At 34.1% G+C, this 254,425-nt stretch overlaps 23 protein-coding genes, 1 non-coding gene and 1 pseudogene across 45 annotated transcripts; 9 read left to right on the top strand and 16 right to left on the bottom strand.

The window, feature by feature from the left end:
* Positions 1–4,353: 4,353 nt before the first annotated feature.
* LOC18097262 (uncharacterized) lies at positions 4,354–6,686 on the top strand. Of its 2 annotated transcripts, none has more exons than XM_024596714.2 (2): positions 4,354–4,507; positions 6,022–6,686. In XM_024596714.2, exon 2 carries the CDS (start codon positions 6,070–6,072, stop codon positions 6,481–6,483), a length of 414 nt encoding a protein of 137 aa, XP_024452482.1. In that variant the 5' UTR covers positions 4,354–4,507; positions 6,022–6,069; the 3' UTR covers positions 6,484–6,686. The 2 variants fall into 2 exon arrangements, with proteins under 2 accessions (XP_024452482.1, XP_006386091.2); XM_006386029.3 differs by having other exon boundaries at positions 4,377–4,810.
* Positions 6,687–11,173: 4,487 nt separating this feature from the next.
* On the top strand, positions 11,174–18,293 carry LOC18097263 (beta-glucosidase 13). Its single transcript, XM_024597278.2, has 13 exons — positions 11,174–11,378; positions 11,492–11,561; positions 13,641–13,699; positions 13,842–13,917; positions 14,550–14,627; positions 14,727–14,814; positions 15,804–16,059; positions 16,251–16,366; positions 16,520–16,737; positions 16,846–16,877; positions 17,482–17,584; positions 17,689–17,797; positions 17,967–18,293. The coding sequence occupies exons 1-13, from the start codon at positions 11,217–11,219 to the stop codon at positions 18,133–18,135; spliced, it is 1,536 nt and encodes a 511-aa protein (XP_024453046.2). The 5' UTR covers positions 11,174–11,216; the 3' UTR covers positions 18,136–18,293.
* A 2,583-nt stretch (positions 18,294–20,876) lies between these two features.
* Positions 20,877–26,708, top strand: LOC127905046 (DNA topoisomerase 6 subunit B-like). 2 transcript variants are annotated; one of them, XM_052451100.1, is made up of 19 exons: positions 20,878–21,219; positions 21,312–21,364; positions 21,468–21,565; positions 21,653–21,758; positions 21,863–22,000; positions 22,155–22,206; positions 22,331–22,395; positions 22,823–22,929; positions 23,195–23,297; positions 23,434–23,519; positions 23,629–23,825; positions 23,914–24,029; positions 24,172–24,257; positions 24,427–24,499; positions 25,074–25,165; positions 25,280–25,418; positions 25,503–25,597; positions 25,707–25,881; positions 26,313–26,708. In XM_052451100.1, exons 1-19 carry the CDS (start codon positions 21,126–21,128, stop codon positions 26,457–26,459), a joined length of 2,022 nt encoding a protein of 673 aa, XP_052307060.1. In that variant the 5' UTR covers positions 20,878–21,125; the 3' UTR covers positions 26,460–26,708. The 2 variants fall into 2 exon arrangements, with proteins under 2 accessions (XP_052307061.1, XP_052307060.1); XM_052451101.1 differs by lacking the exon at positions 21,468–21,565 and having other exon boundaries at positions 20,877–21,219.
* An 890-nt stretch (positions 26,709–27,598) lies between these two features.
* Positions 27,599–32,543, top strand: LOC127905125 (uncharacterized protein YMR315W-like). Of its 2 annotated transcripts, none has more exons than XM_052451634.1 (12): positions 27,599–27,798; positions 27,871–28,011; positions 28,545–28,593; positions 28,848–28,865; positions 29,740–29,855; positions 29,942–30,055; positions 30,314–30,364; positions 30,962–31,050; positions 31,146–31,206; positions 31,286–31,363; positions 31,547–31,657; positions 32,166–32,543. In XM_052451634.1, the coding sequence occupies exons 1-12, from the start codon at positions 27,673–27,675 to the stop codon at positions 32,289–32,291; spliced, it is 1,080 nt and encodes a 359-aa protein (XP_052307594.1). In that variant the 5' UTR covers positions 27,599–27,672; the 3' UTR covers positions 32,292–32,543. The 2 variants fall into 2 exon arrangements, with proteins under 2 accessions (XP_052307594.1, XP_052307593.1); XM_052451633.1 differs by having other exon boundaries at positions 27,603–27,798; positions 32,163–32,543.
* Positions 32,544–36,373: 3,830 nt separating this feature from the next.
* LOC127905138 (FT-interacting protein 3-like) lies at positions 36,374–40,136 on the top strand. Of its 3 annotated transcripts, none has more exons than XM_052451738.1 (2): positions 36,374–36,598; positions 37,201–40,136. In XM_052451738.1, the coding sequence occupies exon 2, from the start codon at positions 37,636–37,638 to the stop codon at positions 39,952–39,954; it is 2,319 nt and encodes a 772-aa protein (XP_052307698.1). In that variant the 5' UTR covers positions 36,374–36,598; positions 37,201–37,635; the 3' UTR covers positions 39,955–40,136. The 3 variants fall into 3 exon arrangements, with proteins under 3 accessions (XP_052307698.1, XP_052307700.1, XP_052307699.1); XM_052451740.1 differs by lacking the exon at positions 36,374–36,598 and adding an exon at positions 36,814–37,096; XM_052451739.1 differs by lacking the exon at positions 36,374–36,598 and adding an exon at positions 36,814–37,099.
* A 10,059-nt stretch (positions 40,137–50,195) lies between these two features.
* On the top strand, positions 50,196–73,054 carry LOC18097267 (uncharacterized). 7 transcript variants are annotated; one of them, XM_052451300.1, is made up of 7 exons: positions 50,196–50,456; positions 65,639–65,841; positions 65,929–66,376; positions 66,464–66,823; positions 66,913–67,091; positions 67,199–70,159; positions 70,354–73,054. In XM_052451300.1, exons 1-7 carry the CDS (start codon positions 50,255–50,257, stop codon positions 72,925–72,927), a joined length of 6,927 nt encoding a protein of 2,308 aa, XP_052307260.1. In that variant the 5' UTR covers positions 50,196–50,254; the 3' UTR covers positions 72,928–73,054. The 7 variants fall into 7 exon arrangements, with proteins under 7 accessions (XP_052307260.1, XP_052307259.1, XP_052307261.1 ...); XM_052451299.1 differs by lacking the exon at positions 65,639–65,841 and adding an exon at positions 50,547–50,749; XM_024597030.2 differs by lacking the exon at positions 50,196–50,456 and adding an exon at positions 65,320–65,547.
* Positions 73,055–74,775: 1,721 nt separating this feature from the next.
* Positions 74,776–77,968, top strand: LOC18097269 (ETHYLENE INSENSITIVE 3-like 3 protein). 2 transcript variants are annotated; one of them, XM_024598281.2, is made up of 3 exons: positions 74,776–75,070; positions 75,680–77,464; positions 77,554–77,968. In XM_024598281.2, exons 1-2 carry the CDS (start codon positions 75,036–75,038, stop codon positions 77,436–77,438), a joined length of 1,794 nt encoding a protein of 597 aa, XP_024454049.2. In that variant the 5' UTR covers positions 74,776–75,035; the 3' UTR covers positions 77,439–77,464; positions 77,554–77,968. The 2 variants fall into 2 exon arrangements, with proteins under 2 accessions (XP_024454049.2, XP_006386099.3); XM_006386037.3 differs by having other exon boundaries at positions 77,548–77,968.
* A 4,607-nt stretch (positions 77,969–82,575) lies between these two features.
* Positions 82,576–84,242, bottom strand: LOC18097270 (UDP-glycosyltransferase 92A1). Its single transcript, XM_006386038.3, has one exon. The coding sequence runs from the start codon at positions 84,172–84,174 to the stop codon at positions 82,702–82,704; it is 1,473 nt and encodes a 490-aa protein (XP_006386100.1). The 5' UTR covers positions 84,175–84,242; the 3' UTR covers positions 82,576–82,701.
* A 3,092-nt stretch (positions 84,243–87,334) lies between these two features.
* On the top strand, positions 87,335–87,406 carry TRNAE-UUC (transfer RNA glutamic acid (anticodon UUC)). Its single transcript has one exon. It is a non-coding gene; the product is annotated as a tRNA-Glu (tRNA).
* Positions 87,407–88,004: 598 nt separating this feature from the next.
* Positions 88,005–90,630, bottom strand: LOC18097272 (IRK-interacting protein). The gene is made up of 2 exons (XM_006386040.3): positions 90,144–90,630; positions 88,005–89,663 (listed from the first exon to the last, which is right to left on the bottom strand). Exons 1-2 carry the CDS (start codon positions 90,366–90,368, stop codon positions 88,125–88,127), a joined length of 1,764 nt encoding a protein of 587 aa, XP_006386102.3. The 5' UTR covers positions 90,369–90,630; the 3' UTR covers positions 88,005–88,124.
* A 5,549-nt stretch (positions 90,631–96,179) lies between these two features.
* LOC7493256 (histone H3.2) lies at positions 96,180–96,742 on the bottom strand. The gene has a single exon (XM_002304718.4). The coding sequence runs from the start codon at positions 96,642–96,644 to the stop codon at positions 96,234–96,236; it is 411 nt and encodes a 136-aa protein (XP_002304754.1). The 5' UTR covers positions 96,645–96,742; the 3' UTR covers positions 96,180–96,233.
* A 4,031-nt stretch (positions 96,743–100,773) lies between these two features.
* Positions 100,774–109,189, bottom strand: LOC18097273 (UPF0481 protein At3g47200). Of its 2 annotated transcripts, none has more exons than XM_052451311.1 (2): positions 108,844–109,189; positions 100,774–102,174 (listed from the first exon to the last, which is right to left on the bottom strand). In XM_052451311.1, the coding sequence occupies exon 2, from the start codon at positions 102,160–102,162 to the stop codon at positions 100,900–100,902; it is 1,263 nt and encodes a 420-aa protein (XP_052307271.1). In that variant the 5' UTR covers positions 102,163–102,174; positions 108,844–109,189; the 3' UTR covers positions 100,774–100,899. The 2 variants fall into 2 exon arrangements, with proteins under 2 accessions (XP_052307271.1, XP_052307272.1); XM_052451312.1 differs by having other exon boundaries at positions 100,774–102,169.
* Positions 105,631–108,340, bottom strand: LOC7493252 (UPF0481 protein At3g47200-like). Its single transcript, XM_052451679.1, has 4 exons — positions 108,104–108,340; positions 106,869–106,963; positions 106,130–106,810; positions 105,631–106,024 (listed from the first exon to the last, which is right to left on the bottom strand). Exons 1-4 carry the CDS (start codon positions 108,338–108,340, stop codon positions 105,631–105,633), a joined length of 1,407 nt encoding a protein of 468 aa, XP_052307639.1.
* Positions 109,190–110,910: 1,721 nt separating the features above from the next.
* Positions 110,911–113,041, bottom strand: LOC7478328 (UPF0481 protein At3g47200). Of its 3 annotated transcripts, XM_052451313.1 has the most exons (3): positions 112,903–113,041; positions 111,815–112,337; positions 110,911–111,695 (listed from the first exon to the last, which is right to left on the bottom strand). In XM_052451313.1, the coding sequence occupies exons 1-3, from the start codon at positions 112,925–112,927 to the stop codon at positions 111,668–111,670; spliced, it is 576 nt and encodes a 191-aa protein (XP_052307273.1). In that variant the 5' UTR covers positions 112,928–113,041; the 3' UTR covers positions 110,911–111,667. The 3 variants fall into 3 exon arrangements, with proteins under 3 accessions (XP_052307273.1, XP_024453506.2, XP_024453508.2); XM_024597738.2 differs by having other exon boundaries at positions 110,911–112,337; XM_024597740.2 differs by having other exon boundaries at positions 110,911–112,318.
* Positions 110,911–126,026, bottom strand: LOC18110423 (UPF0481 protein At3g47200). The gene is made up of 4 exons (XM_024597119.2): positions 125,731–126,026; positions 124,362–125,545; positions 122,598–122,748; positions 110,911–111,018 (listed from the first exon to the last, which is right to left on the bottom strand). The coding sequence occupies exons 2-3, from the start codon at positions 125,525–125,527 to the stop codon at positions 122,598–122,600; spliced, it is 1,317 nt and encodes a 438-aa protein (XP_024452887.2). The 5' UTR covers positions 125,528–125,545; positions 125,731–126,026; the 3' UTR covers positions 110,911–111,018.
* LOC18097277 (UPF0481 protein At3g47200) lies at positions 119,524–199,010 on the bottom strand. 4 transcript variants are annotated; one of them, XM_052451308.1, is made up of 3 exons: positions 198,868–199,010; positions 198,109–198,342; positions 119,524–120,758 (listed from the first exon to the last, which is right to left on the bottom strand). In XM_052451308.1, exons 2-3 carry the CDS (start codon positions 198,316–198,318, stop codon positions 119,697–119,699), a joined length of 1,272 nt encoding a protein of 423 aa, XP_052307268.1. In that variant the 5' UTR covers positions 198,319–198,342; positions 198,868–199,010; the 3' UTR covers positions 119,524–119,696. The 4 variants fall into 4 exon arrangements, with proteins under 4 accessions (XP_052307268.1, XP_052307269.1, XP_052307270.1 ...); XM_052451309.1 differs by having other exon boundaries at positions 198,109–198,330; positions 198,868–198,932; XM_052451310.1 differs by lacking the exons at positions 198,109–198,342; positions 198,868–199,010 and adding an exon at positions 130,291–130,710 and having other exon boundaries at positions 119,524–120,584; positions 120,732–120,975.
* LOC18110426 (UPF0481 protein At3g47200) lies at positions 175,454–177,608 on the bottom strand. 2 transcript variants are annotated; one of them, XM_024597129.2, is made up of 2 exons: positions 177,483–177,608; positions 175,454–176,917 (listed from the first exon to the last, which is right to left on the bottom strand). In XM_024597129.2, exon 2 carries the CDS (start codon positions 176,814–176,816, stop codon positions 175,617–175,619), a length of 1,200 nt encoding a protein of 399 aa, XP_024452897.1. In that variant the 5' UTR covers positions 176,817–176,917; positions 177,483–177,608; the 3' UTR covers positions 175,454–175,616. The 2 variants fall into 2 exon arrangements, with proteins under 2 accessions (XP_024452897.1, XP_024452898.1); XM_024597130.2 differs by having other exon boundaries at positions 175,454–176,898; positions 177,483–177,605.
* An 8,243-nt stretch (positions 199,011–207,253) lies between the features above and the next one.
* On the bottom strand, positions 207,254–209,161 carry LOC7493254 (UPF0481 protein At3g47200-like; annotated as a pseudogene).
* A 1,620-nt stretch (positions 209,162–210,781) lies between these two features.
* On the bottom strand, positions 210,782–213,897 carry LOC18109121 (UPF0481 protein At3g47200). 2 transcript variants are annotated; one of them, XM_052451306.1, is made up of 3 exons: positions 213,519–213,897; positions 211,851–212,994; positions 210,782–211,436 (listed from the first exon to the last, which is right to left on the bottom strand). In XM_052451306.1, the coding sequence occupies exons 2-3, from the start codon at positions 212,968–212,970 to the stop codon at positions 211,117–211,119; spliced, it is 1,440 nt and encodes a 479-aa protein (XP_052307266.1). In that variant the 5' UTR covers positions 212,971–212,994; positions 213,519–213,897; the 3' UTR covers positions 210,782–211,116. The 2 variants fall into 2 exon arrangements, with proteins under 2 accessions (XP_052307266.1, XP_052307265.1); XM_052451305.1 differs by having other exon boundaries at positions 211,851–212,977.
* Positions 213,898–220,549: 6,652 nt separating this feature from the next.
* Positions 220,550–235,436, top strand: LOC112326098 (UPF0481 protein At3g47200). Its single transcript, XM_052451678.1, has 3 exons — positions 220,550–220,927; positions 234,747–235,126; positions 235,198–235,436. Exons 1-3 carry the CDS (start codon positions 220,839–220,841, stop codon positions 235,434–235,436), a joined length of 708 nt encoding a protein of 235 aa, XP_052307638.1. The 5' UTR covers positions 220,550–220,838.
* LOC18097281 (histone H3.2) lies at positions 226,152–226,849 on the bottom strand. The gene has a single exon (XM_006386049.3). It carries the CDS (start codon positions 226,735–226,737, stop codon positions 226,327–226,329), a length of 411 nt encoding a protein of 136 aa, XP_006386111.1. The 5' UTR covers positions 226,738–226,849; the 3' UTR covers positions 226,152–226,326.
* LOC112326094 (putative UPF0481 protein At3g02645) lies at positions 228,720–230,797 on the bottom strand. Its single transcript, XM_024593394.2, has 2 exons — positions 230,635–230,797; positions 228,720–230,136 (listed from the first exon to the last, which is right to left on the bottom strand). Exon 2 carries the CDS (start codon positions 230,110–230,112, stop codon positions 228,850–228,852), a length of 1,263 nt encoding a protein of 420 aa, XP_024449162.1. The 5' UTR covers positions 230,113–230,136; positions 230,635–230,797; the 3' UTR covers positions 228,720–228,849.
* A 3,796-nt stretch (positions 235,437–239,232) lies between the features above and the next one.
* Positions 239,233–240,001, bottom strand: LOC112326872 (histone H3.2). The gene has a single exon (XM_024597132.2). The coding sequence runs from the start codon at positions 239,816–239,818 to the stop codon at positions 239,408–239,410; it is 411 nt and encodes a 136-aa protein (XP_024452900.1). The 5' UTR covers positions 239,819–240,001; the 3' UTR covers positions 239,233–239,407.
* A 737-nt stretch (positions 240,002–240,738) lies between these two features.
* LOC7478332 (uncharacterized) lies at positions 240,739–244,864 on the bottom strand. Its single transcript, XM_002304721.4, has 4 exons — positions 244,184–244,864; positions 242,062–242,345; positions 241,538–241,765; positions 240,739–241,433 (listed from the first exon to the last, which is right to left on the bottom strand). Exons 1-4 carry the CDS (start codon positions 244,632–244,634, stop codon positions 240,933–240,935), a joined length of 1,464 nt encoding a protein of 487 aa, XP_002304757.3. The 5' UTR covers positions 244,635–244,864; the 3' UTR covers positions 240,739–240,932.
* Positions 244,865–249,558: 4,694 nt separating this feature from the next.
* On the bottom strand, positions 249,559–253,287 carry LOC7478333 (uncharacterized). Of its 2 annotated transcripts, XM_024597371.2 has the most exons (9): positions 253,053–253,287; positions 252,558–252,895; positions 252,169–252,345; positions 251,906–252,046; positions 251,319–251,432; positions 251,135–251,221; positions 250,877–251,047; positions 250,370–250,776; positions 249,559–250,003 (listed from the first exon to the last, which is right to left on the bottom strand). In XM_024597371.2, coding segments are annotated over exons 1-9 (1,449 nt in total). In that variant the 5' UTR covers positions 253,066–253,287; the 3' UTR covers positions 249,559–250,002. The 2 variants fall into 2 exon arrangements, with proteins under 2 accessions (XP_024453139.2, XP_024453138.2); XM_024597370.2 differs by lacking the exon at positions 253,053–253,287 and having other exon boundaries at positions 252,558–253,023.
* Positions 253,288–254,425: the final 1,138 nt, after the last annotated feature.

Raw genomic sequence — 254,425 nt, 5'->3', positions numbered from 1 at the left:
AGTATTTCAATTCTTGATGCTTCTTGTTGGAGTATTCAACTCTCTGTTTTTCGTTCAATCATCTACCAAATTCTATATGAATTAATTGCTTTCAACATATATGGTATACACTTGATTGAAAAAAGTAAGAGATAGAATACTAAACATAAAATTAAGAAAAATTATTTCTCAAAACATATTGTTTTTCACATTTTCTCCTCTTGAATTTTGTTAGAATAACTTTTCCTTCTTGATACTAGCTAATATTGGTAAGAGTTGACAAGTTTGATTTGAACTTGGTAGTTTTAAACTAGTTTAAGTTGAAAAAAAAAAAAAGTAGTTGATTTAGTCTAAAACTCAAGTTAATCTTATAATTCGGTCTAATCATATCTAATTTATTTAATATCCACCCTTAACCCATTAATTTTATAAAAAAAATCTTTTTATCAAAACAAAATGTTATGATTATCTTAAAAAAAAATTAAAAAATCAACATTCTTGACCAATAATCCAAACCTTAAGATCCACCCTTGACTCATTAAATTTTTTAAAAAACTTTTTTACCAAAACAAAATGTTATGATTATTTAAAAAAGATAAAAAATTAACATTTCCAACCAATAATCCAATCCTTATCCCGAGTCAATCCACCAATAGCAGGAGTAGTTAAAACGAAAGTCAAAAGGTTGGGTTAGAAGTGTCTTGAAATTATGATGAAATAGAATATGCATGCACCCTTGTACATGGTGAACAAAGCTGTCAAGATTAAGACTTTCTTTATCAATCTTTCGACAAATTTGGCTGTCATCCTTTACTTAAAATGTCAAGCTAGGTGCAGACTTTTGTCTGCCAATCACGTCTAAAATATGTGGCTATTGCTAGATACTATAGGTTCAGACACCTCTCATATTTGACAAATTAATATTCCCTTTGTGATCGATGAGTTTAATTCTTAATTAAATTTCATATGGGTTTGGACACCTCTTGATTAATTAATTAATTACATTCAAGATTAAGAGAGAATTTACTTCTTGTTTACAATTCCTTGCTTTATTAATCTTAAGGACACTTTCAGAATAGGTTGAGAAGTAAAATTATGATAAATCCACAAATCTTCACACGCACTGTTTTTAATCGGGTACCAGAAAAAAGCTAAATAAATTAGTTGTGTTATATGATCTGTGGGCACAAAATAAATAAATAAATAAATAAATTTTGTGCATTATGATTGTAAAAAATGTGTAGTAAACATATTTGAATTTCTCTTTAAAAAAAAAAAAAAAAACCTTCTATCAAGGGTACATCCTCTTCTCCTAGCTCAGATAAGTTTTTTTTTTTTCCTTCTTTTTTCTTGGTATTGAACCCAGAAATCTTTCTTAAGCTGTTGATTTGTTAAGCTATCCTCATAATTATTAATTTTTAATTTTTTCCTGGCATATATTAAAGAGTAAGAAGAAATCAAAGGAGAGGAGCAAAGGGTGCCTGATTGGGATAGACTTGTAACTAGAGGATAAATATATAGTTTTGTAGTTATATTAGGGAAATTTCATGTTCAACCAACCACTATCTCTCTGGCCAATCTATTATTTTAAAACACAAAAATTAACTTATAAAATATTAAAAAAAAACAGAAATTAAATCACAAAATATATTTTATTTATTATATAACAATAAATTTATTTGTCATTCCTCCCATCATAATATTTATGAGCTTGCATGACTTGATTAAGTTCTTCTCGAGTTGGACATTCACATCCAAATTAGGACACCAACACATCATACCACGACACATTTTTTGGTTCAACAAAAAATTCAATAAACTTTGGATTGCATAAACTAGAATAGCTTACCCTATCATAAATTTTTTTTAAAAAATACAAGATATGATTTATATTATTCTTTAACATACCCTGAAGTGAATTTATATCAATTAAAATAAGATAGTGAAATTCAAACTCGTAATCATTTGATCAATAAGAATCTAATATTATGTTAAATATTCCTCAAAACTAATAAAACAATGAAAACAACAAAATAGTAGAGCGTTTAAAGCATCGAATCATAAAGATAAAAAAAATCTCGCGGAAACAAGCAAGGCATACCAACAAATAAAGTAGCAGGAACTCTCAATCAAAGATCAACCTGCTAACCAAAGTTAAGAATCTGAAATAATATTAAAATAGAGAGGTGAGTTCAACCAACTTAGTGAGAGAATAACAATTAATATATATCTTAAATATTAATAGTTTACAAGTCGTACATATCTTGATATAGATTTACATACTAAACATATTAATATAAGATAGTAGAATACATGTCAGAGATCAGATAACAACCGAAAGTGATCACTGTGGGAGAATTAGTTGTTAAAAGTTGGTGCCTCTCTCATTAGCTAGGTATACAGAATACGCGCAAGCGAGCACACACACATATGCGTGTGTTTGTGTATTCAAGAAATAACCACTTGTACTCATCATCTAATCAGCATACATGTATTATTTATATTACATGCATATTAAAGATTATCTCACTCACCCGGAAAATAAAAGCAAAATACAAACGAATATAGAACTGGAGACTACTGAAGATTGTTAAAAGAAATATCAACAAAACCTATAACAAATATAAAAAAAAACACTCAAAAACAACTCAAAGCAAGATAACATAAAAGATTAAAACTTTAAACTTAGAGACCAAAATGTAATTATAAAGACAAACTAATTCTCCTGATGGATCCCGAATATAAATCAAACTAATTAAACCTAACAGATTCGATTAACCCCTACTGTTGGGTCAATTGATTGACAAAAATGACCAATTCGGTCAATCACTACAATAAGCCAACTAGTTCGCCGATTTAGACCAACCAATCGACTAACAACAACCAGTCAGCCAATTTAGCTAACCGGTCAATCAATTTATCAGAATTTTTAGAATCCCAATCAACTAGTTTTTAAATATGTAATTCCCCAAATAATTAATCTATTTCTTTAGAGCCTATAATTCCATTTCTTAATAAGTTCATTTTAAGTCAAAATTAACACCCTAAACATCCATAAAAACTCTTAAATCGTTTCATTATCAAATAAAAATAAAAACTCTAAAAACTTTTTAAATCCTTCCATAATCAATTCCCTAATTGAAAATAACAAAAAAGGGAGATAATTACTTCTTCCTTCAACTTTCCGTGACTCAAAATTCAATCAAGCTAATAAGGATATTTAAAAAAAAAGGTTGTTAAAAAATTATTTTTCTTTTTTTTCCAATTTTACAGTGAGATATTAAAATATGATTTATATTTTTCTAACAGTAAATAAATACTGTATTTGAGACATTCCTTCAATTGATGTTATTATTTTCATCTCACTACAGCAATATGGAGTGATCAATAATAGTTTAAAACATGGCTTACTATATATTGCTTATAGAATTCTGAGTTATTTGAAGTTGCTTGAATGTAGAGATCGGGGATAGGAATCCTTTTAGTTGCTTAATCTATCAAAAAGCCTTTACAATTATGACAAATTATGACTTCATCTTTAAGCAAATGACAAAAAAGGGTTTAATATTTAAAAAAGGGCATGTTTTCACTTTTCATTGTCACAATTATCAGTAAACAAACGCTATTTAAAAAAAGTTGGGAGAATTTTCTTAGATACAGATGAAGTGTTTAAAACTTTATTAGATTTATTTTTATTGATGGATATACACACAAATTCTTGGGAGGATGTCATATTTTTTTTCTCTTTTAAATTTGTTTTGATACTACTAATGTGTTTATACAATAAATTGATTATATATACTATCCAAAAAAAACATTATGTTTTGAGAGATTTCACAGTATTAATGTCGAGATCAAATCTTAAAATATTTTTATGAAGTTAACTCTCGAACAACAAAGGTTATTTTCATTATCATTTAAACCAACTTCTCCAAGATTTCTTTTTTTATTATTATTTTAGTATGACAAATCAGAGAAAATTAAAAGAATCTGGTGGGGGTGTTTTAGATTTTAAGGCAACACACATGAAAAGAGATACTATAGCATAGAGAAGCATAGTTTTAAAATTCAATTTAAAGCTTAATTTAGGATGAAATTCGTGTTATGGGTGATCTCTAAATCTTTCAAGCATAAAAAAAATAATAAAAAAAAAAGATGATAAGCCGAGCTTAACCGGATGAACTCATGACACAGAATCTACCCCAAGATTTTAACCGGATGAACTATTTTGTTTTTCTATTTTTTTAATCTGAACTAATCTAAGATGGATCGACCTGCCCGCCTGTTCACGTTTTGAAACAAGGCAGACAAGAGCTCCATGTTTTTGAAGTTTGAATAAAACATCAGACAGAAGAAGTTCGAAGTTAATAAAAGTATGTCCACTAACTAACATAGTAAACACTGGACCCACATTTACCACAATACCCTTCCAATTCATTTTTCCTTACACTCACCTCCCTACTCCCACAGAGAGATTACATCACAGCAAAGTATACAGAGAGTCACACACATAGACTAACCAATCAACGTATATCTATCAACTCTTCTCTCTGTCTCTTCCTCCATCTCTTGGTGTTTCATTTCGGTCATGTTTTGTAGTTGTACTTAGTACTTTTCTTTTTTCAGATTTTGGAATCTCAATGTTTCTTGATCTGGGCATCAAGTGTTTCTTCTTTAGATCATAGTTTAGTGTTAAAAATCTTTGCTTTTGTCACTGTAAGAGGAAGACCTATCTGGGTTTTGGTCTTTTTGAGTGCCTTTTGCTTTCTTTAACAAATTCAAAGTAATGGGTTTCTTGTTGAAGTTGCAAATAAGGTTTGCTCAATATCAGGTTGGTTTCATTTAGCCGTTCTGTTTTTGAGATATTTTTGATGTTTTGTTGTGTATTTGTATTGGTTTTTTAGTTTTTGATGTTTGTGGCTTTTGAGGAGCTACTTGAGATTGTTTTTGATGATTAATTTAGCTCTACTATGTCTATATATTGTGAAAGTTGAGATTTTTATGCTTTTCATGGATCTTGCTTTGAACTGGTTTGAAGGAGATTTTGTGCGGTTTTTGAAAGTATTGTGAGTCTGGACTCTTTGATTCATCAGTTTTCAAGATATCAAATTAGTGACCCTTAATTTTGAGTTATCGGTATATAGATGTGCCTTTTCTTCTTGATTTCACTTTCACTGTTATTTATGTTATTAAGTTTCTAGCTATTGGAAGCTGTGTGATATCTGTTTCAATCCTTTTGTCTAAAATACCTCAGGTTCTGTTTGCTTTGATGAGGATATAGAAATGGATGTTCCCTCATTCTGCATTTAGCTGTAGTGGAAATATATGAAAAAAGAGCTAGTGACATGACTTATTGTTAATGGGCATGGAAAACTATGCTTTTACTACCTTGATTCTGATAAAGTGATGATCTTTTAGAAGTTGAGTATTTTAACTTTCAAGCACACATTTGATAGGAAAAACCTTTGTGATTGTGTTGGTCCTTTGTATTGTATTTGCAACCAAATAGGGGGTAAAGACTATGTTCTTAACATGAAATGAGTCTTCAGCTTCATATATGTAGTTCTGTTCTTGTTTGGGGTTATCGAGCTGCGAAAATGGCATTTGGCGTCTTTGTGTAATCCATTATGCGTGTATAATAGGTCATTAAAGGGAAGGGAGCTATCGCACTAAGTTATGAATATAAGATAAGTGAAACCATGTAAGCATTTGGAATCCTATAAATGATGTCATGCATTTATTATTTAAGTATTTGGAAGGTAGAGTGAAGTCATCTTTGAAACATGTCTGGATTCAGACGCAAGGTTTTATGTTAATGTCAGCAGTGGAGTTGGGCTGGTTAGTCTTGAAATTATTCACTTTATGAAGCACCACTGATCATAGAATAGAAATCTCTATAAGCTTTGCAATGCATGTTTCTGGTTGGCTGGCATGATACATGAACTCTGCTCAGATGGTTCACTGTTGTGAAACCACGGGTGTGCTTCTTGCCATTGAAATTTCTTTATTAAAAGCTTAACTCTTGTTTCTTTGATTTGACAGAAATATTCTTCATCTGTATGAGTTTTTCTTTCGCGGGGTTATAGAATCATGGGTAGAGGCAGAGGAAAAGGAAAGAAGTTGACTGTTAGCAATCATGATGATACTGGAAGTGGCGAGGAAGAGAAAATTCCAGCACAGAAGAGAAGGGGAAGGCCACAAAAACCGCTGAAAGATGACATCGATGAGGAGGAAGTTGAAAAAATTGAAGATGAAGATGTAGAGAAAGGAAAAACTGACATCACAAGCAAAGATTCAAAAAGTCCACCGGCAGCAGAAAATGGAAAGAAGAGGAAGCGATATTCACAGGCAAAGGAGAAACCAGATTCAGTAAAGGAAGAAAATGGTGTTGGAACCAGATCAAGTACTGATGACTCAACCAAGTCTAATGGTTTTCGTCATAATGGAAGTAGGCGGAAAAGCAAGCCTCGTCGTGCTGCTGAAGCAGGTGTGGAATGTAAGTGAAGCCATTGTTGGCTTTTGCAATGGGTCTCTTCTTTTGATGACTTTCCAGTAAATTATATAGGAATTGAGGCCTAGTAAAATCTCTAGTTCATTTTGAATTTTTTGGTTTATTATTTTGGTTATCCTTTTGCCGATTTCTTCACTTTAATTGGGAGTTTTGTACTGCCTGTAATTTTTATAATGCTATTATGTTTCATACCGTCTCTGGGTTCCTCTATCATATGATTTGCATGACATGCTTGGCCCGTTGAAATGTCCTCTTCATTCCTTCCAGATGTCTGTTGTGATTATTTCCTATAATTTTATCTTCATCATTGCACTTATAATCTCACAGCTCCTTGTCAAACTCCTTTGAGCGGTTGAAACGACAAGGAAGTCTGCCTGTTCGTAGAAAATTTATGCCATCTATTCTTAGTTCCTTGCAGTTATGCATATGATGTGGAAAAACGTTTCAAATTGTCTTTCTTCCTGTCATGGCATTTTGATTCAGCTGGTAGGATTTGAGGGACTACAATTACCGGGGTAGTGTATTGGGTTGTGGCAAACAGCTGAGTTTTACATCTGCATTTTGCTGTGGACTTGAATGGTAGACTCACGTGCTTTGCGTATGTGTTTCTCAATTCTTTCTCTGCCTTAAAATGCTTGATCAATAGTAGTGCAGTTGTGTTCGCTTACCAGGTCTAGAGCTTCTGAATTACATTTCATAAATTCATTTACCTTGCCTCAGCAAAAGAGATGATGTAGATACGAGTGTTGGTCTTTGTCTTGTACGTTTAAGAATTTGCTGAAGTTTGTCCTTAGTTGAAGATTCTTATGATCTTGCATTTCTTTATTCAAGAGTGTTAGTTAAAGACAAAAGGTTAGAAATTGTGCGTGATAAGCTTATTGACAGTGAAGCTGAGAAGTTTGAATTGATCACTTGAAAACCCTGAGCATCAGTTTTGAACCTCTTATCGAGTGCCTTTAGTAAGAACACGAGCATCTTGAATAGTTAACAGCATGATTGAGCAAGCACAAACAATTTTGCTTCATGTTCAGTGAATTCTGGCCTTCTAGGGCACAAAGCATTGAATGATGTTGGACTTCTGCGGAAGTTTTCGAGTGACGTCCAGAAGATGAAGCCAGAGAAGAACATAGAGGAGAGATCTTCACTAAGAATCTCCTTGATTTGATGCCCTTTGCCATGAAAAACATACTGCTTTGTGTACGCGGTCAATTGCACTTCAAACTGTAATTAAGAAATGATGTTTTTTTGCGGCAAACTGTGTTTAAATAAACACACGCCGACTCTTGTAGGGTTCATGTCGGGACATTTCTTGTGGTGGAGTGATTCATTACTTTATTTCTTGTTTGTTGAACCAACATGGTTGTCTGCAGTCGCAATGCAATTTGTCCATGTCTTTGAGGATTTCATGTTTCATTATAGTCCCCGAAAATGTTAGATCTTCGATATCGTTTTTCCCTTTTCTTCTAGCTTGTACACATGCAATCTGCAAGAAACACCATGCATGATATTCTTTAGGTGGGTGGGCTGCCCCCCCAAGACTTTTTATGTTGGGCAACCACCATGATTGCCTGCTCCTTTCTTCTTTCTTTTTTTTACATCAATTAAAACCACTATGGTACAAAATCACATCAACAGGAGCTATTCGTTGACTAACATTACTGAAAATCATAGTTGTTACAATGTCATGAGACGGAATTGGAAAAGCATCTAGTTGATTCTGTTATCATGTCAATATCCTATCCTGGTTAATACGTCAATTATTTTTATTACATTTTTATTACTTGATAAAATTTGGATCGAGGTTATTTAAAATCTTATTGGGTTAATTGGGTTTTGACTAATCAGTTTTTTATTTTATTTTAATTCAGAATCTAATTCAAATCAGGTTAAATTAAAATCTTTAAACAATACAAAAATCCCAACAAATATATTTGTATTGATCATTTTAGCCATAGAAATCAGGTTATATTAGGTTTTTAATTGAATTATATAAAATACTGATTTAATAAAACTATTTGATCTAGCTAGGTTTATAACAACTCGATGAACTCAACCAAACTTAATCTAAAACACGGCCTTGTCAACTAGGAAAAAAAAAGCAAGACTCATGTACAAATAGATATTTTACATCACATAACTAAACACATACTACGTAAAATTAATGAATGATTTTATAATATATCTTGACATATTTTTCTAAATTAAAACTTTTAAATTTAAAATATGTACAATTCATTACTATTTTATGTGTATTTGTTTTTTACTAATAGAAAATAAGAATGGAGAATTTTAAATTTGGACGTTTGATTATTAAAGTTATAATATCATATTTTTATACTATATTTTAAATAAACTTGTAATTAATCTTTTAGCCCATGTCAGTCCATTGATTAGCTTAAGGCCTTACCTCTATTTTACCGAGTTCTTAGTAAAAGTTTGGGCTTGAACCTATATTCGCTTTAACCTGAGGCTGAGAAAAAACGATTGAAATTAACATTTTAAAAAAAAAAAAAACACGGGCCGCCCCCATTAACTTCGGCGCCATTGGAAGCTTTGGACACCATGATGCTTGGTCATTTTTAGACAAAAGACACGACAGCACACTCTAATCCAAAGAAATGTAAATCCACGGGCTGACATGCGCAAAGATGTACCTCCTGCTTTTTTTTAATGATATTTGTATTTGTTAAGTTACCAAATTGTCCCTAATTGAAACCGGTAATAATAATAAAAAAAAAACCATACAAAAAAGATGAAATGCCATTGTGACAACAACATTAGTTTTTTTTTTTTTGAAGGACAAATCCATCATTTGATGTTTCAAAAAAGAATGAAAAAATAACAAAGCCCCTTTGTAAATGCTTGATTTTAAGGTAAAACCACCATTGATTCATATCATCGTTACAAGGTACGTGATAATGATAATTAGGGAAATGGAAAATAAAGAATAGAAATGTGGTTTCTAGGTTAGTAAATTAAATTTATTTTTAATTTTGAAACAATTCAGTATACATATATAATATATATATTAATCACCACTTGTGTTCATGTTTTTTGAGCTACTATTAAAAAAAATAAATCAAAGCACAATATTGACACGGGAAGATGTTGGGATTATGAAAAATATGAGCTTCGATGCAAAAATTCTCAAAAAAAAAAAAAGGAGAAAAATCCTCAAAAATTGGCTAACCCTGTTCTTTAGAACGCAATGCAAAACAGGGACTTCATGGCTGTGTTTTGCAGGAAGGCAGCATCCGAGAGAGGTTGGCAGTGGTGGTTATGGGTAAGGATGGGAAAAGAAGAGAGGTGGGGTTAATTGGGTTAGATGATGGGTTGATTGCTGGGATTTGTGGTGTTTCAGTCCTCTGTACATGTTCCCTCGATCAAGTACTCATAGTTTTTTTTTTTTTTTTTTCTATTTTCTTTAAATGACTCATCACAAAGAAGAAGTACATCACTGAAAATGGTAATAAACGTTTCCAATTAAAAACAATTAACACTGCAATAATCCTTAACGTGAAAAAAGTATAGAAATTATTTTTTTCATAATCACGACATGCTTTCGATTTGTTTAGGGGTTGGTGAATTTAATAATGAGTCATTAACTCATCTTTGTAGATTATAAAGATGGACTGAAAAGATATCATAAACTTTCAGCCCATTGGTCAAGAGCTCTCTCAAAAAATAGACATACATGCTGTCTTCCTAGAAATAAAAGCAATATATATATATATATATATATATATATATATATATATATATATATATATATATATATATGATCTAAACTTTATTTAATTCCATTTTATATTATTTATTGATTTCTTATTTTAAGAACTAGAAAGAGTAAAAAAAACAACTTTATTTATTCTAATAAACGCCTTAATTTGTTCTGTTTGCCTTTTTCTACTCTAGGTTATCTGGATATTCTTTAGGACCTCACCATTTGGTTAGCCGAATCTCTCCTAGTATTCCCCTCGTTTGATTTTTTCTGACCGTCCGATTTAATTTATGGTTTTTCATTTTTTTTAATTTGTATAAATCAGTTAATATATACAAGCAGTAAAACACAAGCCAACAGGCCGTCTACAATATTCTACAATAAGAAACGATAGAGAAAAAAAAATACAATTTGGACACAATGCATGAAGGGATCTAATTGAATTTTTGATATTTTTTATTTAATTTAATTTAACTTAATGAATATTTTTGACCACTTTCGCAAAACTTATATTCCTTGAAACCATACTCTTGGAAGAAGCTCAACCGATTCAAAGCGGGTCCCCGTGAACTGGGGTCCACTCGCCTTATTTCAGAAATTGAACCATTAATTTGTGGCTTTCTTTGGAGCCCACAACACGTGCACCAGAGTAAAAATCGGGAAAATACACGAGAATGATGAGCTAAGGTGTGATTGGTAATGTTGTGGTTTAAATTCTTTTTAAATTGTTTTTACTTTTAAAAAAATATTAAATTAATATTTATCTTATATTTTAATATGTTTATATAAAAAATAAAATAAAAATCTAAAAAAAATATTATTTAAATACGTTTTAAATTAAAAAAAAACTCTAAACCATAATATCAAACAAACACTGCACCTTATTCAAAAGCTAGCAGTGATTAATATATATTACCTGTCATATCGCATGCTTTTTGGCATATGTAACTCCTATATATATGAAGGCCGCAGGTCTCTCCTGTCTAGCTAGCTCAACGACAGGCTATGGCAACCAAAAACTGTTTCTTGCCAACTCTGCTTCTCGTTCTTGGCACAGTGACTTCAAATGTAGCAGCTGCTGCACCAAGCCACATTAACATTGCTTCTCTTAACCGTAGTAGTTTTCCAGGAGGTTTCATCTTTGGGACAGCATCATCAGCTTACCAGGTTAGGATAATATTATGGTTTGTTTTCTCCTAGGTTTTGAAATCCTGATGCATGAGATGTTGATAGGAAAAGCTGTCTTCTTGATTTTTTGTTTTTGTTTTTGTTTTTTCCAGTATGAAGGTGCAGCAGCTAAAGGAGGCCGAGGACCCAGTATATGGGATATTTACACCCATAGATATCCAGGTTCTCCTCTCTTAATTTGTAGCTTTAGTTTGGTTGGTAAATCTACTTCCTTTTTTGCTATTTAATTCTGCTTTTTACCTCTTGGTAGAATTCAGTGCTTGGACAACAAATTAAATTTGCTATAGAAAACAATTAAACTTGCTATTATTATTATTATTATTATTATTATTATTATTATTATTATTATTATTATTATATGTGAAAAGTTGTTAGATATATTTGATGCTCTCTTACTTTTTTTTAATGTAAATATATACAATTTATTATGAAATATCCATTAACCTTAATTGATTTTTTTTTCTTACTGAATAATTCCTCCTATAATTTTAATCTGAACAACGGGTCAGATGCATGTCTCATCCCAAATATAATTTTAATTGTTAGATATATTCTTTAATTGATTTTTTTATACGTAATAATTAATGCTTATAGATTGATTACATCTTAAGTTTTAAGAAATTAATGCTTTGTTATTTAATTTTATATTTTCAAATCTTGTAGAGTCATCCCCGAAAAGAATTATTAAATTTCTCTGAACAGACCAATATAATAAATGCACTTTTAAGATTGTTAAAAAAAATTAATATTAGGTGACATATAAATTGATTTGAAGGTACCATATACTAAAAAAAAATACATATATTCAACTTCACCTGCATACTGCATATGCCCAATTTAATTTTGATGCCGCCTATTAATTAAAGAATCTTATTGACTATAACATCTAAGTGATTATAATATCCCAAATAAATAAATAAAAAAACAAAGGACCTAACATTGTTTTTTTTATCCTAACATGTTTTGTTTATTTATTTATTATCTTTACGAAGTATATGATACACAATATTGTATCAAGTTGGCCATGAAATTCAAATTTTTGACAGCCTCAATCTTTCTATCTTATTATTGTCTTTGGACACAACGTTATGGACAAAATATAGCAGACACTTGCTTTAAAAAACAAAATGACTATTTACCGTACGTAGGATTAGAAATTATTACATCATAAGAGTAAGCACATTTCCTCGAACAATCGTACAAATTCTCTAATATTATCCATAACAATTAGCTTTACTCTTGTTATTTTTATGTTAGGATTCGGAATTTTTTGGAAAAAAATAAACAAAAATTAAAATTACTGGGTTACACCTTCGTTAACATCTCGTATTCATGACCATAGTATAACGTACATGTTAAGGACAAGATATTAATTAGTGTCGTTTCACATTTTTAATGAACAATGCCTAACCTGATTTGAGAAACAGCATGACGAAGCCTAGCAACTATAGGGTTGAACAATCCTCTATAAAGATAGGGAATTTATTTTGAGGGTGTAATTTAACTAGTTAAATTTTAAGTTTATTTTTTAAAAATCACTAGTTTAAGTGCCACAAATTTTAAAGTCACTACAAACTTACATAATCATTAACTTTAAAGTCTTGGAGGATTAGTTGAGGTACATATAACCTAACTCGGACATCTATAATTAATAAAAAAAATAGAAAATCAAAATAAAATATATGAGATTTGAAGCCACCACCTATCTAACTTTTTTATTTTCATTTTGATTCTTTGACTTTTCAAATTTTTCATAAAAAAATATATTTAAGTGTTAATTTGAATTCAAAATAGTTTAATTGTGAAAAAAAAATCGATAATCAAATTAAATTTTAATTTTAAATATCTATACCAATTCATAATAATTTGTGAATGGATGAGGAATAATTAAAGCTGTAGTGTTTTGGCCCCGAGGCTTAATTTCTGTTAATACTAGTTTTGAATAATTATCATATTTAATTATTACCATTATTGTCGATAGTTACATTGGATATATATAAAATTAGTATCCTGTCGTTACTCCTTTTTTTTTTTTCTTCATGTTTTAAGAAGTTGATTATTCTAATAACTTATTCTCGTAAAGGACAAGTGGGAGAGACACCCTTCGCCTTTCCCAAGTTGTCTCTTGTGCTGGACAGATCAAATTTAATAACATGTATAGGCATCGATTCTTGCCTTGCGCGCCATGTTGTCTATTATATTTATTTATTGCATAAAAATACGTGCATGGTGAAATGACAGGCAAGATAAAGGATGGATCCAATGGAGATCTGGCTATTGATTCATATCATCGCTACAAGGTACGTATATAAAATTGTCGATGAGGGAAAGAAAACAAAATTACAAGGATTTCAATGTATTAATTATGAGTTATATACTATGCTTTTCAACTGCTTGTAGATCAAGGGGTTAATGCAATTTTGTTGTCTAATTATTTCACAGGAAGATGTTGGCATAATGAAGGAGATGGACTTGGATGCTTATAGATTTTCAATATCATGGTCTAGAATATTACCAAGTAAGCTTTATATATATATATATTGCACTAAATCGCCATAATTTGGTCAAGAAAACAAAATTCAAATCTACAAAGACTTAAGTTCAGTAGGGTTATAATTAAAAAACAAGGAGGACAACAAGATTAAGCTCTCCTTTGATATTGTATTTCAAATGAGAATTGGTTAAATTTTGATTTTTTTTAATGTTTTTGTATTATTTTGATGTACTGATATAAAAAATAATTTTTTTAAAATAAAATAGATATATTTTTTTAATATATTTTCAAACAAAAAACACTTTAAAAAACAACTGTTATTACATTCTCAAACCCTTTAATTATAATAAACCACAAAAAAAGTAACAATACACAAAAGATACAGCTTTGTCTTCATGTCACCAAACTTCTAAGCTAGATTTGATACATTTTCAGCGAGATGAATTTGTTAACAATAATTAATCTTTGAAACTTAATTAGTTTTTTTAATTTGGATGATCACACAACTTAGTTGAACATCATCTCATGATTAAAAGCGCCTTTGATCTTCTTAATTATTAAGTCAAGTTAACAAATACTTATTGACATGTGTGGATAAGTTTTTGTTAATTTATACATCTTTCGAATCTAATATTTATTTACCTGAATCCTCTCAGATGGAAAGCTAAGTGGAGGTGTTAATAGAGAAGGAATCCAATACTACAACAACCTCATCAATGAGCTACTAGCCAATGGTTATAATTAATCTTATAATTTCTTTTTAATTTTCTTTCAAGAAATCTTGGCGCCATGGGCAAATACCTTATTTCTTTCTTTAATTTTGTCATACACAGGCATACAACCATTTGTAACTCTCTTTCATTGGGATCTCCCCCATACCTTAGAGGATGAGTATGGAGGTTTCTTAAGCCCTAGAATTGTGTAAGTAACTTAACTAAATTCCTTAATATATCTTTTTGTTTATAATAATTGAGTGTGTTAATTAAAAAACAGTCATTTACAAGATAAGCATTAAAAAATTAAATGTTATTTACAGAAAAATGAAATATCTGCAATTGCTTAGAAGATTTTAAGTCAAGGTTTTAAATTTATGATCTACCCACTTGGTGCATCTAAATGATTAGGTCCTTCCCACATCTCACTAAGATTAATTATTGATTGATAAAGATTTCGCCTTTTTTTTTTTTTGGCAAAAGTACCAATGGGCTTGTAGCCATTGATGCATTGTTACCAAATAATGAAGATTTTGGATTCGTCATCGAATGATGAATATTTTCGACACCTATGGTAATGAAGGTGATATAATTTCCTTGATTAAATTGTTATCTTTTATTTTATTTTATTTTTTTATATTTTTTTTATAATCATCGAGAGTATATTAAGAAGACCATAAAGCCAATAGTCAAAGAAAAATACAAGGGATATGAGAAAATAAAAAACTAATTTACTACAGCAAACAACAAAAAGACTGCCTAAAATTTCTTATTACACCACAATTTGATGTCATCAGAAGATTTTAAGAGGTCATTTCCTGTATAAGTGAAGTTTGAATCTTGAGTATGCAACCAAATAGCAACCCGATGAAGAATGGTGGAGAAACAATCAAACAAGTTTATAGTTCCCTCCTCAAAAACAATTTTGTTCCTTAGCAACCAAATACCCCAAATAGTACTACTTAAAATTAGTCTCCAAGCTAATCTTTAGAAGATTAAATTAAATTAAATGGTTATCTTGGAACGTATAAATTGAATTATTAACATATGATCATGATTAGGGCGTATAATCCCATTATAATATTGTCGATCAGATTGATAGTTATCTAGAATTAATTATTGTGATGGAATTTCTTCACAAGAATTAGTGTGGTGTAATTTTTTTTTACTAATCAAATATCATTTGTTTAATCACAGGAATGATTATGAGGACTATGCAGAGATTTGTTTCAAAGAATTTGGTGATAGAGTTAAGTACTGGATCACTTTGAATGAACCATGGACCTATAGCATGGGTGGTTATGCTGCAGGTTTGCTAGCACCAGGCCGATGTTCAGATTGGCAAGGACTAGATTGCGCTGGAGGAGATTCAGGAACAGAGCCATATTTGGCAGCACATTATCAGCTTCTTGCCCATGCCAAAGCTGTACATTTGTACAAGAAAAAATATCAGGTTCAATACATTACTAATTCTATAAGATTTTTAACTTCTTTTAAGATTGCCTTTGACATAGAAATAACATATACATAAGACACAAAAATGTATTTTTGTTGTTATCTATGATTAGTTTCAGCCTTAAACATTACAAAAAAGACATTCAATTACTTCTTTTATTTATTTATTTTTGTTTTGAACTTCTGCAGAAAACTCAAAAGGGAGTGATAGGGATCACATTAATTTCTCAATGGTTTGTGCCATTTTCTGATGCCAAACATGACCAGAATGCTGCCAAGCGGGCACTGGATTTCATGTTGGGATGGTATGTATTTAGCTCTTGATCATGGTTTATTATTATTTTATTTATTTTTATTTTATATTCACACTAATTTAGTCATAAATCTCAACTTGGAAATTTTTTATATATATATATATATATATATATATATATATATATATATATATATCTTCGCAGGTTCATGGATCCCTTGACAAATGGTGACTACCCGCACACAATGCGATCTCTTGTTGGAGACCGATTGCCTAAATTCTCTCGAGAGCAATCCGAAATGATAAAAGGATCATTTGATTTTCTTGGGTTGAATTACTATACTACTAATTATGCAGCTTATATGCCCCATTCTAATTCTCCGAATGCAAGCTATTTAACAGATTCTCGTGCTAATCTTTCAAGTAAGCATGATCAGAAATTATACCAACAATTAATTTCGAGTGTTTATTCGTAAGTAAACTCATCATAATCAATATCATGTAATTCTTTTTTCATGTTTCTATATGTAGCTGAGCGGCATGGTGTTTTGATAGGTCCAAAGGTACGTATATATCAACTAAATAAAGTTTTAATTAACAATTTTAAATTTTAAATTAAGATATTTTTTTATATAATATTAAAATTTTAATGATTAAATGACCTATGGCTTTGGGAATGGAATGGGCGTGGTAGGCCTATCTCATGTATTATAATGGCTTGAGACGTAGGCCAGACTAGGCTTAAAAGGCTCATAACCATTAATCAAATCAACCCATTTATTATAGTTCTATGGCCATAGATTTATACTGCCAAAAAAGTCAGTGAGCTACTCGCAGGATCATACAGCAAGTTCAGAAAAATAAACTAAAACCATGCTGCTAACTCACTAGACCTGCGCCAATACTCAACCGTAGGGTTCCTTTCCCTTTAGTATATGACTGTAAGTTACCATTTTCCGCCCCTTTGCCATCATGTTGATTGAGTTGAACACGCTCTGCATATTTATGGACGCCATGGCTTCCTATCCATGTTGTTTTTGCAAGTGTCAGCTGTACGGATAGTTTAAGTTTCAAGTCCACCAGGGTTCAACGAAGATTTTATTTTCTCAGCCCTTATCTTCCTCCTCACCACATTGTTGTGTGTTTTCTTGAAATGAAATATCGCAGGCAGCTTCAGATTGGCTTTACATTTATCCAAGAGGAATTCGAGACCTTTTGCTCTATGTGAAGAGAGAGTACAGAAATCCACTCATTTACATCACTGAAAATGGTAAATACTTTCTCATTAAAGCCAGGATTATTTCAAAGCAAAATATAAGATGCAAAAACGCCAATTTCAAACGAAATATCCTTTTTTTTTCCTTTTTCATTTAGGTGTTGATGAATTTAATAATGGTTCGTTGACTCTTAAAGAGGCCCTTGTTGACACCATGAGGGTTGATTATTATCATCATCATCTTGACTTCCTTCGAAGATCAATCAAGTAAGTGCTATATATGGACTGGAATATTCATTTTCCTGCTTAATTTCTTTGTCCTCTCTCTCTCTCTCTCTCTCTCTCTCTCTATATATATATATATATATATATATATATATATATATATATATATATATAAAACACGATTAATTCGTATCATTTGTTCCTTTTGCAGGGATGGTGTAAATGTGAAAGGATACTTTGCATGGTCGTTATTGGATAATTTTGAATGGTATGCAGGTTACACCGTCCGATTTGGCATCAACTATGTAGATTATAAAGATGGATTGAAGAGATATCCTAAACTTTCAGCTCACTGGTTTAAGAGCTTCCTCAAAAAATAGACATATATGTCTCTTCTTGTAATAAATTAATTTTCTTGAAAATTACCATGATGAACAGTACTTTTTTAGCGCTAAGGATCGCACACAAAATAGAGAATATTACCATGATGAACAGAAAAGAAACAATCATGCAATGCAGTGATCTTGAGTTGTTCTGCTATGTCTACATCCACAAACGAAGAGAAGTTTTTTTATTATAATCGAAGCAAATACAAGTTTTGACCAAGAACTCTCAAATATGAATCCCAAAAAATATACTTAATCCTTGTAACACATTATAAATTTCTCTTGTTAGCTCTTTTTTAAGCACACAAGAACATGCAAGATGATTCTAAGAAAAACTAGGCCTAAGCAAAATCTTAATCCTAATGGATAGATAATCAGTCAAAATCCTGATTCTACGATGATTCCTTTCTAGATAAAACAATTCTAAGCTTTTCAAAATTTAATTTGAAGTCTTTATACAATATATAATTATACAATAAAGATTTGAATTTACGCTACATCTTAACCATCCGATAAATAGTAGAAAAGTTGTAACTAACAATTCTAAGGTTACTCAAGAAATATGGCTTCCCAAAAGTCTTAAAGATTTTGAAAGATTAAACCGCAAAATGGATATAGAGAGGAAATCTGAATTAATTGCATTTGACATCAAGAGTATTGTGCTTTAATATCTCATTACCATACCATATTATACATGGCAAAATTGCTTACATGATTAACATTAGCTAAACTAATTTAATGACATTAAACAGAGAGAGAGAGAGAGAGAGAGGGTGTGTGTGTGTGTGAAGAAACAACATAATGCTGGATTAAAGTGTTATCTTGGAGCATGTAAGTGAATTATTAGCATATGATCATGATTATGGACAATAACTCCATTACAATGTTCTTGATCAAATTAAATTTAATCTACTATTAATTGGGATCACAAAAATTAGTTGGTAAAATGCATTTTTTTCTTATGAATAATCGATATTGACTCCAAGCATCCCTAAGGAGCGTGGCGTGATGACCAAGAGCTTGAGATCTGCATAGCAGGTCTCGAGTTCAAGTCAGGGGTGAGATTTTCTTGAATCTAAAAAAAAAAAGATATTGACTCCAAGGGATGGCTAGCTTAATGCTAGCAAAACCCAAAAAAAAAAAAGTGGCTAGTAACCTCACCATATTTTACTTTGAATTTTGATAGTTTAAATTTAGATAAAATTTAGTTAGGTCAACTTTAAATATTTTTTTAAAATTAAAATAATATTATTTTAGATAAAATAATTAACATAATTAACTTGATAACTTGCTAATTAACTCAAAAATTAAGTGGCCAAGATCATTAATTTGATAAAGTTTTTCACAATTATGTTTAAAACAATAAATAACTTCATTCAATAATTATAATATATTTTATATTAATCTTAAAAATAACTATAATTATATTTCCAAACACGTTATAAATTCTCACTTGCTTGTGCCGCTTTCTTCTGCCAAAGATAACCGGAATGCTGCCAAGAGAGCACTGGATTTCATGTTCGGATGGTATGTATAGGATATTCTAGCTAGCTCGATGTGTGATCTTCTTGATTGTTTAAGATGACATTAAATTAATTAATTAAAGTGTAGCTTAGGATCTCCACATCAACCGTTAATGTCCCCCATAATTATTTGGGAGCCCAATTAATCAATATGGTCTGTATATTCTTTGTGGGAAAAATTAATATATTTTTGAAAATTTATTACAAATACTTAAGAACATTATCATATAAATAACATCATCAAAAACCCCACCAAACATAACCAGCTCTGACTAAAAGCCGATCTCATTGACCATTGAAACAGTCATGTATTTCAGTGCATTCTTGTCGTTAAAAGGACAGTAACATTCTCAGCTTTTTTTTAACTGGGAAAATTTTGTGTTTTATTGACAGTAGGAATTTTTTACATTACCAAGTAAGAATGATGATACTTTTCACTATTACTTTTTACTTAAAAACAAGTAAAAATTTTCAGTTTAGTTGTTCTGTTGAAAATATTTCTTACATCATGTAACGCTAACAATATTTGAACCCTCCAAAAATGAAGCCATGGTAAAGAGATTACTTGAATTTCTAGTTATAAAATCTATTTGAATATAATAGGTTGTTCCAGGATTTATTGATACAAGATTTGGATCTATTTAGATTTAAAAAAAATAAAAAATAATTAATTTAATCTATTTCAATCAATAATCAGGGTTGATTTGTGACCCGCGATTTAGATTGTTCTAAATTTAAAGAAAATAAAGAAAAGATTGATTTGATTTACCTCAGTTAATAACTGGGGTTGACTCGTAACCTGATCGATCTAAATAAAACCTATTGAATTATTTTAAAAAAATTTATATTAAAACGATATTATCTTAATTATTTTTTCTATAAAAAAATAGAATTAACTTGACTAATCTATAATTTAAGTAAAATTTTAAAACAATGCTAGAATTCTTTGGTTTAAGTGAATTATATAATCCATTTTTATGATTTTCTCGTAAAACAGCAATTGTTTCCCCCCTTCTTTGCTCCTTAATTATGTCTTTTTAGCATTAATCCTCTCCATTTCCAAGATAAAACGTCTAGATTATTGGCGGGAAAATATTTTTACAGTTAAAGTATTTAGCTGCAGAGCTCACACATAAGATTCTTATACTCTTTAGCCCTAACAGCTAACACCACCCTTCCATAAAACTCCCTTCCAATCTGTACCGTCAACCAACTCAAACCAGAAGTACACTTAATCACAACCGTAGAGCATAACACACACACAATTTCCCCCCGCATCTCACCACACTGCATAACCAAACTCCTCTAAAAACTCTTAAACCCTATGACATTAGGTTTGTGCATTTCTCCTGCTGAAAAAGAAAAAATTAATTCAATCACAAAATCAACAATTTTTTTTTCAAAAAACCAATTTTAATTAGACCCGTTTGGATTTAGAGTCTGATATTGTGGATTTTTCGAATGGAAATCGGAGGAAGCAGTGAAAGCCAAAATGAAACAAAGAAAGGCAAATCAAAGACTCCAAGGAAACCCAAAGAAAGCCTTCTCAAACAAAGTCAGTGTTTCTCTCTATGGATTCATTATAAAAATCCCATTTTGGTTAGACCCTTTAGTTTTTTGAGCTTGCTTTTTTTTTTTTTTTTGCAGAATCTCCAGCTGAATTTTTCGCAGAGAACAAGAACATTGCCGGCTTTGATAATGTAAGTTTCAGTTCTTGATAATGTAAGATTCATTGTGATTGTTTTGATAGTAAGTGGTTTTTTTTTTTTTTTTTGATTGGGTGAAAGTTATTGTGAATTTCAGCCAGGGAAATCTCTTTATACTACAGTGAGAGAACTTGTAGAAAATTCGCTTGATTCGGCGGAAGCGATATCGGAACTTCCTGTCGTAGAAATTACGATGTCAGTTTTTTAGTTTATGATATTTTTTTGTGTATGTGAATGTGTGAATTATTAAGCTTGGTCAAATTTTTATCTGGTTTGTTGCAGTGAGGAGATAGGGAAAAGTAAGTTTAATTCAATGATTGGTCTTGTTGATCGAGAGCGTGTTGATGCGCAACTTTATGATGATTACGAGACAGCTAAGGCTCGTGAGGTGTGTGTGTGTGTGTGCGTGTTGGGTTCTATTCTGAATTCTGATATTGGGTTTTGGCAGTTTGTTGAAATTAAGCTGTTTGTGATGTGTTTTGAGTTGTGCAGAAAAGATTGGCGAAGGAAGCTCGTGCTCAAGAAGTGCAAGCGAAGAATGCTTCTCTTGGGAAGAAAGTAAAAGAACAATCAACTATGAAGGGCATGAAGGGTCGAGGTGAGGCCTCATTTTACAGAGTCACATGCAAGGTGTGATATACTTTACACTCAATGTTTTATCTAGTATTTGTTGTTTCATACGTGTTTCTTAATTTTGTGGTGGTGTAAATGTGTTTCTGAGTTATTGCCAAAATTCTCTTTGAAGGTGTGAATTCTAATGACTCTTGACTGATTTTATATGCAGGACAATGGAAAAGGAATGCCACATGATGATATCCCAAATATGTTCGGACGAGGTTGGTTGTCACTTGGCAACTTATGTTTGTGCATGCAGATTTGAATAGTTACTTAAATATGAACAAATATCTGAAACTACCATAATTCTTACGAGCTTGATTTTGAGTGTACTTATGTATGCAGTTTTGTCCGGGACAAAGTATGGTCTCAAGCAGACTCGTGGCAAGTTTGGTCTTGGTGCCAAAATGGTAATGAATTTCTCTGCAGTTTGCTGCATGCATGACTATGCATCTTTGTTACTGCCATTTGGAATAAGTTATCCCGCGAATGTTGATGCTACATCATCATTATATTTGCTTTTTTCCTCCCCCAGCTCTTGTGCTGGGATATATCCTTGAATCTGTCCAACCACCTTATGGAAATTGGATAACAAAATATCAGTTAAATTGCATCTTATGATCATGGATTGGCCATTTTGATGCTGCCTAAATGAACATTGTCCATATTATGATTGTTGGCAAATGATTAAAGTTAAGGGAAGCTTTTTTAGCTACAATGCTTCACATTGTCTCAGTTCAGAAGCTTATTTGATTGATTTGGTCCACATTTTTTACACTTAATTATCATGTTATAGATTAGAAGTTAATGTTAATTTACTGTGTTTTACTTATGCAGGCATTGATATGGTCTAAAATGAGTACAGGGCTTCCTATAGAGATCTCGTCATCAATGAAGGCCCAAAGCTATATTTCATTCTGCAGGCTGGATATAGATATTCATCGGTATGACTCAAATTTAGGAATACACAGAATGCACAATGTTTTCAAGGATCGTCTTATAAACATGGATGTTACATATTTCATAAGTGATGGTATTTTTCTATATTTTAGGTTGTTTATGTGTTTGTTGTTACATATCCACATGCGTATTGTGCTGAGTTTCATATTTAGTTCCAAGAATAAATGGCAACTTTTTAATTCCATGGAAAAAATGCTTGAGGTTATAGCTTCTATCAGACCATTAATGGTGCTTCTTTTAAATAACCAGGAACATTCCTCACATTCATTTACATGAAAAACGGAACAATGATGATTGTTGGCATGGAGCTGAAATTCAAGTTGTTATTGAGGGAAATTGGACAACTTATCGTGTATGTAGACCATAATTTGCCTATGTTAACATTTCGTTGTACACTTTGAATTTATGCAATGCATTGCAGTTGTGTTCAGCAATGTTGTTTGGTCTATTTTAAGTTTTAATAGTGGTGTTTTGTCCTGTATGTGCAGTCCAAGATATTGCATTACATGCGGCAAATGGCTGTTATCACTCCTTATGCCCAATTTCTTTTCAGATTTATATCAGATGCACCAGAGTATGCTCTCCCTCTCCCTCTCTCCCTCTCTCTCTCTTGTGTACACATTCATGCTTCTATTCTTGTGCATCATCATTCTGTTAAGCACATGCTACTTCCATTTTTGCAGTAAGAATGTTACTATAAAATTTGCACGGAGAACTGATGTGATGCCTCCAGTTCCTCTCGAGACAAAACACCATCCATCATCTGTTGATTTACTGCTGATCAAACGCCTCATTGCGGAAACTTCAAAACAGAATCTTTTGCAGTTTCTACAGCATGAATTTGTAAACATAGGAAAGTCACTTGCTGAACGATTAATTGGTGAGAAAATTAATATCTACATTCTATCAGTATGCAATTCAACAATAAAATTCTGTTGTTGTAACAATAATCCTTCCCAATTTTTTAGGGGAAATGGGTCCAGAATTTAGCCCAAAAATGGTTGTAAAATCTCTGACTGATCAGCAGATAGTTCGCATCAATCAGTTGTTTCGCCAAGCCAAGTTTGACGACCCTACTGGTGATGTAAGATGCTTTTAGGCTTTGAATGTAATTTATTTGCCATTGATTTTGCTGATGTGATTTGTCCTCACTTCATACTGTGTGGTGCTCTACTTGTATAATACAACTTTTATAGCTTAGCACATTACTGATAAGCCATTTTCAGTGTCTTAGTCCTGCAGGGGAATACAATCTTCGTCTTGGAATTATAAAGGAGCTGCATCCAGATATGGTTGCAACTTATTCAGGCAGGTTGTGTTCAAATCTCTGTTTGCTATATCTATTTTTTTTTAACTAAAGCCAACCTGCATGGTAAAATAGTTATTGGTATCGGAACCAAAAAAATATTACTAATCTTTTTTTCTGCTAATGGATAAACAATGTTCTAAATGTGGCCTTTCTTTACTACCATTATATGCAGTGCTCAAGTATTTGAGGGTCACCCATTTATTGTAGAAGCTGGTGTCAGTGTGGGTGGAAAGGATGTTAAGCAAGTAAGTGTGTCTCTCTTAATATTGTGATTGTGATGAAACAAATCAGGCTAGCTTAGGAAATATGTGTAGGTTTTGATCAAATCCAGCACCTTAAAACCAGGAATTTAAGGACTTTTATGATTCACAAACCAACACCATTGAAAGTGCTGGCTTGTGTTGCTTTCGGGACAATTGGACCTTGTTTGTACATCCCAGTTTGATAAGCAATGCTTTGTGAAATTAAATAGACAGGCGTTTGTATTTATTGGGTTGGTTTATGAGCTTAAAAATACACATTTTACTTTCTTTCTTTCTTTTTTTGGTAAAATAAAATAAATTAAGGAATTACTATTCCATCTATGGAAGTAAAAGCATCAGGCACTGGTTTGCCAGTTAGCTTCTTAAAAGCAATATGATGTTAATTGCATGCGCATGATACTTGATCGTGGGTTTCTAAAGGCAACTCTGCAAATTCTGTGATGGTGTATTTAATGCCCTTGGTCTGATGTATTTCATGCTTTATGCTAATTAAATTTCTTTCTGATTTTCTATCCTAGCTGATATTATCCTGCAAAACTATTTCTCTAAACTGCAGGGCTTGAATATATTTCGATTTGCAAACCGCATTCCACTTCTATTTGAGCAAGGTGCAGATGTTGTCACCAGGACTGCACTTAAGAGAATCAAGTAAGATATAACAGTACAGCCATTTCTTTTGATAGTTTTGGGGTGGGTGTGGGAGGCAGATGGAATGTTCTCACAGTTAATGCAACAAAATGGTTTATTAAAATGTCCTTTCAGTTGGGGGAGTTACAAGATTAACCAGACGCAGGACAAAATTGGTGTCTTTGTCAGTGTCGTGAGCACAAAAATCCCCTTTAAAGGGACTGGCAAGGAGTATATTGGAGATGATATTAATGAGATAGCTACAGCTGTGAAGGTGGTTTTTTTTTATTCCCATTTTCTGTCATTTTGATCACAGCAGTAGAAATTTACAAGTTAGCTAATAAAATCAGCCTTCCAGTCTGCCATTCAGCAATGCTGCATCCAGCTAAAATCCAAAATTATAAAGAAAATGCTGGCCCGTGAGCAACAGGAGAGAAAACGAAATCTAAGCAGGTACTTCCTCTTGACCTGACCTGTTCTCTCAAGAGTTGTCCAAAATGTCCTATTCTTTTTCCTATTTGCATGTACTGAAGTCTGAAACCAAATTTTAATGTACTGGCAGGTATATTCCTGATGCTACCAATGCTGTATATGATGTTTTGAAATACATGTCACAGTCACATGCATCAAAGAAGAAGCGTTACAGCGGTGAGGAAGCGGAAATACTTAGCAACATAACAGCTAATTTGATAACAAAAGAGACAATCAAGGAAAAGCTTGCTGAGCATGTTGAAAAGGTGAGGTCTAATTGAAACTTGTGGATCCTCCATCACTGACAATTTTGAATGGCCTTTTGGTGCATCCTAGCTATGATTTGGATGGCTGTTGCATTAATAATGGGGGATTAGAGACTATAAGATTCTCCTATTGCCAAACCAAGTTCCAACTCTTTGGTAAAAATATGCCAAACTAATCAAGCAATACGGGATTCTAATCAAAAGATGTAAAGATGTTGCTACGTATTGAAAACTGACATTAGAAACATCAAGGAAAAGATTTTATCTGTCTTTCAGTTTTCCAGCACAGCTGGTTCTCTGGCAGGCTTATAACAGCCCAATGTTTCGATTTCAAGTGAAATTTCCTAGCTATCCCAGTCCTCCCTCGCATATTTTCTTTCCTTTGCATGTAAATTTTATATTTCTTTGACATGTGTGAATTTTATTTGCAGGTGGACTATGAAATGGCATTGGAATACGCGACACAAAGTGGAGTGACCGAAGAACCAAGAGAAGATATATTCATCCAAACCCTTGATCCTGAAAATAAGTTCATCGAATTCCAAAGTCCCATCTTTGTTTTCAGACTAGTATGTTAGGAATGCGTCTGCATTTACTTCGAATACCTTCATCCTTGCCTGCTTACTACAGATTCAAAACTCTGGTTACACAGTCGATTTCATTGTTTACTTGTATCTGATTAAACTGCAGCCTTAAAATCAAATGTGATTGTATGAATTATCTGTTAAAACTGCTGTTGTATTTACAATTTGAAACATGATAGATATTGTAACAGAAGAAACTGTGTGCTGCTGTGAAAGAGCTTAATACACGGTTGGGTTTTAATAGAGTCAGGCCCAGGTAGATTAGATTAGCAGATCAACTTGGCAAATCAATAAGTTTTTTCTTTCTTATATTTTGTCTTCAACCCAAATCGGTATAAACCCTTGGTCGGCAGGTCCCAAGGCGATCTGCCATGCCATGACAGTACAGATTTTACAACTACGCTTTTGATGAAAGATTCGGCTAACTTGAGTGGTATAATTTAATTGTTTAGGTTTTAAATTTATTTTTAAAAAATTATTAATTTGAATTTTATAAATCTTGAAATTACTGAAGATTTATATAATTATTAACTTCATAACCTGTAAAATTAATTAAAATACAAACAAGTTAATCCAGATATCTAATAAAAAGAATTCAACTAGCTCACGTTCTTGTATAGTCAAACATTTTGTCAATCTATCTCGCAATCAAAGACCTAACACCAAGAATTTTCTTACCTTGCGTAACCACATCCAAAACGTCAACATTTCTTGTGTCAAATTTCCACAATTTGTTTTAGCATACGTAGTTAGTTTGATCTCTATAGCATCAAAGATGATTAAATAATTTTTTTACTAGTATTTATCAAACTCAGCATTTTTTTTCTTTTCAAAATTGTTTCTTTTCTCTCATCAAATTCTTCTCATCTAATTACTTTTTTCCATATTTACCAAAATAAAAAAGTAAAAATAAATAAATTGAAAAGGATATAAAATTGATTAAAGTATTATGTTATATTATATTTAAAATACAAGTTAACGAAAACAATATTATTTTGAGTAAAAATATCTAGTGTAATATTAAATTTAGTCAAGATTTAAATTAATAAATTATTGAATTGATTTCCTATAACGACAAATATGATTAAATTAACACATTCTTAAAACATTAAGCAAAATCTATTTCATTTTTTGTGCTTCTCTTTTCCTTTATATATTCATTATAATATCACTCTCATCAAGAACCCATTTCCAAGATTTTCAAGAAATGGCAAACCAACTTCCCCAGATATCCGTTCTTGGAGCTGGCATCTTTGTCAAGACTCAATACATTCCAAGACTAGCTGAGATCTCTCATCTTTTTGTTCTTAAATCCATCTGGAGTCGCTCTGAGGTGATTCATTGCTTATTACTCATTTCATTTCTTGATTATCTTTCTTGCTTATATATTTATTTACATGTTCAGGAATCTGCAAGAGAAGCAGTGGAGGTAGCAAAGGAGCATTTTCCTGGTGTGGAATGCAAGTGGGGTGATAAGGGTCTTGATGAGATCATTCAAGATGAGTCAATTCTTGGTGTTGCTGTGGTTCTTGCTGCACAATATCAGGTGTGTCATCAATTTTGTTTCTTTATTCAAATGTTGATTATTTTATGGTGATAAGGCTTAGAATCTTTCTTGATATGGCTGTCACTAAGCGATCTTAGATTTTTCTTAACAATTTTAACAAGAAACTGTAAAATCATAGCTACCATGGTGCTCTTGTTTGTTGCATTTCCATGTGTTGGTTGCTGAATTTTCTAGTTCTGAATCAAGAATTTGACTCTTAATGATCGAATTCATTGCTGGTTATAAAGAATTTCGAGAAGGAGCCTATCTGTTAGTCATTTTGTCAGTATAAGCTTAGTGCAAAGCTAAAATGTAATTCAGAAATTGGGCAGGCAACATGGCAAATGATAAATGTATGTACTGGAGTCTGGCGATGAGCTTTGGCCGTGTTTAGAGAAATTTTCTCGACAGACTATCCTGTGATTTCAGTTTGGATGTCATCTTATATGTTCCATCTCCTTTAAGGAATTTGCTTTGCTTTGACATGTTATGTTTTCAGTAAATTTTTCACTTACATAAACTAATTCATGCAGGTTGATATGTCACTAAAGCTACTAAAGGCAGGGAAGCATGTCCTCCAAGGTAATATAAGCTCTTAGTCGCAAAATGAAGGCATTTTTTAGTTCAGATTGATGTGGGTTGTTTCCTAAGACATTCCCAAATTTTAACCAAAAACAATCTAAAAAATGTTGAATAATAAATAAAGATGGATAATTTACTGGTGAATTTTTTGTTGATATTGCTGTTGTATTTATATTTCTCATTTGTGCAATGTTCTTAATCTTTTTTATTTTGGCATGTCATCTGCAATTCTTGAATAACTTGATGATCTGAAGAGAAACCAGCGGCATCTTGTAAGTAAACTACGATGTTTTCTGGTTGTTTGTAGCCTCTCCGTGATATTTAGGAATAGAAATCATCCCACTAGATTAAATTTATGTGGAATTTTTGCAGGTTTAAAAACTCTTGCACATATAGATTCTCTTGCATAGAAACTCTTTTCATGCTATTGAATTTAATTTACATATTACAAATTGATATAGTGGCACTAGGAATAGTTCTTCATTTTTTTAGTCAGTAGTGAAACAGTACGAAGAATAGATAAAATGTAACTGTGAATTTTGCAATAAGGAGTAGGTGATAAAAGAGATATGAAGTCATTTATTGTTGAGATTGATGTGTGAGATCATTGTCTGATCATACCAATAATCGATCTAGATTATTGTGTTATTTTTTTTATAAGAATATATACAGGGGCCATCCTTGCTTCAAACCACAAAGGCCAATCATATCTTGAGAGCAGAAAGTTCACACAAATAGATTTGTCCAAACAGAGTCATTATTTGATTATATTCAGTTTGGCAGGATCATAACTGGATAGTGGCATTGTTTTGGACAAGAAAATATGCTTCTATTATTAATGTGACTCTCTTTTCCTTCTGAACTATACATAATTAGTATCTTATCTGCCCACCATAGATTGATGAGGAAGACTGCTAGAACTTTTGTTTGCAAGAAAGTTAACTCCAGTCAAACAAAGTCCCATATTCACCCATCGCACTAGGATTGCTTGCATCTATCAGTAGTAAGCTTTTCCACTGTTGAAAGAAATCTCCGGCCCAAAACACATTCATTAGTAGTCCCTGTTCAAGATGAACACTTTTATGCATACAATATGCTCATAAAGTTTGAGTTTGTGTGCATTCGGATAATGGTTGGATAATGCAGCTATTAGTGAAATAGAAACCAGCCTGTCAAGCTACAAATCTATCTGTGCAAATTCACCTGGTTATCCAATTTGGGCTGTGGCAGAGAACTATAGGTTTGAACCTGCACTTGTAGAGGTAATTGTTTCAAATATCTGATTTGAGTTGATGTTCAAGATAGTAAGATACTGTACGTTCCAATATACTTGCTATTGCTTTCACAGAGCAAGAAATTATTGGCTGATATTGGGAAAATGATGAGCGTCCAACTTATAATTGAAGCATCAATGAATAGTGCAAACCCTTACTTCTCAAGCTCTTGGCGGCGGAATTACACGGTTTGTGCTGATAATAGAACTGAGTTATATTACTCAGAATTTTTTTACTGATTCTTAAAAGGATTTGGTAATGTGCATATGTTTTCAACTTCTATGGCCCAAGCTACTTATCTATGTTATAATCGAGAAATATACCCTGAATTATGAGAGGAGTAGTTTTATCTTTCTAGATATCAGATGCTCCTTTACTAGTTGATTTACCATGCTTAAGCCATTTACCGTTGCTATTATTGACCAGTGCATCTTCTGTTTTGGCAGGGGGGTTTCATTCTAGATATGGGAGTGCACTTCATTGCAGGACTGAGAATGGTAATCTCTCATTTTAAATATACCTTATTGATAAATAGTGACATTGGTTCCTGCTATCCTTATTAAAAGATGATGTTCTGCTACTACAATACCAGACTTCCTAAGTGCATATTTTTTATAAAATATCACAGACTTCATATGGTCTTCTGAATTTTGCGCTAGCAATGTATCACACAACAGTTTTATTGTTAATGGCACTTCTCCTTTCACTTCTTTATCTCTAACTTCTCATTCCTCCATTTTAACACTGTTGCAATTAATTTATTCCTAGAGTTAAGTCATTCACACAATTATAGTTTTCCAAAATCTTGTTCCTATATCAAGAATAAGTTCTTATATCCTTTGCATGCTTTTAATTCTGGACACACCACAAATGTTATATCAGTAGTGCTTCTCTGTGTAAATAGAGCTTGTATAATTGAGGTCACCTAAGCCTTGTTAAATGGGTATTAGGCTTGCATGTTAATCAGAACTTGTATAATTGAGGCCACCTAAGCTTTTTAAAATGGGTATTAGGCTTGCATGTTAATCACTATTTATTGCTCTCTGAGATCCAGCTTTGACCTCTAAATTATGCATTTCTATTCAATTGAACAGCTTGTTGGATGTGAGGTGACATCAGTGTCAGCTATGACCTCTCATGTGGATACAACTTTGCCTCCACCTGATAACATATCCTCAGTTTTGTAAGTTTCTTATGCATGAAGTTGATTTTCAACCAAATCATTTCCTGATACTGTTGGAAGCATAAAAGTCACCGCGTGAACTTTTCCTATTTTAGTCACCTGGAGAATGGATGTTCTGGAGTTTTTGCAATGGTTGTGTCCTCCAAAACACCCAAGGCAAGTGGTAAATTGATGGTTTTACTTCAAACTTCTTGATAAATAAATTATTCTTTCTCATTTCTTTTAATTCGTTTAGATATTATGGAGAATTGTTGGCATAAACGGAACAGTGGAAATTGGGCGTGGAAACCAAGGCGGACAGCATGGTTACATGGTATGCCAAAACCCAATATGTTGTGGTCAATTAGATCTTCATCGGCTGCAGTAGTCGGATCTTAGTTTGTCTGAGCTATCTAGCTAAATTTTAAATTTCAAAATAATTGATTTCTTACCTTTAACTTGTAGCATTTATATCTGAGAAGTAACCTTCATTTGATATCTTACAATGCTGTGGCAGATTTCTTTTTATGGAGCTGGTGGACACTGTAAAAGCAACTTCTACCCATTTAGTGGAGTGACCGCTGAACTGAAGGCATTTTTACATGACATTTCACAGGCCAACCTTAAGGTAATATAAGATGACAAGCTCCTGTGTGCATTGTCACGGTTCGCCTCAAACATAAACCATAAGCATGGTAGTCTTCACATTTAGCTTTTTATTATTAGTCTTAAAGTTCTTTGAGTGGAGATTACCTTCAGTTCGGTTGTTTTGTTCGACATTAGAGGAATTTGACTCATTTGATTGACAACAAAACATTCTGTTAGTTGGAAATTCAGAGCTTACTGTTCATTTATTAACCCTTGTTGCCTTCTTTCGTCAAAAACAGCCTGATCTTTCGGGTAACTGTTGTTGGATTACTAAAACTTCCATTTCATTAACTAAACAGGAATTAAAATTTAATGATTCTGCTAGAATGCTACTTGCTTTAACTGATGATCTCTCGGGTAACTGTTGTTGGATTACTAAAACTTCCATTTCTTTAACTAAACAGGAATTAAAATTTAATGATTCTGCTAGAATGCTACTTGCTTTAACTGATGCATTCAATTAAATACCTTTTTATCTGTCACAGAAGGGAAGTAGCTACGAAGTTGAGCCTCGACTCTCTTTTATTGAAGGAGCAAGAGATGTTGCAGTTTTAGACGCAATGCTTGAATCTGGAAACAAGAATGGAGCACTAGTTCAGGTGAAAAAGTTTTAAGGACCAATTTCATCATGTTTCACGCAGCTAAAAACACTTCTGAGACCTAGCAAACAGAAGGGTAGGGAAAGGAGAGATTGTTGAAATGCTATGGAGAAATTTACAATTTTTAAGATGAATGTATCCTTATTATGATAATACATATTTCTTAAGAATAACTAGTGCGTATGCTAGAGAGGGGAAAATTACATGAGTACTGTTTAAACTGATGTATTGAATCAAAATAATGCTGCAGACTCGTTTACATGTGTATTTGGGAGCTTCCCTCAGATTAGGCTACGAGCGGGTTTGTTCTTTACTTTATCAACTAGGGTTCAAATCTAAAATGAGGCCTCGAGAAAGAAATTTACTGTAAAATGCACTAGTATGAGCATGGATAGCATGTCTAGAACCTTATTGGGAAGAGACTTGTCTCAGTATGCGAAGATTAATCCGAAGATGCCAAGATTTCAACCGAGAAAGAAGATAGTTTCTATCATGGTGTGGAAGTTGAATCCCCCCAACTGCACTCTGTAGGGTTTTTTTTGTCTTCTATCAGTCTTTTGACAGACCACCTTCAATTACTGAACTAATAACTAGGCGAACCACAACCACATTGAATTGGTGTCTAGCGCTTTTGTAAGGAAATTGCGTTTAGTTTGCTGGACTGATGCTGCTAGACTCTTTGGTATAAGAAAAGTGCATGTCTATTTCTAGTGGCGTAGTTACTTTACTGTTGCTTTCTTTCATGTTGATATATGACAAACTGGCAATAAAAGTGTACATTTGTATTTGGAAACATGAAAATCTGTAAGTTTACAAACAGGGTGTCTATATATTTCTACCTTGAGTTACACCTTTATGGGATCTTATATAGTATAGTTGTAAAACCTGGTATGACCTGGCGAGTTGATTTGAAAAACTCGAAACCTAGAGCCCCACTCAAGCCGGGTTGCTAGTTGAACTGTTGACATGTCCAAACCAAGCCAGATTACCGCTGTTTTAATAAAAATAGTTTATCTAGTGACCTAACAACACAAACCCTTTTCCAGGTCAGTTCTTGAATAGGATAGAACAAATAATGACGGGATACAATGTAGCATGTTAGCACAATGGCCATGTCTATAGCATTGAATTGTTGGATGGCTTCTCAGAGGTGGTAGCAGCAATTCATTATTGCAATTCTACAACTGCACAAAGTGCAAGTTGCCAGACAGCAACTTAGCCTAGCTCTAGTGTCCAGTGAAAGAGAGATTATAAGAAGAGAAGGGGAAAAAAACAAGTGATATTTTTAGTCTGGTATATTTTGTCATGAAGGAAACCATATATTAATGGCAAAGAAAAGGGTTACATTATGGATGGAATTTTTGCTTAATAGTAGTCGTCTTCCTATCTACAAAGCTAGGAAAAGACAAAATGCTTTTGAATTCAGTCTTAGTCCAGTTGCCCTAGCCACCACCACAACAACAACAACTAAGAAGAGAGAGAGTAACATCAAACTTCAAGATCTTGTATTTTGTTCTTTGTATCATAATTAAATTCCTTTTTGATTGGATTTTAGAATTTTAAACAGAACATATGGTAGCTATTGAATTATACAATGAAAGATAAATCATTTTCAATTCTCAATCATCCTTTCCCCCAATCTCCACCTAATGGAAATCCAGATTTGACATCCCCAAGTGTCAAGATCAAAACATTCAAGATTAAGTTGCAAACCCTAATCAACTCAACTTCTTGGCAAGTTTTTTCCTTTTTTGTCGTCATAGAACAGTTTCTTAAACTAAAACTGGGAATCGAATCATTTTCACAAACCTCTTAATATATACAAACATATAAAGTCTACAAGTTTTGTGAAATTGTAATCTTCAACATCAGAGTTCCTGTTTTTTCCAGTACAGGTGAGTAGCAAAACCTAACATGACGGCAACAAGCTAGAGACGATATTGGGTTGAATGTGCACTTAATACAGAGATAGGAAGGCATGCAGCTCAGCTCCCTTTTCAAAACCAACTTCACCTAACTCCATTTCTTTCTCATTATTTTCTCAACTGTGAATGAAAAAGATTGGACATACCATTTCCCATATTCTTATCAAAATCATGCACAAAACATTGATGACATTGGGTACAATAATAGGTTACAGGTTACTGTCAAGAATTCAATTCTGGCCCCATGAAGCTAGCCTATCATAGAAATGGTAATTTTGGGTATGGACAATCTACAAGGTGACAACACAAAATCGATTCCCTCTTCTGCTTCCACCTCTTGCATCATAATTGCTGTCCTCCATGTAATCTGATGGTACCCTTCTTGGCTAGAAAATCTAATCATGTGTCTCAACTAATTATATTGCTCATGGACTAACCTTTTTTCATATTTTGTAAGGAAATAGATACATAAAGGTTAGGTTAAAATAACTTTCACTGTCTAGTAAAAAGTTTTTCAACAATGTTAACAATCTTGGCATTCCCCCGATGTGTCCAAGACTTAGTACAAGTTAGATGAGAGTTGAACTGGTCAAATCTGGTAAACCTAATATATTTACTTGTAATCCTGGTTAATCCAGTTAAATCCCGGTTTGATTTTAAAAAAAAATCACGTTGTTTTAGATTTAATTTTATTATATAAAATTAATGTGATTGTATCTTAAATGCTAAAATTAAAAAACAAAAAATCATGAAATAATAACCATGTTGAGTTTCATACACTTGATTACACCATAAACCTTAGCCTTAGTTAGAGCTTATAAATTAATCTAATATTATAAATTTTACCTCACATACTATACTTTTTTTTCTTTCAATGAGCAACATCTAGCATCCTAGACTACAAAAAAAAAATTACAAAAAAGATAAAATGTATTTTATTGGGGGTACAGAAACGGAAATATAATAATAAAAATGTTTATAAAATAATTTTAAAATAAATTTTTATCATTTTAAAATATAAAAGCAATAAAATATATCCTTTTAATCTGAAATATTAACCAAATATTACTAGAATGAAAATGATTTAAATATTATGATTTCATACACAATTACTATTTTTCTTATGGGCTCTATTAATGAAATTATTATTATTATTATATATATATAAATGTACAATCACAAAAAGCATGCAAGGTGTTTGGGTAGAATATTCCAGGTATCCATTTCGCGCGTGTTTTTGGCTGAGAAGAAACGACACTGCAAACACCCGGTAAAGGTCGGAAATCCTGCAACTGACCGCACTCATCCTTCCAGGTGTCAAAAGATTATGAGACACCGATTTTCATAGGATTTTTTTTTATGATCGATTTTCATTAAATAAAGTTCACAAATAAAAAAAAATATATATTTATCATTTTAGATAATAAATTACACACACATCAAATCAAATGATATCAGCTCCACCTCCATACTCGAATAAGTCGGGTTTTTTTACCCGTCTCTTTTCAAGTAAATGAAAGCAGACTTTTATCAAAACATATTTAATTAATTTTAAAATATCAAAACTAATAAAAACTCTAATTAATTTCACCGAATTACACGCCAAAGACTTACATGTTTTGCCGCAAAATGATATGCAACTTGCACCAATGCCTGCCTATCAAGGATAGATTTGGAGTGCGATTGAAAGCGTTGTGATTTTTGTTTTTTATATGTTTTAAAAGTATATTTTATTTGAAAAAAATATTAATTTTTTTTTATACATCATATCATATGCTATTTTTATCAAATCCCACATCAAATCTCAATTATATTCCCCCGTATAATTTAATCGACTCGACCAAATCAATATCAATCACATTACTGAACACAGGTAACAAATTATTACGATCTTAAAATACACAGAATGCCTACATTGAAGCAGTAAATCTAATGAGAAAACCAAGAAAATGAAAAGAAGAGTTTTTCCCATCTCCCAAGTCCAAGAAATAAACAACAATTCCAACCCCAAGTAGTCCCTTCATGTGCCTAAACCGACCATGCTCTTCGCCTGTGCTCTATTAAGATTTCCTAGTTCATGTGCGAATTTTATAACTATGCACACAATTGCTCTTAGCAATAAATTATGTAATAAGTATGGATCTTTTTCTTGAGTAATAAAATATGAATGAAGAAAGGATAAAAACTATAGTAAAAAAGGTTTAAAGAAAGTTGGTAGTGAGTAGGTTCAATCTTTTCTCTTTCTTTTTCTCAGTAGATTCAGTCTTTGATAGATATCACCCCACATGCTCAATATTTCTACATTAGTTCGCTCCCTCTTCAACCCCTCTTAGCTCCATTATTGTTATCTTAAGAAGGGTTCTTGGCTTCAACAGTAGCTAGTGGCTGACCACTAAGGTACTGCATTTTTCTAGTTTCTTGTTTTCTTGATAATGCAATGTGGACACTCAAAGGGTAGTGTAATTTGAAGTTGGTTGGAGTAGTTGTTGAGACTCTAAGCTGTTTTTGTTCACTCTTTTAAGTAATGGGAATGGTGGGTGCATATGATGCTTACATGTGTTTCTTGTAGCTATGGGAAAAGTTGGTGTTTTGTAGTGCTTGTTTGCTTAAGGTTGCTTGTTGTATTTGGTTACTTAGGTTGCCCAACTATTGAAGTAGATCTGTTGTGTTAATGTTACTAACTCCACTTTCTTTATTACTGAGAGTCTAACAAGGCCACGGTGATTAATGTGTGATTTATACTGTTTGATTGTTGTGAAAATGTGAAAGGAACTTTCGTTTTGGGCCTTTTGAAGCTTGAAGTATGCATCATTGGGTCTTAATCGAGTAAAATGTTTACTTTGAGGCTGAATGAAAGAGTATTTTAATTTCATTTCCCATACCATGACACCCCATGTGGTATTGCAATGCCATTTTCTTTGATTTTCTTTCATTTTCTCAGCAGTTGTTGTTCTATGAGTGTAAATGTTGACCCGGTGGTTTTCTTGCTGCTTTTGCAGATATTCGTGGTTTCTGGTCTAGAGCTTCCAATTGAAGTGCCTAGTGTTGCTCTGTAACTGTGTCATGGATGAGGAATTATAAGGTTCTTTATTCTTTTGTTTCCCTGCCTTCATCTTTACCCTTTTAGAGGAAGAATTCAATAAAGTCCATGACTGAGAGAAGTCGTGACTCGTAATTGTGGTCAAAATAACCCTTAGATTTCTTGTATTCCACCATCAACTTTAGTGACTCAAATTTGTCCAAATAGCCTTGAAATCACTAGAACAAAGTTGGTTTCTTACCATTCGAATCCTTTTCGTTTCCTGAATTTCCATTCACTTCTGTTGAATCTCTATCCTGTTTCAATATCCTTAGTTTGAGAGCCTCCTTGTCTTCCTGTGTGATTGTTGAGTGCTCCTTGCATAACTCTGGTTTTGTCAGTGTAAACTAAAAAAATGCAGAAGCCACCACAATCAGTCGACTTTGCTCTAAAGGAGACCTCACCAAACATTGGTGCGGGATCTGTCACAGGAGATAAGCTTTCCTGCACCTATGACCTTGTTGAGCAAATGCAATATCTTTATGTTCGTGTAGTGAAAGCTAAAGATTTGCCTCCCAAAGATATTACTGGTAGTTGTGATCCCTATGTTGAAGTAAAGCTTGGAAATTACAAGGGTGTTACGAAACATTTTGAGAAGAAAAGCAACCCAGAATGGAATCAGGTTTTTGCTTTCTCAAAAGATAGAATTCAAGCTTCAGTTTTGGAGGTGTTTGTGAAGGACAAGGATGTTGTCTTAGATGATTTGATTGGTAGGATGATGTTTGATCTCATTGATGTGCCAAAACGTGTTCCGCCGGATAGTCCTTTGGCACCACAATGGTATAGACTGGAAGATAGGAAGGGAGATAAGATTAAGGCTGGGGAGCTGATGCTGGCTGTTTGGATGGGAACTCAAGCAGATGAGGCATTCCCCGACGCTTGGCATTCAGATGCAGCCAGCGTTGGTCCTGATGGTGTTAACAAAATCCGATCCAAGGTATATATTTCACCCAAGCTTTGGTATGTTAGGGTCAATGTGATTGAAGCTCAGGACTTGGTGCCTGGTGACAAAAGTCGGTTCCCAGAAGTATTTGTGAGGGGCACCCTTGGAAATCAAGCATTGAGAACTAGGACATCTCAAACTAAGACTGTCAATCCAATGTGGAATGAGGACTTGATATTTGTAGTTGCTGAACCTTTCGAGGAGCCTTTGATTTTGACTGCCGAAGATAGATTGGGACCAAATAAAGATGAAGTTCTGGGGAAGTGCGTGATCCCTTTGCAACTTGTGCAGAGGAGGCTAGACCACAAGCCAGTTAACACTAGGTGGTTTAATCTTGAGAAGCATGTGATTGTAGATGGAGAACAAAAGAAAGAAACCAAGTTTGCCAGCAGGATTCATTTGAGGATCTGTTTAGATGGAGGGTATCATGTTTTGGATGAATCAACTCACTACAGCAGTGACCTTAGGCCAACAGCAAAGCAGTTATGGAGGTCTAGCATTGGGATTTTGGAACTTGGGGTTCTAAGTGCTGTGGGGCTGATGCCAATGAAGAAAAAGGATGACCGAGGTACGACAGATGCCTACTGTGTAGCTAAATATGGGCAGAAATGGATCCGGACAAGGACAATTGTCGACAGCTTCGCTCCAAGGTGGAATGAGCAGTACACATGGGAGGTTTTCGACCCGTGTACTGTCATTACAATTGGGGTTTTTGATAATGGTCACATACATGGTGGTGGAGGGGGGAAAGACTCCAGAATTGGGAAAGTCAGAATTCGTCTATCCACACTCGAAACTGATAGAGTTTATACACACTCCTATCCTCTTCTGGCCATTCAGACTTCTGGGGTGAGGAAAACAGGTGAAGTTCAGTTAGCTGTGAGGTTCACATGCTCATCTCTGGTTAATATGTTGCACATGTATTCGCATCCATTGTTACCAAAAATGCACTACGTCCATCCATTGTCAGTTATGCAGCTTGATAGCTTGAGGCACCAAGCTATGCACATTGTCTCCATGAGGCTGAGCAGGTCCGAGCCACCTTTGAGGAAAGAGGTTGTGGAATATATGCTAGATGTAGATTCACATATGTGGAGCATGAGGAGGAGCAAGGCCAACTTTTTCAGAATTATGGCTGTTCTAAGTGGCTTGATTGCTGTTGGGAAATGGTTTGATCAAATCTGCAACTGGAAGAACTCTCTTACCACCATTTTAATTCACATCCTCTTCATAATCTTGGTCCTTTATCCAGAGCTAATACTTCCCACAATTTTCCTCTACCTTTTCCTGATCGGACTCTGGAACTATCGGTGGAGACCAAGACACCCTCCTCACATGGACACCCGACTCTCTCATGCTGATGCTGCTCATCCTGATGAACTTGATGAAGAATTCGATTCATTCCCTACTTCCAGACCATCAGATATCGTCAGAATGCGATACGATCGTCTAAGAAGTATCGCAGGGAGGGTTCAGACCGTGGTCGGTGACCTTGCAACTCAAGGGGAAAGATTTCAGTCTCTGATAAGTTGGAGAGACCCGAGGGCTACCACTTTGTTTGTGACATTCTGTTTAATTGCTGCCATAGTTCTCTATGTCACTCCTTTCCAGGTTCTAGCCCTTCTCATTGGCCTTTATGTGTTGAGACATCCAAGGTTCCGCCACAAGCTCCCTTCCGTCCCCCTCAACTTCTTTAGGAGGTTGCCTGCAAGGTCTGACAGCATGCTATAAGCTCCGTTCTGCCCCCAGCTTAGCTCCTACCAGCCATATATTCTTATGATATATCATGTCTTCCTGTTATTTTTTTCTTCATGTAACTGGACCCTCTTGTGCACAACTATAAAGTGTAAAGCCCAACATGGCAACAACTTTCACCATTTTTTTTATTTAAGTATTTTTTATGAGTTAGCTAATCCCTATAATTTGGCAAAAATAATTAATTAGTCCTCTTGGTTTTATGAACTATATATATATATATATATATATATATATGTTCTTAAATTCATTTATAACTTGATCCTTATATTCCATTTCATGTTCCTTTTCAATTTATTTTGTTTTTTTTAATTTTATTTTAAGAAATAGAAAAAGAAGGAAAAAGTCGGTAGGATGAAAATATTCATGAGAAAAAATCACTTTTTGAAACAAAAATATATCTCTATTAGCATGGAGTTATTGACAATTATACTAATATCAAGACATAATAAATACTCGTATAATTATCAAAGCAAATAAAAATCATATCGAATAGAATTTAATTCAACAGAATATGAATGCAAATTTTAAAAATAGATGAGTACTCATATAATAAAGAAGCATATATGAATATTCAAGAATTAATCAATTGTATTATCATATAATCAACATACATATATTATTTATATTACATGCAAATTAAAGATTATCTTACTCACTCAAAAAACAAAAGTAAAAGACAAACAGATGCAGAACTGGAGACCATTGAAGATCATTAGAAGAAACGTCAACAAAACATATAACGGATATAGAAAACACTAAAAAATGACTCAAAGCAAAAATAACATAAATTATAAAATGCTAAGCTTAGAGATAAAATAATAATAATAATAATAATAAAGCTAAAATGATTCACCCAATTTATCTAGAACATAACTCAAATTGATCGAACTAATAGATCCAATTAACCTTTACTACAGGGTCAACTGGTCAATCGATTCAGACCAACCGGTTGATCTATTAATTTTCAAATCTGCAAATCCTAAAAACAATTGACTTGTTCTACTAAAACCCATAATCCAGTCTTCTAATTAGTTAGTTTAAGCTCAACTAATACCGTAATACATCAATTAAAACTACTAAATCATCAAATCAAAATACAAAACTCTAAATTCTTTTTTAATCCTTAACTATCAATTCTCTAATAGAAAACAATAAGAAGAAAGATATTTACCTGTTTTTTCAATTTTTTTTGAAATCAAAAACTTAAATTTAGAACTGAAATCCTTTGTATACAAAAGAGAAAAGTCATCAAGGGGAGAGGCAAATAAAAGAAAAGAAAAATCAATCATATGATCACATTCTCTTTAAATATACATTGTTGGGTTTTGACTGAACTTTAAGCTTAGGTTTGAAGGGCAAGAATATCAATTACATATATGTTTTAAAAAAACATTTAAAGCAAATACAAGGTAAATGAAAGTTAAATATGAAGTAGTTTATTAGTTTAAGGAAAACTAAGAAACCTAATCTAAAATTTCTAAGATAAAAATGTTGATTATATCAATTGGGATGGTAAAAATTACTCAATAATATGCTACTTTATTTCTATAAAGGAAGCTTGTAATTTTATATCTTTTTTAATAAATTGTTCAAGTGAATTAATGTCTCAAGATAGAGATAATAACATAATATAAATTTATTTCTATAATAATTTTAGATTAAATTTATATATTTTAAAATAAAAAATACAGGAAAACATGCATCTTCTATTTTTTTTACCCGTCTTTTTTGTCATGGAGTAACCAACCTATATGAAAATCAAGTGAATTTTAATTAGGGTATTGGACTCAATCCTCACTTCACTTATTAATGTGGGCTTAGGACCCAAGTGGCGAAGAGAGATTTTCAGGCTTTAAGCCTGTTCAAATTTAATCAAATCAATTTTTACCTAAATTAACAAGTTCTATGGCATTGGTACCAAGCTCTCCTTTTCTCCCTAGTGGACCTCAAGCCCAAAATTATAGAATACTAAAGCAAAGTGACCCCAAAGAAGAAACACCGAAGAAAAAACAAATCGAAGGCCGAAGTGAGAAAGCACCTCCAAATGATTCTTGACTAACACCTTTTACATATAATCAAAAGTGATTGACTAACATTATCTCCGTCCATACCTCTTCCCAAAAAATCCAAGAAAAAAAAAAAAAAACTCTCACACTACCATGTTTGAAAAGAAGAAACTTACCGTGAACTAATAAATTTAGTTAAAGTCTCGATTCACAATGTCATTTTAATAAGAAAAAAATTTGATATAAATTATCCAGTTAATTTGCAAGTTGACTTGATTATTATTGTTATAATTCAATTCTGATTCATTTGCCTTTTAATCTAATTTTAAGGGGTTAAAATTTGAAATTAAAAGATCAGGGGCTTGAATGAAAATTTTGGAAACTTCAAGGACCAAATTGAGAAATGGCCGCCCCCGCCAGAAACGGCGCCGTTTTGTCATTTCCATTCTTCGTCTTCTTCCTCTGAAAACAGAGGAGACCACCTGCGAAGGGAATACAGAATGGCACCCAGACAGGCAACTCACACCACCAGACACATTGCAATGCCCACGACTTCCATCACCAGCTTCGCAGTTCGTTTCCGTGTCCTTCGCCGCCTTAACAAGCCATTGACGAGTGGAGGAAACCACCACCAACAGTCCAGCAATGGCGGGACTGTTGGTGTCCCAATCCAACCAAAACGCGGAGTCTCAAATTCTATCTCCACATGAAGATCAGCGCCCGGGGAAGATAAGGATTAGCCTTGCTCGAGAAAAGCCTATACAAGACAGAGGAGAACAGACGAAAGGGGGGGAGGATCCGGAGGAGGAAAAAAAAAAAAGAAAACACAGAGAGAAAATAAAAAGAAAAGAGAGCAGAAGGGAGGAGAGGAATGGCTCTTGAGAAAGCAGAAACATAAAGAAAAAGAAGAGAAGACGAGGAGCAGAAAGGGAGTCCAAGGAGTGCTTCATCCAGCACCTGCATCTTGCCGCTAAAGGTCGCTGCAAAAAACAGGGAAGTCACTTTCAATTCTCCCCCTCCCTGCATTTTAATTACTCTCCTCTAGTAGCAAGCGTGCGTGAACAGTTCACGCTGTTCACGCACGCTTGCAAGTAAGAAAAAAAAAGGGGAAATAAAAGGGTGGCCAGCTGGCCGGGTCTGGCCCATACCGTACGGTAGGATAGACCCAGCCCAATATAGAAAAAAGAGAGAAACGGGTTGGATCTGGACATCCAACTCAGCCGGACCAAACTGTGCTGGCTAAGGGTGTGTTTGGCAAAACACACCCTTATGCCTTGTTCATGTATTTTATCCCTTTTTATTTAGATATCTGGCAACAAGCCCTGTTTTGATATTAAAAAATTCTAAAAATATTTAGGGATCTTTGTTGATTTATTTGTGGGCCCATCATATTTTGTTATATTTTTTTTCTTACGTTAATTTTGTGTTTGTTTTACTATGTGCTCAATCTATGGATCATTACTGTTAAATGGAAATATGTTGTGCAATGCTTTTTTTATTCTTGTCTAAAAAGAGCAAATAATAAAAAATGGTAAAAATAAAATAAAAAACATAGAAAAATTGTTTCTTCTTTATTAAAAATTCAAAATTTTACGAACTTATTCACTTACGCTAGAGTCGGGAATATCGTATTTTTTGAGTTTGTGCAATATTTACCAACGCCAGATTTGTAAATATTCATAGGTACTGTTCACTAACGCCAGAGTCAGAAATATAATATATAGGAAGAACAAAGAAAAAAAAGAAGAATAAATTCTTAGCAATTTTAGACAAAACCAGTAATGTAGCCTAACTCAGGTAAAACACTTAAAGAGGTAATTACTGGTATTCCCCAAAGAGCAAAATGCTAGATATCTGTTATTTTTTCAAGATTAATTTTTAATCGGTCGCCGCGATGTCCGGGTATTACAACTATATAAAAAGAAATTCACAAGTTAACACAGCAATTATGTACTTAGAACCTTTAATTAACCTCATAATTATTTAGATAAATAAACACTTTGCCTTCTCTTTGATGATAAAAGTGCAAAGCCAAGGAAGAAAACACCATACAATTAGTTTAATAAGCTAGCATGAGGCCACGAGTTGATCCAGCTTTGACAATCATACATCAATTTAAAAGCTACTGTTATAGCCTCTGGTGTCTGTGAATAGATTTCTTGTGCCTCAAACAAGTGTGCTGGGCTTTTCAAGTCATCCATGACATAGCTTCCTACACTTTTGCTTGATGTTTTTGGATGCGACAAATATCACCAAAAAGGAATCGAAGTTAGTTTCTTCATGAAAAATTTAGTCGTCAGTCTGACCCTAAAACACATCAGCAGCACCAGTTAAGGTTAGCAAGAATTTTGCAGCCTTACAAGAACATTTGCATCGTTTACGTCACACACAGAAGCGGGGGGTTTGTGTCTCTTTTCAGGCATGTCGACTAAGCAATTGCTACGCCTCTGAGAAATGCTAATCTATTAGAAACTTCTTTCATGTTGAAATAATTTAAACGAAGAGATTGTATGTTATATAAAAAACAACATCATCATCATCATCATCATCAAATTGCTGGAAGGTCCTTCTCTTGATCATGAACTCATAGATAGTTTAAATATAAAGTATTTTCTTTTGTTTTTATCATCACATTATTAGTTATTTTTTTAGGTTTTGATTATTCAACGAATATATAATATAAGTGTTGTACCCTCATGCGAGAATATGATGGCATGGCGACCCTTCTCGACTAGATCTAGAGATCTTTGGTTGTTAATAAAAAACCCTAACTAATTTTTTAGATTTTAGACAAGAAAGGTTATGTAAAGGAAATATATATTTTGAGAGAGTATGTGACTTGGAGAGAAAAGTGTGGTAAAAGTGATTTTTTAATTTTAAATTCTTTAGAAAAGACATTAAAAATGATGCAAATATGTCAAGAACATATGTTTTGAGTTTGTTTTGCTTATTTTTTTGGTCTTCTTCAAATTGTTTTTTGAAAAATAGGATAAAAAATCCGGTAACAACAAGATGTAAATTTGACCCATGCATACTGTGTAGATAGTCTAGTAGATACTTTTATGGATTAGTGAGACAAGTTTATATTTAAAAGGAGGTATGGTCTTGCCATACTAGGTTAGCATCTTAAAATAAAAATAACGAGAAAGCCGACTGTTGGATTAGACTCAAATTGTTTCAAGTGATTTTACATGCAATTTTCTTATGGAAAACTACTTTGTAACTTATAAGACCATTGAATCTCTCATAATTAGGTCTAAAAATTAATATTTGGGTCAATTTCATTTTTTCTCTATGATTTTTATATTTATTATTTTTGTTTTAGATTCTGTTTTAATTTTCTTAATGCTTTCAGACTTTAGGTTGTTTCCTAGTATATGTAGATTTTTATAACTTATTTAAAAGTCTTGTAAACCTCTTGAGAAGACAACATGATATACTTAATTTTTAAAGAAAAAAATTAGGAATTTAAAACTCATGTCTGCAACCCTTTTTGCTCACACAATTATATCTAAATAGAAGGGACATATACAAGACATAAATATATTTAGTTGAAAAGGTAAAGAGAGAGATATAAAATAAATTTATCTTTAAGATATTTTTGGAGTGAATTTCTGTACTTTCAAAACAGGAAGTACAAAGAGACATATCTCTTTTATCTCTGCTTTTTCTGTCTCTTCTACTTTGTTAATGATCAGACCATTGAATCTCTTGGAATTAGATAAGAAGTTTATATGTGGTCTATTTTGTTATTTTTCTATGATTTTTGGATTTATTATTTTTCTTTCGGATTTTGTTTTAATTGCCTTATTGCGTTCATACTTTAAGTTGTTTTCTGGTAGAGAAAAACATATCTCCTTTAACTCTGCTTTCTCTTCCTTTCCAAAATAGTAACATGTTATCCTAAATATTAACTCAAGAGATAAACTGGTTAAGTTAATGATACCATTTCCATATGCTATAATATCAAATCCCAATCATCCAAACCACCGAATATATAGCTATGATATCATGATTTAATCGATAGTATTTGGATAAATAACAAGCCAGGGAGAGGATGACTTGTTGATAGGCAGGAATTTAACTAAGTAATGCTACTCTTCTAGCTCATCTATAAAAGCTATATAAATCCTGCTTGTGTGAATGATTTCAACATAGTACTGTTTTTTGTTTGAAGAAAGTGACATGAAAGGTCTCCTTCATCGTATTTGGGAAATGATTTTGCTTGATCCTGGCGTAATGGTCTGCCTCATTAATGGAAGGAATGCAATATTTCCATCTCAAAATCCATTTCTCAATTGCTGTGTGCAGATGTATATTGTGGATGATGTTATTCATTATCAATGTTTGCCCTTGTCATAATTATAAATAATTTGCACTAAAAAAAAAGAGAGACTCTCACACCACCATGTTTGTAAAGAAGAAACTTGCCATGAACAACCCTAAGTGCAGGGGTGGAACTAGGGGGAGGCAAGTAGGGGCTCAAGCCTGAGAAAACATTTTAAATTTTTATTATTATTTAGTATTTAAGTATGGAATAGTATAATATTTTTTATTTTAAATAAATGGGCTTTTTAATTATCTTGTTATATTAATTTTGGCCTCCCCTATCAAATACTACTAGCTCCGCCCTGCCTGAGAGATGTAGCTCAACTGGTCAGACTCTAGATTTGCTTCCTAGAAGTCACCGGTTCAAGTCTCATAAACCTTAGGGCCACTAGAGGCTTATATGGTCGTTAACTTCAGAGCTCGTGGAATTAGTTGAGGTAGACGCAAGCTGACCCGAACACCCACGTTGATAATAATAATAATAAAAAAACTTGCCATGAACTAATAAATTAGTTAAATTCTTGATTTATTAATTATGTCATTTTGATATAAATTAACATAAATTTTATTTTTTTATATCAACATAAAAAAACACTCAGACCACCATGTTAATTTACAAGTTGACTTGATTATTATATAAAAAAACAAAATCGCAAGTTAACTCAGCAATTAAGTACTTACAACCTTTAATTAATCGAGTCAAATTAACCCTAAGTATGATCTCAGAATTATTTAGCTAAATAAATATTTTGACTTGATTACCTGTTTGTTGTTGTATTTCAAAAGTGTTTTTGAAAAAATTTAAAATTTTATTTATTTTTTTTCTTCAAATTAATTTTTTTTGGTGTTTTTAAATCATTTTGATGTGTTGATATCAAAAATAATTTTTTAAAAATAAAAAAATATTAATTTAATACATTTATGAGTAAAAAACACTTTAAAAAACAACTACAACCACACTTCCAAATAGAAAGAAAACACCATACAATTAGTTTAATAAGCTAGAATGAGGCCACGAGTTGATCCAGCTTTGACAATCATACATCAATTAAAAAGCTACTGTTATAGCCTCTGGTGTCTGTGAATAGATTTCTTGTGCCTGCCTCAAACAAGTGTGCTGGGCTTTTCAAGTCATCCATGACATAGCTTCCTACACCTATGCTTGATGTTTTTGGATGCGACAAATATCACCAAAAAGGAATCGAAGTTAGTTTCTTCATGAAAAATTTAGACGTCAGTCTGACCCTAAAACACATCAGCACCAGTTATGGTTAGCAAGAATTTTGCAGCCTTACAAGAACATTTGCATGGTTTACGTCACACACAAAAGGGGGGGTTTGTGTCTCTTTTCAGGCATGTCGACTAAGCAATTGCTACGCCTCCAAGAAATGCTAAATATCTATTAGAAACTTCTTTCATGTTGAAATAATTTAAACAAAGAGATTCTATGTTATATAAAAAGCAGCAGCATCATCATCATCATTAGTAAATTGCTGGAAGGTCCCTCTGTGATCATGAACTCATAGATAGTTTAATGAATCATTTTCTTCTCAAAAAGAGAAAACGATCTCTATTGTTTTCGTTAGTTTTATAGTTTTATTCGATTAAAAAGTTTTATTGTTTGATAGCATATTGAAAGCATTGTTTTTAACGGAATCAAAAGTAAAACAGATTCATCGATCTGAGATTGATCGATATGAGAGGTTGACAACTGGACTTTTTCCGCATGCTATTAGAAAGAAAGAAAATTAAAAGTCATAAGCTTTTATTGTGCATCAATATGGATTGAACAGTGAAATAATTATCTTCTTTTGTTTCTATCATCACATGTGATTTCATACTCTTAGGTTTGATAAAATTGTTTAAAACCTCGAAAAGATCATAGTTTTTAATTTTTAGGTTGTTATGAGCTGAAAGCTGGGCTTGGGAATTGGAATACCTGTAAAATAAATTTCTTTTGTGGGTTTAGGGGACTTTTTAACATTGATGGTGGAGGGAAAAAAATCTTGTTGGTATTTACCATTTCTGCTGGTATTTAAACACTGATTCCGTCTGGAATACAATGAAGGATGACTTGTTGACAGGCAGGAATTTAACTCACTAATGCTACTCTTTTAGCTCTTCTATCATAAAATTAAGCTATATAAATCCTGCTTGGGTGAATGATTTCAAAATATTACTGTTTACTTTGAAGAAAGTGACATGAAAGGTCTCCTTCATTGTATTTGGGAAAAGTTTTTTGCTTGATCCAGGCCTGATGGTCGACTACCTAATTAATGGAAGGAATATAATATTATATTTCCATCTCAAAATCCATTTATCAATTGCCGTGTGTAGATGTATATTGTGATGATGTTATTATCAATGTTATAAAAAATTTGGAGCTAGACTCGACAACATTGTAGCATCATCAACTTTAATATATATAATTGGAGCTATGACATTTTCTATTATATGCAAGGGAAAAAAAGGCCAGTAGACTTGTATATATAATCCATATGACAAAAGTTCCTAACGGTTTATAACGGTCACATTTCCCTCCTGCGCAGTTTCTCTCATAAATCCCCCAAAATAGGAAAACAATTAAGAAAATAAATATTGTGGTGAATAGGCTTCGAGAACTTTTTTGGTTGTGTTCTGCTGTTTAATCTTGACACTTGGCAGTGAACTCGACACCCTTTTGCCCATTTCAACTCTATAAGGTGAGTTACTGTACTGTGCTTGAATTGAACATTTCACATTTGCATTATTTTTTTCGTTTCTTTTAGTAGAGAAAACAAAAGGCTAATTTTTTTTTTTATAGTAAACGAGTGAATTATATATTAAACAGCCCCATTCATTAAATAGGTAATAGTAATGACTGTTAATTAATTAATGTTAGGCAGTGTAATGTTAGGCAGTGTTTAGGTTTGTTATGTAAAAAATAAAAAGAAAGTGGATTATTAAAATTTTTTTGTTACCTGTGCTACAGCCCTCCTTAGCCTTCTCCACGGCCTGGTGGCAATACCATTACAGGGAGTGCATTGATTTCCTGCGTTGGTTTTGTCTCCAAGGTTTGTTTCTCTTGACCACTTCTTTCTTGAAGCAGTTATATTTGGTGTTCTATGTTTTCCTAGTCCATATCTTCACTTCTTCCCTGCCAATCCTAGCTACTCATGTATTTCACTTGAAGTGGTTAGCTTGTTGGGTGGATTGGTTCATATTCCTGTATTAGTCCTTCCATGTCTTCCTAGGGTTCGAAACCTTGGCCTTCTGTAAGTCTTTAGGCCATTCTGTTTACCTTCAGTTTAGGGGCATGCTGATATATGCTTTTAGGGCAGCTATATTGCTAAACATTTGATTTTGAAAAAACACATCTATATATAGGCCATTCGGTCTTCAATGTCTATGGATTGAAACATGAGAGCCTGGATCATTTGTGAGAGGAAATGGTTGCTGTTGGAAGCCTGTTGTCCTCTTCAGCAATACTCCTTGTAGTCTTCTTGAAGAATTTTTGTTTTAGTCTTGTTTGATTCAAAATATGATTGCACAATGAAAACGAAGGGTTTCAAGAGTGATTTAATTACTAATGAAAGAAAGACATTTGGCTAGATATGGATACAGAAGGAATTTATCTTCACCTCAGGTTTTGTTACATATATATGTGTCGGTACCAGGAATCAGCTAAATGGTTAGAAGCTTTGTTTTGAACGTCAGAAGAAAATAATGACTAAATATGTATTTTTCTGTCTTAAAGGGGAAGAAGTTAAAAGGGTTTAAACTCTTATTGCTAAAAAGAGCATACAAGAAGACATGGAAAAGATGCCCTAAATCCAGAATCCTGGATTATCCATAGATACCTTTGAGCAGTGTGGTTTCTAAAATTGTAGAGTTATAATTAGATAGCTGTTGGACTCACTTCATTTCCCTTTCCAGCAGGCATTGCAAGTACTCAAAAGATGGACCCATTAGTATCAATTGAGGATCAATTTGTCAAGCTACATCCATGCCTGTCTGTGAACACAAGAATTGGAATAGTAGGAGGTGGTCCAAGTGGCATATCTGCTGCTTATGCATTGGCAAAGCTTGGTTATCAGAATGTCACAGTGTTAGAGAAGCATCACACTGTGGGTGGCATGTGTGAATCAGTAGACATTGAAGGTACATGATCAAGAGATAAGAAAAAAAAAGTGTTTTCTGTAAATTTAGCTTCACCAAGTATAATGATTATATCTGTTCTGCAATATACAGGAAGGATTTATGATCTTGGTGGTCAGGTTTTGGCTAAGAACAGTGCACCTGTCATTTTTCACTTGGCAAAAGAAGTTGGATCAGAATTAGAAGAAATGGATTCCCATAAGCTTGCTCATATTGACAGCTCTACAGGGAAGTATCAGGACATTAAAGTTGCAGATGATTATGTAGCTGTGATGTCACTGACCTTAGAACTGCAGGTTGGTTTCAATTTTCAGTGCAGCCATAGTTTTTTGCTTATATTGCAGGAATGATATCAATTTAAATTTTCATTTCATTGTTTACAGGATAAGGCAAAGGATTCTGGTCGAATTGGAGTCCATGCTGTGAGTGAATTAGCTCAAGACTTGACTCCTACGTATCTCGAGAGTCGTGGATTCAAATCTGTTCCCAAATCTGTGGCTTATGGATATACTGCTTCTGGTTATGGATTTGTTCAAGACATGCCTTATGCATACATTCATGAGTTCACCCGGACTTCCATGGCTGGAAAGATTCGGCGTTTCAAAGGTGGATACACTAGTCTTTGGCAGAAGATCAGTGAATCACTTCCAATTGAGGTTAATTGCAAAACTGATGTGCTGGCCATCAGGCGCAATTCCGACAGTGTTAGAGTTGATGTTAAAAGAAACAATGGGGAAATTCAAGAAATGGAGTTTGATAAGATAATTATCTCTGGTTCATTTCCTTTCACAAATGGAAATACTTATAGATTTCCAGCAGAAAACTCTACAGGTTTCTTGAACTTCATACCTCTAGATTTCCACCTTATAAGTTCCTCTCTCCTTTCAGGAAATGGCTAACAAGGTATTCATGTTGCAGAATCTGAGACTGAAGTGATGGATCTCAGTGAAGTCGAAAGATATTTCTTCAGAAAAGTTCAGACAATCGACTACTACACCACTGTTTTAAAGATCAAAGGGCTAGAAGACATGCCAGTTGGATTTTATTACTTTGGTGAATATATGGAAGATCCTGCAACAATTGGACATCCCGTTGCGATGCAGAAATTCTATGCTGACACTGACATTTTCTTATTTTGGTCCTATGGGAACTCTTTCGATATAAAGCGACCAACAGTCGCTGAGCTAGCCAAGAAGGTAGTCATGTCCATGGGGGCAAAAGTTGAGGAAGAAGTTCTCCAGAGAAGATTCAAGTACTTCCCCCATGTTGGTAGCCAAGGTATGCTTGACGAACTGTTCCTACACCATTGAACCAAACCAGATAGGGATCCAAATTCATTCATTATTTTTATTTAAATTTCAAACCAGAAATGAAGGATGGATTCTATGAGAAACTGGAGTCTGAACTTCAAGGCCAGAGGAACACTTACTATGTTGGTGGGCTCATGGCATTTGAACTCACGGAGAGAAATTCATCTTATGCCATGGATCTTATCTGCAAGCATTTTGCAAATAACAACTCGGTACCTATGTTTCCATATGTTAAGGTAATTTGACTTTGACAAGTTTTTAGTGATAAATGGATAAGTGGATCAAATGATGCTTGAATTTAATAGTTTGAAACAAAACTTGCTTGTTGATTGTGATATCGCAGAGTTTGTTTTCTTTGAAATCGGATTGCTGGGATAGAAATCCAAAAGAACTAGGTGAAGGAGTGGAGTTTCCTGATCTTTCTACACTTGATGGTTACTTGAAACACTGGGGAACTGAAAGTATGACGAAGGACAAAACACTCTATACGTGGATTGGTGAAGATGGGGCTGTAGTATGTCAAAGAACTTATGCAGAACTTCATGCGAAAGCTTCCTGCATTGCTCGTAAACTCTTGACCAGCCGAAAACCAGTTATCAAGCCCGGTGACCGGGTCCTCTTAGTCTATGTACCAGGGCTGGACTTTATTGATGCCTTTTTTGGGTGCTTAAGAGCCAAGGTCCTACCAGTCCCAGTCCTCCCACCAGATCCTCTGCAAAGAGGTGGGCAAGCACTGTTGAAGATTGAAAGCATTGCTAAATCTTGCAATGCAGTTGCAATTCTGTCAACCCTTCTTTATCACTCCGCAGTTCGGGCAGGTTCTGTGAAGAATCTAATCTCATTAGCAGGGAAAAATGGGAAATGGCCGAACCTTCCATGGATGCATACAGATTCTTGGCTCAAGGACTCCAAAGTCCTGGCTCCAGGAAACATAGCATATGAATCTGAATGTCAGCCGGATGATTTGTGTTTTCTGCAGTTCACTTCAGGGTCAACTGGTGATGCTAAAGGTGTAATGATAACTCATGGTGGTCTTATTCACAATGTGAAGTTGATGAAGAGGATATATAAGAGCACCTCAAAGACAGTACTAGTCAGCTGGCTTCCGCAATACCATGACATGGGGCTAATTGGTGGACTTTTTACTGCTCTAGTTAGTGGTGGATCAGCAATTTTGTTTTCTCCAATGACTTTTATCAAGAACCCTCTTCTATGGCTTCAGATCATGAGCAAATACAACGCTACTCACAGTGCCGGTCCCAACTTCGCCTTTGAACTGCTAATCCGAAGATTGGAGTATGCTGACAAGGATAAGGTTCGAAACTTTGACCTCTCTTCTTTGATTTTCCTCATGGTTGCTGCTGAACCAGTGAGGCAGAGAACTTTGAAAAGATTTGTTGAGCTCACTAGGCCTTTTGGTCTTTCGCAAGAAGTAATGGCTCCTGGTTATGGATTGGCCGAGAATTGTGTGTTCGTCAGCTGTGCATATGGAGAAGGTAAGCCCATATTGGTAGACTGGCAAGGAAGAGTCTGTTGCGGGTATGTGGAACCAAATGGTGAAGATATTGACATCCGAATAGTCGATCCAGAGTCCAATGAGGAGCTGAAAGAATCTGGAAAGGAAGGAGAGATATGGATTAGTAGTCCGAGTGCTGGAATTGGGTACTGGGGAAGGGAGGAACTTAGCCAAAGTACTTTCAGAAATGTGCTTCAAAATCATCCAGGAAGAAAATATACAAGAACCGGAGACTTGGGACGGATTATTGATGGAAAGGTGTTCATCACGGGAAGAATCAAGGATCTGATTATAGTAGCCGGAAGGAATATTTACTCTACAGATGTAGAAAAAACAGTTGAGAGTGCATCCGAACTTCTACGCCCAGGTTGCTGTGCTGTCATTGGTGTTCCTGAGGAAGTCTTGTCATCAAAAGGGATTTCACTTCCTGATTGTTCTGACCAGGTTGGCTTGGTTGTAATTGCCGAGGTTAGAGATGCTAAGCATGTTGATAAGGATGTGGTGGAGAACATAAAGACTCGTGTCGCAGAAGAACATGGCGTGACTGTGGCTTCTATCAAGCTGATCAAGCCCAGGACTATCAGCAAAACAACATCAGGTAAAATCAAGAGGTTCGAATGCCTCAAACATTTTACTGATGGAACTCTAAACACAGTGCCAGACCCATTTTTCGCAAAACGAAAATTGCTTCGTTCATTCACCACCGGGACATCTAAAGAGGGATTAACTCCTCGATCTCGGTTTGCAACATCTCCTTTACCAACCGCCAAATTCAGCAAAAAAGAAATAGTAGAATTTCTGAAGGGGCTTGTTTCTGAGCAAACAGGAATTCCTATCAAGAATATCTCTGCTACCGAGAGTCTTGTATCGTATGGAATTGACTCGATAGGTGTGGTCAGAGCGGCTCAAAAACTTTCAGATTTCCTCGGTGTGCCAGTTGGTGCAGTCGATATCTTCACTGCCACCTGCATTGCAGACTTGGCAAGCTTCTCAGAGAATCTTGCGATGAAGTCTCAACCTCACCTCATGAACTCTCAATCCTATCAACCAGAACCTGATATTGATTCTGCTGAGTTTGACACAGAAGTTTCCACGACTCGCCTAATCAGTGTCTGGTTTTTCCAACTTCTTGCCCTTGTTTATGTCTGTGCCATGCTGAGCTTTCCTGCTTATTTTTCAGTTTCGGCTTTCACAAGTTTGCTTTCAGCAAGTCATATGCTAAATGAGGAATTTCCCTGGTGGAATTACTTGATTCCCTTGGCATTGGCTCCTCTTGCTTGGATCCTTGGCATCATTTCTACTTGTATTAGCATTGCTTTCTTGGGGAATTCTTTCTTGAAACCTAACTATGCCCTGGCCCCTGAAGTATCTATCTGGTCTATTCACTTTGTCAAGTGGTGGGCACTGTACAAGGCCCAAGAAATCTCTTCAAAAGTTTTTGCAGAGCATTTGAGAGGAACTGTGTTCCTTAATTATTGGTTTGAGATGCTCGGCGCTAAGATCGGATCTTCAGTTTTGCTTGATACAGTTGACATTACAGATCCATCTCTAGTTTCAATTGGAGATGGAGCTGTAATTGCGGAAGGGGCATTGCTTCAAAGCCATGAGGTAAAGAATGGAATCTTGAGCTTCCAAGCCATTAGAATCGGCCGAAATTCTTCGGTTGGCCCTTACGCTGTAATCCAGAAAGGAAGTACATTGGGAGAAGAAGCAGATGTGCAGCCCTTGCAGAAGACAGAAGGTGGAAAAGCTGTACTCAAATCTAGCAAGGCTCACAATGTTCAGAAGGTAATTTTTTTTATATTTTTCAATTTATTACATCTGACCCATAACTGCATAGGTTATAGGTTTCTTCCCCCGTTTTCTCATCTTACACTAATTTGATTCTTTCCAATTATTGCAAAAATGTGTGAGGAATGTTTGTTTTTACATAATTGAAACAAGAACTGATCATACTCGTTACAATTTCTATAATGGTTTAAGGGTGCAATGCTGTCTGATAAGGCCACCTACCACTTCATGGGCATCTACATGGTTGGTCTCCTCAGCACTCTCTCAGCAGCCATTATCTACTTCCTTTACATTTGGCTATCTCAAAAGCCTGCCTCCATTCAACACTTCTCATTTCTCTGCATCTCTGGAGCCTTTCACTGGACTCCATTCACCATCATTGCTTATGCTACAATGATTGCTAATGTCCCATCAAACCCAGCCACCTTTGCAATCTCAGTTGCTATTGTTTACTTGGCTCATGGCCTGATACTCAGCCTCCTCACATGCACTCTGACCCATTTTCTTGCTGAAAAACAAGAGAAAAGGGAATCCCACATGAAAGCCTGGCTCCGGCATAGAATTACCATTGCCTGCCACCTTAGATTTGCCAAACTCCTGTCAGGAACAGAAGCATTCTGCATTTATTTGCGCCTTTTGGGTGCAAGTGTAGGTCAGCATTGTTCCATCAGGGCTGTCAATCCTGTATCAGACCCAGAGCTCATTACAATTGGTGATGGTGTGCACCTTGGTGACTTCAGTCGGATGATTGCTGGCTTCTATTCATCCAGTGGGTTTACTCAAGGAAAAATTGAAGTGCAGGACAATTCGGTTGTCGGGAGTCAAAGCCTCATCCTCCCTGGTTCGGTTGTTCAAAAGGATGTTATTCTTGGAGCTCTTTCAGTGGCTCCTGCAAATTCAGTTCTTCGACAAGGCGGCGTCTATATTGGATCTCAAACTCCAGTTATGATCAAGAACACCATGCATGCCTTGGATGACAGGATAGAAGAGATGGACTACAAATACAAGAAGATAGTTGGCAATTTAGCTGCAACTTTGGCTGCCAATACTCTGAAGGTTAAAGCAAGGTATTTCCATCGAATTGGTGTTAGTGGGAAGGGATACCTGAAGATTTATGACAACCTGAAAGGATTTCCAGACCACAAGATATTCCAGGCTGGGAAGAGCTATCCTATTGTAGTCAGGCATAGCAACGGCATGAGTGCTGATGATGATGCAAGAATCGATCTACGTGGAGCAGCGATAAGAATACTTTCAGATGACAATGGAAGCAACTCTTCTTCGCTTCTTGATCTAACATTGAAGACAGGTAAGGCATTATCTGCACGCACTATTGGTGATTTTGCAACATGGTTAGTTTGTGGACTTCCTGCAAGGGAGCAGCATGTGAAGCGAGCCCCACATATCCGTGATGCAGTTTGGATGTCTCTTCGCAATGCGAATTCTTTTGCTGAGCTACACTACTACTCAAATATCTGCAGGCTCTTCAGGTTTTCGGACGGACAGGAAATGTATGTGAAATTCAAATTGCGGCCTGGTGACGAAAACATAAGTGAGGATTCAGGTAAAGTTGAGCCTATGGGCATTCTCCCACCAGAAACAGGTGCAATTCCACGGGATGAAAAGGATACTCGTCCCTTACTTTTCCTAGCCGAAGATTTCCAAAGCCGTGTAAGTTCTCCAGGAGGCGTTCGCTACATTTTCCAGCTGCAAATCCGACCTGTTCCACATGATGATGCCACTTGTGACATTGCACTTGACTGCACCAAACCATGGGATGAGTCTGAATTCCCTTACATTGATATAGGGGAAGTTCACATTGATCAAAATCTCACCGGTGCAGAATCAGAAGCACTACAGTTTAATCCTTATATTCGATGCCATGAGGTGGATGTGATCCGGGCCACTTCATCCTCGCAAAGTGCTTCAATTGATCATGGTCGTTCATTGATCTATGAAATTTGTCAGCATTTGAGGAATGGAGAACCACTTCCAGAAGCTTGGAGGATCTTCATAGAACAAAGTGATGTTAAAGTGGACCTTTCAGGCTGTCCAATGGCAGCAGCATTGGAGAAAAAGGACTCAGGAAAAGTTACACTAGCAAGGACATGGTATCAGACCTTATGGGTCATTTTTGCTCAACCATTGCTGCAAACATTTCTTCCATATTTCCTGATGGGGTTGCTCATCTTTGCTCCACTGAACTGGATTCTTCACTTGAAGGAAAGCAAGAAAGTCGCAATGCATTGGTTGCTTCCTTTGGTTTGGGTTTCTTCAGGAGTTCTAGCAGCATTAGCATGTGTTTTGGCCAAGTGGATTCTTGTGGGGAAAAAGAAAGAAGGCCAAACAGTACACATTTGGAGCATAGGAGTCTTCATGGACACTGTGTGGCAAGCTTTCAGAACTGTAGTAGGGGACTACTTCATGGAAATGACTAGAGGGTCTATCTTATTTTTGCTATGGCTAAAGCTCATGGGTTCAGACATTGATTTGGACCAAGGAGCCTACGTAGATAGCATGGGAGCAGCATTGAATCCAGAAATGGTGGAGATTGAGAGAGGTGGTTGTGTAGGAAGAGAAGCTTTACTGTTTGGACATATATATGAAGGTGAAGGAGGGAAAGTTAAGTTTGGCAGGATAAGAGTTGGAGAAGGTGGATTTGTAGGGAGTAGAGCAATTGCCATGCCTGGTGTTAGAATAGAAATAGGAGGCAATCTTAGTGCTCTTTCTCTTGCCATGAAAGAAGAAATTGTTAGGTCTATGTGAATTAATGGTACTCACAACCTTTAATTAACCGAGTCAAACCCCAAGTATGTTTTTATTGTTTAAAGTTAAACCTTGCTTTGAGTTGTTTGTTGATTTTCCTTAATACATAGATGAAGTTAGTTGTATTGGTTTTGATGAAATAAAGTGTTTTTGAAATTTGTCAAATATGGTAAGCAAGGTTGGGATGTTTTTTTCTATGTTGGTTGATGCATGTTCTTAGTTTTGGGTCTTGTTTGAGTATTGTAAAGTGCTAAAGTATCAATTTTGAATCTTATATTACTGAATATGCTTGATGTTTAGCTTTGAAAGTTTGGAATTTGGAATTTTTTTTATTCAAACTTGTTTGTTTATGGTAGTGTGATTTGTTAGAATGAAGAAAGCATGTTTTAGAGGTCAAAATATTAGCTTTGGAGGCTTGACAGTGTGCTGGGTTTCTAGGTAATTTCTGGGTTTCTAGGTTCAACTTCTTTATGTTCTTCCCAAGAACATTGCCTTAAACCTGTGATTTGGATCAATTTTGGTCATTTCTTTGCACTAAACCCTTTAGGCAACTTGATTAGTCAATAATCTAGGGTGTATTTGCATCAATAACAAGTTTTTTTGGGGTTTTAATTCTAGAGTTTCGGTTTTGAATCGAAAGCTATTTTGATAAAATTGTGATTTGTGAGTGATAATCGAAATGAATACTTGATTAGTCAATAATCTAGGGTCTATTTGCATCAATAACAAGTTTTTTAGGGGTTTTAATTCTAGGGTTTTGATTTTGAACCGAAAGCTATTTTGATAAAATTGTGATTTGGAAGTGATAATCGAAATGAATCGATCCAAATTATCGATCCTTGCATGATTTTTAACATGTTTGTGAACTTGGTTTGTCTATATCTATTTCGTTTTTCAATTCATGTTTTTTTTTGTTGACGAAAAACACTCATCGTATTCTTTATTTTTTTTTGTTTGATCTGTTTTGTCTAAGAAATTTTTTAGTTTTTATGTTTTTGTATGTAATCTATTTTTTAGATTTTGTTTTGTTTTTAGGTTGTTTTCGGGTCAACCTAAGGTCTTCGGTTCAATTTATGGTTGAACCAAAGATCTCGAGTCAACTCGGTCATGTCAAGATTGGGTCAAAAGATTAAGATCATGTTTGGCTGGCAATGTTTGTATTAAAGGGGTTTTCTGGTTTAAGGGTGTGTATAGCAAGCACTCTCTTATGCCTGTTTTGACAGTTTTATTTCAAGGAAAAATGAGTTTTTGCCAAATAAAACCTATATAAAAAAAATATTCTCTCTTTTATTTTCTTGTATATGGCCAAAAAACGTAAAAAAATATTTGAGCATTATATTTAAGAAAATATTAAATATTTTGGCATGTTTTAAAAAATATATTGTATGGATTTTACAACAAGTTTGTAAGATTCCAAAGGATATGGGTCTATATTTCAAATATATTAAAAATTTATTTTTGGCAAGAAAATATTATTCACTTTTAATATAAGGATAAGAAAACTTAAAAGGGGTTAATATCCAAAATATTATTAGGAATAATAATTTATTATTATTCACTTTAATATATAGATAAAAAAAACATGTATAAGGTTGATATCCAAAATATTATTGGGAATAATACAACTCACTCATTTATAATATAAGGATAAAGATTACAAAGAATTTTATCTAAAATATTATTTGAAATTACGTAATAGCCAAAAAATCTAATTTTGCCCCAAGAAAACCTTGACGGTAATTGAGGACATTTCACCTTCCTAGACCAAGTTCTTAACTTAAAAAATCGGAGTTTGTTCATTGTAACGAACTCGTCATGGTCGACTAATATAAATAGAAATATCATCAGACCATAAAAAATAAAAAATAAAACAATATAGTTATAAAAAGTAAAATAATACAGTTTACCTCATGTAAAATGTATTAAAAATACTAATACAATTTATTTACGCAACCAATCATTTACTTACCATCTTCGAAAAGCTAGTTAGAACCATAAAATTAGATTGACTTCTAAACCAACCAAAAACTATTCCGGAGCAAGTTCGAAAAGTGTCGCCGCAACATGAAACCCCCTGCAAGGAGGGTACGATAGTATTTGAAAAATGTTTTTGCTCGATCGAGGCCTAATGGTCTACCTAATTAACGGAAGGAATATAATATTTCCAACTGGGAATCCATTTCTCAACTGTTGTGTGTAGATGTATACTGTGGATGATGTCATAATTATAAATAATTTGCACTAAAAAAAAGACTCACACCACCATGTTTGTAAAGAAAAAACTCGTCATGAACTAATAAATTTAGTTAAAGTCTTTATCCACAATGTCACTTTGATTAAAAAAAATTAATACAAATATTTAACCCTTTAGTATACAAGTTGACTTAATTATTATATAAAAAATAAATTTGCAAGTTAAGTAAGCAATTAAGTACTCACAACCTTTAATTAACTGAATCAAACCCCACGTATGATCTCAGAATTATTTAGCTAAATAAACACTTGCCTTTTCTTTGATAATAAAAGTGCAAAGCCAAGAAAGTAAACACCATGCAATTAGTTTAATAAGCTAGCATGAGGCCACAAGTTGATTCATAATCATACATTAATTTTAAAGCTACTGTTATAGCCTTTGGTGTCTGTGAATAGACTTCTTACCCGTGTGCCTCAAACAAGTGTGCTGGGCTTTTTAAAAGCTACTGTTATAGCCTTTTCTTATTTAATTTTTTGGGTGTTTTGACGCCAAGCACTTACTGATTAAATAAATTGGAAAAATGCAAAATGACTCTGAAACTATATAATAGCGTTATGGCATTCTAGTAAATAGGATTATTAACTAGAACATTTAAAATTAATATTATTGGATTGGTAGAAAAAACATAAATACTAATATTTAAAGTACTTGTATGTTTATGACTGCTTTTGGTTAGTTGATGCAACAAGACTTTTTTAAACTGAAGATTTGAGTATTAGGTGTAGATATAACATAACAAGACGTGGATTTGACTCATACTAAATAATCTAGTAGATATTTTTATAAATTAATTGGATAAATTTATGGTTTTTAAAAAATCTGATCCCGTTATATTAGATTAACATTTTAAAATAAAAATGATGAGAGATCCAACTATTAAATTAGATTTTGGATGATTTTAGATTAACATTTTAAAACAAAGATGACGAGAGATAACTATTAAATTAGATTTTGGATGATTTTACATAACAAGACGTGGATTTGACTCATAAGGTAAATAATCTAGTAGATATTTTTATAAATTAATATAGGATAAGTCTATATTTTTAAAAAAAAATGATCCCGTCATATTAGATTAGCATTTTAAAATAAAGATAATAAGAAATTTAATCATTGAATTAAACTTAAATTGTTAGAGGTGATTTTACATCTAATTTTCTTAGATAATACTACCCTATCACTTATCAGATCATTAGATAAAAAAAAATTAGGTTTAAAAGTTGATGTTGGGTACATTTTATTATTTTCCTATAATTTTTAAATTTATTATTTTTTATTCTATTTTAATTTTAAATTATTTTTTAGTAGATATATATTTTTATGGCGTATTAAAAAATCTTGTAAATCTTCTGAAAAGACAACACAAAAAATTATATGTGATGTGGCGTGCATCGTTAGTGTGTCCGAAGATTATTTTCTTTTATTTTCATTGGAGACTAATTCGGACTTTGGGCTATCTAATGAAAGTGACATTCTTATATTACATATATAATAAGCAAATAAACTATATTTTTAAATACTCCCAATCTATTTGCTGAAAATCAAATATTTTCTACTTGTCCTAAAATTAATCAGATGCACTATTAAATTTTAACCATTAAAAACACACTAATGGATTCACCAATAACAATTTAATGTGTGAAAACTTTTGAATTATAATCTTGGGAAGATACATAATTCAATGAAAATAGCATTATTCTACAAAAATTGAAATCAAAATTAAACTCTAAATTAACCCCATTAATTGGGTTGGACTCACCATATTCATTCATCATATATATATATATATATATATATATATATATATATATATATATATATGCATGCAAAAGGAGCACAGCAAGATGTAGCAGCAAGGGAGGGAATTGCACGTTGCCATGTACTTCACAGAGATAGATCGATAACAATGTAGCACGCTCAATATACTAGTGATGTTATTAACGGAGCTTCGGTGTGTTTTTAGTGTTATTTTTTTTTTCTCTCTTCATTGTAATTTGTGAAGAGATATAAAAGAGAAAAAAGATAAAAATAAAATAAAATGATCTTAGAGTCACACTAAAATTCTGATGACGATACCACCGGTATTGTTGAAAAAAATCTTGACAATATAAATCCAACAACATCAATAAAGATCGCAAACAGTGAATGATATGGGCCACATGAGTCGTTTAAAGATGTCGAGGTTCAATTGCCTTTGGGTTGTTTGTGTGATCCACTTCAATCATCGCTGGTGACTTTTTCTAATATCGTTGGATTTGTCTCGTTGAAATCTTTATAACGGTAATTATTTTGTCATTAGAGTTTCGGTGGGACTCTAGAGTTCTTTTCTTTCTTTTTTTTCTCTTTCTGTCTTTATTTCTCTATTGAATTTTGTATCCATTAGTTTTTTAATTTGAATGAGTCTCGAATGACATTTGCAACTTGAGAATCGCATATATTATTTATGGTTTTTTAAATTATATTATTTTTCTAAATATTTTTTACACTATATTATTTTATCAATTTTTTTACCATGTTGGAATCCAAAAAAAAAAAAATCTATCATCCATATGACAAAAGTTCCTTACGGTTTATAACGGTCACATTCTCCTCCCGCGCAGTTTCTGTAATAAATCCCAAAATAGGGAAACAAAAATAAATATTGTCTTGTGCAGTTGGGCTTTGCAAAATTCGCCATTTAATTGCATCCACGTGTCAATCAATTTTGTCATGCCCACCTTTGTTTTTATACTCCCAAATCCTACCTGATTGTTTTCTAGCAAGTATCGGTTATTCTTTTCCATCGATCCCTAATTGTATAAAAATATTATATTTATATAGAGGAAAGTTCTCGTTGATATCAGCGTTGCTGGGATGAATCAATGAAAAAACTCCGTTTTTTTTTTACCTTTCAAGCTCCTTTAAAAAAAAAAAAACAAAATTGAAGTTAATTTAGATATATGTAGACAAGAAGTCAATCTACTTGCTTGGAATATACCGACAAAGAGCTTATGCCTTAACAAAATGTTTATATATACAAAGTTTTGATATATTTATTATAGATTTGTGAACTGCAACTCAACACGCATGCATGTTACAGATTATTGTTGCTAAGACGGAGTCACCTACATAAATTGTAGGGATAAAACTAGAATAAAAGAGGAACAAATTTGGAATAATTCGTCACGTTTAATTGAAATTCTCGGACTTAACAAGAGATGTGACATAGTATTTTTTTGTCATTTACTTGATGGAAGTTTAAGGAATCTATTCAGTTTAAATACTTTAGAAGGCAATGAAAGCAGCCCATCTCTCAATGTGGTGAATCGGCTTCGAGAGTTTTTTGGTTGTGTTTTGCTGTTTAATCTTGACACTTGGCAGTAAACTCAACACCCTTTTACCCATTTCAACTCTAAGGTGAGTTACTGTGCTGATGCCTGAAGTTGAACATTTCATATTTGCATTATTTTCTTCGTTTCCTCGAGTAGAAAAAAGCAAAAGGGTTTGAGAGAGAGAGAGAGAGAGAGAGAGGAGACGGTGTGTATGGTGTTTTCTTGCCTTTGTTTTGTGAGAATGCATGTGTTTGTGATCATGTTGAGAATGAACAAAATGTGAGAAGTACTTGTATTTAGTTTTGGCATGTGATGTTTGTTAACAAGCTGTGGTGGCAATGGCATTACAGGGAGTGCATTGATTTCCTGCGTTGGTTTTGTCTCCAAGGTTTGTTTCTCTTGACCACTTCTTTCTTGAAGCAATTATATTTGGTGTTCTATGTTTTCCTAGTCCATCTTCACTTCTTCCCTGCCAATCCTAGCTACTCATGTATTTCACTTGAAGTGGTTAGCTTGTTGGGTGGATTGGATCATATTCCTGTAGGAGTCCTTCCATGTCTTCCTAGGGTTCTAAACCTTGGCCTTCTGTAAGTCTTTAGGCCATTCTGTTTACGTTCAGTTTAGGGGCATGATGATATATGCTTTTAGGGCAGCTATATTGCTGAACATTTGATTTTGAAAAAACACATCTATATATAGGCCATTATGTCTTCAATGTCTAACTATCCGTCCATTTCTAAGATACAGTCTAATATAACTAATTAATTAATGTTAATGCAAGGGAAATTAAGTGTGCGGCTTATAACTGCTAATGAATTAGAGTTACAGGAAAAATTAAATAGGCAGCTAATGGCTGCTAATGAATTAGTGTTGCAAGGGAAAGTGGGGGAAAGTGGGCAGTGTTTAGGTTTGCTATGTAAAAAATAGAAAAAAAATGGATTATTAAATTTTTTTTTTACCTGGGCTACAGCCCTTCTTAGCCTTATAAAAGGCTCCGCCCCTGGTGGCAATGGCATTACAGGGAGTACATCGATTTCCTGCGTTGGTTTTGTCTCCAAGGTTTGTTTCTCTTGACCACTTCTTTCTTGAAGCAATTATATTTGGTGTTCTATGTTTTCCTAGTCCATATCTTCACTTCTTCCCTGCCAATCCTAGCTACTCATGTATTTCACTTGAAGTGGTTAGCTTGTTGGGTGGATTGGTTCATATTCCTGTATTAGTCCTTCCATGTCTTCCTAGGGTTCGAAACCTTGGCCTTCTGTAAGTCTTTAGGCCATTCTGTTTACGTTCAGTTTAGGGGCATCCTGATATATGCTTTTAGGGCAGCTATATTGCTAAACATTTGATTTTGAAAAAACACATCTATATATAGGCCATTCGGTCTTCAATGTCTATGGATTGAAACATGCATCGGGAGCCTGGATCATTTGTGAGAGGAAATGGTTGCTGTTGGAAGCCTGTTGTCCTCTTCAGCAATACTCCTTGTAGTCTTCTTGAAGAATTTTTGTTTGTCTTGTTTGATTCAAAATATGATTGCACAATGAAAACGAAGGGTTTCAAGAGTGATTTAATTACTAATGAAAGAAAGACATTTGGCTAGATATAGATACAGAAGGAATTTATCTTCACCTCAGGTTTTGTTACATATATATGTGTCGGTACCAGGAATCAGCAAATGGTTAGAAGCTTTGTTTTGAACGTCAGAAGAAAATAATGGCTAAATATGTATTTTTCTGTCTTAAAGAGGAAGAAGTTAAAAGGGTTTAAACTCTTATTGCTAAAAAAAGCATACAAGAAGACATGGAAAAGATGCCCTAAATCCAGAATCCTGGATTATCCATAGATACCTTTGAGCAGTGGTTTCTAAAATTGTAGAGTTATAATTAGATAGCTGTTGGACTCACTTCATTTCCCTTTCCAGCAGGCATTTCAAGTACTCAAAAGATGGACCCATTAGTATCAATTGAGGATCAATTTGTCAAGCTACATCCATGCCTGCCTGTGAACACAAGAATTGGAATAGTAGGAGGTGGTCCAAGTGGCATATCTGCTGCTTATGCATTGGCAAAGCTTGGTTATCAGAATGTCACAGTGTTAGAGAAGCATCACACTGTGGGTGGCATGTGTGAATCAGTAGACATTGAAGGTACATGATCAAGAGAAAAGAAAAAAAAAAGTGTTTTCTGTAAATTTAGTTTCACCAAGTATAATGATTATATCTGTTCTGCAATATACAGGAAGGATTTATGATCTTGGTGGTCAGGTTTTGGCTAAGAACAGTGCACCTGTCATTTTTCACTTGGCAAAAGAAGTTGGATCAGAATTAGAAGAAATGGATTCCCATAAGCTTGCTCATATTGACAGCTCTACAGGGAAGTATCAGGACATTAAAGTTGCAGATGATTATGTAGCTGTGATGTCACTGACCTTAGAACTGCAGGTTGGTTTCAATTTTCAGTGCAGCCATAGTTTTTTGCTTATATTGCAGGAATGATATCAATTTAAATTTTCATTTCATTGTTTACAGGATAAGGCAAAGGATTCTGGTCGAATTGGAGTCCATGCTGTGAGTGAATTAGCTGCAGACTTGACTCCTACGTATCTCGAGAGTCGTGGATTCAAATCTGTTCCCAAATCTGTGGCTTATGGATATACTGCTTCTGGTTATGGATTTGTTCAAGACATGCCTTATGCATACATTCATGAGTTCACCCGGACTTCCATGGCTGGAAAGATTCGGCGTTTCAAAGGTGGATACACTAGTCTTTGGCAGAAGATCAGTGAATCACTTCCAATTGAGGTTAATTGCAAAACTGATGTGCTGGCCATCAGGCGCAATTCCGACAGTGTTAGAGTTGATGTTAAAAGAAACAATGGGGAAATTCTAGAAATGGAGTTTGATAAGATAATTATCTCTGGTTCATTTCCTTTCACAAATGGAAATACTTATAGATTTCCAGCAGAAAAATCTACAGGTTTCTTGAACTTCATACCTCTAGATTTCCACCTTATAAGTTCCTCTATCCTTTCAGGAAATGGCTAACAAGGTATTCATGTTGCAGAATCTGAGACCAAAGTGACGGATCTCAGTGAAGTCGAAAGATATTTCTTCAGAAAAGTTCAGACAATCGACTACTACACCACTGTTTTAAAGATCAAAGGGCTAGAAGACATGCCAGTTGGATTTTATTACTTTGGTGAATATATGGAAGATCCTGCAACAATTGGACATCCCGTTGCGATGCAGAAATTCTATGCTGACACTGACATTTTCTTATTTTGGTCCTATGGGAACTCTTTCGATATAAAGGGACCAACAGTCGCTGAGCTAGCCAAGAAGGTAGTCATGTCCATGGGGGCAAAAGTTGAGGAAGAAGTTCTCCAGAGAAGATTCAAGTACTTCCCCCATGTTGGTAGCCAAGGTATGCTTGACGAACTGTTCCTACACCATTGAACCAAACCAGATAGGGATCCAAATTCATTCATTATTTTTATTTAAATTTCAAACCAGAAATGAAGGATGGATTCTATGAGAAACTGGAGTCTGAACTTCAAGGCCAGAGGAACACTTACTATGTTGGTGGGCTCATGGCATTTGAACTCACGGAGAGAAATTCATCTTATGCCATGGATCTTATCTGCAAGCATTTTGCAAATAACAACTCGGTACCTATGTTTCCATATGTTAAGGTAATTTGACTTTGACAAGTTTTTAGTGATAAATGGATAAGTGGATCAAATGATGCTTGAATTTAATAGTTTGAAACAAAACTTGCTTGTTGATTGTGATATCGCAGAGTTTGTTTTCTTTGAAATCGGATTGCTGGGATAGAAATCCAAAAGAACTAGGTGAAGGAGTGGAGTTTCCTGATCTTTCTACACTTGATGGTTACTTGAAACACTGGGGAACTGAAAGTATGACGAAGGACAAAACACTCTATACGTGGATTGGTGAAGATGGGGCTGTAGTATGTCAAAGAACTTATGCAGAACTTCATGCGAAAGCTTCCTGCATTGCTCGTAAACTCTTGACCAGCCGAAAACCAGTTATCAAGCCCGGTGACCGGGTCCTCTTAGTCTATGTACCAGGGCTGGACTTTATTGATGCCTTTTTTGGGTGCTTAAGAGCCAAGGTCCTACCAGTCCCAGTCCTCCCACCAGATCCTCTGCAAAGAGGTGGGCAAGCACTGTTGAAGATTGAAAGCATTGCTAAATCTTGCAATGCAGTTGCAATTCTGTCAACCCTTCTTTATCACTCCGCAGTTCGGGCAGGTTCTGTGAAGAATCTAATCTCATTAGCAGGGAAAAATGGGAAATGGCCGAACCTTCCATGGATGCATACAGATTCTTGGCTCAAGGACTCCAAAGTCCTGGCTCCAGGAAACATAGCATATGAATCTGAATGTCAGCCGGATGATTTGTGTTTTCTGCAGTTCACTTCAGGGTCAACTGGTGATGCTAAAGGTGTAATGATAACTCATGGTGGTCTTATTCACAATGTGAAGTTGATGAAGAGGATATATAAGAGCACCTCAAAGACAGTACTAGTCAGCTGGCTTCCGCAATACCATGACATGGGGCTAATTGGTGGACTTTTTACTGCTCTAGTTAGTGGTGGATCAGCAATTTTGTTTTCTCCAATGACTTTTATCAAGAACCCTCTTCTATGGCTTCAGATCATGAGCAAATACAACGCTACTCACAGTGCCGGTCCCAACTTCGCCTTTGAACTGCTAATCCGAAGATTGGAGTATGCTGACAAGGATAAGGTTCGAAACTTTGACCTCTCTTCTTTGATTTTCCTCATGGTTGCTGCTGAACCAGTGAGGCAGAGAACTTTGAAAAGATTTGTTGAGCTCACTAGGCCTTTTGGTCTTTCGCAAGAAGTAATGGCTCCTGGTTATGGATTGGCCGAGAATTGTGTGTTCGTCAGCTGTGCATATGGAGAAGGTAAGCCCATATTGGTAGACTGGCAAGGAAGAGTCTGTTGCGGGTATGTGGAACCAAATGGTGAAGATATTGACATCCGAATAGTCGATCCAGAGTCCAATGAGGAGCTGAAAGAATCTGGAAAGGAAGGAGAGATATGGATTAGTAGTCCGAGTGCTGGAATTGGGTACTGGGGAAGGGAGGAACTTAGCCAAAGTACTTTCAGAAATGTGCTTCAAAATCATCCAGGAAGAAAATATACAAGAACCGGAGACTTGGGACGGATTATTGATGGAAAGGTGTTCATCACGGGAAGAATCAAGGATCTGATTATAGTAGCCGGAAGGAATATTTACTCTACAGATGTAGAAAAAACAGTTGAGAGTGCATCCGAACTTCTACGCCCAGGTTGCTGTGCTGTCATTGGTGTTCCTGAGGAAGTCTTGTCATCAAAAGGGATTTCACTTCCTGATTGTTCTGACCAGGTTGGCTTGGTTGTAATTGCCGAGGTTAGAGATGCTAAGCCTGTTGACAAGGATGTGGTGGAGAACATAAGGAGTCGTGTCGCAGAAGAACATGGCGTGACTGTGGCTTCTATCAAGCTGATCAAGCCCAGGACTATCAGCAAAACAACATCAGGTAAAATCAAGAGGTTCGAATGCCTCAAACATTTTACTGATGGAACTCTGAACACAGTGCCAGACCCAATTTTTGCAAAACGAAAATTGCTTCGCTCATTCACCACCGGGACATGTAAAGAGGGATTAACTCCTCGATCTCGGCTTGCAACATCTCCTTTACCAACCGCCAAATTCAGCAAAAAAGAAATAGTAGAATTTCTGAAGGGGCTTGTTTCTGAGCAAACAGGAATTCCTATCAAGAATATCTCTGCCACCGAGAGTCTTGTATCGTATGGAATTGACTCGATAGGTGTGGTCAGAGCGGCTCAAAAACTTTCAGATTTCCTCGGTGTGCCAGTTGGTGCAGTCGATATCTTCACTGCCAACTGCATTGCAGAGTTGGCAAGCTTCTCAGAGAATCTTGCGATGAAGTCTCAACCTCACCTCATGAACTCTCAATCCTATCAACCAGAACCAGATATTGATTCTTCTGAGTTTGACACAGAAGTTTCCACGACTCGCCTAATCAGTGTCTGGTTTTTCCAACTTCTTGCCCTTGTTTATGTCTGTGCCATGCTGAGCTTTCCTGCTTATTTTTCAGTTTCGGCTTTCACAAGTTTGCTTTCAGCAAGTCATCTGCTAAATGAGGAATTTCCCTGGTGGAATTACTTGATTCCCTTGGCATTGGCTCCTCTTGCTTGGATCCTTGGCATCATTTCTACTTGTATTAGCATTGCTTTCTTGGGGAATTCTTTCTTGAAACCTAACTATGCCCTGACCCCTGAAGTATCTATCTGGTCTATTCACTTTGTCAAGTGGTGGGCACTGTACAAGGCCCAAGAAATCTCTTCAAAAGTTTTTGCAGAGCATTTGAGAGGAACTGTGTTCCTTAATTATTGGTTTGAGATGCTCGGCGCTAAGATCGGATCTTCAGTTTTGCTTGATACAGTTGACATTACAGATCCATCTCTAGTTTCAATTGGAGATGGAGCTGTAATTGCGGAAGGGGCGTTGCTTCAAAGCCATGAGGTAAAGAATGGAATCTTGAGCTTCCAAGCCATTAGAATCGGCCGAAATTCTTCGGTTGGTCCTTACGCTGTAATCCAGAAAGGAAGTACATTGGGAGAAGAAGCAGATGTACAGCCCTTGCAGAAGACAGAAGGTGGAAAAGCTGTACTCAAATCTAGCAAGGCTCACAATGTTCAGAAGGTAATTTTTTTTATATTTTCAATTTATTATATCTTACCCATAACTGCATAGGTTATAGGTTTCTTCCCCCGTTTTCTCATCTTACACTAATTTGATTCTTTCCAATTATTGCAAAAATGTGTGAGGAATGTTTTTTTTTACATAATTGAAACAAGAACTGATCATACTCGTTACAATTTCTATAATGGTTTCAGGGTGCAATGCTGTCTGATAAGGCCACCTACCACTTCATGGGCATCTACATGGTTGGTCTCCTCAGCACTCTCTCAGCAGCCATTATCTACTTCCTTTACATTTGGCTATCTCAAAAGCCTGCCTCCATTCAACACTTCTCATTTCTCTGCATCTCTGGAGCCTTTCACTGGACTCCATTCACCGTCATTGCTTATGCTACAATGATTGCTAATGTCCCATCAAACCCAGCCACCTTTGCAATCTCAGTTGCTATTGTTTACTTGGCTCATGGCCTGATACTCAGCCTCCTCACATGCACTTTGGCCCATTTTCTTGCTGAAAAACAAGAGAAAAGGGAATCCCACATGAAAGTCTGGCTCCGGCATAGAATTACCATTGCCTGCCACCTTAGATTTGCCAAACTCCTGTCAGGAACAGAAGCATTCTGCATTTATTTGCGCCTTTTGGGTGCAAGTGTCGGTGAGCATTGTTCCATCAGGGCTGTCAATCCTGTATCAGACCCAGAGCTCATTACAATTGGTGATGGTGTGCACCTTGGTGACTTCAGTCGGATGATTGCTGGCTTCTATTCATCCAGTGGGTTTACTCAAGGAAAAATTGAAGTGCAGGACAATTCGGTTGTCGGGAGTCAAAGCCTCATCCTCCCTGGTTCGGTTGTTCAAAAGGATGTGATTCTTGGTGCTCTTTCAGTGGCTCCTGCAAATTCAGTTCTTCGACAAGGCGGCGTCTATATTGGATCTCAAACTCCAGTGATGATCAAGAACACCATGCATGCCTTGGATGACAGGATAGAAGAGATGGACTTCAAATACAAGAAGATAGTTGGCAATTTAGCTGCAAATTTGGCTGCCACTACTCTGAAGGTTAAAACAAGGTATTTCCATCGAATTGGTGTTAGTGGGAAGGGACACCTGAAGATTTATGACAACCTGAAAGGATTTCCAGACCACAAGATTTTCCAGGCTGGGAAGAGCTATCCTATTGTAGTCAGGCATAGCAATAGCTTGAGTGCTGATGATGATGCTAGAATCGATGCACGTGGAGCAGCGATAAGAATACTTTCAGATGACAATGGAAGCAACTCCTCTTCGCTTCTTGATCTAACATTGAAGACAGGCAAGGCATTCTATGCACGCACGATTGCTGATTTTGCAACATGGTTAGTTTGTGGACTTCCTGCAAGGGAGCAGCATGTGAAGCGAGCCCCACATATCCGTGATGCAGTTTGGATGTCTCTTCGCAATGCGAATTCTTTTGCTGATCTACACTACTACTCAAATATCTGCAGGCTCTTCAGGTTTTCCGACGGTCAGGAAATGTATGTGAAATTCAAATTGCGGCCTGGTGACGAAAACATAAGTGAGGATTCAGGTAAAGTTGAGCCTATGGGAATTCTCCCACCAGAAACAGGTGCAATTCCACGGGATGAAAAGGATACTCGTCCCTTACTTTTCCTAGCCGAAGATTTCCAAAGCCGTGTAAGTTCTCCAGGAGGCGTTCGCTACATTTTCCAGCTGCAAATCCGACCTGTTCCACATGATGATGCCACTTGTGACGTTGCACTTGACTGCACCAAACCATGGGATGAGTCTGAATTCCCTTACATTGATATAGGGGAAGTTCACATTGATCAAAATCTCACCGGTGCAGAATCAGAAGCACTAGAGTTTAATCCTTATATTCGATGCCATGAGGTGGATGTGATCCGGGCCACTTCATCCTCCCAAAGTGCTTCAATTGATCATGGTCGTTCATTGATCTATGAAATTTGTCAGCATTTGAGGAATGGAGAACCACTTCCAGAAGCTTGGAGGATCTTCATAGAACAAAGTGATGTTAAAGTGGACCTTTCAGGCTGTCCAATGGCAGCAGCATTGGAGAAAAAGGACTCGGGAAAAGTTACACTAGCAAGGACATGGTATCAGACCTTATGGGTCATTTTTGCTCAACCATTGCTGCAAACATTTCTTCCGTACTTCCTGATGGGGTTGCTCATCTTTGCTCCACTGAACTGGATTCTTCTCTTGAAGGAAAGCAAGAAAGTCGCAATGCATTGGTTTCTTCCTTTGGTTTGGGTTTCTTCAGGAGTTCTAGCAGCATTAGCATGTGTTGTGGCCAAGTGGATTCTTGTGGGGAAAAAGAAAGAAGGCCAAACAGTACAGATTTGGAGCATAGGAGTCTTCATGGACACTGTGTGGCAAGCTTTCAGAACTGTAGTAGGGGACTACTTCATGGAAATGACTAGTGGGTCTATCTTATTTTTGCTATGGCTAAAGCTCATGGGTTCAGACATTGATTTGGACCAAGGAGCTTATGTAGATAGCATGGGAGCAGCATTGAATCCAGAAATGGTGGAGATTGAGAGAGGTGGTTGTGTAGGAAGAGAAGCTTTACTGTTTGGACATATATATGAAGGTGAAGGAGGGAAAGTTAAGTTTGGCAGGATAAGAGTTGGAGAAGGTGGATTTGTAGGGAGTAGAGCAATTGCCATGCCTGGTGTTAGAGTAGAAATAGGAGGCAATCTTAGTGCTCTTTCTCTTGCCATGAAAGAAGAAATTGTTAGGTCTATGTGAATTAACGGTTCATGCCTGCTGCTGAAATAGCAGCTGCGCAACTTATCTCCTTTTGCACTAAGAATAAAGCTGGTCTCCCCCATAAATTACCAGTATTTTTATAAATGGAAAAGTATATTAATGGAAATGTGTCATGGTTCCTGCCTCTCTCTGTCATGATTCTTTTTGATGGCTAGAAGTCTTAAGCATAGGTGAAAGCCAAAAAACCCGTTTCAGTCTAGTTCAAGATATAAATCACAAAGTAAATTAATTTGATCGATTCAAAATATATATTATTTCATTTTAAAAGAAGAATTACATTGTTTTGAAAAAAAAACTTAATTAACTCATTAGCCAAAAATAGGAAATCTCTTCAAATTTCAACTGGGATTTTTCTATTTAGTTTATATTAGTATATTAACCTCCACGGCATATTAATAATAATTTTTTAAAAAAAAAAATATGTTAACAATATAGAAAATATTTTAAGAGTTTTGGGTCTTGCGACCATGTCAAACCCAAACATGTTTGTCAAACCCAAAACATTTAGGTTTGGCGTGGTTATCAAACTTAAAATGCTTGGGTCTAGAATGATTGTTAGATCCAAAACTTTTGTGAATCTGGCATTTTTATACCTGATCTAAGTACCTTAAATCTAGCGTGGTTGCGGCAATTAAGTCAAAACCAAGACACTAAAAAAATAAAAAATAAAATTATTATTATAATTCATAATAAAAATTTTATTAATCTACAGTAATTTTCTTTATTTAATTTTTGTTATAACAATTACAAGAGATTTGTGTTATCATAGCATATATCGAAGGGAAAATAAGATTATCTAATGTGGGGATGACTACTAGCTAATGTGAGTGTCTTTACTCTTGAGCATCGCAATTCACTTGAGACATACCAAAGAAGTATGGAAATAATTTTTTTATTTGAAATATATATATAACTTAATTGAAAGAAAAATCATATTCTAATAATCAGAAATTTTTTTAAATTCTCATGCTATAACTATGGGATACTTATAACACGAAAAAAAAATACAAAAAAAGTGAAAAACAAGAGAGAGAATGTTTTTAAATAAATGAGAAATTCTTATCATTTTTATATGGGATCGGATGTGATTTTGTTTTTAATTATTCGGTAAATATCTTTTAGTTACAGTGTAAGTACAATAAAACTTTTTCTAATAATTTATTAATTTATTATATCTCAAAACCATAAAAAAGCCTTTCCATATTTTCCATTAGAAGACAACATTAGCCTGGGATACAAGGATAGGACATATCATTCTTCTATGAATTCAACATAAATTTTAAAAAAATATGTATAAGAAATTTAATTCATCAATTAATTTTTCTTGGATTTTCAAAAATTAATTATATTTTCTTATGCTGAATTTCAAAATTCCTAAACTTTTAAAAAACCTTTAAGCTTTAATTTTATAAAACAAAAATGTAGTTATCAAACTTGGATTTAGAGCCTATTTGTTAGGTAGATTAATCCAAAATTTAGTCCGGTCTGAATTAAACAAAAAAATTATACTAACTTGATCTAATTAAAAATTCAAGTTGCCTCATAATTTAATCTAGTCAATTGTGTGAAATCCAATTAATAACTTGTTGGGTTTTTTTAATTAAAATAATAGTTTTTAATTTTTTTTAATGAATTGATTCTCAACTTGTGATATAAAACTTGCAATTAGATTTTAAAACTATGCCTTTTACTATTATAAAAAAAAATCATAAAAAGCCAATAAATTAAAGATTGCTCAAAATTAATTTTCAATGGAAAAAAATAATCTTCATTGGATATAAATACAGGTAATAATCCTCAGAAAATGAGAAAATATTAAGGCTGCCACTCCAAAACATCATCATCAACATCATCATCTCTCTCTTTTCCTTCTCTCTCTAAAATCTAAATAGATACACAACAAAACGCCCTTTATTGGGTCCATTTCGTTTTGCAGCTTTTCTTTTTCTGGGTTCATATCTATCTCTCATGTAGGACTCCGCCCTCCCTTCCTCTGTCTTCTTTTCTAACCCCCGAAAGTAAAAGGTTTGGTTTATTTGCTTGTTTGGTTTATTTGAGGTTAAAAGTTTGGTTTTTGATCAAGTTTGATGGGTGAATTGGAAGAGATTGGGGCTGATATTTGGTAAGTTTTTCAAAGTTATCATCTTTGTGCTTTTCGCATCAAAATCTTTTATTTTCGTTCGTGGTGTTAATTGATGGCTTTTTTTGGTTGAATTAGATTTTTGGGGTCTCTTGGATTTGATTGTAAATGCAGGAAATTTGAGTTGGTTTCAGGTTTTTTATGGTTTTGGGAAGTGGGTAGTTTTGGGAATGCAAAATAGAGTCGTATAAAAACTACAAAGTGGAAAGGGAAGGCTGGTATTTGGCAGAATGATAATGTTATAAAAAGTGGAAAGGGAAGACTGATTTTTGGCAGAATAATAATGATTTTTAAGTTTTGTGATTTCTTACCTTTTGTTTGGTTCCTGAGAGACGAAATTGTGTATGGAATAGAATCCAGCTGTTGAGGATTAGATTTTTAGGTATTTGGGATTGCTTAAGACAAATCCTTACCTTTGCCTTAGCCTAATATGATTATTTTTCTTAGATGAGTTGACAATAGTTTATCTTTGTTTTGAGACTTTAACATGCTACAGTGATGTTCAAAAGTTTGGTTGGTGTATTTCTTAGTGGTTCTCTTGGTAAAACATTGGAGCACTGCCTGATGTTTGATGACTGATTTGTCGTACAGCTCGGACATTGAAGTTGATGATATAAGGTGTGGGAATATCGCAGAGAAAGATGTCAGTGATGAAGAAATTGAAGCAGAAGCTTTGGAGAGACGAATGTGGAAGGATCATGTCAAACTCAAAAGGATTAAAGAAAAACAGAAGCTTGCAGCGCAACAAGCTGCGGAGAAGCAAAAGCCTAAGCAGGCGACTGATCAGGCTCGGAGGAAGAAAATGGCGAGAGCCCAAGATGGGATTCTTAAGTATATGTTGAAGCTAATGGAAGTTTGCAAAGCACGTGGATTTGTGTATGGCATCATTCCTGAGAAGGGTAAGCCTGTAAGTGGTGCATCTGATAACATAAGAGCTTGGTGGAAAGAAAAAGTGAAGTTCGATAAGAATGGGCCAGCAGCCATAGCAAAGTATGAAGCAGAATGTTTGGCCATAGGTGAGGCAGAAAACAGTAGAAATGGGAACTCTCAAAGTGTTCTTCAAGATCTTCAAGATGCAACTTTAGGGTCACTTTTGTCTTCTTTGATGCAACACTGTGACCCCCCTCAAAGGAAGTACCCATTGGAGAAGGGAGTTCCGCCGCCTTGGTGGCCAACGGGAAATGAAGATTGGTGGGTAAAATTAGGACTATCCCTAGGTCAGAGCCCTCCTTATAAGAAACCACATGATCTGAAGAAGATGTGGAAAGTTGGTGTATTAACTGCTGTAATAAAGCACATGACACCTGATATTGCAAAAATTAGAAGGCATGTCCGTCAATCAAAATGCTTACAGGATAAAATGACCGCAAAGGAGAGTGCAATCTGGCTAGGGGTGTTGAGTCGAGAGGAATCTCTTACTCAGCAACCTAGCATTGACAATGGAACATCTGGTGTAACCGAATCTCCTCAAGGTGGACGTGGCCAAAAGAAGAAACCTGCCATTAGCAGTGACAGTGATTATGATGTCGATGGTGTTGATGATGGTGTGGGTTCTGTTTCATCTAAAGATAATAGGAGAAATCAACCAATGGATGTGGAACCATTAAGCAGTAGAAATGATATTACCATTCCTGTCCAAGACAAGGAGCTAGGGGAAAAGCGACGAAGGAGAAAAAGGCCCCGTGAGAAGTCAAGTCATGCTGATCAACAGTCCCAACCACCTGTTGATGAATGTTTGGGCGTTGAGCAGACAAATACCTTGCCTGATATAAACCACACTGATTTACAGCCAATTGAATATCAGATGCACAATACTCAGCATGAGAATTTTACCTCTTCAGCTTTAATGCCTATGGAGAAAGGTCTTGTGGGTGAATCCAGTCTACCCCAATCTGACTTTAACTACTATGCTGGTGTTCCCTCAACCAATGTCAATTCTACGGAGAGAATTTTTGTGGACAGAGGGGCTGCCATCTATCCATTGGGCCAAAATTCAGAGCTGCACCATGAGACTACTTATAGTAATATCTATAATCCATCACTTGATTACGGGACCAATCATGATGGAAAGCATTCTCAGATGGCAATGAACGTGAGGCCAGAGGATGACAGATTCCTTATACCAGCTTTGCATGGAAATGGAAATGGAAATGACTTGACCGGAGGAGAACCACATCATTTTGCCAAAGATACTTTACCCCCTGAGCAAGATACAGCTGTTGATAGGCATTTTGAATTTGACTTGCCAGATTTTGCAATTAACAGCCCATTCCTTGAAATGAGTTCGTTTTCTTTAGATAACCTATTTGTTGATCCTGAAGATGATTTGATCCAATGCTTTGGTGCATAATTTCAGAAAGCGGATCCTTTTATACTGTAAGTGTTGTATCTCTAATTTACTGGCCAAATTTTATTTATCTTGCATTTAACTAAGTCTTCTCAATCGTATTCTGATCCAGGGACAGCTTGAAGGCCCAAAACTGTAGCAACCATTTCCGACCCGGTTAAAGGACCACCTCTATCAATTAGAGGTGCTGCCTATACAGGTGTTGTATTATATGTGCATTTCAACACAGCAAGTTATACACCTGATTATTATCACAACTCAATGTTTTAACAAGAAAAATGAGGGGAGGCAGTTTTTCTTTCTTTCTTTTCTTATGGCCGTGCACAGTTTTCCTCTATGAGAATAACTATAGAGGACTTAATGTAAATGATTCTTTGTTAGATGGGACAATTAACAAAATTGCTGTTACCTTCCATCAGGATCACTTCTTAGTAGCAGATATGCTAATTGCATCTTCCCTTTCCCATGCCTGTATATTCTTTACTCCTGTTTTATATCTCTCTTTATCTTATTATGCTACGCCTTTGGATGAATTATTCTATTGGGAAAATTTTTGTATATTTTGCTACTGATAAGCTGAAGCTGTGTTTGCTTCAGCTATACTGTGTTGGTTAGGGTCATTTTCTTTAACTGATAATAACAACGAGTATTTGAATGGAAAAGCAAATAAATTCAAATTACTGGCACTCTTGAAAGAGGCAGGCAAATAATGATTGATCAGATTGACATTGAAAAGCATAATTAGTGTTAAAAGTGTTTGATTAATCAATATATAGCATACTTGCATGAGTTCTATCGAAAATTCGTTTGAAATTTTAATTACGAGAAAGTTATAAATTCTATCTTTTCCTAAACTTCTTTTTTTCAAACCGTGAAAGCTATGTAAGTGTAGTAGTTCAAGCATATGTAGTTGGACTTGATTCCAGGGTTACCATTGCATGGAAGGCCACAATAATGAACTGTTAGAGCTGGCAAGATATCTGTAGCGCATGCCAGCATATTGAATCCTGCTTGTGTGTGGTTTGGTTGCTTTAAATTTTGAGGAAAGAGACATGGTGAGTCCTCCTTGTTTCTGGTTTGGTTGTATTAAGGTCCGAGGGAAGGGACATGGTGGGAAGCGAAAGGCACTGCCGGGAGGATGACTTGAATCATTTCCTTGTTCGTTCTGAGCTCTGTCGAAACACAAATGCTAACTTCTATTTCATATAAATCAGATTTAATTTAAAAAATAATAATAAAAAATCAGAGTTTATAGCAAATCTTTATATGAAAGTCTTAATGAAAATTATATGGAAGGCGTCGTGCTATTAGCACAGGAAAATTGCTTTGAAAATAACCTTGCTGATGCAATTTTCATCGGTCATCATATCATGCCACGTGGCGTCCAGTTTCCGCGCCGCCAATTCCCGTACTAGGATGTCTGTCTTGACAAGTGCCAACTCTAAACCTACGAATTGGTCCTGAATCATCCTTGCGATGATGGCTTAAATTTATTGACAATTCTACCCTTGCATCTTTCCTACTCTAGCAGCTGTTCATTAGTAAATTTCGTACTCCTTTAAGGTTATTAAAGTCCATAGGTGGTAAAACCCAGGTTTTGAAATGTCATAATATGCCATTTACACCATGTAAAATCTCTATATAGGAGGATGATTTTGATAAATAATAATAATAATAATAATAATAATAATGGCATTTGGAGATGGTCTCTCAAGGTTTTCATCAATCTCCATTGTTATGGTAATTTGTATTATGGGTTTGGTGCCATCAGTCCATTCCCTCTCGTTCCTGTAATTAAGTTCAAAAATCATTCCTTTCTCTCTGTCTCTTTCACAGGTTTGGATTTTTTATTTAGCTTGTTCCAGTAGTTAACAATGGCATGTCATGTCATCAGGTTTACAGTGTCATGAAACAACAGTAGCAGTAGGAAATCAAGCCGGAGCTAAAGCACAGGCAACTATGCTGATGATTTTTTATTTGAACAGGAAGAAGAAATAAAATGCGTATCTTGTTTTACCGAGTGAGAGATTCTGGTCCTCCTTCTCCTACTGGGACCCAGTACACGTCACAAACTAGCTGCAACCTACGGGAGGGAATGATTCATCTCTTTCTCCCTTTCTATACCGGCAGCTAATTGTGCTTGTTTCCGTGTCCCCCTCTTCCCTCTTGTAAGTTCCGTGACCGTGACTCGAGTTTCCTCACCCGCGGATCAACTGATACCAGCCGTTGGATTGAGAGAATCAACGGTCAAGATATGGCTCGCTGATCAACATGAAAAACCAAGCCTTTTCTTTTTTGGTCGGTGCTGCCAGCTCGGTCTTGTTCGTTGGTATCCACGTCAGATTTAGATCCAACGGTTGATGAAGTGTGTTCCCCTGGCTAATGACAATCCTACGCGTTGATTTTACGATTTTTTATTGCTTCCACATGGGTCCCACATGTTCTTTTAATGGAAATATACTGTATGAGTTAGTCTCTCATACCATAATAATTTATTAAAATGTAGAAATAACGAAACGTGGGAATTGAAATGTAATGAATTTGACCGGTTTTAGGCAGTAGCCAGTCAGGACATCTCTTTGGGAAATTCAAGGGGAGTGGGGCCTCTCCATTTTGATCGTGATTCGTGGGCAACAGCTATTTTCTCACTCTTCAAACATTGAATTAATTAATTAATTTAATCATTAATTAGTTTTATAATAATATTTTGTCATTGCAGTAAAATAAAATAATACCACATTAGGGGTAAGTGGGTGAACACGGAAGCTTGAGAATGAAGAAAGAAACAAGGCCGACACGTGGAGTTGGTGAAAGCCAATATTATTTTAACATATATATTATTTTAAATATTTTAAAGAGTAGCAACAATCTTCAACACTACCCAAGTGGTCACAGTAAATTAGGGCATTTAAGGGAAGCGATTTGGCGTGTTGGTGAAAGCCAATCACAACCGCATGCTGTGTCGTGTAATCAATGGTTAGATCTTGAATTAATTAATTTAATCATTGATTAAATTAATTAATTAATTTTCTAACCAATGGTTAGATCTAACCATGTAATACACCGAAAAATCGTGGCCGTCAACTAGGGCCTGGAGTGAGTTTCTCTGAAAGTGACGAGAACATAAAAGAAAAGAGAGAGAAAGAGCATTTTTAGAGAGAGAGAGAAGGTTGGCTGGGCTAGGAGAGAAGAAGATAAAAGTGGAAAGCTAAGATCTTTCAACACTGAGAATTTTCTATCTTTGATTTTCAAAAGAACAGAAATACTCGTTCTCTAAAACACGTCTCTGCATTTCATAAAAACAAAATACAGCGAGCCAGAGTCAATTTTTTTAGTTATTATTTTTTATTTAATAACTAAAAAAAATTATATTAAATATTACAACTTTACTTTATAAAAAAAAACAGAGAGAGAGAAGATAGCCATCACCGTTAACTTCCCAACCCTAACTCTAAATTACCAAATAATTGCTTGAAGAAGCATAAATTACAAATAATAATCAGGTCTTCCAAAGGATTATCTCCTTCTGGCACAGCCATATCTTCTTTTATTATTATTATTATTATTATTAACGTAGATATTTAGGTTAATTTACGTACATTTTAATTAATTTTATAAATATTAAAATTAATAATCATATAAATTTTAATAAATTTAAAATTTATAAAATTTAAATTTAACATCTAAATAGTTAAAATATATAGAGTATCACAATTCACAACCGTATCTCCTTAATTTGCTCTCTGGTTCCTCCACTAAGAGTATATTTGGTATTGCGGTAGCTGTTGTGGTTGTGGTTTGAAAAAAATTGTTTTATAAAAAGTACTTTTAGTTGAGGTTGGTTTGAAAAAATAGGTGTTTGGTTAAAACTGTGGTTGAAATTAAGGTTGAAGAAAAAGTAGTTTAATGTGTTTGGTTAAAAATGCTTTTAAAATTGAGGTTATAAAATAATTTTAAAAAATATATATTAATATTGATAATTTTTAATTTAAATATTATGGATTTAACTATTGCTATTACATCATGAAATAAATCATACTTAATATAAAATATTTTTTATTATTCCATGAAAGCATCTACAATTCCATTATGTACGAAATACATCTGATAAGAATTACAGTTTCCATAATTATTTTAGCGTATAATAAAATTAGATAAAATATTATCAGGTATAAAATTTAGTCTAAACTAATTTAAAAAAAATATTAAAAAAATTATCACACACTAAAAAAAAAACAAATTCAGTGCAAGTGAACAGTGCAAGAAATTGCACTGTTCACTATTTTTAAGTGAACAGTGCAATTTCTTGCACTGTTCGCATGAACAGTGTACCGATGTACACTGTTGTACACTGTTCATGTTAATTGCACTGTTCAATGAATAGTGCAATTAACATGAACAGTGCAGGAAAAGCAGGAAAAAATTGCTTGCCAAAACCGCAGGTGAAATGCCAAATTTTCGTGGGTCCCATAGCCAAAACACAGTTACTGAAAATAACCAAACATCATGCTATTGCGTTTGATAAAAAAAGCAGAAGCTAACGTAGAGCCAAACACTATCTAAGTCAGCCACGAGCTCAAGTATCGAGTTTCTAGTCAAAAGGAAGTCTTCATGCCAAGAGATTCACACGAGGCACGGGTCCGATTGGCTCTTGAAAGAGGTGTACCTGTCCTTTGATATGGAACGCTGCTCTCGTTGCTTGTAGAGTAGGTAGTCAAAGAATCGTTTTTATTTAATAATTTAAGTTAATAAATAAAATTTTAAAATATAATTTATATTATTTTTTTAAATATTTTTTAAGTTTGAAACTTATATAAATTTATATTGCATTATAATTAATTTTTATCAAATAAATAAAGGTAATGAGTTTTTTTATCATTAAGGCTCAGATACTATATTAAAAAATTATCTTAACCTAATAATTTAAATTATTAAATAATATCATAAAATATAATTTATATTATTTTAAAAAAAATAACAGTGAGAGCCAAATATTGCCTATCTTTTCTTTCGTTACTATCCTATACTATACTGTGTGCGTCTATTTTCTTTAATTAAATGTTATTTTCACCTTTATGTATTATGTTGAGACTTTTTTAAAAAACATTTTAACCAGCTTAATTCTTTTCCTCGTTCTAAATTAGAAAAGAAAATGAACTTGTAATTATTGGAGGAAGATCAACACACATGTAATGTCGATCCAAGGACGACTCATACAGAAAGATATTGTTGTTGCCAAGACAGGACGTTTTCTACTGCGTAGACTTTAGACCCCACGATCGGCCGCCCATTTTTTCCCTTCTCGCATCAGCGAGGCAGCATCCAGGAACTCATCCATGGCTTTGACAGAGGAACCCTTATGATCATTCTCATATTGAACAGCATCAATAATCATATCCCTAACCTCACGAGCTTTCCTTCTCATTGCATTACCCTTCTCCGTCTCATCCATTACCAGCATGATCTTTTTCACTATATCTTCATGCCGAACCTCACAGCTTTTCCCTCTAGCCACCTCCAAACAAACTCCAATATGTTCTTCTAAGAGCTTGACATTGTAGAACTGTTCTGCTGCCAATGGCCACCCAATCAACGGCACACCATTGCTTAAAGATTCAAGAACCGAGTTCCAGCCACAATGACTCAAAAATGCTGATACGGATTTGTGAGACAAGATTTCCACCTGGGGTGCCCACTTGCGCACTAACAACCCTCTTTTTGAATATTCCATTCTTTCTTCAAATCCTTCAGGCAACCACTCTTTTGCTTTGAATTCCATGTTGATGTCAAAGCCGATAGGTGGCCTGACAACCCAGATAAAATTTTTGCCACAAGCCTCCAATGCCATTGCCAATTCCATCATCTGGGATGCAGATATTACGTTCTGTGAACCAAATGATATGTATAGAACTGAGCCCGCAGGTTTTGTATCAAGCCAGTGTTTACATAGCTCAGGTGTAATTGCAGCTTGATCTTGGCTCCTATTGGAGAGGAGTACTGGCCCAATTGGCCAAACTGGTTTCCCAGTTTTACGCCGAAAATATCCCAACCCAACTTTGTCAAGCTCCTCCACCGTGTTCACCAAAATCCCATCAGCATTCGTGCATTCAGGAAGCATGTTCTGCAGACACACACTGAAGAGATCTCTGCCATTGGCCTCTTTCAGATTTTCTGCCAATTGTGTAACATGAATTGTAGAAGCTTCAGGGAAATCTGGTAAAGTGAATTCATCGGAGAGATTGTTCTGATGAGGCAGATTTAACCACAGAGAGTAGTAACAAGCGAAACCAAAACCTCCACATCCACTAAATATAGCATGAAACGCACCAAACTCATGTGCAATCTCTGCACACCAGCCAAAGAACATGTCTGTGATTATACAGAATGGTGGATGGCCCTTTTGTTCCTTAACATGATCAGAAATGATTTTCCTGAAAGCAGGTTTGAGAGACAAAGATGCTTCGAGAAAGTTGGCTATAAGATGGTAAGGAATAGAGTCAGTGTTTTCAGTGCCTGGAGGCAGGCCATAGACTGAGCTATCTAAAGGTATTTCAAGAAGGTGAATGGAAGAGTTTGTAGGGATTGATGGTCTTAGTTTCTTGATGTTAAGAGAAGTGTTCACAAAGGTTATGGTATACTTCTTCGTTTGATCTAGTTGAAGGGCTAATGCTAAGAAAGGTATGATATGGCCTTGTGCCATGAATGGGAGCATCACTATACTCTCTTTCCTCTGTGACATTTCTTTTGAAAGATCAGAGAGATGAAGTCGAGGAGAGAAAGAAGTGGTGTGTTAACATAGGATGTGAATTGTGAGCTTATATACAAGTATTACAGAATTCACATATCAAGATCACAATTTTTTAATTTTTTCTTTACTGAGACTGCGTTTGTTAAAATTGAGTTTAAAATATAGGTTTTTTGCATCAATTTTACATGTTTTTTTTAATTGAGTTTCGTAAATATTCTTTACTGGTCTTCTTTTAACTATTTGTAAAAAAGCTAAAAAAAATTATTAAAATATTTTATACATGTTTTTTTTACAACACATAAATTTCAATTATAATTTTTATCAAACACGTATCTAAATCCAACAAACTATAACTAAAATAAATTTTTTAAAATTTATTTTTTTCAAATGATAATCACAAAAATTATCTGAAAAACAAACAAGCTTTAACTCGTGATACACACCGACAGGTAGAATTTCCAATAAGAGAAGAAGATATCAGTATTTTCGAGTATCATAGCTTTTTTTCAAATTGGGAAGAAAAAGATATTATTTATACTAAATTAAATAGAATAAACAAATATATAAATTAAAAAATTGTAAAAAAATTTATTAATGCTAATTAAATACTAAAATGAAAAAACCAAAATTTTAAAATAAAAGCAAAAAAATAGATGCAGATACAAATACTTAATTTTGTTTGTTTTATTGTGTTTTTAACTACAAATAATTGACATTTAATTTTTTCACTGCAATATCTCTCTGCCTTGTGTATATGAAAAAAAAAATTACAAATCGAAAGAAATATCAACTTCGTTAAAGTCATGATACGTAATTTAAAATGATGAAATTACAATTAAAAAATTTGTTTAGCAGATTTTATTTTAAATTAGGAAAATGCCTAAATTTATTTGGAGAAATAACACAATAAAAAATTTATTGCAGCAGGTCACTAGCATAACAAGAAAAAATTTAACTTGTAACGCCATTGTCATTGTCGTGCAATAACTATGGCATTGAATTTGAAGCTCGTCAACAAATTAAATTAGTTTGCACGCGCGGTCCCTCTTTACCTGTGGTTTTATTGCGTGGTCCCTCTGGGGCCCATGCAACAAACCTACAACTTTACAATTTGGGGGACTCAAACTATAACTTTTAAGAATTAAACTCCAAAAAAAAAATAATTCTTGAAAAAGGATGTGGTTGTTGCGGGCAGTGTCAGTGCCATATAGATTTTCTATTTCAACAACGTATTATTACTCCCTCTTTTGTGTAAGAAGACAATAACACCTACTTGCTATGAATTAAAGGCAGTGTGAGCCATCTGTCGTGTTTAGATATTTTTAGAATTCATGATACAAGTAATATTGTTGTAATTGAAGTTTTGATATGCTTTTAGATCTTTTTATTATTATAATTTATACAGCTCATTTTATAGTTTTTTTTTAAATATCAAGTCAGGGCATGAATGTCATGTTTTTTTAATCTCGACATATAAAAAGTGTTTTAATTTAATAATTTTTTAAAAAACTGTATTATTTTGCTAATTTTTAAAAAACAACAGTGCTAATTTTTTTTTTAAAAAAAATAAAATCTATTTGAAGCCAGTAGTTTTACCTGCCCAAGGTTTTTATAGGCATGTAGTGGAATAGGTAGAGTTAGTGATGGGAACATTATGCATACCCAGTTGATAAAATCTGGTTTTGTGTTTCGTGTTGTTGCTGCTAGCTACCTAGCGGGCTTATATGCGAAGTGCAATTCTTTTTGGGAAGCTGAAATGCCTGAGAGAGATGTGGAAAGTTGGAATACAGTTATTTCTTGTAATTATCATGATGGGAAAGCTGACAAGGGAATATGGGTTGGAGCCGAACTCAGTGACATTGACTGCTATTATTGCTTCGCGTGCAGGGCTTTTGGATTTGAAAAGAGGAAAATGGATGCATAGGGAAATGGTGGGAAAAGGGTTTGTGTTTTTTGTTGGCTCTGCACTTGTGGATATGTATGTGACATGTGGTTGCTTGGAGATGGCTGAAGTGGTTTCTGAGCAGCTGCTAAGAAAAACTGTGGTTGCCTGGTATTCTTTGACTGCAGGGTATGGATTGAAAGGTGATAGCAGAGAATGCTTGAAGCGTTTTAGGAGGATGAACATGGAAGACAGACACTAACCTAACTTTAACTACTTTAAGTACTGGCATGGTAGTGTCTTATTGAAGATCTGCGCAGCTTCGATCTGGGGAATCCGTTCATGAACATATGATGAGAAACGGAATGGAGGGTGATGTGATTGTTAACAGTGGTTGACAATCAGATGATCATACAATATTATCAAACCCAGCATTGAACATTACTCGTGCTTGATCGATCTGCTGGAAGATTGAAAGAAGCTTATCATGTTCTTCCAAAACAATACAGAACTAGGGAGGGTACCAGTTTGTTAAACACACTATTTTCTGCATGTTGTTTGGACAGATTCAGAACTGGGAAAGGAAATCGCGGGGCTGCTTATCGAGAAGGATCCAACGATCCATGTATATACTCATATTGCTTTATAAAAAATCTCTCCTCTGCTAGGAATTGGGGCAGGGTAAGATTAAAGATGAAAGAGACAGGACTCAAGAAAAACCCTCTCGTTGTAGCTGGAATGAGATTGACAGCAGAATCCAACCATTCTTCATAGAGGACAGGTCACATCCAAGCAATTAACGAGTGTGCCTTATCACTATCAAACCCGCGATAAAAGTCGACCCGGTATAAGACTTCTGTCATGAATTAAATAGATTAATCTAAGTCAATAAAAAAAAATTAAAATGATTTGTGTTTTTTTTTTAAATAAAACACTAGCTTTTGACATGGTTACGGTTTAACATGAAAAATTAATAAAAATAAATTAGTCAAATCTCAAATAAATCTATTATATCAAACTAGGTGTACTAACTATGCTTGTAATCCTCGTAAAAATTTATATAATAAAATCTGGAATAGGTGAGGAGAAAAATCTTGGATGAGAGCATAGCATAATTGAAGCCAAAAAGGTTAAAATTTTAATTAAACCGAAAGTTAAAAAATTTTATGATACTTTACTTATTTCCATATTAATTTTAGATTTAAGAAAAAAAGGAAAAACTGTATTATGTATATTAAATAATTAATAAGCAAGAAGATATCAATTAAATCCGTTGTCGTCCAGCGGTTAGGATATCTGGCTTTCACCCAGGAGACCCGGGTTCGATTCCCGGCAACGGAATTTTGCTTTTTATTTATTTTGTGATTTATTCCTAATAATAAAGAATGCTATGTTATTTACTTTTTGGTCCTCAACGAATAAATATTTATAAATTTCCCCACCAATGAGTAGTTTTTTGCTACGTCACAGGACAAATTAAAGTGAAGACGAGTAGTCAGGAGTGTTTGTATTGCAGCAAACAAAGTATGATCATGGAGAGGAAAACAATTGTTGTGATAGTGTGTTTATAGATATGTTTTGCAATATAAAATTACTGCTATCACATCCAACAAATATCAAATTAATCATATAATAAGATATAAATAATTCATTTAATTAACCCTTCAAAACTTTACATAACCATTCATTCACCAAACATTGATCTAATTTTATTACCGTAAAAAATTTATTCAAAATTAATGAATTATAGTATCCTTATCTTATCTCTAATCTCTTTTTCAACAATAAAATATATGTTTGAGGTGACCTGAATGTTAATCAATACTAAATCTTATATTTAAGAATACACTATTAATATTTGTATAATAATATATTGATAAGAATTTAATCAATTTCTTTGTTCTCAAGATTTACCTAACCCTTCACCAAATATGAATAATTTGTGAGATCCAAGGAGGAAGTCCATTTGAATGATTTATTAACACATAAATTTCTTGCTTACAAAGCCCTACCAATTGAGAGAAAAAACCTTAAAACCCCACTGAAAGTTGAAGAAAAATCAAGGTACAGACTTGTGCCTGCAAAGAACCTTACATCTTAGAACCCTGTCCTGGACATAAAACCCTGGCATCACCATGATCTTAACCCGGCTCGGACCGAGTGATCTTTGTCTGTCCGTGAACATATCCTCCATGAAATGTGAATCAAAGCTTCTATTCTCTTCAACCCTTAAAATTCCCAGTGGCGGATTGAATGAAAAGGCAAGCAAATGAAGCAACCATATGCATTTAGCAGCAACAAAAAATGCTTGAAGAAGTTGTTCAGGCCATGGCCGAGTCCAATTCATTGTTGTAATAATACTACTCATCTTCTGATCACAGAACTTGCTAAACTCTTCACTGTAATACTTTGTCCCTTTCCTTAAAACCTCACTCCAACTTAGGTTTCTCAGCGCAACGAATGACGAAAACTGTGCTTGGCGATCTTGGTTTGGGTCTAGATTCTTTGGCGAACCATTCTTTTGGAAAACAGAGTTCTCGAAATCTTGGTAGAGTGATTGGTTAATAACGGCTTCCAAATGGTATAATACTGCCTTTGAGTACCGGGAGTTTAGAGACAGTTTGTGTGGTTGAAGAAGCAAGTTCAGGTTGTCCATGAGAGTACTATCAGTTTCCTCAATCTGTCCTACCAGTGTCTTGCAGAACTGCTTCACCGAAAGTCTTGCTTCCGATACTATCTGCAAGAAACCTTCCACCATTGCATCTTCACTTACTGGCATCAAGTTTTCTCCATTTCCATCAGTGGATTTCCCTCTATTCGGAAAGTTTCCCAGCTTTTCGACAACTAGTGAGTCCTTTGCTAGTGTTGACTGCCTTAAAGCTTTCTTTAACTCTTCACAGTAACTCTCCAAGTACTCGAGCTTGTGTCTTAAGTCCCCCAAAGAAGATTTCATCTCAGCAACCTCCATTAAAGCTGCATCTCTATGCTCGTTTGCTTCCATCAATTCTCTCTTCAATGTTTCAATTGACAACATCCCCAAGTCCTTTAAAATCTGTGAGACTTCCTCAGATTCTGTTCGGTTTGGCGAACTCTCATTCTTATGCTTCTTCTTTAACTTAGGAAACAACCATGACATCACCCCTCGATTTTTCGGTTGTGATTGAAGGGATGAGTGAGAATCTGTCAATGGCACAACAATATTAGAATGCTTACTATTCCTGGTAACCTTTTCAGACTCGGTAGTTATGGTAGCCGGCTTGCATCTATTGCATGATGATATGGTTTTGAAGTCTCCCAGGCTATTTCTCCTACAAGACTTGTGGCATTCTGCTCCAGGCGATGCGCGAAGCACTGTGATGTTGTTTGCAGAAGAACTAGTGACAGATTTTAGATCTTCAGCTGGACAAATATTTGACTCCAAATTGGACATACCAGAAGGAATTCCTTTCCTTGAAGACGAATCCTCCTTCTTATAATCTGATAAAACACTTTCAAGGCCACTTCCTGCCTCTAGGCCAAACTCATCCCAACTTCCTGATAGTGTTCTTGATTTTGTCAGAATCTGATGATGTCCTGGTAACGGTTCATCTTCATAACTCTATAGAAAAAAATAATAGAATCCATTACCATAGGCTAAAAGCAGCAACTATCCAAGCATTAAAATGTTTTCTTTCAATTATCATTAATGAAATCAAAGCTAACAGCCATAAATGTAAAGAATTATGTTTTAGATTTTCTTGGACTGTGAAAATGATCAAATTGCTCTATGAAAACAACATCTAAAAGCTAGGAAAAATTTATAAAGGAATTTATTAAGCATTAAATAACTAATCCACATAATAAGATTATAACAACTAATGTCCCAATCATAATAAATAGTGCATTAAATCTATGTTGTTTTTTTTAGTTCAATCATAAACCTGAAAACTCTCCTATTTGATGTTGAAGCAAAATATAGCAAGAAAAACAATGTAGCGATTTTACTTTAATGAAAAAATTTCCCTCTTGAAGCAATGCTAAGATATGATTTACAAAGAAATTAAACACTGAGAAAATTGCAGAACAAGCTGAAACTTACAGGAGTAAAAACAGGGTAATCTTGAGCGGAGAAGTACGGAACAGAGCGTGAAACAGGGGAAGAAGATGGGAGTCTGAGATTGGCGGGGCTGTTTCCTAGCATTAAAGCAGCATGTAAAGCTCTAAGCTCCACTGCTTTAGCAATGGCTGCTTGTATTTCTTGTCTACCAACTTCCTGGTTGGTGTTGTCATGGTTTTGTAAGCTTTGAACAGCAGCAGCAGCCATGAAAAACAGAGCATATAAGCCAAAGAAAAGAACAAAATTCGACCAATTCTGTGAAGATAGACAGGGAACAGAATGGGATTTCAGAACTGAGTGTCTAATGGTTGGATTTGATTTCAGATATGCAGATGATATTGTACCTAATGAAGTTAGAACCAGAAATATAGCAGGAGAGATAGAGGAGGGAAGGCATCCAAAATCCAAGGTGCTTTTGTCTTTGTTCAAAATAGAATGTGAGCATGTGAAGAAGCTAGAGATATGGGATGTTGTAGTGGTTTTTACTCTAAGTAGGCATGGCATGGGTAGCCTTGTAAGTTTACAGAAATGCCCATGATTTTCTATGACAAGAAAAAAAAACTCATGAGTGATGAATGGTGGTACCAATATGAGGATGATTGCAGTTAGTACTATCATCACTATCATATACATACAAGTTGTTTTAAGTGGTGGTATTTTTCAAATTCTTGCTTGAAAATTGCTGTTATACTTGAGCAATCATAGCAATTAATCATTCAAGTTGTTTGTCTACTTAGAATGTGATTAGAGTCTTAGACCTACTTTGATTAGACAATAAACATTGTACTTTTTTGTAAGCATTTATGAGAAGAATTTCAATTTTGTTCTACAAGAATGTTAATAATTTTAAAATTATTGTTTATTCTATTATTTTGGAAGAATGGTTTTGTTGTAGAAAAAGAAAAGTAGGTGATGGGTGGATATAATACTATGCAAAGAATCATGTATTATCATCATGCGTGTGGATCTATCATAAAAAAGTGTTATTAAACTCGGTCTAGCAGCTCAACTCAATAATTTACTGACTTGATATTTAGTTCAGATTATATTTCAAATTAAATCAGATAAGAAATGACTTGGTGTAACTCGATCGAACTAGTAAATTAGCATGTAACTTGGTTTAATTTTTTAAAAAAAATATTAAAATAATATTGTTTTGAATTAACCTGGGTTAACTCATCCAACTTATAATCCAGATTTCGGACCGAAACATGTACCAAACCAAATTATCGACCATCCCAGGTTTAATCACTTTCATGACAAGTCCTTATAGATCAATAATGTAGTTTGGCGGAGGAAAAAACAACCCATTGAGTGTTGCTGAAGAAAGCTGAGGGAATCATTTCTTGAAAGGGAAATCATTTGGTATTGGACTTTCCTTTGTTTGCAAAACCTGTAGAGTTACAAAAGCAAAATGAGGCTAAATTTAACAATGACAAATAATACAAGCAAATCACACTACGGTAGGGTTATTTTCCTCTTGATGGCACTATGGTAATTCAGTACATTTAATGTTCTGAGCTGTCCAGATGGAGTTTTCGGCCACAGGCTCATGTGGGGGACAGAGAGATCCAATACCTTCCAAACACTTCTTGCCCCTCTTCTTGTGAAGCATGGTGGCGCCACCTCGGGGACCAAAATGAGCCCTCTCTACTGCTTGTCAAATCTCAAAAACACCCATCACAAAACATGAAAGTCCACAATTTTCAACAGGAGAAACTAGGGAGCTAGTAGTAATATCGCAGGGAATCAAGGGTGTTCTAGAGAAGATCAAAGGGTTGCTAGAGTAGTTTACCTTGATGGGATTTTTTTTATGTTCTGTGTGTGTCTTTGTTTATTTGGAAATGGAATTCCAAGTTGGATTGAGGCATAATTTAATATTGAGTTCTTCTTTCCCATAACCACTTTGAATATAAAAATCTTTAGATTATTGAAATTAACTTTTGTGAGCCAACCACCCCATCAAAAAGCTAGCAAGGTTTGTCAACCTCCACATGCCCAGAAAAAAAAAGGTGTTCTTCTTGTTTAAGCAAGACCGCCATAAGTCCATGGCTTCGTTTCTCTAGTTTAAAGGAGATTTTATCCTATACAAATTTATCAAGATCTATTTTAACTTTCTAGAGAAAAAAAATGAAGGCAGTAAGAATTTTTACTCGTTAATTTGGACACGGTACACTCATGTTTTGTCAGGCACATTCTTCGCCTGGAATTAATTTACTTGAGAATTTGTCCAACGCCCTTGTCAAGATTTTGGAGTCTTGCCTTCATGGTCCAAGTCAAGTCCTTTTTGCTGACAATTCGGGCTCCCCATTTTTGTTCTTGTCTGCAATCAAAATCATGCAAGTCGCATCAAAACAAATTAGTTTAGGAAAAAATATATATATGCCTATTTAAATACCAAAATTATTAAAAATATTTCATGGTTTGATTTTTCTGATTTTATATCTTACTTACAGTTTAACTCAAGATAAATAATAATAATAATAATAATAATAATAATAATAATAATTTGTTTCTGAAAAGTTTTACAAAATCATGTGTGCTGTTAATTTTAGTTTTATTAATAAGTTTGTGTCTCTTGCATGTTAACTTCAAGTCTTTGTTGATGTTAATCTAATTTCTGAGGAACTAATTAGGTCAAATTATAAATTATTTGTACTAAAAGATCAATATAATAGAGTGTTCTTAATAATATTGTTTAAGAAAATATTTAATTTTGGTAGATGTAATAAAAATAGTATAAAGTTATGCTTTATCATTAATTATTAAAGAAAAGTAAAATATATCTTCTTTTAATAGTAATATCTTATGTATACGGTGCGTATGATGATCTTTGCTCCTCCCTGTTAAGACATGTTCGAGCACATGGGGATCACTCACTCTGAAGAGCATGGATTAGGGTTCAAGACATCATTTTCTTGCATCAAGAACATATATATATATAAGCAATGGCAACCTTATACTTAAAGAAAAATATAGTCACGTAAGAGGGTAGCCAGCCTCTCTCATAAATCTCATAAATCACTCCTAACTGAAATTGAAAAGGGTGATTTAATGCTTGAAATCTAGAATTCAAAACCTAATTTAAACTAGATTAATTTCTAGTTGATTTGAATAATTTTAAATTCTTTCAGCTTATATATCTTTTTAATAAGCAAATTATCTCAGTTTAAACCTAATTAAATAAACATTAAAAAAACAAAAAAAAAAACTCTGGAGGTATAGCTCAACTGATCAGGTTTTGGGTTTGCCTGCCCCTCAAAAATCATCAGTTCGAGTCTCACAAATCTTAGTACCACTGGAGGCTCACATGGTCATTAACTTTAGAACTCGTGGGATTAGTCGAGGTGCACGCAAGCTAACCAGAACACCTACATTAATCTAAAAAAACAAAAAACAAGTAATAGGAGAATCTATCCAATAACTTGATCGGTGATTTCAAACTTTTTTAGGGTTAGATATCAAATTAATAAAAAAGGAAAAAATAAAACAAGAAAATTGAAAAAGGGATACAATCAAGTGCGTGAACAGCAATATGCAGGAAGCATGCTTTCTTTTTCATTATGAGATGACCACAAAAATCCATCACTGTGTGTGGTACAATATTATTCCGCAGATGTTGAGTAATACTCGGTGAAAGTAGAAAAGGTAATGTATTTTTTTGCTTGCTTTCCTCGTATACTGTTTTGTTTTTGTCCTCTATTGCTTGTTCTGTCTTCGTAAAAGTGGATTCCAATTCTGATGCGCGGAGGCGTTTGTGGATTGCATTAAATGCTGTTTTTTAAAATAATTTTTTTAATTTAAAATATATTAAAATAATTTTTTTAGATTATTTTTATTTTTAATACAAGTAAATAGAAAGGACTACAAAACATTAATTTAATGTTTTCTCAAACCATAAAAACTTGTATAAAACACTTAAAAATAGATACAAAAGTTTTGCCAAAAACACCTACTAATAACCAGTCTACCAAAGCAAATTAATTACAATACCATTTTGTGTTTGATGGGTTAAAGAATTCTATCTCAAATCTCTATCTTCTTATAAAATCAAAATCTTTATGATTAATTAGTTTAATTTATAAAATATATTTTTTAAAATTAAGACTAGCTCAGAACCTGTGAGCCTGAATTGATCCGGGTTAAAAAAAATAAAAAAATAAAAATATTTAGTCGATTTGGTCAAAAATCAGGTTGACCTGATAACCTAATTGATCTGAATCTGACCCAATCAAAACTCAATCATCAATTTATTAGCTTTTTTTTCTTTTTTTTTTAAATTAAACAATATTGTTTTAATTTTTGTTAAAAAAAGACATCATGTTTTGAAACTCTAAATATATATAAAACAATCAGGATTGTTGTTATTATTGTGTTGTATAATTCCAAGCTCATAATTATGCCTTTTATCAAATCAAGATATATCAAATTAAAAGACAATCTATTCAATAATTTGAGGAATCATTATAATCCTAGATGGTACGTAGAGGGTAGACAATACACAAAAAACCCGTGAATTAGGCATCAATTATATATTCTTTGAAAGGTTCACAATAATATCCAGACAAATTTGCTTGTGTTTTCTTCCATTAATTAAACACCTAATGCTTGGTCCATACATAATGTGAAGAATCCGTCACGTATTGCTACAGCATATTTTAATCTAAGGTGAGGCCTAGGGAGAGCATGACCCTTCTTCTTCTATAATATACCATCAATACTTGTGTAAGATCATGTACTTTTTTTTAAATTTGTGCTATGGCTGGAATTAGTAGAAAATCCTAAAGATTTGAGATATAATTACTTCTTCTTGCATAAGCTAAAACTTGTTGCTATGTATACGTATGTAGTGGACGTATGTTTATTGTTAGCACGAAGGTGTTTGGCAATGAATTTTAATTTTTTTTTTGTTAAATTTATTTTTTTATATTAATTTATTTTATATTTTTAAACTGTTTTAATATATTAATATTAAAAATTAAATAAAAAATTATTACTTTAATATATTTTTAAATAAAAAAATATTTTAAAAATAACTATTATTATTTTCACAAACACCTATTTACATCTAATGACAAATAAATTAATTCCAACGACCATTAACTTGTCAATGTACATTTCATGGTGATAGTGATATGGTGATGTTATTTGCTACATTGCCGTCTTCCCACGATCGCATACGTGGCTTATGTTTTATGCCTGATCGTTTGGAGTACATTCAAAAAATATTTTTAAAAAAATTTAAATTTTTTTTTTTACTTTAAAGTAATATATTTTTAATATTTTTAAATTATTTTGATGTGCTGATTTTAAAAATAATTTTTAAAAAATAAAAATACATTATTAACATATTTTTCTAAGTAAAAAACACTTTAAAAAACAATCACAACTATACTTCTCAACACCCTTATGCTTTTCCTTCATCGTCAAATGCCACGGATGATTCTTTCATCCACGACAGCCCTGTCAATTTTTTTTTAATAAACTCAAATCCAGTTGTATGTAGTTTTTGGATCTAATTTTGTTTCTATTTATTTTCTCTATTAATTCTTTTAGTTTTATTTCTTACTTGTCAAAGTTTTATCTCCTTTGAATAAAAACTTTAATATTACATTTTTTTATAATAATTATGATAGGATGAGATCTTTCATCAATAATATGACCTTAATGATAATTTTACGATAATGTTTTTTAAAAAAAGCTTTTAATAAAAAAATCCAAAGAATGTAATTTGATATTCATAAATAATAATAATAATAATAAGAGTGATTTGAAAGATCATTTATCATAGTTGTTTGGTTTAAATATTTCTTTTTCTTATTTTATTTTTATTGACAAATTGGTCCTTATTTGAGATTTCATGTTCTTATATTACATTTTAGTCCTTAAAATCAAACGTTTTGGTCAGTTAGGTCTCTATGAACCATGGAGCATGATCAATACAAAGCATAAGATGCTATATCCTTTCCATTTGGGAACAAGATTGATTAGAGAGAGATTTAAAGACAAATCATCAAGTAGAATCCAAATTAAGCAATGCAATTTCTCATTTAATCTGGGAAAGTTTTACAATTAAGCCCTCTCTCCTCTAATCCTTCGGGCCAATTGGATATCCTTAGGCATAATAGTTACCCGCTTAGCATGAATAGCACACAAGTTGGTATCCTCAAACAACCCGACAAGATATGCCTCTGCCGCCTCCTGAAGGGCAGCCACTGCGCTGCTTTGGAACCTCAAATCCGTCTTGAAATCCTGGGCTATTTCCCTCACCAACCTTTGAAATGGAAGTTTCCTTATCAACAGCTCAGTGCTCTTCTGGTACTTCCTGATTTCTCTCAACGCCACTGTTCCTGGCCTGAAACGGTGGGGCTTCTTCACTCCTCCGGTGGCTGGAGCTGACTTCCTGGCTGCCTTCGTGGCTAGTTGCTTCCTTGGGGCTTTCCCTCCAGTGGACTTTCTTGCTGTTTGCTTCGTGCGAGCCATTGAAATGAGTGAATTGGCAATTGGGATTTTGGTTGCTGCTTGTTTCTCAAGAAAACAAGGGAAAGTTAGGGTTTTTGATGCGTAGAGATACGAGGTTCTTACAATTTTTATAGGGGAAAGTGAGCGGGAGAAGGAAAGGATGAAATAGATTTCCGACCGTTGATTTGTAAAGTTATGAACGGTGGAGATGGCGATCAGTGTGCGATGTGATGTGACCAATAGGATTCTTCTGACTGGCGGGCTCAGATTCTTAAACCTTTTGGCTCTTTTAAAATTTGGAGACCCTCCTCTTCGTATGGGGAAGATTTGTGGGCAGCGGATTTTGAAGAAATCGACGGTTGTGAATGTCTGGAGAAGTGTTAGCGGGATCGCGATCCGCGTGCTTTGTTAAGTAGCCAGTGGAAATGCTTTATTTGCGCGGGAGCGTGATGGATTTTGTGTTTCTTTTTTTTTTGGTTTGTAAGATTTGGGGCAAATTTATCAGAACCAACCGGTTGAATCAGTGACCCGCTAATTTATAATCTAGCGTAAGCTAAGTTAATCATTTTGTTTCCCTCAAAAAATTCATCTCAATTTAAAATTATCTTAAGTTATTAGGTGGGATTTTAATTATATAATTATCTAATATTTTTATTAAGTAAAAGTTTTTTGAATTTAAAATTATATAAGTTTATATTATTTTATGTTTAATTTTTATTAAATAAAATATTTCATGGGAAGTTCTACAAAAGATTTATCTAATAAGCCATGGAACAATATCTCAAGGTTTTCCTTCTGTTTCAGCTGCTCTGTGATAAAAATTCTTGCCTAACATGGAGATCAGAAACAATGCATCCCAATGGAACTGTGTTGAATCTCCTCATTATATTACACTACTTTCTATGTAGAGAGTAATCAATGAAATGGGAAGAGGAAACATAATATTTAACAAAAACTTTAAACTGTTTGGGAGTTTCACTGTACGTAGTACTAAATGTTACCATGAATTACTGTAATGGAATTATTACTTTGTCCTTAAATTAAGAAAATTAAGCCTTAAAGCTAGGGTTTTTGGTCTTTTTCACTGGCTAATAGGTCATTAAAAAATTATTTAGAGATGTATGTGTTTTTTTTATTTTTTTACACAGTAAAAATACTTTTTTAGTCTAAAATCAACAAATTTTAGAATTGTTGATTAAGAGCTTTCATGACTTTTCACAAGCTTTTTTACAATAAAAATATTTCTTTGCCCCTAGAATTAAAAAATTATTGAGTTGTGGGACAAGGGTTTTCAGGTTTTTCATTATTCGTGTACAGTGAAAGCATGTTTTTAACCTCAGAAAAGATAGAAAAAAATAAGCTTTGCATTTGAGGTGTTTTTATATTTTCACACGAGTATTTTATGTAATTAAAATGATCATAGGAGTGTTTCGGTATTTTCACGTTTTCGTTTGAAATTTTTAATCAAAAAAGCTTTTGGCACATGCACACGCGCCAACAAGTGGGTTGCATCCACACCATTCAAAGGGTGCAAGTCCTCATTTACATGGTGTGACGCGTGTAAATGTATGATAGTTGTTTGTTTTGTTTTTCTCTCTCTCTTCTCTGACAGATAAAGTATATCATTATCCTCTTTTTTTTTTTCAATTTCAGTTCTCGTTCTTTTAATTTTTTATTTCGTTATTATTCCTTTTATAGAAGTTTTTTTTTTCAATTTAGTCTTTCAATTACAATGTCTCACATGTTTTGTTTTTAATTTCAGTCCTTTTTTTTTTATTTTTTATTTTATTCTTATTCCTTTTTATAGTTTCAGTCATTATTCCTTTTATTTCTTATTTTGTTCCTATTCCTTTTATAGACATTTTTTTAAAATTTAGTTCTTCAATTATAATTTCTCATATGTTTTGTTTTTAATTTCAGTCCTTATTTTCTATTTTTAATATTTTTTCTTTGCCATTTTATTGAATTTTGTTTGGCTTTCAATTTCATCTTTTAATCAAAGTTTTTGTTGTTTTATTTTTTGTAGTTAAACCCTTATTCTTTTGAATTTTTTTTCTTTCGTTAGAGATATTTCTAATTCAATTTAACCCTCCAATTAAATATTTTTTCCTCTAATTAATGTTTTTTTTCACCCTTAGTTTTTTAGATCCTTTTGTGTAATTATTTTTTTATGGTTTCATTTTTTGACATTTAATTTGTCGTGTGATCTTATGCACTACCAGAAAATTGATAAATACAAACGGAAATACCGAGGGAATATTTCCTTCGGTAAATTTCCGAGGGATTTTACCGACGGAAATATTCCCTCGGTATATACCGAGGGAATTACCGTGGGAAAAAAAATTAAAACAAAGCAAAAAAAAAATGATGACGTGTCATTTTTACCAACGGAATTACCGATGGAATTTATTTCGTCGGTAATTCCATCGGTAAATGTGTTGGTAAAAATGTGAACAATATTCATCATGTCAATTACAAAGGGAATCACCGACGGAATTGTCCGTCGGTATTTTCCAGATAGCTCCAGAACTGTTCACTTTCCAATTGCACTGTTAATTGTTGTTCTTTATGGACAAAATCACCGACGGATTGAAAAGTCGTCGGTGTTATTTGGCGGTTTTCTGAAAAAAATCAATTAATTTAAAATTTTCATTTAAATATTACAGACGAAATCACCGACGGATTGAAAAATCGTCGGTAATTTTTTGGCGGTTTCTGTAAACTTTTTACGAAATTGAAAATTTAAATTAAATATTACCGATGGAATTACCGACGGAATAATTAAAAATATTAATATTCAATTATCCGTCGGTAAATCCGTCGGTAACGCGCTCCAATAAAAAGCCTGAATCCCCTTATTTCACAAGAAACAAACCCATTTCTTCTTCTTATTCTTCTTCTTCTTCACTATATGTATAAAACATCATTTCTTATCTATTTCTTTCTCTTCTTTTCTCTCCTCATCTCCTTCTCTTTTTCTCCATGCTTGGGTATGCCTTCTTATTCTTTCTTCTTTTATCCTCTTAGTTTTTTTTTAATTAATATGCTTAACAAAATTGTTTTTCTCTCCTTAGCTTCACTTGCAACTACATTAAGGTAAGATTATTCTTTTTTCTTCTTTTTTCATGATTTTTTTTCACTATATTTGTTTTTTATTTTATTTTTAATTGTTTTTGTTCTTAATAATTGTATAAATGTTGTTGTGAGATTTTTTTTTTCATATGAGATCAATTTTTAGTAGATTTATTTATAGGATTTTTAAATTTTTAGCAATTGCAACTTCATTTTTTTCATATGAATTTTTTTAGTTGAATTTATTTTTTTGTTTTATTTTTTTGTTGCAAATTTGTTTGAGTTGATTTTCTTATTCTTTTTTCCAAGCATTTTAAGTATATATTATACAGTGTTAATTTATGTTAATTTAATTATTTTATAATTTTATAAAATGAATTTTTTTAAAATGTTTTTAAATAATTAACGACGGAAATTCCATCGGTAAATCCGTCGATAAATCCGTTGGTAATAAAAAAATATTATTACCGAGGGATATACCGACGAAATGAAGCGGATAAATTTATTTTTTTATTACCAACGGATTTACCGACGGACAAAAAATTACCGACGAAAGATTCACCGACGGAGCATTTCTGTTGGTGATTCAGTCGGTAAATTAATTACCGACGGAATATGTGTCTTACGCCGACGGAAAAATTCCATCGGTAAAACTGTTAAATCTTGTAGTGATCGTTCTACATTAGTTTTTTTTTTATAAAAAAATATTGGTTTTGTAATCACCTTCAATTTCTTTTCTTTGAGTTTATCCCAATCTCATAACGTAGATCACCGGTTTTGCATGCTATTTTTAGAATTGTTTTGTTTGTGTTTGATTTTTCAAGATATTATTCCAATTCATCTGTAATTTTTTTTTCGTTTTATACAAGTTAACTTTATTTTTCAAAATAAAAAATATTTATTTTTAAATAATATTGTTGATTTGTTGGGTCTTGCATAATAGTTTTTAGAGAGTGAGTTTATTCAATCAATTTTATTTATATTTATTTTTAAATCATGAGGTTTTAAAATTATAAATTTATTTTTTTATTGATTTAAATAAATAAATTCCCTAAATCTCATGCGTGTAAAAAGCATAGAATAGAATAAAACAATTTCAGTTTCTAAGAGAAAATCAGAACAAATTATACATTCTTCATTGCTTGGAATTTCTACTGAAACAACCTTTTCATTTAGAAGAAAAGTTCAAGGAAGAAAACAGAAGCTAAACTACTTCAAGTATAGAGCAGACGGATTGTACGACAGTCAGGATGAGAAGAATAACAGCTCCTGAGGCAGAGATTGCTGCCCATGGGGTATTGAAATAATTTTGCTTTAAAGTCGCCTTCCACTTGTTCCATGGCCTTTCGCAGAATGCATTCAGATCTTTAATGAGACCTTTAAAGAGAAAACCATCTGGCGACACTAGATTTCTTATGTTGAGATTGTAAAAGAGTTTTACCACTTCCTCATTAGACAGTAGCCAGTTTTCTATAATACGATTTTCAACAAGTATTTCCACATCCTTACCGGCACCGTGAAAGAGACCCATCAAACAGATATAGTCACCAACATAATCATATTCCAGGCCATGGCACTGCTCAAAGGCTTGCATATTCCTGATTATGATTTCTGAGTAGTCAACTAACTGTAATCGTGGGATTTCTAGTCTCCCTTTATTTCTATCGAATTTTATGTCAAGAAGATTTTTGCTTGAACTCAACACAAACTTGACCCCCGCTTGGTGGAGCTCCTTTACACTGGGTACGGTTAGAACCTCGAGTTTCTCTTTCGGGTTCTGTTTAGTTGGCTGATGATAAATTGTAAGAAAGTCAACCAAATGTTTGACTTCGGAGAAATCTACTTTCCCCAAAATGTCCCCTACTGCCCATGAGTTGAATTCAACTGTAAAGAACCTATGAGTAAGCTCAATCAGTGTAGGTTTTGGAGAATTGCCGAATATAGTGGATGGTCTATACAACTCCTCGAGGATGAAGAACGGGAGCTGATTCTCAAGCAAACAGATATCAAGCCTTACATCTACATTCTTGTATGGAGGATAGAAAATGCTGTCTCTGCTTCCTCTGAAGTCTGTGTAAGTCCACTTCAGCAATAACATAATGACGAAGGCAGCATCCATTAATATCATTTTTATGAAGTATTTGCTACTAAACCCAATGGTTTCCGCATAGCAATTACGCAATCTTGTTTCGTTCTCCTTAATATATTCAATAAAATCCTGCACGCTTACCCCGCTCCGGGCAATGAATTCTTGCAGGTACATTCTTTTGTGGTCTTCCATGGCTTTTAGCATATCTTTACCATGGTGAATTGGGCCTACGGAGACTACACGAGGTGTGTAGGCCTTTTCGTTCAGCTCGCGTAATCGCTCAGGAACTTTATATATACAACACGTGTCGGAGAAAGCATATGAGATTTCCAGCTCTTCCTTCACGGATTGGATTAATTTATCAATACCAGTTTCCATCCCGTGACTGAACTGAGATGATGCTTAGTATTAGAACAAAACAAGCAGATCAAAAAAATTGTTACCACTGAGAAAACAAATTCAATTACGAAACCCAAAAAAGAGATGAAACTTACAGCCTTAAGTTTGCCTTCACTAGCAACAATTTAACCAGTAATATATATATATATATATGCGCGACCACATGAGTGATACAAATTAAGCGATGTATTAAGTTTCTTTAATTAAAGTTATTGATAATGTGCCTTGTATAGTTCCACTTTATTTGTATCAAATGATATAAATTAATTATCAAAATAAATCATTATTATATATTGTTTCATATGAAATTTGCTTAATAAGTTTTATATTTGTGAAAAGAATTCTAAGAGTTTGTCGTTAGAAAAAATGATATTTTATCATGACAAAAAAAGTATGATAAAGAAATGTGCAAATAATGTTGATAATTCTTTTCTCTTGAGAAAATTATTTTTCACACAATATTATTTAGAACAAAAAAAAAAAAACAAAAAGAACATATCAATCATAAAAAGCCTGTTGTATAGAAACTTACATACTTAAAAGCTCTCGACAACCGGCAGTTTTAGAACTTTTGCTCTGCCTCTAGTGTCCAAAGAGATGTACCAAGAATGGTAGACTCTTCCTCTTTAATATACATTCCAAAATGTTTTATTTCTCCAATGGCAAGCAAAGGATCCTCTTAGATAATAATTAGTTTTATTCTATAATATTAATTATTTGCGAGATCTAGAGTTATGAGCAGTTATATAGAGATTTGTCCCAAACAAAATGTGAAAGATAAGTCTAAATCCGAAAAGAGATCCGGTCATGTAAAATCAGGATACAGTTTAAAATAATAATAATTGAAGATTCAATTACTGGATTGAGATTAAAAATTTAAAGGAGATTCTACGGGATGTTTTCCAATTTAAAACCATTATGTCACTTATCAGAACGTTGAATTTCCCTTAATATTCAGACTAGTTTTAGTTTCAGCGATTCCCAATATGAAGATCAATAGAACAGGCTGTGTAATCTGAGGGAGAGGAAAGCTAATTCTGGAGGAGATAACTGCACAATCTATAGCTAGACCGATGACCAAATCAATCTCTTCATGAAGGATTTAACATTGATGCAGAAATGGCGTGAAATGTTTAACGAACCTCTCTCGGTTATATCAAATATATGTTAAACAAAAAACCATCTAGATGGTGACCTAGTAGTAAGAGCTTGGGACCAAGAGGTTTGCGTTCCCTCCGTGGTCGTTCGAGCTCTGTGGTTACTCATATGATGACCACTAGAGGCTTGCATGGTCGTTAACTTCAGGGCCCGTGGAATTAGTCGAGGTGTGCGCAAGCTGGCCCGGACACCCACGTTAAACTAAAAAAAATATATGTTAAAAACATAAAAAGCCATAATTATTGATTTTTCCTGCCATTTTCTTTGAGGAATATATATTCAGCTAGAAGGGCTAGAACATAATATATATTCTCAAACCTCGTTTCAAGTATAGCATAAAGCAAATGCATCAAAGGTGGAAGCATTTTCTACAATTATAATGGTTGACACGCTAAAAATATTCTATTATAAACCTCCTTTGAAGTATAAGGTATAGCATAAAGCAAACAATCATGGTAGGCATGACTAGATCCTTTCCCGTGTTACACAGCAAGTCAAATTATTGTTCTTACGTGAATTTTGTTACAGTGAAATAGCCACGCCTCTTATTTTTTCTGTTAATTTATTAAAAATTTTGTTGATGTTTTGCCATCAAGAAATACAGCAGGTAAATTGAAGAAGATAACAATGACTAGATAGTAAAGTACATGTACACACAGAACAATTGAGATAGTAGACCTAAACAACTTGAACGATAGAGCACACAGTTTGTATCACGGTGAGCATGAGGAGATTAGCAGCAGCTATAACAGATATTATGGCCCATGGATTACGGAAATAATTTTGTTTCAGTCTTGCCTTCCATTTGTGCCTCCGCTTTCTACAGTATCTATTCAGATCTTCAACAATCTCAGAAAAGTAGAAATTGCAGCTCGTTTCAATAATAAGATAAGAAATTATCCTTGATAATATAAAAGTATGAGAATACCAACTTGGACGCATTTAGAAGGTGCTGAGACAGTAATTAATGATTCAACTTGGCAAATTCCAGCTTCAGGTGTGAAGCACAAGCATAATGCTTTACTTTTTTTTTCTTTAAAAATGAGAAACAAAGGGAAAACAATTCAGTTGAATCCCAATTGCCCCATTCTTTCCATCTTCTACATTCAAAGAAATTTCTTATCGATCACTAGACGATTATAGAGCCCTGATGACAGATTAACCCTTAAGCTGCCTATCAGTATAAGACTGGAGAAAATCAAAGGTATAACACGAGATAACCCCTAAAAGATGCTTCTGTGTGTTGATATGTGAAGGGCTCTAATGAAAAATGGAGCTGACAAATTCTTGTGCATGAAATTCAGATGACAGGCCTGAGTATGCTTCAATTCAAGCAATACTTTATGGCCCTTCTCTATTTGCTGGTCATACAACTGCTGACTGGGACATCAAAAATGTGTCAGCTGATTCTCTGCCAGAATGGTCAACTCCAATACCTGCTGCTTACAATGATCATCTGGTTACCTTTTCACAAAAATCTAGAAACCCAAACTTCTTCTTGATCAACTCAAACCATATAATTACTGTGGGAAATTAACCATTCTCGATCTGGCAACAATTCTGCTCTTCATTCAACATCCCTGACCGTTTCCTGTCCCTTCTCCGTGATTTTACTATTTTGACAAATTGATTGCAGTTTGATTCATACAATAACCATGTTGAAGAAAAGAACTAGGCATGAAAGAAACTGAGATTTATTAAAACACGGATGTTAACTTAAACATCAAGCATGTCTTGCATAGAACAATGACATGCAAACCTGCTTACGACAGACCTGAAGAAAATGACTGCAGGTGTCTTATGAGCAGAATTGTTTGAACAAGAACTAAATGGCATATAAAAATAGATTTGAATTTTAAGGTTTTTTAGTTTCAGAGAAAGTGACATTCAAAGATGACAATCCAACAGTATCAGGACTGTTGAGCTGATCAAGTTGCTTCTTACCACAACGAAGCAAATATGGAAATACTTCTGTTTTAAGGTTGCCTTCCATTTGTCTCTCCGCTTGCTGCAGTACTTGTTCAGATCTTTTAACTACACCAGAAAGTGCCAAAAGCAGAAGATAGAAATTATAAGGCAACAGTAAGTGGGGGAAAATGTAGCTACTTTAATGACATGAGTAAACTGAAACAGCAAAAATTGATTGCATTTTATTTATGCTAATTATGTAGCAGAGAAAGCAAGACAGGGAGGAAATATTGATGAGTAATTGAAGAACATATATAGAAATTTCATGGGAAGAGATAACAGAATACAGTTAATTTACAGAAAACAACTGAAATAGCATAATCAAACAACTTGAATGATCGAACACACTGTCTGTATGATAGTGAGTATGACTATAACAGCAGCTGCTACAACAGAGATTATAGTCCATGGATTGCGGAAATATTTCTGCTTCAAGGCTGCCTTCCATTTGTGTACCCGCATACTGTAGTACTTGTTCAGATCTTCAACTACACCAGAAAAGTAGAAATTGTTGACGTTGATAACATTTTCCTCGGAAAGACTGCGAAAAAGGCGTGAAACTGCATCATTATCATGGAGCCAATTTTCTATAATTCCTTCTTTAACAAGTATTTCCACATCCTTGGCATCGGGGACAAGCAAAGAGAGCATGGTAATATAGTTACATACATATTTATTAGCATCGTAATTGCATTGCTCAAAAGCTTGGAGATTTCTGAATAGGATTTCTGCGTGATCGCCTATCTTTAACTATGGGATTTCCAACGTCCCTTTATTATCATCAAATTTTATGAGGAGGGGGTTTATGCTGGACCCTAACTTGAACTTGATTCCAGCCCGATGGAGCTCTGCTACACTTGGAGTGGTTATAGTCGCAAGTTTCTTTGGCTGCATCTCCTGTGCTGGCTGCTGACAGATTCTTAGAAAGTCAACAAAATGCTCTACTTTAAGCAAATTGATTTTCTCCAAAATTTCCTCTGACACCCATGATTGCCATGCAGCAAGTAAGAACGCGTAAGTAAGCTTAATCATGGAATATTCCTCACAATGGTGCTGTATTTTGGATAGATTGAACAAGTCCTCAACAATGAAGAATGGAAGCTGATTTTCAAGCAAGCACAAATCAATACTTATTTCATCTAGCATCCATGGTTTATTGAATATGCGGTCAATATATCTACTTTGGATACCAGGGGAAAATGCTTTCAGAAAGAACATAATGAGAAAGGAGCAATCCAACAACACCATTTCCACAAATTCCTCTTTACTTAGTTTATCGAAGGTTTCTGCATAACAACTACGCAATCTAGTCTCGCTCTCTGCAATAGCTGCAATAAAATCCCTCACCCTTACCTTGCTCAATTCAAGAAATTCCCTCAGGTACAGTCTCTTATGCTCTTCCATTTCTATTAGCTCTTCTTTTCCGTAGTGAAGTGGGCCAATGGAGATTACTCGAGGTGTGTAAGCCTTTCCATTTAACTCACGTAGTCGTTTTGGAACTCTGTAGATGGAACACTGATCTGAAAAAGAACGCAAGGTTTTCAACTTTCCTTCCACACTCTGCTAATTTGGCGATGTCGAGAGAAACATGATCGCCACTATCCATCTGCACTCTTGATGTTCCAGCAACGTTCATACTGTGCCTAGACAATCGCTAGTATCACAATTACCAAATAGTTAGATAAATGCTAAAAAAAAAAATAAATTCAAGATCAAATTATAGTTTGAGAAAAAAAAAGTGTAGGTAGGGAAACCGAAACATATATTTGGTATCTTTAAATGACTTAATATAAAAAGATATTTTATGATTAGAAAAAAGTTTGATCAAGAAATGTACCGAGAATGGTAGACTCTCCCTATTTAATATAAGTTCCAAAATGATCCACAATTAAGATCAACAGATCAGGCTATATAACCCGAGAGAGTAAAGCTAACTCCGGAGGTAACTGCACATTCAATATCTAGACCGAAACCCAGATCAATCTCTTCATGAAGGATTTAACATTGATGCAGAAATGGCATGAAATGTTTAACGAACCTCTCTGTTCTATCAAATGGATTTGCACTTGTAGTTAAAACCATAAGAAGCCATAAAATTGTTGTTTTTTCCTGCCATTTTCTTTGAGGAATATTCAGCGCTAGAAGGGTTAGAACTTAGAATATAATATTCTCAAACCTCGTTTCAAGTATAGGATAAAGCAAATTTATCAAAGGTGGAAGCATTCTCTACAATGGCTTTAAGGCATTACAATTACAGTGTTTTACAAGTTAACAATATTCTATTATAAACCTCGTTTGAAGTATAGCATAAAGCAAACAATCCTGTCGGGTTTGTTATTTGGAGCCCCAAAATGAAAAACTAGATCTAAATAGAGAAAGTCAAAACTAATCTTATTTAATTTTAGATTTTTAGGCTATTTTTTTAAGTATTTGAAATTGATAAAATGATTTTTGGATATTATAAAAGTGTTGGTGAGGTGTTTTTGGATTGAAATGACTAAAAAATTGAGTTTTATATCCCAAAGTGTATTTGTCCTAATTTTGTGGCCACCATTATGGTGGCTTGTAGACTTGCAGACAACATGTTGTCTGTCCTGACAGGTGACATGTTTTTTAATAAAGATTTTTTTAAAAGGTGTTGTGTGTAATTAATTTTTGAAAAGATTATTCTGATTTATTTATAACTTTTTTTATCTTTTGTATTAAAGAACTTTATTTTAAAAAATAAAAAATAGCAATTACGCAATCTTGTTTCCTTCTCCTTGATCAATTCAATAAAACCCTCCACACTTACCTTGGTCCGGGCAATGAATTCTTGTAGGTACATTCTTTTGTGGTCTTCCATGGCTTTTAGCATATCTTTACCATGGTGAATTGGGCCTACGGAGACTACACGAGGTGTGTAGGCCTTTTCGTTCAGCTCGCGTAATCGCTCAGGAACTTTATATATACAACACGTGTCGGAGAAAGCATATGAGATTTCCAGCTCTTCCTTCACGGATTGGATTAATTTATCAATACCAGTTTCCATCCCGTGACTGAACTGAGATGATGCTTAGTATTAGAACAAAACAAGCAGATCAAAAAAATTGTTACCACTGAGAAATCAAATTCAATTACGAAACCCAAAAAAGAGATGAAACTTCTAGCCTTAAGTTTGCCTTCACTAGCAACAATTTAATCTGTGTGTATATATATATATATATCACATGAGTGATACAAATTAATTAAGTGATGTATTAAATTTATTTAATTAAAATTATTAACGACGTGCCTTGTTCCACATAATTTGTATCAAATGATATAAATTAATTAATTAATTTATATTGTTTCATACGAAATTTGCTTAATAAGTTGTATATTTGTGTTTAGAAAAAAATTGATATTTTATCATTAAAAAAATATGATAAAGAAATGTGCAAATAATTTTGATAATTTCTCTTAAAAAATTATTTTTGATGTAGTATTATTTTGAATAAAAAAAACATGATGTCTATCATAAAAAGCCAAATGGACAGAAACTAAACTACTTACAAGCTCTCAACAACCGCAGTTTTAGAAGTTTTGCTGGCTGCCTTCGTGGCTAGTTGTTCCTTGGGGCTTTCCCTCCGGTGGATTTTCTTGCTGTTTGCTTTGTGCCATTGAAATAAATGGATTGGGAAACTGGGGTACGGTTTCGGGTTTCTGTTTGTTTCTCGAGAAAACGAGGGAAAGTTAGAGATTTGCAAGTTTTTGGTGGGTAGGGATAGGAGGTTCTGGCGATTTTGATAGGGGCAAGGCGAGAGGTGAAGGAGGAAGGAAGGAGACAGTGAAATGGGATTTGAGCCGTTGATCGGTAAGCTAATGGAAAACTATGAATGTAATCCCAAGAGGGGAAAGGTGAAAGTAATATATATTAACTACTTTTTAGCATATTTAAAGACTATAATAAGCTCATCTTAATCATTCTTTTGACTTTTATGAATATATAAATCCTTCCATGCATGTGCGGCATGCATGGTCGCATGTGATGATACAATTGAATAATTGGATTCGTATATTCATTTGCCCTATCTCTGTCGATTTCACACTAGAATTTCCATGCCCTTATTCAATGGTGGGAAAAATTCAAAGCTACATGATTTGTTCAATCTCCATGCACTGAAATATCAAGGATATATATAAGATAGAATAACAAAAATATATTCCTAGTTTGTACTGGATACAGTCTATGATGATGTGTTCAATTCATTGAGCTTAATGAAACTTGATGATCGATGTTATTAAAAAGAAACAAAGGAAATATTACAAGGAACGATATAAAAAATAAAAGGAAAGTTTTTTTGAAACACATGTATGCATAAAGTTGCTTTTGAATAATGACATTTTTGAAATTTTTTAAAACATATTTTTGAAGCACATGTATGCATAAAGTGGCTTTTGAATAATGATTTCTCAAAGGTTTTTATATAAGATAAATCAAATATTATCATTCTAACTAGTGTCATTGACCTGCGGTGTTTTATGGTTTTGATCTTGAACCGTTAAGAAATTTTTTTAAAAGAATTTGTCTTTTTAGAATATTTAATATTTTATTTTTTTTGAAGAATATTTGGTGTAGGTAAAGAAACAAAACATATATTTGATATATTTAATTGATTTAATGTAAAATAATATTTTAATTTTAATCATGTAAACATATTTAATTTTATTAATAAAAATATTGTTTATCTTTAATATTTATTTATGTTTAATTTATTATTCCTTCCAATCCATCAAGAGAAGATGATTATTGACAAATACCGAGAAGCTTGATAGGCAGAATGATTTTGAAGATAAATGCAAATCAGTCCCCACTTAATCGCAATTTTGTATACTATTAATTATTCACCAATATTGTATTTTCTTAAAACTCCAAAGAGTTGGTTGAAGTTGTAAGAATAAAACAAATGATGGAAAGAGAAACAATGCGATTGAAGAACATAATTGTAAGTCCCAACCAGGAGGTTTACCGGTCCAAAGCGATGTAGGTTGACTCATGAATTAACGAGCTAACTCAATTTAATTTTGATTAAAAAAAAAACTCTAAAAAAATATTATTTTAAGAATTTAGAGAAAAAAAACAATATTATTCTAAAATTTTATTTCATGAAAATTTCTCAGTTAAATTATGAAAATTTAAAGCAAATTTTTTTTAACATTGCTAATCATATAAACAAGATTATAGAATGCACTTCCTTAATTTCACACAAAAAAATTCTTTAAGTATAGCATTCACATTAGCAACAATTTAACCACATAAGTGATACAGATTAAGTGATGTATTGAATTTCTTTAATTAAAATTATTAATAATGTGCCTTATCATTAGAAATTAATTATGAAATTAATTATCCACATTATTTGTATCAAATGATAAGAATTAATTATCAAAATAAATCATTATTATATTTGCTTAATAAGTTGTATGTTTGTGAAAACAATTCTAAGAGATTGTCGTTAGAAAAAAATGATATCTTATCATTAGAAACATAGTATGATGAAGAAATGTGCAAATAATGCTGATAATGTTCTCTTTATTTTTCATATAATATTATTTAGAAAAAAAAAAAACACGATGACAATCATAAAAACCCTATTGGACAGAAACTCAAACTACTTACAAGCTCTCAACAACCGCAGTTTGATAAGTTTTGGCCATACAGATTACAGAACAATTGAGATAGGAGACCTAAACAACTTGAATGATAGAGCACACAGCTTGTACCACAGTGAGCATGAGGAGAATAGCAGCAGCGATAACAGATATTATGGCCCATGGATTACGGAAATAATTTTGTTTCAAGCTTGCCTTCCATTTGTGCCTCCGCTTTCTACAGTATTAATTCAGATCTTCAACAATTTCAGAAAAGTAGAAGTTGTCGAGGAAGATGAGATTTTCTTTGTCAAGATTGTGGACAACACTTAAAACGGCGTCATTATCACGCAGCCAGTTTTCTATAATTCCTTTCCGAACAAGTATTTCCACATCCCTGGTACTACAGACAAGCAAATTGATCATGGTAATATAGTTAGTCACATATTTGTCACTGCAATTGCATTGCTCAAATGCCTGAAGATTTCTGAATAAGATCTCTGTCTGGTCAATTACTAGTAATCGTGGAATTTCCAGTCTCCCTCTACTTTTATTGAATTTTGCGTCAAATAGATTCTTGCTCGACCCCAGCTTAAACTTGACTCCAGCTTGACGGAGCTCTGCTGCACTCGGCATGCTTAGAGTTTTGAGTTTCCTTGGCCGAGGAAGCTTTGTTGGCAGCTGACACATTCTTAGAAAGTCTACAAAATGTTGCACTTCTGAGGAATTGATACCATTTAATATGTCATCTGTCACCCATGAACCCAATGCACCTTTCAAGAACCCATGGGTAAATGCAATCAAGGAATATCCTTTATAAGGGTTGGATAGCTTAAGCAAGTCATTAAGAAAAAAGAATGGAAGCTGATTTTCAAGCAAGATCATGTCAAACCTTATATCATGAATCATCCATGGTCTACTGAAAATACGATCGTTGCTGCTCTGGAAGTCTAGAAAATAGTTTTTCAGCATGATCATAATGATGAAGGCGGCATCTAGCAGCATCATCTTCACAAAAACATCACTACTGAGTTCAATTGCTTCCGCATAACAATTACGAGGCCTTGTCTCTTCCATCTCAGTAACTCCAATCAAATCCTCCAAGCTTAATTCACTCCACGCAAGAAAATCTTTCAGATACCTTCTTTTGCACTCTTCCATTGCTTTGAATTCTTCCCTGCCATGATGAAGTGGGCCGATAGAGACAACTTGTGGTGTGTAGGCTTTTTCATTTAACACTCGCAACCGCTTAGGAACCATGTAAATGCAACAGTCATCAAGTAAAGGATGCAAGATCTCCAACTCCTCTCTCATAGTCTTCCCTAACTTGTAAATATCAATCGAAACGTGATCGCCTGTCTTCATCTTCTCGCTTGATGTCCCAATTATCTCCATTCTACGGATCACGATGATTGCTAGTTTTAGCATCAGCAAATCACTAATTACAACACTTTCTAATTTTTCTTTAAATCTTTCATTAAAGAAAAAAGGAACTCAAGTGCTAGCTCAACCCTACTGAAAAAGATAAGAAGAATCATAGAAAACTGAACTGAAATTACAAGAGATCCCAGTTACTACAAGCTTAAGTTAAGCTAGCATTAGAAATAGCTTTCTGAAGGATGAGAGCATTCTGAAGTCTGTACTTAACACTGTGCATAATCCAACTAGAGAAATCATTCATGTTTATGCTTTCATTCGAGTGAACTCTCCTAGTTCTTGAAAGGCTTAGAACTAAGTCCAAGGACCAATATCACATCTAAAGCGATCGATTATACTGATGTATTTCAGGCCGATATATCAATTAGAACACAAAACTATAGCATAAAACAATTACATAGTTGAGTTCCAGGCTATCAAATTCTGCTTCCTCGCCTAAGAAACGCTTAAAACCCAGTAATGGAAACATTGACAAATCAAAACATCAAAGAAATTCAAATCAATCGTTTCATCTAAGGAGAAAATTTAGGTGCAGTAGGATACCTCTTTGTGAGTTGCTGCTTAACATGGGGCGGCTGAGTAGGATGGTGAAGAGACTGTCTTCAAGATTAGAGACCTTGAAAATTCTCTAGCTTTTGCGGAGAGGAGGGAGAGATTTCTTGGACTAATTTCCCTGGGCAACCCAGCCCATTAATGAGCTTTGCCAAAGCCTGTCTATCAACCCCAGACTCAAGGCCCATACTCATGCAATGAAAACTCTAAAACTTGTCAACATTATAAGTTTTTTCTATAAAACTAATTTAAGATTTTGAAAATAATATCCAGACAAACTTGCTTGTGTTTTCTTCCACTAATTAAACACCTAATGCTTGGTCCCTAAATAATGTGAAGAATCCGTCACGTATTGCTACAGCATATTTTAATCTAAGGTGAGGCCTAGGGAGAGAGCATGATCTTCTTCTTCTATAATATACCATCAATACTTAATGCTCGAGTGATCAAGTTTGTCCAGTTCCTCCATTGCAGTATCGTTGCCAGAGATTCACGCCATAACATACAGCTAGGGTTGTTAGATGTTTCTCAAGTGGCTAATTATGTGTTTGGCAGCCTGATTGAGTGAGAGTTCTTCTTAACATGAAAAAATTCGTTGATTTGATTATTTTCAAGTGATTTTTATATGGTTGTAGCAAAACCATCTAATAAATTTAAAAATACATCAATTTGATGTATTTTTAGATAAAATATTTTTTTTTAAATTGTGCTATGGCTGGAATTAGTAGAAAATCCTAAAGATTTGAGATATAATTACTTCTTCTTGTATAACCTAAAACTTGTTGCTATGTATACATGCGTAGTGTACGTATGTTTATTGCTGGCAATATTACGGAGAGTGTTTTGCAATGAGTTTTAACTTGGGTTTTTGTTTTTTTAAAAAAATAAATTGATTTGTTTTATATTTTTAGATCATTTTAATATATTGATATTCAAAATAAATAAATAAATAAAATATTATTTTAATATATTTTTAAATAAAAATCATTTTAAAAAATAATAAATACCATATTCTCACTATACATTTATGTCTAAAATTGTGCTATGGCTCGAATTAGTTATTTGCTACATTGCTGTCTTTCAGTTCCCACGATCGCATACATGGCTTATTTTTTATGCCTTTATTTCCTTCATCATATGCCATGGATGATTCTTTCTTCCATGACATCCCTTTCAGTTCTTTTTTATTTATTTTTAATAAATTCAAATCTAGTTGTGTGTAGTTTTGGATCTAATTTTGTTTTTTAATAAGCTCTATCTCCTTTGAATAAAACTTTTAATATTATGTTTTTTATAATAATTATGATAAGATGAGATCTTCCATCAATAATATGACCTTGAAGATAACTTTACGATAATGTTTCTTAAAAAAATCTTTTAATAAAAAAATCCAAAGAATCCAATTTGATACTCATAAATAATAAGAGTGATTTGAAAGATCATTTATCATCATTGTTAGTTGTTTGGTTTAAATTTTTCTTTTTCCTATTTTATTTATTGACAAATTGGTCCTTATTTGAGATTTTATGTTCTTATATTACATTTTAGTCCTTAAAATCAAACGTTTTGGGCAATTAGGTCTCTATGAAACATGGAGCGTGATCAATACAATGCATAAGATGCTCTATCCTTTCCATTTGGGAACAAGATTGATTAGAGAGAGATTTAATTTAAAGATAAATCATCAAATAGAATCCAAATAAAGCAATGCAATTTCTCATTTAATCTGGGAAAGTTTTACAATTAAGCCCTCTCTCCTCTAATCCTTCGGGCCAATTGGATATCCTTAGGCATAATAGTTACCCTCTTAGCATGAATAGCACACAAGTTGGTATCCTCAAACAACCCAACAAGATACGCCTCTGCCGCCTCCTGAAAGGCAGCCACTGCGCTGCTTTGGAACCTCAAATCCCAAAAAAAGAAAGAATAAATAAATTATATGCATTATAACCACGGTTTTCAAGTATCATTCACACACATTCTTAGTTATTAACATTATAGTTACTAAGCATTATTCATATAACCTTGGTCACCCTCATCACAGTGTCAAGTATCAATTTATGCCCTTAGTCATCCTCATCATGATGGTAAGTATCATTGTAATGTATCCTTAGCCACCAACACTATGGTGACCAATTATCTATCATTTCTCCTTCAATCTCCAAGTCATTGTGTATACCCAATCCATACAATGGTACGTAAGATAATTACGTCTATTCTAAAGTTATTATGACTAATTCCATACCTATCAATGTAAGATAATTGTATTCATCCTAATAATAACATAATTAATTTGATACATAACAATGCACGCAAGATACTCATATTCGTTCAAACATTATCCTAACTAATGGATGTATATTGTTGTACACAAGGTACTCTTATTCATTCCAATAATATCATCACAAGTTTGATACATGTAAATCTACATAAGGTACTCATATCTAGGGGTGAGCAAAAAAACTGAAAAATCGAGAAAACAAAAAAAAATAACAAAAAAAACCGAACTGTGAAAAAAACCGATTAAACTGATTGAAATTTTTTAAAAACCGATCGATTCGGTTCAGTTTTGGTTTTATATCCTTGAAACCGAAAAAACCAAACTGAACCCAAACCAGAAAAATCGAGCCAAACAAAAAAAACCAGTTTTTGTTCTAAAATAACCAAACCGAAACCGGTCGGTTCAAACCGGTTTTGGTTTTGTTTTTTTGATAAAAACCAAACCGAAAATGATCACCCCTACTCATATCCATTTTAATTATATCATAACTAGTCGATGCACATCCAAGTATGCAAGGTACTCTTATTCATTCCAATATTATCAAAGCAATAAAATAATAAATTCTGAAATTTATCAATAAGTTTACACAATTTAAAAAGACAAGGTGCGATGCACCTACCTAGAGTATATGCATGTGTTGCCACTTCATGCAATTGTTCAATCCCCATAGCTTCCCCTATACTACCAGGGATGTAGTTTTTATCAACAATACAACTAACATCATAACTTCATTTAATTCTCATTCAACTAGTATTCTCAAACTAATCACAAGGAATTCCCTTAGAATCTCATACTCTTACCCATTTTTATGTTCATATTCATTCTTATAATTTTGTTATTAAAACCATCACTTAACAGCAATTTCAAGCAAAGATTAAAAATTGTCTAATTCTGATCAATTTAGCTTAACCAACTCAGAACACTATTTAGTGGTTTAATCATAACTAAAACTGTAAAAACTCAGTTTTGGGCGTGATTTATCTCTATGAAAGGCTAAAACATGAAAATACAATTTTTATGAAGAAACCAACTCCAAATTATTTTGTTTTAAGGCTCAAAATCAACAATCACAATAGCTTTTTTTTATAGCTAAACTTTTAAACAACGAGGATTTTCATCCCTTGAAAATTCTTTTCAACTTCCAATTTATTTTCATGCATAAACAACATTATCCAAGGTCATTTGACATCATTAAATCACAAATTTAAACCAATTTTAAAACAAAACATTCATACAATTTCCCTACCTCTATAATATAGCAAGATTAGGTCAAAATAAGGAAACTCATCCCTTTGGAATTTCTCCTAATTTTTTTTACACACACTACATATGTTATTATCATTGTTTAGCATTATTAATACAATAAAACAATGAACCATTCATTTTCTTTCACTTTCTCCTCGTATAATTAAACATATGCGACAAACCTTAACAATTAATATTCTTACATCATTAATGATAATCTTCATTAACTAATTAATTTGTCAAAAATATACTTATGGCCAACCTTAAATATGTTTTATTTTCCAAATTTCTTTCATTTCAATTTCTTCATGGCTCCATCCCATTCATATCCACACAACCAACAAGTTAGCCTTTTATTCAATTAACATGTTCATATAGTAAGGTTCCTTTCTATTCTTACACCATAATCATTATTCCCCTCATATAAAGAATACACATTTAATCTATAACAACATTAATAGCAATAACATATTTTACTATTACGTCTTCCATAAACCCTAACACCCACACAATTCTAATTTCATCAAAACATGTTTTTAATCAAGTTTTCTAAATTTTGCCAAAACTAGCAATAGATTCAAAACGCAATAAGTCATCAACCTCTGATTATTGTTTTACACACAACGGTCAAACTATATATCATAGAGTTGTGCACAATATATCTCAAAATCAAAATGTTCCAACAGTTGGATCTCCCTAGATCTGAATAAAACCAAGTTAACCTGAAAATTAACGAGCTACTGTTCAACATTAACGAAACCTTTTCGAAGAGTGTGTTTTCGATCTCCACCATCCAGAATGAAGGCAACATCTAGATGCACCACATATCCAAATATAAACATGATCCAATGGTGGAAGAGAGAGAAGTCGGTCGGCGACCAAAACTGCCCTACAGGTGTATTTCCTTTTGTTTTCCAGGAAGTTTACGATGATGATATGTTGAAAGCATTGTGTGCTTTAAAATCCCTCCGGTCCGTTAGTAGTGGAGTGTTAGAGGAATAATATATCCAAAAATCAGCATGATCCAACAGTGGATGCTAGAGATATGGCCACCGAATCATTATTGGCTCCTCCAAATTATGCACTTCTCTCTCTAGCCGAATTTTCTCTATTGTCTCTCACCTTTTTTTTTTGTCTGGGCTGCTGGTTTCTTTGCTATTTTATAGAACCCTTTTCCATTAATTACAATTTTATCCCTTAGTTATGCCTTTATATATTTTATTTTATTTTTCACATAAATTATTTGGTTTGTTTCTGCTTAAATCGCTAGTCTTTACTGAACTTCGATTGGGATGAGATCTTTAACCAAGGAAGGAAAACATATTAATAGACTTCATGCAAAATTTCATCACAATCCGATGATTGAATTGAGAGCTCTGCTTTCTAATATAAAATTGATTAGTTCATGACTTTTCGTCAACAATCCAGATTTTCTTATTCAATCTTCACTTAAAATCATATCAATTATAATTCTAAACCTTTAAGTTCATTTTATTATTTTGGAATATATTCATTTTAAAATTTCCACCTTTATTTGTTTACCGGACTTATTACCGTTTCAAAGTAACGTCACTGATTTTTAATCGGTGCTTGCACCTTTAGTCCTACCCTTTTCATTGCACTATCCTTTATTATAATTTATTCTTTATTACCTTACTTATTACTTAGAAACATTTCATCATTTTCCTCATTATTTTATCCATCAAAACACGTTACCAATTTCTCTGTCCTTATGAATTCTAAACCAAAATTCATTTTTATGGAGGTCATCCCCTCCATTATATATTATTATTTATCTATTATTTCTTATCGTGGTTTTCATCACTCATTGAGATCATATCACTTTCAGTCTTATGTTTACATGAGAGTTTACACATCCGCATATTTAAATTATAAATTTCTACGGTTTCACAATGGTAGTCGTTTGTTTTCTTTGTTTTCTTTTTTTTTCCTCTCTCTCTCCTCTAACATATAAAGTATATCATTATCCTCTTTTTTTCTTTCTTTCTTTCAATTTCAGTCCTCGTTCTTTTAATTTTTTATCTCGTTCTTATTCCTTTTAGAAAAGTTTTTGTTTTTTCAATTTAGTCCCCATTCTTTTAATTTTTTATTTTATTCTTATTCCTTTTATAGTTCTAGTCCTTATTCCTTTTATTTCTTATTTTGTTCCTATTCCTTTTATAGATATATATTTTTTTTAAATTTAGTCCTTCAATTATAATTTCTCATATGTTTTGTTTTTAATTTTAGTTTTCATTCTTTTAATTCCTTATTTTGTTCTTATTCCTTTTATAGAAATGTTTTTTTTTTAAATTTAGTCCTTCAATTATGATTTCTCATATGTTTTTTTTTTCATTTTGGTCCTTATTTTTTTTATTTTTAATATTTTTTCTTTGCCATTTTATTGATTTTTTTTTCTTTCAATTTCATCTTTTAATCAAAGTTTTAATTGTTTTATTTTTTACAGTTAAACCCTCATTCTTTTGATTTTTTCTTCTTCTGTTAAAGCTATTTTCTAATTCAATTTAACCCTCCAATTAAAATTTTTTATTTTCCCTCTAATTAATGTTCTTTTTTCACCCTTATTTTTTAGATCCTTTTGTGTAATTTTTTTTTCTGGTTTATTTTTTGACATTTAATTTGTCATGTGATCTTATCGTTCTGCATTAGTTTTTTTTTATAAATTTTTATTTTTGTAATCTCTTTCAATTTTTTTTCATTGAGTTTATCCCGATCTCATGACATAGATCACCGATTTTACATGTCATTTTTTAATATAAGTTTTTTTTAGAATTATTTTGTTTGTGTTTGATTTTTCAAGATATTATTCCAATTCATCTGTAATTATTTTTTTTGGTTTTATACAAGTGAACTTTATTTTTCAAAATTAAAAAAAATAATTTTTAAATAATATTCTTGATTTGTTGGGTCTTGCATAATATTTTTTTAGCGTGAGTTTATTCAATCATTTTTGTTTATATTTATTTTTTAGATCATGAGATTTTTAGATTATACTTTTATTGATTTAAATATTAGGTGAAGCATGCGCGGAGAAGGCATAGAATAAAACAATTTCAGTTTCCAAGAGACAATCAGAACAAATTATATAGTCTTCGTTGCTTGGAATTTCTACAGATGGAATTTCTACAGAAACAACTTTGTCATTTGGAAGAACAAAACAAAGAAGAGAACAAGGATTATGGGTACAATTAATGCAACATGCGAATTAATTCATATGAAAGAATTGAAATTGCAGAAGCTAAACCACTTCAAGTATAGGGCAGACGGATTGTATGATAGTCAGAATGAGAAGAATAACAGCTCCTGAGACAGAGACTGCTGCCCATGGGGTATTGAAATAATTTTGCTTTAAATTTGCCTTCCGCTTGTTCCATGGCCTTTCGCGGAATGCATTCAGATCTTTAATGAGACCTTCAAAGAAAAAACCATCTGGCGACACTAAATTTTCTATGTTGAGACTGTGAAAGAGTTTTACCACTTCCTCTTTAGATAATAGCCAATTATCTATAATACGATTTTCAACAAGTATTTCCACATCCTTACTGGCACCGAGAAAGAGACCCATCAAACAGATATAGTCACCAACATAACCAGATCCCAGGCCATGGCACTGCTCAAAGGCTTGCATATTCCTGATTATGATTTCTGTTCCGTCTTCTAACTGTAATCGTGGAAATTCTAGTCTCCCTTTATTTCTATCGAATTTTATGTCAAGAAGATTTTTGCTTGAGCTCAGCACAAACTTGACCCCTGCTTGGTGGAGCTCCTTTACACTGGGTGCGGTTAGAACCTCAAGTTCCTCATGCTGTTGCTGTTCAGTTGGCCGATGATAAATTGTAAGAAAGTCAACCAAATGTTTCACTTCGGAGAAATCTATTTTCCCCCAATATTCCCCTACTGCCCATGAACCCCATTCATTTGAAAAGAACCCGTGAGTAAGCTCAATCAGTGTAGGTTTCGGAGAATTGCCGAGTATAGTGGATAGTCCACACAACTCCTCGAGGATGAAGAACGGGAGCTGATTTTCAAGCAAACAGATATCAACCCTTACATCAAACCACTTGTATGGAGGATAGAAAATGCTGTCTCTGCTACCTGTGAATTCTGTGGACTTCCTGCAATTGTACTTCAGCAAAAACATAATGACGAAGACAGCATCCATTAATATCATTTTTATGAAGTTTTCGCTACTAAACCAATTGGTTTCCTCATAGCAATTACGCAATCTTGTTTCCTTCTCCTTGATCAATTCAATAAAACCCTCCACACTTACCTTGGTCCGGGCAATGAATTCTTGTAGGTACATTCTTTTGTGGTCTTCCATGGCTTTTAGCTTGTCATTACAATGGTGAATTGGGCCTATGGAGACCAATCGAGGTGTGTAGGCCTTTTCGTTCAGCTCGCGTAATCGCTCAGGAACTTTATATATACAACATGTGTCGGAGAAAGCATATGAGATTTGCAGCTCTTCCTTCACGGATTGGATTAATCTATCAATACCAGATTCCATCCTGTGACTGAACTGAGATGATGGCTAGTATTACAACAAAACAAGCAGATCAAAAAAATTGTTACCACTGAGAAAACAAATTCAATTACGAAACCCAAAAAAGAGATGAAACTTACAGCCTTAAGTTTGCCTTCACTAGCAACAATTTAACCAGTAATATATATATATATATGCGCGACCACATGAGTGATACAAATTAAGCGATGTATTAAGTTTCTTTAATTAAAGTTATTGATAATGTGCCTTGTATAGTTCCACTTTATTTGTATCAAATGATATAAATTAATTATCAAAATAAATCATTATTATATATTGTTTCATATGAAATTTGCTTAATAAGTTTTATATTTGTGAAAAGAATTCTAAGAGTTTGTCGTTAGAAAAAAATGATATTTTATCATGACAAAAAAAGTATGATAAAGAAATGTGCAAATAATGTTGATAATTCTTTTCTCTTGAGAAAATTATTTTTCACACAATATTATTTAGAACAAAAAAAAAAACAAAAAGAACATATCAATCATAAAAAGCCTGTTGTATAGAAACTTACATACTTAAAAGCTCTCGACAACCGGCAGTTTTAGAACTTTTGCTCTGCCTCTAGTGTCCAAAGAGATGTACCAAGAATGGTAGACTCTTCCTCTTTAATATACATTCCAAAATGTTTTATTTCTCCAATGGCAAGCAAAGGATCCTCTTAGATAATAATTAGTTTTGTTCTATAATATTAATTATTTGCGAGATCTAGAGTTATGAGCAGTTATATAGAGATTTGTCCCAAACAAAATGTGAAAGATAAGTCTAAATCTGAAAAGAGATCCGGTCATGTAAGACCAGGATAACAGTTTAAAATAATAATAATTGAAGATTAAAAATTTAAAGGAGATTCTACGGGATGTTTTCCAATTTAAAACCATTATGTCACTTATCAGAACGTTGAATTTCCCTTAATATTCAGACTAGTTTTAGTTTCAGCGATTCCCAATATGAAGATCAATAGAACTGGCTGTGTACTCTGAGGGAGAGGAAAGCTAATTCTGGAGGAGATAACTGCACAATCTATAGCTAGACCGATGACCAAATCAATCTCTTCATGAAGGATTTAACATTGATGCAGAAATGGCGTGAAATGTTTAACGAACCTCTCTCGGTTATATCAAATATATGTTAAAAACATAAAAAGCCATAATTATTGATTTTTCCTGCCATTTTCTTTGAGGAATATATATTCAGATAGAAGGGTTAGAACATAATATATATTCTCAAACCTCGTTTCAAGTATAGCATAAAGCAAATGCATCAAAGGTGGAAGCATTTTCTACAATTATAATGGTTGACACGCTAACAATATTCTATTATAAACCTCCTTTGAAGTATAAGGTATAGCATAAAGCAAACAATCATGGTAGAGCATGACTAGATCCTTTCCCGTGTTGCACAGCAAGTCAAATTATTGTTCTTACGTGAATTTTGTTACAGTGAAATAGCCACGCCTCTTATTTTTTCTGTTAATTTATTAAAAATTTTGTTGATGTTTTGCCATCAAGAAATACAGCAGGTAAATTGAAGAAGATAACAATGACTAGATAGTAAAGTACATGTACACAGAGAACAATTGAGATAGTAGACCTAAACAACTTGAACGATAGAGCACACAGTTTGTATCACGGTGAGCATGAGGAGAATAGCAGCAGCTATAATAGATATTATGGCCCATGGATTACGGAAATAATTTTGTTTCAATCTTGCCTTCCATTTGTGCCTCCGCTTTCTACAGTATCTATTCAGATCTTCAACAATTTCAGAAAAGTAGAAATTGCAGCTCGTTTCAATAATAAGATAAGAAATTATCCTTGATAATATAAAAGTATGAGAATACCAACTTGGACGCATTTAGAAGGTGCTGAGACAGTAATTAATGATTCAACTTGGCAAATTCCAGCTTCAGGTGTGAAGCACAAGCATAATGCTTTACTTTTTTTTTCTTTAAAAATGAGAAACAAAGGGAAAACAATTCAGTTGAATCCCAATTGCCCCATTCTTTCCATCTTCTACATTCAAAGAAATTTCTTATCGATCACTAGACGATTATAGAGCCCTGATGACAGATTAACCCTTAAGTTGCCTATCAGTATAAGACTGGAGAAAATCAAAGGTATAACACGAGATAACCCCTAAAAGATGCTTCTGTGTGTTGATATGTGAAGGGCTCTAATGAAAAATGGAGCTGACAAATTCTTGTGCATGAAATTCAGATGACAGGCCTGAGTATGCTTCAATTCAAGCAATACTTTATGGCCCTTCTCTATTTGCTGGTCATACAACTGCTGACTGGGACATCAAAAATGTGTCAGCTGATTCTCTGCCAGAATGGTCAACTCCAATACCTGCTGCTTACAATGATCATCTGGTTACCTTTTCACAAAAATCTAGAAACCCAAACTTCTTCTTGATCAACTCAAACCATATAATTACTGTGGGAAATTAACCATTCTCGATCTGGCAACAATTCTGCTCTTCATTCAACATCCCTGACCGTTTCCTGTCCCTTCTCCGTGATTTTACTATTTTGACAAATTGATTGCAGTTTGATTCATACAATATCCATGTTGAAGAAAAAAACTAGGCATGAAAGAAACTGAGATTTATTAAAACACGGATGTTAACTTAAACATCAAGCATGTCTTGCATAGAACAATGACATGCAAACCTGCTTACGACAGACCTGAAGAAAATGACTGCAGGTGTCTTATGAGCAGAATTGTTTGAACAAGAACTAAATGGCATATAAAAATAGATTTGAATTTTAAGGTTTTTTAGTTTCAGAGAAAGTGACATTCAAAAATGACAATCCAACAGTATCAGGACTGTTGAGCTGATCAAGTTGCTTCTTACCACAACGAAGCAAATATGGAAATACTTCTGTTTTAAGGCTGCCTTCCATTTGTCTCTCCACTTGCTGCAGTACTTGTTCAGATCTTTTAACTACACCAGAAAGTGCCAAAAGCAGAAGATAGAAATTACAAGGCAACAGTAAGTGGGGGAAAATGTAGCTACTTTAATGACATGAGTAAACTGAAACAGCAAAAATTGATTGCATTTTATATATGCTAATTATGTAGCAGAGAAAGCAAGATAGGGAGGAAATATTGATGAGTAATTGAAGAACATATATAGAAATTTCATGGGAAGAGATAACAGAATACACAGTTAATTTACAGAAAACAACTGAAATAGCATAATCAAACAACTTGAATGATCGAACACACTGTCTGTATGATAGTGAGTATGACTATAACAGCAGCTGCTACAACAGAGATTATAGTCCATGGATTACGGAAATATTTCTGCTTCAAGGCTGCCTTCCATTTGTGTACCCGCTTACTGTAGTACTTGTTCAGATCTTCAACTACACCAGAAAAGTAGAAATTGTTGACGTTGATAACATTTTCCTTGGAAAGATTGCGAAAAAGGCGTGAAACTGCATCATTATCATGGAGCCAATTTTCTATAATTCCTTCTTTAACAAGTATTTCCACATCCTTGGCATCGGGGACAAGCAAAGAGAGCATGGTAATATAGTTACATACATATTTATTAGCATCGTAATTGCATTGCTCAAAAGCTTGGAGATTTCTGAATAGGATTTCTGCGTGATCGCCTATCTTTAACTGTGGGATTTCCAACGTCCCTTTATTATCATCAAATTTTATGAGGAGGGGGTTTATGCTGGACCCTAACTTGAACTTGATTCCAGCCCGATGGAGCTCTGCTACACTGGGAGTGGTTATAGTCGCAAGTTTCTTTGGCTGCGTCTCCTGTGCTGGCTGCTGACAGATTCGTAGAAAGTCAACAAAATGCTCTACTTTAAGCAAATTGATTTTCTCCAAAATTTCCTCTGACACCCATGATTGCCATGCAGCAAGTAAGAACGCGTAACTAATTTTAATCATGGAATATTCCTCACAATGGTGCTGTAGTTTGGATAGATTGAACAAGTCCTCAACAATGAAGAATGGAAGCTGATTTTCAAGCAAGCACAAATCAATACTTATTTCATCTAGCATCCATGGTTTATTGAATATGCGGTCAATATATCTACTTTGGATAACAGGGGAAAATGCTTTCAGAAAGAACATAATGAGAAAGGAGCAATCCAACAACACCATTTCCACAAATTCCTCTTTACTTAGTTTATCGAAGGTTTCTGCATAACAACTACGCAATCTAGTCTCGCTCTCTGCAATAGCTGCAATAAAATCCCTCACCCTTACCTTGCTCAATTCAAGAAATTCCCTCAGGTACAGTCTCTTATGCTCTTCCATTTCTATTAGCTCTTCTTTTCCGTAGTGAAGTGGGCCAATGGAGATTACTCGAGGTGTGTAAGCCTTTCCATTTAACTCACGTAGTCGTTCTGGAACTCTGTAGATGGAACACTGATCTGAAAAAGAACGCAAGGTTTTCAACTTTCCTTCCACAGACTCTGCTAATTTGGCAATGTCGAGAGAAACATGATCGCCACTATCCATCTGCATTCTTGATGTTCCAGCAACGTTCATACCGTGCCTAGACAATCGCTAGTATCACAATTACCAAACAGTTAGATAAATGCTCAAAAAAAAAAAAAAATTCAAGATCAAATTATAGTTTGAGAAAAAAAAAAGTGTAGGTAGGGAAACCGAAACTTATATTTGGTATCTTTAAATGATTTAATATAAAAAGATATTTTATGATTAGAGAAAAGTTTGATCAAGAAATGTACCGAGAATGGTAGACTCTCCCTATTTAATATAAGTTCCAAAATGATCCACAATTAAGATCAACAGATCAGGCTATATAACCCGAGAGAGTAAAGCTAACTCCGGAGGTAACTGCACATTCAATATCTAGACCGAAACCCAGATCAATCTCTTCATGAAGGATTTAACATTGATGCAGAAATGGCATGAAATGTTTAACGAACCTCTCTGTTCTATCAAATGGATTTGCACTTGTAGTTAAAACCATAAAAAGCCATAAAATTATTGATTTTTCCTGCCATTTTCTTTGAGGAATATTCAGCGCTAGAAGGGTTAGAACTTAGAATATAATATTCTCAAACCTCGTTTCAAGTATAGGATAAAGCAAATGCATCAAAGGTGGAAGCATTCTCTACAGTGGCTTTAAGGCATTACAATTACAGTGTTTTACAAGTTAACAAAATTCTATTATAAACCTCGTTTGAAGTATAGCATAAAGCAAACAATCATGTCGATCGGGTTGGTTGTTTGGAGCCCCAATGTCGCATTAAAAACCACATCTAAACTAACAAAACCAAAGCTAATCTTATTTGATTTCGGGTTTTTGGGCTATTTTTTGGGTATTTGGAATTGATAAAATAATTCTCGAGTATTATAAGGGTGTTGGTGAGATGTTTTTGAGTTGAAATATCTGAAAATTAAATTGAGTTTTATGTCTCTACCCTAATTTTCTAGGCACCGTTGTGGTGGCTAGAATCTAGACTTGCAAACGACATGTTGTCTGTCCTGGCAGGCGACATGTCGCTTGTTTTTTTTATAAAAAAAACCAATGACAAATCATTCATCCCTTTTAAAACGAGGCTTGAAGGGCCTGCCAGTACTCCTTGGCTCCTCATTGCAGTTGCCTAAGCGTGCTGATCCATATGCCTGCGAGTCTAGGCTTTGGCTCTTTTATTATTATTATTATTATTATTATTATTATTATTATTATTAAGGCTAAATATAAATTTAAGGAGAGAAAATTATCCAACCTGATTGAGTTCATGGTTCGAAACACATGTTTGATAAGTTAAGCCACAATATCGAGGCTTCTTTTTTTATATTTTGCTATTCTTTACTGGTTTTTTATAATATATTTTTAAAAAATAATTTTTGTTAACTTGCTACAGTGAAAATGAAAAGATTTTATTTAATCTTCTGCTCAAATGGCTATTTAATGCAATTTGTGATGTGTTGTTTTGGAGATTCGTAATATTATTTTTCATTTTTTTGGTAATATCTTATAGCAACGTTGAGGTGTATGATTTAGAGGGTGTTTGTTATAATTTTTGTTTTTCTTTTGTTTTTAGATGTTTTTTTAAAAGTGTTTTTGATTTATTTTTAATGTTTTTAATAATTTTAACATACTGATGTTAAAATTTATTTTTAAATATTTTCAAATCAGAAATTATTTTAAAAATTATTACAATTTCAAACAAACCAAACTTAGTTAATAAACAAACTAGGTTTTATTTAATAACAAGATACGAGGACACCTCCTAATTTGTATGCCACTTGCACACTAGATGCTTTTCTTTTCATAATATTCTCACACCACCTAAACTCTCCTTTTTCTCACCCACTCACTCTCGCACACAAACACGCTCTTACACTTTGGAAATAGTGGAGAGAATTCAAAAAACAGGAGGTGCTGTAGAGAAACCTAGATTGATCTTCAACATAGGGTTCTTTCTTCCCTTCCTTCTCCCTTTCAGTCCTAATTTATGGTAATGTAAACAATAATCTCAAGGTGTGTGAGTAAGGAGGTGCGTTTTCTTCCTTTATCAATAATCTAAGATGAAAGAAAACAGCCGCTAAGACCTTAAACCCCATGTTAAGCATGCGCCTGGAAGGCATAGAATAAAACAATTTCAGTTTCAAAGAGACAATCAGAACAAATTATACAGTCTTCATTGCTTGGAATTTATACTGAAACAAATATGTCATTTAGAAGAAAAGTTCAAGGAAGAAAACAGGGGATAGTCCACACAACTCCTCGAGGATGGAGAACGGGATCTGATTTTCAAGCAAACAGATATCAACCATAACATCTACACCCTTGTATGGAGGATGAAAAATGCTGTCTCTGCTTCCTCTGAAGTCTGTGTAAGTCCACTTCAGCAATAACATAATGACGAAGGCAGCATCCATTAATATCATTTTTATGAAGTATTCGCTACTAAACCCATTGGTCTCCGCATAGCAATTACGCAATCTTTTTTCGTTCTACTTGATCAATTCAATAAAAGCCTCCTCACTTACCCCTGTCCGGGCAAGGAATTCCCGCAGGTACATTCTTTTGTGGTCTTCCATGGCTTTTAGCTTCTCTTTACCGTGGTGAATTGGGCCTATGGAGACTACACGAGGTGTGTAGGCCTTTTCGTTCAACTCGCGTAATCGCTCTTGAACTTTATATATGGCACATGTGGTGGAGAAAGCGTATGGGATTTCCAGCTGTCCCTTCACAGGTGCCTCGCGTAATCTATCAATATCAAGCGAAACTTGATGATTCAGCACATGTGAGTGTGACTGAACTGAGATGATAGCTAGTATTAGAACAAAACAAGCAGACAAAAAAATTGTTACCACTGAGAAAACAAATTCAATTACGAGACTGCTGCCCTCTGGAGGAGATAACTTGGAATTTCTATTGAAAACATGGATTATAGGTATAGAGTACAGAGTACAGAGCAACATGAAAGAATTGAAATTGCAGAAGCTAAACTACTTGAAGTATAGAGCAGACGGATTGTATGACAGTCAGAATGAGAAGAATAACAGCTCCTGAGACAGAGACTGCTGCCCATGGGGTATTGAAATAATTTTGCTTTAAATTTGCCTTCCATTTGTTCCATGGCCTTTCGCAGAATGCATTCAGATCTTTAATGAGACCTTTAAAGAGAAAAGTACCTGACCACACACTATTTTGTTTGTTGAGATTGTAAAAGAGTTGTACCACTTCCTCGTTAGACGGTAGCCAGTTTTCTATAATACGATTTTCAACAAGCATTTCCACATCCTTACTGGCACTGACAAAGAGACCCATCAAGAAGATATAGTCACCAACATAACCATGTGTCAGGCCATGGCACTGCTCAAAGGCTTGCATATTCCTGATTATGATTTCTGTTCTGTCATCTAACTGTAATCGTGGGAACTCTAGTCTCCCTTTATTTCTATCGAATTTTATGTCAAGAAGATGTTTGCTTGAACTCAACACAAACTTGACCCCCGCTTGGTGGAGCTCCTTTACACTGGGGGCGGTTAGAACCTCAAGTTCCTCATACTGTTGCTGTTCAGTTGGCCGATGATAAATTGTAAGAAAGTCAACCAAATGTTTCACTTCGGAGAAATCTACTCCCCCCAAATATTCCCCTACTGCCCATGAACCCCATTCATATGAAAAGAACCAATGAGTAAGCCCAATCAGTGTAGCTTTTGGAGAATTGCCGAATATAGGGGATAGTCCACACAACTCCTCGAGGATGAAGAACGGGAGCTGATTTTCAAGCAAACAGATATCAACCCTTACATCTACACTCTTGTATGGAGGATAGAAAATGCTGTCTCTGCTTCCTCTGAAGTCTGTGTAAGTCCACTTCAGCAATAACATAATGACGAAGGCAGCATCCATTAATATCATTTTTATGAAGTATTCGCTACTAAACCCATTGGTCTCCGCATAGCAATTACGCAATCTTGTTTCCTTCTCCTTGATCAATTCAATAAAACCCTTCACACTTACCTTGGTCCGGGCAATGAATTCTTTCAGGTACATTCTTTTGTGGTCTTCCATGGCTTTTAGCTTGTCATTACCATGGTGAATTGGGCCTATGGAGACTAATCGAGGTGTGTAGGCCTTTTCGTTCAGCTCGCGTAATCGCTCAGGAACTTTATATATACAGCATGTGTCGGAGAAAGGATTTGAGATTTCCAGCTCTTCCGTCACGGATTGGGCTAATCTATCAATATCAAGCGAAACTTGATGACTCAGCTCATGATTAGTACTTGATGGTCGACCAGATTCCATCCTGTGACTGAATTGAGATGGTAGCTAGTATTAGAACAAAACAAGCAGATCAAAAAAATTGTTACGACAGAGAAAACAAATTCAATTACGAAACCCAAAAAAGAGATGAAACTTCCAGCCTTAAGTTTGCCTTTACTAGCAACAATTTAACCTGTAATATATATATATATGGGACCACATGAGCGATACAAATTAAGTGATGTATTAAATTTCTTTAATTAAGATTATTAACGACGTGCCTTGTTCCACATAATTTGTATTAAATGATATAAATTAATTATTAAAATAATTAATTAATTTATATTGTGTCATATGAAATTTGCTTAATAAGTTGTATATTTGTGTTTAGAAAAAATTGATATTTTATCATTAAAAAAAATATGATAATGAAATGTGCAAATAATTTTGATAATTTCTCTTAAGAGGATTATTTTTCATGTAGTATTATTTTGAATTAAAAAAAACATGATGCCTGTCATAAAAAGCCAAATGGACAGAAACTTAAACTACTTACAAGCTCTCAACAACCGCAGTTTTAGAAGTTTAGCTCGTGTCCAAAGAGATGTTTTCCTGGCTGCCTTCGTGGCCAGTTGTTCCTTAGGGCTTTCCCTCCGGTGGATTTTCTTGCTGTTTACTTTGTGCCCTTGAAATAAATGAATTGGGAAATTGGGGTTTCGGGTTTCTGTTTGTTTCTCGAGAAAACGAGGGAAAGCTAGAGATTTGAAAGTTTTTGGTGGGTAGGGATAGGAGGTTCCGGCGATTTTTGTAGGGGCAAGGGGAGAGGTGAAGGAGGAAGGAAGGAGACAGTGAAATGGGATTTGAGCCGTAGATCGGTAAGCTAATGGAAAACTATAAATGTAATCCGAAGAGGGGAAAGGTGAAAGTAATATTAACTACTTTTTAGCATATTTAAAGACTATAATAAGCTCATCTTAATCATTCGTTTGACTACTTTTATGAATATATAAATCCTTCCATGCATGTGGGGCATGGTCGCATGTGATACAATTGAATCATTGGATTCGTATATTCATCATTCATCTGTCCTATCTCTGTCGATTTCACACTAGAATTTCCATGCCCTTCTTCAATGGTGGGAAAAATTCAAAGCTACATGATTTGTTCAATTTCCATGCACTGAAATATCAAGGATATATATAAGATAGATTAACAAAAATATATTCCTAGTTTGTACTGGATACAGTCTATGATGATATGTTCAATTCATTGAGCTTAATGAAATTTGATGATGTTATTAAAAAGAAAGAAAGGAAATATTACGAGGAACGAAATAGAAAATAAAAGGAAAATTTTTGTGAAGCACATGTATGGATAAAGTTGCTTTTGAATTGTCGCACATCACTCACATTTTTATTTGGAGTCAATCTCTACTATTGAATTAAAGGTTATTAGAAAATCCAGATTTACTAGTCATCATCGTATATCCGAGGGTAAAGAATTGGTTGTAGCTAAAAAAGATATAAACACCCACCCTATCTGAAATAAACTGCTTCATGATTTGATATGATTTAAAAAATATTAGCTAAATTCTAAAGTTTTAATAAATCAGTTATTAAATCCCATAATAAATGTAGAAACATGTTCTTACATTTTCCAGAAAATACAACATAATTTTATTTGTCCTTGAGATATTTAACTATATTTAAATTAAACACTTAATTCTTTTTGTATTTTTTATTTTTATAATTCAATAACAAAAATAAAAACTACACACACATATCACTGATTTTTACTGTAATATACTCACACACACCCATAACTAAATATTACAAAATAATCAAATGTTCAAAACAACCCAAATAACACATTAAACAATTTAAATTTTACAAAAAAAGAAGTCCTGAACTAAAATCCTGAACAGTACCGTAAACTCCAAACAAACAGGGGGGTCTGTAACAACCCCCTCCCCTCTTCCTTTCCTTGCTGGCGGTGAGCAACGCCGTTACCTGCAAAACAACAAACATCGCAACAAAGCAGTCTGTTTTAGTTTTCTTTCTTTGTTTTCAAATCGGCTTCTCTTCCTTCTCCTTGTTCAGATCTGCTGCATCTCTGCAAGTTTTTTTGTTTCCTCTTCTTCTGTTTCAGGTGCCGGTGGCATGACCAAGGGCTGCCGGTCTGTGGGCGCTGCTGGGTTGTTGCTGCCGCTGGAGGCTGTTCGGCGGCTGAGGAAGGAAAGACCTGCTGGCTGAAGCGGGAGCCGTGGGTCTGAGGAGATGGGGAACGGCCCTGCCCGTTCTCTGGTCGGGGAAGATGAGGCTGCTCTGTGGTGCGCAGAGGAGCAGTCTTGGCCGGGCGTCTGTGGCGTCAGCCGGGCGAGGGAGGTCGATGGGTCGACTGTTGCCCGGTGGCTGAGGGCTCTCGGTTCAGTCGAGAGGAAGAACAGGAGAGGGACGGCCAGTGCTTTTTCTTTTTAGCAGAGGGGCTCTCTCTGGCTTGCTTTGTCAAGGCAAGGGGGGCTGTTTCAGGAGCAAAAATCGCAGGCCAAAGGGGAGGGTTAGTGGCGGCTGGAGAAAGGAAAAGGGAGGGAGCTTTTTTGGTTTTTTGGGAGAGCCCCGAGGAAGAGAACTCTGGTTTTTTATCTTCAAAGGGAGGGGGCGGCCGTCACTGTGTTGATGACCAGCAGAGGGAAATCGGGTGAAGGCTCGGGTCAGAAGGTGAGCGGCGCCTTCTATCTATTTGTGTGGGGTTTCTCTGGTTTGCTTTCAAAGCAAAAGTGGGGGAAAAGTGGCGGCCAGGTCACTTTGTTCTCAGGGAAGATGGAGATGGGCGTGGCGGCCGCTTGAGGGAGATGGTTTTTTTTCTAGGTTTAGGTTTTTCCCCTTTTGTTTCCCCCCCTAAATTTTCTCCGCCCCCGTCCCTGTAAATTTTTCTCCCCCCTCAGTTTTTCACTGTAGCTTAGTATTTATACATAAAGTTCGTTAGGTTTTCAAACTAGTCCCTCAACTTTTACTTTTCCTTTCTTTTTTTTTTGTAAATTTTAATTTTTCTTACTTTTTTGTATTTTTTAAAGCGAGCAATATCAACGTCAACTCAACAAGGAAAATCAGTGATCATAAAATTTACGCTTTAAAAATTGAACGCGTTCAAAATACCTTTAAAAATTTAAATTCTTTTGAGATAGCGTTGAAAATGCTAAAAACGATGTAAATATATCAAAAATATATTTTTTGAATTTTTTTTTTTTTTGCTATTTTTTGATTTTTTTTGAAAATTTATTAAAAATATGGATTAAAAATTGAATAGCAACATGAATAATGACATTTTTGAAATTTTATAAAACATATTTTTGAAGCACATGTATGCATAAAGTGGCTTTTGAATAATGATTTCTCAAAGTTTTTTATATAAGATAAATAAAATATTATCATTCTAACTAGTGTTATTGACCTGCGGTGTTTTATGGTTTTGATCATGAACTGTTAAGAAATATTTTTTTAAGAATTTATCTTTTTAAAATATTTAATATTTTATTTTTTTGAAGAATATTTGGTGTAGGTAAAGAAACGAAACATATATTTGATGTATTTAATTGATTTAATGTAAAATAATATTTTAATTTTAATCATGTAAACCTATTTAATTTTATTAATAAAAATATTGTTTAATCTTGACAAATCAAAACATCAAAGAAATTCAAATCAATCGTTTCATCTAAGGAGAGAATTTAGGTGCAGTAGGATACCTCTTTGTGAGTTGCTGCTTAACAGGGGGCGGCTGAGTAGGATGGTGAAGAGACTGTCTTCAAGATTAGAGAGAGACCTTGAAAATTCTCTAGCTTTTGCGGAGAGGAGGGACTAGGGAGAGATTTCTTGGACTAATTTCCCTGGGCAACCCAGCCCATTAATGAGCTTTGCCAAAGCCTGTCAATCAACCCCAGACTCAAGGCCCATACTCATGCAATGAAAACTCTAAAACTTGTCAATATTATAAGTTTTTTCTATAAAACTAATTTAAGATTTTGAAAATAATATCCAGACAAATTTGCTTGTGTTTTCTTCCACTAATTAAACACCTAATGCTTGGTCCCTAAATAATCTGAAGAATCCGTCACGTATTGCTACAGCATATTTTAATCTAAGGTGAGGCCTAGGGATAGCATGATCTTCTTCTTCTATAATATACCATCAATACGTACAATGCTCGAGTGATAAAGTTTGTCCAGTTCCTCCATTGCAGTATCGTTGCCAGAGATTCACGCCATAACATACAGCTAGGGTTGTTAGATGTTTATATATAAATGTTCGATAATATTGTTTAGCCAAATCTTTTTCGTATAATATTTTCATGTTCTTGTATTACATTTTAGTCCTTAAAATTAAGGGTTTTGGGCAGTTAGGTCTCTATGAACCATGGAGCATGATCAATACAATGCATAAGATTCTCTATCATTTCCATTTGGGAACAAGATTGATTAGACAGAGATTTAAAGACAAATCATCAAGTAGAATCCAAATAAAGCAATGCAATTTCTCATTTAATCTGGGAAAGTTTTACAATTAAGCCCTCTCTCCTCTAATCCTTCGGGCCAATTGGATATCCTTAGGCATAATAGTTACCCTCTTAGCATGAATAGCACACAAGTTGGTATCCTCAAACAACCCTACAAGATATGCCTCTGCCGCCTCCTGAAGGGCAGCCACTGCGCTGCTTTGGAACCTCAAATCCGTCTTGAAATCTTGGGCTATCTCCCTCACCAGCCTTTGAAATGGAAGCTTCCTTATCAACAGCTCAGTGCTCTTCTTGAAATCTTGGGCTATCTCCGTCTTGAGTTTGGTTGCAATACTAGATCCAATAGTCTTAGATGTAGGTCTGGCTACAAGGTCGTGTCATAAAAGTGTGATAATTAAATAGATTAATTAAATAGAAAAAAAAACCAACAGAAAGAAAAAAAACTAATGAAGAAAAAGAAAAAAATTCTGAATTAATTGGGTTAACCCTTCAAAGCAGGTTAACTCGTCAAACCTTGAATTCGTGTAGTGAAAGTTTGATAACTAAATAGAAAAAAAAATTGACGGTTTACCCAGAATTAATTGGGCTAACCCGTCAAACCCGGAATCTGTGTTATGAAAGTTTGATAACTGAATAGAAAAAAAATGAACATTAACAAACTAAATTAAATGAAAAAAATTACTTAAAAAGGAAAAAAACCAAGACAAGCAAAAGGCATCAGCCTTTTCACTGTGAATTACACTGTGCAATCCACAATTAAAGGCATGAAAACAAAAAAAAAATTCTTCAATTAGCCAAACCTAAGATAACTAAATAGAAAAAAGGCATCAACCAATAACTAAATAGAAAAAAAATCATATTAATGAACTAAATTAAATAAAAAAATATTAATTCAAAAGAAAAAATAACAGGAAAAAAAACTTATAAGAAGAAAAAAACTAATGAAGAAAAAGATAAAATAATCTAAATTAACTGGGTTAACCCGTCAAACCTAAGATCCGTGTCATGAAAGTTTGATAACTAAATAGAAAAACATTTAATATCAACAAACTAAATAAATAAAATTAATTAAAAAAAAAGGTATCAGCCTTTTCACCGTGGACTGCACTATGCAGTCCACCGTGAAAGGCATAAAAAGAAAAAAAAGCAAAAAAAAAAAACTAAAGGCATCATCCTTTTCACTGTGGATTGCATACAATATTAAAAGATGAAATCGGAAGAAAAAAATTAATGAGAAAATAGAAAAAAAAATCTAAATCAGCTAAGTTAACTCGCCAAATCAGGTTAACCCGTCAAACCTGTGATTCGTGTCATGAAAGTGTGATAACTAAATAGAAAAAATATTTAATATTAATGAACTAAATTAAAAAAAAAGATTAATTAAAAAGAAAAAAGCAAAGAGAAAAAAACTATTGAAGAAAAAGAAAAAAAATATGAATCAACTGGGTTAAACCATCAAACCTGGGAGCCGTGTCATGAAAGTCTAATAATTAAACAAAAAAAATTAATATTAAGAAACTATAGAAAAAAAAAACTAAAGACATAAACTTTTTCACTGTGGACTGCACCGTGCAGTTCACAGTAAAAGGCTTAGAAAGGAAAAGAAAAAGGCAAAAAAAAACAAAGTCATACGCCACCGGTTAATTTTTTTCTTGCATAAAAAATAACAAAAAAAAGCTAAGATCTAAGAGTGTTAGGTCTTTCTGCAAAGATATACTCAAAAGCCTTAGGTCTAGTTGTAACGCTTAACCCAAGAATAATATTTATAATATTAATAATAATATTAAACTTACATGACTTAAGTTTAAATGAGCCTAGCTGCAACACCAGACCCAAGAGCATTGAATGTAGGTCTGGCTATAAGGTGGTGTCATAAAAGTGTGATAATTAAATAGATTAATTAAAAAGAAAAAAACAAAGAAAAAAAACCAATAGGAAGAAAAAAAACTAATGAAGAAAAAGAAAAAAAATTGAATTAACTGGGTTAACCCTTCAAACCAGGTTAACCCGTCAAACTTGGGATTCGCGTCATGAAAGTTTGATAACTAAAGTTTTAAAAAAAATTGACGGGTTTACCCGGAATTAACTAGGTTAACTCATCAAACCAAGTTAACCTGTCAAACCTAAGATACATGTCACGAAAGTCTAATAATTAAATAGAAAAAAATTTTAACATTAACAAACTAAACTAAACGAAAGAAACTAATCAAAAAGAAAAAAAAATCCGGGTTAACTCGTCAAATCAGGTTAACCTATCAAACCCGGGATCCGTATCATGAAAGTCTGATAACTAAATAAAAAAAATTAACATTACCAAACTAAATTAAATAAAAAAAAATCATTGAAAAAAAACAAAAAAAAATAAAAACAAAAAAAAGAAAAGACAGTTCTATAATATAATTATAATATAATAATTATAATAATATAAATATATATTAATAGGAGGAAAGCTCAGTGATTTCCCAGCACCTTTTAGAATATTACTTAATAAATCCATCCATCCATGTGGGGGGGCATGCATGGTCGCATGTGATTCAATTGAATAACTGGATTCGTATATTCATCATTCACGTGCCCTATCTCTGTCGATTTCACACTAGAATTTCCATGAATAAACAGCCTTAGGTTTTCAAGCTGTCCCTTCTCTTTTGTTGTCTTATTTATATTCACCTGACGTGGAGGGGATGCTACCTGACTTTAATGACATGAGTCTTCAACAAAATATATAATTAATTCATAAAAGCTCTCGTGATAATAATGCTTTAGAAAGATTTTGGATTTGAGACATAGACATATTTTGTATGAGATACAATTTTAATGCAAAACTTGTTTAAAAGTTATGTGAAAGTTTTACTATATTAATTTCTTGATTAAACCTTTCTAAGCCCTTTTTAGATATTTTTTTTTTTTATTAAAGGATGTTTATTATATGTAAAATACTGTATAGGATGTAAAATATTTTACAAATCAAACTATAAATTTCATTTATTCATAAAAATATTTGTACCTTAAATAGTTCTATAAAATATTTTTTTAAAAAAATAATCAAGTATATATATTTCATGGATTAATTATGGGACAATCTCAATAAAAATCATTTGTATTCATAAGCATATATTTATAAAACATTTTATTTTTTTATCGGTCCATCAATTAGCTGAATCAATAAATAATGATTCTACAATTTTTTATTTCAATATACCAATAAACCATTTCCAATACTTTCTATGTTTTTTCTTTGAATGATTGGCCACCCTATATTATTTATCTGATAAAAGGGGACCACCTCTATTAATTATTTATCTGATAAAAGGGGACCACCTCTTTTATTTCTCCTGAAAAGGGGACCACCTCTCACTTCTCACTCAAACTGTGCAATTCTACAGTTTTCCTGAAGACTTTTCTAGTCTTGTACCTTATCTTCTACAGTTCTGCACCACTTGAAAATGGAGCACTCTCCAGCTTTCATTCCACGTAGATAGCAATTAAAAGGCAACAGTAACTGGGGGAAATGCAGCGACTTTAACTGGTTGTACAATAATATAAATTATAAATTATAAATTATATTTTATTTAATAATTTAAATTTTTGAATTAAATTAATTTTTTTATATAATATTAAAGTTTTAATGATCTAATAATCACGAGTTTAAATATTAATATTTTTATTTATTTAATAAAAATTAAGTATAAAATAAGTTAAACATATACAATTTTAAAATTTAAAAGATTTTTATTTGAAAGAGTATTAAAAAAATATATAATTTATAATTTATATTTTTATATGATAATTTTAAATTTTAAATTAAATTAGTTATTTGAAAATAATTCATTATCAAAATACATATTTAATTCATGAAAACTGTCGTGATAATGATGTTTTAAAAAGAGTTTCTTAAAGCAATGTGAATAATTGGACTCGGATATTCATCTGCCCTATCTATGTCGATTTCAGACCAGAATTCCCATGTAAAACATAGCTAGGGTCTCCATTACTAAAGAGAAGCTAGAAACCTGAAAAATTTCATGTAAGACTTGTATAAAAGTTGTTGTTATTTATTTTCAGTCTCCACACAAAAATAAAAAAATTAAACAAATAAATAAAAACTATTAAAAAAAATCCAAAAAAATAATAGCAACAAGAAAAGAATATCGGAGTGCCCAGAAAATAGCTAGAAATTGATCAAGGAGGTTCAAAAATACAAGGATTGAAATTTGACAGTATATTTTTTACTGATAAGAGTTTTATTGACAAAAAAATTTAATTTAAAGAAGAAAAATCTAAAATCAGATGTTTATGAACTTAATTAAATTTTATTAAAGGTTTAATTGAATTAAATTTTAAATTAAATATAAAGTAACATGAATATATATAAATTTTAAATTTAAAGGGTTTTTACTTGAGAGAATGTATTAAAAAATAATATAATTTATTTTTTATAACCTTCTCTAATAATTTAAAATTTAAAAAATATAAAGTAACATTTAATTTTTTTTATCCGTCGCCGGTGATGTGAAAAATGAGGGGATCGGATAGATCTCCTCCTTTATTCCTTTCTTGTGCCGGCGGTGTCACCGATGGAGACATGCAAAAGAAAAGACGCAACACAAGTTTTGGTTTCCTTTCCTTCTCGTTTATGGATCTGCTTCTCTCCCTACAAATTTTTTTTTCTTTTGGTTTCGCCTTCTTCTTCTCTGTTTCAGGTTGCCGGCGGTAAGACCAAGAGGCCGCTGGCATGACTAGGTTTTTGCTGAGTCGGGTCGCGGTGGGGGGAAGAATGGTTGAGCTGCCGGTGAGATTTTTTTGGTCGTGGCTTGTCAAAGAACCAATTCAACCCAATAGCTTAAACTGTTAGGTGAGGTCCCAGGATATGATTTATATTATTCTCTAACACACCCCCTCAAGTGAAAGCCCTTTGGGCTTGAAACTTGCACAGGCCCACATTACCTTGTGCTTAATTTTTATCAAATAAATGAGGATGGTGAGATTCGAACTCGTGACCGCTTGGTCATCAAGGCTCTGATACCATGTCAAAGAACGATCTCAACCCAAAAGCTTAAACTGTTAGGTGAGGTCCCAGGATATGATTTATATTATTCTCTAACATGGCTGAGAGAGGGAGAGGAAATAGAGGTAGCAGAGATGGGGGAAGGTCTGGTCTCCTGTTAGTGGGCGGCTGGAGTGAGGGTGGAGGTGGTTTTGCTAGAGATGAAGGGAGGTGCAGTGGCCGGGAAGAAGGGAGAGTGAGGGTGGATCTGTGAGGGAGGAAATGTGGGCTCTGGGTGTGGCTGGTGGCTGGGGGGAGAAAGGAGAGTGGCTGGTTTTCGGTGCTGGAAATGGCGACTGGGGAAGAGAGTGAGGGGCTATGGTTCTGGGAGTAAAACCAAGGAAGAGAGGGCGGCGGCGGCGGCTTGGTAAAATATTATTAACTATTATAGTAAAAATATTATTTATTTCAAATGCTTGGTAAAATATTTATATTTTTATTTTCTGATAACGCTACATCAACATTGATTTAACATTAAAATTCTACAAGAAAAATTAATAATTTTAAAAATAATATATTAAAATTTGAATGTATTTAAAAACTTTTAAAATTTAAATTTTTTAAAGATAATACTGAAAATGATAAAAATAATACAAAGATATCAAAAATGTATTTTTTAGGTTTTATTGTTTTTTATTATTTTTAATTTTTTTCTGAAAATTTATCAAAAACATGAATTAAAAATTGAGTAGAGTTGATATTTTTATAAACCTACTCACAAGTTCTATTCTATAAAGAATATACAAACGACTGCATGTCAAATATCTAAAACTCCCAACTAAGCTCTTGAATGGTAGTAGAACAAGCAACAAACTGACTAACAACATGAACAACATATGCAATATTTGGACAAGTAATAATTAGATTTACCAAGCTCCCACCAATAGTATGTTATAAAGTAGGATCTAACAAATGTAAACCATTCGAAAAGGAATATATTGCATTAACCTCAATGAGAGTATTTATAGTCTTATTGTTAGTAAGTTTAGCTCGCTCAAGGATATCTGCAATATTTTTTTATTGAGAAAAAAAGTAACATCTGAGTGAGCGAGCTACCTCAATACCCATGAAATATTGAAGATAGCTTAAATCCTTCATTTCAAACTGTCTAACCAACTTTATCTTCAAAACTAAAATATCATCAATGTCATCACCAATAATAATTATGTTATCAACATATAAAGACAAAATGATATGACTTGTATCAATGTTACTAATTGATATTGCTTTGATAAATTTGATTGTGTGAATAACATTTGTAAATAATCTCAAACCTCTTTTGTTGTCTCATATTTTGATAACTACGTACCTATAAAATGCTCAACAAAATTATTAATTCAAGTAATAATCTTTGCATTGTTTGCTTCCCATGCATTTATCAAAATAGCATACCTTTAATCAGTATTCTTAGATATAACATAAGTTTCATTAACATATCTCCATATCTTTTTATCCTTAAGAAAATTTCTCATTACATAACTCTAATATAAATAGTTCTTTTCATCTAACCTCACACTCACAGACTGAAGCAGATTATTTCTTTCAGTAGCCATAATTAACAAATAGAAAAAAACCAGAATGTAAAAGAAGCAAAAAACAAAATACTAGATTGCAGAAACTGAACAAATATCGCAAAAACTGAATAAATATCTTCTCGAAGTTATATGATCATTCCCAAAAAAATTGCAGAAATGGAATGCAAATACTAAATTGTAGAAACTAAAGAGAAGATAAAATACCATATTTGCAAAAACTGATTGCAGAAATTGAACAAATATCACTCCAAAAAATTCATGAAAGTTGTGTTTGAGATTAAGTTTCGTTCCATAAAACCATGCTCTAATACCATATTAAGCAACTTGTTTCAAACAAAGAGAAATACGAACATAAGAGAGAAGAGGGTTAGGGTTTCATTGATCATTTTTTTTTGAAGTTATGTTTTTAACCTTAATACTACAAGATTATATATAAAATAAATTAAAAATATTGTTTTACTTTTAATAAATAAATAAAATAAATATATTTCTTAACAAAAATTACCCTAGAGGGCTTGATTTTGAAATCCGTCTTATGTGACTTTATTTTCCACCCTAATTGTCGGTTGTGAATCTAACTTTATGGTAATGTAAACAATAATCTCAAGGTGTGTTGGCATGATGATTAAAAAAGCGTTTGGAAATGGGGTTAATTAGCGTTTCTAAAAAATTCAATTTTTTTGTTAAAAATTATTATTTTTTTATATATATTGGATAATTTTGATACGCTGATCTCAAAAATAATTTTTAAAAAATAAATAAACATTATTTTAATATACTTTAACATGAAAAACAATTTAAAAAATATCAAGGTGTGTTGGCATGATGATTAAAATAACGTTTGAAAATGTGGGCCAATCAGCATTTCTAAAAATTTTAATTTTTTTTCTTAAAAAATATTTTATATATATATATTTTGGATCGTTTTGATTTGATGTGCTGATCTCAAAAATAAATTTTAAAAAATAAATAAATATTATTTTAATACATTTTAGCATGAAAAACAATTTAAAAAGTAACCGCAACCAGATCCAAACCGACCTAAGGAGTTATGCTTTCTTCCTTTATCAATAATCTAAGATGAAAGAAAGCAGCCGCTGCGACCTTAAACCCCATGTTAAGCATGCGCGTGGAAGGCATAGAATAAAACAATTTCAGTTTCTAAGAGACAATCAGAACAAATTATACAGTCTTCATTGCTTGGAACAACTTTGTCATTTATTAGAAGAAAAGTACCTCAAGTAAGAGAACAAGGATTATGGGTACAATTAATGCAACATGCGGTATGAAAGAATTGAAATTGCAGAAGCTAACCTACTTGGAGTATAGAGCAGACGGACTGTAGGACAGTCAGAATGAGAAGAATAACAGCTCCTGAGACAGAGATTGCTGCCCATGGGGTATTGAAATAATTTTGCTTTAAATTTGCCTTCCACTTGTTCCATGGCTTTTCGCAGAATGCATTCAGATCTTTAATGAGACCTTTGAAGAGAAAAAAACGTCCCCGCACACTATTTTGTTTGTTGAGATTGTAAAAGAGTTGTACCACTTCCTCATTAGACGGTAGCCAGTTTTCTATAATACGATTTTCAACAAGCATTTCCACATCCTTACTGGCACTGACAAAGAGACCCATCAAGAAGATATAGTCACCAACATAACCATACAGGCCATGGCACTGCTCAAAGGCTTGCATATTCCTGATTATGATTTCTGTACTGTCATCTAACTGTAATCGTGGAATTTCCAGTCTCCCTTTATTTCTATCGAATTTTATGTCAAGAAGATTTTTGCTTGAACTCAACACAAACTTGACCCCCGCTTGGTGGAGCTCCTTTACACTGGGTGCGGTTAGAACCTCAAGTTCCTCATTCTGCTGCTGTTGAGGTGGCTGTTGATAAATTGTAAGAAAGTCAACCAAATGTTTCACTTCGGAGAAATCTATTTTCCCCCAATATTCCCCTACTGCCCATGAACCCCATTCTTTTGAAAAGAACCCATGAGTAAGCTCAATCAGTGTAGGTTTCGGAGAATTGCCGAGTATAGTGGATAGTCCACACAACTCCTCGAGGATGAAGAACGGGAGCTGATTTTCAAGCAAACAGATATCAACCCTTACATCTACACTCTTGTGTGGAGGATAGAAAATGCTGTCTCTGCTACCGCTGAAGTCTTTGTTTTTGCACTTCAGCAAAAACATAATGACGAAGGCAGCATCCATTAATATCATTTTTATGAAGTATTCGCTATTAAACTCAATGGTTTCCGCATAGCAATTACGCAATCTTGTTTCGTTCTCCTTAATAAATTCAATAAAACCCTCTACACTTACCTCGCTCCGGGCAAGGAATTCTTTCAGATACATTCTTTTGTGGTCTTCCATGGCTTTTAGCTTCTCTTTAGCATGGTGAATTGGGCCTATGGAGACCAATCGAGGTGTGTAGGCCTTTTCGTTCACCTCGCGCAATTGCTCCGGAACTTTATATATACAACATGTGTCGGAGAAAGCATATGAGATTTCCAGCTCGGCCTTCACAGATTTGGCTAATGTCTCGATATCTAGCGAAACTTGATGTCGACTCGGCTCATCATCAGTGCTTGATGTTCCAACAGTTTCCATCCTGTGACAGAACTGAGATGATAGCTAGTATTAGAACAAAACCAGCAGATCAAAAAAATTGTTATCACAGAGAAAACAAATTCAATTACGAAAGTTTTTGGTGGGTAGGGATGGGAGGTTCTGGCGATTTTTATAGGGCAAGGGGAGAGGTGAAGGAGGAAGGAAGGAGACAGTGAATGGGATTTGAGCCGTTGATCGGTAAGCTAATGGGATTAACTACTTTTTAGCATATTTAAAGAATATAGTCTTAACCATTCTTTTGATTATCATGAATATATAAATCCATCCATCCATGTGGGGGGGCATGCATGGTCGCATGTGATTCAATTGAATAACTGGATTCGTATATTCATCATTCACGTGCCCTATCTCTGTCGATTTCACACTAGAATTTCCATGAATAAACAGCCTTAGGTTTTCAAGCTGTCCCTTCTCTTTTGTTGTCTTATTTATATTCACCTGACGTGGAGGGGATGCTACCTGACTTTAATGACATGAGTCTTCACCAAAATATATAATTAATTCATGAAAGCTCTCGTGATAATAATGTTTTAGAAAGATTTTGGATTTGAGACATATATATATTTTGGATAGTGGTATGGGATGGCCCCAAAACAAAAAGATCCGATTTTAATGCAAAACTTGTTTAAAAGTTTTGTGAAAGTTTTACTTTATTAATTTTTTGATTAAACCTTTCTAAGCCTTTTTTAGATAAAATTTTACAATATTATTTTTTTATTAAAGGATGTTTATTAATTATATGTAAAATACTGTATAGGATGTAAAATATTTTACAAATCAAACTATAAATTTCATTTATTCATAAAAATATTTTTACCTTAAATAGTTCTATAAAATAATAATCAAGTTTTAATATCATAAATCTTTCAACAATCACCAGTGCTCCAATCAAACTATATATATATTTCAGGGATTATGAAACAATCTCAATCAAATGATTTGTATTCATAAGCATATATTTATAAAGCATTTTATTTTTTTTATCGATCCATCAATTAGCTGAATCAATAAATAATGATTCTACAATTTTCTATTTCAATATACCAACAAACCATTTCCAATTCTTTTTATGTTTTTTTTTTCCTGAATGATTGGCCCTCTGTTATTTATCTGATAAAAGGGGACCACCTCTCACTTCTCACTCAAACTGTGCAATTCTACAGTTTTCCTGAGGACTTTCCTAGTCTTGTACCTTATCTTCTACAGTTCTGCACCACGTCTTATTCTACAAATCTCTTAATCAATATCACATCACAGGAAAATGTAGCACTTTTCAACTTTGATTCCACAAACAGAGATGTCAGTCAATGGATTGTTGAAATAAACCTGCTTCTAGGTTGCCTTCCACTTGTGCCAAGGCTTTATGCAATGTGAATTCAGTTCTTAAAATATTATTTCATTAAAAAATGTATTAAAAAATTAATTTTAAATTAATTTTTTTTATGTATTTTCATATGTTAATATAAAAATAATTTTTAAAAAATAAAAAAAATAATATTTTAATACAATATTTCTTAATAAAAAAAACTATAATGGCATTGCTCAAAGGCCTGGAGATTTCTGAATAAGATTTCTGTCTGATCATATAATTTTTTTAGTTGTGGAATTTCTAGAATCCCATTACTGAATCTTATGTCTAATGATGAGCTTTCTTCGGGACGCTTAAACTTCAAACCAGATTGATGGAGCTCCGTTGCAGTGGGTGCGCTTAAATAAGCTTCTTCTTCCGCTAGACTGTGCTGCTCTGTTGGTTGCAGACACTTTCTTAAGAAGTCAACAAAATCTAGGACTCCAGAAGAATTGATTATTTCCCAACTGTCCTCTTTTACCCAGTCAACCCAACTCCATAGTAAGAAGCCGCAGGTAAGCTTGATAATGGTACAATTCCCAGGATTGGCAGCAACACTGGATATCTCAAACAACTTCTCGAGGATGAAGAATGGAAGCTGATTTTCAAGCAAGTATATATCAAACACTACGTCAGCTAACTTCCATGGACGAAAGAAAATGTGGTCACTACGTCTACTTCCAAAAGACACGCACACGAACTTCCAGTTCAGAAAGACCATAATAATGACGACGTTGGAAGTTGGAAGTTGGAAGAGAAGGATAGACTCGGCAACTAATTTACGAGAATAAATACAAGAACAAAGGTAAATAACAAGAAAAATAATATTTTTTATGAAAAGTTTTCTCAAAAAATATATCTTTTTAGCTCTTTTTTGTGTCTCTCTAGCTATTCTTGTGAATTATTCTTTTGATTATAATTCTATTTATAGAACTCAAGTTCTAGATAATCAAGAAATTAAATTTTTTTTTAAAAAATTAAAATTTAATAAGAAATCTAACATTCTTATTAAATAAAAATTCTAATAAACTAGTATATTATAAATCATTTTTCATCAAGGATTCTTACATTAACTAGGATTCCTCCTTTAACTAGATTTTTTATCTAATAATAATAAAACGCTAATAGATAATAACTTTAATATTGTGAAGTTCTAACAATATTAAAACTCTTACAAACTCTAAATTATATTAGCCTAAATCCTAATTGATATTGAACTTCAACACTCCCTTTCAATATTAACTGTCATTATTATTCATAACTCTCAACATATCTCTCATCTTTGTAAAAATATCATATTTGAGTGACTTTGTGAAAATATTTATGACTTTGTCTTGAGTCTTCACATACTTGACTTTAACTTTCTTATTTCCACAGCATTATCTTAAATAATAAAATGTTGTGTCAATGTGCTTACTTCTGTCATGAAAAACTGGATTTTTAGCTAATGCAATGACTGATGAGTTGTTCATATAAATCTTTGTAGGTTTTTTTTTGTGGCATTCGTAACTTCTTCAATAATCTTCTTAGCTATATGAAATGATAAACACATGCTATAATAGCTACATATACAGCTTCACAAGTAGATAATGTGATAATAGATTGATTCTTTGAATTTCATGTGAAAGTTGTTTCTTTCATGTTTGATACCACCTTTGTCACGACCCGAATCCCGGGTCCATGACCGGCAACGCAGGAGCGGTGCCGGAAGGACACCCCGCCCGCGCTAAGCCTCAAAACGGACATATCAAAAGAATAATTTATTCAAAAATACGCAGCATTTCATAATCTTCAGAAATCTTATATTATTCAAAACTGATGAAACCAAAAGATAGTTTAAAACTCTTCATCAGTAATTAAAATAAAAACAATAATCCATAATACTCATTACATTGTCAAAATCCAAACTTAATTAAAACAAGGTAATAGTGGAGCGCCCAAGACATCGAATCAAACAGCCTTGAAAGATAAGCAAGGCATACTGACCCAAAACTGAAGAAGTAGGAACACTCAACAAGGTTCACCTGCTATCAGAAACTAAGAACCTGAAATAATATTAAGAATGAGGGGTGAGTTCAATCAACTCAGTGAGGGAATAATAATTAATATACATATATGATAAGTAAATATGTATGTTGATTATACAATGAGTGCAACTCGTTAATTCCTTAAAACAAAACCTGTAATGATCTTTTATTATCCATATCTGTAACTCAATCACTATTATTATAATCCATATCATTTATATCTTTAACTCAATCACTATTATTATAATCCACAAGATTAAAGCTATTACAATAACCATATAATAAGCCAAGATCTATTGTACCTTTGATATATCGTAGAAATATTCGCTTCAAGACTTTGAAGTGAGTCTACGCATGTGGACACACGGTGTTAGGGTAGTTCAGTTGATGTTTGTTTTTTGGAGTCACTATTTAGTATTTAGTTTAGGATGACTGAAAAACCCAGGTATACTGATATTGTCAAAAATTTAAGAGCAAATGATTGATTGTGACTAGGAATTAGCACCCTTAACATATCTTACATGATATAAGCTACTCTATGATTAGATGTGGTTTAAAGTTTTTAATGGTTGTCTTATTACCGGCCTGTCAAAAATTAAAGAAAAATTCTTATTTTATCGGGTAAAGAAAATTTAAGTGTTTTAATAATAATATGAAAACAAAATAACAATACATTTTATTTAATATAAAAAAATATATTTTCCATATAAATTTATAATTCAAGATATTATAAAAAAAAACAAGATTTTTAATACTTTTTATAAACAGATTATTAAACCCAAAACATATGCAAAAATATATTCTTGGATTTTCATGTGAAATATGATATTTTTTGAAACATCTGGCATTATACAAATTAAAACATTTATTTTTTTTTCTTTTTGTTTCGGTTTTGACATTCGAAAACAGACATAAAAAAAATACAAAACACACCCAAACATTCTATTTTTCCTATGTTTACTCACACATCACAGTTCCAAGTTTATAATGTAACACAAATTTAAAATGCTAACAATAATTTGAATACACATTTCGGCGTCTAAAGATTACAAAATGGACTCGGGAACAGTGGTAGAAATTTTACTATGTTCACCGTCGCCGGTGATGTGAAAAATGAGGGGATCGGATAGATCTCCTCCTTTATTCCTTTCTTGTGCCGGCGGTGTCACCGATGGAGACATGCAAAAGAAAAGACGCAACACAAGTTTTGGTTTCCTTTCCTTCTCGTTTATGGATCTGCTTCTCTCCCTACAAATTTTTTTTTCTTTTGGTTTCGCCTTCTTCTTCTCTGTTTCAGGTTGCCGGCGGTAAGACCAAGAGGCCGCTGGCATGACTAGGTTTTTGCTGAGTCGGGTCGCGGTGGGGGGAAGAATGGTTGAGCTGCCGGTGAGATTTTTTTGGTCGTGGCTTGTCAAAGAACCAATTCAACCCAATAGCTTAAACTGTTAGGTGAGGTCCCAGGATATGATTTATATTATTCTCTAACACACCCCCTCAAGTGAAAGCCCTTTGGGCTTGAAACTTGCACAGGCCCACATTACCTTGTGCTTAATTTTTATCAAATAAATGAGGATGGTGAGATTCGAACTCGTGACCGCTTGGTCATCAAGGCTCTGATACCATGTCAAAGAACGATCTCAACCCAAAAGCTTAAACTGTTAGGTGAGGTCCCAGGATATGATTTATATTATTCTCTAACATGGCTGAGAGAGGGAGAGGAAATAGAGGTAGCAGAGATGGGGGAAGGTCTGGTCTCCTGTTAGTGGGCGGCTGGAGTGAGGGTGGAGGTGGTTTTGCTAGAGATGAAGGGAGGTGCAGTGGCCGGGAAGAAGGGAGAGTGAGGGTGGATCTGTGAGGGAGGAAATGTGGGCTCTGGGTGTGGCTGGTGGCTGGGGGGAGAAAGGAGAGTGGCTGGTTTTCGGTGCTGGAAATGGCGACTGGGGAAGAGAGTGAGGGGCTATGGTTCTGGGAGTAAAACCAAGGAAGAGAGGGCGGCGGCGGCGGCTTGGTAAAATATTATTAACTATTATAGTAAAAATATTATTTATTTCAAATGCTTGGTAAAATATTTATATTTTTATTTTCTGATAACGCTACATCAACATTGATTTAACATTAAAATTCTACAAGAAAAATTAATAATTTTAAAAATAATATATTAAAATTTGAATGTATTTAAAAAACTTTTAAAATTTAAATTTTTTAAAGATAATACTGAAAATGATAAAAATAATACAAAGATATCAAAAATGTATTTTTTAGGTTTTTATTGTTTTTTATTATTTTTAATTTTTTTCTGAAAATTTATCAAAAACATGAATTAAAAATTGAGTAGAGTTGATATTTTTATAAACCTACTCACAAGTTCTATTCTATAAAGAATATACAAACGACTGCATGTCAAATATCTAAAACTCCCAACTAAGCTCTTGAATGGTAGTAGAACAAGCAACAAACTGACTAACAACATGAACAACATATGCAATATTTGGACAAGTAATAATTAGATTTACCAAGCTCCCACCAATAGTATGTTATAAAGTAGGATCTAACAAATGTAAACCATTCGAAAAGGAATATATTGCATTAACCTCAATGAGAGTATTTATAGTCTTATTGTTAGTAAGTTTAGCTCGCTCAAGGATATCTGCAATATTTTTTTATTGAGAAAAAAAGTAACATCTGAGTGAGCGAGCTACCTCAATACCCATGAAATATTGAAGATAGCTTAAATCCTTCATTTCAAACTGTCTAACCAACTTTATCTTCAAAACTAAAATATCATCAATGTCATCACCAATAATAATTATGTTATCAACATATAAAGACAAAATGATATGACTTGTATCAATGTTACTAATTGATATTGCTTTGATAAATTTGATTGTGTGAATAACATTTGTAAATAATCTCAAACCTCTTTTGTTGTCTCATATTTTGATAACTACGTACCTATAAAATGCTCAACAAAATTATTAATTCAAGTAATAATCTTTGCATTGTTTGCTTCCCATGCATTTATCAAAATAGCATACCTTTAATCAGTATTCTTAGATATAACATAAGTTTCATTAACATATCTCCATATCTTTTTATCCTTAAGAAAATTTCTCATTACATAACTCTAATATAAATAGTTCTTTTCATCTAACCTCACACTCACAGACTGAAGCAGATTATTTCTTTCAGTAGCCATAATTAACAAATAGAAAAAAACCAGAATGTAAAAGAAGCAAAAAACAAAATACTAGATTGCAGAAACTGAACAAATATCGCAAAAACTGAATAAATATCTTCTCGAAGTTATATGATCATTCCCAAAAAAATTGCAGAAATGGAATGCAAATACTAAATTGTAGAAACTAAAGAGAAGATAAAATACCATATTTGCAAAAACTGATTGCAGAAATTGAACAAATATCACTCCAAAAAATTCATGAAAGTTGTGTTTGAGATTAAGTTTCGTTCCATAAAACCATGCTCTAATACCATATTAAGCAACTTGTTTCAAACAAAGAGAAATACGAACATAAGAGAGAAGAGGGTTAGGGTTTCATTGATCATTTTTTTTTTGAAGTTATGTTTTTAACCTTAATACTACAAGATTATATATAAAATAAATTAAAAATATTGTTTTACTTTTAATAAATAAATAAAATAAATATATTTCTTAACAAAAATTACCCTAGAGGGCTTGATTTTGAAATCCGTCTTATGTGACTTTATTTTCCACCCTAATTGTCGGTTGTGAATCTAACTTTATGGTAATGTAAACAATAATCTCAAGGTGTGTTGGCATGATGATTAAAAAAGCGTTTGGAAATGGGGTTAATTAGCGTTTCTAAAAAATTCAATTTTTTTGTTAAAAATTATTATTTTTTTATATATATTGGATAATTTTGATACGCTGATCTCAAAAATAATTTTTAAAAAATAAATAAACATTATTTTAATATACTTTAACATGAAAAACAATTTAAAAAATATCAAGGTGTGTTGGCATGATGATTAAAATAACGTTTGAAAATGTGGGCCAATCAGCATTTCTAAAAATTTTAATTTTTTTTCTTAAAAAATATTTTATATATATATATTTTGGATCGTTTTGATTTGATGTGCTGATCTCAAAAATAAATTTTAAAAAATAAATAAATATTATTTTAATACATTTTAGCATGAAAAACAATTTAAAAAGTAACCGCAACCAGATCCAAACCGACCTAAGGAGTTATGCTTTCTTCCTTTATCAATAATCTAAGATGAAAGAAAGCAGCCGCTGCGACCTTAAACCCCATGTTAAGCATGCGCGTGGAAGGCATAGAATAAAACAATTTCAGTTTCTAAGAGACAATCAGAACAAATTATACAGTCTTCATTGCTTGGAACAACTTTGTCATTTATTAGAAGAAAAGTACCTCAAGTAAGAGAACAAGGATTATGGGTACAATTAATGCAACATGCGGTATGAAAGAATTGAAATTGCAGAAGCTAACCTACTTGGAGTATAGAGCAGACGGACTGTAGGACAGTCAGAATGAGAAGAATAACAGCTCCTGAGACAGAGATTGCTGCCCATGGGGTATTGAAATAATTTTGCTTTAAATTTGCCTTCCACTTGTTCCATGGCTTTTCGCAGAATGCATTCAGATCTTTAATGAGACCTTTGAAGAGAAAAAAACGTCCCCGCACACTATTTTGTTTGTTGAGATTGTAAAAGAGTTGTACCACTTCCTCATTAGACGGTAGCCAGTTTTCTATAATACGATTTTCAACAAGCATTTCCACATCCTTACTGGCACTGACAAAGAGACCCATCAAGAAGATATAGTCACCAACATAACCATACAGGCCATGGCACTGCTCAAAGGCTTGCATATTCCTGATTATGATTTCTGTACTGTCATCTAACTGTAATCGTGGAATTTCCAGTCTCCCTTTATTTCTATCGAATTTTATGTCAAGAAGATTTTTGCTTGAACTCAACACAAACTTGACCCCCGCTTGGTGGAGCTCCTTTACACTGGGTGCGGTTAGAACCTCAAGTTCCTCATTCTGCTGCTGTTGAGGTGGCTGTTGATAAATTGTAAGAAAGTCAACCAAATGTTTCACTTCGGAGAAATCTATTTTCCCCCAATATTCCCCTACTGCCCATGAACCCCATTCTTTTGAAAAGAACCCATGAGTAAGCTCAATCAGTGTAGGTTTCGGAGAATTGCCGAGTATAGTGGATAGTCCACACAACTCCTCGAGGATGAAGAACGGGAGCTGATTTTCAAGCAAACAGATATCAACCCTTACATCTACACTCTTGTGTGGAGGATAGAAAATGCTGTCTCTGCTACCGCTGAAGTCTTTGTTTTTGCACTTCAGCAAAAACATAATGACGAAGGCAGCATCCATTAATATCATTTTTATGAAGTATTCGCTATTAAACTCAATGGTTTCCGCATAGCAATTACGCAATCTTGTTTCGTTCTCCTTAATAAATTCAATAAAACCCTCTACACTTACCTCGCTCCGGGCAAGGAATTCTTTCAGATACATTCTTTTGTGGTCTTCCATGGCTTTTAGCTTCTCTTTAGCATGGTGAATTGGGCCTATGGAGACCAATCGAGGTGTGTAGGCCTTTTCGTTCACCTCGCGCAATTGCTCCGGAACTTTATATATACAACATGTGTCGGAGAAAGCATATGAGATTTCCAGCTCGGCCTTCACAGATTTGGCTAATGTCTCGATATCTAGCGAAACTTGATGTCGACTCGGCTCATCATCAGTGCTTGATGTTCCAACAGTTTCCATCCTGTGACAGAACTGAGATGATAGCTAGTATTAGAACAAAACCAGCAGATCAAAAAAATTGTTATCACAGAGAAAACAAATTCAATTACGAAAGTTTTTGGTGGGTAGGGATGGGAGGTTCTGGCGATTTTTATAGGGCAAGGGGAGAGGTGAAGGAGGAAGGAAGGAGACAGTGAATGGGATTTGAGCCGTTGATCGGTAAGCTAATGGGATTAACTACTTTTTAGCATATTTAAAGAATATAGTCTTAACCATTCTTTTGATTATCATGAATATATAAATCCATCCATCCATGTGGGGGGGCATGCATGGTCGCATGTGATTCAATTGAATAACTGGATTCGTATATTCATCATTCACGTGCCCTATCTCTGTCGATTTCACACTAGAATTTCCATGAATAAACAGCCTTAGGTTTTCAAGCTGTCCCTTCTCTTTTGTTGTCTTATTTATATTCACCTGACGTGGAGGGGATGCTACCTGACTTTAATGACATGAGTCTTCACCAAAATATATAATTAATTCATGAAAGCTCTCGTGATAATAATGTTTTAGAAAGATTTTGGATTTGAGACATATATATATTTTGGATAGTGGTATGGGATGGCCCCAAAACAAAAAGATCCGATTTTAATGCAAAACTTGTTTAAAAGTTTTGTGAAAGTTTTACTTTATTAATTTTTTGATTAAACCTTTCTAAGCCTTTTTTAGATAAAATTTTACAATATTATTTTTTTATTAAAGGATGTTTATTAATTATATGTAAAATACTGTATAGGATGTAAAATATTTTACAAATCAAACTATAAATTTCATTTATTCATAAAAATATTTTTACCTTAAATAGTTCTATAAAATAATAATCAAGTTTTAATATCATAAATCTTTCAACAATCACCAGTGCTCCAATCAAACTATATATATATTTCAGGGATTATGAAACAATCTCAATCAAATGATTTGTATTCATAAGCATATATTTATAAAGCATTTTATTTTTTTTATCGATCCATCAATTAGCTGAATCAATAAATAATGATTCTACAATTTTCTATTTCAATATACCAACAAACCATTTCCAATTCTTTTTATGTTTTTTTTTTCCTGAATGATTGGCCCTCTGTTATTTATCTGATAAAAGGGGACCACCTCTCACTTCTCACTCAAACTGTGCAATTCTACAGTTTTCCTGAGGACTTTCCTAGTCTTGTACCTTATCTTCTACAGTTCTGCACCACGTCTTATTCTACAAATCTCTTAATCAATATCACATCACAGGAAAATGTAGCACTTTTCAACTTTGATTCCACAAACAGAGATGTCAGTCAATGGATTGTTGAAATAAACCTGCTTCTAGGTTGCCTTCCACTTGTGCCAAGGCTTTATGCAATGTGAATTCAGTTCTTAAAATATTATTTCATTAAAAAATGTATTAAAAAAATTAATTTTAAATTAATTTTTTTTATGTATTTTCATATGTTAATATAAAAATAATTTTTAAAAAATAAAAAAAATAATATTTTAATACAATATTTCTTAATAAAAAAAACTATAATGGCATTGCTCAAAGGCCTGGAGATTTCTGAATAAGATTTCTGTCTGATCATATAATTTTTTTAGTTGTGGAATTTCTAGAATCCCATTACTGAATCTTATGTCTAATGATGAGCTTTCTTCGGGACGCTTAAACTTCAAACCAGATTGATGGAGCTCCGTTGCAGTGGGTGCGCTTAAATAAGCTTCTTCTTCCGCTAGACTGTGCTGCTCTGTTGGTTGCAGACACTTTCTTAAGAAGTCAACAAAATCTAGGACTCCAGAAGAATTGATTATTTCCCAACTGTCCTCTTTTACCCAGTCAACCCAACTCCATAGTAAGAAGCCGCAGGTAAGCTTGATAATGGTACAATTCCCAGGATTGGCAGCAACACTGGATATCTCAAACAACTTCTCGAGGATGAAGAATGGAAGCTGATTTTCAAGCAAGTATATATCAAACACTACGTCAGCTAACTTCCATGGACGAAAGAAAATGTGGTCACTACGTCTACTTCCAAAAGACACGCACACGAACTTCCAGTTCAGAAAGACCATAATAATGACGACGTTGGAAGTTGGAAGTTGGAAGAGAAGGATAGACTCGGCAACTAATTTACGAGAATAAATACAAGAACAAAGGTAAATAACAAGAAAAATAATATTTTTTATGAAAAGTTTTCTCAAAAAATATATCTTTTTAGCTCTTTTTTGTGTCTCTCTAGCTATTCTTGTGAATTATTCTTTTGATTATAATTCTATTTATAGAACTCAAGTTCTAGATAATCAAGAAATTAAATTTTTTTTAAAAAAATTAAAATTTAATAAGAAATCTAACATTCTTATTAAATAAAAATTCTAATAAACTAGTATATTATAAATCATTTTTCATCAAGGATTCTTACATTAACTAGGATTCCTCCTTTAACTAGATTTTTTATCTAATAATAATAAAACGCTAATAGATAATAACTTTAATATTGTGAAGTTCTAACAATATTAAAACTCTTACAAACTCTAAATTATATTAGCCTAAATCCTAATTGATATTGAACTTCAACACTCCCTTTCAATATTAACTGTCATTATTATTCATAACTCTCAACATATCTCTCATCTTTGTAAAAATATCATATTTGAGTGACTTTGTGAAAATATTTATGACTTTGTCTTGAGTCTTCACATACTTGACTTTAACTTTCTTATTTCCACAGCATTATCTTAAATAATAAAATGTTGTGTCAATGTGCTTACTTCTGTCATGAAAAACTGGATTTTTAGCTAATGCAATGACTGATGAGTTGTTCATATAAATCTTTGTAGGTTTTTTTTTGTGGCATTCGTAACTTCTTCAATAATCTTCTTAGCTATATGAAATGATAAACACATGCTATAATAGCTACATATACAGCTTCACAAGTAGATAATGTGATAATAGATTGATTCTTTGAATTTCATGTGAAAGTTGTTTCTTTCATGTTTGATACCACCTTTGTCACGACCCGAATCCCGGGTCCATGACCGGCAACGCAGGAGCGGTGCCGGAAGGACACCCCGCCCGCGCTAAGCCTCAAAACGGACATATCAAAAGAATAATTTATTCAAAAATACGCAGCATTTCATAATCTTCAGAAATCTTATATTATTCAAAACTGATGAAACCAAAAGATAGTTTAAAACTCTTCATCAGTAATTAAAATAAAAACAATAATCCATAATACTCATTACATTGTCAAAATCCAAACTTAATTAAAACAAGGTAATAGTGGAGCGCCCAAGACATCGAATCAAACAGCCTTGAAAGATAAGCAAGGCATACTGACCCAAAACTGAAGAAGTAGGAACACTCAACAAGGTTCACCTGCTATCAGAAACTAAGAACCTGAAATAATATTAAGAATGAGGGGTGAGTTCAATCAACTCAGTGAGGGAATAATAATTAATATACATATATGATAAGTAAATATGTATGTTGATTATACAATGAGTGCAACTCGTTAATTCCTTAAAACAAAACCTGTAATGATCTTTTTATTATCCATATCTGTAACTCAATCACTATTATTATAATCCATATCATTTATATCTTTAACTCAATCACTATTATTATAATCCACAAGATTAAAGCTATTACAATAACCATATAATAAGCCAAGATCTATTGTACCTTTGATATATCGTAGAAATATTCGCTTCAAGACTTTGAAGTGAGTCTACGCATGTGGACACACGGTGTTAGGGTAGTTCAGTTGATGTTTGTTTTTTGGAGTCACTATTTAGTATTTAGTTTAGGATGACTGAAAAACCCAGGTATACTGATATTGTCAAAAATTTAAGAGCAAATGATTGATTGTGACTAGGAATTAGCACCCTTAACATATCTTACATGATATAAGCTACTCTATGATTAGATGTGGTTTAAAGTTTTTAATGGTTGTCTTATTACCGGCCTGTCAAAAATTAAAGAAAAATTCTTATTTTATCGGGTAAAGAAAATTTAAGTGTTTTAATAATAATATGAAAACAAAATAACAATACATTTTATTTAATATAAAAAAATATATTTTCCATATAAATTTATAATTCAAGATATTATAAAAAAAAACAAGATTTTTAATACTTTTTATAAACAGATTATTAAACCCAAAACATATGCAAAAATATATTCTTGGATTTTCATGTGAAATATGATATTTTTTGAAACATCTGGCATTATACAAATTAAAACATTTATTTTTTTTTTCTTTTTGTTTCGGTTTTGACATTCGAAAACAGACATAAAAAAAATACAAAACACACCCAAACATTCTATTTTTCCTATGTTTACTCACACATCACAGTTCCAAGTTTATAATGTAACACAAATTTAAAATGCTAACAATAATTTGAATACACATTTCGGCGTCTAAAGATTACAAAATGGACTCGGGAACAGTGGTAGAAATTTTACTATGTTCACCGTCGCCGGTGATGTGAAAAATGAGGGGATCGGATAGATCTCCTCCTTTATTCCTTTCTTGTGCCGGCGGTGTCACCGATGGAGACATGCAAAAGAAAAGACGCAACACAAGTTTTGGTTTCCTTTCCTTCTCGTTTATGGATCTGCTTCTCTCCCTACAAATTTTTTTTTCTTTTGGTTTCGCCTTCTTCTTCTCTGTTTCAGGTTGCCGGCGGTAAGACCAAGAGGCCGCTGGCATGACTAGGTTTTTGCTGAGTCGGGTCGCGGTGGGGGGAAGAATGGTTGAGCTGCCGGTGAGATTTTTTTGGTCGTGGCTTGTCAAAGAACCAATTCAACCCAATAGCTTAAACTGTTAGGTGAGGTCCCAGGATATGATTTATATTATTCTCTAACACACCCCCTCAAGTGAAAGCCCTTTGGGCTTGAAACTTGCACAGGCCCACATTACCTTGTGCTTAATTTTTATCAAATAAATGAGGATGGTGAGATTCGAACTCGTGACCGCTTGGTCATCAAGGCTCTGATACCATGTCAAAGAACGATCTCAACCCAAAAGCTTAAACTGTTAGGTGAGGTCCCAGGATATGATTTATATTATTCTCTAACATGGCTGAGAGAGGGAGAGGAAATAGAGGTAGCAGAGATGGGGGAAGGTCTGGTCTCCTGTTAGTGGGCGGCTGGAGTGAGGGTGGAGGTGGTTTTGCTAGAGATGAAGGGAGGTGCAGTGGCCGGGAAGAAGGGAGAGTGAGGGTGGATCTGTGAGGGAGGAAATGTGGGCTCTGGGTGTGGCTGGTGGCTGGGGGGAGAAAGGAGAGTGGCTGGTTTTCGGTGCTGGAAATGGCGACTGGGGAAGAGAGTGAGGGGCTATGGTTCTGGGAGTAAAACCAAGGAAGAGAGGGCGGCGGCGGCGGCTTGGTAAAATATTATTAACTATTATAGTAAAAATATTATTTATTTCAAATGCTTGGTAAAATATTTATATTTTTATTTTCTGATAACGCTACATCAACATTGATTTAACATTAAAATTCTACAAGAAAAATTAATAATTTTAAAAATAATATATTAAAATTTGAATGTATTTAAAAAACTTTTAAAATTTAAATTTTTTAAAGATAATACTGAAAATGATAAAAATAATACAAAGATATCAAAAATGTATTTTTTAGGTTTTTATTGTTTTTTATTATTTTTAATTTTTTTCTGAAAATTTATCAAAAACATGAATTAAAAATTGAGTAGAGTTGATATTTTTATAAACCTACTCACAAGTTCTATTCTATAAAGAATATACAAACGACTGCATGTCAAATATCTAAAACTCCCAACTAAGCTCTTGAATGGTAGTAGAACAAGCAACAAATTGACTAACAACATGAACAACATATGCAATATTTGGACAAGTAATAATTAGATTTACCAAGCTCCCACCAATAGTATGTTATAAAGTAGGATCTAACAAATGTAAACCATTCGAAAAGGAATATATTGCATTAACCTCAATGAGAGTATTTATAGTCTTATTGTTAGTAAGTTTAGCTCGCTCAAGGATATCTGCAATATTTTTTTATTGAGAAAAAAAGTAACATCTGAGTGAGCGAGCTACCTCAATACCCATGAAATATTGAAGATAGCTTAAATCCTTCATTTCAAACTGTCTAACCAACTTTATCTTCAAAACTAAAATATCATCAATGTCATCACCAATAATAATTATGTTATCAACATATAAAGACAAAATGATATGACTTGTATCAATGTTACTAATTGATATTGCTTTGATAAATTTGATTGTGTGAATAACATTTGTAAATAATCTCAAACCTCTTTTGTTGTCTCATATTTTGATAACTACGTACCTATAAAATGCTCAACAAAATTATTAATTCAAGTAATAATCTTTGCATTGTTTGCTTCCCATGCATTTATCAAAATAGCATACCTTTAATCAGTATTCTTAGATATAACATAAGTTTCATTAACATATCTCCATATCTTTTTATCCTTAAGAAAATTTCTCATTACATAACTCTAATATAAATAGTTCTTTTCATCTAACCTCACACTCACAGACTGAAGCAGATTATTTCTTTCAGTAGCCATAATTAACAAATAGAAAAAAACCAGAATGTAAAAGAAGCAAAAAACAAAATACTAGATTGCAGAAACTGAACAAATATCGCAAAAACTGAATAAATATCTTCTCGAAGTTATATGATCATTCCCAAAAAAATTGCAGAAATAGAATGCAAATACTAAATTGTAGAAACTAAAGAGAAGATAAAATACCATATTTGCAAAAACTGATTGCAGAAATTGAACAAATATCACTCCAAAAAATTCATGAAAGTTGTGTTTGAGATTAAGTTTCGTTCCATAAAACCATGCTCTAATACCATATTAAGCAACTTGTTTCAAACAAAGAGAAATACGAACATAAGAGAGAAGAGGGTTAGGGTTTCATTGATCATTTTTTTTTTGAAGTTATGTTTTTAACCTTAATACTACAAGATTATATATAAAATAAATTAAAAATATTGTTTTACTTTTAATAAATAAATAAAATAAATATATTTCTTAACAAAAATTACCCTAGAGGGCTTGATTTTGAAATCCGTCTTATGTGACTTTATTTTCCACCCTAATTGTCGGTTGTGAATCTAACTTTATGGTAATGTAAACAATAATCTCAAGGTGTGTTGGCATGATGATTAAAAAAGCGTTTGGAAATGGGGTTAATTAGCGTTTCTAAAAAATTCAATTTTTTTGTTAAAAATTATTATTTTTTTATATATATTGGATAATTTTGATACGCTGATCTCAAAAATAATTTTTAAAAAATAAATAAACATTATTTTAATATACTTTAACATGAAAAACAATTTAAAAAATATCAAGGTGTGTTGGCATGATGATTAAAATAACGTTTGAAAATGTGGGCCAATCAACATTTCTAAAAATTTTAATTTTTTTTCTTAAAAAATATTTTATATATATATATTTTGGATCGTTTTGATTTGATGTGCTGATCTTAAAAATAATTTTTAAAAAATAAATAAATATTATTTTAATACATTTTAGCATGAAAAACAATTTAAAAAGTAACCGCAACCAGATCCAAACCGACCTAAGGAGTTATGCTTTCTTCCTTTATCAATAATCTAAGATGAAAGAAAGCAGCCGCTGCGACCTTAAACCCCATGTTAAGCATGCGCGTGGAAGGCATAGAATAAAACAATTTCAGTTTCTAAGAGACAATCAGAACAAATTATACAGTCTTCATTGCTTGGAACAACTTTGTCATTTATTAGAAGAAAAGTACCTCAAGTAAGAGAACAAGGATTATGGGTACAATTAATGCAACATGCGGTATGAAAGAATTGAAATTGCAGAAGCTAACCTACTTGGAGTATAGAGCAGACGGACTGTAGGACAGTCAGAATGAGAAGAATAACAGCTCCTGAGACAGAGATTGCTGCCCATGGGGTATTGAAATAATTTTGCTTTAAATTTGCCTTCCACTTGTTCCATGGCTTTTCGCAGAATGCATTCAGATCTTTAATGAGACCTTTGAAGAGAAAAAAACGTCCCCGCACACTATTTTGTTTGTTGAGATTGTAAAAGAGTTGTACCACTTCCTCATTAGACGGTAGCCAGTTTTCTATAATACGATTTTCAACAAGCATTTCCACATCCTTACTGGCACTGACAAAGAGACCCATCAAGAAGATATAGTCACCAACATAACCATACAGGCCATGGCACTGCTCAAAGGCTTGCATATTCCTGATTATGATTTCTGTACTGTCATCTAACTGTAATCGTGGAATTTCCAGTCTCCCTTTATTTCTATCGAATTTTATGTCAAGAAGATTTTTGCTTGAACTCAACACAAACTTGACCCCCGCTTGGTGGAGCTCCTTTACACTGGGTGCGGTTAGAACCTCAAGTTCCTCATTCTGCTGCTGTTGAGGTGGCTGTTGATAAATTGTAAGAAAGTCAACCAAATGTTTCACTTCGGAGAAATCTATTTTCCCCCAATATTCCCCTACTGCCCATGAACCCCATTCTTTTGAAAAGAACCCATGAGTAAGCTCAATCAGTGTAGGTTTCGGAGAATTGCCGAGTATAGTGGATAGTCCACACAACTCCTCGAGGATGAAGAACGGGAGCTGATTTTCAAGCAAACAGATATCAACCCTTACATCTACACTCTTGTGTGGAGGATAGAAAATGCTGTCTCTGCTACCGCTGAAGTCTTTGTTTTTGCACTTCAGCAAAAACATAATGACGAAGGCAGCATCCATTAATATCATTTTTATGAAGTATTCGCTATTAAACTCAATGGTTTCCGCATAGCAATTACGCAATCTTGTTTCGTTCTCCTTAATAAATTCAATAAAACCCTCTACACTTACCTCGCTCCGGGCAAGGAATTCTTTCAGATACATTCTTTTGTGGTCTTCCATGGCTTTTAGCTTCTCTTTAGCATGGTGAATTGGGCCTATGGAGACCAATCGAGGTGTGTAGGCCTTTTCGTTCACCTCGCGCAATTGCTCCGGAACTTTATATATACAACATGTGTCGGAGAAAGCATATGAGATTTCCAGCTCGGCCTTCACAGATTTGGCTAATGTCTCGATATCTAGCGAAACTTGATGTCGACTCGGCTCATCATCAGTGCTTGATGTTCCAACAGTTTCCATCCTGTGACAGAACTGAGATGATAGCTAGTATTAGAACAAAACCAGCAGATCAAAAAAATTGTTATCACAGAGAAAACAAATTCAATTACGAAAGTTTTTGGTGGGTAGGGATGGGAGGTTCTGGCGATTTTTATAGGGCAAGGGGAGAGGTGAAGGAGGAAGGAAGGAGACAGTGAATGGGATTTGAGCCGTTGATCGGTAAGCTAATGGGATTAACTACTTTTTAGCATATTTAAAGAATATAGTCTTAACCATTCTTTTGATTATCATGAATATATAAATCCATCCATCCATGTGGGGGGGCATGCATGGTCGCATGTGATTCAATTGAATAACTGGATTCGTATATTCATCATTCACGTGCCCTATCTCTGTCGATTTCACACTAGAATTTCCATGAATAAACAGCCTTAGGTTTTCAAGCTGTCCCTTCTCTTTTGTTGTCTTATTTATATTCACCTGACGTGGAGGGGATGCTACCTGACTTTAATGACATGAGTCTTCACCAAAATATATAATTAATTCATGAAAGCTCTCGTGATAATAATGTTTTAGAAAGATTTTGGATTTGAGACATATATATATTTTGGATAGTGGTATGGGATGGCCCCAAAACAAAAAGATCCGATTTTAATGCAAAACTTGTTTAAAAGTTTTGTGAAAGTTTTACTTTATTAATTTTTTGATTAAACCTTTCTAAGCCTTTTTTAGATAAAATTTTACAATATTATTTTTTTATTAAAGGATGTTTATTAATTATATGTAAAATACTGTATAGGATGTAAAATATTTTACAAATCAAACTATAAATTTCATTTATTCATAAAAATATTTTTACCTTAAATAGTTCTATAAAATAATAATCAAGTTTTAATATCATAAATCTTTCAACAATCACCAGTGCTCCAATCAAACTATATATATATTTCAGGGATTATGAAACAATCTCAATCAAATGATTTGTATTCATAAGCATATATTTATAAAGCATTTTATTTTTTTTATCGATCCATCAATTAGCTGAATCAATAAATAATGATTCTACAATTTTCTATTTCAATATACCAACAAACCATTTCCAATTCTTTTTATGTTTTTTTTTTCCTGAATGATTGGCCCTCTGTTATTTATCTGATAAAAGGGGACCACCTCTCACTTCTCACTCAAACTGTGCAATTCTACAGTTTTCCTGAGGACTTTCCTAGTCTTGTACCTTATCTTCTACAGTTCTGCACCACGTCTTATTCTACAAATCTCTTAATCAATATCACATCACAGGAAAATGTAGCACTTTTCAACTTTGATTCCACAAACAGAGATGTCAGTCAATGGATTGTTGAAATAAACCTGCTTCTAGGTTGCCTTCCACTTGTGCCAAGGCTTTATGCAATGTGAATTCAGTTCTTAAAATATTATTTCATTAAAAAATGTATTAAAAAAATTAATTTTAAATTAATTTTTTTTATGTATTTTCATATGTTAATATAAAAATAATTTTTAAAAAATAAAAAAAATAATATTTTAATACAATATTTCTTAATAAAAAAACTATAATGGCATTGCTCAAAGGCCTGGAGATTTCTGAATAAGATTTCTGTCTGATCATATAATTTTTTTAGTTGTGGAATTTCTAGAATCCCATTACTGAATCTTATGTCTAATGATGAGCTTTCTTCGGGACGCTTAAACTTCAAACCAGATTGATGGAGCTCCGTTGCAGTGGGTGCGCTTAAATAAGCTTCTTCTTCCGCTAGACTGTGCTGCTCTGTTGGTTGCAGACACTTTCTTAAGAAGTCAACAAAATCTAGGACTCCAGAAGAATTGATTATTTCCCAACTGTCCTCTTTTACCCAGTCAACCCAACTCCATAGTAAGAAGCCGCAGGTAAGCTTGATAATGGTACAATTCCCAGGATTGGCAGCAACACTGGATATCTCAAACAACTTCTCGAGGATGAAGAATGGAAGCTGATTTTCAAGCAAGTATATATCAAACACTACGTCAGCTAACTTCCATGGACGAAAGAAAATGTGGTCACTACGTCTACTTCCAAAAGACACGCACACGAACTTCCAGTTCAGAAAGACCATAATAATGACGACGTTGGAAGTTGGAAGTTGGAAGAGAAGGATAGACTCGGCAACTAATTTACGAGAATAAATACAAGAACAAAGGTAAATAACAAGAAAAATAATATTTTTTATGAAAAGTTTTCTCAAAAAATATATCTTTTTAGCTCTTTTTTGTGTCTCTCTAGCTATTCTTGTGAATTATTCTTTTGATTATAATTCTATTTATAGAACTCAAGTTCTAGATAATCAAGAAATTAAATTTTTTTTAAAAAAATTAAAATTTAATAAGAAATCTAACATTCTTATTAAATAAAAATTCTAATAAACTAGTATATTATAAATCATTTTTCATCAAGGATTCTTACATTAACTAGAATTTCTCCTTTAATTAGATTTTTTATCTAATAATGATAAAATGCTAATAGATAATAATCTTAATATTGTGAAGTTCTAACAATATTATAACTCTTACAAACTCTAAATTATATAAGCTTAAATCCTAATTGATATTGAACTTCAACACTCCCTCTCAATATTAACTGCTATTATTATTTATAACTCTCGACATATCTCTCATCTTTGCAAAAACATCATATTCGAGTGGCTTTGTGAAAATATCTGTGACTTGATCTTGAGTCTTCACATACTTGACTTCAACTTTCTTCTTTCCACTACATTCTCTTAAATAATAAAATGTTGTGTCAATGTGCTTACTTTTGTCATGAAAAACTGGATTTTTAGCTAATACAATGACTGATGAGTTGTTCATATAAATCTTTGTAGGTTTTTTTTTTTGTGGCATTCGCAACTTCTTCAATAATCTTTTTAGCCATATAAAATGATAAACATATGCTATAATAGCTGCATCTACAGCTTCACAAGTAGATAATGTGATAATAGATTTATTCTTTGAATTCCATGTAAAAGTTGTTTCTCTCATGTTGAAAACAAAACCTGTAATGATCTTTTTATCATCCATATCTCTAACTCACTCACTATTATTATAATCCATAAGATCAAAGCTATTACAATAACCACTGAATAAGCTAAGATCTATTAAACCTTTGATATATCATAGAAACTCAATCACCATTATTATAATCCACAATATCAAAGCTATTACTATAACCACTGAATAAGCTAAGATCTATTGTACCTTTGATATATCATAGAAATATTCGCTTCAAGACTTTGAAGTGAGTTTACACACGTGGACTTGGGATAGTTTTGTTTATGTTTGCTTTTTGGAGTCACCATTTAGTATTTAGTTTAGAATGACTGAAAAACTCAAGTATACTGATATTGTCAGAAATTTAAGAGCAAATAATTGATTGTGACTAGGAATTAGCACCCCTTACATATCCTACATGATATAAGCTGCTCTATAATTAGATTAGATGTGCTTTAAAGGTTTTAATAGTTGTTTTATTGGCGGCATATAAAAAATTAAAGAAAAATTTAAAGAAAAATTCTTATCTTATCAGATGAAGAAAATTTAAGTGTTTTAATATTAATTTAAAAACAAAATAAAAATACATTTTATTTAATATAAAAAAAATATATTTTCCATATAAATTTATAATTCAAGATATTATAAAAAAAACAAGATTTTTGATATTTTTTATAAACAGATTATTAAACCCCAAAATATATGCAAAAATATATTCTTGGATTTTCATGTGAAATATAATATTTTTTGAAACATCTGGCCTTATACAAATTAGAACATTTATTTTTTTTTCTTTTTGTTTCGGTTTTGACATTCGAAAACATACATAAAAAAAAATACAAAACACACCCAAACATTCTATTTTTCCTATGTTTACTCACACATCACAGTTTCAAGTTTACAATGTAACACAAATTTAAAATGCTAACAATAATTTGAATACACATTTCGGCGTTAAAGATTACAAAATGGACTCGGGAACAGTGGTGGAAATTTTACTATGTTCACCGTCGCCGGTGATGTGAAAAATGAGGGGATCGGATAGATCTCCTCCTTTATTCCTTTCTTGTGCCGGCGGTGTCACCGATGGAGACCTGAAAAAGAAAAGACGCAACACAAGTTTTGGTTTTCTTTCCTTCTCGTTTATGGATCTGCTTCTCTCCCTACAGATTTTTTTTTTCTTTTGGTTTCGCCTTCTTCTTCTCTGTTTCAGGTTGCCGGCGGTAAGACCAAGAGGCTGCTGGCATGACTAGGTTTTTGCTGAGTCGGGTCGCGGTGGGGGGGAGAATGGTTGAGCTGCCGGTGAGATTTTTTTGGTCGTGGCTGAGAGAGGGAGAGGAAATAGAGGTAGCAGAGATGGGGGAAGGTCTGGTCTCCTGTTAGTGGGCGGCTGGAGTGAGGGTGGAGGTGGTTTTGCTAGAGATGAAGGGAGGTGCAGTGGCCGGGAAGAAGGGAGAGTGCGGGTGGATCTGAGGGAGGAAATGTGGGCTCTGGGTGTGGCTGGCGGCTGGGGGGAGAAAGGAGAGTGGCTGGTTTTAGGTGCTGGAAATGGCGACTGGGGAAGAGAGTGAGGGGCTATGGTTCTGGGAGAAAACCAGGGAAGAGAGGGCGGCGGCGGCTTGGTAAAATATTATTAACTATTATAGTAAAAATATTATTTATTTCAAATGCTTGGTAAAATATTTATATTTTTATTTTCTGATAACGCGACATCAACATTGATTTAACATTAAAATTCAACAAGAAAAATTAATAATTTTAAAAATAATATATTAAAATTTGAATGTATTTAAAAAACTTTTAAAATTTAAATTTTTTTAAAGATAATACTGAAAATGATGAAAATAATACAAATATATCAAGAATGTATTTTTTGAGTTTTTATTATTTTTTTACTATTTTTGATTTTTTTCTGACAATTTATTAAAAACATAAATTAAAAATTGAGTAGAAACATGAGTTATAGTTGATGTTTTTATAAACCTACTCACAAGTCCTATTCTATAAAGAATATACGAACGACTGCATGTCAAATATCTAAAACTCTCAACTAAGCTCTTAAATGGTAGTAGAAAAAGCAACAAACTAACTAACAATATGAACAACATATACAATATTTGGATAAGTAATAATGAGATTTACCAAGCTCCCACTAATAGTACGGTATAAAGTAGGATCTAACAAATGTAAACCATCCGAAAAAGAATATATTGCATTAACCTCAATGAGAGTATTTATAGTCTTATTGTTAGTAAGTCTAGCCAGCTCAAAAATATCTGTAATATTTTTAATTGAGAAATAAGGTAACCTCTGAGTGAACGAGTTACCTCAATACCCATGAAATATTGAAGATAGCTTAAATCCTTCATTTCAAACTGTCTAACCAACTTTGTCTTTAAAACTGAAATATCATCAATGTCATCACCAATAATATTCATGTCATCAACATATAAAGACAGAATGATATGACTTGTATCAATGTTGCTAATTGATATTGCTTTGATAAATTTGATTGTGTGAATAACATTTGCAAATGATCTCAAACCTCTTTTGTTGTCTCATATTTTGCTAACTGTGTACCTATGAAATGCTCAACATAATTGTTAATCCAGGTAATAATCTTTGCATTGTTTGCTTCCCATACATTTATCAAAATAACATACCTTTAATCAATATTCTTAGATATAACATAAGTTTCATTAACATATCTTCATATCTTTTTATTCTTAACGAAATTTTTCATTACATAACTCTAATATGAATAGTTCTTTTCATCTAACCTCACACTCACAGTCGACTGAAGCGAATTATCTCTTTCAGTAGTCATAATCAACAAATAAAAAAAAAACCAGAATGCAAAAGAAGCAAAAAAAAAATACTAAATTGCAGAAAATGAATAAATATTACAAAAACTGAATAAATATCTTCTCAAAGTTATATGATCACTCCCAAAAAAATTGCAGAAATAGAATGCAAATACTAAATTGTAGAAACTAAAGAGAAGACAAAATATCATATTTGCAAAAACTGATTGCAGAAATTGAAAAAATATCACTCCAAAAAATTCATGAAAGTTGTGTTTGAAATTAAGTTTCGTTCCATGGAACCATGCTCTAATACCATATTAAGCAACTTGTTTCAAACAAAGAGAAATACGAATATAAGAGAGAAGGGGGTTAAGGTTTCATTGATCACTTTATTTTAAAGTTATGTTTTTAACCTTAATGCTATGAGGTTATATATAAGATAAATTAAAAATATTATCCTACTTTTAATAAATAAATAAAATAAATATATTTCTTAACAAAAATTACCCTAGAGGGCTTGATTTTGAAATCCATCTTATGGGACTTTATTTTCCACTCTAATTGTCGGATGTGTGAATCTAACTTTATGATAATGTAAACAATAATCTCAAGGTGTGTTGGCATGATGATTAAAATAACGTTTGAAAATGTGGGCCAATCAGCATTTCTAAAAATTTTAATTTTTTTTCTTAAAAAATATTTTATATATATGTATTTTGGATCGTTTTGATTTGATGTGCTGATCTCAAAAATAATTTTTAAAAAATAAATAAATATTATTTTAATACATTTTAGCATGAAAAACAATTTAAAAAGTAACCGCAACCAGATCCAAACCGACCTAAGGAGTTATGCTTTCTTCCTTTATCAATAATCTAAGATGAAAGAAAGCAGCCGCTGCGACCTTAAACCCCATGTTAAGCATGCGCGTGGAAGGCATAGAATAAAACAATTTCAGTTTCTAAGAGACAATCAGAACAAATTATACAGTCTTCATTGCTTGGAACAACTTTGTCATTTATTAGAAGAAAAGTACCTCAAGTAAGAGAACAAGGATTATGGGTACAATTAATGCAACATGCGGTATGAAAGAATTGAAATTGCAGAAGCTAACCTACTTGGAGTATAGAGCAGACGGACTGTAGGACAGTCAGAATGAGAAGAATAACAGCTCCTGAGACAGAGATTGCTGCCCATGGGGTATTGAAATAATTTTGCTTTAAATTTGCCTTCCACTTGTTCCATGGCTTTTCGCAGAATGCATTCAGATCTTTAATGAGACCTTTGAAGAGAAAAAAACGTCCCCGCACACTATTTTGTTTGTTGAGATTGTAAAAGAGTTGTACCACTTCCTCATTAGACGGTAGCCAGTTTTCTATAATACGATTTTCAACAAGCATTTCCACATCCTTACTGGCACTGACAAAGAGACCCATCAAGAAGATATAGTCACCAACATAACCATACAGGCCATGGCACTGCTCAAAGGCTTGCATATTCCTGATTATGATTTCTGTACTGTCATCTAACTGTAATCGTGGAATTTCCAGTCTCCCTTTATTTCTATCGAATTTTATGTCAAGAAGATTTTTGCTTGAACTCAACACAAACTTGACCCCCGCTTGGTGGAGCTCCTTTACACTGGGTGCGGTTAGAACCTCAAGTTCCTCATTCTGCTGCTGTTGAGGTGGCTGTTGATAAATTGTAAGAAAGTCAACCAAATGTTTCACTTCGGAGAAATCTATTTTCCCCCAATATTCCCCTACTGCCCATGAACCCCATTCTTTTGAAAAGAACCCATGAGTAAGCTCAATCAGTGTAGGTTTCGGAGAATTGCCGAGTATAGTGGATAGTCCACACAACTCCTCGAGGATGAAGAACGGGAGCTGATTTTCAAGCAAACAGATATCAACCCTTACATCTACACTCTTGTGTGGAGGATAGAAAATGCTGTCTCTGCTTCCTCTGAAGTCTCTGTACTTGCACTTCAGCAAAAACATAATGACGAAGGCAGCATCCAGCTTCCTCTGATAGAAAATTTTCCTTATGCATACATTTATGAGATATTTATTATTCCTGTCAATCCATCAATTAGGTGAATCAATAAATAATTAATGATTCATGAGTTTTCCTATTCCACACCACTAAAAACAATTTCCATATTTTTGAATGATTGGCCCTCCATTATTATTCATCTCTCCAGAGATAAAAAGGCGACCAAGCAATTGTCAACTTCACATCAAGTTTATCAAAAACGTTTTTTTTTTTAACATGACATTAAAAAAAAAAAACTTAGTTTATAAATTGAGATAGTAAAATTATAAGTATTTTTTTAATTAATTATATATTGACAATTCTAGTTAATAAATTAAATTACATTAAAATCTGATAAAATAAATCAACAATATTATAATTAATAAGTTATTTAAATAAAATGAAAGAAACAATATTATAAATCTTGGTAGGTGGGGGCGATAAGATGCCATTTAATATATTTGGCATGTCCTTGGGATATTTCTCCCAAACTTTTGGATGATCATATGAGAAATAATATAGGTAAGGACAGAAGATTTTAAGAAAATTTATTTGCTGTGACAGGTGACATTTACGTTGTCTCCCACCCAACATTAGGTTGGTTGATTCATAACTGCAGAAATGACGTCGGATAATTATAGAGTAGACCGATCAACAAGTTCCCCGTTTTTATTTAATTTTAAAAAAACACATTTTCATTGCAAGTTTTCTCTATTTGTTGTTTTTTATTATCATAGTTATAGACATGTATATATTCATCTTCTTGTAATTATACATGTAATTATAATTATTAAATTCAACCCGTTTTGTCACTGACGTGGACAAACTTGAGTAATCCAATAAATGGTTGATCCGGCTAAATCTAGCCCAAAACCCAGATTTTTTTAAGAAAATAAAATTGATACAGCACTAAGTAAGCTATGGAGATCGAGGGGCTTAGCTATGTTGCCCGCTAAGGAAAATCCAGTGAGAAGAATATAAAAGAAAATGAGTGAGTAGCGAGTAACATTGAAACCAAAAATGACGGAATCTATATACTTTCGAATGGATATGCAAAATGCATGCCATATTCATCTCAAGCCCAACCAAAAACACCAAGACTACTTTAAAAGGTAGATTTTCATATATCTAACATATAAAAAGAATAATACCTTTTTTTTATTTTTATGTTTTAAAAATATTTTTTAGAAAAAGAATACTTTTTTATTTCTAATGACAAAAAATATATGTTTTGGTTTCTCTACGTACCCATACCAGATTTTATTTTTTTCAAAAGAATAAAGTTAGGAGGAGAAATTAACTCTTAATTTTTTACTTATTCTTTTCTACATGAACAGATCGAAGGAGAATCTTGCTTAGCAATGTGAAGTTGACAATTAATGCTTGGATCCCGTTTGTTTGCTGGAAAGTAGTTTCCTTTTGGAAAGTGAATTCAGGGAAAGTGAATTCCGGGAAAGTATTTTCCGATATTTGGTAGTGTAATGGAAAATAAGTTGGAAAACATTTTCCAGTGTTTGGTTATGTCATGGAAAATGAGCTGGAAAATAACTTATTAATGTTTTATTTTTCTCAAGTTTATTAAAATAATGAGGAACAAATCTTACAAATTAAAAAGTTGAATGAGAATGAAATTGAAAAAAAATATAATTTCATAAATTATCTCAAATAAAATAAATAATAATCAAAATAATAGAGATCAAATCTAAAAAATTAAAAAAATAAAAGGTGAAGAAATTAAAATAATAATAATTAACATTTCATAAATTATTTTAAATAAAATAAGTAACAATCAAAAGAATAAGGATCAAATTTGATAGATAAAAAATTTCAATAAAAAAATGATAAGGAAAAAGCAAATATCAATTATAAAAATAAGGACCAAAATTAATATAAAAATTAAATTTTAAGAGATGGAATTGAAAAATAAATATTCAAAACAAATTATATATAACAATCAAAAGTTTGAGGATCAAATTTGATATAATCAGCAAATAATGACATTTCTAAATTTTTCACAACTTCCGGAAAGTGTTTTCCGCCCAAATTTTTCAGGAAAACACTTTCCTGAAAACCAAGCCAAATTTTCCTTTGACTGGAAAGTGTTTTTCGTTGACCAACTTTTTTAATGGCAAACAAACACAGGAAAGTTTGGAAAGTGGTTTCCCAGAAACCACTTTCCAGAAAATAAACACAGCCAAAAGGGAAAACAATTTCCTGAAAATCAAACCAAATTTTTATTTGACTGAAAAGTGTTTTCCGTTGACCGAAAAGTGTTTCCGTTTACTGGAAAGTGTTTTCTGTTGACCGGAAAATGTTTTCCGTTGATTAACTTTTCTAATGGCAAATAAACACAAGAAAGTTTGGAAAGTGTTTTCCCAAAAAATGAATTCCGGAATATAAACGTGGCCTTGCTCTCTGGCCCTTTTATGATCTCTGGAGAGATGAATAATAATGGAGGGCCCATCATTCAAAAAGTGTAGAAATCGTTTTGAGTGGTGTTGAAAAGCAAAACTCATGAATCATGAATTATTTATTGATTCAGGTAATTGATGGATTGGCAGGAATAATAAATATCTCATAAATGTATGCATTTATTTGAATGTAAGGAAAATTCAGTGTTGTTATTATTTCATTGTGCCCCCTTAAAAATATTACAAATAAGAAAAACTAGAAGTTAGGAAAGATTGTTGACATTTGTGAGATATTTATTATTTTCGTCAATTCATCAATTAGCTTAATAATCAATAAATAATTATTGTAGTATATTATTTTGAATGATTGGCCCTCAATTACTTCAATAAGATGACAAGTTGCTTAGCTTTTTGGGCAGCCTTTCAATTTGTAGGATATGATAACGGGATCATAATTTAAAGTTTTTTCGAACAACTCTCGAATCCCTCGAAACAACACTCTGCATTTTTACTGAATATTTATGACAGGAAAAAACAACAAAAGCTTCTAAAGTGCCTTTGATCTGGAGTGGGAAGTTTATGGTTTTAAACAATTAATGCAGTCGTTTCTTAATTAAAGATGTGTTCATTTGCTGTGATATGATGAAACATGATACCCAAGTTATTGAGCTAGCTGGGAACGCGGTCGACGATTGATTGGCAGATGAAGGAAAAAAAAAAAACCCGTTGTTTTAATAAAAAAAAATTAAAAGAAAGTTAGAAGGACGATTTATGAATTTTTTTAAAAGGTGTTTTCACGACAATATTAAGGTCTCAGTCAACTCTCAATTATTATTATTTTTTTAAATCAATCAATGGCGGCCATGTTTTGTCTCAAAGTGACCCGTCCAGCGTAATGCAAATACTAATCTTAATAGTCGTCATTATGAGTTGAATCCTACGTAACAATATTGCGATATTAACTACTTTTTAGCATATTTAAAGACTATAGTCTTAACCATTCTTTTGAGTATTATGAATATATATATAAATCCTTCCATGTGGGACAAATTGCGATATTGCATACTTTTTAGCATGGAATATCGCAATTTGACGTAGAATATGTCGTTATGAGTTTCTATATATGTATTAACAATATTGCGATATTCCATACTTTTTAGCACGGTCGCATGTGATGATACAATTGAATAATTGGATTCGTATATTCATCTGCCCTACCTCTGACGTCGATTTCACATGCGGGGCATGACTTTCCACAAAGCCTACTTTTAGGCAGGGTAGAGGACTGTGACAGCAGGTATTGTTTTTCTGGCATGACTTTCCACAAAGCAAAGAATAATATTTTTAAAATTCCCCTTTGAAATTCAAAAATCACAAATAATATTTTAAAACATCAAAGTCTACTTTTAGGCAGCGTAGAGGACTGTGACCGCAGGTAGTGCTTTTCTGGCATGACTTTCCACGAAGCAAAGAATAATATTTTTAAAATTCCCTTTTGAAAATTCAAAAGTAATATTTTAATATTATTATTTTATTATTAAATATATATTGAGCCGAACGATGCTGCCTGACTTTAATAACACGAGTCTTCACCAAAATACATAATTAATTCGTGAAAGCTGTCGCGATAATGATGTTTTAAAAAGAGTTTCTTAAAGCAATGTGAATAATTGGACTCGGATACTCATCTGCCCTATCCATGTCGATTTCAGACCAGAATTTCCATGTAAAACACAGCTAGGGTCTCCATTATTAAACAGAAGCTAGAAACCTATAAAGTTTAATGCAAGACTTGTATAAGGGTTTTGTGGAAGCTTCATCTCTATAGTTATCTACCCTGATGGCATTTTTCAACATCTTCAACCTTTATGAGATCCGCTTTTACAATAGTAATAATTATCTTCAATTAAAGGATGTTTATTCCACTTGTGCCAAGGCTTTCTGCAATGTGAATCCAGCTCTTCGCAGACACCCCAAAGAAAATTATTAGTTGAGCAAATATTTTCTTTGTTGGGACTCTTAAAAAGATCTGACACTGCTTGGTTACTGCTTAGCATATTTGTTAAATTCCCATTATTAACAAGTACTTCCACATCATTAATTAGGAGCACGGACGACGCCGCTGATGAAATAAATATAATCATTTATGAAAGTATGCGCATTCCTGCCATGGCATTGCTCAAAAACCTGGAGATTTCTGAATAAGATTTCTGTCTGGTCAAATATTTTTAGTTGTGGAATTTCTAGAATCCCATTACTGAATCTTATGTCTAATGATGAGCTTTTTTCGGGACGCTTAAACTTCAAACCAGATTGATGGAGCTCCGTTGCAGTGGGTGCGCTTAAATAAGCTTCTTCTTCCGCTAGACTGTGCTGCTCTGTTGGTTGCTGACACTTTCTTAAGAAGTCAACAAAATCTAGGACTCCAGAAGAATTGATTATTTCCCAACTGTCCTCTTTTACCCAGTCAACCCAACTCCATAGTAAGAAGCCACAGGTAAGCTTGATAATGGTACAATTCCCAGGATTGGAGCAACACTGGATATCTCAAACAACTTCTTGAGGATGAAGAATGGAAGCTGATTTTCAAGCAAGTATTTATCAAACACTACGTCAGCTAACTTCCATGGACGAAAGAAAATGTGATCACTACGTCTACTTCCAAAAGACACGCACACGAACTTCCAGTTCAGTAAGACCATAATAATGAAGACGTTGGAAGTTGGAAGACTCGGTAACTAATTTACGAGAATAAATACAAGAACAAAGGTAAATAACAAGAAAAAAAATAAGAAAAAAAATACTTTTTATGAAAGGATTTGAGATTTCCAGCTCTTCCGTCACGGATTGGGCTAATCTATCAATATCAAGCGAAACTTGATGACTCAGCTCGTGATTAATACTTGATGGTAGACCAGATTCCATCCCGTGACTGAATTGAGATGATGGCTAGTATTAGAACAAAACAAGCAGATCAAAAAAATTGTTACCACTGAGAAATCAAATTAAATTACGAAACCCAAAAAAGAGATGAAACTTCCAGCCTTAAGTTTGCCTTCACTAGCAACAATTTAATCTGTAATATATATATATATGGGACCACATGAGAGATACAAATTAATTAAGTGATGTATTAAATTTCTTTAATTAAAATTATTAACGACGTGCCTTGTTCCACATAATTTGTATCTAATGATATATTAATTTATATTGTTTCATATGAAATTTGCTTAATAAGTTGTATATTTGTGTTTAGAGTTTGTGTTTAGAAAAAAATGATATTTTATCATTAAAAAATATATATGATAAAGAAAGTGCAAATAATTTTGATGAAATCTCTTAAGAAAATTATTTTTGATGTAGTATTATTTTGAATAAAAAAAACATGATGTCTATCATAAAAACCCTATTGGACAGAAACTCAAACTGCTTACAAGCTCTCAACAACCGCAGTTTGATAAGTTTTGGCCATACAGATCACAGAACAATTGAGATAGTAGACCTAAACAACTTGAATGATAGAGCACGCAGCTTGTACCACAGTGAGCATGAGGAGAATAGCAGCAGCGATAACAGATATTATGGCCCATGGATTACGGAAATAATTCCATTTGTGCCTCCGCTTTCTACAGTATTTATTCAGATCTTCAACAATTTCAGAAAAGTAGAAATTGTCGAGGAAGATGAGATTTTCTTTGTCAAGATTGTGGAGAACACTTAAAACGGCGTCATTATCACGCAGCCAGTTTTCTATAATTCCTTTCCGAACAAGTATTTCCACATCCCTGGTACTACAGACAAGCAAATTGATCATGGTAATATAGTTAGTCACATATTTGTCACTGCAATTGCATTGCTCAAATGCCTGAAGATTTCTGAATAAGATCTCTGTCTGGTCAATTACTAGTAATCGTGGAATTTCCAGTCTCCCTCTACTTTTATTGAATTTTAAGTCAGATAGATTCTTGCTCGACCCCAGCTTTAACTTGACTCCAGCTTGACGGAGCTCTGCTGCACTCGGCATGTTTAGAGTTTTGAGTTTCCTTGGCTGAGGAAGCTTTGTTGGCTGCTGACAGATTCTTAGAAAGTCTACAAAATGTTGCACTTCTGACGAATTGATACCATTTAATATGTTATCTGTCACCCATGAACCCAATGCACCTTTCAAGAACCCATGGGTAAATGCTATCAAGGAATATCCTTTATAAGGGTTGGATAGCTTAAGCAAGTCATTAAGAAAAAAGAATGGAAGCTGATTTTCAAGCAAGATCATGTCAAACCTTATATCATGAATCATCCATGGTCTACTGAAAATACGATCGTTGCTGCTCTGGAAGTCTAGAAAATAGTTTTTCAGCATGATCATAATGATGAAGGCGGCATCTAGCAGCATCATCTTCACAAAAACATCACTACTGAGTTCAATTGCTTCCGCATAACAATTACGAAGCCTTGTCTCTTCCATCTCAGTAACTCCAATCAAATCCTCCAAGCTTAATTCACTCCACGCAAGAAAATCTTTCAGATACCTTCTTTTGTACTCTTCCATTGCTTTGAATTCTTCCCTGCCATGATGAAGTGGGCCGATAGAGACAACTTGTGGTGTGTAGGCCTTTTCATTTAACACTCGCAACCGCTTAGGGACTCTGTAAATGCAACAGTCATCAAGTGAAGGATGCAAGATCTCCAACTCCTCTCTCATAGTCTTCCCTAACTAGTAAATATCAATCGAAACTTGATCGCCTGTCTTCATCTTCTCGCTTGATGTCCCAATCATCTCCATTCTACGGATCACGATGATTGCTAGTTTTAGCATCAGCAAATCACAAATTACAACACTTCCTAATTTTTCTTTAACTCTTTCATTAAAGAAAAAAGGAACTCAAGTGCTAGCTCAACCCTACTGAAAAAGATAAGAAGAATCATAGAAAACTGAACTGAAATTACAAGAGATCCCAGTTACTACAAGCTTAAGTTAAGCTAGCATTAGAAATAGCTTTCTGAAGGATGAGAGCATTCTGAAGTCTGTACTTAACACTGAGCATAATCCAGCTAGAGAAATCATTCATGTTTATGCTTTCATTCGAGTGAACTCTCCTAGTTCTTGAAAGCCTTTGAACTAAGTTCAAGGACCAATATCACATCTAAAGCGATCGATTATACTGATGTATTTCAGGCCGATATATCAATTAGAACACAAAACTATAGCATAAAACAATTACATAGTTGAGTTCCAGGCTATCAAATTCTGCTTCCTCGCCTAAGAAACGCTTAAAACCCAGTAATGGAAACATTGACAAATCAAAACATCAAAGAAATTCAAATCAATCGTTTCATCTAAGGAGAGAATTTAGGTGCAGTAGGATACCTCTTTGTGAGTTGCTGCTTAACATGGGGCGGCTGAGTAGGATGGTGAAGAGACTGTCTTCAAGATTAGAGAGAGACCTTGAAAATTCTCTAGCTTTTGCGGAGAGGAGGGACTAGGGAGAGATTTCTTGGACTAATTTCCCTGGGCAACCCAGCCCATTAATGAGCTTTGCCAAAGCTTGTCAATCAACCCCAGACTCAAGGCCCATACTCATGCAATGAAAACTCTAAAACTTGTCAATATTATAAGTTTTTTCTATAAAACTAATTTAAGATTTTGAAAATAATATCCAGACAAATTTGCTTGTGTTTTCTTCCACTAATTAAACACCTAATGCTTGGTCCCTAAATAATCTGAAGAATCCGTCACGTATTGCTACAGCATATTTTAATCTAAGGTGAGGCCTAGGGATAGCATGATCTTCTTCTTCTATAATATACCATCAATACGTACAATGCTCGAGTGATAAAGTTTGTCCAGTTCCTCCATTGCAGTATCGTTGCCAGAGATTCACGCCATAACATACAGCTAGGGTTGTTAGATGTTTCTCAAGTGGCTAATTATGTGTTTGGCAGCCTGATTGAGTGAGAGTTCTTCTTAACATGAAAAAATTCGTTGATTTGATTATTTTCAAGTGATTTTTATATGGTTGTAGCAAAACCATCTAATAAATTTAAAAATACATCAATTTGATGTATTTTTAGATAAAATATTTTTTTTAAAATTTTGCTATGGCTCGAATTAGTAGAAAATCCTAAAGATTTGAGATATAATTACTTCTTCTTGTATAACCTAAAACTTGTTGCTATGTATACATGCGTAGTGTACGTATGTTTATTGCTGGCAATATTACGGAGAGTGTTTTGCAATGAGTTTTAACTTGGGTTTTTGTTTTTTTAAAAAAATAAATTGATTTGTTTTATATTTTTATATCATTTCAATATATTGATATTCAAAATAAATAAATAAAATATTATTTTAATATATTTTTAAATAAAAATCATTTTAAAAAATAATAATTACCATATTCTCACTATACATTTATTTCTAAAATTGTGTTATGGCTCGAATTAGTTATTTGCGACATTGCTGTCTTCCAGTTCCCACGATCGCATACATGGCTTATTTTTTATGCCTTTATTTCCTTCATCATATGCCATGGATGATTCTTTCTTCCACGACATCCCTTTCAGTTCTTATTTATTTATTTTTAATAAATTCAAATCTAGTTGTGTGTAGTTTTGGATCTAATTTTGTTTTTTAATAAGTTCTATCTCCTTTGAATAAAAATTATAATATTACATTTTTTATAATAATTATGATAAGATGAGATCTTCCATCAATAATATGACCTTGAAGATAATTTTACGATAATGTTTCTTAAAAAAATCTTTTAATAAAAAAATCCTAAGAATCCAATTTGATACTCATAAATAATAAGAGTGATTTGAAAGATCATTTATCATCATTGTTAGTTGTTTGGTTTAAATTTTTCTTTTTTCTATTTTATTTATTGACAAATTGGTCCTTATTTGAGATTTCATGTTCTTATATTACATTTTAGTATTTAAAATCAAACGTTTTGGGCAATTAGGTCTCTATGAAACATGGAGCGTGATCAATACAATGCAAAAGATGCTCTATCCTTTCCATTTGGGAACAAGATTGATTAGAGAGAGATTTAATTTAAAGATAAATCATCAAGTAGAATCCAAATAAAGCAATGCAATTTCTCATTTAATCCGGGAAAGTTTTACAATTAAGCCCTCTCTCCTCTAATCCTTCGAGCCAATTGGATATCCTTAGGCATAATAGTTTCCCTCTTAGCATGAATAGCACACAAGTTGGTATCCTCAAACAACCCAACAAGATACGCCTCTGCTGCCTCCTGAAAGGCAGCCACTGCGCTGCTTTGGAACCTCAAATCCCAAAAAAAGAAAGAATAAATAAATTATATGCATTATAACCACGGTTTTCAAGTATCATTCGCACACATTCTTAGTTATTAACATTATAGTTACTAAACATCATTCATATAACCTTGGTCACCCTTATCACAGTGCCAAGTATCAATTTATGCCCTTAGCCATCCTCATCATGATGGTAAGTATAATTGTAATGTATCCTTAGCTACCAACACTATGGTGACCAATTATCTATCATTTCTCCTTAAATCTCCAAGTCATTGTGTATACCCAATCTATACAATGGTATGTAAGATAATTACGTCTATTCTAAAGTTATTATGACTAATTCCATACCTATCAATGTAAGGTAATTGTATTCATCCTAATAATAATATAATTAATTTGATACATAACAATGCACGCAAGATACTCATATTTGTTCAAACATTATCCTAACTAATAGATGTATATTGTTGTACACAAGATACTCTTATTCATTCCAATAATATCATCACAAGTTTGATACATGTAAATCTACATAAGGTACTCATATCTAGGGGTGAGTAAAAAAACTGAAAAACCGAGAAAACAAAAAAAAATAACCAAAAAAACCGAACTGTGAAAAAAACCGATTAAAATTTTTAAAAAACCGATCGATTTGGTTCAGTTTTGGTTTTATATCCTTGAAACCGAAAAAACCAAACTGAACCCAAACCAGAAAAACCGAGCCAAACAAAAAAAACCGGTTTTTGTTCTAAAATAACCAAACCGAAACCGGTCGGTTCAAACCGGTTTTGGTTTTGTTTTTTGATAAAAACCAAACCGAAAATGATCACCCCTACTCATATCCATTTTAATTATATCATAACTAGTCGATGCACATCCAAGTATGCAAGGTACTCTTATTCATTCCAATATTATCAAAGCAATAAAACAATAAATTCTGAAATTTATCAATAAGTTTACACAATTTAAAAAGACAAGGTGCGATGCACCTACCTAGAGTATGTGCACGTGTTGCCACTTCATGCAATTGTTCAATCCCCATAGCTTCCCCTATACTACCAGGGATGTAGTTTTTATCAACAATACAACTAACATCATAACTTCATTTAATTCTCATTTAACTAGTATTCTCAAACTAATCACAAGGAATTCCCTTAGAATCTCATACTCTTACCCATTTTTATGTTCATATTTATTTTTATAATTTTGTTATTAAAACCATCACTTAACAACAATTTCAAGCAGAGATTAAAAATTGTCTAATTCCGATCAATTTAGCTTAACCAACTCAGAACACTATCTAGTGGTTTAATCATAACTAAAACTGTAAAAACTCAGTTTTGGACGTGATTTATCTCTATGAAAGGCTAAAACATAGAAATACAATTTTTATGAAGAAACCAACTCCAAATTATTTTGTTTTAAGGCTCAAAATCAACAATCACAATAGCCTTTTTTTTATAGCTAAACTTTTAAACAACGAGGATTTTCATCCCTTGAAAATTCTTTACAACTTCCAATTTATTTTCATGCATAAACAACATTATCTAAGGTCATTTGACATCATTAAATCACAAATTTAAACCAATTCTAAAACAAAACATTCATACAATTTCCCTACCTCTATAATATAGCAAGATTAGGTCAAAATAAGGAAACTCATCCCTTTGGAATTTCTCCTAATTTTTTTTACACACACTACATATGTTATTATCATTGTTTAGCATTATTAATACAATAAAACAATGAACCATTCATTTTCTTTCACTTTCTCCTTGTATAATTAAACATATGCGACAAACCTTAACAATTAATATTCTTACATCATTAATGATAATCTTCATTAACTAATTAATTTGTCAAAAATATACTTATGGCCAACCTTAAATATGTTTTATTTTCCAAATTTCTTTCATTTCAATTTCTTCATGGCTCCATCCCATTCATATCCACACAACCAATAAGTTAGCCTTTTATTCAATTAACATGTTCATATAGTAATGTTCCTTTCTATTCTTACACCATAATCATTCTTCCCCTCATATAAAGAATACACATTTAATCTATAACAACATTAATAGCAATAACATATTTTACTATTACATCTTCCATAAACCCTAACAACCACACAATTCTAATTTCATCAAAACATGTTTTTAATCAAGTTTTCTAAATTTTGCCAAAACTAGCAATAGATTCAAAACGCAATAAGTCATCAACCTCTGATTATTGTTTTACACACAACGGTCAAACTATATATCATAGAGTTGTGCAAAATATATCTCAAAATCAAAATGATCCAACAGTTGGATCTCCCTAGATCTGAATAAAACCGAGTTAACCTGAAAATTGACGAGCTACTGTTCAACATTAACGAAACCTTTTCGGAGAGTGTGTTTCCGATCTCCACCATCCAGAATGAAGGCAACATCTAGATGCACCACATATCCAAATATAAACATGATCCAATGGTGGAAGAGAGAGAAATCGGTCGGCGACCAAAACTGCCCTACAGGTGTATTTCCTTTTGTTTTCCAGGAAGTTTACGATGATGATATGTTGAAAGCATTGTGTGCTTTAAAATCCCTCCGGTCCGTTAGTAGTGGGGTGTTAGAGGAATAATATATCCAAAAATCAGCATGATCCAACAGTGGATGCCAGAGATATGGCCACCGAATCATTATTGGCTCCTCCAAATTATGCACTTCTCTTTCTAGTCGAATTTTCTCTATTGTCTCTCACCTTTTTTTTTTGTCTGGGCTGCTGGTTTCTTTGCTATTTTATAGAACCCTTTTCCATTAATTACAATTTATCCCTTAGTTGTGCCTTTATATATTTTATTTTATTTTTCACATAAATTATTTTGTTTATTTCTGCTTAAATCGCTAGTCTTTACTGAACTTCGATTGGGATGAGATCTTTAACCAAGGAAGAAAAACATATTAATAGACTTCATGCAAAATTTCATCACAATCCGATGATTGAATTGAGAGCTCTGCTTTCTAATATAAAATTGATCAGTTCATGACTTTTCGTCAACAATCCAGATTTTCTTATTCAATCTTCACTTAAAATCATATCAATTATAATTTTAAACCTTTAAGTTCATTTTATTATTTTGGAATATATTTGTTTTAAAATTTCCACCTTTATTTGTTTACCGGACTTGTTGTCGCACCCTCCCGAGAGCTCGACGTCGCGGCGACCCGTCCTCGTAGTAGAGATTGATTGTTGGGGTCTTTCTGTTGTGAAAAAGGAGTCGCCACCTAGTATTAAGGTCACTAGGAAACCTAACTGGTCTTTCAGAGATTCTAAGGCAAGGGACTGGTTGCGTAAAGGGAAGGTTTTAGCACCCCTAGTACGCCCTACCTAAGGTAAGCTGCTTGGTGTTTGATTTGCCTTATAACTGTCATGGTGTTGATGTTCTCTAATCCCATCCGTTTCCTAGGATAAGTCTGCTCTGATGAACGAAATCTAGGGTGCTTTAAAAACCTATTTTTGTCTTAATGTTTTGTACTCTCACGGCTCGCAAACCGTGGAGTAAAAAATTTGAAATGTCCTCGATTATAATCAAGGCTTCTTTCAAGGATGTGTGTAGATTTATTATTCCTAGAAAATTATTTTGGATATTTACCACTCCGGGTTTCTTTATCCAAATATTAACAGTGAATAATAACAAATTATCCCCAATAATATTTTGGATATTCGTCCTATAAGGATTTCTTTATCCAAACATTAGTGGTGAATAATAACAAATTATCCCCAATAATATTTTGGATATTCGTCCTTTATGGATTTATTTATCCAAACATTAGTGGTGAATAATAGATGAATTCCCCAAAAATAAGATTTTTATATTTTTTGGAATATTGGCCAATACCCTTTGGAGTTTTACAAACATGTTGTAAAATCCAGAAATGCAAGAAAAATGATTTTTGTTGTGTTTAAGAAATCCATGCGAATACACATTTTTGAAAATTCAAATATTTGTTTTTTAGATAAAAAAAACGTAAAAACAATGTTAGGGTATTGGTCGTATGCATGAAAACAAAACATTTTTTTTAAATAAACATTTTTTTTGTTGACGAAAACCGGGTATTTTAATACCGGATTTGTATCTTTACAGTATAAAAATACAAACCGATATTGACCAAAATACAGTAATAAAATTACAGAAAAATCACAAATTCTTTGAAATAATTTTTGAAGAATTTTTATTTTTTATTATTATTGTTTTTTTTTGGGCTGGACCCAGCTGGGCCCACGTGGCTGGGCTGAACCCAGCAGGCCTCACGTGAACAGTGAAATAACATTCCACTGAATTATTTTTGAAGTGAACAGTGAAATGCAAGGAAATGTACAGCGACGAAGGGGGCAAACCTGGTGGCGGTGGAGAGGAAGTGCTATGTTCCTCGTAGTGTTGGTGTCGCGGCGGCTGGCTGTGACGGTTGTCGGTGGCTGAGGATGACGGTGTGCTTCCGGTGATTGCAGCGGTGGAGGCCGGCATTGGAAGTAAAGGAAGAAATCTGCAGAAATTGGGCGAAAATGCTGGTTTTTTGGCTGACTTTGGACCCGATTTCCCTCCCCCTCAGGTCTTCAACAGAGATTCTATTTATAGGAGGTGTAAGAGGGCCATATTGTCTACATTGGGGAAAATTTTCAGCCCTTGATTCGACTTGAGGAATCCAAACCGTTGGTTCAAAGTGTGCACCTCGAGCTGCCACCTGAAACCCCTTCCAGGCTGTGAACTGCTCGAGGTGGCCACTTAGAGCCACTCAACGGAGCCGTTTCTAAATTTGTCGACCCGACCGGACCATTCTCCGGGATACAGGGGTTTCAGGTGGAGATGTTGGTGCATTTGTTGTCGGATTTGGGGGCCAAACGAGGCAGAAAACACGCCTGGAAGTCGGCCACTCGGGCAGCTTGGTGGGGAAGAAAATGAACAGTAACTGGTTTTTTTTTTTTTTTAAATGCAAAACGGCGCCGTTTTTGATAAAAATAGGGATTTCTTTGCCAATTCTCAATTTAGTCCTCCGACTTTCAGTTTTGTTCAAAATTATTCCCTAATTGACCCTAAAACTTCTGATTTGATGCAATTTAGTCCCGGCATAACTTCATCTTCGGCCCCGGAGTTACGCGCCTTTTGCAATATGGTCCCTGGTCTCGGATTTATGCAATTAAGTCCCTAATTGGCCCTTAAACTTCAATATTTATGCAATTAAGCCCTTGATTTAACCAAATCAACTCTCAAAAATTATAATTTGACCCCAGAACTTTAATTTCTTCCAATTAAAGCCTAAATTGACTTAAAACTCAATTTTCCTTGCAATCAAAACCTCTATAAATTCAAATAAACCTTCAATAAAATCCAATTGAGTCCATAAACATCAAATTTTGGCCCTTTTTCTCTTCAAATTAAATTTTCTCTTCCAACAGGGCTCTCCTCAGTCAAATATATACTGTAAAATCAAATCTTTGTATTTTTAACCTCCTTGACCAATTTTCCGACCATTTTCTGAGCGCTTCTACCTCCTGTTATTTTTCTAACCTCCTTTGGCTTTTTTATTTTTATTTTTTATGGGGACCCAAAAATGGGTTACAACAGATGCCCCCTCTTTATAATGCTTACGGAGCAAGGGTTTTGCGCAGTAAGTTTTATAAAGATAAACCCAAAACGGAACTCCCGAAACTGATCTGGTCGAAGTTTGATTGATCTGAAACTTGTCTTTTACAGCAATCCTCCTTAACCCCCAAAAACTATGATCAAAATTTAGTCATCTTGAGATCCCTTCTGGCCATCTCCTTTGAATTCTCACTTCAGTTTGATCAACATGGAATTCCATCCGAGATCCCTTCTGGCGGTCTCTAAAAAGTCATATTTGTAGTTTGTCCAAACTGAAATCCCATCTGGCGATTTCCCTTAGCCAAAGCTAAAATCGGTATTACGATTGGGTTAACCTGAGATCCCTTCTGGCGACCTCCTTAGCCAAAACCTATATTTATAGCTTACTCACTTTGGAATCCCATCCGGTGATTCAAAACTAAACTCTGTGGGGTTGGGTTAACCTGAGATCTCATCTAGCGATCTCCTTTAACCACAACCAAAATAAAAAAATATATGTGGTCTCATTATGATGGGTGACCTACCCGAGTGGAGAAGGGGAAGAGTGGTCTCATTCTTATGGGTAACCTACCCAAAGGGGAAGAATGGCCTCATTATTATGGGTGACCTACCCAAGTAAAAAAGATGGAGAATGGTCTCATTCTAATGGGTGACCTACCCAGAAACAAAATGATGGTCTCATTGTGATGGGTGACCTACCCAAATGGAAAAGGAAAGAGTGGTCTCATTCTTATGGGTAACCTACCCAGGGGGAAGAATGGCCTCATTATTATGGGTGACCTACCCAAGTAAAAACAAAATGGAGAATGGTCTCATTCTAATGGGTGACCTACCCAGAAACAAAATGATGGTCTCATTGTGATGGGTGACCTACCCAAATGGAAAAAGGAAAGAGTGGTCTCATTCTTATGGGTGACCTACCCAGGGGGAAGAATGGCCTCATTATTATGGGTGACCTACCCAAGTAAAAAAAATGGAGAATGGTCTCATTCTAATGGGTGACCTACCCAGAAAAAAATGATGGTCTCATTATGATGGGTGACCTACCCAAGTTGAAAAGGAAAGAGTGGTCTCATTCTTATGGGTGACCTACCTAGGGGGAAGAATGGCCTCATTATTATGGGTGACCTACCCAAGTAAAAAAAAAGATGGAGAATGGTCTCATTCTAATAGGTGACCTACCCAGAAACAAAATGATGGTCTCATTGTGATGGGTGACTTACCCAGAAAAATGTTGGTCTCATTGTAATGGGTGACCTACCCAAAGATAAATGTTGGTCTCATTGTAATGGGTGACCTACCCAAAGATAAAAGAAAAAAGCGGTCTCATTGTAATGGGTGACCTACCCAAAAAAAAAATAATGATGGTCTCATTATGATGGGTGACCTACCCAAGTGGAAAAGGAAAGAGTGGTCTCATTCTTATGGGTGACCTACCCATGGGGAGGATAGAAAAAATGTGAAGTGGTCTCATTGTTATGGGTGACCTACCCAAGTGGAGGATAGAAAAAATATGAAGTGGTCGTGTTGTAATGGGTGACCTACCCAGGTGGAAAGAATGTGAAGTGTGGTCTCATTATAATGGGTGACCTACCCAAGATAAAGAAAAGAACAGTCTCATTGTAATGGGTGACCTACCCAGGTGGAAGAATGGTCTCATTGTAATGGGTGACCGACCCAGATAAAAAAAACATGGGGAATTGGTCGTATTGTAATGGGTGACCCACCCAGATAAAAAAAACATGGGGAATTGGTCGTATTGTAATGGGTGACCCACCCAGATAAAAAAAACATGGGGAATTGGTCGTATTGTAATGGGTGACCTACCCAGAAAAATGTTGACAATGGCTCAAAGGCGCATTTGAAAGGAGGTAGGGTTAGAAAACACACTACCTAAGAAGTGAGGGCTCAAAGGCGCGCTCAAAAGGAGGTAGGGTTAGAAAACACACTACCTGAATGGTGGTGGCTCAAAGGCACACTCGGAATGAGGTAGGGTTAGAAAACGCACTACCTAAGAAGTGAGGGCTCAAATGCACGCTCAAAATGAGGTAGGGTTAGAAAACGCACTACCTGAGAAATGGTGATGAAACACCGATCTGACACATGTTGAAAGCAATGCATTATGGTCAATATGCATGTATGTTTTTGTTACCTATCTTGGAAACATAGGTCCCCCTTTCATCGTAAACTTCTTCGAGCTCTTGTTTCAACCTTTTCTCATGAACCGAAATATAACATATCCTCTTAATGAAGAGATCTCTGGTTTCTTATGGGGCCCTTTCTTGCTTCATTGAGTATTGTGCTTTATTATTATTTCAAAAAGAAAACTCAAAAGATTTGGTTTTGTTCATGAAAACTGAAACTTTCAATGTAATTGGGAAATCTCATAAAAGATGCTTTTTAGAAGTTTTTATGATATACCCATTTGGGCTTTGGTTCACTATGGACCCCTATGTGCACTTCGTACACTCCTTGGCCCCAGTGTGGTGTGCAAAAACATGTCAAGTTTTTATTTGGTTTGATTCTCTCCAATTGATGGAGTCATCTCCTTAGTCATGCATTAAAACAGTTCTTTTAAGTAAAAGATTTCAAATGCTATAAGATCATACGTTTTATGAAAAAAAAAGTTCTTTACAAAGAGAATTCATGGCTGAACCTTTTTTTTTATTATTATTTTTTTTTATTGATCGGGAAGCATAGTATTTCTTTATAGAGTCAGCCTTCACAGATTTAACTAGATCTTCTCCATCCATTCTAGATAACAAATAAAGCTCCTTTCAAGAATGTTTTCTTTAACACGTAAGGGCCCTCCTTGTTTGGCGCCCTTTTACTTTGATCCTCTTCTGGTAAAGGCTATGTTCAGTACAAAATATCCTTCATGGAATCCTCAAGGTCGGACCTTCTTATCATATGATTAGGCCATCTTTGATGATGACAGATTGCAGCTAATCTCTTTTCACTGATCATATTCAACTATTCATATCTAACTTTTACCCATTCCACCGTTTCTAAATTCAGAGTCTACCAAAACTCTTACTGAGGGGTTTTCCACTTTTAAAGGCATAACCGCCTCCATTCCATATACCAACGTGTACGGGGTGGCTCCTGTCGAGGTTCGGACTACGGTGCGATACGCATGAAGGGCAAATGGCAACATCTCATGCCAATCCTTATAGGTGACTACCATCTTCTGAATAATCTTTCTGACATTCTTGTTAACGACTTCTACCGCACCATTCATCTTTGGTCTATACGGCGAAGAGTTGGAACGCTTGATTTTCCATTTAGCGTAGAGTTTTATTATCATCTTGCCAATTGAATTTCTGGGCATTATCAATTATAATCTTTTTCTAGTGGACCATACTGACAAATCAAATCTCTCTCAATAAATTTCTTCATCACTTTTTGCCTCTACGTCATCCAAACATCTCAACAAAGTTCTGTAAGATGATTTCTTATACAAAGTTTCCTCATCAAGATTGAAATCCATTGCCAACATTCTCAAAGTCTTCTTGTTGATTTTGGATGCCCCCATGGGATATGTCTGGTTTTTTGGATGAAATTCTTGATATCATAGTACCAAGGGTTTCCATCTATTTCCCTCTCAACTGAGCAACCATGAGATGGGTTATTTCTGATATCAATGTGTACCGGTTGTACCTTGTGCCCAAAGTCTATTCTAGCCATGGAAGTTAATGTGACCAAAGTATCAACAAAATGTTTTCCTTCCATTCCTAAATGGGTGAACTTTATCTCCTCAACTTCTCTAGCCAATTTAGATAGGTATTCTTGGTAAGGTCCCAACTTCTCGTCCTTGGTTTGCCTTTTTCCTTTCACTTGGCAAATAATCAAAATTGGTGATTTAGCATGGTCAGCTAGGTGATCGGCAATGACATTCATGGCTTTCCTTATCATATATACTATGTTGTACTCAACTAGTATAACTTGCCATTTGCAAATTGGCTTGATAGATAGGGGTGAATTTAGTAGGTACTGCTTGATTTTCTCGAAAGCTTCTTCACACTCTTATTCCACATTCCAAGATTCTTCTTCCTTAACAATTGAAGATGGGGTCATAAGTCATGGTTAATTGGGATATCAATCGAGCAATGTAATTCAACCTTCCCAAGAACCTTCTTACATCCTTCTCATCATTAGGAGTTGGCATAGATTGAATAACCTTTACTTAACCAAGGTCCACTTCTATCCTTTTTTCACTCATCATAAATCCCAACAACTTCCCAGATTTCACCCCGAATGAACACCTTGTGTGGTCAAGCCTCAACTTATACTTCTTTGGTCTTTCAGGACAAGTCCTTCAACATTTGGATATGATTCTCTCCTTCTCTAGGTTTAGCAATCATGTCATCCACGTATACTTCAATGTCTTTGTGCATTATGTCATGAAATAGAGTTACCATGGCCCTTTGGCAGGTGGCCCTAACATTCTTCAACCCAAATGGCATGACCTTGTAACAAAGGTTCCCCATGGTGTTGTCTTTTTCTTATCCTCTTACGCCATTTTTATCTGATTGTAGCCCGGAAATCCATCAAAATATGTGGAGTTATATGCTGCATTGTCAACTAACATCTCTATGCGTGGTAGATGGAAAATTGTCTTTCGGGCTACCACTATGTTGGACACCCATTGCAGGTATTTGACAACCTCTAGAAAACCAGCATTCCACTGTTTTTTTGATTTTTGCATTCACTTTGATTAAAACCTCCGGATGAGTTCTCCTCAACTTTTGCTTAAATGGTTTGCATCCTTCTACCAATGGTACCCTATGTACTACGATATCAGTATCCAAAGTAGGCATATCCTCGTAGGACTAGGTAAAGAAATCTACATAATCTCGGAGTAATACAATCAACTCTTTCCTTTCTTTAGGAGTGATCATGGTCCATATCTTTAATTTTTCTCTTATTTTTTTATTTCCCGTATCTATGGTTTCAAGTTCCTCTCTAGCGGGTTTCCAAGCTTGTTCATGTTGTCCTATTTTCATCCACTTCTTCCTCTTCTATAGCTACTATGTTTTCTTAAGTTTGGCCATTCATTCTCAGTGTAAAGTGTAGATGTTTGTTTCGAAAGATCCGATTTGAAAACGGAAAGTGATGTGTAAAAACATCAAGATGAACCTTTGAAAATGCATGATCTCATTAAAAGAAAAAAATTGTCTCAAAACATTTGCTTGAGCAAACTGATTAGGTGCGCAACATCATTCCAAACTCCATCAAGCTTTCTTTGGTACTGAGCTTTTGGGTTTAACCTTTCTTCATTTTCCATCCTTTTCTTTGTCGAGTGTTGTGGATTCTAGAAGGGGTATCTATGTTTCTAGGTCTGATGCGTGCATAGATGTATAAAAAAATGCATGACATAATGCATGATTGTCATAAGAATGCTTTGTATATTGGGTATGGATGCAGCCTTCTAGTGAACGAATAACAGCCACCACCTTATAAACATAGGCTCTCTTGTCACATTGCTAGGAGTACTGCCTTTCAAGTCGTTTACTTGAATCATGTTCACCAAGAGACAGATTTTGCATAAGAAGATGGGTCAACGCCCTTTTCATTAATGCTTGATAAGTTTATTTCCTTTCCTCCACAAACTCTCTAGCCAAACGTAAAAAGGCAAAACCGCGATTCTCAATCTTCCCTAGAAAGGCATCGGTTTTAGCTAGGCTTCGGCGATAGCGAATGATGTCCCTTCCCACTTTTCATGCATGTATTCTAATAATCCGAGTATGTGCAACAACTTCGTCCATTTGCTCATCCATCTTGGTCAGCTTTTCTATGAGCAACATATTGGTTTTGTTTAAAGCAGCATTGTTAGCGTCGATTTGATCCTTGTATTTTTCCATTTCTGCTAGCTTATTGTCCAAATACTTTTTATCCTTTTCACGCTTCTTGTCAAGTTTTTATCCTCACAACTCTTTATCTCATTCTTCTTAACCGCTAATTCCGCTTTAATAGCCTTAAAACCTTTCCTTTTACTCTTCCTTTACAATCTCCATCAAACGGTTTTCCAACTCTATATATTTCTTATTCAAATCCTCATACTTCCTAATCCTATCCATCAGTTCGAATTGAACTTGTGCAAATTTTTCTTGGGTATATTTTGTGCTTCCTTGGCAATCTTTAAAGTCAACCTCCATTGCTTCAAGTTCAAAGCAACTTTGCATCCAATCCAAACTAATCCCTCCTAGCTCCTTCTCACTTCTTTCCTAGCAATCTTCTCTTCACTTAGCTTTAACTCAAGCTTTGTTATTCTCGCATCTCTAGATTGTGTTTGTTCATCTAGAAATGCTCTTCTTTTATCTTCTTCCAGCAATCATTTCTTCCAACATTGCCTTGTCTTCTCAACTCCTCTTCATTATTGTCCCTTTTTCTCTTGATAGGCTCTTCTATAATTTGGGGAGATTTGACTCCTACACAAGGCATGGCTGAAGCAGCTAAGTCTCTCGATCTTGCATATCCTTCACTTGCACTTGGATCCTTTAAACCTTCTATCTCAACCAAAACCATATGCTTCCAATCTTGTGTGATGATCTCCACAACTTCTTGTGCGATGGGATCTTTGAACAAACCAAAGAATTAAGCAATTCCTATAGTCCTTGGAACAAACTGCATGCCCCCAAGTTGCCTTACCACAAGGGCAGGAGCATAACTTACATAACCTGTGATCCCTACCAAAGGCACCCAACATCTCTGTCCACAACTCATTAGGACTTTCACTGTCGTTACCCATGAGGCTCTCCACTTGAAATCACTATTAGGTCAACTATGCCCAAGGCAATCAATCTCTCTTTTTCTAATCCTGACTTCTTTTCCAGTTCAATTTATAGCATCCTCCATTTCAGTCCGGTAGCATTCTTTTCCAAAAACTTTTCCAAGTTGGAGATTCTGAGCAGTTTTGACAGTTCGGGGATGATCTCTTCAGATCTCAAAGGCAAATAAATCCGATACAAATTGTTCAAAAACTTAGTCAACATCCCATATTCCTCCATAGTGGGACATAAGTCTATGCTTCCAAAAGAAAAACACCGGTAGTCTGGATCCCAAAAATGAATTATGGCTCGCACAGCTGTAATATTTCCTAAAAAATGTCTATATTTCCTAAAAATGCATCCTTATCCACATTCTGAGAGTGAGTCATTAACTTGGTCACCTCATTCATAATGCAATTCAGGTTCTTGATTGGTGACAGCTTCTTAGCATCGCTTCTAAGGCAGTCTCCTTCAGTCAATTGTGACATTTCAGAATTTTTTTTTTTCATATTCTATGATGGAAAATTATGGTGGCCATTTCATTCACAAGTCCTGGGATTCAAAATGCCTTAGGTTTAGACTTGTTTTGATGCAAAAGATATTATGGAGCATACAACCTTAAGGATAGGTTCTAGTTCCTTTACGTGGGACATAGGGTAGGTTTACTACTTGGTCTCTAAAAAAGGGTCTCTTGTTGTCCCAGTGATCGCCCTCGTAAAGGCAATATGGGGGTTCAGCAGATAGTGGGATGGCACATGTACCAATCACTATCAGTCTAAACACTCAGCATAGAGTTGGGGTTTACACAAACTTAAACCTTGACTCAAGTCATAAGGCAAGCTGCTAGTCCCCCACCTAACTTAAAGTTTAATGTGTGTGCTCTCGACAAGATAGTAATAAAACAAGTGATGCATGATAGGCTCTGCAATAAAATCTATATCCATATATGATATACCATGCATGATAGGATGTAAAGATGCATGCTAAAGCTTTTAAACAAAGTATCATTCATAGTAAAAAAAACAACACATGGCATAACAACAAAAAACAATTACCAAGATTAGTCCAAGGGTCCCCAGTGGAGTCGCCATCCTGTCGCACCCTCCCGAGAGCTCGACGTCGCGGCGACCCGTCCTCGTAGCAGAGATTGATTGTTGGGGTCTTTCTGTTGTGAAAAAGGAGTCGCCACCTAGTATTAAGGTCACTAGGAAACCTAACTGGTCTTTCAGAGATTCTAAGGCAAGGGACTGGTTGCGTAAAGGGAAGGTTTTAGCACCCCTAGTACGCCCTACCTAAGGTAAGCTGCTTGGTGTTTGATTTGCCTTATAACTGTCATGGTGTTGATGTTCTCTAATCCCATCCGTTTCCTAGGATAAGTCTGCTCTGATGAACGAAATCTAGGGTGCTTTAAAAACCTATTTTTGTCTTAATGTTTTGTACTCTCACGGCTCGCAAACCGTGGAGTAAAAAATTTGAAATGTCCTCGATTATAATTAAGGCTTCTTTCAAGGATGTGTGTAGATTTATTATTCCTAGAAAATTATTTTGGATATTTACCACTCCGGGTTTCTTTATCCAATTATTAACAGTGAATAATAACAAATTATCCCCAATAATATTTTGGATATTCGTCCTATAAGGATTTCTTTATCCAAACATTAGTGGTGAATAATAACAAATTATCCCCAATAATATTTTGGATATTCGTCCTTTATGGATTTATTTATCCAAACATTAGTGGTGAATAATAGATGAATTCCCCAAAAATAAGATTTTTATATTTTTTGAAATATTGGCCAATACCCTTTGGAGTTTTACAAACATGTTGTAAAATCCAGAAATGCAAGAAAAATGATTTTTGTTGTGTTTAAGAAATCCATGCGAATACACATTTTTGAAAATTCAAATATTTGTTTTTTAGATAAAAAAAACGTAAAAACAATGTTAGGGTATTGGCCGTATGCATGAAAACAAAACATTTTTTTTAAATAAACATTTTTTTTGTTGACGAAAACCGGGTATTTTAATACCGGATTTGTATCTTTACAGTATAAAAATACAAACCGATATTGACCAAAATACAGTAATAAAATTACAGAAAAATCACAAATTCTTTGAAATAATTTTTGAAGAATTTTTATTTTTTATTATTATTGTTTTTTTTTGGGCTGGACCCAGCTGGGCCCACGTGGCTGGGCTGAACCCAGCAGCCTCACGTGAACAGTGAAATAACATTCCACTGAATTATTTTTGAAGTGAACAGTGAAATAGCATTTCACTGTTCAAGTGAATTATATTTCACTTGAACAGTGAAATGCAAGGAAATGTACAGCGACGAAGGGGGCAAACCTGGTGGCGGTGGAGAGGAAGTGCTATGTTCCTCGTAGTGTTGGTGTCGCGGCGGCTGGCTGTGACGGTTGTCGGTGGCTGAGGATGACGGTGTGCTTCCGGTGATTGCAGCGGTGGAGGCCGGCATTGGAAGTAAAGGAAGAAATCTGCAGAAATTGGGCGAAAATGCTGGTTTTTTGGCTGACTTTGGACCCGATTTCCCTCCCCCTCAGGTCTTCAACAGAGATTCTATTTATAGGAGGTGTAAGAGGGCCATATTGTCTACATTGGGGAAAATTTTCAGCCCTTGATTCGACTTGAGGAATCCAAACCGTTGGTTCAAAGTGTGCACCTCGAGCTGCCACCTGAAACCCCTTCCAGGCTGTGAACTGCTCGAGGTGGCCACTTAGAGCCACTCAACGGAGCCGTTTCTAAATTTGTCGACCCGACCGGACCATTCTCCGGGATACAGGGGTTTCAGGTGGAGATGTTGGTGCATTTGTTGTCGGATTTGGGGGCCAAACGAGGCAGAAAACACGCCTGGAAGTCGGCCACTCGGGCAGCTTGGTGGGGAAGAAAATGAACAGTAACTGGTTCTTTTTTTTTTTAAATGCAAAACGGCGCCGTTTTTGATAAAAATAGGGATTTCTTTGCCAATTCTCAATTTAGTCCTCCGACTTTCAGTTTTGTTCAAAATTATTCCCTAATTGACCCTAAAACTTCTGATTTGATGCAATTTAGTCCCGGCATAACTTCATCTTCGGCCCCGGAGTTACGCGCCTTTTGCAATATGGTCCCTGGTCTCGGATTTATGCAATTAAGTCCCTAATTGGCCCTTAAACTTCAATATTTATGCAATTAAGCCCTTGATTTAACCAAATCAACTCTCAAAAATTATAATTTGACCCCAGAACTTTTATTTCTTCCAATTAAAGCCTAAATTGACTTAAAACTCAATTTTCCTTGCAATCAAAACCTCTATAAATTCAAATAAACCTTCAATAAAATCCAATTGAGTCCATAAACATCAAATTTTGGCCCTTTTTCTCTTCAAATTAAATTTTCTCTTCCAACAGGGCTCTCCTCAGTCAAATATATACTGTAAAATCAAATCTTTGTATTTTTAACCTCCTTGACCAATTTTCCGACCATTTTCTGAGCGCTTCTACCTCCTGTTATTTTTCTAACCTCCTTTGGCTTTTTTATTTTTATTTTTTATGGGGACCCAAAAATGGGTTACAACACTTGTTACCGTTTCAAAGTAACGTCACTGATTTTTAATCGGTGCTTGCACCTTTAGTCCTACCCTTTTCATTGCACTATCCTTCATTATAATTTATTCTTTATTACCTCACTTATTCCTTAGAAACATTTCATCATTTTCCTCATTATTTTATCCATCAAAACACGTTACCAATTTCTCTGTCCTTATGAATTCTAAACCAAAATTTATTTTTATGGAGGTCATCCCCTCCATTATATATTATTATTTATCTATTATTTCTTATCTTGGTTTTCATCACTCATTGAGATCATATCACTTTCAGTCTTATGTTTACATGAGAGTTTACACATCCGCATATTTAAATTATAAATTTCTACGGTTTCACAATGGTAGTCGTTTGTTTTCTTTTTTTCTCTCTCTCTCTCTCCTCTAACATATAAAGTATATCATCATCCTCTTTCTTTCTTTCTTTCAATTTCAGTCCTCGTTCTTTAAATTTTTTATTTCGTTCTTATTCCTTTTAGAAAAGTTTTTGTTTTTTCAATTTTGTCCCCATTCTTTTAATTTTTTATTTTATTCTTATTCCTTTTATAGTTCTAGTCCTTATTCCTTTTATTTCTTATTTTTTTCCTATTCCTTTTATAGATATATATATTTTTTAAATTGAGTCCTTCAATTATAATTTCTCATATGTTTTGTTTTTAATTTTAGTTTTCATTCTTTTAATTCCTTATTTTGTTCTTATTCCTTTTATAGAATTGTTTTTTTTTTCAATTTAGTTCTTCAATTATGATTTCTCATATGTTTTGTTTTTCATTTTGGTCCTTATTTTTTTTTATTTTTAATAGTTTTTCTTTGCCATTTTATTGAATTTTTTTTCTTTCAATTTCATCTTTTAATCAAAGTTTTAATTGTTTTATTTTTTACAGTTAAACCCTCATTCTTTTGATTTTTTCTTCTGTTAAAGCTATTTTCTAATTCAATTTAACCCTCCAATTAAAATTTTTTATTTTCCCTCTAATTAATGTTCTTTTTTCACCCTTATTTTTTTAGATCCTTTTGTGTAATTTTTTTTTCTGGTTTATTTTTTGACATTTAATTTGTCATGTGATCTTATCGTTCTGCATTTGTGTTTTTTTTTTTAAATATTGGTTTTGTAATCTCTTTCAATTTCTTTTCATTGAGTTTATCCCGATCTCATGACGTAGATCACCGATTTTACATGTCATTTTTTAATATAAGTTTTTTTTAGAATTGTTTTGTTTGTGTTTGATTTTTCAAGATATTATTTCAATTCATCTGTAATTATTTTTTTTGTTTTATACAAGTGAACTTTATTTTTCAAAATAAAAAAAATAATTTTTAAATAATATTCTTAATTTGTTGGGTTTTGTATAATATTTTTTTTTAGCGTGAGTTTATTCAATCATTTTTGTTTATATTTATTTTTTAGATCATGAGATTTTTAGATTATACTTTTATTGATTTAAATATTAGGTGAAGCATGCGCGGAGAAGGCATAGAATAAAACAATTTCAGTTTCCAAGAGACAATCAGAACAAATTATATAGTCTTGGTTGCTTGGAATTTCTACTGAAACAACTTTGTCATTTGGAAGAACAAAACAAAGAAGAGAACAAGGATTATGGGTACAATTAATGCAACATGCGAATTAATTCATATGAAAGAATTGAAATTGCAGAAGCTAAACCACTTCAAGTATAGGGCAGACGGATTGTATGATAGTCAGAATGAGAAGAATAACAGCTCCTGAGACAGAGACTGCTGCCCATGGGGTATTGAAATAATTTTGCTTTAAATTTGCCTTCCATTTGTTCCATGGCCTTTCGCAGAATGCATTCAGATCTTTAATGAGACCTTCAAAGAAAAAACCATCTGGCGACACTAAATTTTCTATGTTGAGACTGTGAAAGAGTTTTACCACTTCCTCTTTAGATAATAGCCAATTATCTATAATACGATTTTCAACAAGTATTTCCACATCCTTACTGGCACCGAGAAAGAGACCCATCAAACAGATATAGTCACCAACATAACCAGATCCCAGGCCATGGCACTGCTCAAAGGCTTGCATATTCCTGATTATGATTTATGTTCCGTCTTCTAACTGTAATCGTGGAAATTCTAGTCTCCCTTTATTTCTATCGAATTTTATGTCAAGAAGATTTTTGCTTGAGCTCAGCACAAACTTGACCCCTGCTTGGTGGAGCTCCTTTACACTGGGTGCGGTTAGAACCTCAAGTTCCTCATGCTGTTGCTGTTCAGTTGGCCGATGATAAATTGTAAGAAAGTCAACCAAATGTTTCACTTCGGAGAAATCTATTTTCCCCCAATATTCCCCTACTGCCCATGAACCCCATTCATTTGAAAAGAACCAATGAGTAAGCTCAATCAGTGTAGGTTTCGGAGAATTGCCGAGTATAGTGGATAGTCCACACAACTCCTCGAGGATGAAGAACGGGAGCTGATTTTCAAGCAAACAGATATCAACCCTTACATCAAACCACTTGTATGGAGGATAGAAAATGCTGTCTCTGCTACCTCTGAATTCTGTGGACTTCCTGCAATTGTACTTCAGCAAAAACATAATGACGAAGACAGCATCCATTAATATCATTTTTATGAAGTTTTCGCTACTAAACCAATTGGTTTCCTCATAGCAATTACGCAATCTTGTTTCCTTCTCCTTGATCAATTCAATAAAACCCTCCACACTTACCTTGGTCCGGGCAATGAATTCTTGCAGGTACATTCTTTTGTGGTCTTCCATGGCTTTTAGCTTGTCATTACAATGGTGAATTGGGCCTATGGAGACTAATCGAGGTGTGTAGGCCTTTTCGTTCAGCTCGCGTAATCGCTCAGGAACTTTATATATACAACATCTGTCGGAGAAAGCATATGAGATTTGCAGCTCTTCCTTCACGGATTGGATTAATCTATCAATACCAGATTCCATCCTGTGACTGAACTGAGATGATGGCTAGTATTAGAACAAAACAAGCAGATCAAAAAAATTGTTACCACTGAGAAAACAAATTCAATTACGAAACCCTAAAAAGAGATGAAACTTACAGCCTTAAGTTTGCCTTCACTAGCAACAATTTAACCAGTAATATATATATATATATATGCGCGACCACATGAGTGATACAAATTAAGCGATGTGTTAAGTTTCTTTAGTTAAAGTTATTGATAATGTGCCTTGTATAGTTCCACTTTATTTGTATCAAATGATATAAATTAATTATCAAAATAAATCATTATTATATATTGTTTCATATGAAATTTGCTTAATAAGTTTTATATTTGTGAAAAGAATTCTAAGAGTTTGTCGTTAGAAAAAATGATATTTTATCATGACAAAAAAAGTATGATAAAGAAATGTGCAAATAATGTTGATAATTCTTTTCTCTTGAGAAAATTATTTTTCACACAATATTATTTAGAACAAAAAAAAACAAAAAGAACATATCAATCATAAAAAGCCTGTTGTATAGAAACTTACATACTTAAAAGCTCTCGACAACCGGCAGTTTTAGAACTTTTGCTCTGCCTCTAGTGTCCAAAGAGATGTACCAAGAATGGTAGACTCTTCCTCTTTAATATACATTCCAAAATGTTTTATTTCTCCAATGGCAAGCAAAGGATCCTCTTAGATAATAATTAGTTTTATTCTATAATATTAATTATTTGCGAGATCTAGAGTTATAAGCAGTTATATAGAGATTTGTCCCAAACAAAATGTGAAAGATAAGTCTAAATCTGAAAAGAGATCCGGTCATTTAAGATCAGGATAACAGTTTAAAATAATAATAATTGAAGATTCAACTACTGGATTGAGATTAAAAATTTAAAGGAGATTCTACGGGATGTTTTCCAATTTAAAACCATTATGTCACTTATCAGAACGTTGAATTTCCCTTAATATTCAGACTAGTTTTAGTTTCAGCGATTCCCAATATGAAGATCAATAGAACAGGCTGTGTAATCTGAGGGAGAGGAAAGCTAATTCTGGAGGAGATAACTGCACAATCTATAGCTAGACCGATGACCAAATCAATCTCTTCATGAAGGATTTAACATTGATGCAGAAATGGCGTGAAATGTTTAACGAACCTCTCTCGGTTATATCAAATATATGTTAAAAACATAAAAAGCCATAATTATTGATTTTTCCTGCCATTTTCTTTGAGAATATATATTCAGCTAGAAGGGTTAGAACATAATATATATTCTCAAACCTCGTTTCAAGTATAGCATAAAGCAAATGCATCAAAGGTGGAAGCATTTTCTACAATTATAATGGTTGACACGCTAACAATATTCTATTATAAACCTCCTTTGAAGTATAAGGTATAGCATAAAGCAAACAATCATGGTAGAGCATGACTAGATCCTTTCCCGTGTTGCACAGCAAGTCAAATCATTGTTCTTACGTGAATTTTGTTACAGTGAAATAGCCACGCCTCTTATTTTTTCTGTTAATTTATTAAAAATTTTGTTGATGTTTTGCCATCAAGAAATACAGCAGGTAAATTTAAGAAGATAACAATGACTAGATAGTAAAGTACATGTACACACAGAACAATTGAGAAAGTAGACCTAAACAACTTGAACGATAGAGCACGCAGTTTGTACCACAGTGAGCATGAGGAGAATAGCAGCAGCTATAACAGATATTATGGCCCATGGATTACGGAAATAATTTTGTTTCAATCTTGCCTTCCATTTGTGCCTCCGCTTTCTACAGTATCTATTCAGATCTTCAACAATTTCAGAAAAGTAGAAATTGTCGAGGAAGATGAGATTTTCTTTGTCAAGATTGTGGACAACACTTAAAACTGCATCATTAATATCACGCAGCCAGTTTTCTATAATTCAAAATTAATCTATTACTGATTTTTTCTTTAATTAGTATGCTGAAATATAAGTTAAATAACTTTATTTATACTAGGAAAAAGATATTAAATAAAACTAGAAAAATAATAAAAGTATTTTAAACTCAATTAAAAAAAATCTTAACTCAACTAGAAAAATATTGCAATTCCTAAATAATAACTCAAATGCTTTGTATAAAAAAAACAAGGCTTCAAATTCTCTAATCAAAATTGCAGCTCGTTTCAATAATAAGATAAGAAATTATCCTTGATAATATAAAAGTATGAGAATACCAACTTGGACGCATTTAGAAGGTGCTGAGACAGCAATTAATGATTCAACTTGGCAAATTCCTGTTGAATATTAAACTCAATCTAGATGGTCAAGGAAGGCAGCCACCAGCTGTCACCGCCCAGCCACCAACCGGCCAGCCGCCAGCCGCCAGCCACCAGCTGTTTGCCGCCAGCCGCCTTCACACTTGAAGGTTGAATTTTCTTGTTTTGAATTCGTGTATAAATAGCAAGCTAAGCTTATGTTATTCTGTGTGGAGAGACTAGAGAGAAACACTAGAGAGAAAGAGAGAGGGCGTGTATTGTTAAGCTTTTGTGTTAATTAATTGTAAGCTTGTGTTCTTGAAATAAAACAGTGTGTTTTATCCCCTCCGAGTGTTTCAAAGCCACCACCAGTGGTTTCTCCCACCAACAATTGGTATCAGAGCCCCGTTCGTCAGAAACAGAAGTGTTTTTGGGAGATAGCCGAATTTTCAAAGTTGTCAAAAACAAGTTTTGATCATTCCAACGTGTAGATCTCCTCCATACGAACTCACTGCCGCAAAAATCAGCTCAATCGGACACCGGGGTGCTCCACACGCGCCGCCTGAAGATCCGGTGACTGTAGCCCAGTCGCACCCACGCGCGCCAGAGGAAGAAGACGAGTGACGTCCACGCGCGCCATATTTGAGCCGGTAAAGCCGCGCCGCGCCGAGCCTCAAGCCAAGCCTCCAGCCGAGTCGAAGAATATTCCCGAGAATATTCCCTTTTAAGCCGAGCCGCTAAGCCGAGCCACTATTAGCCGCAGCCGAGCCGATAGAATATTCCGCAGAATATTCCCGGTTCAACCCAGCGAACCGCCCGACGCCCAGAATTGGTGTTTTGACCGGTTCACCCATTTTCTGACCTGATTGCTACAAAGTCAGACCGGTTCCCGACTATTTCGACCATTCCGGATCGATCTACAGTGTCCGTTTTGCCAAATTCAACTCCCAGAAGGAGATATAGTCATTAAAAGAGCAAAATGACTACAGAAAGTACACAAACACTCATCCCGAAGCTGACCAAAGACAACTATGATAGTTGGTGCATCAGATTGAAGGCATTCCTTGGTTCACAAGAGTGTTTGGAGATTGTACACTATGGTTATGATGAACCAGAGTCCAAAGAAGAAGAAGATGCTTTACAAGAGGCACAGAAGCAAGCCCTGAAAGTCAACAGAAAGAAGGACAACAAAGCAAAGACCATCATCTACCAAGGTCTTGATGAAGATACATTCGAGATCATAGCTTCCGCTGAAACATCACATGATATATGGGAGGCTCTCCAGCAAAAGTACAAAGGTGCTGACAGAATCAAGAAGATTCGTCTTCAATCTTTGCGAGGTGAATTTGAGTTATTACAAATGAAGTCCTCAGAATCAATTTCTGATTATCACACAAGAATTATGGTGATAGTCAATCAGATGAGGAGAAATGGAGAAGCCATCGTCGATTCTCGAATTACTGAGAAAATTTTGAGATCCCTAGATCCAAAATTTGATTTTGTTGTTGTCGCCATTGAAGAGTCCAAGGAAGTGGACAAGTTGACAGTGGATGAACTTATGAGTTCTTTGCAAGCTCATGAGCAGAAGATTGTAAAGCGAAATGGAGATAAGGCCATCGAGCATGCCTTACAAGCAAAGCTGTCTCTCAAGGACAGATATGAGCAAGGGGAGACTTCAACAAGTGGATATACCACTCAAGCAGGAAGTCAACAATCCAGAGGAGGATTCCAGAGATTCCAAGGAAGAGGTTCTTGGAATACAAGCTTTAGAGGAAGAGGTGGTAGAAACACCACCAGAGGAGGTCGAGGACAACAAGCATTCACTCCTAGAGGAAGAGGAGGCGGTTACAATAACCGTGACAAGAGGAATATCAAATGTTATAGTTGCAATCAATTTGGGCACTATAGCACTGAATGCAGAAGGAAAGCTCCGTTGGAGATACGTGAGCAAGCCAACTATGCAGAGAAGGATGACATAGAAGCTGCATTTCTTGTCCAACAAGAACTTGGCGAGAAACAGGAAAATATATGGTATCTAGATACTGGAGCCAGCAATCACATGTGTGGCTACCGAGAGTTATTTAGTGATCTAGATGAGACCAAGCAAGGTCTAGTTACTTTTGGAGATACCTCAAAGGTTCCATTCAAAGGTAAAGGCAGCATCCCAATCAAGTTGAAGAACGGCGATTCCAGCTACATCGCCAATGTTTATTATGTCCCAGCCATAAAGCAGAACCTGATCAGCTTAGGTCAACTTTTGGAGAGAGGATATACTTTTTACTCGAAGAATTGTCATCTGACAATTAGAGACAACAATTGGAGATTAATGGCCTATGTGAAAATGTCCAAGAATAGGATGTTTCCTTTGAACATCCAGTATGATGCAGCAAGGTGTTTAAGTGTCATCACCAACAGTGAAGAATGGCTTTGGCACCTGAGGCTTGGACATCTGAATTTCACGAGCTTGAAGATGCTAGCAAGCAAGAAGATGGTCAGAGGTTTGCCTCACATTGATCATCCAGATGAAGTCTGTGAGAGTTGTGTCCTCAGCAAACATCACAGATCCAGTTTTTCCAAAGAAGTCAACTGGAAAGCAAAGAGGCCACTGGAGTTAGTACACACAGATGTGTGTGGCCCAATTACGCCTATGTCGACTGGACAGAATAGGTACTTCCTCACTTTTATTGATGATTTTAGTAGAAAGACGTGGATATACTTTCTGAAGAGTAAGTCAGAAGTATTCAATTGTTTTAAAGATTTTAAAGCAATTGTGGAGAAGCAAAGTGGCTACATGATCAGAACCGTGAGATCTGATCAAGGTGGAGAATATACAGCAAATGACTTTGAAGCCTTCTGTACACAACAAGGCATCAGACATCAAACAACGCCTGCTTATACACCACAGCTGAATGGTGTAGCTGAAAGGAAGAATCGCACGATTCTTGACATGGCAAGAAGTCTGCTCAAAGCAAAGAAGTTGCCCAAGCAATACTGGGCTGAAGCTGTATCATGTGCAGTGTATCTACTGAATCGCTGCCCAACCAGAAGTTTGCAAGGAGTCACTCCAGAAGAAGCATGGAGTGGTCACAAACCAAGTGTTACTCATCTACGAGTCTTTGGTTGTGTGGCATATGCAAAGATCCCAGATGCAAGAAGGAGAAAACTCGATGATAAAAGCGAGAGATGCATCTTTGTGGGATATGGTGAAAGAAGGATGGGATACAAGCTGTATAATCCCATCACGAAGAAGATGATTATGAGTAGAGATGTTATCTTTGAAGAAGATAAATCTTGGGAATGGAATGATGATCAAGAAGCAGTCAAATGGATCAATATGGATTTGATCCTTGAAGGTGAAGAAGTACCAACAGTACTTGTCGAAGAACCGATTGTACCAGCAGCTGAACCACAAAGTCCGGTACACAGATTCCCTGTATTCAACAGGAGGAACACACCAGGAGCATCATCATCAACACCACCATCAGCATCCTCATCAGAAGAACCAAGAAGGATGAGAAATCTTGAAGAGCTGTACGATGCCACTCAAGTAATGGAAGATACAAATTTGTTTTGTTTCTTTGCAGATAGTGACCCATTAAGCTTCAATGAAGCTGTCACAGAAGAGAAATGGATTAAAGCAATGGATGAAGAAATACATGCCATTGAGAAGAATGATACCTGGAAGCTGACTTATCTACCAGAAAACAAGAAAGCAATAGGTGTCAAATGGGTTTACAAGACAAAGAAAAATGCAAAAGGAGAAGTGCAAAGATACAAAGCCAGATTAGTGGCTAAAGGCTACAAACAGAGAGAAGGCATTGACTATGGAGAAGTATTTGCTCCAGTAGCCCGACTAGAGACAATCAGACTGATGATCTCACTAGCTGCACAACATAGATGGAAGATCTATCAACTCGATGTGAAGTCAGCATTTCTGAATGGCTTCCTAGAAGAAGAGATCTATGTTGAACAACCACTTGGATACATTGAAGCTGAAAATAAAGGCAAAGTATACAAGTTGAAGAAAGCTCTCTACGGTTTGAAGCAAGCTCCGCGTGCTTGGAATACCAGAATTGACAGGTATTTTCAAGATAATGGATTTGAGAAATGTCCATATGAACACGCCATATATGTGAAGAAAGGAGCAAATGGCAGCATCTTATTTGCGTGCCTGTATGTTGATGATTTGATATTCACCGGCAACAACCCTACCATGTTTGACGACTTCAAACAAAATATGGTACATGAGTTTGAGATGACTGACATTGGTCTAATGTCACATTTTCTTGGCTTGGAAGTAACGCAGAAAGAAGAAGGGATTTTTGTATCCCAAAGCGGTTACGCCAAAGATATTCTTGAAAGGTTCAAGATGGAAAGCTGCAATCCGGTATCAACTCCAGTTGAGAATGGAGTGGAATTGAGGAAAAGTAAGGTTGGAAATGTTGATCCAGCTTACTTCAAAAGCTTAGTAGGAAGCTTAAGGTACTTGACATGTACCAGACCGGATATACTCTACGGAGTCGGACTCGTCAGCAGATACATGGAGACGCCAGACCAGTCTCACTTGAATGCAGCTAAGAGAATTCTTCGCTACATCAAAGGCACAATGAATGAAGGTATGTTTTATACCTCAAGTAAAGACTTTAATCTTGTAGGCTACTCGGATAGTGATTGGGGTAGAGATTTGGATGAAAGGAAAAGCACAACAGGGTTTGTCTTTTTCATGGGAGACACATCTTTCACATGGTCATCCAAGAAGCAATCGATTGTAACATTATCAAGCTGTGAAGCTGAGTATGTTGCTGCCAACTCAGCCGTATGCCACTCAATATGGTTAAGGAATATGCTGAAGTTTTTGGGATTTCCTCAAGAAAATCCTACGGAGATTTATATTGACAATCGATCAGCAATCGCATTGGCAAAGAACCCAGTGTATCATGAGAGGAGCAAACACATTGATACACGTCATCACTTTATCCGGGAACATGTGAAGAATGAAGAAGTCCAACTGATATCTTGCAACACAAATGATCAAGTTGCTGACATCTTCACAAAGCCATTAAAAGGAGAAGTATTTATCCGATTAAAGTTCATGCTTGGCATGACATCCCTCGATTGAGTTTAAAGGGGAGATTTGTTGAATATTAAACTCAATCTAGATGGTCAAGGAAGGCAGCCACCAGCTGTCACCGCCCAGCCACCAACCGGCCAGCCGCCAGCCGCCAGCCACCAGCTGTTTGCCGCCAGCCGCCTTCACACTTGAAGGTTGAATTTTCTTGTTTTGAATTCGTGTATAAATAGCAAGCTAAGCTTATGTTATTCTGTGTGGAGAGACTAGAGAGAAACACTAGAGAGAAAGAGAGAGGGCGTGTATTGTTAAGCTTTTGTGTTAATTAATTGTAAGCTTGTGTTCTTGAAATAAAACAGTGTGTTTTATCCCCTCCGAGTGTTTCAAAGCCACCACCAGTGGTTTCTCCCACCAACAATTCCAGCCTCAGGTGTGAAGCACAAGCATAATGCTTTACATTTTTTTTTCTTTAAAAATGAGAAACAAAGGGAAAACAATTCAGTTGAATCCCAATTGCCCCATTCTTTCCATCTTCTACATTCAAAGCAATTTCTAATCAATCACTAGACGATTATGGAGCCCTGATGACAAATTAACCCTTAAGCTGCCTATCAGTATAAGACTGGAGAAAATCAAAGATATAACACGAGATAACCCCTAAAAGATGCTTCTGTGTGTTGATATGTGAAGGACTCTAATGAAAAATGGAGCTGACAAATTCTTGTGCATGAAATTCAGATGACAGGCCTGAGTTTGCTTCAATTCAAGCAATACTTTATGGCCCTTATCTATTTGCTGGTCATACAACTGATGACTGGGACATCAAAAATGTGTCAGCTGATTCTCTGTCAGAATGGTCAACTCCAATACCTGCTGCTTACAATGATCATCTGGTTACCTTTTCACAAAAATCTAGAAACCCAACCTTCTTCTTGATCAACTCAAACCATATAATTACTGTGGGAAATTAACCATTCTCGATCTGGCAACAATTCTGCTCTTCATTCAACATCCCTGACCGTTTCCTGTCCCTTCTCCGTGATTTTACTATTTGACAAATTGATTGCAGTTTGATTCATACAATAACCATGTTGAAGAAAAAAACTAGGCATGAAAGAAACTGAGATTTATTAAAACACGGATGTTAACTTAAACATCAAGCATGTCTTGCATAGAACAATGACATGCAAACCTGCTTACGACAGACCTGAAGAAAATGACTGCAGGTGTCTTATGAGCAGAATTGTTTGAACAAGAACTAAATGGCATATAAAAATAGATTTGAATTTTAAGGTTTTTTAGTTTCAGAGAAAGTGACATTCAAAGATGACAATCCAACAGTATCAGGACTGTTGAGCTGATCAAGTTGCTTCTTACCACAACGAAGCAAATATGGAAATACTTCTGTTTTAAGGCTGCCTTCCATTTGTCTCTCCGCTTGCTGCAGTACTTGTTCAGATCTTTTAACTACACCAGAAAGTGCCAAAAGCAGAAGATAGAAATTACAAGGCAACAATAAGTGGGGGATAATGTAGCTACTTTAATGACATGAGTAAACTGAAACAGCAAAAATTGATTGCATTTTATATATGCTAATTATGTAGCAGAGAAAGCAAGATAGGGAGGAAATATTGATGAGTAATTGAAGAACATATATAGAAATTTCATGGGAAGAGATAACAGAATACACAGTTAATTTACAGAAAACAACTGAAATAGCATAATCAAACAACTTGAATGATCGAACACACTGTCTGTATGATAGTGAGTATGACTATAACAGCAGCTGCTACAACAGAGATTATAGTCCATGGATTACGGAAATATTTCTGCTTCAAGGCTGCCTTCCATTTGTGTACCCGCTTACTGTAGTACTTGTTCAGATCTTCAACTACACCAGAAAAGTAGAAATTGTTGACGTTGATAACATTTTCCTTGGAAAGATTGCGAAAAAGGCGTGAAACTGCATCATTATCATGGAGCCAATTTTCTATAATTCCTTCTTTAACAAGTATTTCCACATCCTTGGCATCGGGGACAAGCAAAGAGAGCATGGTAATATAGTTACATACATATTTATTAGCATCGTAATTGCATTGCTCAAAAGCTTGGAGATTTCTGAATAGGATTTCTGCGTGCTCGCCTATCTTTAACTGTGGGATTTCCAACGTCCCTTTATTATCATCAAATTTTATGAGGAGGGGGTTTATGCTGGACCCTAACTTGAACTTGATTCCAGCCCGATGGAGCTCTGCTACACTGGGAGTGGTTATAGTCGCAAGTTTCTTTGGCTGCATCTCCTGTGCTGGCTGCTGACAGATTCTTAGAAAGTCAACAAAATGCTCTACTTTAAGCAAATTGATTTTCTCCAAAATTTCCTCTGACACCCATGATTGCCATGCAGCAAGTAAGAACGCGTAAGTAAGCTTAATCATGGAATATTCCTCACAATGGTGCTGTAGTTTGGATAGATTGAACAAGTCCTCAACAATGAAGAATGGAAGCTGATTTTCAAGCAAGCACAAATCAATACTTATTTCATCTAGCATCCATGGTTTATTGAATATGCGGTCAATATATCTACTTTGGATAACAGGGGGAAATGCTTTCAGAAAGAACATAATGAGAAAGGAGCAATCCAACAACACCATTTCCACAAATTCCTCTTTACTTAGTTTATCGAAGGTTTCTGCATAACAACTACGCAATCTAGTCTCGCTCTCTGCAATAGCTGCAATAAAATCCCTCACCCTTACCTTGCTCAATTCAAGAAATTCCCTCAGGTACAGTCTCTTATGCTCTTCCATTTCTATTAGCTCTTCTTTTCCGTAGTGAAGTGGGCCAATGGAGATTACTCGAGGTGTGTAAGCCTTTCCATTTAACTCACGTAGTCGTTTTGGAACTCTGTAGATGGATCACTGATCTGAAAAAGAACGCAAGGTTTTCAACTTTCCTTCCACAGACTCTGCTAATTTGGCAATGTCGAGAGAAACATGATCGCCACTATCCATCTGCATTCTTGATGTTCCAGCAACGTTCATACCGTGCCTAGACAATCGCTAGTATCACAATTACCAAACAGTTAGATAAATGCTCCAAAAAAAAAAAAATTCAAGATCAAATTATAGTTTGAGAAAAAAAAAAGTGTAGGTAGGGAAACCGAAACTTATATTTGGTATCTTTAAATGATTTAATATAAAAAGATATTTTATGATTAGAGAAAAGTTTGATCAAGAAATGTACCGAGAATGGTAGACTCTCCCTATTTAATATAAGTTCCAAAATGATCCACAATTAAGATCAACAGATCAGGCTATATAACCCGAGAGAGTAAAGCTAACTCCGGAGGTAACTGCACATTCAATATCTAGACCGAAACCCAGATCAATCTCTTCATGAAGGATTTAACATTGATGCAGAAATGGCATGAAATGTTTAACGAACCTCTCTGTTCTATCAAATGGATTTGCACTTGTAGTTAAAACCATAAAAAGCCATAAAATTATTGATTTTTCCTGCCATTTTCTTTGAGGAATATTCAGCGCTAGAAGGGTTAGAACTTAGAATATAATATTCTCAAACCTCGTTTCAAGTATAGGATAAAGCAAATGCATCAAATGTGGAAGCATTCTCTACAGTGGCTTTAAGGCATTACAATTACAGTGTTTTACAAGTTAACAAAATTCTATTATAAACCTGGTTTGAAGTATAGCATAAAGCAAACAATCATGTCAATCGGGTTGGTTGTTTGGAGCCCCAATATCGCATGAAAAACCACATCTAAACTAACAAAACCAAAGCTAATCTTATTTGATTTCGGGTTTTAGGGCTATTTGGAATTGATAAAATAATTCTCGAGTATTATAAGGGTGTTGGTGAGATGTTTTTGAGTTGAAATATCTGAAAATTAAATTGAGTTTTATGTCTCTACCCTAATTTTCTAGGCACCGTTCTGGTGGCTAGAATCTAGGCTTGCAAACGACATGTTGTCTGTCCTAGTTGGCGACATATCGCTTATTTTTAAAAAAAAAAAAAAACCGATGACAAATCATTCATCCCTTTTAAAATGAGGCCTTGAAGGGCCTTCCAGTACTCTTGGCTCCTCATTGCAGTTGCCTAAGCGTGCTGACCCATATGCCCGCGAGTCTAGGCTTTGGCTCTTTTATTATTATTATTATTATTATTATTATTAAGGCTAAATATAAATTTAAGGAGAGAAAATTATCGAACCTGATAGAGTTCATGGTTCGAAACATGTTTGATAAGTTAAGCCACAATATCGAGGTTTTTTTTTTATATATATTGCTATTCTTTACTGGTTTTTTTATAATATATTTTTAAGAAATAATTTTTGTTAACTTGCTACAGTGAAAATGAAAAGATTTTATTTAATCTTATGCTCAAATGGCTATTTAAATGCAATTTGTGATGTGTTGTTTTGGAGATTCGTAATACTATTTTTCATTTTTTTGGTAATATCTTATAGCAACGTTGAGGTGTATGATTTAGAGGGTGTTTGTTATAATTTTTGTTTTTGTTTTGTTTTTAGATGTTTTTTTAAAAGTGTTTTTGGTTTAAAAATTAAAAAAAACATAAATTTAATTTTTTTTAATGTTTTTAATAATTTTAACATACTAGTGTTAAAAATTTATTTTTAAATATTTTTAAATCAGAAATTATTTTAAAAATTATTTCAATTTCAAACAAACCAAACTGGGTTAATAAACAACTAGGTTTTATTTAATAACAAGATACGAGGACACCTCCTAATTTGTATGCCACTTGCACACTAGATGCTTTTCTTTTCATAATATTTCTCACACCACCTAAACTCTCCTTTTTCTCACCCACTCACTCTAGCACACAAACACGCTCTTACACTTTGGAAATAGTGGAGAGAATTCTAAAAACAGGAGGTGCTGTAGAGAAATCTAGATTGATCTTCAACATAGGGTTCTTTCTTCCCTTCCTTTTCCCTTTCAATCCTAATTTATGTTAATGTAAACAATAATCTCAAGGTGTGTGAGTAAGGAGGTGCGTTTTCTTCCTTTATCAATAATCTAAGATGAAAGAAAACAGCCGCTAAGACCTTAAACCCCATGTTAAGCATGCGCCTGGAAGGCATAGAATAAAACAATTTCAGTTTCAAAGAGACAATCAGAACAAATTATACAGTCTTCATTGCTTGGAATTTATACTGAAACAAATATGTCATTTAGAAGAAAAGTTCAAGGAAGAAAACAGGGGATAGTCCACACAACTCCTCGAGGATGGAGAACGGGATCTGATTTTCAAGCAAACAGATATCAACCCTTACATCTACACCCATGTATGGAGGATGGAAAATGCTGTCTCTGCTTCCTCTGAAGTCTGTGTAAGTCCACTTCAGCAATAACATAATGACGAAGGCAGCATCCATTAATATCATTTTTATGAAGTATTCGCTACTAAACCCATTGGTCTCCGCATAGCAATTACGCAATCTTTTTTCGTTCTACTTGATCAATTCAATAAAAGCCTCCTCACTTACCCCTGTCCGGGCAAGGAATTCCCGCAGGTACATTCTTTTGTGGTCTTCCATGGCTTTTAGCTTCTCTTTACCGTGGTGAATTGGGCCTATGGAGACTACACGAGGTGTGTAGGCCTTTTCGTTCAACTCGCGTAATCGCTCTTGAACTTTATATATGGCACATGTGGTGGAGAAAGCGTATGGGATTTCCAGCTGTCCCTTCACAGGTGCCTCGCGTAATCTATCAATATCAAGCGAAACTTGATGATTCAGCACATGTGAGTGTGACTGAACTGAGATGATAGCTAGTATTAGAACAAAACAAGCAGACAAAAAAATTGTTACCACTGAGAAAACAAATTCAATTACGAGACTGCTGACCTCTGGAGGAGATAACTTGGAATTTCTATTGAAAACAAGGATTATGGGTATAGAGTACAGAGCAACATGAAAGAATTGAAATTGCAGAAGCTAAACTACTTGAAGTATAGAGTACAGAGCAACATGAAAGAATTGAAATTGCAGAAGCTAAACTACTTGAAGTATAGAGCAGACGGATTGTATGACAGTCAGAATGAGAAGAATAACAGCTCCTGAGACAGAGACTGCTGCCCATGGGGTATTGAAATAATTTTGCTTTAAATTTGCCTTCCATTTGTTCCATGGCCTTTCGCAGAATGCAGTCAGATCTTTAATGAGACCTTTAAAGAGAAAAGAACCTGACCACACACTATTTTGTTTGTTGAGATTGTAAAAGAGTTGTACCACTTCCTCATTAGACGGTAGCCAGTTTTCTATAATACGATTTTCAACAAGCATTTCCACATCCTTACTGGCACTGACAAAGAGACCCATCAAGAAGATATAGTCACCAACATAACCATGTTTCAGGCCATGGCACTGCTCAAAGGCTTGCATATTCCTGATTATGATTTCTGTTCTGTCATCTAACTGTAATCGTGGGAACTCTAGTCTCCCTTTATTTCTATCGAATTTTATGTCAAGAAGATGTTTGCTTGAACTCAGCACAAACTTGACCCCCGCTTGGTGGAGCTCCTTTACACTGGGTGCGGTTAGAACCTCAAGTTCCTCATACTGTTGCTGTTCAGTTGGCCGATGATAAATTGTAAGAAAGTCAACCAAATGTTTCACTTCGGAGAAATCTACTCTCCCCAAATATTCCCCTACTGCCCATGAACCCCATTCATATGAAAAGAACCAATGAGTAAGCCCAATCAGTGTAGCTTTTGGAGAATTGCCGAATATAGGGGATAGTCCACACAACTCCTCGAGGATGAAGAACGGGAGCTGATTTTCAAGCAAACAGATATCAACCCTTACATCTACACTCTTGTATGGAGGATAGAAAATGCTGTCTCTGCTTCCTCTGAAGTCTGTGTAAGTCCACTTCAGCAAAAACATAATGACGAAGGCAGCATCCATTAATATCATTTTTATGAAGTATTCGCTACTAAACCCATTTGTCTCCGCATAGCAATTACGCAATCTTGTTTCCTTCGCCTTGATCAATTCAATAAAACCCTTCACACTTACCTTGGTCCGGGCAATGAATTCTTTCAGGTACATTCTTTTGTGGTCTTCCATGGCTTTTAGCGTGTCATTACAATGGTGAATTGGGCCTATGGAGACTAATCGAGGTGTGTAGGCCTTTTCGTTCAGCTCGCGTAATCGCTCAGGAACTTTATATATACAGCATGTGTCGGAGAAAGGATTTGAGATTTCCAGCTCTTCCGTCACGGATTGGGCTAATCTATCAATATCAAGCGAAACTTGATGACTCAGCTCATGATTAGTACTTGATGGTCGACCAGATTCCATCCTGTGACTGAATTGAGATGGTAGCTAGTATTAGAACAAAAAAGCAGATCAAAAAAATTGTTACCACAGAGAAAACAAATTCAATTACGAAACCCAAAAAAGAGATGAAACTTCCAGCCTTAAGTTTGCCTTCACTAGCAACAATTTAACCTGTAATATATATATATATATATATATATATATATATATATATATATATATATATGGACCACATGAGTGATACAAATTAAGTGATGTATTAAATTTCTTTAATTAAGATTATTAACGACGTGCCTTGTTCCACATAATTTGTATTAAATGATATAAATTAATTATTAAAATAATTAATTAATTTATATTGTGTCATATGAAATTTGCTTAATAAGTTGTATATTTGTGTTTAGAAAAAATTGATATTTTATCATTAAAAAAAATATGATAATGAAATGTGCAAATAATTTTGATAATTTCTCTTAAGAGGATTATTTTTCATGTAGTATTATTTTGAATTAAAAAAAACATGATGCCTGTCATAAAAAGCCAAATGGACAGAAACTTAAACTACTTACAAGCTCTCAACAACCGCAGTTTTAGAAGTTTAGCTCGTGTCCAAAGAGATGTTTTCCTGGCTGCCTTCGTGGCCAGTTGTTCCTTAGGGCTTTCCCTCCGGTGGATTTTCTTGCTGTTTACTTTGTGCCCTTGAAATAAATGAATTGGGAAATTGGGGTTTCGGGTTTCTGTTTGTTTCTCGAGAAAACGAGGGAAAGCTAGAGATTTGAAAGTTTTTGGTGGGTAGGGATAGGAGGTTCCGGCGATTTTTGTAGGGGCAAGGGGAGAGGTGAAGGAGGAAGGAAGGAGACAGTGAAATGGGATTTGAGCCGTAGATCGGTAAGCTAATGGAAAACTATAAATGTAATCCGAAGAGGGGAAAGGTGAAAGTAATATTAACTCCTTTTTGTTAGACTGTCTTAATAATTTTAATAAGTGTCCTAGTTATTAGGACAGTGTTGTTAGCATTTGATATTCTGTTTTAGTTTTACTTATTCTTAAGCAAGGATCCACATCTTCAGGGTGTTGAAGACGTGAACTTATTTTTAGCTGTTTCTGTTGTTTCTTGTTCTGGCTATTTAAGCCTTAGTCTCATTTGATCAATTTATTGTATTATTCTAAGCATCCTGTGTGAAAGAATAATATACATCAGTTTTTTATCATTTGGTATCAGAGCCTAAAAAAAGGGACCTGATTGTGTGGGGGTGTGAGCAAGTATAGAGTGTGTGACAGTGAGATCAAACACGAGTGTGAGTGAAAGTGTGTGAGAGTGTGTGTGACAGTAAGAGCAAACACGAATGTGAGTGAAAGTGTGTGAGAGTGAAAATCAACACAGAGTGTGTGAGGGTGAGAGTGAAAATCACACCGTGAGAGTGCAATCAACACAGAAAATCGGGATGTCAACCACAGACAAATTCGTGCAGCCTTCCATTCCGAGATTTGATGGCCATTACGATTTCTGGGCAATGACAATGGAGAATTTCCTTAGGAGCAAGGAGATGTGGAATCTTGTGGACGAAGGGATTCCAACACTAGCTGTTGGAAATGCAGCAGCAAGTGAGGCACAGAGGAAGAGTGTAGAGGAGATCAAACTCAAAGACTTGAAAGTTAAAAATTTCTTGTTTCAAGCAATTGACAGGGAGATTTTGGAGACAATTCTCGACAAGAGAACATCAAAAGCTATTTGGGACTCAATGAAGCAGAAATATCAAGGGTCCACAAAGGTTAGAAGAGCACAACTTCAAGCTTTGAGGAAGGAATTCGAGTTACTAGCCATGAAAGAAGGAGAGAAAATTGACAGCCTCTTGGGTCGAACTCTAGCCTTGGTTAACAAAATGAAAACAAATGGTGAGGCGATGGAACAAAGCACAGTGGTGGGTAAGATACTTAGATCATTGACTCCAAAATTTAACTATGTTGTTTGTTCAATAGAGGAGTCAAATGATCTAAGTGTCCTGAGTATTGATGAATTACATTGAAGCCTGCTTGTCCATGAACAAAGGATGCAAGGACAACAAATAGAGGAACAGGTGTTGAAAGTCACATATGATGAGAGATCAACCAGAGGAAGAGGCAGAAACATGTATAGAGGAGGACGAGGTAGAGGACGAGGCAGACAAACATCCAACAAGGCTCTGGTTGAATGTTTCAAATGCCATAAATTGGGACACTTTCAATATGAGTGTCCTGATTGGGAAAAAAGGGCTAATTACGCTGAGTTGGATGAAGAAGAAGAACTCCTTTTGATGTCTTACGTTGAACTTCACAATTCGAAGAGAGAGGTCGTATGGTTTCTTGATTCTGGTTGCTCTAACCATATGACAGGAAACAAACAATGGTTTGTGGAACTAGATGAAGAATTCAGTCACTCGGTGAAACTTGGAAACAACCTCAGAATGCCAGTGGAAGGGAAGGGCAACATCAGACTTGAAATAGAAGGTATAACTCAAGTAATATCAGAAGTTTACTATGTTCCTGAATTAAAAAATAATCTGTTGAGCATTGGCCAGTTGCAAGAGAAAAATTTGGCTATTTTGATGCAAAATGGAGAGTGTAGAGTTTATCATCCTAGAAGGGGTTTAATTATGCATACACAGATGACATCAAATAGGATGTTCGTAGTATTGGCAAATATTGTGCTGCATGCATCATCTACCTGTTTAAATGTGAGCAGCAATCATCTCGGTGATTTATGGCATAAAAGATATGGCCACCTAAGCTTCACAAGTCTGAATTTACTGCAACAAAAGGAACTTGTCCAAGGACTTCCAAAGTTTCAAGTGCCAACCTCTATATGTACAAGCTGCATGAAAGGAAAACAACACCAAGAAATTATTCCAAAGAAAAGCAATTAGAGAGCAACACAGCAGCTGCAGCTCATACACTCAGACCTTTGCGGACCTATCACTCCGGAATCACATGGCAACAAAAGGTATGTGTTGACCTTCATTGATGACATGAGTAGAAAACTTTGGGTGTATTTCCTGCATGAGAAAAGTGAAACTTTCATGACATTCAAAAGTTTTAAAAATGCTGTGGAAAAAGAATCTGGTCTATCTATTGCTGGGTTAAGAACAGATAGAGGAGGGGAGTTCACCTCCAAAGAATTCACAGAATTTTGCAGAATTGAAGGCATTAAAAGACAATTGACAACAGCTTACACTCCTCAACAAAACGAAGTTGCGGAGCGCAAAAATCGTACTATTCTAAACATGGTACGATGTCTGCTAGAAGAGAAACAGATGCCTGCTCGTTTTTGGCCAGATGCTGTGAAATGGACATGTCATATCCTCAACCGAAGTCCAACCTCTGCTGTAAAGAATAAAACACCAGAAGAATGCTGGAGTGGAGTCAAGCCTAATGTTGATTATTTCCGAGTGTTCGGATGCATAGGAAATGTGCATGTATCAAATCCACAAAAGCTGAAATTGGATGCCAGGAGTCAAAAGTGTGTGATGCTGGGGTATAGTGAAGAGTCCAAAGGATACAAGATGGTTGATCCCATAACAAAAAAGGTGATAGTTAGTAAAGATGTTGTGTTCGAAGAAGAGCAAAGCTGGGATTGGAGAAAAACAGAAGAAGACAAGAATGATATGCTTGATTAGGGAGAAGTTGATGCAGACATATATGCCTCCAGTGATGAAGAAAATGAAACTGAAGAATCACTAGAAGAAGGAGAATCCAGTCAATCCAATGATGCTGCAATATCTCACGGTAGCATCCCCAGTAATGCTGCAGCACCTGCTCTGCCCGAGAGAAGAGTCACTCGAGCTCCAGCCTATCTTCAAGACTACATAAGAGGGGAAAACTTTGAAGCAGAAGAAGAGGTACAAAGTTTTTCATTGTTTATGGTTTCTGCTGATCCTATTTATTATGAAGAAGCTGCAAAAATGAAACAATGGAGGGATGCAATGGATATGGAGATTGGTGCAATCTTAAAGAATGAGACCTGGGAGCTTGTTGATGCACCAAAGCAAGCAAAAATAATTGGAGTAAAGTGGGTTTATAAAACCAAGTTAAATGAAAATGGAGAGGTGGACAAATGCAAGGCTCGGCTTGTGGCAAAAGGATATGCACAAGAGAAGGGGGTAGACTACAATGAAGTTTTTGCCCCAGTTGCTAGGTGGGACACAATTCGCACAGTGATAGCTTTGGCAGCAAGGAATGGATGGACACTTTTTCAACTTGATGTCAAAAGTGCTTTTCTTTATGGCGAGTTGAATGAAGATGTATACATTGCACAACCTCCAGGCTATGAGATTAACGGGGAAGAGAAGAAAGTTTATAAATTGAAGAAAGCACTTTATGGCTTAAAACAGGCGCCAAGAGCATGGTTTAGCATAATTGAAGGTTATTTTGCTAAGGAGGGATTTGAGAGAAGTAGCTATGAACACACATTGTTCATAAAGAAGGAAGAGAAGAACAGAATTCTAATTGTAAGTTTATACGTCGATGATCTCATTTTTACTAGCAATGATTCAATTATGGTGAGCAAGTTCAAAGAGTCAATGAAAAAGGAATTCGAAATGACTGATCTCGGTGAAATGAAGTATTTTCTGGGAGTTGAAATTCGGCAAAGTTCCAAAGGCATTCATATTGGTCAGAAAAAGTATGCAGAAGAAATCTTGAAAAGATTTGGGCTGGAAAATTGTAATGGTGTTAAGAATCTCATGGTTCCAGGAAGCAATAGACTGACAAAACAAGAAGATGGCAAGAAGGCAGATGCAACCTTGTTCAAACAAATAGTGGGGAGTTTAATGTATATAACAGTCACAAGGCCTGACTTGGCTTATAGTGTGTGTCTGATAAGCCGTTTCATGGCCAATCCTATGGAATCTCACATGATGGCAGCCAAAAGAATTCTCAGATATATTAGAGCCACTACTGATCTTGGTGTATTCTACAGAAAGGGATGTGAAGATGAGATGCTAGCTTATACAGATAGTGACTATGCAGGGGACTTGGATGATCGAAAAAGCACTTCTGGATATGTTTTCATGCTAAGTGGAGGAGCAGTGGCTTGGTCATCAAAGAAACAGCCGGTGGTGACACTCTCAACTACAGAAGCAGAGTTTGTGGCAGCTGCATCTTGTGCATGTCAATGTATTTGGCTGCAACAGATACTTAAACAGATTGGAGGTACTGAAAGGAAGTGTGTCAAAGTTCTGTGTGATAATTCTTCTACAATAAAACTTGCCAAGAATCCAGTTCTTCATGGTAGGAGTAAGCATATTGACGTAAGATTCCATTTTCTGAGGAATCTTACAAAGGATGAAGTAATTGACATAGAGCATTGTGGTACAAATGAGCAGCTGGCTGATATTATGACCAAGCCTCTAAGGCTGGAACTGTTCGAGAAATTCAGAGCTGCACTTGGGGTGAATTCAGCTGAAAAAATAAACTAAACTGCTTCAAGCATGTTCAGTTTAGGGGAGCAATTATTAGACTTAGTCTTAATAATTTTAATAAGTGTCCTAGTTATTAGGACAGTGTTGTTAGCATTTGATATTCTGTTTTAGTTTTACCTATTCTTAAGCAAGGATCCACATCTTCAGGGTGTTGAAGACGTGAACTTATTTTTAGTTGTTTCTGTTGTTTCTTGTTCTGGCTATTTAAGCCTTAGTCTCATTTGATCAATTTATTGTATTATTCTAAGCATCCTGTGTGAAAGAATAATATACATCAATTTTTTATCACTTTTTAGCATATTTAAAGACTATAATAAGCTCATCTTAATCATTCTTTTGACTTTTATGGTCGCATGTGATGATACAATTGAATAATTGGATTCGTATATTCATCTGCCCTATCTCTGTCGATTTTGATAGTATTTGGAAGTAATTTTTAAAAGTATTTTTTAAAAAATATGAAATATTTTTTTGAATTAATATATTTTTAATATTTTTAAATTATTTTGATATATTGATTTCAAAAATAATTTTAAAAAAATAAAAAATATTATTGATATACTTTTTTAAATAAAAAACATTTAAAAAAATAAAAACAACTACATTTCCAAACAAATCTTTAAAATTTCTATATATAAACAGCTTTAGATTTGCAAGCTGTCCCTTCTTTTTTTGTTGTATTATTTATGGCACTATTTTAATAATGTAAAATATATTTAATTTTATTAATAAAGATGTTATTTATTTTTAATATTTCATGAATAATTGGCATGACTTTCCACAAAGCCTCCTTTTAGGCAGGGTAGAGGACTGTGACCGCAGGTATTGTTTTTCTGACATGACTTTGCACAAAGCAAAGAGTAATATTTTTAAAATTCCTTTTTGAAAATTCAAAAATCACAAATAATATTTTAATATCATTATTTTATTAAATATATATTGAGCCGAACTCGGGCCGCCATCTGGACTGCCTGACTGACTGACATAATTAATTCATGAAAACTGTCTCCTTTATTTATTAAAAAGTAATTTTTTTATAGAAAGTAGATTTTAAAAAAATAAATTATTTTTTAATATTTAATAATATAATAAAAAATAGATTAGAAAATATTTTTCAGTATTTATTTATATTATGAAAAATGAGCTGAAAAATAACTTATTAATGTTTTATTTTTTTCAAGTTTATTAAAATAATAAGAAACAATCTTGTAAATTAAAAAGTTGAATAAGAATGAAATTTAAAAAAAATATAATTTTATAAATTATCTCAAATAAAATAAATTATAATCAAAATAATAAAGATCAAATCTAACAAATAAAAAAAATTAAAAGATGAAGAAATTAAAATAATAATAATTACCATTTCATAAATTATTTCAAATAAAATAAGTAACAATAAAAAGAATGAGGACTAAATTTGATAGATAAAAAATTTCAATTAAAAAATGATAAGAAAAAAGAAAAAAACAATTATAAAAATAAGGATCAAAGTAATATAAAAATCAAATTTTAGAGGATGAAATTAAAAAAAAATATTCAAAACAATATATATATATATATATATATATATATATATATATATATATATATATATAGTAATTAAAAGTTTGAGGACCAAATTTGATATATGATATTTTTAAATTTTTTATAAATTTTAGAAAGTGTTTTTCACCCAAAATAAAAGAAAAATGTTTTTTTAAAAACCAAACTAAATTTTTCTTTGACTGAAAAATATTTTTTATTGATTAATTTTTTTAATTATAAATAAATACAAAAAAGTTTAGAATAAAACGAGTCCTAAAGTAATGTGAATAATTGGACTCGAATAAAAATCTTTGTCGATTTCAGACCAGAATTTCCATGAAAAACATAGCATCACAGGAAAAAGTAGCACTTTTCAACTTCTCACACACAAGCTTTTCTAGTCTTGGACCTTATCTTCTACAAATCTCTGAATCAATATCGCATCACAGGAAAATGGTGCACTTTTCAACTTTCTTTTCACGAAGGTAGCAATTAAAAGGCAACAGTATTATGAACTTATATAAATTTTAAATTTAAAGTATCTTCACTTAAAGGAATATATTAAAAAATAATATAATTTAAATAACTGAGCCAGAAAAGGTTGGCAAGGAATTTTGTGTAGAATAAGATGAGGTGAGGAATTTTCCTCCATCAAAACCTCCATGGAAATCACCCACACACACTTCCAGCAAAATATATAGCACCACAAGCCACTGGCCTTATCCCTGAAAAAACACCCAAACCACTGGCTTCCTCCACCGGAAACCCTCCAAGCAACATCAAAATTCACCCAAAACCCTTAACACCATCACCACCATTCAGCAATCCCAAACAGCCTGCCTAGAACAACAGTACTAGTGCAGTCCATGGAAGCAACCGATTTTTGAGCCTTAGTTTGCTTTCCTTTTGATGGTGGTTGAGATTACCACCTTCATCAAAGCTCTTGGAAACCTCACAACAGTCCCAAGAAGGTCTCCAAGTCAAAAGCTCACAATACAGTAAGCTGAATCATCTCACTTCATCACTCTAAAACAATTAGATTTTTGCTAAATTCTTCTAGGCTCAACTACTGACATTTTTTTATTGTTTTGAGTAAATCCCACATGCATTGACTTCGATTGTTATAAGGTTTTCGATTAATTCCTGATTTTTCTTATAAGCTATTTCGCAATTTATTAGTGATAGTAACCCCTGATTGGCATTGCATTCCTAACGGGGTTTATAAAATTAAATTTTTTAAAATAAAATTATTTTTTTTATGTTTTTTTTTTATAAAAACACTTAAATACTTTTCTAGGGTGGTTTCATATGGCGGCTGTCTTCTTTTTTTTGCCCTCTTTATCTTAAATTGGGTAACATCTCTACACACATTTTTAAAGGTAGACATTAAACAAAATGGGCCAAATAATAAGATGCTAAATAGTGGGTCTATATATTGTAATGTAGCTGTTAGTTCAACAAGGGCCACGTATTACAAATATATAACTTATTTTATTTTATTCTATTTGATAAAAATTAAGTATAAAATTATATAAATCAATATAAGTTTTTAACTTGAAAATATATATTAGAAAATTATATAAAATATATATTGAGGTTATAGTATCTTCTCTTAATTGGCATTCTAGTTTGTTTACAAAGTATGTTTTTAATGACTAATATTATTCCAGTTTGAAAATTATTGGTCGAACATCAAGTTCTGACCAGTAGATAATGATCACAGCCATGAAGTTTCACTTGATATCAACGAGTTAGCCAATTCTTTGAGGGAGCAATTGAAGATCAAGAAGGCTTTCTCCCAGGCATGCTGCATCTGCAGAGTCCCGGAACGATTGCGGAAGTTAAATGAAAAGGCATACACACCTCGAGTAGTCTCAATAGGCCCAATTCACCATGGTAAGGAAAATCTAAAAGCTATGGAAGACTACAAAATAATGTACCTGCAGCAGTTTCTCGAACAGAATTTATTAGTAAGTGTGGAGGTTTTAATTAACATTATCAAGGAGAATGAAACGGAATTACGGGATAGTTATGCCGAAACCATTGATCTTAGTAGGAAAGACTTCGTAACAATGATCTTACTGGATGCTGTCTTCATTATTATGGTCTTACTGAACATGAAGTACTTTAGAGGGTTTTATGAAAGGAGACGTAGTGACCACATTTTCTATCGTCCATTTAAGTTAGTTGACGTAATGTTTGATATGTGCTTGCTTGAAAATCAGCTTCCATTCTTCATCCTCCAGAAGTTTTTTGAGCTATCCAGTGTAGCTGCCAATCCTGATAATTGTACCCTTATTGAGCTTACTTGTGGGTTATTAAAGTACCATGGTCTGACTGGGTAGAAGAGGACAGTTGAAAAATAATCGATTCCTCTAGAGTCCTTCATTTCATTGACTTCCTAAGAAAGTGTCAGCAGCCAACAGAGAAGCACCGTCCAGCAAAAAAAACTACCTACTTTCTTAAGCGCACCCACAACAACAGAGCTCCATCAATCTGGAGTGAAGTTTAAGAATCCAGAAAAACGCTCATTGTTAGATATAACATTCAGTAATGGGATTCTAGAAATTCCACAACAAAAATAAATGATGTGATGGAAATCTTATTCAGAAATCTCCAGGCCTTTGAGCAATGCCATCATGTGTACGGGGATACTTTCGTAAATGACTATATTACTTTCATCAGCTGCCTCGTCGGTGCTACCAAAGATGTGGAAGTACTTGCTCAGAATGAGAATTTGAAAAATATGCTAAGCAGTGACGAAGCAGTATCAAATCTTTTTCACAATCTCATCATAGAAAATGTTCTCTCTCCAGAAAGTTTTCTTTCGGGTCTCTGGGAAGAGCTGAATTTACATTGCAGAAAGCGTAGGCATAAGTGGAAAGCAAACTTGAAGCAGGTTTACTTCAACAATCCATTGACTGGCATATCCTTGTACTCACTGTCATACAAACGGTGTGCTCTATCCTTCAATTGTGATAAATATTTAATCCCTTTGTATTTTCTTTTCATGATTTCAAAGTACTTAATTCAAATCCTGAGAAACGTTAGTTCCTTTCATTTCTTGTTTTCCTGATCTTGTTGCTTAATAAATTCACCCTCTCTTAAGGAATATACAATTTGAAAATTAATCTGCCAGATGTTGATAACTCATATCACAAATTAAATCTTCCAGATGACACAAATTTGGCTTGTTTAAGGTAATTCTCCAGGCAAGTTCCTCTCTTCTTCATGATATACATGACATGAAAATTAATCTGCCAGATGACACAAATTTGGCTTGTTTAAGGTAATTCTCCAGGTAAGTTCCTCTCATCTTCATAATCCATGTTTGATCTGTTATGGTTTGCTCTAAACAATCAAACCTTTGTTCCCAAGAATCTCGTTTCTACTCTTAAGCTAGCACAATGCCCTAAAGGGGCTACACCCCTACACCACGAAGTGAATTGCTATCATCTCTATCCATCAAATAGGCTAATCTGCTTTGTTATCAATTGATATGGTGTATAACATTGATAGAAGGTGAGGTTCTTAATATAAACTTAACATTCTTATTTATGTTAGTTCTAAAATCCTTTATAGAAAGGAAAACCTCATTAAAACTAAGATTATTTATAGGAAATGATTCCTAGTTAAAACTTACCTAACTAATAAAACTCATCTAGTATTAGGATTTATAAAAAATAGAGTATTAATTAAATTTCATCTAGCGTGATGGTTTGGACTTTGCAAGAAGATGCATTTCATAGGTCTATAATCAACAAATCAATTACATACCATTATACATATATTTAAAATACTTGGCTTAATAGTCATGGTGTAAAGGTAATCGTTTAATTTTTTATTCATATACTTTGGTTTAGAATTTAATCACCTCAATTAAAGAGTGACTTGATTAATTTGTTATTCCATAAAAAAAATATCAAAATATTGTTTTTAAATAAAAATCAAATTATTTTTGAAATGGAAAGTTTGATTTTTCAAGATTCCGGAGGGGGGGGGCTTTTGGTAAAAAAATGAATTGAGGATATGAGATCATGTAAAGCTGTAAAGATGTATTTGTGAGTTCTTATAGGGAATTTTTTTCAAGATTTATGACAACGTAAATCAAAGAAAGATACACAATTGAAGGACAAACTTATTATTTTATTGAAACTTTAGAAAAGAAGTTTAACAATAAAGATCTTATGCCAACATCTTGAGCTATAATTTCTAGCAAGGTAATACATGAAAAGGACTAAACACATATCTATCATTGATTGAAATTTTCTAGAATATCTCAATCATTCTTCTCATATGAACTCATCGACAGGGTCTCTTTTCAATAATCAGTTGGGGTCATGTGTAGATCATTCTTGGCCTAATGACACCATAGTTTTATCTTCAAGATAGTTGATTTCTAGGAACCGGTGTGAAGAAGTCAACTATAGGGAGGGTAGATGTTCTTTGTAGTTTTTTCTCTTACTTTTGTAACCACCTCCGATATTATGAATCTTAGATTCTTTTCTTTTTCCAGTGAAACCGTTCTTCTTAGTCGGGTTAGCAATCTTATCTAACCCAATAACTTGTTCAATCCTCTAAGCTAAACAACCAGGTCAGTGAAATGTTGTGCAGAGCTTCTAACTAAATATTCAAAGTATGAGACCTTAAAAGTGTTGGAAAAAAAAACTGATCATTTTTTTTCAACAAAGAAAGATTAATCTGTGAAGTTGTCTCACGTTATCTTTGAACGTATTCCCTTATAGATTCCTTGTTGTTCTTCTCCATAACTTGTAAGTTTGAACTATCAAATTCCATATTTACATTGAACTTATATTACCTAATAAAGACATCATTCAAATCCTTCTATTTTTTCATATTGGTATTGTCTAACCATATATATCAAATGAAGACAGCATTACTTAAGTTATCTTGAAAAAAATGAATCTTTAGCAAAATTCGAAGAGTTAAACCTTTTATGACGAAGGCGGCACCTAGCAGCAGCATCTTCACAAAAACATCACTACTGAGTTCAATTGCTTCCGCATAACAATTACGAAGCCTTGTCTCTTCCATCTCAGTAACTCCAATAAAATCCTCCAAGCTTAATTCACTCCATGCAAGAAAATCTTTCAGATACCTTCTTTTGTACTCTTCCATTGCTTTGAATTCTTCCCCGCCATGATGAAGTGGGCCGACAGAGATAACTTGTGGTGTTTAGGCTTTTTCATTTAACACTCGCAACCGCTCAGGGACTCTGTAAATGCAACAGTCATCAAGTAAAGGATGCAAGATCTCCAACTCCTCTCTCATAGTCTTCCCTAACTAGTAAATATCAATCGAAACTTGATCGCCTGTCTTCATCTTCTCGCTTGATGTCCCAATCATGCATCTCCATTCTGCGGCTCACGATGATTGCTAGTTTTAGCATCAGCAAATCACAAATTACAACACTTTCTAATTTTTCTTTAAATCTTTCATTAAATAAAAATGGAACTCAACTGCTAGCTCAACCCTACTGAAAAAGATAAGAAGAATCATAGAAAACAGAACTGAAATTACAAGAGATCCCAGTTACTACAAGCTTAAGTTAAGCTCGCATTAGAAATAGCTTTCTGAAGGATCAGGGCATTCTGAATTCGAAGTCTGCACTTAACACTGCATAATCCAACTGGAAAAATCGTTCGTGTTTATGCTTTCATTCGAGTGAACTATCCTAGTTCTTGAAAGCCTTTGAACTAAGTCCAAGGACCAATATCACACATCTAAAGCGATCGATTATACTGATGTATTTCAGACCGATATATCAATCAGAACACTACAACTATAGCGTAAAAAAATTACATAGTTGAATTCCAGGCAATCAAATTCTGCTTCCTCGCTAAGAAACACTTAAAATTTTAAATTCATTTATTTTATTTTCAAGATTTTAAAATTAACTCTATAAAGAATTAAAAAAAAATCAATATAATTATGGTGATTAATCTCAACAAAAAATATATTAATTTTTAAAGAAACTAAACCTTGTATAAGTTATACATTACATTAAACTAGTAGAAAGTAGAAACTCATCAAAACCTAAAATATCTTAACAATATAAAAAATAATATAGTAAAAACAATAAAGATAGCACCCCACATCACAAATTAGCCTCCTTCAGCCAGTAAATTCAACCAATTAAATAACATGGTAAAAACAATAAAGATCTGAGCATGTCTATTAATCAACATACTAACTAATCCGTTGATTATAAATATATATTCCATTGATTATAAATATTGCATCTGCTAAGATTAAAATTCAAATTAGGCAACGCAATTTGCCATTAAATCCTGAAAAGATTTACAATGAAGCAAGCCCAAAATGCTCAATCTGCTAAACGACATGGGTCTCAGCAGATGTTGCTGATCCAACTTCACTAAGCCCTCTCTCCTCTAATCCTACGGGCTAACTGGATATCTTTAGGCATAATGGTGACCCTCTTAGCATGAATAGCACACAAGTTTGTATCCTCAAACAACCCAACAAGGTATGCCTCTGCTGCCTCTTGAAGGGCTGCTACGGCACTGCTTTGGAACCTCAAGTCTGTCTTGAAATCTTGGGCAATTTCCCTCACCAGCCTTTGAAATGGCAGTTTCCTTATCAACAGCTCAGTGCTCTTCTGGTACTTCCTGATTTCTCTCAGCGCCACTGTTCCTGGCCTGAAACGGTGGGGCTTCTTCACTCCTCCGGTAGCTGGAGCTGACTTCCTGGCTGCCTTGGTGGCTAGCTGCTTCCTTGGGGCTTTTCCTCCGGTGGATTTTCTTGCTGTTTGCTTTGTACGAGCCATTGAAATAGGTAAGTTGGGAAAATGGGGTTTCGGGTTTATGTTAGGGAAACGAGGGAAAGTTAGGGTTTTGAGTGTTTTTGGTGGGTAGAGATAGGAGGTTATGACGATTTTTATAAGGCGAGGGGAGAGGTGATGGAGGAAGGAAGGAGACAGTGGAATGGGATTTGAGCCGTTGATCGGGAAGCCAAAGTACGGTTGTGATGGAGATCCGAGCGCATGTGAAGCGGCCAATAGGATTGCTTCTTTTAGGCGGGCTCGTTTTTAATCTTTTGGAGCTCCTTACCTTTTCTCTTTGGGGAGACTTTCTGGACCGTGGATTTTGAAGCGATCCGCGGTTGTGAATGTTTAGAGAAGCGTGGTGAGGATCGCCATCTGCGTGCTCTGTTGAGTGACCAATAAAAATGCTTTATTTGCTTCCTGTTTAGGGAGTTAGGGAGATTAAATATGGACCGTTGATTTGCTATTGAACGTACCTGGATGTCGTCATGGATTCATCTATATGATAAACCATAATTATTTAATTGATGTGATAAAACATAGTTTAGACTTTAGTGGGTTGATTTGAGAATTTTGAGATTAAAACTGATGATATTATCATATTTTTAGCAATTTAATTAAACTGATGAAGCTCAATTAAACCAACAACAAGTTAAAATCATCATAGAAAAAAATAAACTTTGCATTTGCGATGTTTTTAAATTTTCACATGAATATTTTGTGTAATTAAAATCATTATAGGGATGTTTTGGTATTTTTACATTTTCATTTGAATTTTTAATAAAAAAATGCTTTTGGCACATGCACGCGCACCAACAAGTGGGTTGTATTCGCACCATTCAGAGGATGCATGTTCTCATTTATATGATGTGGCGTGTGTAGATATATGATAATTGTTTGTTTTGTTTTTTTCTCTCTCTCATATGATAGATAAAGTAAATCATTGTCCTCTTTCATTTTTTTTTCAATTTCAATTCTCATTTTTTTAATTTTTTATTTTATTCTTATTCCTTTTATAGAAGTTTTTTTTTCCAATTTAGTCCTTCAATTACAATATCTCATATGTTTTGTTTTTAATTTCAGTCTTTATTTTTTTAATTTATTATTTTATTCTTATTTTTTTTATATAGCTGGAGTCCTTGTTCCTTTTATTTCTTATTTTGTTCCTTTGTCTTTTACAGACATATTTTTTAAAAATTTAGTTCTTCAATTATAATTTCTTGTATGTTTTGTTTTTAATTTCAGTCCTTATTTTTTATTTTTAATATTTTTTATTTGCCATTTTATTTTTTATTTTTTTTGCTTTCAATTTTATTTTTTAATCAAAGTTTTTGTTGTTTTATTTTTTGTACTTAAACCCTCATTCTTTTGATTTTTTTTCCTTTCGTTAAAGATATTTGTAATTCAATTTAACCCTTCAAGTAATTTTTTTTTATTTTCCCTCTAATTAATGTTCTTTTTTCACCCTTATTTTTTTAGATCCTTTTGTGTAATTATTTTTTTTTGTTTTATTTTTTGACATTTAATTTGTCATGTGATCTTATCGTTCTACATTGGTTTTTTTTTTTATAAAAAAATATTGGTTTTGTAATCACTTTCAATTTCTTTTCTTTGAGTTTATCCCGATCTCATAACGTAGATCACCGGTTTTGCATATCATTTTTAGAATTATTTTTTTTATATTTGATTTTTCAAGATATTATTCCAGTTCATCTGTAATTGTTTTTTGTTTTATACAGGTTAATTTTATTTTTTAAAATAAAAAGTATTTATTTTTAAATAATATTATTGATTTGTTGGGTCTTGCATAATATTTTTTAGGGCCATAGTTTATTCAATCAATTTTATTTACATTTATTTTTTAAATCTTGAGGTTTTTAGATTATAAATTTAATTTTTATTAATTTAAATAAATAAATTCATTAAATATCATGCTAAGCATGCCTGTATAGAATAGAATAAAACAATTTCAGTTTCCAAGAGACAAAACAAAGAATTGCTTGGAATTTCTACTGAAACAACTTTGTCATTTGGAAGAACAAAACAAAGAAGAGAACAAGGATTATGGGTACAATTAATGCAACATGCGGTATGAAAGAATTGAAACTGCAGAAGCTAAACTACTTGAAGTATCGAGCAGACGGATTGTATGACAGTCAGAATGAGAAGAATAACAGCTCCTGCGACAGAGAGTACTGCCCATGGGGTATTGAAATAATTTTGCTTTAAATTTGCCTTCCACTTGTTCCATGGCCTTTCGCAGAATGCATTCAGATCTTTAATGAGACCTTTAAAGAGAAAAGTACCTGACCACACACTATTTTGTTTGTTGAGATTGTAAAATAGTTGTACCACTTCCTCATTAGACGGTAGGCAGTTATCTACAATACGATTTTCAACAAGTATTTCCACATCCTTACTGGCACCGAGAAAGAGACCCATCAAACAGATATAGTCACCAACATAACCATGTTTCAGGCCATGGCACTGCTCAAAGGCTTGCATATTCCTGATTATGATTTCTGTTCTTCCATCTAACTTTAATCGTGGAATTTCTAGTCTCCCTTTATTTCTATCGAATTTTATGTCAAGAAGATTTTTTCTTGAACTCAGCACAAACTTGACCCCCGCTTGGTGGAGATCCTTTACACTGGGTGCGGTTAGAACCTCAAGTTCCTCAATCGGTTGCTGTTCAGTTGGCCGATGATAAATTGTAAGAAAGTCAACCAAATGTTTCACTTCGGAGATTTCTATACTCCCCAAATTTTCCCATACTGCCCATGGACCCCATTCACATGAAAAGAACCAATGAGTAAGCTCAATCAGAGTAGCTTTTGGAGAATTGCCGATTATAGTGGATAGTCTAGACAACTCGTCGAGGATGAAGAACGGGAGCTGATTTTCAAGCAAACAGATATCAACCCTGACATCTATACTCTTGTATGGAGGATAGAAAATGCTGTCTCTGCTTCCTCTGAAGTCTGTGTAAGTCCACTTCAGCAATAACATAATGACGAAGGCAGCATCCATTAATATCATTTTTATGAAGTATTCGCTACTAAACGCAATGGTTTCCGCATAGCAATTACGCAATCTTGTTTCGTTCTCCTTAATATATTCAATAAAACCCTCCACGCTTACCCCGCTCCGGGCAATGAATTCTTGCAGGTACATTCTTTTGTGGTCTTCCATGGCTTTTAGCTTGTCATTACAATGGTGAATTGGGCCTATGGAGACTAATCGAGGTGTGTAGGCCTTTTCGTTCAGCTCGCGTAATCGCTCAGGAACTTTATATATACAACATGTGTCGGAGAAAGCATATGAGATTTGCAGCTCTTCCTTCACGGATTGGATTAATTTATCAATACCAGTTTCCATCCCGTGACTGAACTGAGATGATGACTAGTATTAGAACAAAACAAGCAGATCAAAAAAATTGTTACGACAGAGAAAACAAATTCAATTACGAAACCCAAAAAAGAGATGAAACTTCCAGCCTTAAGTTTGCCTTCACTAGCAACAATTTAACCTGTAATATATATATATATATATATGCGCGACCACATGAGTGATACAAATTAAGCGATGTATTAAATTTCTTTAATTAAGATTATTAACGACGTGCCTTGTTCCACATAATTTGTATTAAATGATATAAATTAATTATTAAAATAATTAATTAATTTATATTGTTTCATATGAAATTTGCTTAATAAGTTGCATATTTGTGTTTAGAAAAAATTGATATTTTATCATTAAAAAAAATATGATAATGAAATGTGCAGATAATTTTGATAATTTCTCTTAAGAAGATTATTTTTCATGTAGTATTATTTTGAATAAAAAAAAACATGATGCTTGTCATAAAAAGCCAAATGGACAGAAACTTAAACTACTTACAAGCTCTCAGCAACCGCAGTTTTAGAAGTTTCGCTCGTGTCCAAAGAGATGTTTTCCTGGCTGCCTTCGTGGCCAGTTGTTCCTTAGGGCTTTCCCTCCGGTGGATTTTCTTGCTGTTTACTTTGTGCCCTTGAAATAAATGAATTCGGAAATTGGGGTTTCGGGTTTCTGTTTGTTTCTCGAGAAAACGAGGGAAAGCTAGAGATTTGAAAGTTTTTGGTGGTTAGGGATAGGAGGTTCCGGCGATTTTTGTAGGGGCAAGGGGAGAGGTGAAGGAGGAAGGAAGTAGACAGTGAAATGGGATTTGAGCCGTAGATCGGTAAGCTAATGGAAAACTATAAATGTAATCCGAAGAGGGGAAAGGTGAAAGTAATATTAACTATTTTTGAGCATATTTAAAGACTATAATAAGCTCATCTTAATCATTCTTTTGACTTTTATGAATATATAAATCCTTCCATGTGGGGCATGGTCGCATGTGATTCAATTGAATAAACAGCTTTAGGTTTGCAAGCTGTCCCCTTTTTTTTTTTGTCTTATTTATGGCACTATTTTAATAATGTAAAATATATTTAATTTTATTAATAAAGATGTTATTTATTTTTAATATTTAATAAATAAATTTAAAATAAAAATAAAGTTTATGGAATAAAAATTTAATGCAAGACTTGTATAAAAGTCGTGCCAATTTCCATGAATAAGTGGCATGACTTTCCACAAAGCCTACTTCTAGGCAGGGTAGAGGACTGTGACCGCAGGTATTGTTTTTCTGACATGACTTTCCACAAAGCAAAGAGTAATATTTTTAAAATTCCTTTTTGAAAATTCAAAAATCACAAATAATATTTTAATATCATTATATTATTAAATATGTATAGAGCCGAACTCGGCCAGCCATCTGGACTGCCTGACTGGCTGACTGACATGGAGGGGATGCTACCTGACTTTAATGACACGAGTCTTCACCAAAATACATAATTAATTTATGAAAACTGTCGTGATAATGATGTTTTAGAAAGAGTTTCTTAAAGTAATGTGAATAATTGGACTCAAATAAAAATCTATGTCGATTTCAGACCAGAATTTCCATGTAAAACATAGCATCGCAGGAAAACGTAGCACTTTTCAACTTCTCACACACAAGCTTTTCTAGTCTTGCACCTTATCTTCTACAAATCTCTGAATCAATATCGCATCATTGGAAAATGTTGCACTTTTCAACTTTCTTTCCACGAAGGTAGCAATTAAAAGGCGACAGTATTATGAACTTATATAAATTTTAAATTTAAAGTATCTTCACTTAAAAGAATATATTAAAAAATAATCTAATTTAAATAACCGAGTCAGAAAAGGTTGGCAAGGAATTTTGTGTAGAATAAGAAGAGGTGAGGAATTTTCCTCCATAAAAACCTCCTTAGAAAACCTCCATGGAAATCACCCATACACACTTCCAGCAAAATATATAGCACCACAAGCCACTGGCCTTATCCCTGAAAAAACACACAAACCACTGGCTTCCTCCACCGGAAACCCTCCAAGCACCATCAAAATTCACCCAAAACCCTGCACCTAACACCATCACCACCATTCAGCAATCCCAAACAGCCTGCCTAGAACAACAGTAGTGCAGTCCATGGAAGCAACCGATTTTTGAGCCTTAGTTTGCTTTCCTTTCGATGGTGGTTGAGATTACCACCTTCATCAAAGCTCTTGAAAACCTCACAACTATAGTTTTGAAACCCGAGCCGGTAATCGATCTGGTCTAATAATCGGGTCACAGGTTAGATAAGTTGACCCAGGTCAACCAAAAAAAAAAATCTTTCATTAAAGACATGATGGCATTTCTCTGAAGATCATTAAAGAAGGGGATTTACAATTAAGACAGGAAGATTCGAGCAGAAATAGTTATGTAGGATGATGATGGTCCTCAGGTCTCTAATGGAAGTCTTCTCTTCTTTGCACCTCTGCTTCAAAACCACTTGCGAGTATTTCCTAGAAAAAAACATATAAAGTCTTTCATGCTGTATGTGTCTATTAGAGTGTATTCTCCTCTTCTTTGTGTATTCCTTATAGCATTTATTGAGCACTCGACTTCTTCCACGTCACAAGGAACATGAGAAACTCCATGACCTAAGATAATGACAGGCAGATGATAGCCACATTAAATTGCTGGGGGCTACAGATCATTTCTAACGTAGCGCAAAGGCAGAAAAGAAACCTCATGGGGACACAGAATTAAGAGATCCACGAGACATGTTTCATGAAGCATTTCTAAAGTTAAAAAGTAATTCGAATAAAAATAAATTATACCTCGGATGGGTCCCTGAGAGAGTAATATGCATTGCTTTCCTTGGGTGATTTTGATACCAGAATCCCATAACCACAGTTCCTCTCTCTCAAAATCTATTGCATGTGCATCAAAGTAATTCAGCAGATAACTAAAGAACATGTCATAAAAAATTCAGCAGCATATACTAAAAGAAGAATGTCGGGGTATTTTATCCATAGATTACCTTAAATGCATCTCCATCTGTCCGGTCATCTCCAACATAAATTGGGAGCACATCATCAAAATTGCTGCTAACTAAACTAGGATAATTAATTTATGTTCTCAATTTATAAACTATCACGAATTGTTTCTTCTTGCTGCTAACAATGTCCACTTTCTGGAAACTTTCAGGTTGGTTGCCAGCAAGATGATCCTAGCTAGTTCCAGAAACAAATGCATCGATTAAGACAGAATGGCTGCATCAACATCTTATTTTCTATCTATAACAAGAAATCTCAAACTAATCAGAAATCCCAATCCTAGGTTGCTGACCTTTCTTTCATTTTTTCTCGGTTGTAGAAAAGAAAAGAACAAAGAAACATACATGTCTATGAGTGTGAGAATACGAAAGAATCGATGCCAGATCAAGAACCGCGAATGAATCGATGCCAACTCCGACACTGCAAGTTCAAAAAAAGGCAAAGAATAAAGAAAAGAGAGAGTGAAAGAAGAAGAGTCGTGACGAAAAACAAGAGGCTAACCTTATTCACAGATTTAAAACAGTGATCAAGAGTCTTCTGCTCCTCTACTCTTCACGATTGAAATTGTTTTTTTTTAATTAGGTTTTCTTTGATTCTCTCTATTTGCATCGTTCATCGTTTGTCATTTTGACATTTTAAAAGGCCAAAATGGCGTCGTTTTATGTCTATATATATATATATAAAGAGGTCGGGTCTCGTCCGGGTCACCCGGGTTTCACTGGATCAACTCCCCAACTAATTTTTACCTAGATGCGGAACGATCCCAGACCCGGATCGGCTAGATCCCGAATCGACTCATCAGCTCGAATTTCAAAACTATGCTCAAAACAGTCCCAAGAACGTCACCAAGTCAAAAGCTCACAAAAGTAAGCTGAATCATCTCACTTCATCACTCCAAAACAATTAGATTTTTGCTACATTCTTCTAGGCTCAATTACTGACATTTTTTTTTATTGTTTTGAGTAATCCCACATGCATTGACTTCGATCATTATAAGGTTTTTGATTAATTCCTGATTTTTCTTATAAGCTATTTCACAATTTATTAGTGATACTAACTCCCTGACTGGTATTGCATTTGGATTTTACAAAATTAAATTTTTTAAAATAAAATTAATTTTTTTAAAAATAAATTTTTTTAATAAATTTTTAAATAAAAAAACTTTAAAAAACAACAACTATTATTTTTATAAAAACACTTAAATACTTTTTTAGGGTGGTTTCATATGGCAGCTGTCTTCTTTTTTTGCCCTCTTTATCTTAAATTGGGTAACATCTCTACACGCATTTTTAAAGGTAGACATTAAACAAAATGGGCCAAATAATAAGATGCTAAATAGTGAGTCTATATATTGTAATGTAGCTGTTAGTTTAACATGGGACAAATATTACAAATATATAATTTATTTTATTTGATAAAAATTAAGTAAAAGATAATATAAATTAACATGCTCAAAAACCTTTTACTTGAGAATATATATTAGAAAATTATATAAAATCATATATTAAAGTTATAGTATCTTCTCTTAATTGGCATTCTAGTTTGTTTACAAAGTATGTTTTTCATGACTAATATTATTCCAGTTTGAAAATTGGTCGAACATCAAGTTCTGACCAGCAGATAATGGATCACAGCCATGAAGTTTCACTTGATATCAACGAGTTAGCCAATTCTTTGAGGGAGCAATTGAAGATCAAGAAGGCTTTCTCCCTGGCATGCTGCATCTACAGAGTCCCGGAACGATTGCGGAAGTTAAATGAAAAGGCATATACACCTCGAGTAGTCTCAATAGGCCCTATTCACCGTGGTAAGGAGAATCTAAAAGCTATGGAAGACTACAAAATAATGTACCTGAAGCAGTTTCTCGAACACAATTTATTAGTGAGTGTGGAGGATTTAATTAACATTATCAAGGAGAATGAAACGGAATTACGTGATAGTTATGCCGAAACCATTGATCTTAGTAAGAAAGACTTCGTAACAATGATCTTACTGGATGCTGTCTTCATTATTATGGTCTTACTGAACATGAAGTGCTTGAAAGGCGGTTTTATGAAAGGAGACGTAGTGACCACATTTTCTATCGTCCATTTAAGTTAGTTGACGTCATGTTTGATATGTGCTTGCTTGAAAATCAGCTTCCATTCTTCATCCTCCAGAAGTTTTTTGAGCTATCCAGTGTAGCTGCCAATCCTGGTAATTGTACCCTTATTGAGCTTACTTGTGGGTTATTAAAAGTACCATGGTCTGACTGGGTAGAAGAGGACAGTTGAAAAATAATCGATTCCTCTGGAGTCCTTCATTTCATTGACTTCCTAAGAAAGTGTCAGCAGCCAACAGAGAAGCACCGTCCAGCGAAAAAAACTTATACTTTCTTAAGCGCACCCACAGCAACGGAGCTCCATCAATCTGGAGTGAAGTTTAAGAATCCAGAATAAAGCTCATTGTTAGATATAACATTCAGTAATTCCACGACTAAAATATATGATGTGATGGAAATCTTATTCAGAAATCTCCTGGCCTTGAGCAATGCCATCATGTGTACGGGGATACTTTTGTAAATGACAATATTACTTTCATCAGCTGCCTCGTCCGTGCTACCACAGATGTGGAAGTATTTGATCAGAATGAGAATTTAAAAAATATGCTAAGCAGTATCAAATCTTTTTCACAATCTTATCATAGAAAATGTTATCTATCCACAAAGTTTTCTTTCGGGTCTCTGCGAAGAGCTGAATTTACATTGCAGAAAGCGTAGGCACAAGTGGAAGGCAAACTTGAAGCAGGTTTACTTCAACAATCCATTGACCGGCATCTCCGTTTTTGCTGCTACTTTTCTGTCATACAAACGGTGTGCTCTATCCTTCAATTGTGATAAATATTTAATCCCTTTGTATTTTCTTTTCATGATTTCAAAGTACTTCAAATCCTGAGAAACGTTAGTTCCTTTCATTTCTTGTTTTCCTGATCTTGTTGCTTAATAAATTCACCCCCTTTAAGGAATATACAATTTGAAATTTAATATGCCAGATGTTGATAACTCATATCACCAATTAAATCTTCCAGATGACATAAATTTGGCTGGTTTAAGGTAAGTCTCCAGTCAAGTTGTTCTCGTCTTCATGATCCATGTTTGACCTGCTATGGTTTGTTCCAAATAATCAAACCTTTGTTCACAGCGATCTCATTTCTACTCTTAAGCTAGCACAACACCCTAAAGGGGCTCCACCCCTGCACCACGAAATGAATTGCTACCATCTCCATCCATCAAATAAACCAACCTGCTTTGTTATCAAATGATGTGGCGTATAACATTGATAGAAGGTAAGGTTCTTAACATAAACTTAACATTCTTATTTATTTTAGTTTTAAAATCCTTTATAGAAAGGAAATCCTCATTAAAACTAAAATCATTTATAAAAAATGATTCTTAATTAAAACTTACTTAACTAATAAAACTGGTCATCTAGTATTAGGATTTATAAAAAGATCTAGTATTAGGATTTATAAAAAGTAAAGTACTAATTAAATCTCATCTAATGTGATAGTTTGGACTTTGCAAGAAGATGCATTTCATGAGTCTATTAACAACAAATCAATTACATACCATTATGCATATATTTAAAATACTTGGCTCAATAGTCATGGTGTGAGGGTATCCTTTCAATTTTTCATTCATATATTTTGGTTTAGAATTTAATCACCTCAATGAAAATGTTGCTTGATTCATTTGTTACTCCGCAAAAAGAATGTCAAAATATTGTTTTTAAATAAAAATCAAATTATTTTTGAAATGGCAAGTTTGATTTTTCAAAATTCCACCAGGGGAAAAGCTTTCGGTAAAAAAATGAATTGAGTATATGAGATCATGTAAAGCTGCAAAGGTATATTTGTGAGTTTTTATAGGGAATTTCTTTCAAGATTTATGACAACGTAAATAAAAAAAAATACGCAATTGAAGGACAAACTTATTATTTTATCGAAACTTTAGAAAAGAAGTTTAACAACAAAAATCTTATGCCAACATCTTGAGTTATGATTTCTAGCAAGGTAATACATGAAAAGAACTAAACACTTAACTATCATTGATTGAAATTTTCTAGAATCTCTCAATCACTCTACTCATATGAACTCATCAACAGGAGTCTCTTTCCAATAATCAGTTGGGGTCATGTGTAGATCATTCTTGGCCTAATGACACCATAGTTTTATCTTCAAGATAGTTGATTTATAGGAACCAGTGTGAAGAGGTCAACTATAGGAAGGGTAGATGTTCTTTATAGTTTTTTCTCTTACCTTTGTAACCACCTCCGATATTGTGAATCTCAAATTACTTTTTTTTCTAGTAAAACCGTTCTTCTTAGTCGAGTCAGCAATCTTACCTAACCCGATAACTTGTTCAATCCTCTCAGCTATAACAACTAGGTCAGTGAATGTTGTGCAGAGCTTCTAACTAAATATTCAAAGTATGAAGCCTTAAAAGTGTTGGAAAATAAACTGATCTTTTTTTTCAACAAAGAATGATTAATCTGTGCAGTTGTCTCACGTCATCTTTGAGTGTATTTTTTTATGGACTCCTTATTGTCATTCTCCATAACTCGTAAGTTTGACCTATTAAATTTCATGTCCATATTGAACTTGTATTACCTAATAAAAACATCATTCAAATCCTTCTACTTTTTCATATTAGTATTGTCTAACTATATATACCAAATGAAAACATCACTTAAATTTTCTTGAAAAAAATGAATCTACATCTCTCATCATTAAACACCTTAGCAAAATTCGAAGAGTTAAACCTTTTATGACGAAGGCGGCACCTAGCAGCAGCATCTTCACAAAAACATCACTACTGAGTTCAATTGCTTCCGCATAACAATTACGAAGCCTTGTCTCTTCCATCTCAGTAACTCCAATAAAATCCTCCAAGCTTAATTCACTCCATGCAAGAAAATCTTTCAGATACCTTCTTTTGTACTCTTCCATTGCTTTAAATTCTTCCCCGCCATGATGAAGTGGGCCGACAGAGATAACTTGTGGTGTTTAGGCTTTTTCATTTAACACTCGCAACCGCTCAGGGACTCTGTAAATGCAACAGTCATCAAGTAAAGGATGCAAGATCTCCAACTCCTCTCTCATAGTCTTCCCTAACTAGTAAATATCAATCGAAACTTGATCGCCTGTCTTCATCTTCTCGCTTGATGTCCCAATCATGCATCTCCATTCTGCGGCTCACGATGATTGCTAGTTTTAGCATCAGCAAATCACAAATTACAACACTTTCTAATTTTTCTTTAAATCTTTCATTAAATAAAAATGGAACTCAACTGCTAGCTCAACCCTACTGAAAAAGATAAGAAGAATCATAGAAAACAGAACTGAAATTACAAGAGATCCCAGTTACTACAAGCTTAAGTTAAGCTCGCATTAGAAATAGCTTTCTGAAGGATCAGGGCATTCTGAATTCGAAGTCTGCACTTAACACTGCATAATCCAACTGGAAAAATCGTTCGTGTTTATGCTTTCATTCGAGTGAACTATCCTAGTTCTTGAAAGCCTTTGAACTAAGTCCAAGGACCAATATCACACATCTAAAGCGATCGATTATACTGATGTATTTCAGACCGATATATCAATCAGAACACTACAACTATAGCGTAAAAAAATTACATAGTTGAATTCCAGGCAATCAAATTCTGCTTCCTCGCTAAGAAACACTTAAAATTTTAAATTCATTTATTTTATTTTCAAGATTTTAAAATTAACTCTATAAAGAATTAAAAAAAAATCAATATAATTATGGTGATTAATCTCAACAAAAAATATATTAATTTTTAAAGAAACTAAACCTTGTATAAGTTATACATTACATTAAACTAGTAGAAAGTAGAAACTCATCAAAACCTAAAATATCTTAACAATATAAAAAATAATATAGTAAAAACAATAAAGATAGCACCCCACATCACAAATTAGCCTCCTTCAGCCAGTAAATTCAACCAATTAAATAACATGGTAAAAACAATAAAGATCTGAGCATGTCTATTAATCAACATACTAACTAATCCGTTGATTATAAATATATATTCCATTGATTATAAATATTGCATCTGCTAAGATTAAAATTCAAATTAGGCAACGCAATTTGCCATTAAATCCTGAAAAGATTTACAATGAAGCAAGCCCAAAATGCTCAATCTGCTAAACGACATGGGTCTCAGCAGATGTTGCTGATCCAACTTCACTAAGCCCTCTCTCCTCTAATCCTACGGGCTAACTGGATATCTTTAGGCATAATGGTGACCCTCTTAGCATGAATAGCACACAAGTTTGTATCCTCAAACAACCCAACAAGGTATGCCTCTGCTGCCTCTTGAAGGGCTGCTACGGCACTGCTTTGGAACCTCAAGTCTGTCTTGAAATCTTGGGCAATTTCCCTCACCAGCCTTTGAAATGGCAGTTTCCTTATCAACAGCTCAGTGCTCTTCTGGTACTTCCTGATTTCTCTCAGCGCCACTGTTCCTGGCCTGAAACGGTGGGGCTTCTTCACTCCTCCGGTAGCTGGAGCTGACTTCCTGGCTGCCTTGGTGGCTAGCTGCTTCCTTGGGGCTTTTCCTCCGGTGGATTTTCTTGCTGTTTGCTTTGTACGAGCCATTGAAATAGGTAAGTTGGGAAAATGGGGTTTCGGGTTTATGTTAGGGAAACGAGGGAAAGTTAGGGTTTTGAGTGTTTTTGGTGGGTAGAGATAGGAGGTTATGACGATTTTTATAAGGCGAGGGGAGAGGTGATGGAGGAAGGAAGGAGACAGTGGAATGGGATTTGAGCCGTTGATCGGGAAGCCAAAGGACGGTTGTGATGGAGATCCGAGCGCATGTGAAGCGGCCAATAGGATTGCTTCTTTTAGGCGGGCTCGTTTTTAATCTTTTGGAGCTCCTTACCTTTTCTCTATGGGGAGACTTTCTGGACCATGGATATCGAAGGGATCCGCGGTTGTGAATGTTTAGAGAAGCGTGGTGAGGATCGCCATCTGCGTGCTCTGTTGAGTGACCAATAGAAATGCTTAATTTGCTTCCTTTTTAGAGATTTTAGGAGATTAAATATGGACCGTTGATTTGCTATTGAACTTACCTGGATGTCATCATGGATTAATCTATATGATAAACCATAACTATTAAACCGATATGATAGAAACATAGGTTGGCGGGTTGGTTTGAAAAATTTGAGATTTAGAGCTTTTTTCTTGATCAAAATTTTAATTTAATTAGACAAGATATTAGTTTGATTAATTTTATCATATTTTTAGTGATCTAATTAAACCAACAAAACTTAATTAAATTAATAATAAAATAAATCATTTTTTTTATTAAAACAATAATATTTTGTTTTTAAAAAAATTCTTGATAACAACCTAACCAAGTTTGGTCACATTAATTGTTGAGTCAACCATGTTATGTTTGGTTGAGTAAATAATTTTTATAGTTCAAATTAAAACTTATTCCGAGTCTCGAATCAACCCATGAAATTAGGTTTAAAGCCATCCTACTAATACCAAAATCAAAATGAATGTGACATGTATAACCCAAAAGAAACATGACTTAAATTTTATTGTCCAAGTAATCTTCCACTCAATTGTAATACCTCATTCTGAAATTTCTAATCAAAGCCTATATATGTGAATGAAATCAAAGGAAATTCTTGACTTGTATATTTTCTTTATACACAGCAATCACCAAGGAAATGTCAAGGAAGAAGCACAACGAAAAATAATATTATACCCAATTGTTTGGAGGTGAAAAATCATGGAACCGAAATGATGCTTCTCCGGCAGTGTCTCGATCAAGCCTACCTTCGGCCTCGTTCACTGCATCATTCGGAACATCAGCTGGCAGAGGCAGTATTTGATTCTGACTGAGGTGGTGTGCCAGCTGAATTTCAGGTGGGAATGCAAGAACAGGAGGGGAGACAGACTTAAACCTAGCACTGCCTGCACTTGGTAATGGCAATGTTCTGTCCCACAAGAAAACATGAATGAGAATAGGCACCTTGGCATGGCGATGCAAGGAAAGTTTCTGGCTTAGCGAGACAGTGTCAAAACATCGGACTGCTCCTGTTGACGAAACCATCCAAGGAAGGACTTTCTCGTTTGAGACTCTTGAAACAACTAGTAATCTTGATGCACTTTTTGCTTCTTTGTATAGATTGCTGAGCCCTGACCTTGTCGAGGGTGCATTTTCATCACCATCCATAACGGAGGAAATGAAGATAAAGCCCTGTCGATACAGAGCGAAAGCTAAGCAAACTGTTCAAAACTACATATTACTCATCGAAAAAGACAGCAATTGTGACTGGTGGCTTGGAGAGTTAGGTGGAATACCTCTTCTGTGCGGCTAATGGCAAATCCGAGCTTTGTATCATCTTCTTGTATTTTGACCTCAATTGCAAATTCTCCACATAAAGGTGCATACCAGAGACGAACTGCTCTAACTACACCGATATCAACCCCATGATAATCCTCAAAACCATACAAGCTTACATGAGCAAGATTGGACAAATCAGACAATGAACCAGCATTCACAGTTGAAGAAGCTGTCTCTCCAGATATCTGTCCAAAATATATGTGAAGCAAACATTTCATTATTTTGAGCCAAGAGTAGATTGCCAGAATCATAGAAAGTAGCCGTGCTTTCTTTCTGTTAACGTAGAAGATACAGTCAGTAAGTATTATTGCCGACAGTTTATGGACCAAGTTTTAATGATGAATCAAAGGATCTCTATGATAACACTGCTGAAGTAGAATAGGTTTTCCATGGAATTTGAACTGAAAATTAGTTAGCATATGCATCTGAAAAACAACAAGTACGTAAACTAATCCAACTTTCTTTAGGCTAGAGTGGTTACCTTGGTAAGCAGGGATTCAGTTTGAATGTTCATGAAAACAATTGAAACCCCAGAGGCCTGAGATGCGTGCAGCCACGCATTTGCCCTGGCAAGAGTGTCCTCCAAGTCATTGTACCGAGAAGCAACTGGATCTGAAGCTTTTGGAAGGAGGAGTAAAGAAAGAAAGCTGCTTGAATTGGGAACATCTAGCAACTCCTGCATCCTCTTTTCCCACGGATATCCCACATATCCATCTTGAAGCTTAGCCCTCTGTAATGCACTAACAATTCTGGAGCTTCTTGAAGCTGCAAAATGCAACTAGTCATTTCACATAGATAGAAACAGTAGCAGAACATAAAAGACAAGTTGCAAATTAAGTTCTAGTTCACCAAACCAAAAAGTGCAAAAGATTTAATATTGTTGTTGACCAGAGATTCATTTGCCTGGATCTATCAGCTACCTACTGTAAAATGGATTTGAAATGTACACCGATGTTTTAAGCATTCCATCGCATTTTGTTGATACTTTTGAAGCTGAATTAATTGCTCATTAAAAGCTGCAGGAAACCGCAACCAATAACAAGTTTCGACGATAATGGCTCAAGAATGATCCCAAGCTAAAGTCATGTAAGAGACTATAGAACTTCAAGTGGCTGTGACAGGTGATATGCACATTAAGATTTTGACAACGTTAAATTATTCAAACCATTGATTGGGATTTGCACATACTACATTGTGAGACAGGATTGAAGGAATGCAGTTACGTTCAGTTAGTGAAGACATAGAAATATATAAGAAAGTCATAGGACACAGAGAGCCCAGGTCAGACAGTGAAAACGCCAGTTGTTTTAAGCATTATTAAGGGATCTTTTAGCTCCAGCTAAAGGTTGGAAAATGGTGACATATCGCAGTTACTTTCAATCAGAACTTGGGCCTAAAAGAGGGCATTGCACATCAAATAGAGCAAAAACCAACACGAGATACACAGAAGATGGCATTCTTCATCCAATATTGTGATTTTAAAACTTAAAACTAAATTTCCCATTTGCCACCCCTCACATTCAAGCATGATCCATGACACTCAAACTAATGCAAGCCAATTACAGCCCTAGTCCATGTTACATGTGCAGAACACTGTTCTCTGTTATTGAAGCATCAAAATCCTAGTCCCCAGAAAAGGAAAATTGTAAATAAGACCAGACACAAACTAATTCAAACTAACAAGTTAAATAACTTTAAAATGTGAAATGCCTATAGACTGAATCTAACATTCATCAAACAATGGTATGGATGCAATCAGTTGTAGTGGAGAAATTCTTCTTGGCATCCAGTGTTTCTTGTAGAATCTGAACTCTACAAAGTCCAAAAGCATAGCCACTAACCCATGTGTAAACACCAAGCCTCAATTTTAAAAAGTTGAAATATGATCAATCAAATATGATGTGACAAAAACAGGTGACCTAACAAATGCAACTAAAAAAAAACGCAAAGCCAAGCCAACACCATTTTAGTCAATTTGCACAAAAAAAAAATGTCACCATGTCATGTTCACCATCCCAAATTAGAGACAACAGTGGATGAAAGGATTGCTGCATTGATATGAGAAGCCCATTCTTGAGAATGACAAGACAGAAAAGGGGAAAATTCATGAAGCCAAGTGGGTCAAGAAGATAACTCTGTACATGAAATCCACTGTCTTTTTGTGACCATCTAGAAAACAATTAAAAGTAATGATTGTCTCCAACGAAAAAAACTATTAGGAGAAAATTATGTGACCCATTAGTCAATGCCCACCAAATTCTGCCCCACTTGGTACATTTCACACATTCTATAGAGTACAAAAAGTTTAAGGCTACTTGATATTTCTAAATTCTCTTCCTAACACCCTATTAAGCTTGATTATAATACTTCTAGTATTCTAGCTTTTTCGACAATAAAGAGTATTTTCGGATCAGTTTAGGCAAGAGTTAATGAAACTTAATTAACCCTGGAAGCTTCATATGAACATAAAAATCAGGAAATTAACCCTCCCCCCGCATGCTTGTCTTAAAAAAAACATGGTACTCGTAAAAAAGTCAACACAAAACACAAAACACAAACTCGAAAACATCAAACTTTTCAAAGATACAAACCAAAGAAATCACCTTGCAATTCAAAGCACTCGGCTTCAGACCGATCTGTGAACCCGACAGAATAATTCGGATCCGCAATAGACCTCAAAACATACTTGTTCTTGTAACCCGACTCGGGCACAACACAGGCATGCAACTCAGCAAACTCATCTCCACCACGTCTAACTCGAACAACAATCGAAGTCTCTTTGTTTTTGAACGAGTTATGAAGTATCTTTTGAACCCCACTTTTTCCATTCTTGAATGGAGCGCTATATCTTGTCAACCCGCCAGACCCGGATGATGATGACGACGACGACCCGGATCCGATAAGAATTTCTTCTACTATATCTCCTGTTTGAAGCATGTCTACCTTCCATTCGTCAGCTTTCGAAGTCCCTTTTAGACATTCTATTGAGAGAACAAGAAATGATTTTGAGTCCCTGCCTGGTGTTTCTGGTGGCGAGTTTCGGTCCATGGTCATTTTTCGGGTCAGCTTATGATTTTCTTGAGAGGGAAGATTACTGGTTTGGTGATTATAGGGTGATCGTTGCTTGGTTGATTAAGAAGAGTTAATCTTGTAACTAAACAAGGACAAGAATTATAGATTCATAGATAGATTCCGGATTCTAGCTCCAGAATCTAGAAGAGAAAGGGGGGAGGGAGAGAGAGAGACGTGGGGGGATTTTAAATTGTTGTTAGAAATGATGTGGAGAGGGGGCGGTGGGGTTTATGAGTTGATTAGAGAAAGGGGTATTGTATAATATTAGATTTTTCGAGGGTTGTTTTGTGAATTTGTGTGTGTAATAGGGAGGATGGCCAAGTCAAAATATTCCCTTCTTTTTTCTTTTTTTGATTTATTGTTGTAAAACACGGCTCCATTCATAACCCAGGATACAGATTAAGTGAATTAATGTAAAATATTATTATTTTAATTATTATTTTTTAAAAAAAGTAGAGCAACAACATTTAATAATACTGGTTTGGTTAAGCAAGAAACTAAATTTCAAAGAGTTTACAGCAAGAGTTTATGGTTATTTGCTTAAAACGGTGCGCACTAGAAATATTGATGTGTAGTGCATCATCGCTACAACGTTACAGGAGTCTCGAATCTTGATCGTTGCCGTTTCAAGTCACCATCTCTTGAGCTTGATTCAAGAGGGAAGTCTTTTCTCTCTTGTGTTCGAATTCAATGGAGGATATGGGGGGAAATGATGAACCAGTAGAAGTAAATGATCTGTCTGATATTATATTTCGAGAGGGATATTGGTGTAGTGGTATATATAAAAATTGGTCGAAGAATATGCGATTGCTGAAGCAATTATTTTTACACCAGGAGAATGGAGATTGGCAAATTTGGATTAGCCAACTTGATCACCATGTTTTGTGTGTGGAATAAGTTCTATTTAATTCCATGAATTTTTCCTATTAATTCTAAAGAAATTTCTAAAAGGAAATTTGTAATAAATGTATATGAAATTTCTAATCGTAGAGAAGACAACGAGTCATAAATGTATATGAAAGTTGTAATAAAAGTTATTAGACCTAGTCATTGTTGATATACATTAATCCAAAACAAATTTTTTTAAATATTTTTTTAAAAAATTAATAATATTATTTTTAAGATTTTTTAAAATCAAAACCATATTTTAAGTGTGTCGAGCAGGTTATAAGTCAATCCATCAAGTTAACCTCGGATTGGTTTTTTAAAATTAATTTAAATTAGGGGCCAAATAAATCAAGTCCCAGATTGATCTATCGAGCTGTATTGTTTTAATAATTATTGTAACAAGTCAAAAAGCTTGTCTAACTTTGCTTTTACTTTTCAAAATTTTTTCTAGATGAAAATATTTTTTTTTATAGTTTTAATATATTGATGTTTAAAATATAAAAAATATCTTAATAATATTATTTTAATATATTTTTAATTAAAAAAATAATTTCACAAATCACTCATCATTTTATTAAACACATGAAAGTGGCTAAGTATAAAAATAATTTTAAAAGAAAAAAATGCAAATTATTTAATAACATCTTGATTAAGAGTTGGTTAAGTAGCATTTATTTTTTAAAATATTTTTTATTTAAAAATATATGAAGATATTATTTTTTATTTTTAAATTTTATTTTTAATATAAATATATTAAAAAAAATTCATAATAGAAAAAAATAATTGGAAATAAAAAAATTCAAATCTTTTTTCCCATAAATTTCTTGCCTGGGAAGTACATACATTAGGCGAACATGAGCTGTTAGTCGATTATAAATAAGGTGGTCAAGTCTTTTTATATTCCTGGTTACATCGTGCCAGCTATGGGAATACAAGTGATGGAAATTAATTGATTGATGTCCCCACCCCCCTCTTTTTTTTTTTTTTTTTTTTTTTTCTTGCCTGAGAAAATGATTACATGAACAGGCCAGTTACTAGGGAATTGGAAAGGGCAGGCCCTGAGCATGATACCCTCGTTGATGGTAATAATAGTTGGAAGATATGCTACACGATTATTTTCACGTATAAAAAACAAAACATAGTTTTAAAATTTTCGATTTGGGTTACTTGGGTTTTTATATATATTAATATGGGTTAATTTATGTATATTTCAATTAATTTTATGATTTTTTAAATTAACAACTATATAAATCTTCAATACATAAACTTGTGACCATTAAAAAACAAATCATATACCGGATTAGTTAAATTACTCTTTAAAATTGGGTTAGTTAGATTTTTAATATGCCATGTGGAATCTATTAGGTTAACTAGAATTCTTAACTAGATTAAATATATATATTTTTTATCATGAATTAATTCATTAAATTAATAGAATTAAACTGAGTCCGAGATAAATGAGAATGCTCTGGATGGTGATTAATATACTATTAATACATTTATATTTTGATATTATATGTGTATTATATCATATGTCCCATTTAAATATAGCAAATGTAATCTCAAAATCATGCTTACATTTTGAATATGCAGGCAAGGAATCAAGTGGCATGGGGCAACAACTGAGAGCAGAACTCGGCAACTCGCGGGTAGATCCTAATCTTTATAATAAAGAAAAGTTGAAAAAGAGTCTTTCGTATTTTCAAGAGCTTAAAGTAGGAATGGACTTGAAATATATATGGATTTACTTGAATTTTCCAATCTTTGGACACAACCGATAATTATTCAAACCTCATGATAAAAAGAAAAAAGAAAAAAAGTCGGTCCATTTCCACTTATATTTCTAATTACCAATCTCCCTTGCTTTAATAGAAAAAAGAAAAATTCACAGGACTTCCAAATTGCAACCCTCCTCACAGTGCTCTCCTGGTTGATTCTTATTAACTGAAATTTTATTAGAAAAAAAAACAACAACAATATCCCTTTTAATCATACTTTTAGAAAGATCCAATTGATTAAAATCTTTTTATTAAAATAATTTATTTTTAATAATAATATTTTTTAAAAAAAGTTAATAAATTTATAATTAAGTTTTTATTGAGTCATGTCTGGTGTGTTTTTGGGTGTGTTTGAGAGTGTGGTAGCGGTTGTTTTTTAAAGTATTTTTTACTTGAAAATATATTCAAATAATATTTTTTTATTTTTTTTAAATTATATTTTTGATATTAACACATCAAAATGATCTGAAAATATTAAAAAAATATTAATTTTAAATTAAAAAAACTTTTTAAAAATATTTTTAAAACAAACGAATCAATTTTTTATATATATAATTTTTGTTAGCAAGGCCCTGATCAGCTTAGATTTCAGGTAGACCAGCTGGCCAGTACGGTTTTCGAAAGAATGCTTTTAATGAGAGGGGAGAAAACAAAAGCAAACAAATAAATAATAATTCTTAGGTTCCCATGGAAGTGGGCTCCACGAAAGCAAGCCGTCACGATGCACAGAAGTTTTATTGGACAACGAATTGAAGGTGCTTAGAATATAATTGGCTAAATTGTAAGATTCAATACACGCGCTATTTTGGAGACTGAGGCTACGAACCATTCACTTATAAGAGAGAATTATTTTTCTTATATCACAAGTTCGTAACTAATTTGCTAGCTTGCAAGTGACAATCACGCGCAGTGTGACGTCGGCAAGAAAAAGCTGATGACTGTGACATGAACACAGTTAAAGTTGTTTTTTTAAAAGATATTTTTGTAAGGATATTAAATTAATATTTTTTAAATATATTTTAATAATTTTAATATTATTTTATTAAAATTATCTAAAAGGATGTAAAAAAGTATCAATCTAATAATTTTTTATTATTAAAAACACTTCAAACTAAATTTAAAAAAATAACTAAAAACACAATACTAAACAATGTCTTCATCAATAATAAAATAAATTTAGAAAGAATTTCTATCCTTTAAAAAAAAAATATGAGAATAGATATTTTTTATTTTAATTATTTCTATATATTTTTTATCACAATAACTAAATAATATTTAAAAATTGTTTTACACATAGCAATATTTGTTTTTACCGTTCAATTATATTTTTAAAAAATTTTGAATTTTTTTGGATTTGACAAATGATGCCTTTTCTCCTCACTTTACAAGCAAAAACATCTAAAATCTAAATGTATCAAAATTAAAGTTATAAAGTCCTGTATAATTAACTATTTAGGGGCTGATTATAATTGAAATGCAACTCATATTTTATGATTTTTTATTTTTTTAATTAGATTTTTTATATTTTCAAATTGTTTTAATATATTTCTAAATAATTTTTCTTTTAAAATAACTATTATCAAACTTCAAACATTTTTTATTATTTTCTATTATCAAAATTCACAAAGCATGAGCATCAATGGTAAAAGTTTTGACTATACTTCCAAGGTGGAAAAGAAAATGAATTTTGTTCAAGAACAGTATCAACCTTCTATCATAACCATTCATTATAGCTGACTAGTATGATAGAAAATAAATTCATATTTTTTTCACCACCTTATTGGATTTTCCAACCAACTTGGTACGTATTTTATTATAAGACAACAAATATTATATAGTTTAAAACTTTATTAATATAAGATCGTAGATTTTATTACTAGTTTCTTAAGATATCAAAGAAAAAAAATGTTACTTATACTCTCTCCCTCTCTCTCGTCTTTTTATTTATTAATTAAGATATTCAAGCTCTCCTCAAGCATGGCAAGGAGTGCAACCTATAGCATGCTCTTGGAAGACATGTCCATAACCATAGAAGGGAAGGTTATGCATGCACCTTCACCATGAAGATTCGTCACTGTCTATAGTTTCCATCTATTATATTTTTATTTTTTTTGTCAAAAAGAATGAAATATGCATCACTGAATTGCCAAAGTTGGGGTGGGTGCCTTGTTGCTTTGTTTTTTCCACTTCATAATTCAAATATTTTGCTAGAGAAAAATAAAATAAATCACAACTATCAATCAAAAGAAAAGGAAATTAATTATTAGCATGAAATAATTAATTACAGAAACAGAGAAACTTTTTCTTGATGTCTATCTTAATCTTGGAGTTTAGTTTTGGAAATCTCTATGTTGCTTACAACACATCTATAGTTTTAGTAAATTAGGGGATGATACTGACTTTTGTATTTAAAATGGCTTCACAAACTATTTTTGAAGTAGACCGCGGTTGACATGGTAATCCTTTATCATAATTAACACTAATTTCTAGTATTAGTATTAATTAGTATGTGTTTGTGTGTGTGTGTGTGTATATATAAATATTAGCAACTTGGCTATTCAGTTCTATACATGAACTAGCCTGTTGTATATCTAGCTGTAAATGAGTTTGAAAGACGAGGCAATTTCACTCTTGTTTCCAGCCTTGCTCCACTGCATTTTCTCCATGAATCAACCACCAAAAAACCTACAAAAAAGTAGCAGCAGCAATAAGGGAATGGAACAAAATCTAAATATGTTTTCTTGTAAGGCTTTAATCAGTCAAAACATATGGATTGACATATTTTTTGAATGCAAATTTATAGTTCTTATTGCAAGACTAGTAAATTGATTCATGGAGTTTTGAGGTGTTAATTCTTGCAAGAAATGAATGGTCAGGCATTATGAGCTGGAACACTGCAAAGTCCCTCAATTTCAAGCCTTTTTTATAAGGTTCTGGTTGCTTTCTTGAGATATGGAACTTCAGACATTCTGAGATGTGGAACATCATGCCGACTTCTACCTGTTACATACAGTAGCATGATTGATACTATAGCAGGAGTGCATTACTTACTAGAGCCATCTCTTCTTTGGAGTTGTATCCTTGGATGAACTTTGAGTTTGCCTTCTAATCTTCCTGCCGTCTCCTCCAGCTAACATTTGCTTTGGCTTTGAAGGAGAAAGACCAGAAGATTCTTGGTTTCTTGATGTTTCTTTGGGAGGACTTTCTGTTCTAGACTTTGCATGAAGCTCTCTACCTTTCCTTTTAATCTTCCTGATGTCCTCTCCAGCTGACAACTGCTCTGGTCTCGAAGAAGAGTTTCCGATGGATTTTCGCTTTGTTGGTATTTCTGTCAGAAGCCTTTCTGATCTAGACTTTGTCTTTGGTTCAGTTAACCCTGCCGAAAACCTTGAGGCCTTCGCTTGAGCTGGTTTATGGGTTGTTGTCAAAGTGAGGACATCACTCTGAACAGGAGTCTCCTGAATTTAAACAACAGGAGGTTTTTTCAGTCTATACTTCATAGGAGAGAAGTCTGAACTGGAAAAGCAAGGCTATTGATACTATTCTGCTAAGGGTCACCTGAACCGTAAAAGAAGGAGTTTGTGGTTGGTTTGAAGGAGAGGAATCTGAATCAGAAGAGGAAGAACTGTCCAGGTCATAGAGTATGTTATCCACCATGACAGGAAGTTCCCAATTGTCTGAGATAGATAACGAATGGGATGGTCTCCGAAGTCTCGGAGAAAGCTCTGCCTGTAAAAAGTTACATGAGTTTTGGCAATTGTCTAGAACTCTTCCCTAACTACCAAATAAATAATCCTGCTAACACTGAATCCTCACCTTTTCTTCTAAGACCACCATGTTCCTCTTAAGTCTTTTGATCATTGTGTTCTTCCTGCATATAATGTCTTCCAATTCGGCAAATCTCTATTATCATGGGAAAAAAAAAGATGTGTTCAAATAAATCAGACCTAGATATGGTGAGAAGAAAAGGGCTAATGCAACATACTTACTGAAGTAATACCTTTGAACCTGCAAATGATTGAAGATCGGTGCTCAGCTCCTTTATGGTGGCATCCTTTTCTTCACACTCTTTCTTCAGATTGAACATGTCTTGGTCTATTGCAAAGGTGTTCATCTGTTGTAGAGACAGAACATGAGTTCAAAGGTGATAAGGAAAGCAGCATATCACGTTATCCTCCTTGATTGTAGGAAATAATTTAGCAGAAACGTTAGGTGATTGTTTCTATAGTTAGTTTCCTACTATAACTATATCTGTACATTCCTATATAAATAAACCTCTCCACCACAGAAGGAAGTGTGGCTTTACCATTCCTGTTAAAAGGAATGCAAACTTCATATATCGGTGAGTTGTTAACTCCAACAGCAATCCGGCGGTAGGTGTCTCCCAATATATTTAATAGCATTTAACTATAAGAAAACAAATTTATGACTGTTGTGGAGAAACTGAGCAACTGAGCCTTTTTCCATGACTGTTGTGGAGAATCATGACTGTCCTTCATGATATTGATCTTTGGAAAACAAATTTATGAGGCTATTACAGATGAAAAATCTTGAAAATGTAATTACTGGGCCAGAATCATCCATTACCTGTATTTCTTCTGCAGAACCAGTTGAACCCCAATCTGAAAAATCTGACATTTTCTGCTCTTCTGGTTCCTCCTCATTTCCGAAAGGGATTTTGCAATGCAGCACCTCATCCCCTCTAGGCATTCTCACAGCTGAGTTCCCCTGGTAGAAAATGTGGAAAATTTTAGTGTTTAGAAGGTAGAAACTGATCATGGTCTGAATATCACCCCTGAAGCTCCAAGTAGGCAAAAAAGTTATTGTATCTAACATAAAATGATTCTCACCACCAAACCAGCTACATGTTCTTGGTGTTCATCACATTGCCAGGAACCACCGTCAACAAATTCAATTCTGTCGCAGCCAAAAGCATCGTTTGCTTTAGTTTCTTCCTGATTATTAATGTCATTCAGCTGATCACACAGATTGTCAAGCTTCTGCTCCATGCTTGATAGAACCTCATCCTGAAATTATTCAAATTCAGAAATGATCAGACCATTAAATTCCAAAGAATTTTTTTTGATGATATATCTTTGTCTTAAATATCACAGTGCAAGATGGAAGAAACAAAAGGATCAATCATTAAGATTAAACGCTCAAGAATAAATTCATGAATAATTAATCATCATCAAGGACAGTCTAACTAATAAAGCAAGCCAATGATGAGATTTCTGACCCTTAGCTCCACAGACTTTTTCAGCTGATTGATGAGCCTATTCTTTCTAGACCCAGCAACAGCAAGACCAAGAGCAGCAACAATGAGAAACCTTTGAATTGGACTAAACAGCTCTGAACCCACATTTTCATCTCGGTTAAAGCCAATGCCAATGGCTATATCCGAGCTGGCTTCCCCTTCATTCACAAGCTGTTCTTGTGGGTCCACCCATGGCAACCGCCGAGGTGATGGAACAGCTTGGCTTGGCTTGAACTGACTCGAGAGCCGGGGCGAGGTGGGAGCAGAAACCGGAGAAAATAGGGAAAGAGAGACTAGAGGTGGAGGAGCACCGCGCCTAGCTGAGAAGCCAAGCTTGTTATGATCAGCCATGAAGAAAACTTGAATATAGCAGAATTTTGTTTCTTCAAAACGTTGGCAATCACAATTGTTTGTCTTTAATAGCTTAAGTTCTCACTGGATTAGTTATTTACCTGTGGTGCTAAATGAAACACTTACCAAAAATATACATTCAGTGCGGGATTAAAGAAGCTGTAACCATAAACAAGCAACGACCATATGCGCTCACGAAGCCATAGCCATGTAGAAAAGCACAGCAGCTTAAGTATGGCGACGAGAGGTGAGATATATGCAGTTAGGCACGTCAGGATTTTGCATGCATTGTTTCCTTTTGTTATTAGAACAGGTTGGAGGGGTCAGATTGAGGTAAAAGTAGCTATAACCACATTACCAAGAGAGGAAATATGGTTATGATTTTGTGGCTGACAAACTATGGAGGTTTCTTGAATGGATGGTCTAGGGATGATGTATATTTTAGCTCTAACTAAGTTTTTGTAGGAAATACGGTTGCCTCGCATTACATTCCAGATATAGAACAAATTAAAGGCACTACATGGGATCATGTATATCTGATATGAAGGGGGTGTTATATGAATTTGATGGTTGAAATTGTGGTAATAGTTGTTTTTTAAAGTATTTTTTGCTCGGAAATATATCAAAATAATATTTTTTTTAAAAAAATTAACACCAATAATCAAAACAATACAAAAATATAAAAAAAATAATTTTTTTTAAAAATAAAACTGTTAAATTTTCATGAAATATTGTTTGAAACACAATTTCAAACAACATCTAAATTAAACCGGATGAAAAGTATTGCGGGTTTTTTGGTAATTATTCATTTCAATTATTGTTTTTCCTTTCAATTTCAACCTTCATGGTTTTCTTTGATATCGTGCATTGTATTTATAATATTAAAAAATTAAATTTTATTTTATCAAATTAAATATTTATTTGACATAATGAGAATTTTATATTAATTTAATTGAGATAAATTATTAGTTAATTTCTTGGTCAATATAATATTAAAAGATAATTTAAAAAAAAAACAGTAATTAAAATAGAAAATATTAAATAAATTAGTTTTTAAGCTCTTATCATATCTTCGCCACCTCTTGCATTATCAAATATGGTTCGGTGGCTAGGTGGTGGCCCAGTGATAAAAGTTTGGGACCAAGAGGTTTGCTCCCTCTGTGGTCTCAGGTTCAAGCCCTGTGGTTGCTCATATGATGGCCACTGGAGACTTACATGGTCGTTAACTTCAGGGCCCGTGGGATTAGTCGAGGTGCGCGCAAGCTGACCCGGACACCTACGTTAAACTAAAAAAAAATATTATCCGACGGCTCTCAAACATATGCAAGCTGGTTATAAGGGCTTTGATTCTTGAATTTTAACAAAGTTCATGGATGACCGAGTAAAATGTGGTAAATGAGAAGAATAAAGAACTATCCTGTCAATGGGCAAATCAAACTTACATAGAAAACTGGACACAACACAAACAAACATGCAATGACCTAGAGATTGAACAGAAG

Source organism: Populus trichocarpa, chromosome 3 (assembly GCF_000002775.5).
Source record: "Populus trichocarpa isolate Nisqually-1 chromosome 3, P.trichocarpa_v4.1, whole genome shotgun sequence".
NCBI classification, from domain to species: domain Eukaryota; kingdom Viridiplantae; phylum Streptophyta; class Magnoliopsida; order Malpighiales; family Salicaceae; genus Populus; species Populus trichocarpa.
Note: the sequence above shows the minus strand (reverse complement) of the source record. Positions and strands in the feature narration are given on the sequence as shown.

Excerpts from the sequence above, each read along its gene's own strand:
- LOC112326094 (XM_024593394.2), bottom strand. The coding sequence starts at position 230,112 with ATGGAAACTGGTATTGATAAATTAATCCAATCCGTGAAGGAAGAGCTG.
- LOC18097262 (XM_024596714.2), top strand. The coding sequence starts at position 6,070 with ATGGGTAGAGGCAGAGGAAAAGGAAAGAAGTTGACTGTTAGCAATCAT.
- LOC7478328 (XM_024597738.2), bottom strand. The coding sequence starts at position 112,927 with ATGTTAAGCAGCAACTCACAAAGAG. Across the intron at positions 112,338-112,902 it reads AAGCAGCAACTCACAAAGAG|CAATCATCGTGATCCGTAGA; the intron begins GTATCCTACTGC and ends TGCTAAAACTAG.
- LOC18110426 (XM_024597129.2), bottom strand. The coding sequence starts at position 176,816 with ATGAGAGAGGAGTTGGAGATCTTGCATCCTTCACTTGATGACTGTTGC.
- LOC18097272 (XM_006386040.3), bottom strand. The coding sequence starts at position 90,368 with ATGGCTGCTGCTGCTGTTCAAAGCTTACAAAACCATGACAACACCAAC. Across the intron at positions 89,664-90,143 it reads ATTACCCTGTTTTTACTCCT|AGTTATGAAGATGAACCGTT; the intron begins GTAAGTTTCAGC and ends TTTTTTCTATAG.
- LOC18097267 (XM_052451300.1), top strand. The coding sequence starts at position 50,255 with ATGGACCCATTAGTATCAATTGAGGATCAATTTGTCAAGCTACATCCA. Across the intron at positions 66,377-66,463 it reads TCCAGCAGAAAAATCTACAG|AATCTGAGACCAAAGTGACG; the intron begins GTTTCTTGAACT and ends TTCATGTTGCAG. Across the intron at positions 67,092-67,198 it reads CTATGTTTCCATATGTTAAG|AGTTTGTTTTCTTTGAAATC; the intron begins GTAATTTGACTT and ends GTGATATCGCAG.
- LOC18109121 (XM_052451306.1), bottom strand. The coding sequence starts at position 212,970 with ATGGAATCTGGTCGACCATCAAGTACTAATCATGAGCTGAGTCATCAA. Across the intron at positions 211,437-211,850 it reads ACAAAATAGTGTGTGGTCAG|CTATCATCTCAGTTCAGTCA; the intron begins GTTCTTTTCTCT and ends TTCTAATACTAG.
- LOC7478333 (XM_024597370.2), bottom strand. The coding sequence starts at position 252,926 with ATGGCTGATCATAACAAGCTTGGCTTCTCAGCTAGGCGCGGTGCTCCT. Across the intron at positions 252,047-252,168 it reads AACATGTAGCTGGTTTGGTG|GGGAACTCAGCTGTGAGAAT; the intron begins GTGAGAATCATT and ends ATTTTCTACCAG. Across the intron at positions 251,222-251,318 it reads AATCATTTGCAGGTTCAAAG|AGATTTGCCGAATTGGAAGA; the intron begins GTATTACTTCAG and ends CCATGATAATAG.
- LOC18097269 (XM_024598281.2), top strand. The coding sequence starts at position 75,036 with ATGGGTGAATTGGAAGAGATTGGGGCTGATATTTG. Across the intron at positions 75,071-75,679 it reads GAGATTGGGGCTGATATTTG|CTCGGACATTGAAGTTGATG; the intron begins GTAAGTTTTTCA and ends TTTGTCGTACAG.
- LOC7478332 (XM_002304721.4), bottom strand. The coding sequence starts at position 244,634 with ATGACCATGGACCGAAACTCGCCACCAGAAACACCAGGCAGGGACTCA. Across the intron at positions 241,766-242,061 it reads CTGAATCCCTGCTTACCAAG|ATATCTGGAGAGACAGCTTC; the intron begins GTAACCACTCTA and ends TATTTTGGACAG. Across the intron at positions 241,434-241,537 it reads CCATTAGCCGCACAGAAGAG|GGCTTTATCTTCATTTCCTC; the intron begins GTATTCCACCTA and ends CTGTATCGACAG.
- LOC112326872 (XM_024597132.2), bottom strand. The coding sequence starts at position 239,818 with ATGGCTCGTACAAAGCAAACAGCAAGAAAATCCACCGGAGGAAAAGCC.
- LOC7493256 (XM_002304718.4), bottom strand. The coding sequence starts at position 96,644 with ATGGCTCGCACGAAGCAAACAGCAAGAAAGTCCACTGGAGGGAAAGCC.
- LOC18110423 (XM_024597119.2), bottom strand. The coding sequence starts at position 125,527 with ATGAACGTTGCTGGAACATCAAGAATGCAGATGGATAGTGGCGATCAT. Across the intron at positions 122,749-124,361 it reads GTAGTTGAAGATCTGAACAA|ATACTGTAGAAAGCGGAGGC; the intron begins GTACTACAGTAA and ends AGATCTGAATAG.
- LOC18097281 (XM_006386049.3), bottom strand. The coding sequence starts at position 226,737 with ATGGCTCGTACAAAGCAAACAGCAAGAAAATCCACCGGAGGAAAAGCC.
- LOC7493252 (XM_052451679.1), bottom strand. The coding sequence starts at position 108,340 with ATGGAAACTGGTATTGATAAATTAATCCAATCCGTGAAGGAAGAGCTG. Across the intron at positions 106,964-108,103 it reads AATTCATTGCCCGGACCAAG|CGATTGTCTAGGCACAGTAT; the intron begins GTAAGTGTGGAG and ends TTGTGATACTAG. Across the intron at positions 106,025-106,129 it reads CGGGCTGGAATCAAGTTCAA|AAATCTCCAAGCTTTTGAGC; the intron begins GTTAGGGTCCAG and ends AATCCTATTCAG.
- LOC127905138 (XM_052451738.1), top strand. The coding sequence starts at position 37,636 with ATGCAGAAGCCACCACAATCAGTCGACTTTGCTCTAAAGGAGACCTCA.
- LOC127905046 (XM_052451100.1), top strand. The coding sequence starts at position 21,126 with ATGGAAATCGGAGGAAGCAGTGAAAGCCAAAATGAAACAAAGAAAGGC. Across the intron at positions 22,396-22,822 it reads TTGGTCTTGGTGCCAAAATG|GCATTGATATGGTCTAAAAT; the intron begins GTAATGAATTTC and ends TTACTTATGCAG. Across the intron at positions 22,930-23,194 it reads CTGGATATAGATATTCATCG|GAACATTCCTCACATTCATT; the intron begins GTATGACTCAAA and ends TTAAATAACCAG.
- LOC127905125 (XM_052451633.1), top strand. The coding sequence starts at position 27,673 with ATGGCAAACCAACTTCCCCAGATATCCGTTCTTGGAGCTGGCATCTTT. Across the intron at positions 31,051-31,145 it reads GATAACATATCCTCAGTTTT|TCACCTGGAGAATGGATGTT; the intron begins GTAAGTTTCTTA and ends TTCCTATTTTAG. Across the intron at positions 31,207-31,285 it reads TGTCCTCCAAAACACCCAAG|ATATTATGGAGAATTGTTGG; the intron begins GCAAGTGGTAAA and ends TAATTCGTTTAG.
- LOC18097270 (XM_006386038.3), bottom strand. The coding sequence starts at position 84,174 with ATGTCACAGAGGAAAGAGAGTATAGTGATGCTCCCATTCATGGCACAA.
- LOC18097277 (XM_052451308.1), bottom strand. The coding sequence starts at position 198,318 with ATGGAATCTGGTATTGATAGATTAATCCAATCCGTGAAGGAAGAGCTG. Across the intron at positions 120,759-198,108 it reads AAGACCACAAAAGAATGTAC|CTACAAGAATTCATTGCCCG; the intron begins CTGCAAGAATTC and ends AAAAGAATGTAC.
- LOC112326098 (XM_052451678.1), top strand. The coding sequence starts at position 220,839 with ATGGTGGTTGAGATTACCACCTTCATCAAAGCTCTTGGAAACCTCACA. Across the intron at positions 220,928-234,746 it reads AGTCAAAAGCTCACAATACA|TTTGAAAATTGGTCGAACAT; the intron begins GTAAGCTGAATC and ends ATATTATTCCAG. Across the intron at positions 235,127-235,197 it reads TGCCGAAACCATTGATCTTA|TGCTTGAAAGGCGGTTTTAT; the intron begins GTAAGAAAGACT and ends CTGAACATGAAG.
- LOC18097273 (XM_052451311.1), bottom strand. The coding sequence starts at position 102,162 with ATGGAAACTGGTATTGATAAATTAATCCAATCCGTGAAGGAAGAGCTG.
- LOC18097263 (XM_024597278.2), top strand. The coding sequence starts at position 11,217 with ATGGCAACCAAAAACTGTTTCTTGCCAACTCTGCTTCTCGTTCTTGGC. Across the intron at positions 16,060-16,250 it reads TGTACAAGAAAAAATATCAG|AAAACTCAAAAGGGAGTGAT; the intron begins GTTCAATACATT and ends GAACTTCTGCAG. Across the intron at positions 17,798-17,966 it reads TTCCTTCGAAGATCAATCAA|GGATGGTGTAAATGTGAAAG; the intron begins GTAAGTGCTATA and ends TTCCTTTTGCAG.